The sequence below is a fragment of the Felis catus genome, chromosome A2 (assembly GCF_018350175.1).
Source record: "Felis catus isolate Fca126 chromosome A2, F.catus_Fca126_mat1.0, whole genome shotgun sequence".
Lineage (NCBI taxonomy): Eukaryota > Metazoa > Chordata > Mammalia > Carnivora > Felidae > Felis > Felis catus.
In genome coordinates, this window is record NC_058369.1 from 140687050 (window position 1) to 140916663 (window position 229614).

Genomic DNA, 229614 nt, shown 5'->3' on the forward strand with positions numbered 1-229614 from the left:
CTGTCCTGTCTTAATCCAGAAAGAATAATTCTAAATTTTTCATTTCTAAAGTAATCCTTAATATTTTCCAACTGGGTGAAATTTCTGACCCATTCAAGTGTTAAAATTAACACTTTATTTACTCTTCCTTCTATTATTTATGAAGAACAATAATTCTCCTTTATGAAGGTGACCAACATTCTCCTTATTTTATTATCAGAAAAATGAAGATTATCAGTGAAAGGGCTCTCAGTTTTTCTGAATGATCCTTTAATCTTTTCCTACAGGGCTCATTATCTAATCTTTACTTATTTTTATGAGTCTAACCTAAGACCTTTATTAGATTATTGACATTAAAGACCATATGTCAGTGATGAAAGTGATGAATTTATTTATCATTCTTTAGGGGAAATTTCACATTTCTATACTCGTAAGCTACCAAAAGACCATCCTGGAAAATTACAGTTAATTACATGAATTAGCTACTGAGATTTAAACAAACAACCAAGCTACTAATAAGAATTAAACAATACGAAGACATGTTACTTCAACTGTTACTCTGACATATAATACGAACAGGATAGTGTCAGATGCCTCGTAGGATCTTATTTTCCAGGACTTGACAACAAAAGCTTATGCTGGGCACACATGGTCCATATTTAGGAATAGAGAACTTACAAATATCAGAATCAGAAACTTTTCTGAAAGGTTTGTTCAGAGATGACATTATGGCAAAACTCCACATAACCACCACCACACCTCTACTGCTAGTCACCAAATTTCAATTTTCCCATTCCCAAGATATGGAGAATATGAATTCTGCAAGTGATCAGATCTGAAGGCTGCAGAAGGTGTTGTTATTAGAACCTACCACCTTGCAGAGTGTGATATTTATAAGAATTGTATGTAGAACCAAAACTACAACAGAGTCATTTATGTTGGGGACAAAAACAGAGTTGGCCAACACAGGTGCATTAAAGAACAATAAAACTTAACCTTACCTAACATAATTCTCAGAAATTTGCAGCTTTTCTCAGAAATCAGCAGAGGATGCCAGTCAACCCCCGGATGCCAGCCAATCTTCAAACACCAAGTCTGCTCACGTCATCTTTGGACTTCCTTGTTCCCCTGGCTCAGTCACCCTAATGCAAATAAAGAAGAAGACTACTAGGCAACCAGTCAGCTGAAAAAGCCAAATAACTTCCACATTCACCCCATAAAAACCCTTTATTCCATGAGCAATCCAGAACTCACAGCTCCTGTAGCCTTGAGTTTCCCAGCTTGCAGGTCAAAAACCTCGCAATAAACTCGTCTTTCTACTTTGTTTTATTCTGTGTACAGTTTGGTTTTTGACATATATATTTATTCATTCAGGTGACCAAAATATATTTCTCATATATATCTGGTCTTCATCCATGGTTCCTGGCTCACTGCTTCTAAAACCTCTGGAATTGAGTGATAACAACAATGGAAGCATCTTTTGTTATAACATTTGGTCTCTTGTCATCAGTTTCTGAAATTGATTCAGAGCCACAAAGGTGAAATGGACATCTTATTATTCATAATAAGCCTCATTCCACCGCAATGGGGTTTATGTTTATGAGGTGGCTTTGGAAACACCTAGGGATGGGGCTTGGTTGCTAGGGAACCCCAACCATGTGGTTAGAGGGTTAGAACTTTCAGACTCACCCCCTGATTTCCAGGGAGAAGAAAGGGAACTAGAGGTTGAATCAATCACCAGTTTCCAATGATTTAATAAATATCGCCTGTGTAATGAAGCCTCCATGAAAAGCCAAAAGGACAGGGTTCAGAGAGCTTATGGGTTGGTGATCATGAGGAGATCCAGGGAGAGTGGTGTGTCTGCTGCACCTTCCCCACACCTTGCTGTATGTATCTTTCCATTTGGCTGTTGACTCGCATCGTTTCATATCCTATGTAATAAGCTAGTCCATTGGCTAGCTGTTGGCTAGCCATTTGGCTGTTGACTTGCATCCTTTCATATCCTATGTAATAAGCTAGTAATATAATGAATTAATGGGTTCCCTGAATTCTGAAAGCTACTCTAGCAAATTAATCAAAACCAGGGAAGGGGTCATGGAAGCTTCTAATTTATAGCCATTCAGTCAGAATCACATCCAACAACCTGGACTTGCAGTTGGCATGTGAAGTAGAGAGCAGTCTTCCGGGACTGAGCCTGTGGGATCTAATGCTACCTCTGAGTGAACAGCATCAAAACTGTATTGGATTATATGACACTCAGGTGGTGTCCAAAATATTGGTTGGTGGTATAGAGGTAAACCACTCCTTCAACATTAAAACTCAGTACAGAACCCAAAATACTGTAGTTCACCACCACCTCAAAAAGATGTGGGAAGAGCCTTCTAAGAATCTTAGTGTCTAGGAGAGCTGATAGAACTTAAGCATCCTTTAGCAGGGTGGAGGCAATGTTGGATTTACTGCATGTCCACAAGGAGCCTGTGTCCAAAAGTTGGAGCAGGAGTCACAGCCACCAAAGAATGAACAATAACTTCTCAATGCAACCAAGAACACAGCTGTCTTGCAAATCTCTTTCTCACTCCATCACTACAGGGAGGAAAATATGGAAGGTTTGTATATTTCTCTCTCTCTCTCTCTCTCCCCTTCCTTCTTTCTCCCTCCCTTCCTCTATGTCTCCCTCCTTCCCTCTCTCTCTCTTTCACCAGCCCTGGTGAGATTAACAGATATATATACATAGATAGATAAAGACATATAGATATAGATATAGAACATACACATATAAATTACATATACATACATACACATATATATGTACATGTATATACATGTATGTGTACATATATATGTACGTGTATATATGTATGTACAGATATATATGTATATATGTGTACATGTATACATGTACATATACATATGTACATGTGTATATATACATATATACATATACATATGTACATGTGTATATATACATATGTACATATACATGTACACATATACATATATGCATATACATATATATATAAAGAGAGAGAGGGGGGCAGAAAGAGAGAGCTCTCCAGCCTTGCAAGGATGCTTACACTATTTTAGATTTAGATAGGTATCTAAATATATCTAGATATTTAGATAGATTTAGACAGAATAATAAATCTGAATCAGCACTGCCTTCAAGCAGCTCACTCTCTGATAAGTCAATATGTTTATTTTCAAATAAAATACTGAAAAGTCACCTGTATAAGTAATTATGTAGCAGTTTGTTGGAATATATAGTCAGTAGACCTGCTCTTATATGTTACACCTCTAAAAGACACCACTTGTTGAAAAATGGCCATTTCAACTATTTTTCTTCGAAACAATCTGGCCCATTGTGTGAGCTACCTAGCTGCTGGCACATGGTGACAAGCTACAGACACCAAAAGTTGTTTGCAATCCTTGTCACTTGTTCTTGAGCTCCTGCTTCAATCTACTTCATCTTTTTCTCTTGATTATTGGCTTTGGTGTCACTTTAAAAAACTTGCTCTTGCCACTGTGGACCTGGGTTAAAGGGAAGAATAAGGAGTAGTGATGACAGTCATGGTCTCTTCAATGTTTGGACTTGGGGCTCTCCTACAGTGGTAAGAAGGCTCAGAATTCATAAGGAAATAAATTCTGAAGGTGAGGTACAAGTGAACAGAGTAACAAAATTTTACTTAAGAAATAAAAATTTGCAGCCAAAATCATTCCCTATGCCTTTGCCAGTGTGTTTTCTTGTTACCCATCGTGTTCACAACAGGATAAAAAGGTAGGGACAGCATCCAGGACCCACACAAGTCAATTTCCCAGCCCAAGTTGAGCTCAAGTCACAGACCTCAGCAATGGGTGTAGAAACTAAGTTGGAAAAGAATTCTACTTGGCATATCAAGTACTCTATTTCTTTGTGGGGGAAACACCATACCTTGGACATAACAGGAAAGATTGGCAAATCTATCCTGAAGGATATTTATTAAAGTGTTTCTATTTTACTATAGATATGCTTTTTAGTATAACTGAGGAAGTAAAATTTAAAATCTCCTCCTAAATGCCTTCTCATGAATAAGAACTGAAGAGACAAGTTTTGTTAACCTTTTTCCTTCGGAGCCCCTGGAGGAGAGTCCCTTCCCACAAGACACAAGAGACATCAGGGAGTAGGGGAATGATTCACATTACCAAGCCACTGGATTAATTTCCCATTTCTTCCACGTGTTACAATTGCTTTTCCAAGCTGAGAGGAACACTTCAATTTTTGGTGAACATTTAAAAAAATCAGTTTTGTATTAATGTTTTGCCAAGTTTGTATGGATTAGCCAATTAAAACTCAATATAATCATTATCCAGAATAATCATTAATTAAATAAATTAGTTATTTTGTTTTAATAATGACAAGAAAAACACTTTCCTTGGAATACTTTTTTAATTAATAGATTTGTTCTTCAAGTTGTAAGACATTAGCATTCACATCTTGCTTCTGCTTTATGGCTAGACATCATTTTTATCATTAAGAGAAGGAAATTATGACTAGCACTCAACAATAAGAATATTGCAAGGAAAAATGAGTGTTTATCTCATTAAGGCTTTCAAAATGACTTCTGAGATGATGATATATTATTTTACATTCCAGGAAAAGAAGAGACAACTGTAACTATAGTTACCAAGTGTATCAGAGACCTCTGCTTTCCAGAATAGCCTCCAGACTAAGTATTTATTCAAGGAAGTTGTCATGTGAACAAACTTAGGGGCAGGAGGTCAGAGAAGACTTTAAATGCACCTGTCACAAACATTTTAATATGCAGCATTTATTATCTTCATTTTTTTCATAAAACACTATGTACTTCAAAAACACATTTGAGGAGATATCCTCCCTTGAGTTGTTTGGGTAAAAACCATTAGATGGCCTTAGTCCCGGTACAGCAGGTGTTTATTTTCCAGACCTTATACGCCCAGTATGTTATGCTCATAGATGGCCTTGACTTACTTAATATTTTTGACTGGAAGAAAGGAATTCCTATTGTTTTAGCAGACAGAAAATAGAATGCCCAGCTCACCTTACCTCCAGAAAACACTCTCTCTACTTACTTCATGAGGCTATAAAATTCCAGTGTGCGAGATCACTTCTGGAAGTACTGATGTCTATCCATGGGACTGTGCTGTAGGCTGTATTATTTATTCTATATATCGGTACTCACTATATTTGGCTTATTCGGAGTATATAAAAAGGTAGGGTCTAAAATCAGGTACTTGAATTTGAATGCTGGCTACTTCATTAACTAGATGTGTAAGCATGACCAAAGTTACTTAATCTCACTTAATCTCATCAAAACTCTTATTTCCTCATCTGAGAAAATGGTAGTATCTTCCTCATAAATCATTTTCGAGGATTAAATGAGATAACTCAAGTACAACACAAAGTACAGAAATAGCAAGCACTCAGTAAATATTATCTATTATTGCTGTCGTTAATGATGTTAATATGCATATTACAGCATTTGGAAGTTAAAATTACATTAAAGAAGAAGATATTCATGAACTTATTTAAATTGTTATATAACCCAATTGTTAGCCTTCCCTGGATCAAGTGTTGCCTTTCTCTGGTGCATTCGACAAATGGGTAGGGAGTTGTCTCAATGCCCTCCCCTAAGTCATCCTCTTAGCACTCTGGGCTAGAGTGCTGCTGTTCTGGGCTTCCCTTGCTTCACTGAGACCTACTGTCCTTCTTGATGCAATTTTAATGCCACAAGCTGGGTAAGACTGCACTTTCCTTAACTCCTCATTAGGTTAACTGCTCGCAGTGCTAATGCACAGCCTACAGAAGTATGCCAGAAACAAGAAGGGTAAAATAAAGAAATTGGAACATTGGAGAAAAAATTTAAATTACACGGTACATAAAAGGCTGCCCACAGTCCTAGGAAAAAGAAAGTCATTTTTTTTTCCCCCCAGAGATCACCTCTCTGTAGTGACAACTCATTTGTTATCCTTGCTTCTCTGAGTTGACAGCTGCCTTTTTTCCCTCTCCTTAAAAAGTATCTCTTCTTTATACTTTCACAGAGCCAGTGTCTACCACCCTTTAGAAAAACATCACCCTTTCCTGTTCACAGATGTTTCTTCTAAGGAACCATATCCCTTCTCTTACCGATATGATTCATAGGACATAATGACGATGACACTTTCCCCAAAGATCTAGTTATTCAATTTGGAATTACATCTTGAAGGCTAGCGAGTAGCCCTCAAGACAGTAGAAGAATCTTGGTTAACCTTTATCTCTCCAAGCCTTAGCATCTTCCAAGATTTCTCTACCAGTGTTAAGATAATCTTTCTTATCCTTCCAGGAAAATCAACAGGAAACTTTTTTTAAACACATATACACACCTCCAAAGGGGGGCAGGGGGAATCAGAAGCAGTATGATATTGAAGAAAGCATTTTCCACATAGATGCCAGCCTACTGTATTTTATGCACAGCAGCAGCAGTTCCCTTTTGTTCATCGATTTGAGCTATCCGGATTACAATCCTAACCTCAGGCTATTCATCCTGGTGGGGTTTCACCTCCCTCTGGAGAACTTCAATTATCCCGACTGCCTTTGTCAAAGTTGAGGGGAACCAAGGAAGTCTACCTAGGGCTGCTGCTGTTCCTCTGCCAGGGGCCAATACACGTCTTAGTGTACAGAAAGACTCTTAATTTTGTAGCCAGATTATTAAGTTATCTTATTAGATACAATAAATTACTTTAATCTGTTAGATTTTCTAGGTATAAATAATAGCATTCTAAATTGTGACTCAGAAGTTTCTTTTCCAATATTTATGCCTCAATTTTCACAATCACATTCTTAGAGGGAGCAATCTTAAATATATTCGTTAATTATTGATGTTGTTACAAAAATAAAGGTTCAAATATTACGCAAATATATATTTTTTTAAATGACCACTCTTTAATGGAAATAGAGTGTTGATTTCAAGTCACACCAAAAAAAAAAAAAAGAATGAAATAAATGTATTCAACCAAAATAAGTAAGTGTATTCAGTCAGGAAAGAAAAAAAGAAGAACACGATGAAAAAAGCGTAACAAAAAGTAAATAAGATGTCTGTTTCTGGACTTGACAGAGCAAGTAGTATAAGCAGGTTTGTCATTCGTGCTGTAAAAAACTTCACAACTTGCCAAATAGATGTGGTAACTGTTTTCAGGTATTGAACAACAGGCAGTACAAAACTATGATTCTCCAGAGAAGAAAAACTTGTAATGTGAGTCTCATGATAGCCCTGGGATTCTGCCTAGAGGTATTTTTCTACTCTGACTCAAGGAGTGGAAGCTTAGAGGAGTAACAGAGGAAAAGGCAGCAAAAATTGGATTTCCAAGTTGCTAAAGAGTTTAGAATTTGCTATGGAAACCAATTTGACAGTAAATTATATTTTAAAAAAGAGTTTAGAATTTAGAGGGAAAGGAGTTATAATGATGGAGGACAAGTGGAAGTCTGCATAGAGACTGAACTCGAGTCATCAGGCTTGGCTGAAGATGCACAAGATAAGACTTTGGGAAATTTAACAGAGATTGTCTGCTACAGGACAAAGAACTTTGGGTTCAACAAGTTCTGAAAAGGCATTTTCCAAGTGGTTTACATTCATTTCAAGTGACCACAAGGGAGATATTATTAACAATTATCTTCATCCAACCTAATCAGAAAATGTAAACAAACACTAAGGTTACTAGATAAAAAAACTAAACGAGAATGTAGTTAAATGAGCTAATTAGCAAATTAACCCAGAGTGCACAACAATCAGGTCCAAAAGTTATATTACACATAAAAAGCTTCAGTGAGTTTCTCTAAATTGTTTTAAGAATTATTTTCCAACTTCTGGGGAAGATGGTAGAGTAGGAGGACCCTAAACTCATCTCATCCCATGGATACTAGATATTTGCTCTCATTAGAGCAAATAACCCAGAAAAGGACCCAAAGACTAGCTGAACAAACTCCACAACTAAATGTAGAGAAGAGGCCACATGGAAAAGGGTAGAAAGGGCAAGGACTCAGTGGGAGTCCCAAACCACATGTGTCTGACAGCCAGAGGGAGGGAGCTACAGGCATGGAGAGGGGCAAGAAACAGACTAGCATACCAGGGAACCTATGGGGAAGTAGAAATCCCTGTGGCATTTGGCTTTGAGAATCAGAGGGGCCAAATTCCATGGGTGCTTGCAATCACCTGACTTGGAGCCTAGAGCTCTGAAGGTCAGTAGGCTCAGCTCTGGTAGATTGAGGGGAGGGCAAAAGGGGGCTGAGCTCCTGCCCTCGAAGGGACATGCAACAGATGGCTGTGGAGATGCAGCTTGGGAATAGTGGCTTAGGGTGCCGGAGGCTTGCAACAGGGAGACTTAGTTGCTGATCTCAGTTTGCTGAGGGACTTCTCCAGGAACAGGGGAGCTGATAGGTGCCATCTTCCTCCGCTGTCCCTCATCATAAACACAGAATCACCTGTAGAACCAGCAGCACTAGCAGCACTAGCATTCACTATCTAACTTACTTACCCTGTGCCCCACCCCCTCCAGGCAGGCCTGCTTCAGTCCTGGTGCTGCAGAACCTCTCCCCCAGAAGACCTGCGCAAACCTTGCCAACACTACCTATACCTTGTTACAACTGCATCCCAGCCCATGTGTGCTTTGTGGACAGTCAGGCCAGTCCAGGTCTCCATGAAGGCTGCTCATCTCCTGTGGAGAAGAACCGGTGCCACCTAGGTAAAAGTGCACCTCCCACCCTACTAATTTCAAAAGCAAGAGATTTAGCTGACTTTCCTAACCCAGAGAAACAGACACAGAGAAGTAGGCAAAATGAGGAGGCAAAGGAATATGTCACAAATGAAAGAAGAGGACAAAACCACACCATGAGACCTAAGCGAAATGGATATTATTAACATACCTGATAGAGAATTTAAAGGATTAATCATAAAGATACTCACTGGACCTGAGAAAAGAGTGGAGGACATCAGTGAGATGTCAAGAAAGAGAGAGAAAACAAAGAACTAACCAGAGAAGCAGAACACAATAAATGAAATTTAAAATACACTTGATAGAGGGGCATCTGGGTGGCTCAGTCAGTTAAGCATCTGACCCTTGATTTTAGCTCAGGTCATGATATCACGGTTCATGGAATCAAGCCTCGTGTCAAGCTCTGCACCAACAGTGTAGAGCCTGCTTGGGATTCCCTCTTTCCCTCTCTCTCTCTGCCCCTCTCCTGCTCATGCTTTTTCTCTCTCTCAAAAATAAATAAATAAACTTAAAAAAATACGCTTGATGGAATAAGTAGCAGACTGGAAGAAGCAAAGGAATGAATTAATGAACTAGAAGACAGTCGTGGAAAGTAATCAAGCTGAACAAATGAAAGAAAAAATAATTATGCAGAACAAGAACAAACTTAGGGAATTCAGTGACTCCATTAAGCATAATAACATTTGCATTATAGGGATCCCAGAAGGAGAAGAGAGAGAAGAAGAAGCAGAAAATTTATCTGGTGAAATAATAGTTGAAAACTTCCCTAATCTGAGGAAGGAAACCGATATCCAGATCCAAGAAGCACAGAGATCTTCCAACAAAATCAACCAACGGAGGGCTACACCAAGACACACAGTGAAGTAAAATGGCAAAAAGTAGTGATAAGGAAAAAAAATTAAATAGAAAAGAAGAAGTTACATACAAAGGAAAGCCCATAAAGCTATCAGGATTTTTCAGCAGAAACTTTGCAGGCCAGAAAGGAGTGGCCTTTAAATATATCTATTTAAAGTGCTGAAAGGGAAAAACCTAAAGCCAAGAATATTTAATCCAGTAAGGCTACTATCCAGAACTGAAGGAGAGATAAACTGAGTTGCTCAGATAAACAAAAACTAAAAGAGTTCATGACCAACCACTAAATCAGCCTTACAAGAAATATTAAAGGGGACTCCTGGGGTGAAAAACAAAGTCCATAAGTGAGACTATGAAAAGTAGGAAGCACAAAAGCAGTAAAAATAAGTATTTGTGGAAAAAATCAGTCAAGAAATTCACAAAATAAAAGGATGTAAAATGTGGTACCATATACCTAAAACATGGTGGGGGCGAAAAGAATGGGTTTGAACTTAAGCAATCATCAACTTAATACAGACTGCTATACACAGAAAATGTTATGTACAGACCCAATGATATATAAATATATACAAATCAAATACCACTGATAGACATGCAAAGAATTTAAAAAAAAAGGAATCTAAGTATGTCACTAAGAAAACCAACAAACCATGAAAGAAAGAGAAGAAAGGATCAGAGAAAAACTACAAAAAACGACAAAACAAATAATAAAATGGCAATACATATCTATCAATAATTACTTTTAATATAAATGGTCTAAATGTTCCAATCAAAAGACAGGGTTACAGAATGGATTAAAAAAATAAGACCCATCCATATGTTGCCCTACAGAAGATTCATTTCAGACCTAAAGACACCTGCAGATTGAAAACGAGTGGATGAAGAAACACTTATCATGCAAATGGATGTCAAAAGAAAGCCAGAGTAGCAATACCTGTATCAGACAACATAGACTTTAAAACAAAGAAGGACACTATATTATAATAAAGGGGGCAATCCACCAACAAGACATAACAATTGTAAATATTTATGCACCCAACATATGATCATCCAAAAACATAAAACAGTTAATAATAAACATAAAGGAACTAATTGATGGTAATAGAATAATTGTAGGAGACTTTAACACCCCACTTACATTGATGGGCAGATCATTCAAACATAAAATCAACAAGGAAACAATGGCTTTGAATGACACACTGGACCAGATGGATTTAACAGATATATTCAGAACATTCTGTCCTAAAAGAGCAGAATACACATTCATTTCAAGTGCACATAGAACATTCTCCAGAAGAGATCACATATAAGGCCACAGAACAAGCCTCAACAAATTCAAAAAGATTGAACTCATACCAGGCATCTTCTCTGACCACAATGCTATGAAACTAGAAATCAACCACAAGAAAAAAAATCTGGAAAAACCACAAATACATGGAGGTTAATTAACATTCTACTAAACAATGAACAGGGCAACCAAGAAATCGAAAAGTACATTGAAACAAACAAAAATGAAAACACAATGGTCCAAAATCTTTGGGATGCAGCAAAGTGGTTCATAGAAGAAATTTATAGCAATACAGGCCTATCTCAAGAAGCAAGAAAATTCTCAAATAAGCAACCTAACTTTGCACCTACAAAAGCTATTAAAAGAACAACAAACAAAACCCCAAACCAGCAGAAGAAAGGAAATAATAAAGATTAGAGCAGATATAAATAATATGAGAACTTTAAAAAATAGAATAGATCAATGAAATGAGGAGCTAGTTCTTTGAAAAAAGTCAACAAAATTGATAAACCTCTAGCCAGACTCATCAAAAGAGAGAGACACAGAGAGAGAGAGGACTCAAATCAACAAAATCACTAATGAAAGAGGAGAAACAAAAATCAACACCACAGAAATACCAACAATTGAGAGAATGTTCTGAAAAACTATATGCCAACAAATTGGACAAACTAGAATAAATGGATACATTCCTAAAAACATATAACCTCCCAAACTGAAGCAGGAAGAAACAGGAAATTGGAACAGACCAATTACCAACAAGAAGACTGAAGAGTAATCAAAAACTTCCAAGAAACAAAGGTCCAGGATCAGATGACTACACAGGTGAATTCTACAAAACTTAACTCTTAAATTCTTCTTAAAGAACAGTTAATATCTATTTTTCTCAAACTATTCCCCCCCCCAAAAAAATAGAAGGAAAACTTCCCAATTTATTCTAAGAGGTCAGTATCACCCTGATACCAAAACCAGATTAAGACACTACGAAAAAGCAGAACTATAGGCCAATATCTCTGATGAACATGGAGGTAGAAATCCTCAACAAAATATTAGCACACTGAATCCAATAATACATTTAAAAAAATAATTCACCATGATCAAGTGAGATTTATTTCCAGGATGCAAGAGTGGCTCAATATTCACAGGTCAATCAACATAATAAATCACATCAATAAGAAAGGATAAAAACCATATGATCATTTCAACAGACACACAAAAAGTATTTGACAAAATAAAATAACCATTCATGATAAAAGCCCTCAGCAAAGTAGGTTTAGCGGTAACACAACTACAACTCAACATAATAAAGGCCATATATGAAAAATCACAGTGAACAACATACTCAATGGGGAAAAAGTGAGAGCTTTCCCCAAAGGTCAGGCAAAAGACAAGGATGTCTACTCTTACCACTTTGATTCAACAAGTCCTAGCCACAGCAATCAGAAAATAAATAAATAAATAAATAAATAAATAAATAAATAAATAAATGGCATCCAAATTGGTAAGGAAGAAATAAAACTTTCACTCTCTGCAGATGACATGATACTATATATAAAAAACCCAAAAGACTCCACCAAAAACTATGAGAACTGAAAGTGAATTCAGTAAAGTCATAGGATACAAAATCAATGTGCAGAAATCTGTTGCATTTCTTTTTTTGTAAAACTTTTTAAATGTTTATTCATTTTTGAGAGATGGAGAGAGACAGAGCATGAGTGGGGGAGAGGCAGAGAGAGAGAGGGAGACACAGATTCTGAAGCAGGCTCCAAGCTCTGAGCTTTCACCACAGAGACCAATGTGGGACTCAAACCCACAGACCGTGAGATCATGACCTGAGCCAAAGTCAGACACTCAACCAACTGAGCCATCCAGGCGCCCCAGAAATCTGTTGCGTTTCTATACACTAATAATGAAGTAGCAGGAAGGGATATTAGGGATGTTAGAAACAATTCCATTTACAATTGCACCAAAAATAAGACACCTGGGAATTAACCTAACCAAAGAGGTGAAAGATGTGTATTCTGAAAACTATAAAACATTGAAGAAAGAAAATGAAAATGACACAAAGAAATGGAAAGACGTTGCATGCTCATGGATTAGAAGAACAAATATTGTTAAAATGCCTATAATACCCAGAGCAATCTACACATTTAATGCAATCCTTATCAAATACCAACAGCATTTTTCACAGAACTAGAATAAACAATCCTAAAATTTATATGGAACCACAAAATACCCCAAATAGCCAAAGCAATTTTGAAAAAGAAAAGGAAAGCTGGAGGTATCACAATTCCAGACTTCCAGTTATATTACAAAGCTGTAGTAATTAAAACAGTATGATATGGGCACAAAAATAGACACATAAATTAATGGAACAGAATAGAAAACCCAGAAATAAAGTCACAATTATATGGTCAAGTAATCTTTGACAAAGCAGGAAAGAACATCCAATGGGAAAAAGACAGTCTCTTCAACAAATGGTGCTGGGAAAACTGGTCAGCTACATGCAAAAGAATGAAAATGGGCCATTTTCTTACACCACATACAAAAATAAACTCGAAATGGATTAAAGACCTAAATGTGAGACCTGCAACCATAAAAATAGTAGAAGAGCACCAGGCAGTAATGTCTCTGACATCAGCTGTAGCAACATTTTTCTAGATATGACTCCTGCAGCAAGGGAAATAGGAGCAAAAATAAACTCTTGGGACTATATCAAAATAAAAAGCTTCTGCACAGCAAAGGAAATAATCAACAAAAATAAAAGACAACCTACTGAATGGGAGAAGATATTTGCAAATGACATATCTGATAAGGGGTTTGTAGCCAAAATATATAAAGAACTTACACAATCCAATACCCAAAAAACAAATAATCCAATTAAAAAATGGGCAGAAGACAATGAACAGGTATTTCTCCAAAGAAGACATCCAAAAGACAGACACATGAAAAGATGCTCAACATCACTCATCGTCAGGGAAATACAAATCAAAACTACAATGAGATACTACCTCATACCAGTCAGAATAGACTAAAATTAGAAACAAAGAAACAAGTGTTGGAGAGGATGTGGAGAAAAAGGAACCCTCATGCACTGTTGGAAACACTAACTGGTGCAGCCACTGTGGAAAATGGTATGGAGATTCCTCAAAACGTCAAAAATATGATCCAGTAATCGTGCTACGATCAAATCGTGCTAAGACAAAAGAAATGAGCAAAGGAAAAAGAAACAGAGAATGAGATAAACTATGAAGCTGACTCTTAACTATAGACAATGAACTGATGGTTACCAGAGAGGAGGTGTGAGGGGGGATGGGTAAAATAGGTCATCGGGATTAAGGAGGGCACTTGCCAAGATGAGCACTGGGTGTGTATGGAAATGTTGAATCACTGTATTGTACACCTGAAACTAATATAACACTGTATGTTAGTTCTACTGGAATTAAAAATCCAAAAAGAAAAAAAAAGAATGATTTTCTAATCAGTCATGTATAAGATATAGATCTCAATTTTAGATATCTTTAGCTAATAAACATCATAGTAGATTTGTAATTCATTTCTCATTGTGTGGCTCAGCTGTTAATTTTGCTGGACTATTAGAGGAAGAAAAACCAAAGAGACCAATATGAGCTGTGGTTTCCTCATATGTAAAGTAGAGGCAAATATCTGTGGGCTCCAAACATAAAGGTACTAAATGAATCCATTTTGATTAGATTTATACTGCCTAAAGGGACTTTAAACTGTCTACAAACCGTAATTCTATCATATTGCCCTGATTAACTCATCCTACATATGATTTTTAGTATTAATATATGGCAAGTACTGTTTTGGGCATAAGAATTAAGCAGTGAAAAAAACTAACAAAAATCTTTGCCCTCATGGAGTTCGAACATAATCACAGTGTAATTAAGTTAACATGACCTAAAGGACTGAATTGGCCTATTTTATTTTTTCCTAGTTAATATTTTTAGGAATAGGTTGCCATTTTCATTTTTTTCAGTTTGGCTTTATTCCTTATCTTAATAGTATAGACTGCGTATTAAAGAAAAATTACATTTGATTTATTAATAATCAAGTACCAGTAAGTAGTTTCAAACATGTATAATATACTTTAAAATTGTACACAGAGAAAATTTATCCTGGAAATAATTCAAAAATGGATGAAAGTATTTCATCAAAAGAATATTCATCACAGTTTTATTAGGGCATGCTGAATTTTTTTATTCACTTTTAAGTTTTTCTACAGTGATTGTGCAGTGCTTTTGTTAGAAAAAGAATACAACCTTAAAATTTTAAATGTATTTCCTTACAGGTCTATAGAAAGGTCACAAATAAATACAAAACTTGCTTTTAACATAACATTTTATTGAACCTAGAAGTCTACAGGTAAAGCTATAACCTAAGCAAATTGTGCAATTATTTGAAACCTCTTTGTCTGAAAAATGAGGACATTCCTTAAGTCAATGGGCTGGGGAAAAATATTTTTGTAAAATATTCAGTGGGTAATCAAGTTTTAACTTAATCCCTTCTGATGTGCATTATATTTTTATATGAAGGAACAATAATCTGTAGAAAGCAAGTTTTCTGTTCCTTAAGCTGAAGTGCCGTTACATCAGTCATCATTGTCCTAAGTTTAAGAATTGTCCTGGATGAATAATTAAATCATTCACTGTCAATACTGTCCTGAAAAGGGCTGCTAAAGAACTTTTTAAAAAATGAAGTCACTTAAGTAAAAAGATACAGATTCACATATCCTATCGGACTGTCTTTGGAAATTTAAAAGTAAACTAGAACTATATTGAAACTGAGGCTAATATTTATAGGTATAGATCTCTCTTTTAAAAACCAACACAGGGGCACCTGAGTGGCTCAGTTGTTTAAGCGTCCAACTTCCGTTCAGTTCGTGATCTAGTGGTTCATGGGTTCAAGCCCCGCATCCGGCTCTGTGCTGAAGCTCAGAGCCTGGAGCCTGCTTCAAATTCTGTGTCTCCCTCTCTCTCTCTGTCCCTCCCCCACTCGTATTCTGTCTCTCAAAAAAAATAATAATAATAATAATTAAAAAAATTATAAAAAAATAAAAACAGACACAGAAAGGCCTAGCCATTGAAAGCTGTCAAAGAGGGGCGCCTGGGTGGCTCAATCGGTTAAGCATTCGACTTCGGCTCAGGTCATGATCTTGCAGTCCATGAGTTCAAGCCCCGCGTCAGGCTCAGTGCTGACAGCTCAGAGCCTGGAACCTGTTTCAGATTCTATGTCTCCCTCTCTCTCTGACCCTCCCCCGTTCATGCTCTGTCTCTATCTCAAAAATAAATTAAAAAACATTAAAAAAAATAAAAAAAAAAAGAAAGCTGTCAAAGAATTGGGCACCAAATAAGTCTTTCCTGAGCCCCCTTTTTTGTGAGTGCACTGCTCTGTGAGTTGCTATGCATTAGGTTTGAAATTATTGGTACACAAAAGAGTAACAGAATACATCATGTTTTTACATGCCCAGAAATGTGGGCATTGGTAACAAGAAATATTCGGGCTCTTTTATTTTTTGCAACTTATATTAGATTGAAGAAAATGTTCTCTAAATTTCATTTCAGTTTAGAGTTTGCTTCACTGGTTGCTAATATCTGTTTTTTGGGTTTTTTTTTTTTTATGGAACTTTAAGAAATTCTGTTTCTTCTGCAAAGGTAAATTAAGCTCTGATTATGGGTACAGCTGGTGATTTCATCAGCACAAATAACTATGAATGTAGTGTAAAAAACAAGTATCTGGAACTGTCTTTAAGGATTATCATTCTATAAATCTAATGCTCTTCGGTTTCTTACCTGAGGTTAGAACGTGTTCTCTAAGTATTTTGTATTTAATAAATATTTCCTGAACATTTACTCTGCACTATGACTATGAACATCTGGGCACTGGGTTAGGCACTTGGGATTTGAAGAGAAACAAGACAGACAAGATCCTCGACCTTTGGGAAATAGATTAAAAATAAACAAATTATGTATGTTTTGATGCATTTTTAGAAGAAACACATAAGGAGCTGAGGAGAGAATAATAGGCAAGGAGACAACATTCTTTAGATGGGAAAGAGAAAGAGATGAACTTTAAGCTAAGACTTGCAGTCTGAGGAGGAGTCCAGCAGGAGTGAGGATGGGTGTGGAAGGAGGGCAGGAAGAGAAGGGAAAGTATCCCACGTAGAACAATAGTCCTAAATAAGACAAAAGTTCATCGTGTTCAATCAACTCAGAGTAGACTGGAAAGAGGTAAGGTTAGCCTTTTCTACGTCATGAAGGCCTTCCATTGAAAGTTATGGACCTTCATCCTCACAAAGTACATGGAAATCTACAGAAAGTTTTGTGTACAATTTCAGGGCTTTTCAAAGAATAACATTCATACCTGATCTGTCCTACACTGAAAAGACCCAGACTACTTCATTTGAGTGAAACACTTTCCTTGGCTCAAAGCCTCCCCCCAGACACCTGGGGAAAATGTCTCCACTGGAGAGCCCAGCAAGCTGTCCTCAATTCCCAAATATACAGGCACACGGGCCAATGCACATCAGAAGGAGGTTTTCATTGAAGTGTGTAGAAAAATCCAAAGATGTTTCTCTTCACCAAGCAAGTTGTGGTTTCTCAGTAGCTTCACAATGTCTGACCATGAGTATTCCCACATGACATACAGGGTCCTGTTCCAGAATTTTTCATCCTTCCTCAGTGAGTTCCTTGCAGGGAAGCCTCTGGGCTGCCTTTTACTGGCCCAGCCCTCAGGTCAGTGGGATCCTCCCACCCTGTTCTCTTTGCTCTGTTATCCAGAGGCAGACCCTAACATGCAGGCCTCCTCCTTCATGTATACCTCTCCAGATTCCCCTGGGCACCTAAATGTATGCCGGTTGATGATGTGCAGAAGTCCTCACCCAGGCATGTCAGCACGTCACTATATGTAGAGATAAGACTCCTGAGTGAGGCTGCTCAAGCCCAAGAGAGAAGTCACCCACACCTTCAGTGCCAAGTCTTAGCCTCTGTCCCCACTCCAATCTGTTTCTTCTTCTTGCTCCTGGGATGAGCCTTCAATTTCCTCAAGCAAATTTGAGGAGTGGGAAGTGCTAAGTTCAGAATCCTTCCTCTGGCCACAGAGTGGTACACATACATCCTGACTCATTTTCTTAATGCCTAACAAACTCCTAAGACCACGGAAATTACCAGCTTTCAAATCCTTTATAGCAAAAATCAGTAATATGAAGCCAATATGAGATTTTCATACACCAATCTGTAGCCGACTCATTTCAAGTCAATATTCTAGGAAAATAAAACACTCTGACCAGTTCTTTAAGATTTGCAATAATGGGGGGCGCCTGGGTGGCGCAGTCGGTTAAGCGTCCGACTTCAGCCAGGTCACGATCTCACGGTCCGGGAGTTCGAGCCCCGCGTCGGGCTCTGGGCTGATGGCTCAGAGCCTGGAGCCTGTTTCCGATTCTGTGTCTCCCTCTCTCTCTGCCCCTCCCCCGTTCATGCTCTGTCTCTCTCTGTCCCAAAAATAAATAAACGTTGAAAAAAAAATTAAAAAAAAAAAAAAGATTTGCAATAATGGAACTAATGAATAAATAGTGTTTCACTAACTGTTCACTCAAGCATGGATTCATCTCCTAGTACAGGACTTCTACATCTAATATGTCCTGGTGGTGCCAGTGTAGGCCTAACTGTATCTCCCAAAAGGATATGTTGATGTCCTAACCCCAGTACCTGTGAGTGTGACTTTATATGGAAATGGTGTCTTTGTACCTAACAATCAAGTTAAAATGAGGTCATTCTGGATTAGGGTGAACCTTAATCCAATGCCTGGTGTCCTTATAAGAGGAGGGAAATTTGGACAAAAACCCACAGGGGAGAATGTCATGTAAAGACGGAGGCAGAGACTGGAGTTATGTGTCCACAATGCAAGAACACCAAGGATTGCTGGGAACCACCAGAGGAGAGGAGAGGAGAGGAACGTGGAACAGATTCTGTCTCAGACCCTCCAAAGGAAAGTAACCTGGCTGACACCTTGATTTTGGACTTCTGGCTTCCTGAAATGTGACAGAATAAATCTTTGTTGTTTGAAGCCACCTTGGTTCCTTGTTATGGCAGGCCTAGGAAACTAACATAGATGCCAATGGCTTTACACAAGGGGAAGAGCGAACAGGGTATTTTCTTTATTGTAATATGCATAATGTGATTTTTGAAGAGAGAACAAAAAATATCTAACAAAACAGGAAGGCTAAAGCCTGGTAAATGACCGGTAGTCATTTCAATTCTTGAAATTCTATAATTCTCTGAGTCTTAAACTAATAAAACTGTGTAGTCAAGCAATTATCCACCACACAAATGGTCTTCATAAGGACCAACTTACTAATGTAAGAGCCCTCCAAAATGTGGCATGCTAGCTTTACAGTGTGAGCTGGGAAGCCTTCACTTGTGCTCCTTGATGAAATGTTATATTGATACCTCTTTATACCAAAGGAGAATTGTATCCTAAATTATCCACCCTGCCTATCAAAATCAAGTTCAACAAAAATGCACGTATCGCATAAACATGGCATTAGTGTTCATATGTTTTTAAAATTTATTTACTTTGAGAGAGAAAAGAGAGAGAGAGAGAGAGAGAGAACATGCAAGAGAGCAGAGCAGGGCCAGAGAAGGAGAGGGAGAGAGAGAGAATCCCAAGCAGGCTCCGCACTGTCAGCGCAGAGCCTGATGCATGGCTCAAACTCATGAACCATGAAATCAGGACCTGAGCCAAAGTCAGATGCTTAACTGACTGAGACACCCAGGTGCCCCAGTGTTCATATAATTGTGATTTTTTTCAGAAGCTAAATATTTAAAATCCTTTAAAACAGAGAAACATTCATTTCTCTTCTAGAATATATAGATCTTTTTTTCAACAAATGTATTTTGACCTTCAATCAAATAAAAGCAAGTTAGTATTTTCTTATAAAGACTTGCTCCCACAAAGCAAAAAAGGAAAAACAATAGAAATAGTTTGAAACAAAGAGCTTGATTTGTTTAAGACACACATAAGTAAATAAAGCAAAACAGAAAAGGTCTCACCCCCTACCAAACACCACAGAAAAATGTCAATGTAGCAGAAAATGTCAAAAGTGAAAAAAATATAACCTTTTTTAATCCTATTCATTTCCCACCGCCTTCAAGAATCTTTCCTTTTTAAATAAAAATTGTCTTTTTTCATTGCAAGAAAGAATATAAATCAATCTGGCACTGCCCTATAAAACCCAGACTACACAGGAGCAACAAAAAAATGATCTTCCCTTTCCTAGAACTGCCTTTCCTTCAAGGGCCCTAGAGCATAAAAAATAGAGACTACTTACAATCTGAGGCTATTCAAAAGAGAACGAAGGAACCAGAATTTTAAGTCCACCCTTCTCTTTGCCCAGGGCAACAGAGCAGAGTGATTGTGCCATTCACACAGCCCCAGGAGTGTACTTCCGGTCACACAATCTATGCATCATCTCCGCAGAAGGGTTCAGAGCTAACATCTGGAGTGAGTAGGTGGAGCCAGTATGGCTCCATTACCTACTAGCCAAGTCACCTTGGCAAGTTATTTAACCTCTGAAGACAGTTCTCACCTTTTGAACAAGGTAATAATACTCCCTATTTCACAGAGTTAGGAAGGGTATACAAGTACTTACTTGGTATGTAAGAAGAAGGAACTCAACAAATCACATACATACGTATTGCTAATTTATACACGCTTAGGATAAACTTGTGAAAGTTTAAACCTTCCTTTTAGATCTCTCCTCTACGAGGTTCATATATCTGTCCCCCACCCCACTTCCTGACATTCTTATCTATTTTGTTCTAACATTAAACAGTTAAGGCTCCAGTTATATGGTTACATATCTTTGAGAGAAGAAAACTATTGCCTCAGCTACTTAGGTTGATAGACATTTACCTTCCAAATTCCAACAAGCAGTGAGAGACATCCATGCTGTAACAGTGGCCTAGAGAAGGCCATGAGTGAGGAGAGACTAAGTCAGAGACACAGGAGTGAAGAGAGACTAAGTTAAAGACACAACATAAGCTGAAGCCTTCATTATGCTCATCAATAGATAAACATCTGGGGAGTTAGTGGCTAGACAAGTGTCCTTTCTGCCAAAACACTGGTGCTTTTTGACCCAGGAGCCAAAAGTCTCAGGCAGCCTGCTGGTCCCTCAACCACTAAGCCTAAAGGATGTGCACTGAATTGAGGCTACATGGTCACCCATGACCAACACAAAGGAAGCAAGTTGATTCTGGGTACCTCTCTTAAATGCCAACTGGTATGTCCACAATCTTGCAATGGAGTTGTCGGGCCAAGTATCAGTTTTCCTTGGTACAAAGAATCCTCTGAGTATTTGACATCTATACATACATTTTAAAGTACATGTATGCAATACATCTACACATATATTTATAAAGTAGATATATTGCAGCACCTTACGTTGACAAAGTAATCATATAATAAATGGAGGCTGGAAGAAGACGTCTGCTTAGAAAGTGGGAAAAGTGATAGGGAGGGATTGAAAATGATCACATCATGATTGAAATCTATGCCAAGAAAAGAGAAATACAGAAACTTGCTTCAGTTGTGTATAACTTGCTTCCTCCAATTATTCACAACATAGGGAAGTTTAGTTCAGTCCTAGAGACACATGCCAGCCTCCCATGGACAACGCGGGGAAATCTGGGCCTCCCGAAAGAAGAGGAAGCTGGTGTTTCGGATCTCCATGGATAAGCATCAAGGAGTTAACCTGAGATCCTCAGGTTACAGCAGATCTGAGAATATGCGGAGCATTAAAGTCCAAATAGGACAAAATGCGGACTCTAAACACTTCATTTTAATTTTCTGAATCATTATTAACAGATATCCCTAAGTTAGTCTTCACTGAAAAATACTCATGCGCCTGTAAAGATCTGTTCTAATGCACTCCGCTAAATCAAAGCATGTTTAATCTAAACTATTCCCATCGTCGATAATCCCTATGCCTTAATATCTATTTTAAATAATTTAAATTAGAAACTTCAATAACATACTGAGATAAAATGTTAAGCAATATGGTAACCATGTATAAAATGGATGTTGTCATAAAAACAAGAATATTTACTTATGCAATAAATATTGATTGCGTGCCAAACAAGTGCACTGATCTTGGTATAAGAGATACAGCACACAGGCCCCTTTCTTCGTTTCTCCTTGACACTAGAGGGTAGATCCTATTCCAAACCAATCCGTTCAAGAATCAAAGGCACTGTGCCCGTGGAAAAGCCATCCTCAAAATAACGGATGAATTCACGGTGGCCCTTCGCTTCGCCCCAGACCCCAAGTGCGTCACTGTGACGGGGCTCCCGGAGAACGTGGAGGGGGCCATGCACCACATTCTCAACCTAGACGAGGAATACCTGGCTGACGTAAGTCGACAGCGAGCCGTTGCAGGTGTACGTGAAGCCACCGGCCCCCGAGGAGTCGAAGGCGCCATCCAAGGGCTTTGCTCCCTGGACGGAACGCTCCCTGGACCGCCAGCAGCAGCGAGAAGTCTCTTGATATGAGCAGCTCTGAAGAATTTCCCAGCTTTGGGGCTCAGCCCTCCACGACCCCGATGGGGCCCCAGGCGATAATGATCAAAAAGCAGAAGCGTCTCCGGCCTGCTGACCCAAACCCCACCACGCACGGTTTGTCTCAATCTGACCCGGTGGCTGGAGCCTCCGTAAATTGTTGACGCTTCCCCCTCCGCGAGGTCTCGCAGTGAAGCCGGGCGCGCCGGCACCTCCCTGACACCTTTGCTCTGGGACTGCTCTCCCCTGTCCTGAGCACTAGCCGATGTAACTGGACCTTTCCGCGTAAGCGTCCTGGCTCGTGCAGCATGTCCGTAAGGCTCTGGCCTCTGCTAGGAGACCTCCACAGCTGTGGCTGAGTCTACTTCCTGTGTCATGACCTCAGGAAATAAATTTCCTTGACTATAGAAAAGCCAAAAAAAAAAAAAAAAAAAAAAAAAAAAAAAGGCGGGGGCGCCTGGGTGGCTCAGTCCGCTGAGCGTCCGACTTCGGCTCAGGTCATGATCTCGCGGTTTGTGAGTTCGAGCTCCGCGTTGGGCTCTGTGCTGACTGCTCCGAGCCTGGAGCCTGCTTTGGATTCTGTGTCTCGCTCTCTCTCTCTCTCTGTCCCTCCCCTGCTCACGTTCTGTCTTTCTCTGTCTCAAAAATGAGCAAAACATTTTTAAAATTTTTTTAAAAAAAGACTCAAAGAGGGGCGCCTGGGTGGCTCAGTCGGTTGGGCGTCCGACTTCGGCTCACGTCATGATCTCACGGTCCGTGGGTTCGGGCCCCGCGTCGGGCTCTGTGCTGACAGCTCAGAGCCTGGAGCCTGTTTCAGATTCTGTGTCTCCCTCTTTCTCTGACCCTCCCCTGTTGATGCTCTCTCTCTCTGTGTGTCTCAAAAATAAATAAATGTTAAAAAAAAATTAAAAAAAAAAAAAGACTCAAAGATATCGGAGATCTGCAGCACGTTATAGAGTTGCACCAAGGAGAGAATCTGCTGTAGCATACAAAGAATGAACTCTCCTTTTAGAGCCTTGCCCTTAATAACAGTTCCGCTTTTCAGGTTTTTGGTAAGTTACCTACTAAATTTGTACCTCAGTGTCTTGGTCTGAATGGGTAGATTAAACATCAGAGATAGAATCTTTGTACAAAGAATAATTTTTAATTAGGTTGCAAAAGCAAACAACTATGACAAAAAGCAAACTATCCAAAGTGTTTACCTCATGCCTTGAAGAAGACTTAAATTATGAAAAGAACTGGTTTAGTTCATGTTCTTCCCATCCACCTTTTAACAATTTGAAAAGCTCTTTAACATGCTTGTTTTCTTGCCAAAGCATTATTTCTGTTTGTTTTCTAGTCTAATGATATTTGGGTGGCAGGTATTTTTTTTTCTGCCCAACTAGAGCCAACTAGAGAAGAAAATTCACTAGGTACATTTTGTTTTTCTCTCTGGGTGCCTCTAAAGTTCACTTAAGTCCACATTTATTTTAATAATCCTTATTCAAGGATTTTTTCTGAGACCATGACCACAGCCTTTCCCAAGGATACCATCATTATCTCAGTCAATTACAAAGCTAAATTTGCTCAGGTTGTACACGTATATAACCATTTTATTCCAAGGATCTCTGAAATCTTTGCTGACATACACAACCATTAAGCAAATATAACATGTGAAGATGCAGACTAACTTAAAAGATAAACTGAGAATACTTTTTCTTTACAAAAGGAATCTCTATAGGTTTTCTCCTGCCAACTCTGATGCAGATCATCAAACACATCTTTTTATTTTTTTTTATTTTTTTAAATTTTATTTATTTATTTTTGGGAGAGAGAAAGAGACAAAGCATGAGCAAGGGAGGCGCAGAGAGGGAGACAGAATCCGAAGCAGGCTCCAGGCTCTGAGCTGTCAGCACAGAACCCCACGCGGGGCTGAAATCCACGAACCGTGAGATCATGACCTGAGCTGAAGTCGGTCACAAACACATCTTTTTAAAAAGTATTAGATACAATGTATAAGTTCACTCTGTGAAGTCTAGAATGACTGACTGTTCCTCCAGATTTACAACTGAGTTGGGACACAGTTACATAAACAACTAACTGTATCTCAGAAACTTTAAAGCAATTACAAATAGGGGTTAAGCAACATGTAAACATGGAGAGAAGAGAATAATGCATTCTGGTTGAAATACTAGTAAAAATTTGGAAATTATCTTTCAGCTGAACATTAACATAACAAACATTTTGATAAATTGTACAACATGCTGTGTTGGTGGCCTGCTCTGATCCCCTGCAATCTCTTTTCCTACTTTGGTCGATGCACCCAAACCCTAGCTGCTGTGGAGTGCTTTAGCTAATGGTTTACACCTCCAATCTTTTCTGGAAGAGTACCTGGGATTGAAACTAACTTCATGCCATTTATCCCATTGCCAATAACCAACTATTTTTTGGATAATGATACAAAAGCCCTACTCCCTCGTCTCAAGGTGGGACAGTGTTTGTGATGGGATTTACATGTGAGAATTCCCCATTGTATCATGATGACACTAGACTCTTCCTGCAACTACCAGAGACTGGATTCTTCCACAGCTCCTTTCTCTTCTCTATACTATTTCTCTTACTTAGATTTTACTCAGGGACAAAAGGCATTGACTCGACCAGCCAAAGCCAGGAAGCTATACCTGGGAAGGGTGATAGCGATGCTGGACCAAACAAGAGTGGCAAAATGCAAAGCTGAACTAAGCAAAATGTATCAATATGGAGGCACTTTCCTGTGAGACAAAATCTAGTGTCTAGGCAAGAGTGCCAGTCCTGAAGCATGGCTGGTAAGGTTCTTAGACACTTGGAAAAGGTTGGCTCTCATAAAATGAACAGCAATACCAGAACTGCCTTGGCAGAGCATGGAAAGGGGTCAAAGATTCAGGGGAGTGGGCTTGTTAGACTGGATCTATTATGTAAGTCCCTCACACTTTTAACAGACTGTGTTTCTTGGAAGGCCCAGAGGACTTTACTTGGTGGACTTAGCTACTGGTCTGGTGGCCAGGAGGGAAGGTGAGGGCAGATCTTGAGGGCAGTAAGCCTTGTCCTGCAAGGTACATCTCTCCAGGGTGCATTACAAAGGGACACCTGGTGAGTGTGGCCAAATGGATGGAGTCTGAAATACAGTATAGATCAGCTTTCCTTTAAAAAAAAATTAAAAATATGTGGGAAATGAGTAGAAAAAATAAGGGAATTTAAATCCTTCCAAGGAAATCAGTGAGACTAAAGAAGTGATTCAGAATTAATCAGAACTGCCCTCTCATCCTTAGAGAAGGGTTGCAACAATGGACTCAATCCAATTCAGATGTTTTGTGTCAGGGCCAATTCAAGACCTATGTCACCCAGTCCCTTCCCTGTTCAGCCCAGTGATTTTGGAGCGGGAGATTAGGGACTCAGCACATATAAACAAGATTCTGGAAGCAGCACAGAGCAGAAGCTCTACATGGCTGTGAAAGTTCTTACCCATCAGGAAGGAAAACACTGTGGATGGTACTAAGTGTACATAACAAAAGCAATTACAGCAAGAGTGATTACAGCCTCAAGGATCAGTGCTTCTGTTATTCTGTCACAGAAGGAGCATTTGGAGTCATTGACAAATGGGTGTTGGGAAGGAACATAATGTTGGCCTCAGAGAAAGGTGCTCCGTATCCATGAAAAATATGGCCCTTCTCCTAACAACATCTGTCACCTTTGCATATGCCCAAAGTGTTGTTACTGTTACTTTTTTCAGAATATATTTTAGACTTTAATTTTAGGCAAGATATCACACATACATCACCCATCAGTCCTATTATAGCACTTGCTGAGACATATGGGAAGACTGAGAAGCAAGATGGCATTGGAAAAAGTAAAAAAAAAAAAAAAAGAGCAGAGTCAACCAAGGCTGGTTCTCATCATCAACCCAGAGTTCACTCAGAATGGAATCCTGAGAGTAAGAGTATTTGCTAGTTGAAAGAATATTTGTTAGTTGTCCTCATAACGTAAATCTCTTGAAGTAAACTCTGTCCAACTGCTGCCATAACTATGTTTAGAGATAACACAAATCAGTACGGTACATACAAAATAAAGTTCTCATTGTTTTATACGTGTTAGCGGCTCTACTCCAAACACTATGCATGATCTGTATGCCCTCGATTTTTACTAAAACTTTCATGTTGTCAATTTATATTGGAAATCCATTGTGCATATTTTCTTTCTAAAAAAATGAAAAAAAGAAATCTGGTTTGATTCAAACCTGTTTCATTCCTAGGTTTGCTTGTTATAGCAAAGCAGCCACAAGATAGCACCACAATCCTCGTGACTATCTGCCAACCATCTAACCTCCCTGAGCTATAAATCTGTCATTTGAAAGATGATTTTCTCCACTCATCAGCTACCCTACAATCTGACATTTACCTTCCCTCAGTCATTAATGCCAGCATGATGCTTTTAGTGATGTTTGGAGCAGCAGATCTTCAAGATGGACCACATCTCAGAGTTATGGGTGATTTTTTTTTTCCTTAAGAAAATTCTGGTATTTTTCTCAGAACTTCGTTTGCATACCTATCCTTTTGGCTCAGAGCCAGTGTTTTTCTCCTTGAATGTCCTTTTGCACAGCTGATTAGCCAAAGCCGGCTCTATAAAAAAGATGGCCTTAATGTCAATACAGTTTCAAATCTCTATCAATGTCTTTTAGAATTCATTTCCTTTAACGCTTCCTTCTCAGAACTTATGACTCAGTTAAAACTAGCTCAAAACTAGAACATTTACTTCTATTCCCAATAACAAAAAAAGACCAAATACACACACACACACACACACACACACACACACACACACACACACATCTTCCCTTTTAAATACCCTTTTGAGGGACACCTGGGTGACTCAAGTCAGTTCAGAGTCTGACTTCGGCTCAGGTCATAATGTCACGCTCAGCTCGTGGGTTTGAGCCCCATGTGTGGCTCTGTGCTGGCAGCTCAGAGCCTAGAGTCTGCTTCAGATTCTGTGTCTCCCTCTCTCTCTCTGCCCCCTCCTCTCTCTCTCAAAAACAAATAAAATTAAAACAAAACCTTTTTAAAATAAATAAATACCCTTTTGATACATAGCCTGGCCAACGAGAAAGTTAAAGAAGTTCAGAAGCCTAAAACCACAAAAAAGCACACATCTGAAGAGCTGAGCATGTGCTAATACTACTGCTTATCTGAGGCCATGGGTCAGTCCCTGGCAGTCTTTCGTTTCATGGAACATAATGAGGTGAGAAGACAAAATCAAGCCCTCTCATCATTTGGGAAATTGTAGCAAAGACCAGATAAACATGGTACCACCAAAGTCAATACTCTCAATGGGCAAAGTTAAAAATCAACCAAACAGAAACCCAAAGGCAGCAAGTAAGAAAACGTACCTACCTCAGCCTTGGCTAGTAAAAGGGGCTGGGTAGAAGAACCGCCTCCTGAGAATTCAAAACCATAAGCTCACACTCATGTGGACTCGGGGCTGGAATTCACATTTCCAGTGAGGCCCCAACATCCCAACTGAAAATTCAGTTTAAGGTGCTCCTGACTGGCAGTTCCTCCAGGCATCTGACAGAACCACCTAAGTCCTCTATGGAGAGAAGCCTTCTCCCTTTGGGCCACTTAAAATTCCAAATATTAAAGTCAGCCAAATGGGAACTGAAGATCTGAGATCCTTCAGTCTGAGGAGTTAAATGTCAGGTTGGGGGGTTGGGGGAGAAGTGATTCAGGCCTTGGGTCTCTACAGAGTGAGAAGAAAGGGAAATAAACCTGAGACCCTCGCAAAGAGCCATACTTATAAAAAGAAAATCTTCCTATTTGAGGCAAAATCTCAAAGGGAACTTAAAATCTCTCTGTGTCCGCCATGGCTCAGAGTGGGGGGAAAATGTAATAACGATTGTCTCCGCTTGGAATTTCCAACCACAGACCTGCCTGCATTTGGGCCTGGGAATACGTTAATTGCAGGGTCATAAAAACCTATGCCAATAAGGTTTGCAGGTTGGATTCTTCAGAACCAGGGCTGAGATAAGAGACTGAAGAATGGTTTACTAAGGATCAATGCCTGCGAAGGGACAGAAGAGGGAGCAGGATGGGGCAGGAGGAAAAAAAAAGCTCAGACAACCCAGCAGGGTGACCTGGAGTGAGTATTGGCTGTCCAAGTGTCCAGAGGTGAGCTATAATAACCAGGCCATTATACCTGCTTTGTGATTTCAGGTGTCGTGGCTTCTTACAGCTGAGCAGAACTAATATGGCTAGGAGCTAGAAGTTCTTTCTCTGCTTAGCACACTGTCTGCAGGGCAGCAACAAGATCTTTCTTAAAGGATGTTGATGCTTCATCCTCTTGTCTACCACATAGTCTCAACTGATGGTACCCTCTGGGTCCCAGCAGTAGAAAATATTTTCTGGGGGAAACTTTTCTTAACCCATGCCTCCTTAGGTTAAGTCAGCAAAGTATGCGTTCAAAATAATAAAGTGCCAAACATGTAAGCAAGTAAGCCGGAGCGAGACTAAGAAAAAAAATAATAAAAAAATCAGACACCACACAAGACTTCAATACTGACTACAAAATGTTTGTTTAATATGAATTTTTTATTTAAAAATGTTTTTAAATGTTTATTTATTTTTTAGAAAGAGAGACACAGAGTACAAGTAGGGGAGGGGCAGAGAGAAAAGGAGACACAGAATCCAAAGCAGGTTCCATGCTCCGAGGTGTCAGCACAAGCCCAACGCGGGGCTCAAACCCACAAACTGTGGGATCATGACTTAAGCCAAAGTCAGATGCTCAACCAACTGAGCCACCCAGGTGCCCCTAATATGAATTTTTAAGGTAAAGATATATTGAAAATATGACCAAGGAACAAAAGGCTATAAATTTAACTGGTTAACTTTACATAATTCTATAAAACTATATTTGAAATTCTAACAGAAACTGGTAATTTTCTGGGAAAATAAAATTTAGGAAAATGGGTCCCAGCCAACATAAAAAGTCCAAACAGACAATTTATCATAAACAGATTAGAGAAAATGCAAAAGAAGAAGCAAAAACATGTCTATTTGCAGATGATACACCTAAATATCTGGAAACCCCAAAAGAATCCATGATAAAAACTACTAAAAGTTATGAAAGAACTTAATAAAATAAAGAACAGAATACAAAATTAAAATGCAGAAATCCATAGCCTTTATGCATACAAACAGAATTTAATTAGAAGAAATAACGGAAGAGCAGACTGTATTTACTTTGCAAAAAATAACATATCTAAACATCAGCTTAAAAAGAAAAGTGCACTAGGTATTTATCCAAAGGATGTAGGTGTGCTGTTTTGAAGGGGCACATGCACCCCAATGTTTATAGCAGCATTATCAACAATAGCCAAAGTATGGAAAGAGTCCAAATGTTTATGACTGATGAATGGATAAAGAAGATGTGTACAGGTGCCTGGTTAAGCTTCCAACTTCGGCTCAGGTCACGATCTCAAGGTTTGTGAGTTCGAGCCTGCGTGGAGCTCTGTGCTGACAGCTCAGAGCCTGGAGCCTGCTTCAGATTCTGTATCTCCCTCCCTCTCTCTGCCCCTCCCCTGCTCATGCTCTGTCTCTCTCTCACTCTCAAAATAAATAATAAACATTAAAAAAATTTTTTTAAGATGTGATGTGTGTGTATATATATATACATACATATATATACATATATATGTATGTATATATATGTATACATATGTATGTATATATATGTATATATATACCACAACAAACACATACACACACACATACACACACATATATATACACATACATACATACATACATACATACATACATACACAATGGAATATTACTTGGCAAGTAAAAAGAATGAAATCTTGCCATTTGCAACAACGTGAATGGAACTAGAGTATATTATGCTAAGCAAAATAAGTCACTCAGAGAAAGACAAATATCATATGATTTCACTCATATGTGGAATTTCAGAAACAAAACATGAACATAGGGGAAGGGAAGCAAAAATAAGATAAAAACAGACAGGGAGGCAAATCATAAGAGACTCTTAAATACAGAGAAGAAACAGGGTTGCTGGAGGGGTTTTGGGTGGGGGGATGGCCTAAATGGACAATGGGCATTGGGTGAGCACTGGGTGGTATATGTAGGTGATGAATCACTGGATTCTACCCCTGAAATCATTACTGCACTATATGCTAACTTGGATGTAAGTTAAAAAAAATAAATAAACTAATAAAAAAAGAAAGAAAAGTGCAAGACTTACATGAGTAAAACTATAAAGCATTCTTGAAACAAAAACACAAAATTAAACCTGAATGAATGGAAAGACACTGACAGATTCTTAGTTTAGAATATTCAACATCATAAACATGTCAATTTTCCAAGGAAAAACTTAAAAATTTAAAACAATCCTAATAAAATATCATCATATTTTTCTTAAGTTACAAGTTGATTAGTTAGCTTACATATCAGAATGAGTAAAACGAAAAGCCAGAAAAGCCTTGTGAAAGAAAAGCAATGTAGGAGAGGGGACCAGACTAAATTTTAAAACATGCTATAAAGTCTGTATAAAGTAGTGTAGTATTGATGCATTAATAGGCAGATTAATGAAACAATTTAGTGTATCAGGATAGAAACCAAAAGGAATAAAAAATCTCAGTATATAATAAAAGGCATAATCTGAAATCAGAGAAAGAACTTTTAAAAAGTGTGAGACAACCAAATAGCAAATTACAGAAAGATAAAATCAAACACATTCTTCACATCATATTGATCAATTTCTAAATATGAATAGTACTTCTAAGGGAGATATATACAAATATACATATTCTACATGATGTGGATATTTATACACACATATATATATATATATCTATGTATATCTATGTATACATATGTATCTGTATGTATGTGTATACACACACACACACACACACACACACACACACACACACACACACCAGATTTCACTGACAGCTTCTATGGTAAGTGGATTGGTCCAGATAAACCACTACAAAATGGTAATTAAAATTCACCACCTACCAAAATACTTGTGATGGTTTAATTATAAAGGAGTACATAAAGTATTTCTAGTAAACAATTTCAAACAATGAACCCTCAAAAATGAATAATGAGGTGAAGAGAATGATGAAAACTACATCTTGCAACTCACTTTGCTTTACTTGATGATGGCTAAATATGTAGGATGCTTTTCCAAAATCTGATTATAGGATACTGGAAATGTGTATACTGATGGTGTAATAAATTAACACTTTACCTACCGAAGAGCACAAACAATTCCAAGCACATCAGAAGCCATGAATTATATACAAAACATATGGTTAGCATGCAGTAGTCACACAAAGGATGGTAATAAATCAAAATTGCAATTCATTGTTGACTACTAATTAGTGAAATTCCCAAAGTAGCTCTCTTTTAAGTATTTAGAGGCAAATACCATTACATACAGAAGGGAGCTACAACTACATCTGTTAAAAATTTTTCCAGTTAAACTCTATTATAAAACAAAATTTTGGGGGCACCTGGGTGGCTCAGTTGGTTAAGCATCTGACTCTCAGTTTCAACTCAGGTCATGATCTCACAATTTGTGAGCTCAAGCCCCACATCAGACTTGTTAGCACAGAGCCTGCTTGGGATTCTCTCTTTCTCTCTCCTCACCTCCCCAACTCATGCTCTCTCTCTCTCTCTCTCTCTCTCTCTCTCTCTCTCACTCTCTCAAAATAAATAAACTTAAAAAAAAAAAAAACTATTTTACTTGCCTTCCTTGCCTGAGAAAATCAATCTCGATTACTAACATTTTATAAATTCTACTGCCACTCAGAATACAACATAGGTTTTAATAATCACTTTCTTCTGATTGAAACAAAGCTTCAAATTAATTCAAAAGTAAATTAGAGACAGAGATTTACCAGAGTGCTTCAAAGAAGGTTTCAAGAGAAAAAGAAATTCAAATAAAATCCTCTTTCATGATCTTGATCAAATAAGACCCAAAAAAGAATGGATGAGACCCAAGGAAGTAAAAAAAGATAAGCCACCTTTTCTTACAGCATCTGCAGTAATTGGATCTAGATAGAATGCAGATCTGCATACTTCCATGTCAACAAAAAAGTAGAGCAAGCAACCACTAGCTCATTTGTTGGGATCTGAATAGCTCTCCACATCAAGATAAAAAAGATTCATGTTTAAATGCTCATCTTGTCATTACTAGTAATGCCTTCATCCTGAAACCAAATTTTCCACTACTACAAGCCTGCTATCATGTCCCTACTTAGAACTGTAATTTGTTAACATTGGAATTACTAACCCTTGAAATTAGGGGTTATAGACAACTCGTATACTAGGAGAAATCTCTCAGTGTTTCCACAGACTTTTCTACCTTTTGAAGTCATCCCTCTTATTATGCCTTTCTGAATTTCATAAAAATCTACTGTCCTTGCTTGGAGCTTTGGCAAGTGGAAAACCTCCTTGAAACTGTGCAGTAGACGCCTGAGAAGAAGCAAAGAAGGTTGAACTTGAATAAAGCATAGAAAACTGTGACTAACCAACCCAATGACAGAGCATTCCATTATATGAGAGAATTGTTAAACTTCATTAGAAACTTGTAGAATAGCAAGGCATTTAAGGCACTTAGTCCCAGTCCTCCTTCCCACACCCTTACAACTCTATAAGTCCCACCCCCTTTAACAAACCTAGGCTCTCAGGTTCAGATCCTTAGGCACTTCTTTGATTTCCCCCATTGCTCTATCCACAACTTGTAGATCAAATTGTCTTTTTGTTTCTTTTTGCATGCTGTCTCTTCTATCCATCCCTCCCATATCTGTTTGGCACTGCTTTAATCCAATTCTGAGACTCTGCACTTCTCCCAAACGTCCCAACTGGTTAAAGATATGAAAAAAGTTACAATGATGATCACTTTTTTTCATCAAATCAGATTGTGACTCTCATTTACAATATCCATAGTACATGCCCTCCATATAATGATGCAAAGGAAAGTGGGCATACCAATTTTTTTCTTTTAATCGGGAAACCTAGATTAAATTCAGAAATCCTGGGTCTCCAACCTATTTTTTTGAAAGTGCCCCCATATTTGGCATGTGAATTCAAAATTTTCATATTTATACCAAACTCTTCAAATTTATTATTGGTAGTGGGTTATGTCCCCCTGGTGGATACATGCTATCTTTTGGATTATCTACTTTAAAAGGAAAGATAAAAAGAAAAGAAACAAAAAGAAATAAAAGAGAAAATGAAAAAGAAAAGAATAATACCCAGGTGGGTAGAATGTAGGGTCAGTGGGCCACATTTTAAACTCCCTCTTTCAGCCACATAGCTATTCCTTTCCAATAATATCAAGTCCAAACTCCTTTTCATTATATTCAAGGCTTTTTCCACCTCTCTCTCTCTCTCTTAACCCTGTATCCATTACATCTACAATATGTTTGGTCTGGAAAAATGCCTGCTTCACTAACTTCTGCTTTATTATTTCCACAGTAATAAGGCAATTCACTTTTGCACATTTCTAAGTAGTTGAGTATTTCTCTAAGAACCCAAATACTCTTTGAGTTTTACATCCACCCACTCATGCCTTGCCAGTGGTTTTACCAGCAGAATTGCACTCATTTAAGAGGCTGTGGGTCACTTCAAACTCCACAGACATGGAGAGAGCTGAGTAGTCACTCACCTACTAAACTTGAACATTTATGTGAATGAGGCAAGGAAAACATCATGTTATATCTTTCCATAGACGACAGTTAACACTAAAGCAGGGAAAGTCAAGGTTACCACCACTCACTCTTTCTTAGGCTCCCAACATTCTGTATTGTCGCATACTTCTGAGTATTCATCCATATTTTATTAGCTTTGTAGTTTACAGTTTCTTTTGTATGTTAATCTACCTTCAGTTCAACAGGTATATTTTTGTAGATAGGATTCTAACTCAGCACCATGCTGGGTTCTGTGGGGTAACAGAAGATTTTGTCCCCTTATAAGTAGAAACAAACCAACAACAAAAAAAACCCTCAGAAACCTAGAAATGACAGGAATTTTGTTTAGCTTGAAAATTCATCATTTTGAATTACACTGGACAGAGTTTGTGTTTAGAAACTAGAGTAGGGAGAGGACTGTGACTTCCAGGCTACATTTTGGTCAACACCTGTGAATGCAGAAATGCAGTCTACTCCTTTCCTTATTAGTATGTAATGAGGAAAACAGAACCCGTTTGAGGTATTTCCAAAAAAGAAGGAAAGGATTTAATGCAGGAAATTCATAACAAATGTATTAGAAGAGTTGGCTGAGCAAACCAAAAATGAAGCATTACCTGAAGACCAGGCTACCACCACTGTGGAGCCAGAGTGAGGAACCTAGACTTGTCACCGACCCTGGGGAAGATTCAGGCACTGCAGCTGAGGAGAGGCTGCCCCTGCTACCTTCCCTGGGCTAAGGATAAAACTAACTCTATGCTGTGCTAACTTTTTAGAACAGCTGTTTCTGCAGCTGCTGGATCCAAAGCCACCACTAAAAGAACGTGAAATTGCCTGCCACTACCAGAGCCAGAAGCAGAAGAGTGTCTCTCTTCCTTCTGCCTTATAATTTTGCTTCAGTACCTCCTCACTGGCAGCACCTATCTGAAACCTAACCAGCGAGGGATTCTAGGAAGTGCTTTCAGTCTTTCTGGAAACAGTAGTGCACATGAAAGAGAGGGGTTATAGTCAAGTACTAGCCAACAGTATCTAGCACACTTACAGATTTTAAGAAAAAAATTAGGTAGGAAATAATACCATTAAAATAGGCTCAACATGGATGGAACCAGAGGGTATTACGTTTAGCAAAATAAGTCAGCCAGAGAAAGACAAATAGCCTATGATTTCACTCTTATGTGGAATTTAAGAAATAAAACAGATGAACACAGGAGAAGGGAAGGAAAAATAAGATAAAAACAGAGAGGGAGGCAAACCATAAAAGACTCTTGAATACAGAGAACCAACTAAGGTTTGCTGGAGAGGAGGTGGGTGGGGGATGGGTTAAATGGGTGACAGGCATTAAGGAGGACACTTTTCTTTTTCATTATTTATTGGTCACATAAGAATGGTGTTTGTCTACAAGCATATGTAATTTACTAGCTAACATACAATAGTTGAAAATTGGTACCTGAGAATACATAACTATAAACAGACAAGGCCAGGTAGAAAGATGGAATAAATGTTTAGACGGACTAGAGAGTTAACTACAGCATTAATAAAATTGAGCTGTAAATGTCATGCTAAGTTTTGGGGGCCAAAACAAAAATGAAAATAGGGTCAGTTATCTAAAGGTCATTGACCTAAGGGGAAAACACTCTAGTGTCTGGGAAAAGAAAGCTGTTTGTGGCACTTTTTTTTTCCTGAAGACATTTCTCTGAAGGGAGAGAACTTATTTTCTTCATGGGTACTTGGGCAGCTTGGCAGCCTAGCCTTCTAAAGCCACAGCATTAGAAGGTCAAGGGTGCTGTTCCCAGATTCTCCTCTCCTCCATGTCCTCTTCTCCTCCCTCCCCTCCCAATTTCTCCTCTTTTCTCTTCTGAAATTTCTATCTCATTGCAGTTAAAAAACAAACATCAAGTGTGGCCTTTCCCATAGCTGGGGTTGCAGGGGGGGGGGGGTGAGAGGGTATCTACATCTGGCAGGTCCTAATCAAGTGATGTCCATAACAGCCAAGGAGGGCACTTTTCAAGAGAAGCACTGGGTGTCATTTGTAATAGATGAATGAATCACTGAGTTCTACTCCTGAATCCAAGACTACACTGTATGTTAACTAACTTGAATTTAAATTTTTTTAAAACACTCATATCTTAATTGTGCTGGGTTGATATAAGTATATATAGTTTCAAGAAAAAAATGTTAGAGAATAATACATAGTAAACAGGCTGTTGACTCTAGCTAGGTTTTAAAGTCTTTTGACAAAATATATATATATAAGCCAACTTCATACTGTACCATTAAACAATATTCAGAGTTAAAGGGGTTCTCTAATGTGGACCTTACTTCCTAGTGACACATTAATCTGAAGCATTTGTTACTTATTCACTCGACCTCATTTGTTTATCCACTCAACACTTTGATAAGGGAAGGGCTACATGAAGTGTTCTAACTCTGGTGGATAATGAATGAGGACATCATCTGCAGCATAACAATTAAAGGAGATAGTCTCAGAGAGGAGCCAAGATGATGGAACAGCATGGAAGTTTTATTGTGTCTCACGTCCATGATCAACACTAAACCATCCTGCACACCTAGAAAACTGATTTCAGGATTAATACAACAATCTGCACAACTTGAACCACAGACCTCGACAGGAATTCACCCCAAAAGAAAAAGCAGTAAGAAACGACAGCCGGGGACTTAACCAACACAGATACAACCAAGATGTCTAAACCAGAATTTAGAATCATGATAATAAGAATACTAGCTAGGGTTGACAATAGATTAGAATGCCCTCTCTGTGGATATAAAAGAAATAAAAGCTAGTCAGGATGAAATAAAAAAAAATGCTATAACTGAGCTGCAACCTCAAATGGATGCCATACTGGCAAGGATGGATGAGGCAGAGCTGTAAATCAGCGATACAGAGGACAAATTTATGGAGAATAATGAAGCAGAAAAAAAGAGGGAGACTAAGGCAAAAGAGCACAATTTAAGAATTAAAGAAATCAGTGATTCATTAAAAAGGAACTACATCAGAATCATAAGGGTCCCAGAGATGAAGAGAGAGAAAAAAGGGTAGAAGGGTTATGTGAGTAAATCATAGCAGAGAACTTTCCTAACCTGGGGAAAGACACAGACATCCAAATCCAGGAAGCACAGAGGACTCCCATTAGATTAAACAAAAACCGATCATCAACAAGGCATATTGTAGTCAAATTCACAAAACACTCAGGCAAGGAAAAAATCATGAAGGCAGCAAGGGAAAAAAAGTCCTTAACCTACAAGGGAAGACAGATCAGGATTGCAGCAGAGCTATGCACAGAAACTTGGCAGGCCAGAAAGGAGTGGCAAGATACATTCCATGTGCTGAATCAGAAAACATGCAGCCAAGAATTCTTTATCCATCAAGGCTATCATTCAAAATAGAAGGAGAGATAAAAAGTTTCCCAGACAAACAAAAATTAAAGGAGTTCGTGATCACTAAACCAGCCCTGCAAGAAATTTTAAGGGGGACTCTCTGAGAGGAGAAAAGATGAAAATAAATAAATAAATAAATAAATAAATAAATAAATAAATAAATACGTACCAAAAGTAACAAAGACTAGAAAGGACCAGAGAACACCACCAGACATTCCAACTCGACAAGAAACATAATGGCAATAAATTCATATCTTTCAGTACTCACTCTAAATGTCAACGGACTCAATGCTCCAATCAAAAAACATGGAGTAACAGGATGGATAAGAAAACAACATCCATCTATATGCTGTTTACAAGAGACCCACTTTAGACCTAAGGACACCTTCAGATTGAGATAGATGACTGGAGAACTATCTATCATGCTAATGGTCAACAAAAGAAAGCTGGAGTAGCCATACTTACATCAGACAATCTAGACTTTAAAATAAAGACTGTAACAAGAGATGAAGAAGGGCATTATATCATAACTAAGGGGTCTATCCAACACGAAGACTGAAAAATTGTAAACATTTATGCTCCAAATGTGATAGCACCAAAATATATATCAATTAATCACAAACATAAAGAAACTCATTGGTAATAATAATACCATAATAGTAAGGGACTTCAACACCCCACTTATAGCAATGGACAGATCATCTAATTAGAAAATCAACAAGGAAACAATGGCTTTGAATGACACACTGGACTGGATGGACTTAACATATATTCAGAACATTTCATCCTAAAGCAGTGGAATATACATTCTTCTCCAGTGTATATGGAACGTTTTCTAGAATAGATCACATACTGGGACACAAATCAGCCCTCAACAAGTACAAAAAGATCAAGATCATACCGTGCATATTTTCAGACCACAACACTCTGAAACTCAAAATCAACCACAAGAAAACATTTGGAAAGGTAACAAATACTTGGAGACTAAAGAGCATCCCAAAGAATGAATGGGCTAACCAAGAAGTTAAAGAGGAAATTAAAAAGTACATGGAAGTCAAAGAAAATAACTCCACAGCACAAAACCTCTGGGACGCAGCAAAGGCGGTCATAAGAGGTAAGTATATAACAATCCAGGCCTTCCTCAAGAAGAGAGAAATGTCTCAGATACACAACCTAACCTTAAACCTTAAAGAGATGGAAAAAGAACAGCAAATAAAACACAAAATGAGTAGAAGACAGGAAATAATAAAGATTAGAGCAGAAATCAATGGTATCGAAACCAAAAAAACAGTGGAACAGATCAATGAAACTAGAAGCTGGTTCTTTGAAAGAATTAACAAAATTGATAAACCACTAGCCAGTTTGATCAAAAAGAAAAAGGAAAGGACCCAAATAAATAAAATCAAGAATGAAAGAGGAGAGATTACAACCAACACAGCAGAAATACAAAGAATAATAAGAGAAAATTATGAGTAATTATATGCCAATAAAATGGGCAATCTGGAAGAAATGGACAAATTCTTAGAAACATATACACTACCAAAACTGAAACAGGAAGATATAGAAATTTGGACAGACCCATAACCAGTAAAGAAATCGAATTAGTAATCAAAAATCTCTCAAAAAATAAGAGTCCAGGGCCAGATGGCTTTCCAGGGGAATTCTACCAAACATTTAAGGAAGAGTTAACACCTATTCACTTGAAGCTGTTCCATAAAATAGAAATGGAAAGAAAACTTCCAAACTCTTTCTATGAAGCCAGAATTACCTTGATTCCAAAACCAGACAAAGACCCCAAAAAAGGAGAACTATAGACCAATTTCCCTGATGAACCTGGATACAAAAATCCTCAACAAGATACTAGCCAACTGGATCCAACAATATATTAAAAAAAGTATTCACCACAACCAACTGGGATTTATACCTGGGATGCAGGTCTGTTTCAATATCCAAAAAACAATCATTGTGATTCATCAAATCAGTAAAAGAAAGGACAAGAACCACATGATCCTCTCAATAGATGCAGAGAAAGCATTTGACAAAATACAGCATCCTTTCTTGATAAAAACCCTCAAGAAGGTAGGGATAGAAGGATCATACCTCAAGATTATAAAAGCCATATATAAAGACCCAGTGCTAATATCATCCTCAATGGGGAAAAACTGAGAGCTTTCCCCCTAAGATCAGGAACAAGACAGGGATGTCCACTCTCACCACTGTTATTTAACATAGTATTGGAAATCTTAGCTTCTGCGGTCAGAAAACACAAAGAAATAAAAGGCATCCAAATCAGCCAGGAGGAGGTCAAATGTTCACTCTTCGCAGATGACATGACACTCTATATGGAAAACCCAAAAGATTCCAACAAAAAACTGCTAAAACTGATTCATGAATTCAACAAAGTTGTAGGATATAAAATCAATGCATAGAAATAGGTTGCATTCCTATACACCAACAGTGAAGTAACAGAAAGAAAAATCAAGGAATCAATCCCATTTACAATTGCACCAAAAACCATAAAATACCTAGGAATAAATCTAACCAAAGAGGTGAAAAATCTATACACTGAAAACTACGGAAAGTTTATGAAAGAAATTGAAGAAGACACACAAAAAAATGGAAAAAGATTCCATGCTCCTGGATAGGAAAAACAAATATTGTTAAAATGTCAATACTACCCAAAGCAATCTACATATTCAATGCAATCCCTATCAAAATAACACCGGCATTCTTCAGAGATAGAACAAACAATCCTAAAATTTGAACGGAACCAGAAAAGACCCCGAATAGTCAAAGCAATCTTGAAAAGGAAAATCAAAGCAGGAGGCATCACAATCCCAAACTTCGAGCTGTATTACAAAGCTGTAATCATCCAGCAGTATGGTACTGGCATAAGAACAGACACTCAGAACAATGGAACAAAGTAGAGAACCCAGAAATGCACCCAGAAACTTATGGCCAACTAATCTTTGACAAAGCAGGAAAGAATATCCAATGGAATAAAGACAGTCTCTTCAGCAAGTGGTGCTGGGAATACTGGACAGCGACATGCAAAAGAATGAACCTGGACCACTTTCTTACACCATACACAAAAATAAACTCAAAATGGATGGAAGACCTAAATGCAAGACAGGAAGCCATCAAAATCCTCAAGGGAAAGCAGACAAAAACCTTTTGACCTTGGCCGCAGAGAATTTTTATTCAACATGTCTCCATAGGCAAAAGAAACAAAAGCAAAAATGAACTATTGGGACCTCATCAAAATAAAAAGCTTCTGCATGGCGAAGGAAACAATCAGCAAAACTAAAAGGCAACTGATGGAATGGGAGAAGATATCTGCAAATGACATATCAGATAAAGGATTAGTATCCAAAATCTATAAAGAACTCATCAAACTCAACACCCCAAAAATAAATAATGCATTGAGGAAGTGCGCAAAAACATGAATAGTCACTTCTCCAAAGAAGACATCCAGATGGCCAACTGACACATGAAAAAATGCTCCACATCACTCATCATCAGGGAAATATAAATCAAACCACAATGAGATACCACCTCACACTTGTCAGAATAGCTAACATTAACAACTCAGGCAACGACAGATGTTGGCGAGGATGCAGAGAGAGAGGATCCCTTTAGCACTGCTGGTGGGAATGCTGGTGCAGCCACTCTGGAAAACAGTATGAAGTTTCCTCAAAAAATTAAAAATAGAACTACCTTACGACCCAGCAATTGCACTAGTAGGTATTTATCCAAGGGATACAGGTATGCTGTTTCTAAGGGGCACATGCACTCCAATGTTTATAGCAGCACTATCAACAATAGCCAAAGTATGGAAAGAGCCCAAATGTCCATCAATGGATGAATGGATAAAGAAGAAATGGTATATATATATGCAATGGAGTATTGACAATCAAAAAGAATGAAATCTTGCCATTTGCAACTATGTGAATGGAACTGGAGGGTATTATGCTAAGCAAAATTAGTCAGAGAAAAACAATTATCAATGACTTCACTCATATGAGGACTTTAAGACACAGGACAGATGAACACAAGGGAAGGGAAGCAAAAATAATATAAAAACAGAGAGGGGGACAAAACAGAAGAGACACATAAATATGGAGAACACACTGAGGGTTACTGGAGGGATTGTGGGAGGGGGGATGGGCTAAATGGATAAGGGGTACTAAGGAATCTACTCCTGAAATCACTGTTGCACTATATGCTAACTAACTTGGATGTACACTAAAAAAAATAAATAAATAAATAAATAAAATACAGTTGACACAATAAATAAATACATACATACATACATACATACATACATACATACATACATACATAATAAAGGAGATAGTCTCCTAATAAAGAATTAGAGCATACTGTTATGCAACGTAACAACTCTATGCACAAAACACAATGGGAGCAGAAAAATGGGGTGAGAGAGAACATTAGAGGGCAGAAGAAAGAGTATATAAAAAGCCACAAATGCATGAAAAAACTAGTATTTTGGGGAAGTGCCATTGAACAGTGTTTTACAATATCAATTTCACCTTGTTACTTTCCTGTATCTACAACCCTACAATGTTGTCCCTTTTCATGAAAAGGAATCCCAAAGGTCTCACAAGGCCCTGCGTGATCTGGCCCCTGGCTACCACTTGGATCTCCTTTCCTCTCACACTGGCTTTCTTATTGTTCCCTCAGCCCAGAACTCTTCAACCCAGTTATTTGCCTGGCTTCCTCCTTTGCTTTAGTCAGGTTGCTGCTCAAATATCATCTCATCAAACAGGCCTTTCCTTACCACCATAACTAATAGAACTCTCTTCTTACTTTGATTGGGCTTTCCTTAATGGTCTTTATCTCTGGTTGACATTGTATGCTTATACTTTTATATTTAAATATTTATGTGTGTTTACTTACACATTATATTACTTATAATATTTACTTACACATTATATTACTTATAATACACATTATATTACTTATACTCTGTCTCTCACCCCTACATACACATGGGGGCAAGAACATTGCTTTATTCAGTGCTGTGCATCAGCACCTAGAACAGTACATGGTAGACAATAATTATTTGCAAAATGAACTAATACATAACTGAATGAACAAATGAATTGACAGGTAGGAGAAAAGGTGAAGAGCGGGATAGAGTATACCCTGGTGGGAAAACAGAATGCAGTATGAGGGAATCAGGCTCTGAGGTCAGAGAAGGGCCAACCGAATGAGGGAATACACTGGAGGGTGAAAGTGAGCCCCAATCACTTTTTGGCAAATCATTTTTGCTTTTAAATACGACAGAAAATGCTTTGGGTATACTTATGAGACTTGCAAGAAAGAAACTACATCATCTCACTTCAAATTTAAGCCTAAAAAATAAAATCAAAGATATCTGCTTCCAAATACTGTAACCAGAATAAATTATGCTAAAGATAAAAATATCACAGAACTCTCATTGAATGACTGTGAAATCCCATGCCCACCCTCCTTTCCCAATCACTGACTCCCACAATAATCACAGGGAAATCTCCTAGAGATACGTGTAGTGAACAAGCAATCAGTTCCAAGGGAAAAAAAAGGTAGGACAAAAATTAGAATGATGACACGGCAACTAAAGTTAACATCAGAAAGACAAAAGAACTTGGAATCCAAGTCAGCCCCACAAGCCTAAGCAATGGTGTGATTCAAACAGCTGCCCCCTGCTGTGAAGTGGTGGGGGGGGGGGGGATGGAATCAGGGCAGTGCCTTTCTCCTTTCCAAAGAACTACTCTCAGATGACACACTTGCTTCAGCTCCTCTCCAGCCCTCACTCAACACTCTCTCATTCCCTCCTTCTTCCTGAACTTAATCCAGGCTTGTTTTCCTTGGTGTCTTGCAAAGAATGAGATGTACATTCTACATAAATATGAAACAGGACCCTGATGCCCCTCCTTGACCCAAAGAGTTGGCTTCCCTGGCTTAGTTAACAGGTACACTAGCACATAGATTTTCTTAATTTATTAAAAATGTAAGACACTTTACAGAGGAACATCAGGGAATCTAGAGCAGGCAGCAGGATACCTTCTGCTGCTCCGGTAGGGCTTTGTAAGTTGGTTGGAACATAACACAAACACTTTGTCATGTTAAAATCCCTATAATAATGTAAATTATCTATATAGATAAGCACAGATAAGAGTGAAATTAAAATGCCATTAATGAATTTCGCCCTGTTCTGTTTGGTTCGGTTTTGCTGAGCTTTATAGCTTTTGAGAATGAAAGGCATGGGGAGGAGAATGAAGAAAGCTTATTAAAAATAGAGGTATAATGAATAATTTTTCTGGTTCTAGTGAGAGTCTCCAATTCTCTGCCTGTTGCCAAAAGAAATGAGGCACATAAGGCCAAAGAAATACCTCTATAATAAGAGTTGCTAGATTTAGCGAATAAAAATGTAGCGAATAAACATCTCAATTTAACTGGATATTCTATGCCTATATGTGCCAAAATTACCTTTGTAGTTGTTACTGCCAACCTATGTGGGAGCCAGTATACAACTACAAGAAAAAGATTACTACTGCAGATCATGGCCACTGTTTGGAATTTATCTATTTAATATTGTTTTCCCAGATGGTCAAATGAGATCATCCTATAACTTTAAGTTTTGGGGGCAGATACTTGGCGTCAGGCTTTTGGATTACCATACATGTCTTTCTCCTTGTGGAAATACAGTTTTGGCTCCTGTGAATATCAAAATGTATAAAATCATCTTTAAAAATAAACTGAGATAAAAATAAGTGATTTTTCATTATCCAGGCTTATTATAGGATCTCTGTGATCCATATGTTGACTCTAGAGATACTTTTCAGAAGCCATATCATACATAAATTTACACTGGCAACATTTCTTTCTTCCTGCTGTAGTGCTTTGAAATTCAAATGCAAAGAGACCATCTTTAAATTATCTTGCCTTGTGAGTGACATCCTCTATTAAGGCCTAAATTTACCTCCAACCCACATAGATCCAGTGTTCACAGAGTTTGCCGCTATGAATTTTAATAGCTGGAATGAAGAATAGTGGCATAGAGCTTTGAGAAATCACTTGTGCTGAAAAAACTTAGCCTTACATCAGTTTAGATATCCTTTCTGAACATTTAGTTTTAGAAGAGGGAGATTTACAGAGGAACTGACTACAGATCTGGACTCAAGAAGAGATAACAGGTGTGAGTCTATACACCTACAGCAAGTAGCCTTTGTTTTGTCACCTAAAATCAAGAGTAGCCTTGGGGAAAACTGACTTATGGCTCTTCCCATAAATATGGTAAAGCTGGAGTTAAAGGCAGTGGGGTGGTATGCCCCTGTGTAAAGATATTTCAAATTTTATTATAATAACTGTGGAAATAAGTAATAAACTTGGGTGAAAAAGTTCACTGTACAATTTCTAGGTATCAAATGAGAGGTTATTATACAAAAAATTATAAAAAATGGTTTTCCATTTTTACAGTGGAACAGAGGACATAGGTCTGGTCTGTGACATGAGAGAAGTTGGTTAAATAACAGGAATTTTTCACCAGGGATGACTTGTACATTGCAGGAGGGGTTAAGAAGTAAAAGTGTCATGGGGCACCTGGGTGGCTCAGTCAGTAAAGCGTCTGACTTCAGCTCAGGTCATGATCTCAAAGTTTGTGGTTTCAAGCCCCGCATTGGGCTCTGTGCTGACAGCTCAGAGCCTGGAGCCTACTTAGGATTCTGTCTCCCTCTCTCTCTGCCCCTCTCCTGCTCACACTCTGTCTCTCTCTTTTTCTCTCTCAAAAATAAATAAATGTAAAAAAAAAAAAAGAAGTGCATGTGTCAGGGTTTCATTAGTGAAAGCATTTTGGAATCTATATTCATTCATGTATTATTTACATCTACTTTTTAGAGTGATAAATAGGAAAATGCTCTTAATCACTAGCCCAGTGCCTCTGGCCAATGCTCTTCCTGGTAACAATGGATTCCCCAGTGAAGGGATCGGTAACAAGAATTCAGCTTCATCGATTATGAAAAAACAAGACTCACCATGGAAACAGAAAGCTAAGCAGATATAGATGGTGAATGATACTGGAAAGAAATCTGAGAGGGAAGGGAAATTATGAGATGATAAGGGGAGTCCGCGAGTGAGTGGTGGACAGAAGAGAGAAAACGCTAGAAGCAGTGACTTAGGTGGGATAAAGGGAGGGCTGGATCCAGGTGACCTCTCTAGGCTGAGATTCAGAAGGATGAGAGGCATCTAGGTCCAGGCATGTTTATGAAGTGGACAAAATCTGCTGCTAGCACAGCTCATCTCCCAGTGATTTTGATTTTGACTACTATGTTTCCAGACCCTTGTGCACACTGTTCCCTGGTCAGCCAGTCCTTCTTGAACCCTAGCTCGCCCGTTTAAACCTTTCTCTTCTACTGTCCCTCAAAAGTCAGAAATTGGAGGAGGTTTGGGTCACTTCTTGTGTCCTCGTCTTGGCTCTCTTTCTTCAATATGCTCACAAAAGCAAGTTCTATCATTATTTCCTCATTTTCTAATTTCTGGAGATTAAAAAAAAAATCCTTCCTTTGTCATCCTTCCTCAGTGTCCCCACATGGTGTTTGCAGTTTCCTACACCTGGAAGGTGTCTTATGAGAATATAATAATACACACAAATAGGTTGTTAAAGTGCATCCTGGATTCTATCCCAGAAATTCTGATTCAGTAGGTCTAGGAAAGGATTGGACTCTGTATTTTTTAAAGTTCCTTTGGTGATTCCAATGGGCCCTCTACTTGGGAACAATTGGATCAATGGATATCTCAAAGAGAAGTTATAACTCACCCTAAGATTTACATCAAAATCCAAAACAGTTATCTTAAACAAGTGCTTTTAAAACTACCATTGTATCTATTTTCTTAGTTGATACATTCTCTTCATCCTTATTTGTGCGTACATATGTGTGCTTTCTTTCCCTTTATAGATAAAGATTTGCATCTCTCCTTTTGTTTCCTCTTCTTCAATTTTTTTTCTCTCCATTTTTCTCCTGCCTCCTCTGACTGTACTCTGGATTTACAACCTCAAGTGTCTATAGCATTTAGGCCAGTGACGGTTCCAGAATTTTTATACAAGAAGTAAGGGCCAGTAAGAGTTGGGAAAGGAGGACAATGTCAGAAATCTTCAACCTGAAAAATGCATGGCCTTGGGGGTGGAGGGTATAGGAAGGCTTTTAAGGGGTGTAAGGACACCAGGGTTTGAGGAATTAATTTCTCATACTCCCAACGTGCAGTTGTACTTTAGCATCAAGTAGATTCTATTTTTCATCTCCCTCTTCATAACATCCCATTTCCTACCATAACTAATGCTTCCTTGGTCATAGGAATCTCTCTATGATACATTGTTCTAGGGAGTAGTGACTACCAAGGCAATAAACTAAGGGGCAATTACAAACACTATTATTGTGGAACCTCGTTTAATGAGTAATCAAAGCACACCAAACCTAGCTTAATGAAAGTATCTTGTCTTCCTGTGTCTTATATCAATTGTAGGTAAAAAAAATGAAGAAATTGGGAATTTTGGTCCTTGTCAGGATGATCTAAAATCAGGTATGTTGGAGAATTGGAGAACATGGTTAATCAGAATGAGGATTTTCCTTCAATAGTTTTAATCTCAGCATCCTTAAATTATTATTAAAATAATTAATTTCTAAAGAACATGTAAGTAAAGCAAAAAATGTATGAAAGAAAACATAGAGGTGGAAATGGATTATTTTTTACTTAAGGATGAACATTTCTTTTCCATTTCTCCCAATATTTCTCCACAGAATGCGTGATTAGATGGAATGAAAAGTACCTCCCAATAACCAAAGAACAAGTACTGTACCATTCTAACTACAAGGAATAAAACTTGTAGGTGTAAATTTGATGTGATGCCATTTAAACTTGATAGAATTAAAGCATACAGTAAGTAGGGCAATATAATTAACATATTTTGTCAAATTATATGATTAAATTATATACATTTCACATATGTATATATAATGTGTATATGTAACTAAATCTTCACTTCAAGTATATTCATTCCTTTAGTTTATTTTATAAAATTTTAGTTATTTTATAAAATGTTTAGTGTTTATCATATACTTTAAAAAAAATTTTGTTTTACATTTTACTTATTTTTGAGAGGCAGAGACAGAGCAGGAGCGGGGAAGGGGCAGAGAGAGACAGAGACAGAATCTGAAGCAGGCTCCAGGCTCTGAGCTGCCTGAGCAGAGCTTGCCATGGGGCTCAAAGCCACAAACTGGGAGATCATGACCTGAGCCTAAGTCGGACACTTAACCAACCAACCAAGCCAGCCAGGCGTCCCAATATTTATCATATTCTATTAGTAATACAAAAAAATAAAAATAAGTAGTTACTGGATCAATTAGTTTTTAGCCATATATACTTTTTCCCTTTGTTGATACATAGGAAAAGTTTAATCTTTTTTTATCTTCTTTAAAATTTATTTATTATTTATTTATTTTTGAGAGAGAGAAAGAGAGCACACGTGCACCAGTGGGGGAGGGGCAAAGAGGGAGGGACAGAGTCTCAAGCAGGCTCTGCACTGTCAGTGTGGAGCTCAATACGGGACTTGCATGAACCATGAGATCATGACCTAAGCCGAAATCAAATGCTTAACTGACTGAGTCACCCAGGTGCCCCAGGAAAAGCTTAATCTTAATATTTAAAAAAATTACTGACAAATCAAAACCACAACGAGATACCACCTCACACCTGTCAGAATGGCTAAAATTAACAACTTAGGCAACAACAGATGTTGGAGAGGATGCAGAGAAAAGGATCTCTTTTGCACTGCTGGTGGGAATGCAAACTGGTGCAGCCATTCTGGAAAACTGTATGGAGGTTCCTCAAAAAATTAAAAATAGAACTAACCTACGATCCAGCAATTGCTCTACTAGGTATTTATCCAAAGAATACAAAAATGCTGATTTGAAGGGGCACATGCACCCCAATGTTTATAACAGCACTATTGCCATAGCCAAAGTATGGAAAGAGCCCAAATGCCCATTGACTGATGAATGGATAAAGAAGATGTTGTGTACACACACACACACACACACACACACACACACACGATGGAATATTACTCAGCAATCAAAAAGAATGAAATCTTGCCATTTGCAATGATGTGGGTGGAACCACAATGTATTATGTTAAGCAAAATGAGTCAGTCAGAGAAAGACAAATATTATGTGATTTCACTCATATGCGGAATTTCAGAAACAAAACAGATAAACATAGGGGAAAGGTAAGCAAAAATAAGATTAAAACAGAGAGGGAGGCAAACCGTAAGAGACTCTTACATACAGAGAATAAACTGAAGGTTGCTGGCAGGGTGTTGGGGGAGGGATGGGCTAGATGGGTGATGGGCATTAAGTAGGCACCTGTTGGGATGAGCACTGGGTGTTATAGATAAGTGATGAATCACTAAATTCTATTCTTGAAACCATTATTACACTATATGTTAACTAACTTGGATTTAAGTGAAAAAATAATAATAAATAAATAAATAGATAAAAAATTACTGGAGTTATTTCTGATTTTTCATACATAATTCTTTTTTAATTATTTCCAAAAGCTGAACATCACAGTCTAATATATGCATGTATACTGATTTACTTAAGGAATACTCTGCATTTTGGCTTCATCTTTGCCTTATAAATAAATTATATTAGCTATTTATACAATGCATTATTAAAATTAAGTAATGAATAATACCATATAAATTTATTATTGTTTTTATGATCTTCCAAAAAACCTTATTACATTAGTTACATTAGTATTAATTACATTAGTTCTTTTTTTTATTTTAAGTTTATTTATTTTGAGAGAGAGAGCATGATCAAGGGAGGGGTAGAGAGAGAGGGGGAGACAGAGAATATCAAGCCGGCTCTGCACTGTCAACAGAGTCTGATGTGGGACTCGATCTCACAAACCGGGAGATCATGACATGAGCTGGTATCGACAGTCGGTCACTCAACCAACTGAGCCTTCCAGGAGCCCCATTAATTACGTTACTTCTTATGTCATCTTAATCTTGAATTGACTGCTTTCAGTAATCTTTTATGAGATATATTCCATAATTTACCTTAGGTAATTTTATTATATTCGGAAAATTCTTACTACAATGTTAATGTAAATTGGCAAAAAGAGCCAGACTTTCTGCCAGAAATGAAGTCTAATCTGGCTGTGTTGACTCTGAGGACTGGCTTTATTAATTATATTAGATGGCTGACGTTGTACAAAAATTTATGTCACTTCTGGTCCTCCCGCCAAGGCAGGATTAGACATGCGAGAGATTTATTAGGAAACAAAACCCTATGGAGAGAAGAAGAAAGAGCAGGAGCTGGCAGGATGGCCTTTGGAGCACAAGGCAATCCTAACACCTTTGAAAGAAGAGGAAGGAAGAAGAGTAAAGTAGGAAAAGCCTCAGACTGCAATGCGGTTCTGAGAAAGCTTTGACTCTGGATATAGAGTCCCAAGTTGCGTGTTTGGCCCCGCCCCCCGCCGTGTTCCCAGGAATGGGTGGGCACTATTATTCCCACTACTACTAGCCGGGAGCTGCCCAAGGAAAGTACCGCCTCAGTGCAAACTCAGTGGTGGAACCGAAGAGCCAAAACTAGGTCTGCCGGCTGAGGGTGCTCCCCACAGCGAAAGCTGAATGACGTCTCTCATAGCCACCACAACGGAATGAGTTAAATCTATAATCTGCAATCTTAAGTTTTGAAAAGAATGTATTTAAAGTATATAACATAATAAAAAGCATTCTTAACCAAAATATTGCATTGGCAAAGGTCTTTTGAAGTTAGTAATATTTATGTAATTTTCATAGGCTTCTTTGGGCCGATTGGGTTAAAACGTGAAAAAAAAGTCGTTAAAAGTCTATGCGAAAAATAATAGATATAATTGATAGTCATTTGAAAAGTTTTATCAATTCTCTGAATTTGGAAACTAACTGATTATAATGACTGAGTAACAAATCGTAGCACCAAATTCTGATCTGGTTTGCATTTATCGTAGACTTAAAATTCTGGAGCTTCAAGGCACCATAGGGATTATCTGGACCAAACGGTTCATTGAAAAGATGGAGAAATAATTTACTCATCCAAAATCAAATGCATAGTAAACTGCATCAAGATGAAAACCCAAGTCTCTTCCAATGTACCTCAACACCTTTCAACGACACCTTCTAATTCCTTAGCTGTGATAGGTATATACATTCCAGCCTAAGAGATATATATGGAAACACTATAAAATTAGAAGTTTGATTCCTGTTCAACCTATGGGCTTAGCCACACTACTCTAGACAATATGCATGTATAGGAGACAAATATACTATGGGTAATAAATATTAAAGTCAGAAATGCTATTTGGCATTTCTGCCCTGGACAGGCAAAATGTGGCTACCATTCTCTGAGTAATGCTGGCAAATAAAAACACAGACCATTGCATAAAGAGTATTTCGTTTCTTGAGTAGTACTCCTTCCCAAAGATATGGTCAAGTTTTTCAACAAATATGAACTTTTGTGAGGCATATTTAGCCTTCCTCATAATGTATCACCAGAACAATTCAGAGGACAGAACAAGAGAAAAGGAGAGAAAAAAAAAGATAGGAATCTTAGAGTGATTTGATATTAAAGTTGCGGGTATTCGTCATTTGGATTTTATAAATGAGTACTAAAATAAATTTACTTTGAGTGAATACTCTTACCTCTTAAATTGCATAGTTTTAAAAATCTAATATATTTGGTTTATGTAATATACTTGTATATTATTCTAGAGGAATTCATTTTTATGCCCAAAGTCAAATTATGCACTTATACATATAATTGCATATGAATAGAAACCTGCCTCAAACTTTTCTTCTTTGAAATGTGCCTTTAGGTTATATGAGAATAGAATAAGCACAGAGTCAAATAGCACTTGACTATTTTGCATTCTTATATCATAAATTGATGTTGAAAAGACAACAACTTAGATTTGTTGAGTATAGCTAAAGCATTGTTTGGAGGGAAAATTATAGCATGAAATGCTTATATGAATAAAAGATTTAAAATCAATTCTCTTCAAAGTTTTCACTTGAAGAAACTAGGGAAAGATAAGCATATTAACCCAAAATAAATAGAAACAATAAATTAATAAAAGTGAGAGCAGATATCAATGGAGACAAGCAAAGAATACAATCAAAGTACCAATAAAAGAAGGGACAAAGGAAATTCCTTTCAACAAATGGCTCTAGCAACTAGAGAGCCACACACAAAAAAGAAACTTTAGTCAATCCCAATTTCACTTAATATACAGAAATTCACTCAGATGAGTTAAGGACCTAAATGTAAAGGACCTAAATGTAAAGCTAAAGCTACAAACAAGTAGAAGAAAGAATACCTGCTCAACTTGAGGGAAGGCAAACTTTTCTCAGGACACAAAAGCACTGACCACCATAAAAATAACTGATTAACTGGACTTTCACAAGTTAAAAACTGTTACTCACGAAAGGACACGATACAATTAAACAGAGAGCCACAGACTGGAAGAAAAGAGCCGCCAATATGTATCTGACAGAGGACTTGTATTCAGAAAGTATAAAGAATACTTAACACCTAAGAAAAGCAATCCAACTGAAGAATGGATGAAACACCTTCCAACAGAATGCATAAGAATGATGCAGTAAGAACATAGAAAGTTGTTCTTCATTAGTCAACAGGGAAATGTAAATTACAACTATAATAAGATGCCACTTCACATCCAATAAGATAACAAAAAGACCTATACCACCAACTGCTAGTGAAGATTCAGAGCAAATACAATTCTTACACGTTGTTGGTGGAATGTAAAATATAATCAATTATGGAAAACTGTTCAGCCCATTGTGCTAAAGTTGCAAATATATGTGCCCTACAACGTAACAATTTTTATTCTAGATATTTCCTCAATAGAAATGAAAGTATGTGTTCAGAAAAAGGCTTGGTAAAAGAAAGTTCATAGCAGCTTATTTATAATAGCCCAAAGAGCCTGGCGAGAATCCAAATAAAATATCATTCAACAATAATATTAACAAATTGTCGAGGCATTAAACATCAGGGAATCTCAAAAATATTATATTGCACAAAAGAAGCCAGGCACAAAAGAGTTCTTTATAATATAAACTCAAGAACCATCAATGCTAATCTCTGATGACTGGAGTCAGAATGGTGATTGTCTGTGGTGGGTAAGAATTGACTGTATGGGGCCACAAAACTACTTTCTGAAATCATATCTATGTTCTATAATATATTGGTCATACAGATGTACACATTGTTCAAAATCATTAAATTATACACATAGGATCTATGTATTTCACTCTTTATAAATTTTACCTCAATAATGAAATGATGCAATAAAAATAAATTTCTTATGTACACTTCAACCACTGCAAGTAAAAATTGCAACTATAGGTATATTGGGGGAATTAGGATCCTTTCTGTGAGTCATAGGTTTTTAAATTTATTTCTTGTGTAATGCGGTTTTTATTAAAAGAATAACATAACTAGTTTTGCTATTTCTTATAGCATTTTTATTACTATATTGATGTTTTTATTTATTTACTTTTTTTTAATTTTTTTTATTTTTTTTTAAATTTTTTTTTTCAACGTTTATTTATTTTTGAGACAGAGAGAGACAGAGTATGAACGGGGGAGGGGCAGAGAGAGAGGGAGACACAGAATCGGAAACAGGCTCCAGGCTCTGAGCCATCAGCCCAGAGCCTGACGCGGGGCTGGAACTCACGGACCGCGAGATCGTGACCTGGCTGAAGTCGGACGCTCAACCGACTGCGCCACCCAGGCGCCCCTTATTTACTTTTAATGTTTATTTATTTTTGAAGGAAAGAGAGACAGTGTGAGTGGGAAAGGGTCAGAGAGGGACAGACACAGAATCCGAAGCAGGCTCCAGGCTCTGAGCTGTCACCACAGAGCCCGACGTGGGGCTGGAACCCACAAACCACGAGATCGTAACATGAGCCAAAGTCAGACGCTCAACTGACTGAACCATCCAGGCGCCCCACTATATTGATGTTTTTAAAACAAAGTATTGTTATAATTTGTCGAACATCCAAGGCTGTTTTCCTTCTCCCTACTTTCATATCTGGAGGGAGCCTGACCAGTATGTGGCATTTTGGCCTACTTAGTAAGTTTTTCCCTAACAGTTATTTATAAGGAAAAGATCGTTTAAAAGGCAGATCAAGAGGAGTTCAGTTCAGTCAAATAATAATGTAATTTAAAAGTTTGAAAACCAGCAGACATTAAATTCATTCTAAAAATAATTAATCTCTCTAGAATTTTCTCCAAAGAAAACAATTACAAAAACATGTCGTTATTATAAAACTGGGGTTTTTGTTTAGCAGATAAGAAGTCTTTATTATTTGTTTGAAAGCAACTTAAAAATTTTTTCAATTCAAGGATCTTTTCTGGCTACTTGCTGTGTGTGATACAAATGAAATAGTTTCTTACAATGTGAGACCAACTCCAGTTGGTTTTATTCATGTCAACGTAAAAACAGGTAAGGAAAATAGAGCTATCACAGTATATAATATTTGTTATTCCAGTAACTGGTATTTTTAAAACTCTCACATTAAGAGGATATTTGTAAATTCTAAAGCCTAGAAAGTTTAAGACCATATATAGTTCTTTGTTTCAAAGCCAAACCAGGATCCTAAAGTTTGAGAGAATTACTGGCTTTACAAATTAGAAATGAAAGAATTAGTGAGTTGTTGTTTTCCTAAAATTGCCCAGCTGCTTCTAACTTGGGAAAGATAAATGCAGGTTAGGAACACCACTGGAGGCTGCCAAACACAGCATTAGTGAGGAGCCAAGCTGAGTGGCGGAGAGAACGAAGCAAACAATTTACAGAGAAAGCTCTTGTGAAGATGGTTTTTTCTGAGGAAGCGCCACAGGAAGTTCATAATAACCTCTTGAACGCTCATAAAGTTCATAGCTGCAAAGTATCACAGTAGCTGTTCACACGTCATACACCTGGAACATTTAGCTGTAGAAAGCAGAGTTCTGCTTAAAGCAGAGCTCTGAATAAAAGGAAACAACAAAGGTAAGGGATGAGTTGCAGGTCAAATTAGCACGCGCTAGCTGTTGGACAAATTCCCACAGAACCACGGCACTGTTAACAAGCATGCAGGCCACTAAAACAGATGACCCGTCATTAGAGGGTAAGACCTAATTCTGCATGTCCCCCAACAAAATACTGCATATGAAATCATAAAAGAAAGAAAATTAAGCTGTCTTTAAAAGCACTTAAAGACAGCAAACTTTAATCCTTCATTTAACAAACATTTAACATTTCCTGTTCCCATATATTTTACATAAACAGTCTTAATTGTTAACAATCCTGCTGCTGAACTATTGCCTACTTGGGGGGCGCCTGGGTGGCTCAGTCAGTTAAGAAGTATTGCCTACTTTATGGATGAAGAAGCACAGAAAGGTCACAATTATTTGTCTATCTATCTACATAGGTTCCTTTAGGGCATGAATAGCATTTTACTTAACATTGTGCCCTAAGGCACAGTAACTAGTCCACATCATGAAGTACAGTTGGGCTGGCCTTAAAATAAAATAAGATTAGAATAAAGTATAGACATGGGAGAGAAGGTAGGAAAAAAACCAACCAACCAACCAACCAACCAACCAAACAAACAAACAAACAAGGGGAATATCCAGGGTGTGAAAATGCATATCTGTAAGTATATAGATAACAATTTGAAAAGCTATTAAGGAAAAATAATCCAGTCTCCTTCTTTCATTACTTGTTCTTGTACCTAATTCAACTCACAAATCCAATACTAGCAGGAAATACTAAACTCCAGTATATTACCTTATTGGAGAGTCAGAAAAATATAGTCATCGGACTTGTGCAAAACTTTTACACTCTGTTCAGTATCAATTTACTTCTGCATCCCCTATATTGATCTTCACTCCAAGTCACTTGAATCAGCAATGATTAAACATTGCTCAATTCAGTTTTTGATATGCTCTTAATTTCAGTTTTGACACAATGCAAATATATCAGCTCTCTAGAATCTGAGAACACTCTTAGCATGTATTTGTTCAAATTGTAATTTAATTCTACATTGTATGTGGGAAAGAAGTTCAAATTCAGTGTAGATTTCACAAACATCTTGCAATAGCTGTCCGTAATATGTGATGAAAAGCAGACATTGTCATTATCACAAACTATTCATATTGAGAAGTTTATAGTTCAGTATGTATTTTCCTTTCCTGATTATATAATTGCATACATATAATGACTATAGTGGAAATATTTCTTCCTGAATCATTAAGACTGAAAATTGAGTATATGTTTTTTTAAATTGACTTTTATTGGTAATATTTTAATCTATTTTATATGTATTAGATGTGTAACATAAGAAATGTTTTTAAAAATATGCAGTACATTAAATTTAAGTTGGCAAAAGGATTATTAGAATATCTTCCAAGCCCAGAACATCTAGGGGAGTTTTGGTACAGCATGTAAAAAAGCTTAGAAGTGCCCACTCTGTCCTAACAAATAAAAAGCTGACCAACTGAAAAATCAACAACTCTTTTTACATCTATAACAGAAGTAAGGTCACAGACAAACCTTATATTGGAGAGAATGACTGGCAAATAGTGAGTCACAACCTACTAGAACAGTATTCCTAACTGATTTAACAGATAACATTTTGTTAAAAACAGTAGCAAAATGACTTTGCGTTTGTATATATCATATATATGTTTATGTATGCTTATATGTAAGTGAAATGAATGACAGCAATGATACAAGGGATGGAAGGGAGGAATTAGGATTATTTTGTTATAGTTGGGCACTTCAGCATCCCTCTGTCAGAATGTACAGATCCAGCATCCAGAAAATTAGTAAGAACACAGTTGAACTCAACAACACTATCAGTTAGCTGCATATAATGGATGTCTATAGACTACATCATCCAACAGAATATACATTCTTCTCAAGCAAAGAGCATCCAGTATATTAGTCTTATTTTTAAAGTTTATTTATTTTGAGAGGGAGAGAGGGTGAGAGAGAAAACACATGCATGCACGAGTGAGCAAGTGTGAGTGGGGGAGGGGCAGAGAGAGAAGGAGAGAGAGAATCCCAAGCAGGCTTCATGATGTCAGCACAGAGCCCAACTCAGGGCTCAATCTCATGAACTGTAAGATCATGACCTGAGCCAAAACCAAGAGTCGGACTTAACCGACTGAGCTACCCAGGAGACCCCAGTATATGATTTTAACTAAACTTTTTCAGTTTTCCCTCTGAAAGTCATATATATATACACATGTGTGTGTGTGTGTGTATATACACACACACACATGTGTGTGTATATATATATATATATATATATATATAATATGTGACAGTTTTGAGAGTCCAAAATGATGTTTTATAATGCCCATTATGGAGTGATACATAATTCACATAAAGCAACATGGTGTATTGCTTCTAATAGGTCACCATGGCATACTATCTGGAGTATCATTTGGAGTTGCCAGGGACTCCTATGAGTTCTAATGAGAATAAAATAGTCTTAAAGCCAAAAAAAAAAAGTGAAAATATTCTTTCTCAACCAGGTATTGGTAGCTCTCAATGTACAAAAAATAGAAATTATGACCTGTTCTCTTAGACACACTGACTTGACCATTTATGCTCTCTAAAGAATTGCTTTGTGAGTCTTGAATTCCAGTTCAGTGGGAATATTACTGTGTTCCCTGGAGGAATTTCTTCCTTGTGTATTAAGATCTACAAATCCATTGAGTACAAGGTTGAAAGGATGAACAGTGATAATTTTATGTAGATTACATGGCATAACAGTGAAAGGGGTCACACTCAGCTTTATCTTTTGTTCCCAGTTCTGTGCATTTTTAGGATAGGAGAGATAGCAACATCCACTAGCTAGTTCTGCCCATTTTTTCCCAGCCTATGCATTCTGCCTGAAAGAGACAGTATATACTGACCAATGATTTAAGGCATATACTACATCCTGTAAGACAGCACTCCAACCCCTCAGGGTATTGTCACTCCGATGATGCCATAACTGACCCTTCAGTAGGTCATTCTAGAATTTAATCAAGCCAGATATTTCCAGGTAGTAAGGACATGGTAAGACCAGTGAATTCTGTGAGCCTGAACCCAATGTCTCACTTCCTCCTCTGTGAAATGAGTCCTTGGTTGAAGGTAATGTAATACATGAAACCATAATGATAAGTAATACTTCCTGTAGGTCCATGAATGATTGTGTGGACAGAAATACTGTAAGCAAGGAAGACAAGTCCATATGCATATTAAACATCTATATTCATGAGAATGCCCTTTCCCTGATAAAAAAGATCCAATATACTCAACTATCCATCAGATTGCCAGCTGGTTTCCCTGGGGAATATTATCATCTTGTGGCTTATTATTGTCCTCTGCTATTGGCAGATTAGACACCTGGCTATGGTTGTAGCCAAATGGGACTAGGTGAAGCAAAATCCCTGTTGTTAAGCCCATAGATGAGTTCCATCCATATTGTCAGTGTTGGTTTGTGAATGAACCCATTGAGCAAACACCAGAAATCTGGTGGAAGAAGCTGATTGAGATACATAGGAGGAATAATCTTGTCTGCTTGATTACTGACAGCATCCTCTGCAGCAGATGCCATCTGGAGTGCACTTACATAGGACATGCTTACCCACATGCATCCCCCCCCAAACTCCTTATCACCAAGTTTTAAATATTATTCTAGGGGTGCCTGGGTGGCTCAGTCGGTTGGGTGGCCGACTTCAGCTCAGGTCATGATCTCGCGGTCCGTGAGTTCGAGCCCCACGTCGGGCTCTGTGCTGACAGCTCAGAGCCTGGAGCCTGTTTCATATTCTGTGTCTCCCTCTCTCTGACCCTCCCCAGTTCATGCTCTGTCTCTCTCTGTCTCAAAAATGAATAAATGTTAAAAAAATTAAAAATATATATTATTCTAAGTCTCTTTCCAGTTGATTAACCTTGTAGGTACTGCCCATGGATCTCTGTAGATCTATACCACCAACTATGTTCCCATTGCACAAAAAGTAGATAACAAGATGTGCCACTTGAAAGTCTTCCCTTCGAGAGAATTCTTTATAGTGTCTTCCATGGCGTTCCAAAGTGGAGCTGCAGTAAAGTGGGAAGCATATGTGCAGACCTTTCCCTAAACTGGATCATCTATTGACACTATGGCGGGAAGATCCTTCTGTAAACCAATTCTTTTTTTCCTTCCATTTCAGTGGTCATAGGCAACTGTCCATGAAGCCATAGTTGTTTGTTGAGGGGTAAGGGGGAAACAGTAGGAGTATATAACATGGGAGTCTGAAGTATCTACTTCATGTGGTTTACTTGTAACTTCTAAACCTACAAGGGTGTTCTTGAATATATAATTTCCACTTCACAATGGAATGATGCTGTGTACATTCAACTTTATGATTGGGTCAATCTGATAACATACAGTTTATTATGGGCATTTTTTAGTAATGTCGTCACTTAGTGAATCATCCAATGATAAGTATCCACATAAGAGGCAGAAGAATAGAAAACAGACACATTAAGAGAAGGAGGCCACATGTGACCATAAAGGCAGAGATTGGAATACTACAGCCAAAGAATCCAAGAAATGCCTGGAGCCACCAGAAGCTGGAAGAGGCAAGAAAAGATTCTCTCACATAGCATCTGGAGAGAGAGTGTCTCTGCCAACACCTTGATTTCAGACTTCTGGCCTGCAGAACTGTGAGAAAAGAAATACTTGTTGTTTAAGCCATTCAGTTTGTTGTAATTTGTTACAGGAGCTCTAGAAAATGAATGACTGTCCGTTTCATCCCCGTGGATCTGATTATCATTTAATCATCCTTATAAATCTCTTCAGGGTAAATCACTTTGCTCCTAGGGCTTTTTATTATAACTCTGCCCTCTTTTTCTCCGATGGTTAAGCTTCACCACTCGGCTTTTAGCGTTGGGGATCACATTGTTCCCATAAAATCAGGTTATCAAATTCCATAACGATATTCCCACTGTCATCTCCAGCCTATAGGGAACAGCCACCACAGAGCTTTTCAGGGAAGCTGGTAACACACTCACGACTGCATTTCTTAATGCCTTGGTGAAGATCCTCTTGTGTAGTACTGACACCTGTAAGGGGTGTCTGAGAAAGTCACACATAATAGATCCACCCCACCAACACATTTTCCTGAATAATGTTTTCGAGGGAAGTTCTTGCATTTTGAGGTCATTGATATAGGTCACTTTCTAGTGGTAAACATATCTAGCAGTTCACAGGGCCTCAAGCCAACACAGTAAATCCTGGATTCTAGGCAAGAACATGAATTTGCTTTGGTGCAATCTTTTGTTTCGTCCTTTTTGGTCTAATAGTCTTAGAATAAACTCTTATACATGCTCCCCTAACTCTTGATAAAAAACTGACACGATCCTACAACTCTTTCAGTATATAGGCTAACCCATACCCGACCATACCTTGTTTGTTCTTCCTCACCACTACTCTTACCTTAATGTGATCTAGCCTGGGTACACACTTTACTAACAGTATAACTGTAAACCTTCCAGTCAGGCTCTAGACTTAATCCCCAGTTACATCTGACACGTAAACACAGGAGATAAGTAATTTCTTTAGAGTTATCATTAAGGTTTTCTGAATTTCTATCTGGGCCTTGTGTTGGACCTTCAAGGCTTTCAGTCTATCCTTTCCTTATGAACCCTTTCAGTTGTAAGAAGTACCATCCTATGCCATAATCTTTGCCACCAAAGTGACTAGTTGGCTCAGCCATTTGATCTCCCTATGCTTATCCTCCACATGCACCCCATTGTGCACCACCACTTGTGATATTTTGAGTTGTCATGATGCTACCACATGGTGCACATTACCAGTGTCCTATTTCCCCCTGGCAAGGAGGTTATCCATATGCTCTCCAAATATGTGAGCAGCCCAAGCCTAGATTCCATTTTAAAGTCTGTTTGCTAGGATTGTTCCTGGTACCAGTTACTGTTTTTGTCAGGGTCCAGGAGGCACACTCAAACTGTGAATTTGAAAAGTATTTAGAAAAGGGTTTACAAAGGAAAGGGCACGGTTTAAGGAAATCAAAATAAAAAAGTGAAGCACCTTCAACCTAGCTATAAAAGAAAGCAATTCACCCATAAGCTGGAATGAGTCTCAGAACTCAAAGACAGTTATAGAGTAGAAAGGCTGACCATACATACAATCAGAGATACGGCCTCCGGCAGATAAATGCAGTCACTGACAACAGACCAACAATCAGATAGGAGTCAAGAGAATAAATACCCAACCTCTGTGTGTCTTCCAGATCTCAGATGTCCTGCTGATGCTTCCCACTGACCAGATGCAACTGGAGGACATTATACACTCACTGATACGTGCATAAAGAGCAGCCTCTAAGGGCACACAACAGAGAAGGGAGGGTGGAAGGGAAATCTGAAGAAGCAAATGAAGAATATCCAGCAAAAGACATTATTTGTCTTTTAATATGTTTTTAAATTTTATTTGCGAATATTTTGTTTAGGATTTTTGCATCTATATTCATTGTGAAAGTGGCCTATCATTTTCTTGTACTATCCTTGTCAAATTTTGGTATCGAGGATATGTTGGCCTCATGAGTTGGGGAGTATTCACTCTTTTTCTATTTCTTAGAGGAATATCTATAGGTATTCCTTTAGAATTATTCGTTCTTTCAATGCTCATTTGCAACACAAGACAACTTTCCTTGCATAATACTTTGGGCAAAGCATGTTACATAATCCTGCCACATTTCAAGAGGATGAAGAATTGCAATCAGTCACCCAGTACCCCTGGAAAGAGAGGAGAAACATTTTCTACCTCTTGACTCACGATTTTTTCATTTTTAAGGTTATCTGGGTCAAGAACTGCAAAGGGTCTGAGATGCTAACAAATTTGCCTGCTGGAATTTCGTAGATGAGAGTGGAAGACACGAGACTCCTAGGTCAGGGATGAAGCACAATCTATTGTTCACAGAAATAGCAGCGGCCAGAATATCAGCATTTTGCCCTAATTCCACCAGGGTGATACAAGGTCCAGACGCCACATGCACGCACAGTGAGTTGTTTGCAGGATAGAAATCCTGGGCTTAGAGACTCTGAATCTTTTATAGTGAACAGTAAACACTATCCCTATCTTCCAAGACTGCTTGCTACACAAACATCCTTCAAAATAAGTCTGAAAAAAAGCAGAACTACTACCTCTGCTCAAAAGACATTCAGAAGTGCAAGAAGCCTATGGAGAATTGTCTTTCAAATGACTTTTTTAAAACTTACTTTTGTATCTAACATGGAGATTAATTATTCATTTATACTGTGAATAATAATTTATCAAGATAAAGTAACTCTCTCTGCTCTGCTGTTTTTCTTCTCAGTTTCATCCGGGAAATTAATATTCTACCATTTTTTTGTTGTTGTTGTCTGCTTACATATGACTATTGCAATTTTACAAAGTATCATTATTTTTAACCTTTCTATGTCATTCCATTTGGGGTATATATCTGGTACACAGCAAATGGTTCACTCTTTGGATACACTATGATAATAACTATCCTTTACTAGATAACTTTACCTATCTGAATTTACACACTGTGATTTTTTAACCTGGTTTCTTATATGTACTTCTTCCTGCTCATCTTAGAAAATAAAAACAAAAACGCTTTATTTCATAATAGTTCTCAAGTTTGTTGTTCCCTTTTTGCCTCCAGAAACGTGGAGTTTATAATTCAATTTTCATTCTGCTAGCATTAGTCTTTAAATTTTTTAACTAAATATTTTAATATCTACTTTCCTATCGATCCATTGAAACTTCTCCCATTAAAAAGACTTGGAACACTTTTATCCCTCTGAATGCTCCTATAGTAGACATTTTATTGGAATAGTCAGGGTATTATTTTGGTAGATTGATTTTTTTTTTTGCAGTATAGATTTTCATTTGAGGAATTATTTTTGTTCATTACATTGTTTCATAACCACACAAATGATCATTTAGAAAGGATCTTGAACTTGCAGTGCTCACTGCCTTTTCTCATATACGGTGTCACATCCATACCTTACTTCTATAGTTTTAAGGTTGGCTGGAGTACAGAATGGGTACATAGAGATTCATGATATGCTTTCTGCTTAACAATGTCTTTCTGCTATCTTCACAAATATTTTCCCAAAAGTAAAATTCTTAAATCATCTTTTTTACCCTCAAAATTCGAAATCCTTCAATAGAAATGTTCCTTCCTTCTGGCATTTAGTGTTGGGTAACAGAAATCTATGAGGCTGCTATTGATTTTATTTTCTTGTGGCTACTTTCCGCCTCCAACTTGCATGCTTATGGAATTTGTCCAATATTCCTGAAATTCAGAAATACCATGAGATTGTTTCTATGTGTGTCAATATGTTAATTTTCCCAGTACTTGGTAGATTCTTTATACAGCTAAGGTTATAGATCTTTTTAGCTTGGGAAAATTGGCTTTAAATCTCTCTTTGCTAATTGCTTCTCCTTTTCCAGTCCATTCTAGGCTTATGTTATTTCTAGTGTATTGTTATTTCTAGTAAGTTCATTAAACTTATTATTTTTGCTCATCTACTTCATCACTTTGTCCCTTTCCTCTAAATTCTAGGGAACTATCTTGAGCTAATCCATCAAATCTCTTTCAAGAATGAAACCTGCTGGTCATTGCCATTTATGTGTTGTTTTTGGGAATTTAGCAATTGTTTATCTGGGTAATAGCAATATTTTCCCAGTATCAATTTCTCCCCAAAGGACGAAAAGTGCTATCAAATATCCTTAACATGAATGAAGAGATTTGTTATGTGAATATCATTCCTCAGAAGGGTCCCTTTTAAATTTTTTAATCCAGATAGATAGATAGATGATAGATAGATAGATAGATAGATAGATAGATAGATAGATAGATAGATACAAGCTGATCAAGAATAGTCACTATATTTATACATATATATATATACACATATACATATGTATATATGTGTATACACACACACACACATATATACACGTATACACACACACGCGCACACACACACACACACACATATATACACGCATATATATAGTGACTATTCTTGACAGCTTGTTTTGCAATTTGTAAAATATTGCTCTATTCTATTGTTAGGCCTGTAACCATATAATACAGTCTTCATAAAAGAGAAAGAAGGAAATGCCTTCTACAGCTTCATTAGTTAGTGGGCTAAGGGAAATATGCTCATCAGGCCATAAAGTTGAGGAATGCAGATACTATGGAAGCAGGAGAACCTAACTGCTCAACAAGTCATTGCTCTCCAGTATGCTGGAGTTAAAATTTTAGTGGGTAGCAACCTGACTCCCCCTCCGCCCCCGCTCCGCCCACTGATGGCTCTCTAGCCAGATACCTCTTCTCGTCCCTTCTGCTGTGGATTTTCAGATAGCTGTGTAAAACAAGTAGTTCTAGAAGGATTGAAAAGTGTTTACCAGAATAGTTGACTTTATTGAGGAAAGTCTTTCTGCTGTTGAGCTGTGTTTTCCGCTTAATGGTTATTCTCCCAGTCCTGTAGGTACTGCCCCTTTCCAGTAATGAATTTAATTGCTCTGGTTGGTCCACCCCTCCTTGTTGTATTCCAAAATCTTCTATACTAAGAGCAAACGCTATCTAGTCAGTTGCTTCACCCTTGGGGCAAATAGAAGAATTCTCAAAATCTCTTATTTGTCCCTATCTGAATATTTCTCCCTTGCTGCTTGCCTCCCCACCCTTCCATCTCTAAGATGGGGCATTTGGGGCGCCTGGGTGGCGCAGTCGGTTAAGCATCTGACTTCAGCCAGGTCACGATCTCACGGTCCGTGAGTTCGAGCCCCGCATCAGGCTCTGGGCTGATGGCTCAGAGCCTGGAGCCTGTTTCCGATTCTGTGTCTCCCTCTCTCTCTCTGACCCTCCCCCGTTCATGCTCTGTCTCTCTCTGTCCCAAAAATAAATAAACGTTGAAAAAAAAATAAAAAAAAAAAATAAGATGGGGCATTCTCCTACATTGTCTTGTGAAAATCTGATAATTTACATTCCGGTGTAAACCCACTCTTGTCTGCCTTAAGTTGTTACCTGTTTATCAGTGATCAGTCTAACCCCATCTGTAATTCACCATTTAGAAAGTTCCCAGAATGTCTGAATTGTCCATGAAACCTTGAAATTAACAGCATTATAGCACTTTGTTCCTTTGATATTTAGTTCCTTACAAATAATTGCCATGTACCACGATTTTGCTAAATTAAAAAAAAATTGTACATATCCTACAAAATATGTTGTTGAAATGTTGGCAAATATTTATATAGAACAAATATTAATATTTAGATTGAATTCCTTGATCACTAAACTTAAGAGAACAGCTCATTATCTACTGATTGGAATTAGGAGAAAGATTCTCCCCCCACCCCACCCCCAAATTATTGTGCGTGCGTGCGTGTGTGTGTGTGTGTGTGTGTGTGAAAAATACTGCTACTTGAGTTATAGAGTTTCACTTTAAATTCTTTCTCTCTAGCGAGATATCTTCTATTTAGTCATCCAGCTCCACTTTTCCCATTATCTCTTCTACTCTTTGCCCCAGAGCTGCATGAATTATTCCAACAGACTTCTATTTCTCCTGCTTTACTTCTGGGTTCTATAAATGGGAAATGCAAGCAGGAGACTGGAGGAAGGGAGAAGTATGAAATTAGAGTATTTATTTCTCCAGTTCCTGAGACCATCTAGGGTTGGCCATCCCTTGACAGTTGTTTTCTGATCCTCTCATATATCTACGTTACACTCTGAGTTCTCAGACCTCTCCCTCCCCAGGCTCATTGGAGACTAGCGGTAGAGACAGCTTATCTCGTACTGGCCCAGGGTTCATGCACTATTCCTTTAGTTTCCCTACACACTGCCCACACTTTATAATAAGGCCCTTTGTAAATAAACCCTCCTTGAATTTTCCTATTTTGAGTGTGCCATCAATCTCCTCTTAAGACTGACTCACACATTCTTATTCATCACTGTAAGTCTGACATGCATGCGGTTAAGGTTATTCCTTTGGCTTATTGGGGAAAGGGGTTGCTATAGTTTATTTAACCAAGTTTATTCTTCCTACAGAATTTCATCATTGCCCCACTGGCAGTTTTACTCCCACAGGATAAAAGATAGTTCTACCATTTACCCTGTTCTCCAGCATAGAATGCGGTTATTTGTTTGTTTGTTTATAAATAATTCCAGTTGTTTTACTGGGATTTCAGGAAGGATGGAAGATAAAAGTAGAAGATAAAAAGTGAAGATTCACATCACTGTATTAAAACATAGCATCTTTTGTCTTACCTGTAAAGATTTTCAAAAATGGAATTCTATGTTTCCTCCCATCCACATACTATTCTTCTATAACTACATTTACCTTAAAATAAATTACTTGAGTTGAAAGTTGAGCCCAGGTTTTGTTTGTTGGTTTTAACTATAGGGCACTTGAGATTTTAAATATTTTAATGTAAAAATGTGAAGAATAAAATGTTCTCTTTACCTTAAAACATTAATTTCAGGAACAAAACTATATTTCAATTGATCACTAATTGTGTAACAATAAAGCATTTATATAGGGATGTTTTATCTTTATACAACTTATGATAATATGAGAAACAAAAAACAATTAAAATCAATAAAAAGATAAAATTCTATTTCCATATTGTGTGGTCTCTTATTACTCTATTAGCAGTGGACAAAAGTGTTGATCATCAAACACTCCTGGATCTTCTAGGGACTAGGTCTCTGGGACACTATAATCTTAGGTGTTGTTTCTGAGTGATATTTCTTTCTGATCTCATCTATCTCACCATCATCAAGTATAAATGAAGCCAGCACTGGAATTTGAGAAAAATAGTTCTTAGCCAGGATATGTTTGTGTTTGATCTTGTGAATAAACGAGGGTTCATATCCCTAAAAGAAAAGAAAATCAAGTTCTATTAAATGTCACAGATATATTTTGCCAGGTAAAAAAATAAAAACACTTTCATGTCTCAGTTTCGTATACCAGTTCTCTCAGCCCACAGTATATTTCTTCCCAGTTTTGTCTAATATCTTTCAGGGCTCAGCTCCTATGACATTGTAAACTTGAGGCCTTTCCTGACTCTCCCTCTGACCTCTGAGTCCAAACTAATCCCTCCTTCCTCCTTACTTGCAGGTACTTAGTACTTTTATATATTTTAATTATAATATTTAGTTCATTCTGTCTTGAATTTCACTATTTGCTCAAGAGTCTTTCCATGATAAAAAAAATACTCCTTAAAGGCTCAAATTGGGTCTTTTTCATATATGTGTCTCTCAACACCACAAAGTAGATATCAATATTTTTGAATTATGATCTTGTCACGTTGGTTCTCTCTTTAAATGTACTTCAACACCCACACAATTACCAACTTGAATTATTTTTTTCTAAGACTGGTACTTATCTCCCTGTCCAAAACAAAGATCACAGTGGTGTTGTGACAATATAAACCTCCCTTTGCTCACCCTTTTTACTACCTTAATTCCCACCTCATGAGTCCATTTTCTGTCTTTAAGTAGAAAATAACCTTTCTGCCTTTATCAAGTCTCTGTACCCTTCCATTTTTATTCTTAACTAATGTTTAGGCTTCTGGTCTCTCCACAGCTATAGCATACTTTGAACTTTCTCTGTTATGTAGCATTGCCACAGTATAAGATAATCTGTTTTCTACTAAGAGTGGCAGACTGCTAGTTGCCAACCCAATATTCACTCTTTCTTCTATTCATATTTAGAGGCCTTATTTTGCAGAAGGGCCTTATTTTGTATTGTGTGATGTGCTCAGCTTTCCTAGCCTTTATTCTAGCTAGGGGTGGCCATGTGACAAGTTTCAGGCCACTATACATACATGTATATATAATAGAAGCCATTGGATGAAGCTTACAAGAAAGCTTTTTAAGAGAATGAGCTATTTTATCTCTAAGACTCCACAAGCATGAGAATGAAAGTCAAAGGTTAAAGATGGCTGAAGAGAAAGTTAGAGGGCTTGGGTTTCTGAGAGCACTGTGGAGCCACCATCTGGACTTAACTTCTTGTTTGATAAGGAAATTAACTTCACATTTAATTAAGTCATTATAAATTGCTTAGTCTGTTATTTCCAACCAAACTTAAATACAACAGAAACAATGATTGTGTCCATTACACATCCTTGTTTTTCTCCAAGCACTTAGCACTGTATCTGGCACATTCAAAAGAAAATTCTAGTTGAATTAATAAATACCATCCGTTTCCTTTATTAATCTTAATAATAAGATTAATTATTTGAATTATTTCTTTTCAACTAAATCACTACTTGTACCTCCTCCTAGAATTTGTTTTCTAAAAGTAATACATCCCTCACTAAAGACCCTCCATAGTGTCAAAACAAGTGTAAAGAGAGCCTGCAGGAAAAGAGCCAAAGGACACACCATTCTGGCAGAGAGTATCATGTAGGAGTGTCCTGGCTTAAAGTTTCCTTTTTACAGACCAATTTACGAGGGCAAAATACTCATCCTTTGCACTGATCTAACTATGTTCAACCACTTCTTAGTCCTTACTTCATTAAAAAAAAAAAAAAACTAACACACTTCTGTTATTCAACATTAAATGATACATGTACAGATCTTTATAAGTTTTCAAAGTACCTTTATAGAAAAAAACAATCATTAAAGGTGAGATAAGCATATTATGGTACATACAAGCAAAGGAACAATTAGCAACTCTTAAAGAATAATATAAAATGGAAAATATCCAATATATATTATCCCCTTTTTATATTATTTCCCTTTTCATATCATCCCCTTTTATAGATGAGAAAACAGGCACTAGGACATTGACAAATTTGCTCAACTTCTCCCAGCTCATAAATGATAGAGCCAGAATTCAACCAAGGCTGCTCTGATCCTCTATATTGATTCCATGATTTTAGCTAAACTTTATAAAAATTTGTGAAGCAAAGAGGGCAGGTCTTAACGTCCTACAGATTGTTAGTGACAGAAATGGGGACATACTGTGTCAGATCTCCTAACTTTACATCCATTGTTGTTCCTACTTTGACCAACGTGTGCACCATGAGAAATTGCTCTGCCTCATTTACGGTTCAGAGAACAGAAGTCTTTTCCACACTTTTCCTATAACTTGTGTCACGATTACAGGGGGCCAAGATTATTTTAACGTTTGAGTATTTTTTTACTTACTGAGAAAGCAAATATCTCTGTGCATTAAGGAAATTCTAGAAATGCTTTAACTTTAACTTGTGGCAAGATGCAAACTATTCTTTTTAAAAAGCTGAATATTAATAAAAGATTACACCTAGTCCAAAACCATAAAAAGGCATTTTTTTTTTTAGTTTGTCTGGTTGAGAACCTTAGCTCTCTTTATAGAAATTTATAGGCATCCAGAAGTTAGGAATGCATGTGAATAGAACATTTAATTGGATACTGCACTAATTTGATTAAATACACAAAGGGAGTGTGTGGATTAATTGAAACAGTAGAATATCAGCTTTGGGAATGAACTTCAATCCCACTATAGGTCCTAGATGAAATGATATTGTAGTATTGGCTATGCTTCGAGTGATTACATATTTATGAAGCAGCTTAGTTTACTAAATATAATATTTAACACAGCTTCAATTTCTGCTGCTCTTTCTTTCAATCCCTAGAGTGCAATTTTTCTTAGCCTGACTTCTACTGGAAAATTATTCCAAAAAACTACAAATTTAACTAGTTCCTCCTCTTTAAACCCTCCCCCCTACCCAGTAAAAACACAAGCAGGGAATAGCACCATTCAAAATGACTATTATATTTGAAGTCAGTTCTTTATTTTCTCCTAACTGACATTTTGCATGAAATTCAAAGTATAGGAATTTAATCAATAGAAGGCAGAGAATCACTATCAACTGTTGGGTCCTAAGCTTGCTTCGTGTAAATGAAGCTCTCTGATGAACTCAATTCTGTTCATTGAAATGTTTTACAGATTGCATCTTGTAAGTTAATGAAATTAAATGGTATTGAATTTTTATAGCGTTTTCCCCACTCCTAGTCATTTGGGAGAAAATGAAAACTGGAGCCTCAGAACCATAGTCCATCAGCATAATTGCCATTTAGAGCACAAGATTATGAACAAAATTTGAGAATTTAGTGTGCTTTTTAGGCAGACTCATGATGGTTAGTCAAAGAAAGGCAGAGTCTAGGTTACATAATACCTATCTGTTATTTCATTTATTCATTCAACAAATATTTAGTAAACCCCTAGTCTGGGACAGGCACTGGTGTAGGTATTAGAGATACAGACATGAATAAGCTAAATAAAACCTCTGTCTGCATGGAATTTACTATGGAACTATGTGCTTTTACTATGTGCTTTTACTATGTGCTTCAACTTGCTATTATTAAGAGAGAGTGATATCCAGTTTAGATACTTGTAAGATGTTCTGATCTCTTATCTTGTCCTTTTCTGTGCCTTGGCTTCCTTTAATTTTAATCTCAGCCATACACACCATCCACATATTTGTTACTGTTATCCAGTCTGTTTCTTAATCCAATGGAAGTATTTAAATTATCCTTGGAATGTAGTAAAAAGCAGTCACACTGTCTCTAAAATTTTCAATGATTAAATGAGTTCCCCAAATAAATTCTCTGCTTTCTTACCTCTTCAATACTTGTTAGCTTGAGATGAGCAATGCTTTCATCTTTGGTAAGAAGAATGCAGTTCCAGGGGGACCATTCCAAGGACTTATCCCACCTGACCATGACCAGATCATGGAGATCATTCCAGGCACTGAGTGCTGACTGCGATGCCCAGATGTTCTCTATCAGGTACTGAATATCTTCTAGCTGCATGTCAAAACAAGTTTGAAAAATAATGTTTTCTTCTAAATATAACGTTTCTTTAATATTATTGAATTACTTGAAGAAATACATTATAAGAGTATATTTTTAAGAGAGAAACGTTATTCATGAAGTTGCTTCTTACAATTTATTTTTCTCCAAACCTCTGCTCATTCTGCCCAAATTACATTATCAGTTTCACAGTCATGACTGCATCTTTAACCCAGAAAAAGCTGCATATATTTCATCCAGTATGCTAATTTTACCTTACATGTACATGGTACTTGGTGCTTTTCAAAATTTGTCACTATCATCTTATTCTCAGGGTTATTGTAGGTCACTTTATTTCCATGTTACAAATGAAGAAATTGAGATTTAATAAAGTAAGCAATTTGCTTAGTGTTATTAAAAAGACTTTGTTGTTTTAATGAAAAAAATAAGGAAAATGGGGGAAATGAAATAACTGTTTAAAAACTTTTACAATTTAAACCATATTAGCTAAAAGTCTTGAAATGACTTTTTATCACAAAGTCTGCATATATAATCTTAGAATTGCCAGAGGGGCAAGCGTCACCAAGTATAAGCATAGATAAAAGTAATTTTATTTTATTTTAATTTTTGAGAGAGAGAGAGATGGAGAGAGAGAGAGAAAGAGAATGAGTGGGGGACGGGCAGGGTGAGAGGGAGAGAGAGAATCTTAAGCAGGTTCCATGCCCAGCATGAGCTGGGGGTTAGATCTCAGGATCTTGAGATCAAGACCTGACCGAAATTAAGAGTCAGTCGCTTTACCAACTCAGCCACCCAATGGCCCAAGGAGCCATTATTTTAAAAGGTTTCTGTGGGAAAGCAGGAATCTTTTCTGTAATATCAGCCAACAAATTTCATCCATGACTGACAACCCTTACTGACCATACCTGCATCAGGAAAGCAATTTTAGAATCATCTTCATAATTAGCTTCTGAATAGTAGAGCCGTTGAAGTAAACATTTGTACTTCAGAAATGATTCTCGTTGCCGAGTCTCATTGTCAAGGTTAATGCAGTTACGACACCGGTATGCGCGGTGTGAGGTGGATGATACGGCAAACTCTGTGGAAGGCAAATAGAGCTGGCAACTGTGGCAAAAGTAAATTTTCTTATAAAACTTCAATGGGTCTTGAGGGACCTAAAGAATAAAAGAGAGAGAGAGAGAGAGAGGAAGAGAGAAAAGAAGGAAGGAAGGAAGGAAGGAAGGAAGGAAGGAAGGAAGGAAGGAAGGAAGGAAGGAAGGAAGAAAAGCTAGTTAGTTATAAAAGTCAGGCCAAATACTAACCAACAGAATTACTGAGGACTAACTTATCTTAGAATGAGATAAAAAGTTTGCTAATTTTTAAAGTCACATTTTCCCTTAACTTAATATTATACACAAAACTTAAATTTCAAGCAGTATTCATTTATCCTGCCAAAATGTTAAGAAATCTGTATTATTCATCAACCCTTGGATACATGTGGTAAAAACACCTAAAAATTAATTGGCAGAAAAAAATTAGTAGGTGAAGGCTTTAGATTGCAAAATCATAAGAAAACTTCAAAGTGCTTTGGCACTTAATTTTTAAAAAGAATTTAGATTTTTGGTGCTATGCTACATTAATCTTACAGGCAATGGCTAGATTCATGTATAGATGAAAGTCCACTAAACTAAGTGTATTTCTTATTTCATTCATCCTAACACTAAATTTGGATTGGCTCAATGATCAGTATTCAAAACTTGAAACTGTACATCATATAATAGTTCTATTTTTAAGTTTTTGAGGAACTTCCACACTGCCTTCTGTAATGGATGTACCAATTTAATTTCAAAGGACAGTGCACAAAGGTTCCCTTTCTCCATATCCTTGCCAACACTTGCTATCTTTTGTCTTCTTGATAACAGCCATTCCAAAATTGTGAGCTGAATATCTTACTGTGGTTTTGCTTTGTACTTCACTGATAATTAGTGATGTGGGGTACTTTTTCATGTATGTGTTGCCATTTGTATGTCTTGTTTGAGAAAATGTCTACTCAAGTCTTTGCCCATTTTTAAATTGGGTTAATATGAATTTGCTGTTGAGTTGTATAAGTTCCTTTTTTTGGATATTAACTCATCAGATATATGGTTTGCAAATATCTTCTCCCATTCTGTACATTGCCTTTCATTTTGTTGATTGTTTCCTTTCTATGCAAAAGCTTTTCAGTTTGATGCAATCCCAGTTGTCTATTTTTGCTTTCAATGCCATGACTAAAAAAACTGTTGCTAAGACCAATGTCAACAACATTTTGTCTATACTTCCTTCTAATAACTTTACAGTTTCAGGTCTTATATTTAAATCTTTATTTTGGGTTGATTTTTGTATGTGTGTGAGATAAAGGTTGATTTTTTTTTTTTTTTTTTGCAGGTGGCTATCCAGTTTTTTCAACACCATTTAATAAAGAGTCTATCTTTTCTCCATTGTGTGTCCTTAGTTCCTTTGTGGGTGTATTTCTGGGCTTTCTATTTTGTGGCATTGATCTCTGTGTCTGTTTTTATGTCAGTACCATACTGTCTGAACTATAGCTTTGGAATAGAGTTTGAAATCAGAAAGCATGATGCTTCCAGCTTTGTTCTTCTTTCTCAAAATTGCTTTAGCTATACAGGATCTTTTGCGGTTCCATACAAATTTTAGGATTTTTTTCTCGTTCTATGAAAAATGCTATTGGAATCTTGATAGGGATTGCATTGAATCTATAGATCACTTCGTGTAGTATGTACATTTTGTGTGTGGGAGGGGGTAGTATGGATATTTTAACAATATTAATTCTTCCAGAAAGATTTCATAACTACAAAATAAATGCTAAAGGCATGATCCATTTTTAAAATGCATAAATTCAACTTTATAAAAATAAAAACATCTTTTTTCTGCTAAGGATACTGTTAAGAGAATGAAAAGACAAGCCACAGACAGAGGGCCAATATTTGCAAATCATGTATCTTACAAAGGATTTATATGTAAAATAAACAAAGAATTCTCAAAATTCAATCATGATAAAACAAATGACTCAATTTTGAAAAAGGGGTGGCGGCAAAAGATACGTGCAGATACTTAACCAAAAAGTTATAGATGGATGGCAAAAAAAAGTGCATGAAAAGATGCTTAATATTATATTCATTAGGAAATCACAGATTAAAATATAATGGGATACTACTACACATTTATTAGAATCCCAGAATTAAAATAAACACTGGCACTACCAGCTGCTGGCAAGGATGCTGAACAATGGGAATGTCACACATTACAGATGGGGATGAAACATGGCACAACCAGTGCGGAAAAAAGGCTGGCCATCTCTTACAAAGGTAAATGTGCATTTCCCAGATGACTCAAAAAAAATTCTACTTCCCAGGTATTTAACCCCAAACAATCAATTTACACAAAAACTCACAAGCAAGTGTTTTTAGCGATTTTACTCACAAAAGTCCAAAACTCTAACAAACAATTCAATATCCCACAACTGTGAATGGATAAACAAGCTCTACTACATTCAGACAACAAAAGTGTTACTCAGGTAGAACAACACTAAGGATACGTTCAAAAACATGGGTGAATATCAAAGGCAGTATGCTGAATGAAGGAGGCCAGTGTCAAAAAGCTACATACAGTAGGATTCCACTTATACGACACTCTGGGTTAGGTATTGATTACATGACTCTGTATTTGTCAAAACTGACCCCCAAATAGTAAATCTGACCAACGGTAAATCTAAAAACTGAATAAAATGGTATGTTAGGTGAACGTGTAGAATATTAAATTCTATTATTGTGAAAATATAAAAGCTGAGATAAGTCTATAGAGAAGGACTAGAAGTTACCCTGGGGAAATAAAACATTAATTTGAATAAGAAATAACATAGTGGGCAACTTTTCTCTTGGACTTTTTTTATGTATATTCTTTTAAGATTTTATTTTTAAGTAATCTCTGTACCCAACATGAGGCTCCAATGTATAAGCCTGAGATCAAGAATCGCATGTTCTATCGACCAAACCAGCCAGGCATCCCTGACTTTTGTTGTATCTTAATACTCTTGCAATACAATTAAGTTTTTTTTTTTTTTAATTTTTTTTTCAACGTTTATTTATTTTTGGGACAGAGAAAGACAGAGCATGAACGGGAGAGGGGCAGAGAGAGAGGGAGACACAGAATCGGAAACAGGCTCCAGGCTCCGAGCCATCAGCCCAGAGCCTGACGCGGGGCTCGAACTCACAGACCGCGAGATCGTGACCTGGCTGAAGTCGGACGCTTAACCGACTGCGCCACCCAGGCGCCCCTAAGTTTTAAAAATCCATTAAAAAAGAAAGAATGTAAAAATTAAATAATTTTATTTTTCTAAAAGTTTTGACTAAATATTGAGATTTTATATCAAAAAAGCAAAACAGATACTTAGCCAGCTTCTTAATACTGTATATATTTACTTATAACTATAAATATAGTCATTAGAATAAAACACCATTTAGAATTCTTTAGTAAACCGCTCCCTTCCAAACCGCACCAAAAGTGTTTTAAATCGTTTGACACAGTAAGAAGGCAATGAGATACTTACCTTGGTGCTAGATAGCAAAATCTTCATAGAAACTTAAGCATTTTGGAGTTGGAAAAGGTAGTTTCATTCAAATACATGTTACATTTGAAGTTCTATCAGGATACCTATATGGATCTGTTCAGTAATAACTATGACTAAGCAATAAGTATTAGAAGGCAACACAAAGTATGTGTAGAATCTCAGAAATGAAGACTTGAACTCTCTCCAAGGCCTGATGCAAGAGGGGACTCATGAATTAAATGTCAGAAAATGAACAGGAGTTAGTAGGGGACAGGATTCCAGGTACAACTAAGTGTGTTCAAAAGCACGAAGGTGTGAAAGAGATCATAATGCATTCAACATAATACAATATTCAATTTGGTTCAGAGAGTAGGGAAGAATTCAAGGTTGAAAATACAGACACTAAAGTTAAATGATTAATTTGTTAACATAAAAAACAATCATTCAAAAGAGATGTCACCAATAAGATGGTCTTCCACATGGACTCCAAGTAATGCATTAAAGCAAAATTTGAATATACTTCAATTTACTACAGCACATTTTAGAATTTTGAGGAAGGAATACAGGAAAAAAAGTAGAGTACCTTAAGGTGTCTTGCAACTTCTGGATTAAATAGAGGTGTTTTGATGTAATGAAAAAAGAGTGTTGCGATTCTTTTTCTGAGCCCTTCAAGATTATGATGTTTGACGCCTCTCATCATAAGGTCAACCTCTCTGTCAATCAATTCTAGAATTTCCTGAGTCAGTTTACATTCATGTTCCTATACAAAACACATATTCAGCACAGAATTTTTAAAATCACTGTTAGCTTTCAAAATTACCACCAAACAAACTGAAACTAGATTCCAAAAGAAAGAAATTGCAAAAGAAATTGCAGGAGTAAAAATTGGTACAACTAATTTTGAAAAAATTTTCACATTATCTAGTAGAGCTTCAGATATGCATAATCTACAACCCAGCAATTCTCCTCTTAAGAGTAGAGAAATGTGCATGTAAAGTCATTGTTCACAGTGGCACAAAATTAGAAACAACTAAATATCCATAAATCAATTGATGACATAAATAAGTGTCGACTTATTCATACAATGCACATATTGATAGAATATTATTATATGTATGGAAATGAATAAACTATAGCTATATACAATAACAAGCTTAAATCTTAAAAAAGTAATGTTGAGTGAAAGCAGTAAGACACAGAACAATACAACATCATTCCACTTAAACGAATTCCAAAAGAAGCAACACGAAGCTATATTATTCAAGGATATAGAGAGATCGTAAAACTATAAAGAATATCAAGGAGATGACTACTGTGAAAGTCAATATGGCAGTTACTTCTAGGGGATAAGAGGGTGAACTGGGATTATGAAGAGACGGGATACTTGGCAATGTTGGCAATGTCCTGTTTTGGGTCAGAGAGTGGTTATGTGGTTGGTGACTTCACATGTTAAATTGTACACATATATTTCATGTATTTCTTCTGCAAATTTGTATAATTCATAATAATTTTTAATAAAATCACAGAAATGAATGTGGTTGAATAAGAAAGCCCCACGTAGGGGTTAAGTGATTAAGGCAGGATTTATGAGCAGTAGAATAGAAGTAAGTTGTTCCAATTGCCCGAGAGAGGACTAAAACACAGTTTGAATGAAGGAGTCAGAATGTGACATCTGTAACTATAAAATAATATTCTCCTGTACTTTTTAATACACATTTAGTATAGCTAACACAAGAGTCTAGATCAGGGTCCTTGGCCCTGGAAGCATATTAGAATGACCCGGGAGAGATTTTTGAAGGTTTTAAGATTGCCCTAACACTTGAGGATTTAATTTAACTTCTCTGAAATTGTGCCTAAGTATCATTCCTTATTCATTTATTCTCATATTCTCTCTCTTTCAATCTCTCTTTCTCTGTCTCTATGCATCTCACTCTCTCAAGTTCTTCGGATGCTTCTAATGTGTACTCAAGTTTAAGATTCACTGGTCTCTCTTAGTAACTGTCATCAAAATAATACCCATTATTGGGGCACCTGGGTGGCTCAGTCAGTTAGGTGTCTGACCTCAGCTCAGGTCATGATCTACGGTTTGTGAGTTCAAGCCCCATGTCGGGCTCTGTGCTGCAGCTCAGATTCTGAGCCTGCTTCAGATTCTGTCTCCCTCTCTCCCTACCTCTCCCTTGCTTCACACTCTGTCTCTCTCTCCCTCTCAAAAATAAACATTAAAAATTTTTTTAAATAATTTTTTGAGGGCTCCCTATTCATAAGCAGTGAGATAATACAGATTATATTTTATTTATACTTTATAAATACATATAGATGCACATAGATTATATACACATATATATCTATATCCTCAATGCAACTAATTTTACAAATGATGAAACTGACTTTCAGAAATATTAAATAACTTATCTAAGGTTGTACAGCCATAATGAATAGAGCCAGAATTTGAGTCATGTTTAAAGGCCTTAATCCTCCAATAAAATATTGTTAAATAAATATACATGTACATATATAGGTTAAACATATTGTTTAAGGTATGCACAATTTATTTTTATAAGCCTATTCTCTGTTTTTGTTTGGTTTTCTTTTTTTATTATTAACCAAAAAATGTTCCTAAATTCGTTAATTAGGAGGATTTCTACTGTATTCCCTACTTGCATTCTCTTTTTTCTAATCTGGCCTTTTTACCACCCATTACATACATCATGCTTATTTTCTACCTCTGGACCTACTGATTCTCCCTTTCTTCCTAACTATCTCTATCTTCCAATGTTAGTCACTACACAAACATCTTTAAAAACGTAATCCAGAACAAAAGCAGTCAGTGCCTCATTGAGTCAATGCCTCTGTTCTCAAGATGGAGGGACATGTAAGAGATCTATCCAGACTTAGTGCTCAACACGAACCATTTACTCAATTGCTTAATGTGTCTTAAATTAATAAATGCTGAGAAAAAAATAAAAATATTCTCATCCTGCTTTAAAATTGCTAAAAATAAAATTTTTATTGAAGAGTGTCAAAATATATAGAAATTGCTGTTTTAGTGAACTGAGTATTAATCTCATGCTATATATATATTTGCATATATTTGCATCCATCACATAGAAATGGGTATTTATTTCCATTTAGATTATCCATTGTGCATACTTCTATGTATCGTAATATATAGTTTGAAAACTTTTAGATAAATATTAATGCAGAAAACACATCCTCCCCAAACGACACCAAAACAATATAGCTGTTGACAAAACAAATTTATATATATAGACACTGATTAGTCATCTTTACCATTAACACAAAACAGCTTATTTTAGTATTCATTTTTTTATTGATAGTAATACCAACAGTGATACCAATATTGATAGTGATACCTCAAAACTACGAGAAAGTTAATGTACCTTCACAGTATGTTTAAGTGTTAGGAGTACATCCAGTCTTTCATCTTGAGAGATATTTTTCAGCATTATGCATTTATAGATGTTCTGCAGCTCTCTGGCTCTGATGGTGAACTGTGTATCCATCTCAATTATTTTGCCGCTAAATGTTCTCCATACCTTTGGAGCTGAACACTTAAAAATAATAATATATTTATAATTATCAGTTATAATTACAGGTTAAAAAATAATTTCTACTAAAAGCTAACTTAATATCATGTGCTTTATGAATAATTGCAGAATTTGTAGACCATGGGAAAATAAAACATTTTAGGAAAAAAAGTACGAATGAGCTATTTAGCCTGTGGAAGCGCAAGCATTTCTACAGGATTCAGAATTTGGTACTAATTTGTACTAACTAGTATGTTGAATGGCTGAATGGGTATATGGAATAACTCATTACCCTTGGAAAAAGGCATGCTATTTTTAATGTTAAAAAAAGTGATCTGCTTGTTTCAATTACACTGAGTTATAAAAATGTGTCTTGATCATGCTTTGTCAATTGAAGAAACTTTTGTGGAGCAATTGTTACAATCCTCAGTGCGCCAGAACTAAGGACACAGCAAAACGGGACTTCTGTGAGTTATGGTCTTGTTTCCTATAAACATAAATCTCTAACAAGTTCACAGTTCTTCACAAAACAGATGTCCATAGTTGAGCAACTATATTTAGCTATCTCAGCAGTGATCCCTACCTCCCTGATGATGATGGCTAAGATTCTCACTCTCTATTCCCAATTCAGCCTTGGTGCCTCCCAACCTAGCTGACCTCATGAGCCGAGGGTTAAAGATGGAGTTCACCTGCCCTGAAGCTCATCTGTGGATTCCCAGACTAAGAATTCAGGAGGTGGAGTGAGACACTACAGACACTAGTTAGTGAAGATTAAGTGTGTGTTTGCCACTGCTTCTCTTCCCTCCAACCGAGACTTTACGAAAAGATGCCTTCACCCAGAAATTTCACAGTGAAACCTCACTATTTTCCCTTTTCCTTCATGGTATTAAAGCTGCTCAACTTCTTTCCCTGATTATAATCTAACAGAAACAAGCCTATTTTGACCATGACTATTAGCTCTCCAAATGCTGGATTTTTTGTAGACTGAATGGTAATTTATGCTTTGGAGACCTGTAGTCTAATTTATGCCATAATTGCAGCCACTTAAATCTTAGATTTGATCAAATTTAAAGTTTAATTAGAAGCCCTTGTATGGGAACAAATCATCAGGAATGCAGTCTAGCCAAATAAAGAAATAATATAAGGGTGAATATGTTTTTCAGCTACAGCTTTAAATTAGTTTTAAATTTCTTACATTTCATATTAGCTAAATTACATTGAAAACTGAAAAGTACCATCTAAAAACAACTATATTTGAGATGCTTTCAAAGTAATGGCAGCATTTTCTGATCAAAGCCAGAATAAGTGCTGTTCAGAGCTAGGACTCTCCATCAGAAACTTTAGATTCTCAGTTCTAGTTTAAGTCCAGCAAGTGAGAGGCTGCGACCCTATAATTAATTTATATTCTTAAGGCATATATCTAATATTAAATAATGTACTGCTAATTAGCAGACTGATAGAATTAGCTAAAATTTATTAAGGATTATAAGAGGGAAATAGCTCAATAAGAAAATATTTTGTCATTTAATTACTATCACTTAGAAATAACAATATATAGATTATTTTAAATAGATACAGCCTTGTTTGGGGTAGGCCTCAGAGTGTTACTGAAGTTAAATGTTTCAAAGCTCCTTTTGAAAGTTTTTAAGGAATAAGCAACCTTAAGCTGAGTTTCATATTGTGATATTTAAAATTTTTTTAAGCTTTATTTATTTTTGAGAGAGAGAGAGGGAGAGACAGAGTGCTAGCAGGGGAGGAGCAGAGAAAGAGGAGACACAGAATTCAAAGCAGGCTCCAGGCTCTGAGCTGTCAGCACACAGCCCAATGCGGGGCTCAAACTCAGGAACTGTAAAATCATGACCTGAGCCAAAGTCAGATGCTTACCTGACTGAGCCACCCAGGTGTCCCTCATATTGTGATATTTTAAAGTCTAACTAATGTCTTAATCTTGCCATGCCATTTTCTTCAGGATGACTCTATTAAATGCAATTTCCTTTCTTCTAGTAATGTGGGCAATACCTTTTGCTCTGCAGGTTTATTTCACTTGTATAATCCTTTTATTTCACTTGTAATAATTACCTTAAAAATTTTTTTTTCACGTTTATTTATTTTTGAGAGAGAAAGAGACAGAGTGTGAGCAGGGGAGGGGCAGAGAGGGAGGGAGACACAGAATCCAAAGCAGGCTCCAGGCTCTGAGCTGTCAGCACAGAGCCCAACGCGGGGCTCGACCCCACGAACCATGAGATCATGACCAGAGCCGAAGTCAGACACTCAACTGACTGAGCCACCCAGACGCCCCAATAATTACCTTTTAATGAAATATGTAGTTCATCTACTTCATTGTATTTCAGTTGATAGATTGATTTAACTCCACTTCCCCTCCAAGTTTTTAGCCCCATCTAATATAGTACGATTTGGTAATATCTTAGATTTTTTCCAAATACATTCAACATCCACCCATCCATCCAACACCTTCCCACCCTGCAATTTTTCACTCAAACTCTACCTTTTCCATAAAAATTCCTAATATGTTTTGAACCAATGAAATCACTAGTATATATCTGAAGTCCTATTGTACTCATAAACACACACACAAACACATGCGTGCGCGCACACACACACACACACAAATATACCGTGTCTCTATTTCAATAACTCAGGGAAATTAAATTTAAACTGTTCTATAATTATTTTTTGTTAATTTTATTTCTCCCAAAAGATTATAAGAAATAAATTCTCATGTGTTTCTATATATCTGATATGACCTACAGTACTCATTCATTCATTCCACAAATATTGATTGTGTTTACTGTATATTAATGTATTAGGTACAGAGTAAACAATACTTATTTTAAGAACTCTCAAATCTCATAATATGTAAAGATAGGAAAACAAGTAATTAAAATACAGGATAATTCTGCTTCATGATTACAGGTAAATAGGTAACTAACCATAGGTTGCTATGAAGCAATTACTTAATGAAAAGAAAATATTATCTAAGGTGAAACCTGAAGAATAACCACGAATTAGCCAGAGTAAAGGGAACTGATTCTTCACAATCAAAGAATCCTAGATTTGAAGTTCGAGTTTCCCTAGTTAGTACTAAAAGATATAAAAAAAAAAATCTATTGACGAAGCTGTTTTTATGCTTGGACATATTTCTGCCAACACTGACAACCTGGTCTTCATTCAAGTCTAAGCTTCTTTGATTTCAGCCCTTAAGGTATTTTTTTTACCCTGACACAGGAAAATGCATCATCTTTGCTTATTTCTCTTTCTTATTTCCTTTTTCCTTTGAATGCTTTGGCTATAATAAGAGAAGTACAACAATCATGTTCTTAAACTGCTTCAGAAAATAGGAGCGTAATAAATTCCATTAAGCTGCCAACAAATGAGACAGGGAAGACTCTGGAGGAGAGAAACAGAAGAACAGCAGGAAGAGGCATTTCAAGGAAGGGAAGGTGGAGAGACAACAAAAACCTTGAGAGCAGCAGGCTCCCACAAAAGAGAAGAAATGACTGTACTGTGAGAGGAGGGCTTTCTTCCTCCTAAATTAATACTCGGGTCCCCAAGGGCACAAATTAAGAATAACCCTAACCCCCAAAAGCTACTGTGTAGTGATCAACTTTCCTTTTACACAGCAAAGGGGTTTTGTTCCTACACAGAGGACACCCCTGTGCACTGTGGTGCTCAGAGAGAGGCAAAAATCGGTTGTATTTTCCTATCCCATTAGCTGTTGGCCACCAGAGTATGGGGGAGAAAAAGAAAAACATTTAAATGACACAGCTAACAAGGACTGCAGTTTTGTAGCTTGTGATTGTGAGAGGTGGTATGCGAATCAAAGAAAGGAACGGCCTTGACTCTAGGGAAAACCTCTTGTAGAAATTCAAATTGTCTCTTTAACACAGTTTGGGTAAAGAGAACCCAAGATACATTAGAAACTGACTGATGGTTTTTCACTCGAATTTCTTGACTTGCTTTTTTTCACCTCTGTCAGCTTGTGAGTTTTTAACCTCTGATAACCTGTGGAGGTCAATGTTTGAGGTGTTAAAATTACAAATTATTTAACTAATACTTCAAAAATATTTAGATTAAGCCTTTTATGGAGAATGAAGGCTTACTATAGAATCCATAATAACTGATTGGTTTAATGTCTATGTCCATGATAAGAAGATTAAAAATATTAGTTCAATAAACCACATAATATTTAGATACAGTGAAGTTAAACTAAAACCAAACATAAAATTCTATTGTTGACAGTTATTTCCAAATTATAGTAAAGTAAATATTTTTTTATATATCTATGTGTTATAGTGCTAAACATGGAGCTGAAAATCAGCATTATGGCTCTCGTTGTTAGTTTTGACATTTGAAAAAAACTCTGACCTTGTCTAGCTTCAGGGATTCCTTATAAGCTATTTTTTCTTAGTTATCAAAAATACTGTAGGATAATAAGTTACTTCAACTTTTTTGAAATCAGCACTGTGTCCCCTTGAATATTAGAGACAATGCTCGGCATGTGCGAGGGGCGAAGTAGACAGGCATAAAGAGGAATGGATATTGTATAAGAATTTGCAAGGAAAACTATAAAATCTATCTTAATTGCTTTCTATGATGTTTAGTATGGCATCCTATACAAAAAGGTGATTTGAATGAATTCGCATTAGAATAACAAAGACTTTATAATTTACCATAACAGATTAAAAGTATGTCAAAGTCACTGTTAGTTAATATTTTTAAAGACTGGACTAATTAGTCTATGTAATGGACTAGGATTGACTTCAAGTATAGCAGTTCCATTCTGGTTGTGTTTTTCTTGCTCTCTACAACATTTTGGTCAAAACTGAGGTAAAATTCCCTTGTTATCAGCTAAAATGTCCATTTCCTCTAAATCTTAGCCTATGAACGGGTGAGATTAATTGGTTCATCAGCTGATGTAACCATAGATTTAGAACTCAAATTCTAAAACCTATGATCCACAAAAAGCCTTTCCCTTGATTTCTACAAGTTCTTATAGCTATTTTTCCATCGTTCCTTCAGTCTTCTGGTCTTGCCTCTTTGTGTGCTGCCCTAAATCAGTATGGACACTAAGGCCCAATCATTTCTCTCATTCTCACTCCTCTTACCAAAAAAAATTATCTTGCACTTAATGTTTCATTTATTTTATAATATAACTAAAAAGTCACGAGGAACCATATTGTGCCCAGCTGTCTCCTCACTATGCTTTCTCTTTTTCTCTCCTGGCAACAGTCAAAGATTTCCATTTTCCTGGCAATTCTTCCTACACTCGGGATCTTTCAGGGTCGCACTTTCTACTACAACTTAACAGTTTTTACAAAAAAACAAAAACAAAGACCACATTTTTCTTCCTCGTGAAAAATCCTATGAACAAAATTTCTCTATCTCATCTTTTTTTGGCGAGATTTCAAGACCTTCATAGAGTGCTACATACACTTCATAAGAAAACAATGGTCATTGGGGCGCCTGGATGGCGCAGTCGGTTAAGCGTCCGACTTCAGCCAGGTCACGATCTCACGGTCCCTGAGTTCGAGCCCCGCGTCAGGCTCTGGGCTGATGGCTCAGAGCCTGGAGCCTGTTTCCGATTCTGTGTCTCCCTCTCTCTCTGCCCCTCCCTCGTTCATGCTCTATCTCTCTCTGTCCCAAAAAATAAATAAAAAACGTTGAAAAAAAAAATTATAAAAAAAAAAAAAGAAAACAATGGTCATTAAGTGGCTCCAGAGTCAATATGATATGCTGGGACCTTACATTCACACTCTTTATAATTCAAAAAAAAGTTTAGACACAATGTTAGGCAGAGGCCTGGAGGGGGTGAGGAGAGGGGTGGGTGGTGCATAAAGGCATAATAAGAATAGACACTGTATAAGTATTTACAATAAGAATTTTAAATAGTTCATAGGAAACAAAGCATCAGAGAAAGCATAAGTAGGAATTCCTGTGGAAGCTCCAGCCTCAAATAAGGAAGGGTAGATGCCACTCGTCTTCCTTGTCCCTTGTACCTCAGAGGCCCCCAGCTCCTTCAAACACTCTGGGTCCCTGTTGCCCTGGGTCTATGCTGTCCCCAATGGTAAGGTTAACAATCAGACACATAAGGAATATGGTTCCCAGTGATGAAGCTGGATTCAAGATAAAGTAATTTGCTAAAGGAATAAGTTTAGTTTGAAATATGATCCTGGAGAAGTATGAATATTATGCTTCCATACGGGAGACATATCTTTCCTATAATGAAGATACTCAACAATTTGAAGTGACAGTATCTACATTGTATAATTTCTTGACAATACTTGAAATATGAAATTACACAACCATTATTTCTGTCCCTTATTTTTCCTTCCTGCCTTCCTCCATAAGCATGTATTAATACTCTGTGATATACACTATGCTAGAAAATGAAGATACAGAGATAAAAGATAACTTTGCTTAAGAAGCTCAGTATCTAGGAATGATTCAGACATGTAAATAGATATAATAAAAACTGACCACTACGGGGGCACCTGTGTCTCAGTCTGTTAAGCTTCTGACTCTTGATCTCACAATTTGTGGGATCAAGCCCCAAGTCAGGCTCTGCATTGGCAGCATGGAGCCTCCTTGGGATTTTCGCTCTCCCTCTCTCTCTGCCCCTCCCCTGCTTGCACGCTCTCTCAAAATAAATAAGTTTACTTTAAAAAATATTTAAAAATTGACCACTATTTACTAAGAAGTGAAACAGGGTCTCATGAAAGCATATAGTACAGGCTAAAGTAGGAGGATCAGTAGGTCCTTTCTGGAAGAAGGGGTATCTGAGCTTGTTTTGAAGGATGTATAACTAGCTACTAATGAAGGAGGTAAAGGATGCTCCACATAGAGACAACACTGAATGCAAAAGCATGCAGAGCACATGACCTTTCTGAGGACGTGCAAGTAACCGAACATAGCTGGAGGGATGTGGCTGTAGTTTGCAAGGATAGGTGACAGTGAGATACCAGCAGGTGAGGTGTACTGACTATCAATTGTGAAAATCCCTGAGGGGCAGTAAGGAGGGGCAGGAGCAGAGATGTGTTTAGTGAGGTCACTATGGCCGTGGTATGGATGACAGAGGAGGGAACTATGAAGTGAGACTGGAGGCGGAGAGCCTAATTTGGAGACATGAAGTAGTCCAAATGAGAAGGAAATCCACAATCAGATAAGTCACTGTCAATCTCACACACACACACAAGACAAGGCCTGGCTCATGACAGCCTCCCAGGGGACATAGGAAAGCAAAGAGAGGAGCTGCTCCATAGCGTCTCTTCAGAAGCCTCCCATCCTTTCAATTTCCAGCAGGATCACAAGACATTCCACCAAGATTCAGATTCGCTGTGGTTCAAGTCTTTGCCTACCTGGCGTGTTTGGATTCATGCAAGGGCATCAGGGTGCCATGGCAGAGCCATTTCCCTGTAGACAGTAGTAGTGGGTTTGAAAAGGAAGTAAAGAATTGAGACGATTATTAAAGTAGCAGAACAAACTGGTTGGTGGCTGGATGGGATGCCAAGGATAATGCCCAGGTGTCTTTAGCAACTGAGCAGATGATGAAACATTCATAAAGAATAATGATGTGAGTGCTACAGAACAGCATCTGTTTGGAGATGCGGGACCAGGGAACGGTGAGATGGTATAATTTCAGTGTTGACATGTCAATTTAAGGTGTACTGTTGGGACACCCAAAAGCAATTACAATAGGCAAGTTGTAATACATTTGGATACATGATTCTAAAGCTCCTAAGAGAGGTCTGGTCTGGACCTGCAGGGAGTTCCAGGATGTAGGTAGTAGTTAAAGCCACAAGAAAAATTGAGATCAAAGGAGAGTGTATTAGTAAAATGAGAGGAGGGCATTTAGAGTATCAAAAAATATGGTATTTAAAAACGAATGTTCTCAAGTAACAAGAATCATACAACTAGAATCACTATAGGCAAAGATCTAGAAGAATGCTATCCCCTTTCTTCTTGTGGCTGGATTGGCTTTTAATTGTTTGGAAAGATCAGATTTACAAAAGGAGACTGGTCACTATGGAAACAGGCTATGCAATCAATATCAAACAGAACAGGCAGTTGCAACACAAAAAGATAATTAGTTTTTCCCTTAATTGTATGTTTTCATGGTTTTCAACAATCATATACATTTTTGGTCAGAAACTTCCAGTCAGTTAATGACCTGGTGAGCAAAAGCAAAAACACTCATCTATAGCTCTTTTCCCCAGGTTGCTTACTATGAGGCATCCCAAACCCAGACATTCTGTGATTTCAGTCACTCTACATTTCATCAGGGTGTGTAATTGACCTAACTTCTGTAGCCAGCCTAAATCTAAATGAACAGAGTCACGAGGAAGGTAGCTTTATTTTTTCCTTCATGGCCTAAACTTTTTAGTTAAGAACATATTAATTTCATGTTAATTGTCAACAGTTAAAAATCTAAAGCTGTATCAGAAAAAAGAAAAAAAAACAGAAAATTTAAACATGAAAATTCGTACAACGTCAGTCTCTTTAGTTCATTATTCTACATTTTTAAACTCAGGATTCATTCTTATTTAAATAATTGTTACTTTACTAACCTTATCCAAAAAAGCTTGTATCAGTGCTTCCTGGTTTGCCGTATATGCAATGTATCTATGCCTCCCAATGGAAGCAATTATCTGGGTCTCTTTTTCCAGAAGTTCACACAAAGCAGCTTTCCTTTCAGCCCCACTGAAAGATTGGTTAATGCGTGCAAGTTCTTCTTGCCGCCAGACTAAGGGAATAACATGAAAGACTCTTGAGTTTTTAAAATCCCACATCTTTCAGAAAATTTTTTACCATCACATCCTGACAAACAGTATTTTATTTTTGTATCAATTTAAATAAAATTATACATGAACATTATCATTCACATTGTACACCTGACATATGAAAAATTAGGATGAAATGGAAGCTGAGAAACTTAAAGCAATAAAATTAAAGTCAAATAAAGAGAAGCCAAAGGAAATCAGCCCAGATAATGTCAAATTACACCTCCAAGTAAGCACATACTCTCCCTCGTACTGAAAAATATATGGTTTGGGTTTGTAGCAGCCATGAACATGTACTGATACTCAGATCTTTCAGGAGAATACCTGGTTTTGCTACCTAAGCAAAATAAGTCAGTCAGAGAAAGACAAATACCATATGACCTCACTCATATGTGGAATTTAAGAAACAAAACAAACAAGCAAAGAAGAAAAAAAAAGAGAGAGACACAGAGAGAGAGAGAGAGAGACAGAGAGAGGCAAGCCAAGATACAGACTCTTAACTATAAAGAACAAACTGATGGTTACCAGAGGGGTGGGGGGCGGGGGGATAGATTAAACAGGTGATAGGGATTAAGGAGTACACTTGCTGGGGCTCCTGGCTGGCTCATTGGGTAGAGTCTGTGACTCCTGAGCTTGGGGGTCATGAGTTTGAATCCCACGTTGGTTGTAGAGCTTACTTAAAAAAAGGAGTACACTTATGATGAGAAAAATAAAACAAAACGATTTTAAAAAAGAGTAACTTCCCTTAGGAAGACATTTTGTATATCTCCCCCCAGCAAAAGAAGATCCAAAGACAGTAACATGTTATTTCCTCTATCTATCTATCTATCTATCTATCTTCCTTAATATTCTGATATATGTATAAATACCTATGACTAAATTGCTTTTCACCTTTCCAGCAAAATTCCTCCATCAGATGACTCAAATTTCTTAGCTTTAAAAATAACGATTATTTTTTATGTTGACCACAAAAAAGCGAAGAGCGATTTTCTGATGCATCTATCTGTATAAATCAACATGCACATGCATGCACATTTACAATTTCCACCTGGAAGGGAAAAAGCATAATGTGCAAATGATTCAGCTTTTCCTCCTGACAAGTCTCATCTACTCTTCTTGAAAGGAAGGAAGGAAGGAAGGAAGGAAGGAAGGAAGGAAGGAAGGAAATGGAAAAAGAGAGAATACGTGTTGTGAGGAATACAGGCAGGTTACAGTCTCAGCTGCAGCACTTGACATGTGCCGCCATACTGAAGCAGAAGCCGTGTTCTCCCCACAAAGCTCCCAGTCAATGACCGAGAACCAGGGGGAATCAGGGCCTGGCCGTGTCTGCCCAACAGTGATCTCTTCTGTGGCTACTTGGATCAGCGCTGACCACTGGGCTGGCTCAGACTTCCTCAGAGCTGTTATCTGTTTGAGGCTCTCCATTCCTCGTCCTCTTTCCTTCCCTCTCTCAACTTCCACAAGTGTCAAACTGCATCTTGATGAAGACTTTTCTTGCTCTCTTTCCCTTTTATCTTTTACTGTGACATCTTGTTGTCTGCTTGCACTAGGACCCACATTGACAGTTTTATGCAGAATTGTTGACTTCAATTATTTTCTTCAATACTAGCACTTAGGTACCATTTTAGGTTACTTAGGTAGCACTTAGGTGCCATATCCTTACAAAACCTTAAATTATAGCAGCAAATGTTGTAAAGTAATTGTATTTACTTTTCACTCAAACCTATGAATTCAGTTAAGATAATATTTATGGTTGGTTAGTATCAATAAAGAATGGGTTGCATGAAATATATCCTAAGAGCAAATTATAAAATGCCAAAGAATAGTATTTTAATAAACTCATTTTACCTAAGAGTAACAGCATATTGTCAAAATTAACTTACATGAGAAAAATGGATTACTAGGTCCTACCCTAAACTTAACTAAGTCAAAATTTCCGGGCTCACATACATGCATTTTTAACAAGGGTCTCATTCAATTCTTACACACACTAAATTTGGGGGGAAAAATCGTCTTATAGCCCACATTTCAGAAACCTATTTACATTAAAAGAAGCATAGTGTTGGCAAGAACCTTAGAAATCAAATGGTTCAATACCCCCCCCACATGTAAGACAGTGTCCTCCTGGCAGCAGTTTGTACAGGTTTAATTCACTCACCCTGGCCTGGGACCAGCTGGTGAAGAAACAGTCAGTCTATTCCTTGTTCCAAATGGCATCCCTTTGGATATCTGAAGGTAGCTGTCACATTCCATTTAGGTTTTCTCTTTTCCAGACATAAACACTTCCCTTTCCTAAATTGCACATTATTTGATATAATTTCATGTCTCATCAAGGTCAAGCTGCTCTGTTATCACAGCACCTCTTTGAAATATAGCATACCAAATTTCTGACAAGATGGAGTTTTATGCACAAGCGGCTAACTCTCCTCTCCTACATTCCCAGTTACATGAACCAAGAAATATGAAATGGGAGAGGAGAGGAGGAGACCCAAGTCAGTACTTTAAGTCAGAGAGGTACAACCTATATACTGGAAATCAGGGGGTTTAAGCTATAGCACAGATACTGCTAAAAGACACTCAAACAGGCACAAACGTCCCCCAAACTGCTGCTGTCTCATCTCAGAAAGCGGACATAGAAGAAGGTAGTAAACCTTAATTCAATGCCTTAGAGCTTGAGAAAAGAGCAAGTGATTAATCTATTTGATAGTTTACTATGTTTTAAGGAAGTCTTTGAAAATCCTTACGAAGGAATGAAAGAACGCCTACACTTCAAGTCAATGCAGAAAACAACAATAATCACAACTGTTTATTAAAAAAAAAGGCAAAAAATTCAAAAGAGAAAGTATAAAGCAAGGTGAGAGAAGCAAAATCAAGCATCATAGTTATATTTAAAAATATAAAATGGGGGGCGCCTGGGTGGCGCAGTCGGTTAAGCGTCCGACTTCAGCCAGGTCACGATCTCGCGGTCCGGGAGTTCGAGCCCCGCGTCAGGCTCTGGGCTGATGGCTCAGAGCCTGGAGCCTGTTTCCGATTCTGTGTCTCCCTCTCTCTCTGCCCCTCCCCCGTTCATGCTCTGTCTCTCTCTGTCCCAAAAATAAATAAACGTTGAAAAAAAAATTTAAAAAAAATATATAAAATGGTTACTTTTTTACTGAAAATAAGTTAGAACAATTTTTTTAATCCAATGACATGTTTTCAAGAGACACACTTAAAACAAAGTGACACCAAAAGGTTAAACATAAAATGTTGATAAATGTGAACAAAAAAGAAAACAGAAGCAGCAATATTAACAGTATATTGAAAATAGAGGGGAAAACATTCAAAATTCGGTTATTGGGATAGGAGACAATTTTATGATGAAAGGTATGACCCTCGTGAATGCTATATGCAAAATCACATCCCATCTAACTTGTAAAGCAAAACTTCTATCAGTTATAAATACTCCTGGAGTGAGCATACTTTATTTATATAAACATAATTAAAATACAAATGAGTCGATCTATTTCAAGTAAAGAAGTATTAAAAGCATTAAAAAGTTTAAACAATATGATTAACAAATTTAAATGATTCAAGCTCTGACCAACAAAGGCTGAAAATATACCTATTTTCAAAGCTCTATGAAGCATTAAATTTATACAAATTCTAGCAGCAGGAATAAAAGAAAACAAATTCCCCAAATCAGAAATGCCAAAACTGCATTTTGATACTGTACAATTAAACCAGAATTAAAAACAAAAGTTTAAAAAGAATAGTCCCAGCTGCTTGGAAATGTAATAAATACCAACAAAAATAAAATTTAAACAAAGAAGGTAAAAGTAAGACTGTCAACTATTAAGAAAAAAAAAAGCCCCACTACATATCAAAATGGATAGGATGCTAAAAAATTGAAGTAACCCAATTTTGGGGAACTTCGCAGAAATAAGCCTGAGATTCAAATCAGGCACCTCTGGAAAGTGAGTCAGGGCAGGGGAAGATTTACAAAAAGCTGTGATGTTTGTGACAGTTCCTCATACACCTCCTCTGGAAAATCATGTCTGCTGGGTACTTCTCTCATTCCCCATTATTATTTAAGTAACTAGGAGTGGCTTTGATACCTGGATAAACACACAAGGACTGGGAACTCATTCAACCATGGTTGATCTGTGTTCTTCATAGAACGTGGAAGCAAACAAAAATTGAAGCAACAACCTATTGTTCTTTATTCTGAACAAACATTCCAAAAAGTCACTGTAGTCTTTGACATTTATCGTAAGCTTCAGTTCATTCTCAGTTTTCAGATATTCAGAACTGTTCCTGATAATGTTTTCGTGTCACATTTTGAGTCATCCTTGTTATTGTACATGTAGTAACCTCAGTCTGGAATTTACAGAGGATCTCCTGCACGTGCACTTTCACGAGCAGGACATTCATGGACACCTTCCCGCAGGTGGCAAGCCTGTCCTCCACCCATGCAGGTTTACACAGCTTTGGTTTTGTTCAAGTCATCGTCACCCCAGAACACACGAGAATATGCTGGCTTAACTACAACAACCTCTCTTACAACGTCTCATTCTCTTCTCTCTCAATAGACACAGGAACCGTGGTTTTAAGGGGTAGACTTTGCCTTAGCTTCCTTTCTATTCTTAAGGCTGCTCTGAGAACAAAATCCTGTTGTTGTTTTTCTTACTGTACTATTTACTTCATCTCCTGTTTGCTTTTTGATTCCTAGGCCCCTCTTTTCTAACTAAACAATACAATAAAAATAACACTAACACCATGTTAGTGGTGGTTACCATGGAGTGCTGGTTACTATATGTCAGGCTCTGTCTCAAGCTCCTCATGCATATGAGCTCATTTAATCTCCTGACAAACCAGTGAAGGAGGTGCTACTATTATCCCTTCTTTTACAGAAAAGGAAACTAAGGAAAACAGAGACTTGTCCAAGTGGCACCAAGACTCAAACTCTGGCAGTCTGGTTCCATGTTACAGACTCTTAAGCACTGTTCTCCCACTTTTCAAAAACATGTAATCTTTTCATTGGACAGTCTCTCTCTATGAATTGATCAGTTGGTCTACTACTGAGAGCCACACTTACTAACCAGCTATCTAATTCTTTCCCTTTTCATGGAGATAATTTATTATTACACTGTCAGAATGACAAAGTTTCAGAGTCTCATGAACTGCATTCTCTGGCCATAGAATCAAACCTATTTTTTCTCTGAACTTTAAAAAACTCGTTTGCCTGATCTGGTTACTATACCTGCCAAAACCTTATCATTTCTTTGTCAATTCAAAACACTCAAAAATAAGTATTGAGCAATTATGTGAAAGGAACTCTATAAATTTCCATGGTGCATACAAAAGTGAGAAAGACACAATGCTTTCTTGAAGGCCCTAAATATCTCCTTGCCTCTCCCTATTTGGAGACACTATAAAATTCTTCCATGAGGACAGAATTTTCACTTCTCTTTCTACTTATTTTTACCCAAAAGCCTGACATTTTTCACCATTAGGCATAAAGACTTCCTTTAGATAGATCTCTTCTTGACACAAGATTCCTCTTATCTTCTACAGGTATGATTTAATTAAGTAAGTGTAGTCTTCCGTTGTTATATTACAGGCATGATTATTTTCTCATCATATTGCAGGGATATTTCAAAATACATCACATTTATATATAATTTATAAAATTACAAAGTATATTTTCCTCCTTCTATTAAAATTTCAGATTTACTTTAACACCAGTGTCTACATTGGAAGGTAAATATCTAAAGTGTTGTTTCTGGCCCTCGTCTGTTATAACCACTGTCTGTTATAACATCTAGTTTTACAGTTTTTATCATACTATTTCTTCTTCCTCTCGACTTCCAATTTGAAATCATCCTGATGAGGCCAAGGACAGGCCAGTGGTACTCTTTATAAGAATCCACTTTGCCCTTTACCAGGAATACATTATTCAGGCACTGGACAACTTGGTCTGTTCAAAAAGAAGATTTTTAAATTTAAAAGCAAAATTGTCTTCAGCAAAAGAGTTGTAAATTTAAGGGCTAAATTATGTTTTGAAAATCCAGGAAATCCATGATTGATGACTTTATCCTTTAAGAGCAGTTTTACCAACCAAAAGAACTTTAAAAATCTTGACAAAATCCATATAACCAAAGGCAGTGTATGAATTAAAAGAAAAATTGCTTGCTTGTGGAAATAATAACTGAGAATATTTATCTTATGGGATTATATGGATGTTCCCAGAAAGCAAATAAAAATTGAATGATATAAGTAAGCCTATTTTACTTCCAGTTTTACATCAGAAACCTTTGGGACTGGTAATAAATTTAGGCCACTAGGATATTATTTAAGCTATGCTGCCAACCTCAAAGAGCAATATACTACTCTCCTAGATTAATACCGGGTGAGTCTGGAGATAGATGCACTCAAATTCACTTATATGAATATATATATTCAGACTTTACATTTTGCTTAAATTATAGTATGACTTTTTAAAAGGAAACAATCCAGTGAAGCTAATTAGAAATGAAAATAATGGTCTTTAGGGGCTCCTGGGTGGCTCAGTCAGTTGAGCGTCCTCCTGGGTGGCTCAGTCGGTTGAGCGTCCAACTTCGGCTGGGGTCATGATCTAGCGGTTCGTGAGTTCAAGCCCCACGTGGGGCTCTGTGCTGACAGCTCAGAGCCTGGAGCTGTTTCAGATTCTGTGTCTCCCCCTCTCTCTGACCCTCCCCCTTTCATGCTCTGTCTCTCTCTGTCTCAAAACTAAATAAACATTAGAAAAAAAATTTAATAAAAAAAGAAATGAAAATAATGGTCTTTAATTCCAATAAAATTCTCCATTAGATGGCCCTGTAAACCTATAGTAAGGAATGGAACATGGCATCAGAAAAATACCATGTCCCAACTACTCATAAGGAATAGACACACATAGGAATCAGGAGTGGATGGACAAAACCTATTTTTTATCTGAATTGACAGTTTCCAGAACTATACAGAGAAGACATTGAAGAAAACGAGAGATTCTGCCCCATATCATAAAAGGTATGTTCCATAGGGATGATGATAATTAAAACAAACAAACAAATAAATTGGAATGCTGAATTCATTTTCCAGTGTTGCCGTAACAAAGCACCATAGACTGGGTGGCTTAAACAACAGAAGTTTATTTCCTCACAGTTCTGGAATTGATAAGTTCAAGATCAAGGTGATGGCAGGGTTAGTTTCTTCTGAAGACCTCTCTCCAGGGCTTCTAAATGGCCATGATCCTTCAGTGTCTTTATATGATCTTCTCTATGTGTTTGTTTGTGTCCTAATCTCCTCTCCTTATAAGAATATTATTCATACTGGTTAGGGCTCATCCATAAAACCTTATTTTTTCTGAATTGCTTTTTTGAAGGTCCTATATCCAAATTCAGTCACATTCTGAAGGGCTAGGGCTTAGGACTTCAACATGTGAATTTGGGGGGAAACACAATTCAACCCATAGCAGATATCAATAGCCACCAATATTTTTTTAATGTTTATTTATTTATTTTGAGAGAGAGAGAAAGGCAGAGAGAAAGGAAAGAGAGAATCTCAAGCAGGCTCCATGCAGTCAGCACAGAGCCCAACGTGGGGTTCAATCTCAGGACCCTGAGATCATGACCTGAGCCAAAATCATCGGCTGCTTAACCAACTGAGCCACCCAGGAGTCTCTAATATTTTTAAAGAAAAAGATATTAAAGGAATTGGTTCATTTGAAACAATATGTTTATTTTATCTCCTTAACTTATCTTCTCAGACAAATCATCTAATTTCCAGGGTCTGAAGTTCAATTATAAAATGAAAAGGGGCGCCTGGGTGGCTCAGTCAGTTAAGCATCCTAATTCAGCTCAGGTCATGATCTCATGGTTTGTGGGTTTGAGCCCCGCATCGGGCTCTGTGCTGACAGCTTGGAGCCTGGAGCCTGCTTCGGATTCTGTGTCTCCTTCTCTCTCTGCCCCTCCCCCACTTGTGCTCTGTTTCTCTCTGTCTCTCAAAAATAAATAAATGTAAAAAAAAATTTTTTTAATTAAAAAAATGAAAGGATACGACTTAGCACCTAAAGTCTGTACACATTCTAAAATTCCTGAGCTCTAAACTTGCAATTTCCAAACAAGAAATAGAAGAACATACAAGATTTTGTCCACCAGTAGCATTTTATATGCATTTGTTTTTTAAAATTCTCATTCACAGACTGCAAGCCTATATGGAGAGAACCAAGGAAGATTCAGACTGAATACCCAGAGCCAGATGATGTCAGTGGACTCCAGAAGCTAGAAGTCAAGGTACCTTGAGATCAGAAGTAATAATCCGAGAAGAGTCAGAAAAGGCCATTAGCACAAGTCAAAACAAAGCAAAGGGTTAGCAGATTCGATTCAACAATGAGCAAGGGTCCTATCAGGCACCCTCAGTACAAATGTACACAGTTAAGACAGTGGTGTTTACAGGGAATTGTGGGCAAGGAAAAGAGGCTCTGAGCCCAATCTGTGCTGTCAAGAGAAGTGTCCTAAAGATGATAACCCCTATGCTGAGTCTGAAATAAGAGTGACAATTCAGATCAATAAAAGGAATCATCCTCAACATATTGCTGTAAGAAAAAACAAACAAACATAAAGATAAAATAGTGTTGCCTGGAAATGGTCTTGACTTTGATACATTATATTAACTTATGTAGTTAAATTAATTTTCTTTAATGATCTATTTTGCTTTTATTACTGAGGGACAGATTACCCAGAGGAAAAGCTGAACTTCCTTTTAGGAGTTTAAATTTAAACTATGTAATTGTTACTATGAGCCACAAGAGGGCAGCAGTTTCAAAGACTACAACAAAATTTAAAAATTATTATTCTGAGAGTTTTAAATTAGAACTTTAGGGCTGGAAGAAAACTAAAGAGATGCCTCTTTTATATAAGAAATTTCATTTTATTCCATATAAATCATGTGTAGACATATAAAGTATATCTGCTCTATTTTAAGATAGAAAATCTGTATAAAATTATTTACAAATATAAAATTATTATAGTTGTAATAACTATTAATAACTAATAATAATTATAGTTATAATAGAACTATATATGCATAATTATTTGCACTTTTAAAGTACTTTCATAAATGTAACATTTATTTATTCACATATCGTAAAGCCCTGTGAAATAGACGTGCCAGATATCAGTAAGTCCTTTTGTAGATGAAGAAGCTGAGGCTAAAGAAAATAAGTGACTTGCCCAATACCACCAATAAGTAGAAAAGGTAGAACCTCACTCAGCATATTTTGTTGTTTTACACAACTGCCTGTCAACCAACGAAATAATAATACCCTTGGGCTTGTTCAGATAGGAATTTGGAATATTATTTGAATAGAGTTCTGCTATAACAGAACTCTAGTTTTATACTTGTCAATAAGATCTTTCCTAGATCTTGCCAGCAGTGCTCTCTGTTTAATTCTTAACATTTAAAAGTAAACTTCGTTTTCATCTGAGAGAGGATGAAAATAGAAGTGAGGTTTAAAGTAAAACAGAAAGTATTTGCAGAGGTCAATGATTAGGAGAAAGACGAGGCAGATGTAAAAGCTGAGGGAACAGGCTGTTACCTCAAACACTGCCACGTTCCTAAAGCCACTCAATTTTGCATGTTACCAAAGAGATAAATTCATTAGCATTGCTTATCAGACCTAGTGTTTCACTGTATTATCTTTTGGTGAATAGCATATTACCATATAGCTATTTAATAGACCCAATATCTGACACCTAAAACTGCTGTTAGAGAGGAAGGGTGACTTGAGTAACAGAACATATAATAACATCCACAAACAGTATATAAAAAGTTATATTAAGAAAATTTGCTTAAAGTTAATGTCATAAATAATCATAGAGAAGTCAAAGACTGTTATTTCTTTGGAGGAAAAGACCCTGCTCAAATAAAAAAACTATTGAGGCTACTCTTAATTTTATTTTTAAGCTTTTATTTATTTATTTTGAGAGAGAGAGAGAGAGAGCACAGCAAGAGAGGGATGGAGACAGAGAGGGAGAGGGAGAATGTCAAATCCCAAGCAGGCTCTGTGCTGCCAGCGCGAAGCCCCTTGCAGGGCTCGATCCCATGAACCATGAGATCATGACCAGAGCCAAAACCAAGAGTCAGACGTTTAACTGACTAAGTCATCCAGGTGCCCCGAGGCTGTTTTTAATTTTGAAAATTCCTCTACATTGTCACAAGAACCCAACTTCTCTACTTTCTGGCATCTAAAGTAATTAGTAACTCTCTGTTCCACTTCCTGGCACTTTAGCTGGTACTACCGGAAAAGTGCAAGCCAGAGATAACTGCATTACATCCTTGGGGTTCCCTTTCATTCACTCACTCATTACACCCGCCAATATTTGTTGGGCATATGAGCTAAGCACAGAAAAAGTGAGAGCGTCAAAAAAAAATAAATAAGTTATTCTCTCATGGAGTTTGCAATCCACTGGTGAAAATTAATGCTAAACAAAAAGGTATATTATTACAAATTGTGGTGGTGATATAAATGAAAAGTTTGGGGTGCAATGATAACCATTAGATGACAACAGGATATCCAGGTTGGACTGTCAGTCACAGAAGCCTCTGAGTAGGCAACATTTAAGTTGAGATTGGAAGGGAGCAATGAGAAACAACTTCAAAAACAGCATATCTATTGCCCTGAGTAGGGGTGCTTGGCCTGTCAAGTAACTGAAGCTTTTAATTGTGTCAATGACTAACACACATTCTGTGGAAGAAATAAGGCATAAACGTCAATTGTGTAAAGAATATACATCTATATTGATCATTAATGGGTGTGAATTAAAAGGTATTGCCAAGCCCTCCTCTAAAGAACAGAAATCAGAGACAGGATGCTGAATTGAGGGACTCAAGACAGTTTAGTTCTGCATTCACAAATTCCCAAGACGATCAGAGAATCAGATTAGACAATGCTTTCTCTTTTTATCTCACAGGGATGATCGAATGAGATAATATACTAAACCACAAAATTTACAGAGCAGTATGCACATTTTATTTATCCACTGTTGATATAAAAGCATCCCCAATTTATTCCCACCTTAATTCCTGTCCCAGGTGTAAAACATTATTCATCTCTTTAAATTCTCTAGGCCAAGATTCCCAAGACCTCATCCTAAAATAAGAAGGCCTTCCTTTTGTCTTTAATACACCTGCTTTTCCTAATAGTGAAAAATTATAAAATTAATATCTTATGCAAAGCCTATTTCAAACTTACGTTCCAGTGCATTATAAAGAAGCTCAAAATCTTCTTTTGTCTGAGGATTATGCCTCCGGTGATAGTCCAATTTCATCCATTCTTCTTTTTCTCTTATCTTCCTTTGTTCTTCCTCTGCTTCCCACTTCAACCTTAACATTTTCTGTCTTCTTAAATTCTCTACCATGACTTTAGCATGCCATCGTCTATAGTAAGTCTGTAACACTATTACCTATAGTTAAATTAAAAGGAAATAAAAAGTGTCTACCATCAACTATATCAGATAATAACAAAAGGCAATAGTGATTATTTCTATTCCAATGCAAAAACTACTAAACAAACTGAGAGTCTAGGTTTCCCTCTATGCCAGACATTCTCACACACATCGGGACACATAAGCTGTGGATAACGCACATCAGCAATTTGACTCCAAAATCTAGCAAATACACCTTCCTGGGAGGTAGTTAGTACAATGCTTAAAAGCATAGGCTCTGGGGTAAAACTTAGTCTAAATATTTCCTTTGCGACTCACTAGTTGTTTGATTTTGGTTTATTCTCCATATAACATCCTTATCTTAACCCTGGTGCATCACAAGTCCTCAATAAATACTATTATTGTCACTAATATTAATTATCTCTAGTTTATCTTAACTACCATCAGCTTAGGCTCATATTTAAAACAAATATGAGCAGGTAGGTTATATGTAGTAACTACCAAAGGCAGGTTAGATAAAAGTCTCCATTTAAGAAAACAAGTATTTATTAAATTGTGAGAAATATAAATGTGTCTGAAGTTATAGTATAGTACTAAATTCCCAAAAAACTTGCCATATAACTGAGAGATTTTTTTTATTTACTAAACTCATAAATAAAAATAAAATGTGGAGAGGCTAGATCAAGATTGAGGACAAAGAATATGCTGATATATCCCTTTACTGTGACCTAATCTCTGGTAATCACGGAAAATCATATAAGCAGAAATTGGTAAGGACACTGGATCATACTAACAGAGACTTCCAAAGGAACAGAAACTTTGAAGAATCCCCTCAAGAAGGGAGACAGGTAGAATAAATTGAAGAGGAATCTATGCCTAATCATGTACAGGGAAGATGGAGAAGCAGGCTAGAAAATACAGAAGGGTCTGTAAGACTGTTTCAAGCCCTAAACCAGTGGATCGGGTGAGCAGAAGAGGTGTGTTAGGGCAAATGGCAAAGTGACTGCTTGAAAAATGCCAAAAGGACAGGCTTCTCTAAAACAATCTAGGGAAACCACACCCGTGGGTGACACCCACGATGAATAGAAGCCCCTTCTTCAGAAAACTAGCTGTCTTCCAGAATCAAGCCTTGGCCATCCCCTAAAACCACTGCGGTAAACAAATACACATAGCACACTGGACATAAGGGATCTCAAATACCCTGTCTACACACCCAGGAATAACCAAACATTTGGGAAGAACCCACAAAATATAAGACTCCTCATTCAACAAGGAAAAGTTTACTTTTGTGTGAACAGAAATACCAGAACAGTGGTTCCCAAAGAGTGGTGGTCAGACCAGCAAGCTCCAGACAGAATGAAGAAAGTTGACCAGAGAAATTACTCCAAATATACTAGAAGAACATGTCTCCAAACTAAAGGAATAAGCTCTCAGATAGAAAGGGCTCATGGCCAAATCTCAAGCATATCACAATAAGATTACTAGAGATAAAGTAAAAACCCCAAAACTTCCAGAAAGAGGAAACAAAGAAATGCAAAACTGACATCAGACTTTTAATCAAATAGAGCTTCAGTGTTATAAAGAAAAATAATTTTGAAAACAAGTTTAAATCTATCTATGTGGACTCAAATTAAACTTCAAGAATGAGGTTGATTCAACAGGACTAAGAGGTTTATCTCCCAGGCATCATCTCTGAAAAAATTACTAGAGAATGTGTACTAGCAAGAAAAATAAGTTAAAATGGAAAGATTAAAGAACTGAGAAAACATTTCCAAAAGAGTTATCAAGCTAGATACATCTTATTTGGAAAAAGTCATATATATCAATATAAATATATCAAACAACAAAGTGAAGTTATAAATATATAGTAAATTATAAAGTAAATTATATATATAATTATAATTATATACATATCTGTATATGTATATATACAGATCCAATCTGACTGGCTAGGAGGAATGAGGGAGGAGGACAAGGAAATGAAAAACAGAAAACCCTGCTAAGGACCTTGACTTATTCATGGAAAAGATAGAGCCTGATTAAGTATGCCTTTGGTATAAAAAATTTAGGAAACAAAAAATTTTTTAATTTTTATAAGGAACCATTAGAAAAACAGAAACAAAGGACCTGCTTCCAACTATGAAAGAACAAAAAAAAAAAAAAGAAAGAAAATGTTTAGTCAAACTAACCAAAAGAAGAAAAGGCTGGTAAAAGAAAAAACAAACAAAATGTGAATAATAAATAAAAACCAAAATGAGATGGCAAGAATGAGTACAAAAATATCAATAGTCATATATAATATTGCTTAAAACAAAAAAGATTTAAAATAAATACAAGCATGAAATCAAGAAGCTCAAGAATAAAGTAAATATGATACAAGTAGAAAGGAGTCAGTGAAGACAAAAGAACTTACTACGTGGAAATTTCCTCCTATACTGGCTTTTAACCCATCCCTCTGTGTACAACTCACATCCCACTTTCACCTCCTTAGGAAACTCCTATTCACCTTCCAAGGTAGTATGGGGCAAAGCAGTTTGGTTCTTGATGCCATCCCCCTTGGCAGGCATTTAGAGTTTCACTTCCTAAGCTTAAGTAAGTCAACATTTCTCCATCTGCTTTACAACTTTAAAATAATTGACTGACACTCTTCTCTCTTTTCATGTATTCTTCATTCCTGTATGTTTACATTTTTTTAGTCCTTTAATACCATTTTACTGGAGTTTGGAAAGTGTTGTAGAGACTTCCATCTCCCCACCTAATATCCATTCTCTCCTACTTCCTTAATAAGAAAACCTCAATCTTATTGAGGAACAACAATATGAAACTTTAAAAATGTATTTGTCACACACTTGCAGTGAGCACAATCACATGACACAGTTTGGCCAATGAGATGTAACTGGAAGGCACTGGGTGGGGCTTGCAGGGAAAACTCTTGAAGGTAGCATATATGGCTCATGCTCCCTTGACCTCTCCCTTCTTCCTGCATAGATTGCAGACATTATGCTGAAGGTTGACTAACCATTGCATTATCATGTAAGTTATAAGCTCATAAGATTAATGGAATAGAAAGGTAAAAGGAGTTTAGGTTCTTGGTGATATCACAGAGCTACCATCCAAGCCCTGTACAGTCAAAAAATAAAAATTAGTTTGGACTGAGAACATAAAAATCTATCAGGCTGGAATAACAGGCATTAATTATCAGCTATGAAATTAACAGGAAACAATATTTCTTCCAAGGACATACTACAGCTATAAAATGTCCTAACAATCCCCTCCTTTGAGTGAATACTATTATTCTGTGCACACTGAGAAACTTAGTACTCTAAAATACTAATCTATCAGAAACTTTGCTGTTTGAAATTAGATAACCAAAAATGAAGCATCCCACTCTTGGCAGGAGGATCTATGTCAGTTTGACAGAGAGAAGCAGCCTTAACTTACAACAAACATGCTGAACTTCAGCAAAGGAACATTCCACATCTCTCTTAACTTTGTTACCAAAGGAACAAAGCTGGAGATACCATACTTCCTGATTTGAAACTACAATGCAAATCTATAGTAATCAAAACACTATATATTGGCATAAAAACAGAACTATAGATCAATGGAACAGAACAGAGAACCCAGAAATAAACTCATACATACGTGGTCAACTAATTTACAACAGAGGACGCAAGAATATACAATGGGGAAGGATGGTCTCTTCAATAAATGCTACTGGGAAAACTGGACAGTAACATGCAAAAGAATGAAACTAGACCATTATCTCACACTATACAGAAAAAATTACTTCAAATTGTATTAAAGACTTGAATGTAAGACCTGAAACCAAAAAAATTCCTAGAAAAAACATAGGTGGTAAGCTACTTGACACAAGTCTTGGCAATAATTTTTTAAATCCGACTCCAAAAGCAAAGGTAACAAAACAAAAATTAACAAATGGGACTATATCAAACTAAAAAGTGTTTGCACATCAAAGGAAACCATCAACAAAATGAGAAGACAACTTACTGAATGGGAGAAACAATTTGAAAATCATATATCTGAAAAGGGGTTAGTATCTAAAACATATAAAAACTCCTAAAACTCAAATGCAAAAAAATAATCATAATAAACAATCCAATTAAAAAATGGGCAGAGGATCTGAATAGATATCTTCCCAAAGACATCCAGATGGCCAACAGACATATGAAAAGACGCTCAACATCACTCATCATCTGGAAAATGCAAATCAAAACCACAATGAGATATCACCTTCTACCTGTTAGAATGGCTATCATCAAAAAGATAAGAAATAAAAAGTGTTGGCATGGATGTGGAGAAAAAGGAACCCTTGTGCCCTGTTGGTAAGAATGTAAATTGGTACAGTCACTATGGAAAACAATATAGAGGTTTCTCAAAAAATTAAAAATTAAACTACCATTTGATTCAACAATTCCACTTCTGGGTATTTATCTAAAGAAGAGGAAACACTAATTGAAAAAGATATATTAACTCTTATGTTCACTGAAGCATTATTTATAATAGCCAAGACATGGAAACAATTTAAGTGGCTATTGATGGATGAATGGATACGGAAAATGTGACACACACACACACACTGGAATACTACTCAGTCATAAGAAAGAATGAAATCTTGCCATTTGTGACAACATGGATGGACCTTAAAGGAATTATGCTAAGTGAAATAAGTCAAAGAGAAATGTCATATGATTTCACTTACATGTGGGATCTAAAAAACAAAACAAATGAACAAAACAAAAATCATAGATGAAGAGAACAGAATAGTGGTTGTCAAAGGGCAGGAAGGTAAGGGCATGGGTGAAATGAGTGAAGGCGGTCAAGAGGTGAAAACTTCCAGTTATGAAATAAGTAAGTCATGGGTATATAATGTACATCATGGTGATTACAGTCAATAATATTGTGAAGCATACTTGAAAGTTACCAAGAGAGTAAATTCTAAAAGTTAACCATGTATGGTGACAGATGGTAACTAAATTTACTGTGATGATCATTTCACATGTATTTCGAATTGTTATGTTGTATACCTGAAACCAATATAATGTTACGTGTCAATGATACCTCAATAAAAACTTTTTAATTTTGAAAAAATAAATAGCACTAAATGTATGGTGTATTGGAGTTGGTAAGACTCTAATTCAAAGAATTTTAGTATATTTTGAGAGAGAGAGAGAGAGAGAGACAGAATGTGCAAGAGTGAGCAGGGAAGGGGCAGAGGGAGAGAGAGAGAGGATCTTAAACAGGCTCCAGGCCTAGCACAGTTTGATGTGGGGCTCAATCTCACAACTGTGAGATCATGACCTGAGCTGAAATCAAGAGTCAGGCCCTTAACTGACTGAGCCACCCAGGTGCCCCAGAATTTTAGTAGTTTTAATATTAGTCAAACTTTGGCCCCAATAATTAGATGCTCTCTTCTGGGTCTCAAAAAGAAAGAAGTAAAAAAGCAAAGAGCATCTTTTGATTTAACAGCCTGCAGCACTGGGTGGACATTGATTGGGGAGGAACCTATTTAAAATTCTCACCATGAATGGGGCACCTGGGTGGCTCAGTCAGTTAAATGTCTGACTTCAGCTCAGGTCATGATCTCATGGTTCATGGGTTTGAGCCCCACATCAGGCTCTGTGCTGACAGCTCAGAGCCTGGAACCTGCTTCGGATTCTGTGTCTCCCTCTCTGTCCCTCCTCCTCTCTCTCTCTCTCTCTCTCTCTCTCTCTCTCTCTCTCTCTCTCTCTCAAAAACAAATAAAATATTTAAAAAATGTTTTAAAAATTCTCAGAGTGGTACTCAAAATGTGGCCCATGATTCTATTGCTGGCCCACATGGCTTCTTACCTTGTTACCAGGCTACAAATGGCCTCAAGAACCCTGCATTAGAGTAAATCAAACACACTATTTAATTTAGTTGACTTTTTTTCTCACAGCAACATTTTTTCAATGAAAGAAGTGCTGCATTGACTTACATTCTGCACAAATTCTTTAGCTTTTCACACACTTGTACTTGTGTTGCACTGGCCTTGAGTCCTTGTCACCACCATGGACTGCTTCTGTTCCAATGATGCCCGGAGCTAGAGACCCAGCAAAGCTGAGTCATAATCCAAGAGGACCTTAACACTGAGTTTGAATCTGCCAGAAATACCCAGCAAGGAAGGAGGATTGCTAGTCAGTATTACAACTTCCTTCACAAAACCTAGTAAGTAGACTTTTCCACTTTCAAAAGCTAGTGTTAAAAGTGTGCAATTCAGTTGAGCAATTTGGGGTGGGAAGAGACTAAATAGGTATTTTTTAAATTTATCAACCCAATCCAGAAGTTATTCAGTAATGAATTAAAGACACATTGACAGGGGCGCCTGGGTGGCTCAGTCGGTTGAGCGTCCAACTTCGGCCCATGTCATGATCTCGCAGTCCGTGGGTTCGAGCCCCGCATCGGGCTCTGTGCTGACAGCTCAGAGCCTGGAGTCTGTTTCAGATTCTGTGTCTCCCTCTCTCTCAGACCCTCCCCTGTTCATGCTCTGCCTCTTTCTGTCTCAAAAATAAATAAACATTAAAAAAAATTAAAAAATAAAATAAAATAAAATAAAGACACATTGACACACAGTGTGGTCTCAAATGTGTTTTATACATGTAGAAAATGACTGAAGGAAATATGCCAATATGATAATATGACAGAGTATTACTTTCTATCAAATTTCTATTTCCACATCTCCCTTAATAAAAGCCAGGCAAATTGCCCTGGTTGGCTTCCCTCCTTCAAGTTAATGAGCCTATTGCATGGGTTGTAATTTCTTAGCTTCCTCATGGAGGTAGGTTCCCCAGGACACATTCAGGCCAAACATAGGGCCACTGACAGAATGAACTTGCAGGCGATGAAAAGTATGGTAGTTGTTATATGAGTGATCCGGTAACAAACAAGCTGGGGCATAGGAGGAAGCCTTTGTGTTCTCGGGCCTTCTCATTCTCCAAGCTACACTCCTGTGGAGCAGCCAGTCCAGCCTGCCTTCCCCAGACCCTTAAAGCCTGCACCAGCCGCAATGCCTAGCAGACTTTCCAAAGACCAAACAACAAATGGACAGGGAACATCTTCTCAAGTTAAGAGCATCCACCTTACCTACAGATCACCTATAGGCCCAATTCTATACAGGTTCAGACATCTGCCAAGCTCCTTTAGGAAAATACACAAGAAGGTAATAGTGACTGGACCGTATATATAAATGATTATAGATTACAATTTAAGGAATGTGTGTGTGTGCATGCATACACATTCCTGATAAATTTCTAAGAGATTCTTATTTTATTTTATTTTATTTTATTTTATTTTATTTTATTTTATTTTATTTTATTTTATTTTATTTTATTTCATTTCATTTCATTTCATTTCATTTCATTTCATTTCAATTTTTTTTTTCTTAGTAGGCTTCATGCCCAGCATGGAGCTCATTGCGGGGCTTGAACTCAAGACCCTGAGATCAAGATCTGAGCTGAGATCAAGAATTGGACACTTAACCAACTGAGCCCCCTGTCACCCCGAGATTCATATTTTTAAATATATTTTATATTTTATGTATATTAAAATATACTTTATTTCAATTGTGAAAATTCTGTCATGTCAAAATAAGTCACTGAAAATTCTCTTTGGGCCTGGGGGCAGGACTACCAGATTAGAAAAGTAAAAGTCTCATCAAATGCTCTCTCCAAAAAGGAATGATAAAACTGTACAAAATTGTTTTTAAAAAAATAATAATAACCATTTCAGGATTCTGGAAATTGACCAAAGGCATACATCAAATAAATGTTTATTGAAGAAAGATTACTAACCCTCAAGTAGAAGCACTGATAGTCTGTGGCATTTCAAGTTGGGGCTGCTCTCGTATCTTCCTTCTCCTCACCCTGGATTCATCTGTGTCCACTTTCAGGGTGCTGAACTGATTTAAAATGAAGCAAAGAAAAACTCTATACTCCCTAAGCAATGTCACAAACAATAGTAATCTCTGTGGCAAAAAAAAAAAAAAAAAAAAAGAGGCCAGCAACTCAGATAGCTGAGATTGTAGTCTGGAGCAAGCAACAGACAGGCAGACTAGTGAGAAATTAATCAGAGATATCAGGAAAAGGAGATAGGCCACAGCGAGCCCTGATAACTTCTCAAATATCCTTGGTAGTCTGAAGGCTGAACACATGTACAAGGATGAATACATACTCAGGAGAGACTGGAGAAAGCCCTACCTATTCACATATCCCAGGCTGCCTGTGAAGCCTTGTGCAGAAGAAATGCAAGAAGAAAACCCAGCAGAAAGTAAAAGCCAGGATGATCATAAACTAAACTTGTCTGAACTTCCAATGCATCCTCCAAACACATGGATCCATTAGTGAGAGTGGAAGCTTTACTAGCTCAAGGAATTTGAGCACAGCCTTTGATCAATCATTACCTAACCATTAAGCTATGTTAAACCAGGGGCAACCCTTAGGAAGCCAGACTTACAAGAAGAAAAACAACAACATTTCTTTTGAGCAGAGAAATCAATGGCGAAATACTGTGATAAAGACAAACTCTAAAGCAGGTTTCAGCAATGGCACTGTTGATATTTTGGACCAGATAACCAGCTGCTGCAGTGGGGTTGGAGTTTCCTACGCGTTATAGGATGTTTGGCACGATACTTGTCCTCTACCATTAAATGACACTAGCACCCTCACCCTCAAGTCATAATCAAAAATATCTCCAGACAATGTAAACGTTGCCTGGGAGGCAAAATCACTCCCAGTTGAGAACCACTGCTCTAATTAATTAATCCAGACAAATCACTAAACAAATATAAGACAGATATAACATCAATCCCTGGAGTAAACAGGGACAGGATACAGAGTTGCTACAATGTTACTTAAAATGTCTAGTTTTCAACTACAACAACAAAATTATGAGAGCAAAAAGAAGACAGTATAACCAGTTTAGAATGAAAAAATATACCAATCAATAGAAACTGCCTCTGAGGGGTCTAAGATGTTGGACTTACAAAGATTTCAAAGCAGATATGATAAACATGTTCAAAGAACTAAAGGGAATAAAGTTTAAAAGTTAAAAGAAAGTAAGATGGCAATGATTCATAAAATAGAGAATATCAGTAAAAAGAAAATTAGTAAAAAGAAATTATTATCAGTTAAATATTATTATTTATCAGTAAAAATTATTATCAGTAAAAAATTATTTAAAAAAGAGAACCAAATGAAAATTTTGGGATTTTAATTAAATTAAAACCTATTGGACAGGCTCAAAAACAGATCTGAATAATATAATAATTTTTATAATAATAAAAATGATAAATGTGATGATACATCATTAGAAATTATCTGCCCTGAGGGGATGGGAAAAAAATAAGGTAAATGAACAGAGATATTCAGGATACCATCAAGCAAACAAGCATACACAAGATATACTAAAGAGAGCTCTTTAGACTGAAAGGAAATGACACTGGATATTAATTTTAGCCCAAATGAAGAAATAAAAAGCACCAGAAAAGATAATTATATAGGTAAATATCAAGGACTATATATATCTTCTTTTCTACAATTAACTTATTTTTTAAAATTTTTTTTAAAAATGTTTATTTTTGAGAAAGAGAGAGAGAAAGAGAGCACAAGCAGGGGAGGGGCAGAGAGAGAGGGAGACACAGAATCCGAAGCAGGTTCCAGGCTCCGAGCTGTCAGCACAGAGCCCCATGCAGGGCTTGAACCCATAAACTGCAAGATCATGACCTGAGCTTAAGTAAGATGCTTAAATGAGCCACCCAGGATCTCCTATGATTAACTTATTTAAAAGACAACTGCATAAAACAGTTAATTATAAAAGGATTTGTAGAGCTTAAAATATACAAAGAATATATAAATTTGTAGAACAGTGATAGCACAAAGGAGAAGGGATGAAATTGCAGGGTTTTTTTTTAATGTTTATTTATTTTTGAGACAGAAAGAGACAGAGCATGAACGGGGGAGGATCAGAGAGAGAGGGACACAGAATCCGAAGCAGGCTCCAGGCTCTGAGCTGTCAGCTTAGAGCCCGACATGGGGCTCAAACTCAAGGACCATGAGATCATGACCTCAGCTGAAGTCGAACGCTTAACCGACTGAGCCACTCAGGCGCCCCTGAAATTGAAGTTTTATTAGAGCAAAGTTTCAGTATTTTATTGGATTTTAGTTAGTATTACTGTCAAGTATATTGTTATAAACTGAGATGTATATTGTAATCCCTAAATTACACTAGAGCAACCACTTAGGAAATAACTCAACAAAAAAAAAATAATTAAAAAAAACAACAAAGCAATAATAAAGAAGAGAACCCAATTAAAAATGGCAAAGGATCTGAATATACATTTCTCTTAAGAATACAGACAAGTTGCTAACAAGCACATAAAAAGATATTCAGTATCATTAGTCATCATGGTGTATAGATCAAAACCAAATGAGCTGTCCCTTCACTTTATTAGAGCAGCTATAATGAAAAAAACAGACAATAACAGGTGTTGATGAGGATGTGAAGATATTAGAATCCTTGTATACTTCTGGTGGGACATAAAATGGTGTAGTTGCTTTGGAAAACAGTCTGACAGTTCCTTAAAATGGTTAAACATCTATATTCACCATATGATACAAATTATACTCCTAGACATATACCCCGGGAGAAATGAAAACATATGTCCACATAAAAATTAGTACATAAATGTTTATGGCAGCTTTATTCCTAATGGTCAATAAGTGGAAACAGCCCAAATGTCCATCAACCAGTAAAGAGACAAAGAAAATACAGTATATACACTGGCATAGATACAGTAGGTATATCCAATTGAGTACCTATAATGGAATATTATTCTGCAGTATAAAGGAATGAAATATCGATACCTGTTACAACATGGATAAGCCATGAAAACATTATGCTACGTTTAAAAATAGCCAATCACAAAATACTGCATATTGTGGGGTGCCTGGGTGGCTCAGTCAGTTGAGCATCTGACTTCGGCTCAGGTCATGATCTCACAGTTTGTGAGTTCAAGCCCCGCATCAGGCTCTGTGCTGACAGTTCAGAGTCTGCTTCAGATTCTGTATCTCCCTCTCTCTGCTCCTCCCCTGTTCACACTTTGTCTGTCTCCCTCTCTCTCAAAAATAAACATTAAAAACATTTATTCAGTGCTGCATATTGTATGATTCCCTATATATGAAATATCCAGAATAGGCAAATCAATACAGGCAGAAAGTAGATCAGTGGTTTCCTAAGACAGAAAATAGGGATTGACAGCTATTGGGTCCAGGATTTTTTTTCCAGGATGATGAAAATGTTCTAAAATTGATTGTGATAACAGTTGTATAACTCTGCTTATATAGTAAAAATGATTGAATTGCATATTTTTTAAAGTATATATTATACTAAAAGTAAAGGTTTTAAATTAAAAAAAAGAATTAAAATGGTACATTAGAAAATACCTATTTAACATAAAAGAAGACAGTAAAGGAAGAAGAAAGAATAAGAGAGACAAATGGCATACAGAAAACAAATAGCAAATGGCTGATATAATCCAACCTTATCAATAATTAAACTAAATATAAATGTTTTAAACACTCCAATCACACGGTGGAGATGATCAGACTAGATAAAAAGACAAGATCCAATTATATGCTGTCTACAAGAGATACACACTAGATTCAGACTCAAACAGATTGAAAGTAAAAGGACAGAAAAAGACAATGCAAACGTAACATAAAAAAGTTGGAGCGGCAATTACATCAATATCAGAGAAAACAGACTTTAGTATGCTTTTGGTTTCAATTACTCTGGAAAGCTCCCTAGGTGATTCTACGGTCCCAGGGATTAAGGCCAAGGGATAGAGGAGTTAAGGTTAAGGGACAGAGATGGACAAAACCAATAATGGCCAAACATAACACACAAAACCCCTGGGAATCCCTAAGGGAAAGGAAGGGATTAGGAGCATTTAGAATTCTTGTTCCTTTTACGGGGGCCGGTGGGGGGGGGGAGGTAAGAATTGGGGGAGGATGTGGAGATAAAAACTGCTTTTAATACCAGTAAAACATGATTCTGACTGATAAACATTCTCTCCTTGACCAAACTCTAATCAGGCATTTTTTCAACTAGGCCTCAACTTTTGGGCTTCTGTGTTCATCTCTGCATTGTTGAATTTTAGCAAAATCCTGGTAAGTAAGTTTAACCAGAATCCCCACCCTCATATGTGATTATTCTCAATATTTGATCAGGTTCCTCATCTTCCTTCATATCCAACAGATGATGCCTAATCACTCTGGCCTGCCTTCAGCAAAAATCCCGTTAGAATGGGTTAGCCCATGGGTTAGCCAGGATCTCCCATTTCCTTTCAAGTTTTCATCGTTATTTCCCTTCCATTGACCCCTACCCTACTCCTTGGCTATAAATTTCCAGTTTTCCCAGTTTTTGTATTTGGGGTTGAGCCCAATCTCTCTTCCCTACTACAAAACTCCAAGGAGTAGCCCCTCTTGAAAAAGTTTGCCTTACCATCTTTAATATGTGTTATGAATAATTTTTTCTTTAACAACACTCACGTAGGTGTTCTTCATAAACTAGTGTGGAATACAGAAACGCAGGCAGACACACACAGAACAACTGGCTTATATACTTCAGTTTTAAAATTCACTCATGATAAAAGTTATCTTACCGCCTGTAATCTTTGAGCATGGTATTCTGCTGCTGAAAAATATTTTCCTGGTGTTACCAGTTTATCAGTCATATTTGATACATACACCCCAATTTTAGTCATCTGTGTGGATGTTGTATTTGTAGTTTGCTGGAGCTTTTTTCTCTGAAAAACTGTCTAAAATAAAAACATAAATATTTAAATATCCACTATACACACATATAAGTGAGTAAAGAGCACATTTTTCTATCTGTTTAGTAAATTTTCTGTTATTATTTTAATTGCCATATAATTCCTTGAAAGATTTTAATTTTTTTAAGTTTTTCTTTAAATTCTAGTTAACATACAATGTAATATTAGTTCCAGATGTACAATATAGTGATTCAACACTTCCATACATCACCCAGTGTTCCTCACAAGTGTACTCCTAATCCCCATGACCCATTCAACCTATCCCCCCACCTACCTCCCTCTGATCACTATCAGTTTGTTATCTATAGTTAAGAGTCTGTTTTTTGGTTTGCGTCTCTCTCTCTTTTTCCCCCTCTTTGCTTCTTTGCTTGTTAAATTCCACATATGAGTGAAACCATATAGCATTTGTCTTTTCTCTGACAGACTTATCTCACTTAGCATACCCACATCGTTGCAAATGGGGAAGACTTTAGACAGGTATACAGAACATTTGTTGATTCTGCAGTTTCAAAAATCTCCATAGGAAAATAAAAATCTTACCTGGGTATCCCTACAAAATGCATAGTCTTTTTTGGTAATCTTTTTAGGTACAGTTTGTGTTCCAGCATTGTGATATTCTATTCCTGTTATTCTATGTCTGAATCCACCAAGAAATGGTTTGTGAAAGTCAGATTTTATAATCTCAACAGCTACGTCCTGGTACTGAGCAATGCCTAAGGAGGTAAAAACCAAGACTGAATGAAAGTTCACCTACAAAGGGACTCTAAAATACTTTATCTAAAAGACATCAAATAACTAACCAGTTTGTACTCTGACAGTTATGATGTGAGAGGCATCACTTAATCCATCTACTCTTTTGATTGGAAATAGATCTGGATCTGTAGAAAAGATTTCCACTTGTACAATATCCTGTGGCTTAACTCCATGTTGTAGTAGGGTCTCATTATTTTTAAGGATTATTCCTAAAAAATGACATGAAACTATAAGAAGTGTATGACAAAGAAATAACTATATGTACTCATTTTAAGGGGATCAAAAACATCGAAGATGATTCTATGAACACATATAGTTTAATTACTTAATAGAATATTGATGATGTCCACCCCTTACTATAATGTTAGTACAGAAAACTCCACAATGGGAAAAGTTAAGATGCAAGAATTCCACATTATAAACAAAGCTATAACTCTCACAGGATTTCTCATCAGAAACACAAATATATAATAAGCATGCAACTCTATAAATATTTTAAAGTAAAAACATATTCTATGAGTAAAATCGTATTCTAAACATTGATTCTCTAAAAAAAAAATCACAATGTGTGTAAGCACAGGACATATCTAATTCAGGGAAAATTTGATTATTGTAATACCCATTCCTGTCTCCAATGCAGAAAAGCATATACTCAGAGTTCCAAAGAATCCTTCTCTTTCTGTTTCTATAATCAGGAACTCATATTAGTAAATTCATGGAAAAGTAGAGTTAAGCTTCAGCTTTGTGCTGGAAAAAGTGTACACCACTATATTTTTATGTTATTTTGTATCTTTTTTACTTCTATCCCCCTTCATTGGTTTATTCTATAAATTGACTCCAATTTTATTTCTCTATTTTAAGGAATACAAAAATATGTGTAATGTTATTGGCTGCTGTTTTGATAGAATATATATGACTCTTCCAATGAATGGTCATTCTAAATTACAATTGGGAATTTGAACATAGCAAAGGTTTTGTTACATTAATTCTTAGAAATATATCAGATACCACCAGTCTATTTTTGCTATGTTTAAGGAAGTATAAAGATCCTTGAGTTTCAATTCCACACCCCAAATTCTTAACTTAGAAAATTAACATGAATGTTATACGGGCTTTGTAATAGGTTGAATAATGGCCCCAGAATATATCCATGTCCTAATCCCCAGAACCAATGAATGTTACCTTATATGGCAAAGATGACTGCAAATTTTATTAAGTTAAAATTTTTGAAATCGGGAGATTATCCTGGATTATCTAAGTGTGTTCTAAATGTAATCACAAATGCCTTTACAGAGGAAGGAAGGGAGATTTGACTATAGAGAAGATGATAACACAGAAGCAGAGAGAGATTTGAAGATGTTCTTCTGCTTGCTTTAGATGGAGGAAGGGGGCCACAAGCCAATGAATGCAAGGTATACAACTCTAGAAGTGGAAAAGACAAGGGAGCAGATTGTCCCCAGAACCTCCAGAGGGAGAACAGCGCTGCCTGTATGTCAGCTTCATGTGAGTGAAACTGATCCAGGATTTCTGGCCTCCAGAGCAATAAGAGAAATCATGTGTTGCTTTAAGTTACTAAGCTTGTGGTTGTTATAACAGCTATAGAAAACGAATATAGATTCCCAGAGCCTTCTTCTCTTCATTCCTCTAGTTTGTATAGTAGGCTTAGTCCCAATTTGAACTCCAATTCTAGTATAGGAGAAGCACCTGTCTTAGAGGGCGATTGACACAGAATCAAGCTCTTTAGTTATCATGGCTGACATAACCCTGTTACCCGGTGGTGATGCCTGGCACTTACACATAAAGAAGAAAGGTCATGAAGTGCAAAGAACAAAGATTAGTCTCAGGTACCACTAGTTAGCTACTCCAGTCTCAAAGTGCTCTCTCTTCTCCAGTTTTGAACTTCACCTTGTATATAATGCCAAACAATTTCCAATTCCCTTTTTGGAGTCATACCTATATTTAAGTTCAGACTCTAACAATCATTAGCTATGTGAATTTACGCTAGTTTCCCAAGCTTTAGTTTCCTTCTTTCAAAAAAAAAAGTTAATAATAATACCTACGTCAAAGGGTTGTTATGTGGGTTGAATGATAATGTGATAATATAGGCAAAATATTTTATAGGACTAGTACACAGTATGTGCTCAATAAATTAACTATCATGATTGTTATTACTAATAAGTTTAAATTTTAGTATTGTTTCCCTAACCAACCTTAATAATCAGTTGTTTGAATACATGAACATCTTAGTATTACAGCACATTCATTATAATAGTTTTCTAAAAATAATTTTGAAATTGAACTGATTATTTTCTCTGATTTGACAAGGAGGAACTTAACAGGTGTGGCTTAATCCTTTTTAGTATTTAGGATTTTCCCACACACAAAAAATGTTCTTATTTCCCTGGAAACTTTTTGGTGGCATCTTTTTAAGTTAGTACCAAAACTTTTAAAATGAAAATATTAGGATCTGTGTGGACATATTCTATAGAAACATTTATTTAACTATCATGGTTTTACTAATTATATCACAGTTACAAAGACTAAATCCTCCCATGACACAAAGCTACTATAAAGTGGGCTGTCCAATATTGCCCACAAAATGTAAGTAAACTTGAACATCAGGGTATGTGAATTCACCTTACTGTATAAGGACTGACAGATAAATCATTTTCTGTCCTCTTCTTATTTTATACATGCTCATCCTTATCTACTTCTTTCAACCTCATTGCCTCCTACTCACCACACAGCATCTACTTCCAGCCACTCTAAACTTCTTACCACTTCCCTGAAGTCCCAGGTATTCTCACCTCTTTGGGACTCAGCTCACGTATTGTCACTTTTATTAAATGAAGCTTTCTAGAACCTCCCGGTTTCCTTCCTCTCTGTTCTCACAGCATTTTGAGCATATCTCCATTAAAACATTTGCACATTATGTGGTTAACTATTGCATATATCATCTTTCTGACTAGTCTGTAAACCGACAAAGTTTTGTTTCATGTTTCTCTACATCTTCAGTTCTTAGCAAAGTATTTAGAACAAATAGGTACTCAATAAAAATGAGTTGAATGAATGTATAATCACAATATAATGTTCAAATAGTAAATATCAAGATATTTCATTTAACAAATTAAAGATCTTGTTTATCTACACATTAAAACTAAAGAAGTCTTGATAAGTTTTATTCGCTTCCAAGCTTACCTGAATATCTCATCTGCAGTACGTTAGATGGGATACTTAATACGTATGAAAAATGATCCTTGAGGTACTTTACAATGGAGTCTATTTTAAAAGGCATTATAATTTCCTGGCCCACAGGAAAAAGTACAACTTTTACTGTAGGTAAAAAGAGAAAAGAAAGAATCATAGTCAAAAGCAAGGGTCAGCAACCCAATGCATAAGCAGATAGAAAATTATGGGACAATTTTTAACCACATAGAATGCAGGTTGCCTCTGCCATGTTCCCCCACTGTACCTCCATGATAAGAGTTACTTTTCAAATGCTATGAGAAGTGACATGCAGTTTTGGTTTTGAAAATTAACTCAGAATCTCAAGAATTAGCATCAGTAGTCAATACTTGCTCCCCCAACTCTAGCTTAAAAGTTCGGATCATTATTCCAGTCTCTGCTATGAGGATCAATGCACTTTCAGGATTACCTCTTTGCTCAAAATACCACAAGAAATAAGAAAGAAATAAAGCTAAACTACTTTTAAAGATTTCCAATATCTGGTGTTATACTGGTATTATTTGGTACTAATTTGGTATTGGTATCTGGTATTACATTACTCAGATATAAACACAGGAGCATCTCAGAAACTCAAACATTTCTGTGTACTGAGTATTGGAAGAGGAGACCCTAAGACCTAGAGGGTGTCCCTGAACTTATGAATGTGCATACTTTGATTACACATTGATAGCATGCATTAGTAAATCAGTGATTATTCATGAAGTTAAGAAAAGTCAATAAAGAAATTTTCAAAATAGAAGGTGTCTAATACTAAGTCCATTCCTCTTCCCATAATTTTTTAAATGTGTATTTATTTTGAGAGAGAGAGAGAGAGAGAGCAAGTGAGCAGAGGAGGTACAGACAGAGGGAAAGAGAATCTCAAGTAGACTCCACACTGTCAGTGCAGAGCCCAATGTGAGCCTCGAACTCACAAACCATGAGATCATGACCTGAGCTGAAACCAAGAGTCGGGCGCCTAACTGACTGAGCCGCCCAGGTGCCCCATTCTTCCTCCCATAATTGATTTATGTCTATATTGCCAAAATGCAAGGCAGGAAATCACTGTTCATTACAAACATCTAGAATAACTGCACACAAATCCACTTTTCACAAAAATGGACATTATACGGTTCATTACACATTCTATAAAATAGGAAATCAAGACACATGTTGATAACAAAAAACTTATTATAAAATGATTATCTGTTCACAAATTATAGGAGGGAAACATAGTATTTAAAAGCTGATTATACTGGGGTAAACGTTCTTCTTTTACATCTATAGACTTTAAATTATAATGGAGAAGATGTAATAAGTAAGTTGGAGGGTAGAGTGCACACTGTAGGCCAAAAAAGTTTTGTATACTTCTAGATGCCTGACACATGACAATTTTCATAAAGCTAAATGAGACATTTATTAATAATCTCAGAATGAGGGGCGCCTGGGTGACTCAGTCGGTTGAGCGTCCGACTTCAGCTCAGGTCATGATTTCATGGTACGTGGGTTCGAGCCCCACGTCAGACTCTGTGCTGACAGCTCAGAGTCTGGAGCCTGCTCCAGATTCGGCATCTCCCTCTCTCTCTGCTCCTCCCCCACTGATACTCTGTCTCTCAATCTCTCAAAAATAAACATTAAAAAAAAAATTTTTTTTTAAATCTCAGAATGAAATTTAACTAGGTATTGTCAATGTTAAGGTTGAGATTGTTAAAACTTGTTTTCACAGCTATCAACAAAGAAAACACTTTCACAGATATTATCAGAAGGCTATTTTAGCTGTTTTATGGATTCAAAATTCTATGGTTAATATATTTTAAAATTTTCATAGCAGTGACTTCCTAAGCTTTGGGAAGGAGTGGTATGTGAAGGAATTTGTGAGTCTCAGGAAGTACAGGACCAAGACAATTTTATCTTAATCACTATGTGTTTGTTAAAAGCTAAAGTATCAGGAAATCACAGAAATATCAAAAAATAGAGCCCAGGGGTGCCTGGCTAGCTCAGCTGGTAGAGCATGCGACTCTTAATTTCAGGGTTATGAGTTCGAGACCCACGTTGGGTGTACAGATTACTTTAAAAAATAAACAAACAAATGGAGCCTAAATTTATTGTGAATGAAACTGAAGGATAACAGCTTCAGTTACGTATAATTGGGCTTGATTACTTTCTTCTCCTTCCTCCTTCTCATTCTTTACTGGTATTGACGTGCCACACAAGGGTACACTGCCCCCACTGGATTCAAAAGCTACATTTTACCAGCCAAACTAAGCTGCTATTTAATTGTTAAATGATAGCCCATGTTCTTCACCCTATGGATGAACAATTTCAAAACTTATGGACAAGAGAGAGGAGGAGCAATCAGTGAATCACCCAACTAGGATGGTTCTATGTGCAGCCTCCTTCTTGCCACTCCACTTTGGCTTTGTTACTAACCACGTAGTAATGACTCCTACGTGCCATCAACATTATGCCTTTAAAATTAACCTATAATGCAAGACAACGACAGTTTTTCTGAAGCTAAATATAAAGTTAACACTAAACAGAAGTCTAGAAATATGTAAAAGTAAGAAGATGTGAGGAATGACCACTAGAGATGGAACTAGGCTCTCTGGAGTCAAGTCCCATTCCAACTCTTTCTTGCCAGCTATGAAGAATCAATTCCAAAGAGGCATCTCAAAGAATGACAGTTATACTCAACAATTTGTCCACCATTTTCCAAGGTCCCTAAACATTTAAAAAACCTACTTCACTTAGGAAAAACAGATCAGCATCAACTTAAAGTTTAATAGTGCTCATCTATTTAGGGAAAATAGTACCCTGCACAATAGAGAAGCTTCACACATAATTAGCAATGCAGTGGCAGTAGCTACAGAAGTTTTGTGGATAAGGGAAAGGGATAGGGAAAGTATGTAATATCACATATAAAACAAACCTTAAACAAAAACAAATTTAAAAAAGTCAACGTTCTTCGACATGAGGTACAGAATATCCTATCTTCCCTAGGTAATACCTGTTGCTAAGGAATCTTTCATTGATGTTTTCAGAGATTCCTTTATGGCCTTTATTTTATTCAGAAGTGTCAGAGATCCAGAATACCCTCTGGCTGGCAGCATTGCATTGTCATATTCAGTTCGATAGTGCTTTGGAGAATGTCTTGGAGAATATGAAGCGTGTTTGGGCAACATAACCTCTCCCACAGGTTGTTCTTCGCCGTTTGGTTCCAGGCTTGGTAACCTCTGGCTACTTTCCTCCTCAGCATGTGTGCCATGGCCCTCACCAGACAGTTCTACTTCAGATTCATTATCTTCAGTTTGATCGGACTCCGGAAGCTCTTCTGAGGGAACCGGAATATTGATAGTCTCAAAAGCATCATCATTTTCTTCTGATGCATTAACAGTATTCTGAGCAACAAATTCTTCTTTCTGGTCAGACATTTTCCTGAACCAAGAAACATAAATACATTTATTACACATAAAAATTTCTATACCAAATATCAAATTCATTGCTGGTATACATAGTGCAATGTTGCTCATTATTTTTTAAAAATACTGATTATTTTAGCAATGGCATCAGGTAAAAACACTGGTGAATTTTTAATAAAAACAACACAGAAAGTAAAAATTACACCAAAAGAGGACCTCAAAGCACAATAAATTTGAGAAAGATCTACTGTCAAGAACATATTTAAAAATATTTTAAAACATATTGTCACCTCTTCCTTAGTCAATGAACAATGCCTTGTGAAAGAACTTATTTGAATAGTTTTTTTTTTTTTTTCTAAACACAACCTAACACAGGATTTACGCTTCTGAGGTTACAATTGATTAGAAGCTCCAAGGATTCTGCCGGCTCCACAGCAACCGTACCCCAGATAGTAAACACTCTTTGTAGTAGCTTTGCTCTCACAAATCGTAGCAGAGGTCTCCAATGACCTCTGTTCCCCAGAACAAACATATCAACAAACTGTGGGGAGGATCTTGGAGCTGGCTAGGGCCTGAGCGACAGCAACCAAGAGCTTTGGCTTGGAGACAGTATGACAGCATCCAGGAGCTTGGGCCCAGGGTGGCCTAGGGCAGCCAACAGCCAGGCTGCAGGGGCAGGAGCTGAATCAGAGCAGTGAAGAGCCAGCAGAGCAGGAAGCCTACCTTAAAAAGCTGGCAGCCAGGAAGGGAGGGTGGAAGGGAGGATGGAAGGGAGGATGGGAGAAGTGGCCCAGCAGGGGGCAGACTAGAACTTGGACCAGTAGTGAGATGGGAAAGTTGTGTTGAGGGCTAACACGTTAAGCACAAATCCTTATAGAGAAAAAAAATAACGTTAGTCAGTGAGGTTCTCTGTCTACTAGATGACAAATTTCCAAAAGTATGGAATATCTGGAATAAAAATATGTACTTATGGAATTCAATGAACATAGCATTAGAGTTCAAGAGAGAATTATTAATGAACTAGAAGATAAATAAAAAGGTTTTATATAGAATGCTGTAAAGAGATAAGGAGATGAAAAGTATGAGATTAAGGGCCATGCAAAAGAGAAAAAGAAAGTCTAGCCTATTTTACTGGTAAGTAGATCTTACTGTGAGCTGAGAATGGTTTTGTACTTGAAAATAAAAAACGAAGAATATGCAACAGAGATTGCGCGTGGCCTGAGAAGCCCTTTTCAGAAAGAGTCTGCCAGCCCCTGATCTAGTATAGGTCACATTGGAATCCCAGAGAAAACAAAAAGATGGAAGAGAGAAGATATTTTTAAAGGTAATGGCTGAGAATTTCACAAAGCTGATAAAAAATATGGATGCAAAGACCCAAGAAGCATAACATAAATATGCACTTAACAGGGTAAGTAAACACAATTCAAAGCCATATATGTTGTAATTACATTACAGAATAACAGAGAAGGTCTGGAAAGCATACAGTGATAAAGTACATATCATCTACGGTTTTGATTACATTAATTTGCTAACATTAATACAAAGGAGAAAAGTAAACTCACTGTAGATTTCTCATCAGAAATATAGAAGCCACGGCAACGATGGACTAATTAAAAGAAGAGAACTATCAACCTAAAACTGTGCACTTAGCAAAATTATCTTTTGAAACACTTAACAAATAAGTTACCATCAAGGTATCTACTCTAAGGACTTGTAAAGGATACATTTGATGGAGGAAAATGGGCTCAACCAAGTCCAAAGTGCAAAAGGAGAGGTGAACAAATAAATTATAAACATACGGGTAAACCCCAAACAAATACTGTCAACACAAAATAACAGAAAATTGAAATATTAGACAATAGTAATATGTAATTAGGAAGGGAAAGATGAGCATGAGCTGTTCTCAAATCCTTATACTATTTACAAAATTGAGGGATATGATATTCTTAACCCTAGACTTTGTTAAATTAAATATGCATAGGTGAATTTCAAGTACAACCAATAAAAGAGCTGAGATAAAGGTTTAAAATTCCAAAAAAATAAAGAGAAAAAGTGAAATGAGAAAAAAAAAAAAAACAACAAAAGCTCAATTTTTAAAACATTCAAGAAACTTCTTTAGGCTCTCACTTACAAAAAAAAAATCTTCCTTTTGGTTATTTTCTCCCATAATGGGGGCATAATGGCCTGATTAGAAAGAGTCTCATAAGGAAGCCCTGATTCCGGGCAAACATAGTCCTCCCATTCCTTCGGAGAGGCTGAGGTAATGCTTTTGTCTCCGTCTGGTGGGTCATCCTCCCCCCGCTAAAATGGCCAAGGTGTCCTCTTCTAAAACAGCAATAACAACAAAATCAAGAACCTTTGCTCTCCTAAAAACACACCTAGAAGAATAAAAAGACAAACCATAGCCCGGGGGGCAATTTTTTACAAAGCTCATATCTGATCAAGGACTTGTAACCAGAATATATAGAGAACTCTCAAAACTCAACAAGAAAAGAATAGTAGTTTAAAAATGAGTAAAATATTTAAACAGGTAAGTCAACAAAGAATATCCTTCAGAAGACAAATAAGCGGGGTCAAGACTAGAGCAGCACAGGAGCAATGCAGCACCCGCGCTGCGCTATAGTTGCAGGTGCACCTAAAAATAGATGCCTCCTAAGTTTGGGACCCAGTTGCCTTATTCTAGCCCCGGCCTGAGAACAAGCACGTGAGAAGATGCTCAGTGTCATTCGTTATTAAAGAAATGGAACTTCAAATATATACATATTTTTAGCCCAACAATAGCAAGTGCTAGTGAGTATGAAGTGGACTTCTTATACCTTGATGGTGGAAACGAAAATTGTATGGCACTTAAAATAACTGTCAGTTTGCTTATCATATGACCCAGCAATCTGTGTCCTTTACCCAGAGGGAATGAAAAACTACACACCTACAAAATCTGTATACAAAAGTCTATAAATGCTTTATTCTTTTTTGATTTTTTAAATGTTTACTTTTGGGAGAAAGAGACAGTGTGTGAGCAAGAGAGGGGCAGAGAGAGAGTGGTGGGGGGGGGGGGGGGAGACACAGAATCCAAAGCAGGCCCCAGGCTCTGAGCTCCAAGCTGTCAGCACAGAGTCTGACAAGGGGCTGGAATCCACAAACCATGAGATCATGACCCGACCTGAAGTCAGATGCTTAACCGACTGAGCCACCAAGGCGCCCCATAAAGGCTTTATTCTTAATCACCAAAGACTGGAAACAACACAAATGTTCCTTAGTTGAGGCATGGCTGCACATATGAGACACTCATAAGATGGAATACTACTCATCAATAAAAAAAGGAATAAACTATTGATACAACATGGGCAAATCTCAAATGAACTATGCTAAGCCAATTCTAAAAGCTACATACTTTACGATTCAATTAAGTAAAAAAGCAAAGCTGTTGGTTTACAACCTCTAGAGTTCCCCGGGGTTAAATCCGAAACTGAGCCCCATACATGGAACGCAAGGAGAAACCAAAGAAAGAGGCAGCATTCCAGAATGGTAGGTGGCAAGGGAACTTACAAACAAGGCTTATCTTTGGCAGCTTCAAGACAGTAGATCTCTGGACCCACCAGCCAGAATCTTAAAGAATTTATACAGGACCTTTACTGGGTTCGGTCAGGAATCCAGTCCAGATGTTCTCAATAACACACTACTGTCTCAAGGCCGGGTCCTTGAAGCATAAAACAGATTTTCACTGCACAGTCTTTTTACTGTTTGAACTTTTTATCACTTTTACCTTTACCTACCCAAACTTAAATGTTTTCATCTTTAAAAACATTGTCCAAAGTAGTCCCTATGATGATTGCATACAAAAATGTCCCCCTTTCACTTACAGTTTGCATGATTTCACTGATATATGTAGAATGTTGATGGAACCAGTAAGGCTGGGATCCAGTTTTGCCTTCTACCAAATAAACCTGTGTCATTTTTACGTTTTTTAAGAGGTACAGCAAAGACCGTGGGTGGAGAGGAGAGTGCCAAGAAGGAAAGCATGAAAGCCCTCTATTTGGAAAAGACTCAAAATGGTCCCATGGATGCCTACCTACTACTACTGCTACTACCGTGATAAGCACTCCGGGTGGAAGATGAGGTACACCTCCCGCCTTGCTGCTGCTGCTGCTTCCGAATCCCAAACCTGGGATCCAGAGCCAGAAAAGTAACTAAGAAAGATGGGATGCTTTGCACGGTTTCTGAAGCAAAGGTGGAACAGTGTCCAGCGGCCAAGCAGTCCCCAGAGCCCAGGAGGGATCAGCGCCCCGTACAAAGTTCTGGGAGTTCAGCGCCTGTCACCGGTTCAAGGCCGGTCTGAGGGTGGGGCCAAGGGAGGGCAGCCAGAACCTGTCCTCCTACCTGACTCAGAAAAGCAGCTACTTGGGTCGCACAGGTTTCTCAAAAATCTCTCAGAGGAAGCAGCGTCCGCACCCGCCACATTCTGTGTTGCCGGCCATATCCTAGCAACGGCCCCGGCGCCACCTCCTCCCGCCCCGCCCCGCTCACGCGAGAAGAGGCGGTGCCCGCGCTGGAAAGTAAAGCGGGGGAGGGAAGAAGAGGGGCGGAGCTAGGGGCGAGGGGCGGGAGGAGGGGTGTGGCGAAGGGAGGAGCTGGACCTGAAGCGGGTCCTGAACCGGATCTGAGCGGGACCTGGGCGGGATCAGGGGCGTGGAGGAGAAAGGGGCGGCAGGGTTTTTCTGTGCTGGGTACCTACGTCCTAAAGTGAATCGGCCGCTACCCTCCAGACTCTCGCTTAAACTTGAGGCAGGGCACAGTTCTCCGAACCAAATGCTGAAAGCAGTTTGGCTTATAGATCTAGAAAATGGTATGTAATATATTATGTGTAATGTAAGTATATGTAAATATAAAGTGAGAGTGAAGACCTTGACAGGGGAAGATTGTTGTACACAATGCGTGCCTGCTTGCTTTTGTAAATATTAGAACTTGGCTCTTAGCTTCCTGGTAGCCAAAGAGAAAAGGGAGACAGGAGCTCTTCCTTCTTTTAAGTCAGGAGAAGCAAAGCTTTGGTTAATCACGGAATTATAAAGGTTTTTTCTATCACTGTAAATTCTTTAAATTAAGAAGGTTTTTAAAGCAGCACATATTATTGGGGGAAGGATCAATTATATTCCTGTTGCAGTTGTTGTGACAGATATTACGTAGCTTCATAATAATAGCTAATATTTATTAAGTATTTTGTTACTAAGCACTTCACATATATTTCTAATTTAATCCTTACAAGGTTTTTATTAAAGAGGGATTGTGCTTAGCCTCGTTTTACTTAATGAGGAAACTAAGGCTCAGAGAGGTTTAGTGGGGAGCCAGGATTAAACCCAAACAGTCTGATTCCAGACCTCAATTTTAAACCACTATTCTATGTTGTTTAACACACTTTTGATAGTTAAAAGGCACGTAAAGTTGATTAAATTAAAATTTTTGTCGTAGATAGTAAAAGTCCATTCTTCATTCATAATGTTCAATGTCTTCAGTCCTTTATACCGTTCCACTGAAATTACATTCTTATCCCCCCAATAACTTCTTAATGTCCAATGTCATTTTTCTCAATGTCTTCATCCCATTTTATGACAATTTCTTACTAGAACAATATAAAATATGTATTATATTCTCAAATATAGTCAGCGTTAACAATATAAAATATGTATTATATTCTCAAATATAGTCAGCTTTAATAATGGTTTTAAATAAAAGCAAATTTGTTTAAATCACTTCATGATTCCACATATTCACAAAGAGCTGAGAAAAGAGGGGGAAGCATTCATATAACCCCTAGGGTTAGTCTCTCATGGGTAAACCAGGTGCGATTGGAGATATGTAAACAAGTTCTTCCACTCTTCTATTGCCATCTCCAAAATCATAATGTATCTTAAACTTTACTAGTAATGAGAATTCCATTGGTTTTAAACACTCACTGTGCTGGGTCTCTTTAAAATTTATCATTTGCTGTCCTCCATGTTAGGTGTAGGCATAGAGGCAGGAGATGGAGGAAGGAAAACCTGGTGATAGAAAACTGAAGTACTTCACAGTGTTAAATGTGACTTGATACCCATGATACGTTCATATTTTATTTATACTTTGCTGTGGAGATGATCTTACACAACTGTCTTAAAATATATGAGCCTAACTTAAATTGGTGGGTTTCTGAGTTAGTCTCTACAGGTGGGAATGGCTATTACACATCAAAATCACACACATACACACACACACATACATACATATAGTTGTTTGGTTCTACAAAATAAATGTAAATGCAGGCTGAAAACAACCAATAGGAAAAAGAATCTCAATTCTGAAAGTGGAAAAGTAATTTTTTAAATTTCAGTTTACATTTTACTTTTCACAATAAACTTACGCATTTTCTCAGGAGTTATTGCTCAAAATGACTTAACTTTATTTCTCGTGAAACATCCACCTTTACTTATCTCAGTATTTATTTATACAATAGACAGGTCTTTTAACGTGCTTTTATTTATTTATTTATTTTTGTTTGTTTATTTATTTTTTAGAGAGAGAAAGAGTGTGAGCAGGGGAGGGGCGCAGAGAGGGAAACACAGAATCTGAAGCAAGCCTTGGGCTCTGAACCGCCAGCACAGAGCCCGACATGGGGCTTGAACTCACGAACTGTGAGATCACAAACTGTGAGATCAGCTGAAGTCGAGGCTTAACCGACTGAGCCACCCAGGCGCCCCTAATGTGCTTCTATTTTTACAAAGATGCCACCTAGTGGCTGTATGAAATCAAACATTTCAAAGTATTTCTCATTGTTTACTCCAGGCCAAAATGTATTTTGATATAAATGAATGTATTAGAAAAAAATATTAGAATTTAGAAAACGAAGGACCTGAAAATTATGCTTTTAGAAATTATTTATATGGATTAAGTTTGGACCATACCTCTGTGAGCTTGTTAAGAAACTATATATATGCTTTTTTTTTCTGAAAACTTTTTTCTGAAACTTTAAGGGACAAATGTGTTTGAATTCAGATTTTGCAGATTTTTGTAAGGTAATATGAGCATATGCTGTATATTCTGTAACACTGTCAGTAGGTCTGGGGAAGTAGTCCAGAATCAAATACATTAAATCTGTGACAAAAATATATTCATATTCACATTAAAGTGAGATAAAGACCAATTCAGGTCAGCTTTTGCTTCCAAATGAATTATGAAAAAAGCTTCCATTCAAACATTCTTGAAGTCTGGTACTTAGGTAGGGATTGTTGATCTGTTTTACCCTGAGAAAAGGAATCAGCTGTCCAGTGATAGAAAAAGAAAGTAAAATGAAATATTGTTATAAAACAGTAATGTTTACCTTTAGAAATGAATAAAATGTTCATCCGGAAGCAAGCAAACAAACAAACATGATATTCGAAGATCATGAGAAATCTCCTGCCCTATGGCTATGGAAGCATGTGTTGAAATGGCATCATCCTCAGCTCAGAGCCCTTGAGTGACTCTTTTGAGAACTGTCAGCCCTCATTAGACCTGTAATATGAGCAAGAAACAAACTTCTGTTGTTAAGACATTAGGATTTAGGGGTAGCCTATTATAATTCACTATTTTTCTCAATCGTCAGCTACTTTCCTTCACTAACTAGAGTTTTGATTTATTCCCTCTAAATAAACACTTTTAAATAAACTTCTCCGGTCCCCATCAATAACTCAAATCACACATCACATTCCCACTTTGATTTTTTGTGAATTCTATTAAAAATAAACCTCTTGATCCTCGTCTAAACCAAACGTCTACCTTTTCATTTACTTTGTTCTCAAAAAGGTAGTATTACTATTATTGTAGCATGGGCAGCAATCCTGTTAGTTAAGTACTGAGTTTTAAAGAATATTCTACCCTGTTGGAAAATACTCATGGTATGTTCAGCGGTTTGCTACTTTACCCTAGACCCCACAACACACTTGCATAGGAATGTTTATGTAACCACGGAGGCTGGGAGGGAAAGGCAAAGGTTGGTATTAGCCCGTATGTGGGAATTTTCTTATACAGAACATTGTTGATTTCCTCCCTTTGACAGAGAAAACATGAGGGTACCATCTGTCTTCCAGTGACTGGGGCCTGATGTAAAGAACTGGGAAGTGGCATACAAACTCTGATGATGTCTGCTCTGCAGTTGGAGCACGTGTGAAGCAAGGTCCTGCAAGACCTGAAGACCTTAGCTTCTGAGAACAGTGGAACTGATCTCTTAGACTTCATGGGAGAGTTCCTGGATAAACAGAACACAGACTATCTGGAATACCATCCTGGTGGGCAGAAGGAATTAGAAGAGCTGGCCCAAAGGGTATCTGTTTGAAAAGCCTGCTAAAGCATCAGGTAGAGACAAGTTCCGAGGGCAACACAGCAAGCCTTCCCATTGTAGTAGGTCCCAAAGTCAGCTACCTAAGAATCTTGATCTCCATTTGACAGAAGACTGCCTTCACTTTTGTCTAGTATCCTCGTTGTGCTTGAAAATAAATCTGCCTTGCAGGGAAAAGCTCAATTAGCTTCACTTCTGTAACTGCACTTTAGGATTAGAAAAGGAAATGACAAAGATAAACTCCTTTTCTTCCATCCCCCCAATTCTGAGGGGGGTAGGGGCGCAGGGAGTAGAGTAACAGGTAATGAAGAAACACAATGAAACCTGAGTCCTGGTGGCTCACAATGGCTGCCACTGCTGACATCCTGTCATTTCTATTCAGGTAAGACTACTTTTCCAACTTCTGGGGTAGAAAGGAAGGCAGCCCTCAAAACTGAGCCTTACTCCAGTGGGCGCCACATACCCTGTTTGCCCGTGACAGTCATAGTTTATTCCTGTTCCCTTATGGAATTTTTTTCTTTTAGAGAGAGAGAACATGAGTGGGGGAGAGAGACACAGAGAGAGAGAGAGAGAGAGACAGAGTATTAAGCAGGCTCCACGTTCAGCACGGAGCCCAATGCAGGTCTTGATCCCACAACCCTGGAATCATGACCTGAGCCAAAATCAAGAGTCAGATGCTCAACCGAGCTACCCCGGAACCCCATCCTTATGAAAGTATTAACACTTCTTCTCTCAAAATATATTTACAGGCTGAATGAAATATTATTCGGTCATCCTAGATGTAAATCATTTCCATCCCAAAGGAAAGAATGGGAGAAATTTGAATATTCTGCACTCAGTACCCAGATAGAAGAAAGGGGGCGTCAACTTTGCTGCCATCTTTTTGTTTGCAAGGCTCAAACTGATAAGCTTCTTTTTCTTTTGAAGTATGTGGTATATGATTAATCTGAATGAAATATGAGAAGCCTAGGGAGATTTGAAATAGGCCATTCTGAAAATTACTAAAATTAGTCTAGAAGCCACTCAGCAACACTGAAGCTCTTTAAATAGAATCATTTGTAAAGTGATCAGGAAAGCTTAATCTGGAAGTTTATAGGAGTAAAAAACTATCAGGTTCAGTAAGGTTCTCTGAGCAGTTGGAATGGCAGTTAGTAAATGTAAAAATAAACATGAATGTAAAAAATGTAAAAATAAACATAGCCATGCCTTTTAAATACCTACCCCATTAACATGATCCACCTATAACCCATATGAAGATTTTTGCACAAAATGAAATCCAGTTTACTACCTCTGTTCCTATTTATTCCGTATAGTTACTTTGACAAAACAAGTCAAGTAAGCAGGATGGAGCCTGTTTTGGAAAGTCCACATAGTACAGGCAGGAGTAACAACCCAAGAATGTTCATAAAAAATAATATAACGGTTAAGAACACGAGTTCTGGAGGAAGACTGTCTAGGTTCAAAATTTAGCTCCACATCTTACTAGCTACACAACCTTGGTTATGTTCTTACACCATCTCTTCACCTGTTTTTCCAAGGTCCCCACGTAGCCTACAATGGAGTACAATAGCAGGAGAGCACTATTCACACTGAATTCTGGTTTCCTTATCTGGAGAAATGGAGATAATTTGCAAGATCACAGGTTTTTTTTTTAATGTTTATTTTTGAGAGACAAAGGGAGTGTATGTGTGTGTGTGTGTGTGTGTGTGTGTGTGTGTGTGTGTGCAACTCGGATAGAGGCAGAGAGAAAAGGAGACAGAGAATCTGAAGCAGGCTCCAGGCTCTGAGCTGTCGGCACAGAGCCTCACGTGGAGTTCAAATTCATGAGCCTTGAGATCATGACCTGAGCAGAAGTTGGATCCTCAACTGACTGAGCCACCCAGGCGCCCTGTAAAAATCATACTCCTGAGTTGTAGTGCAGATTTAAGAGGGAAATCAGTCAAGTACTTAGAATAGTGCCTGGCAAACATTAACAAATATTAGCTACTATTACTGTATTACAACTACTATTCTACCACTAGCATTTCTTTAAAAATTTTTTTTTTCTAAGGTTTGATTTTTCAGAGAGAGAGACAGAGCGTGGGGGGGTGGGAGGGGCAGAGAGAGAGGGCTGAGCTATTAGCACAGAGCCCAACGTGGGGCTCGAACTCACAGACTGTGAGATCGTGACCCGAGCCGAAGTTGGATGCTCATGCGACTGAACCACCCCGGCGCCCTTACCACTAGCATTTCTAATGCAAACATCAATAAGGTCCTTTTTTTTTTTTAATGTTTTTATTTATTTTTGAGACACAGAGAAAGCATGAGCAGGGGAGCGGCAAAGAGAGAGCGAGACACAGAATCCGAAGCAGGCTCCAGGCTCTGAGCTGTCAGCACAGAGCCCGACGCGGGGCTTGAACTCATGGAGTGTGAGATCATGACCTGAGCTGAAGTCGGACGCTTAACTGACTGAGCCACCCAGGCACCCCCAATAAGGTCCTTTTAATTAACAGGCACAGAGAAGCTCTGTTGGTGAAATAGATAAGACACCCAAGAACCGTGGAAATAGGGCTAAAACGTTGGAGAAAAGACACACCAAGTCATCTGTTTGTTATGTGCTCAAAGGACCTGAAAAAAATGGTTGGCTATAAATATAATTTATTATAGTGAAAGCAAATGCTTAGACCTGAAAAGGAAGCTATAAATCATAAATTCTTCTTGCCTCCACTTGGTCACTGAGTTCACAACGGCAACAGGACCATGGGAATGAGAACCCCTGGACTTCTGACTCCCTCTAAAGCTTTTCCCACTTCCCCCGCAGAAGCTTTCTCTTGCATTCAGACTGCTAAAAAGTAACTCAATCCACTTCATTTAATATTTATTTACCATTTAATTTACAGCGCTGTAAGGGGAGAAATATATTGGAAAAAATACAATTTTCTCATTCTAAAAATTCTGAATTGATTCTGCTTTGCCACAAGGAATGGCAAAACACACACATATGCATACAAACACACAAGAGCATTATCTTGAAGTTAAAAAATACCAAATTTAAGTATTTAGAAATGATAGGGCCTAGGAAAAAAGGGTGAGGACACATTAAAAGTAATTTATGCCAACTGTTTCTTTCCTTCGATAGCATTTATTTTCGGTTTGATACCCAGCTGCACTCATATTAGAAACTTAGTGAAAACCACCTAGTGATTCTACTTTGAAGTTACAACCCATGTGACACAGAGATGTTCTGAATATAAGCCTGTTCATAAGTCAGATAAACTTTAGGAACTCTCCATGTCTCTTCTTTTACATAAATTCTATCTCTACCTTGATGTACTTTGGTTGATCAACAAAACAAAAGGCTAAGGAACAGAAAGCTAACTTCTTTAAATAAGACAAAAGGAAACATTTTTACAATGACTATAAATAAGTCTTTCTTTCAAATACCAAATCAGTTTCCTCAACTGTACAACTACAATTTGATGGTTTTTACTTTTACTACTTCAGTGATTTATAAAATTTGTCTAAACAACAATACTAATTAAGTATCTTTCCTATTTTTTTCAGGATAAAAACCATTAAATGATGTGTTGAAGACATGCCTAAAAATACTTCACATTTCAACTATGGCTTCTGCATTGAAAATCTGTAAGAACTTCTCCAATTAACTTTCCAATCTTTCCACAACCTCTCTGTTTTAAAAAAAGAAAACAAAATAAAAAAAAAAATCTTTGAAATAATTTAAGTGAATGCTTTACATATCAAGTATGGATTCACAAATCCCTATTAGCACAGTCATCAATTTTAACAAGTCTCCTAAATACGTTCTGTATTAGTTGTCTTGATTTTAGATATTAATAATAAGGAACATTTAATTACATCAGTTTCCCATCAACATGCTAGTCATTTAATGATGATTATATTGGCCATTTCCATTGGTTGGCAGGAGGCTCTTCCACTAAAGGCTCCCATGGTTTCCACTGTATCATTTTTCTTGCCAGACTTAGTTCATTTTCAGCCTGTTAATAAAAATTTTTTAAAAGAGCATTTGATTATACTATTTAATAGATATTTACCATAGCTAATGACTGAAATATAATTATCAGAACTATTATCATATTCATACCTAATAAGCTACTCTACCATCAAATGTTCTACATCATTAATTACCTTACCTTTCATAGCTACACAATCATGAGTAAGAAAAGATGGCTTTTGAATTTTTCTATTTGATTAAAATTTGCTATTAGAGTGTTCAAAAGCTTATGTGGTGAGTTTTCAAACTAATTGTTTCACTATTAGACTCCAAATTCTTTGAGGATCAGAAGTATGTCTCTTTACCAGTGTGAATGGCTTTCAAACTTGTTTTATCATGGCCCATCGTAAAACACAACAAACAAATTCTACTAAAGGAACCACAACACACACATATACCTAAAACAAAACTAAAAATATGATTGCTTTTACTAGCTATGATACATTATTCTCTATTATATTTTTTTAAATGCTAGTCACAACCCATCTAACTGATTTTACTGATTCATAATCACTTGAGATCCACAGTTTGTAAAACAGTGATCTATGCAATGTAGACTATCACAGGTGGACAACAAATATTTGTTGATTGAATTAATTTTCTTATCAAAGGTTGTTATATTTACTTTTTCCCTTGAAACAAATTTATAACATATTTGACGAATATATTTCAGGTATCTTTTTATTTCACAATTTTTATACAACAAAAGACCTATGACAACTCTGGCCAACTTAGAAGAAAGAACACTATTAAACACTTGTCAGGATGTCAGAGAAGGAATTCAAATACAGAGTAAGTGCCAGAGTCTATCACAGGCTGTAATTCTGTAGTTTAAAGCAATGCCTCATTTATGCCAGTGGTACAAAACAGACAATCTGTGTGTAGCAGCAACAGTCTAAAATGTGTACAATGAATTAAAGAGTAGATTAAACGAAATCTGGAGGTGGAGGGATTTACTAATGCTGCAATGAGAAAACAGTATAAACACTAATTAAAAATATCCCTGACTGCCCTTTGGCCCAGGTCCTTCGAACATTTTTAAGCCCCCAAGGTGTTGTGTAGTGTGAGGAGGCTGCCTAACCCAGAACATAGCTGGACCCAGCTGCATGTGGCCCAGTGCCCACCCCTTCTCCCTTCCTTTAGCTTCTAACACACTCACTACCTTTTCCTGATTCCTCTCAGGCTGTCTACTACGTACATATGACTACTGAGTGAGCACTGGAAATGCAGCTAGTTCAAATGCATATGTGCTGCAAGTACAAAATACACACTAGATTTTAAAGACCTAGTATAAAAAAGAATGCAAAATATGTCAATATTTTTAAATTGATTACATGTTTAATAATATTTTAAATATATTGGGTTAAGTAAAACATTATTAAAATTTAATCTTACTATCACCCATAAAACATGGAGAACTTCACAGCTGACTTAAAAATACTTACTGAATTTTAAGACTATAACTGCATGATAAACTAATGTATCGGTTAAATAAAGTCATGATCAAAGGGAAATCTGACAGAAAAGAAAGAGGAACAGAAAAGGAAAATAAGTTAGCATCAAGTCCCCATATGGTACAACAGCTGGCAAATGAATAGAAAGGCCAGGAAAACAGGCCTTTGAATGACTGAAAATGGTCTACATTCATAAAAAGCCGTCTGAATGCCCTATTCCTCTTTTACAGAGTCATCTAACAATTCTTCTGAATTTGCATATCATGTCTGTTGGTGATATAACTCCCTCATCACCAATACCCCCCACTATTTCCTTTTCTTTGTCCTTTAATAAAACACAAGAATAAATAGTTGCATTTTTTTTAAATACAAAAATATGTACAAATTAAATGAAACAGAACTGAATATCAGACACATTTAAGGGAAAACATCTAAACCTATAATATGGGAGAGGGGGTTCTAAAGTGATGGGGCAAAGGGGCAGGGTGATTTAATCAAGAAAAATTATGAGAAAAGATACTCAGTTGAAGTCAAAAGGCAAAGAACAGACTAAAAAAAATGTGCAGACAATGATTAGTATCTCTTTTATTTGAAAAAACACTCAAAGAAATAAAGAAGAAAAATACTAAACACAAATGATAGAGTAAAAACATTAATGACATGCTTTATATAAAACACAAGAACATATTTTAAGTTTAACCTTACTAATAATTCAGGAAAAAATGCACAACCTAAAAAAAAGGCATAATTTCCCCTGATTTAATTAAAAATTGCAGCATTCTTGGCCACATAGATGTGTTAATCCAACAAAAATAAAAGTGTATTTTAATTTTATGATTCACAAGATCTGTATCTCTCCATATTAAAAATATACTAAGCCTTTAAAACATAAAAGTATTTGTATCTAAAAAGATAAAAGTGTCCATATAACAGTAACACTGTGTTACTAGTTTGAACTAAAGTAAGGCTGAGAAGAACATGCTGATTAAATTCAAGGTGTTTCACACTCCAATTTTCCAACAGAAACCTCATAAATTCATGCATAATTAATGATAAATATTTGACATATACATGATAGAAAATTTCCTACATGTGATTATTCTTATATTTGAGAGTTGATACAAATAAAGAAATTCAGTTTTCCTTTTTTTCTGGAATGTCAGTTTTATATCTCTAAATATTGTGCCTCTGAACATCTAACTATTCAACTTTTTCTTTACCTGAAGAATCACCTCTTCCAGTTGGCCACCCTGAAGTTGGTCTTCTAATTTCTTAACATCTGGTTCCTAAAATTTAAGGAAAAAAAAGAAAAAAAAGATTTAAACAAAGGAGTGCAATATCTAATATTTAATTAGATATCTATATCTAATATTTAATTAGGATATTGAGGCCAATATCCCAATTAAAAAGACCCAAATATAAAACAGCACTTAATTTGGCAAATATAATTAATTTTTCTTTCATTGTACCCTTACTAATGTTTGCCAAATATGTGGTGGAAACCCATTTCATCTACTATTTTATTGCTTTTCTGTCTTAATATTAACTTGCTTATCAACAGTAAGAAATATGATGCCCAATTCAGTCTTTCTAAAGTACAGATTTAAAAATACCACTTTATTTTCTTAGTATTTCCTATATTTCCTCTGAGAGCATTGGTATTGAAAATAAATACTACCCTGTGACCCAGAATTCCATTACTAGGTATACACCAAACAGAAAGCGCAATACATTAATTAAATGACATGTTCAAGAATGTTAGCACAAGAACAGTAGCACAAATTATAACTCCAAACTGGAAATAATTCAAATGAGCATATATAATTAATAAATGTAGTATTTGGATATAACAGAATACTATATAGCAGTGAGAATGTACAAACTACAACTGTATGCAATAACATGATTCTCTCAAACACAGTATTAAGTGAAAGAAACCATGGACAAAAGAGCACAGAATGATGATTCCATTTATAAAAAGTGAAAATCCAGGCAAAATGAATATTTCGTGTTAGAGGTCAGAAGAGTAGTTATCTTTAGGAGGGTAGTAACTTGAAGGGGAACGAGAGAGTTTGGGCATTCTGGAAACGTCCTCCTTTTGATTTGGTGTTAACATGGGTGTGGTTACTTTGTGAAAAGTCATCAAGCTCTACACTTAGATGAGGGCACATTTCTTTATGTACATTATTCTTCAATAAGAGGTTAAAAAAAATACCTAGAAAATTCAACGACATATATTTATTTATTTATTTCTAGTCAACGGAGCTTTGTGAGAGCCAGGAAGTATGTACACACTTACACATACATAAGTAAGGTGTTAAGTAGGATGGTTTTTTGGCCCACAAATGGAATGAAAAGAGGGAGAAAAAAACAAAGATATTTTCTACAGGAATTGGCATGTTTCTGCCTCAGGGCATCTGCTGGCTGCCCAGGGATATCTGCATGGCTTGTTCTTTACTTCCATCGCTCATATATCACCTTCTTAGTAAGGATCACTAGGATAATAATTTATATTGTGGTGGGCTAAATAATGCCCCACAAAATGTACATGACCTAATCTCTGAAAACTATGAATGTTACCCCGTATGGCAAGTACTTTGTAGATGTTAATTAAAAATCCTGAGACAGGCAGATTATTCTAAAATATCTAAGTGGGCCCAAATACAAGTGTCCTTATAAGACAAAGGCAGAGGGAAATTATGCATAGAAGAAGGGAAGTAATGTGACCACAGAGGCAGAGATTAGGGTGATGTGGCCATAAGCCACGAAATGCTAAAAGCCACCAAAGCTGAAGAGTCAAGGAACAGATTCTCCCCTAGAACCTCTAAAGCAAGTGTAGCCCTGTTGATAACCTTGATTTGGGCCCTTGATACTAACTTTAGAATTCCGGCTTCCAAAAATGTAAAAGAATAAATTTCTACTGTTTTAAGCCACTAAGTTTATTAGAAGAGGCACAGGAAACAAATACATATTGTAACATCCCTGACCCTGAAACACATCATTCTCTTTTTCCATTTTTCCTTCACTGCACTTAACTATCTTCTAACATGCCATGTAATGACTTTATTTCCTTAATTCTTTGCCTCCCACCATTAATGTGTAATCTCCAAGAAAGCAGGGATTTTTATGTTTTGTTCACTTCCTTATACGCACTAGCTTCCAAGCCTACACCCACACATGGCATATAACAGGCATTCAGTGGTTCTTGAATAAATAATAGTTGGAAAAGAAAGGGTGGGGAAAGCAGATGAACATGTTTGAGAAAGACTGTTTAACTCAGAATTAACTAAGTTTTAAAGCCAAAATTCAGGGGCATGTGGGCAGCTCACTCAGTTAAGCATCCAACTTCAGCTCAGGTCGTGAGTTCATGGCTCTTGAGTTCAAGCCCTGCGTCGGGTTCTGTGCTGACAGCTCAGAGCCTGGAGCCTGCTTCGGATTCTGTGTCTCCCGCTGTCTCTGCCCCTCCCCCACTCACACTCTCTCTGTCTCTGTCTCTGTCACTCTCTCAAAAACGAATAAACATTAAAAACAAAAAATAAAGCCCTTTTTTTTTTTTAATGTTTATTTATTTTTGAGACAGTGAGAGACTGTCTTCTTCTGTGCTTTCCTTCCATCCTTTTTCCCTTTCATTCAGCAAACTCCTGACCACTAAGTGCTTTCCTTCTGCAGGCCACTATTAGATACTGGAGTGGAAGAATAAGGTCAAGTCCCTTCTCTAGGCTAACATTGTCGCTGCTTCTTTTACCTCTTTTCCCTCTCAAGTCCTTCATGAACGGGGGAGGGTCAGAGAGAGAGGGAGGCACAGAATCTGAAGCAGGCTCCAGGCTCTGAGCTGTCAGCACAGAGCCCAACACAGGGCTCGAACTCACGGACCGTGAGATCATGACCTGAGCCGAAGTCGGATGTTCAACCGACTGAGCCACCCAGCTACCCCTAAAGCCCTTCTTTTAAAAAAATAAAATAAAAAATAAAAAAATAAAGCCAAAATTCAAAACCAAAGCAGAGAGGCCAGTCACTGTTAGGAGACCCAGGAGATTAAAGAAATGAATGTCAGTCAGTTAAGCGTCTGACTTCATCTAAGGTAATGATCTTGTGGTTCATGAGTTTGAGCCCCGTGTCAGGCTCTGTGCTGACAGCTCAGAGCCTGGAGCCTCTTCAGATTCTGTGTTTCCCTCTCTCTCTGCTACTGCCCCACTTGCATTCTGTGTCTCTGTCTGTCTCTCAATGAATGAATGTTAATTGAGAAAAAAAAAAGTTCTTCTGCTTTAAAGAAACAAAATACAGAGGAACAGTTATGAAGAGAGCAAGCAGAGAAAGACTCAAAGTTGAAGAGCTTCACCTCATGAAAAGAAAAAGGAAATTTCTTATTGTGATGGGAAAAATGGCATAAGCCCATTTTCCTTAAGACATGAAATTAAAAGAAATGCTAACTTCCCCCTTAGACTTTAATCTAGAAGTTACTTTCAGATTTACTAAGAATAAATGTTCTAAATCAAAATACATGGTCCTGCTGTATACCTAAGGAAAAATAATTATGCTCTTTGGACTACAGAGTTTGTTATGTTAACCTAATAATACTAAGAATACATTAGGGCGACTTATCACATATATGTAAATTATCTTTCAAGCTTATGAACACTATTTTGGATAATTATAAAAATCCATGAGATAACTGCTAGTGTGAAAATTTAATAACTTAAAAATTTAATTGCACAACAGTACAATATAGTTTGGTGTAAAAGAACTAGCAGCAGTCTACCGTGTGGCTACAGCCTTTGAGTTAGAAGCTATAAAATGCCTGTATTAGTCTGTTAGGGCTGCCATTACAAAATAACATAGACTGCATGACTTCAACTACAGAAACTTATTTTTTCACAGTTTTGGAGACTGTTAGTCCAAGACTAAGGTCCGACAGGGTCAGTTTCTGAAGAGAGCTCTCTTTCTGGCTTGTAGAAAGTCACCTTCTCAAAGTATCCTCACATGGCAGAGAGAGTGCAAGCTCTCTGCTGTCTCTTCTTTTTTTTTTCAATTTTGTTTTAATGTTTATTTATTTTTGAGAGAGAGACAGAGCACAAGCAGGGGAGGGGCAGAGAGATGGGGAAACAGAATCCGAAGCAGGCTCCGGACTCTGAGCTATCAGCACAGAGTCCGACGTGGGACTTGAACCCATGAGCTGTCGTGACCTGAGCCGAAGTCAAGATGCTCAACTGACTGAGCCACCCAGGTGTTCCTCTGCTGTCTCTTCTTATAAAGACACTAGTCTTATTGGAGCAGAGGGCCAATCTTATGACCTCATTAACCTTAATTACCTCTGTAGAGGTTCCAGCCACATTGAGGGTTAGGGCTTCAACAGATGAATTTGGGGAGGGTGTGGGTACATATTCAGCCCATCAACAATGCTTGATATAATTTCTGGTAGTTAAGAGACTAACCTGGTCTCTTTGCAACAAAGCACTTTTTAAAATAGTTATTTCTGACAATTTTCTTTAAACACAACACACATTTTTTGTTTGTTTTGCTTTCATTTTCTTCTTTACTCTGAAACTAGAGAAGAGATAAGACTGACATATCTATAAATAAATCAACAATCAGTGAAGGACTTGAGAGGGAAAAGAGGTAAAAGAAGCAGCGACAATGTTAGCCTAGAGAAGGGACTTGACCTTACTCTTCCACTCCAGTATCTAATAGTGGCCTGCAGAAGGAAAGCACTTAGTGGACAGGAGTTTGCTGAATGAAAGGGAAAAAGGATGGAAGGAAAGCACAGAAGAAGAGAAATGAAAGGAAGTATGCAGAATATGCAAAACACAAGCAACTGATTTTTTTTTTGTTGTTGTTAATGTTGCACCGGAAACCATAAATCCAAGAAAGCAAAATCAAGTCATCTACTTACCGCTTTAACCATACTCAACTTTTCATTTGTAATCTGTTCTGTATACTTTCTATATGCTGCATTTTTAGGAATTTGCTCAAGAACATCAAGAATCTTTGTGTACAGTATTCTTAGCCTCTGAAAAGACAAATCACATACATTTCCAGTTTAAAATATCACCAGATTTAATGGAACACTTTAAAGTCTCATGAATTATTTAAAAAAACCTCACTTCTGATTTTTACAAGCATTTAACTCTTCTTTGCTACAATTGCTTCATGCCTGTGCCCTATAAAACCATCCCCTTTAAAACTATGAGTATAGTGAACCCTTGAACAATGCTGGGGTTATGGGGTCAATCCCTGTCATGGCTGAAAATCCACACAGAACTTTTGACTCCCCAGAAACTTGACTACTCATAGCCTACTACTGACTGGAAGCCTTACCAATAACATAAACAGTTTACACATATTTTGTATGTTGTATGTATCATGTATTGTATTCTTACAATAAAGTTAAGCTAGAGAAAAGAAAATATTATTAAGAAAATCATCAGGAAAATATGATTACAGTACTGTACTGTATTTATTGAAAAAAATCTGCATGTAAGTAGACCCATGCAGTTCAAACCTGTATTGTTCAAGCATCAACTGTACAAATATGGATAGTTTTCATGCTCCATGAACAAAAGTTGTATATAAGTTAAAGGTATAACAAGTAAAAATAAAACTGCATCCTAACTTGTTAATGATCTATTTGAAAATCAACTCATTTACTAAATCATTATTTCTCAATTTGAGATCCTAAGCACTCAAATTCAGATTTTCCCCCCAAGTTTTCTTATTTGAATTTCTGTAGAAATAAAAAATACAGGGGCATCTGGGTGGCTCAGTCAGTAAAGCTCTTGATTTCAGCTCAGATCAGGATCTCATCATCGTGAGATCAAGACCCCCATCAGGCTCTGTGCTGGATGTGGAGCCTGCTTCAGATTCATTCATTTTTTCTTTCTCTCTCTCTCTCTCTCTCTCTCTCTCTCTCTCTCTCCTCCCCCCTTACATTATTTTAGATAACTCCCTATATGTGTAAAATATGCAATGCTTATCAGGATGATCAAATTTAACTAAATGTAATCATGATATTTCAGCTTTATAATGACTGAGTTGGTACCATGTTAATGAAGGTTTCACCACAAGCTTAATAGAGAAAAGGAGCAAGAAAACTGAGTCACTGCACAGCACGTATTGAAGCACAGTGAACTTAAAGTTCACAAACAGTGGTTAGTAGTAAAGTCACATGGTAAGAAGTCGTTAAGCAGATCCTGACTCATGACAGTTCATAAATAACAAGTATAATCATAAATATACATACATAATTATTTTTTATTTCCTTGTATTTAATTTGAAATTTTAGTTTAATTGTATAAAATCGATAGGTACTAATACCTACTTCTATTTGTATATATTCACAATATACATATGAATAAACAAACAAACCTTGAGGGCCTCTAATTGTTTTTCTTAAAAAATAATCTGCATATTTAGACATTATTTATATATTTGAATATGATATCCCATAATAGAGGGTATTTTTAATTATACTAATTTAGACCTTGTCAGATAACATATAATCCAAATTATGTGTGGGTTTTTGCCCTCATCTCTTCTTAATTTTAGCAAAGGATATGGCAATAGAAAGGCCTGATAAGAGACTTGGGTTCTAAAATGGAGATGTTAATAATACCCGCTTCAGGGGTTGTTGTGTAACTTAACAGTACCAGGCACACATTAACTTTCAGTACGTGTTAGCATTATTATTATTCTGTTGGAGGGAGTCACTTCAGCAGATATCAGAGAAAAGGTTCAAGAAAAAGCAGCATCTGAGACAGACCTGGAGAAACGGTAGGACTTGGGACACTTAAAGATGTAGAAAAAAGCAATCTTACACATAGAATACACACAAAGGATTGAATAGCAGGAAAAAAGGAACACAATACGTATACAGTTATATTTTTCTTGAACTATGCTATCCAGTAAGGTAGTTACTGGCCAAATATGGCTACTGACCACTTGTAATGTGGCTAGTCTGAAATACGATGTGCTGTAAATGTAAACATACAGTGGACTTTGAAAATCTAGTATAAAAATATAAAATATTACTTTTTATATCGAATATATACCGAAATATTTTGACTATGTTAGGTAAAATATGTTGTTAGTTTTTACATTTTTCTTTTTAAAAAAAAGTGACTCCCAGAAAAGGTAAAATTACAAACATGGCTTACATTTATAATTCACATCATATTTTTATTGGACAGCCTGTGGCTAGAATATAGAACACATAGGAAATGTATAGGAGATAAAGTTAGAGAAAAACTGGGTCAGACTGTAAGTGGTTTTGTGTGCCACATTAAAGCATTTGGGATTATTCTGTGGGCAATTATATGATTAGATTTGTGTTCCAGGAAACTTAACCTGTAGTAGTGACTTAAAGGACTCGATGGAGAAGAAAAAGGCAGAAAGGCCAGCAAGATAGTTGCTGTAACTGTCTACACATAAGAGAATAAAGAGGTAAGACTGGAGAGCTATTACAGAAAAGGATCAACAGAACTTGTCGCTGAAATAAACATGAAGGAAGATCCAGGGAAAAGAGAAGTAACAACTGTGATGTCCAGCTCCAGCCTGGAGAGTAGGAAGACTCATCATCATCAGGAAAAATAGAGTCCACAGTAAAAGAAATAGATTTAGAAAGGGAAAACCAGGAGTTCAGTTTTAGACAATAACGAGCCATTATCAACTCATAATTAAGACATTCATCCAACAAACCTTATGTTTTCTGAGCTCATACCATGTGCTAGTTAGTCACAGCTCTAGCAGTGAACAAATGGAATGAAAAATCCCTGCCTTCACAAAAATCTGCCTTCTAATAGAGAGTCAATGAGCAGGATAAATTAGTAGAATACAGTATGTAGAATCGTGATCTGGAGGGCCTCTGTTAGGACTCTTTTAGAGTGAAATTGAAAGCCACTGGAGGGTTTTGAAAAGTGACATGACCTGACTCACAAGCAGGCTGACTCTAGCTTGGGTGAAAAAAGACCAAACTGAAACGGTGACAAGAAGCGAGAGGCAGTTAGGAAGCAAATGCAATTATCCACAGCTTGATGATGGTAGCTGAGAATATGGTAGTAGCAGAGGAGATAGTGAGAAGTACTCAAAATCTGGATACGTTAAAAGTAAAAACCCAAAGGATTTAATGAAGTACTAAATGTGGGGCGTAAACAAAAGAAAAAAATTAAACATGATTTCAAGGTTTTTGACCTGAGTGACTGCAAGAATGGAACTGTCATTCATTGAGGTGAGCAAGCCTGCAAGAAGAACAGGTTTGAAGGAGAAGAATAAGAAGCCAATTTTGGACATTACGTTTGGGTTGCATGTCTGACATCCAAGTGGAGATGTCCACTAAGCAATTAAATATACAAGACTCTCATAAAGAGAGGTCAGTGATCCACAAAAAAAAATCTAAGAATTATCAGTGTATTGGTGGTATTTAAAACCACTCGGTTGGGTCCAGACAAGGAGATGCATATAAATAGAGAAAAGTCTCAAGAAGTCCCAAGAACCAAGTCTTAGCACTCCCAAATTTGTAAGTGGGATACGAGAAATGACCAGAAAAGGAGAAGGCAAAAAGAGTAAGAGGAAAAAAACAAAACAAAACAAAAACAGGATATTGAGGTGGCCCCAAGCACAAAGTGCTAGATGAAGACAGTGCCCAATGTGACAAGTGCTGTTACTGGGTCAATTAAGATGAGAAAGGAGAGCTGACCGTTGGATTTAGCAGCACAGAGATACTGACCTTGCAAAGAGCAGTTCTAGCCAAGTCTGAGTGGAGTGTGTTCACAGGGGAATAAGAGAAATTGGAGACAGTTAAGTACAGATTAAGTCTTTCGAGTTATCTATAAGGAAGAGAAAAATGGGGTGATTACTGAAGCGAGGAAAAGGATCGAGGATGGTTTGTTAGATACAAGCATTCTGAATACTGATGGGAAAGACCCACTAGAATGGAAAACTGATGACGTAAGGGGTTAGTTACTAGAGCGATATATTCGGTAAGTCTAACTGTACTGAGGTCACCCAGGCAGAAAAGGGGAGGCGGGAGAAAAGGTGGAAACTGGAGATACAGGAATGGGAGGGCACTCATAAAAGTTCCAGCGAAGCCACGAGAATGCTACGGGAAAAGTCAACAAGAAATGGCATCGGATCAACGAGGTAGACACTGTTCTCGTCTCAAGACAGCTCTCAGGCTGAGCTGTAATTTGGGGCTTGAAATATCCGCATTCCGACAGCCTTTCAAACGAGGTCACAGAGTTGGAGTCTTCCTTGGGAACTCAGGAAAGAAGCAGCACGTACCTCGTGTGGACTCTCACACACAGCCAATCCCACAAGGCCCGTGGTCTGTTCAAAAACAAAAGGTTCACGCAGGTTACAACTCGGCGCGTCCACCACGCTACGGAAGGGCAAAACCACCACTTCCCTGGCTAAAACCGGCCGAACCAGCCAGCTATCGGTCTCTCCGAGCCACTTGTTCGGAGCGTGTTTCTGCCTCTCCCAGAGAAGCTACTAAATCTGCCATCCCGGAAAGCACAGCAGAACGAGTACCCCCCAAAAGCACCCGCAAGCCCGCGCCAGTTGCGGCCGCCACCGCAGGATCAGGGGCTATCGGGCTGACTCTACCCGCACAGTCTAAATTCCAACAATGACCTCCCCATTCACCTTACCTTCTTCAGCAAACCCGCCATGACCGTGCCGACAGACCGGGGACGCGCAGCCCTCTGGGAACCTCGCTCAGACCCGCTCAATCCACCACCGAGGGACCCGCTCAATCCACCACCGAGGCCGGCACACCGTCACCTAGGAAACAGCTTTGTTCCTCCCCCTCACGCACTCACGCTCTCCACTGAGTCAAAGGCTGTGCCCCGCCCATCCCTAAAGGGAAAATTGACGCATGCGCAGTGAGTACCCAAAGCGTCACAAGCAGGTGCTGGAGGAAAGGGATTTGTCATAGGAGTCTTACGTCTTGGTTCCTGTCTTTGCCACCTCTGATGGCTTGCCCAAAGGCTACGGGAAACACTCCAAATTTCCAAACAGTTCCGACAGAACCTGCACTCGGCTTAACTTTTGGCGAATTTCTCAACCTCCTTTCCACAGTGTCGTATGTAGTAAAATGAGAGTGGTCGTCTGGAGGTATCATCTAAATGATCTCATGCCAGCCACGTTTCTAGGCTAATGCACCAAAGCAGTTTGCAGTGTGAGGCCATCTCCCACCTCGACACTTTTCTATTTCACTTTCGGAAGCACACCATCTTCTCATTTCCCCAGGTGAAGTGATGCCAGATCATACCACTTCTCCCTGCTTTCCTCTACATTTAATGAGTACCGGTTATGTGTTAGTTACTGAGGCATAACTTATAAGACAGAATCTCACATCCTGGTGTTTACTGAACAATGATAAAGATATGCATTAATAAATTGGTAATTGTTCTAAAAGAGGTTTGTTCCAAGTGCAGTGGTAGCAGGGAAGATGAAATAACTAACCAAAAATTGTAAGTGACTGGAGTTAAAGCATCTGCTAAAAAGCCAATGGGAGAAAAGCACAACAAATTGAATAAACACGTGTACAAATATATATATATATATAATATACATATATATATACATACATATATATATACAAATATATATATATATATATGTATATATATATATATATATATATATATATATATACCTATTCTGAGTAGCAAAAAGTGTAACAAATAGTAAAACAACCCACAGAATGGAAAAAGGTATTTCCAACCACATAAAATCACCAAAAGATAAGTGGCACCTGGAATAAGAAGGAACTTCTATAAATCAGTAAGAAAATTACTATTAACCAGAACAGGTCTCTCTGCTTCCTTCCATTCTTGCCTCGCACTCTGGAATAGATTAAATGACTTTAAATATGTAAGGTGCCTGGTCCAGTGCATGAAACATAGCACCACATACACGTGATTGTTATTGATTTTTTATTTCATGTTATTATTCTCAACCCAGTAGCTACAATAATCCTTCTCGAACATACTGTGCTCAAAATTCTCCCATAGGTTTTCACTCAAGATGTAAAAGCCAAAGTCCTTTCATCTTATAAGTCCCTGACCAAGATAGCCCCCCACAGCCTCTCACTTCTCAGGCCTAACCTCCTATTCGCCTTTCCCTGCTTAGGTAGCTGTTCTTCTAAGCTTTTTCTTGGAAAACCCTTCTACCAGATGGCACATAGGTCCGGCTTGCACCTCTTTCAAGTGTTTGCTCAAATACTACCTTTTCAGTGTGGCCTGCCCTGGCCATGAGATTTAAAATTGCAAATTACCATGAGCTCCTTGTTCTCTTCCCTGTTTTGTTTTCTTCATAGTCTTTATCACCTTCTAATATGCTATCTAATTATCTTACTTATATTGTTTCTGTGCATCACCCTTTCTAGAATATAAACCATATGTGGATGGAAATTTTTTCCTACCGTATATGAAATGCCTAAAATAGTACCTGGCACATAATAAGCAATAAATATATTTTTAATGGATACAATAGAAAAAAAGGCAAAGGAAAATAATAGGCAATTGACAAAAAATGGAAACAGGAACAATCAATAAACATGAAAAAGATTCAACCTCTCTAATAATCAAGAAAATGAAAATTAACCATAATTTTACTGCCATCTTATGGATAAAAATTAAAGACTGACAATACCAAGTGTTGTCAATACCAAGTGGAACAACAAGAATACTCAGACACCGCTGGTGGGAGTGAGTTGGTATAATCACTTTGGGGAATAATTTCACAATAATTAGTTGAAGAGATACAAAACCTATAACTGAGTGTTATGGGTTGAACTATAACCCCCCAAATTCATATGTTGAAGTCATAATTCCCACTATCTCAAAATGTGACCTTATATAAAAATAGGATCATTGCAAATGTAATTAGTTAATATGAGGTCATTAGAGCGGGCCCTTGTCTAAGACAACTGATGTCCTTATTAAAAGGAAATATTTAGACACAGAGAAATGTACACAGAGAGTACATCATGCAATGATGAGGGCAATAGGGATGACACTTCTACAAGCCAAGGAACAACAAAGACTCCTAGAAAAATCACTAGAAGTTAGGGGAAAGGCATGGATCAGATTCTCTTAGCCCTTAGAAGAAACCAACTCTGCTGACATTTTGATCTCACACTGGTAGCCTCCAGACAGATGAGCTAATACTTTTAATACTGTTTAAATCGCTCAGTTTGTGTTATTTGTTACAGAAACCCTATAAACTAACACTGAGTAATAAATTTATTTGATCATTTGTTCCTCTCTTCTATTAGGATAGCTGTCCCTAGAAACATTAGCCATGGGGGTATAATCTTCCCAGTTCAGATTGCCCAAGAATTAGGCATTACCATAACTTTCATCATAATTTATGGTTTCTAGTATTTAAATCATTCACAATTAAAATTCAGGACATTGGAAATATATATATTAACACCTGTGCATGTATTAATGGCATTTTATAGATTCACACAGGCATGTGCATGGGTGTATACACATATGAAAATATAAAGAAACTACTGAATTGGGACAAACCATCTGATGACATCCATTTACTCCTACAAAGGTGACATGTATATTTGGGCACACTAAATTAGATTCAAGAAACCATATTAAGGTTGCAAAGAAATGACCTTATTTTTCAAAACAGTTAATGCTGAAATAATCACTGGAACCTAGATGAATTTCCATTTATAAGGTCACAAACTTTATTGCCCATCCCTCCAGATTTAAAGAATTTTCGTCATTGTGGGTATGTTCTAGAATGTAGAATTATGTGATTATAAAAGATGCATGTGTTTTCATTTGTTGTAGCTTTGGGAGTTCAGGATTCTGCCATAGTGTATTTGCTGAGGACACAACAGCTAGACAGACCTAGCTGATCCTGCCTAAGGTACTGCATAGCTAACCATTTCTATGTGGTGGGGAAACATGTAGGTTTTCTAAACCAATCCCTTTGCAGAGGTGCAAGTCTATGTATGGAGGGGGCTTGGCAGTGATGTCCTATGGCTGCTGACAGTAGAATTAGCTACAAAGAGAAATCAACCTTGGCATCTGTGATATCAGAAAGGGATTTGGGAATACCTTAATGTGAGTAGCAAGGACATCATATGTAACTGGAAGAGTTAGGACCTCCTACACTGCTTCTTAATGACACAGGCGCTTCTGTGAATAGCTAGATCTTACCAAAGTTAGGTAGTGAAAATGTTTCCTAGAATCTAGAGCTCTGGAGCTATGTTCCCCATCCAGTTCCTTGAAGGAAACATGAAATCAAACAGATGAAAAGGAAGAAAGCATTTCAATTGTCAGGGCACAAGGGACTCATTCCTAATAATCTAGAGGGGATAAGTACTACCTTGCCTGTTTTACTCTTAGTTTTCACAACGTGGGAGCACAGGTGAAAATAATCTCCCCTCAGGGAGTATTCTTTCCTATTCCAAACTTGGCAAGAAAGAAAATTATTTTTTTTCCAAATTAATTCTTAGAACAGATCAACATATTAAAATTCTAATAGTTTGGATATGATCCATCTCTTGTGCTTCTGTTCCTATCAGGCATATTCAGAAGAATTTGGATTTTTTCCGGTCTTTTCTATCTATGCTATGGATATTTCTAAAAAGTGTCTTGTTTTCTATATGGTGGTTTTTAGAACCTCATTCTAAATCAAGCTATCACTTAGATAGAAGCCATTACCAAGTTTTATCTTAGTGGCTATCAGCTTCCATGAATGAGTTACTTAGTGTGTGAAAATGGGGATATCCAATACTGCCACCCAGATTTGGAATAAGTTTAATATTGAGGTTTAAAAACAGGTATCCTTTTTGAAAAATAGAACCTATGGAAGAATTGAATAATAAAGATTTCTAGCCACCTCATCCCTGCCAATAGGGAGCATCTCTGGCACCACTTCTGTGTACCAAATGCTGCTGCTCTCCATTTAAAACCAAACAAGAAAGAAGTGCTGAAAGTCAGGAATTTTTTTAAGCAGATGGAAACTATTTTATGAGATTAAAACAAATAAGGATTTATTAACATAAATGGTAATAATAATACATTAATAAGATGGTACTAAGACAACAATTATTTTTAAATGAATACCTTAACAGAATTAAGAAATAAAATAAAATTAAGTATAATAAAAAAGTTGAAACTGGTGGAAAGATATCATAAATGTAGATACTGTATTTTTAATTAGTCTCATTAATGTAAAATCACAAATCAAGTGAAATAAACAAGATAAAAGATGGCAAAAACAATAGTTAAAGTAGATTTGAGACTTTGGAAATGTGAGATAAAGAATATGATCATTTTTGAAAACTGGATAACTAACAGAACAACTAAAATAATCATGTTGTATGATACATACATATCATATGTATATGTAATATACATATTGTATATCATGTTGTATGATACATACATATCATATGTATATGTAATATACATATATTACATGTATACATTACAGTATACATGTAAATGTATACTGTGGCTTATGTTATGTCATAAACTACAATAGTTAATAAGGATCTGTCAGTGAACCAGGAAGACAGGTTTCAATCACCAAGGAGCTTTGTTCTGGTGGCTGGACACACAGTAGATAAGTCAATAAATTAAACTACCAAATGCGATGATTTTTCCAAAGGAAATGAACAGTGTGCTATGAGAGATGGGGATCTAGTTAAGAGTGCATGAAACTTTTTCTGTGACAGTGACATTTATTCTGAGATATGAAGGGAGGATGCAGTCATACAAAAACTAGCTAAAGAGTTCAGCAGAGACAATAGTAAGGGTGAAAGTATGAGCAGAAGAATGCTGTGATGGGTGTGTGGCTGGGGTGGAAGGGTGAATATGAGGGTGGCAGGCACCCTTGTGAAAGGATCATGCAATGTGAATGGCTTAAATATGGGTGGTATGGTCTGACTTGCATTTTTAAAGATTTTTACTTTTAAGTAATTTATACATCAAATACAGAGCTCAAACAAGCAACCTCAAGATCAAGAGTTGCATGCTCCACTGACAGAGCCAGTCAGGTGCCCCAGTCTGACTTGCACTTCTAAAAGGCTACTCAACAAGAGTCGTGGGCCAGGCGAATTCTATCAGGCATTTATAGAAGAGTTACTACCTATTCTTCTCAAAGTGTTCTAAAAATAGAAATGGAAGGAAAACTTCCAAATTCATTTAATAATGCCAGCATTACCTTGATTTCAAAACCAGACAAAGACCCCACTAAAAAGGAGAATTACAGGCCAATATCCCTGATGAATATGGATGCAAAAATTCTCAACAAGATCCTGGCAAATTGAATTCAACAGTACACTGAAAGAATTATTCATCATGATCAAGTAGGACTTATTCCTGGGCTGCAAGGCTGGCTCAGTATTACAAATCAATCCACGTGATATACCACATTAATAAGAGAAAGGATAAGAACCCAGACTTCAAGCTGTATTACAAAGCTGTAATCATCAAGACAGTATGGTACTGGCACAAAAACAGACACTCAGATCAATGGAACAGAATAGAGAACTCAGAAATGGACCCACAAATGTATGGCCAACTAATCTTTGACAAAACAGGAAAGACTATTCAATGGAATGAAGACAGTCTCTTCAGCTAGGAAAACTGGATAGCGACATGCAGATGTATGAACCTGGACCACTTTCTTACACCATACACAAAAATAAATTCAAAATGGATGAAAGACCTAAATGTAAGACAGGAAGAAAGAAAATCCTTAACGAGAAAGCAGGCAAAAACTTCTTTGACCTTGGCCGCAGCAACTTCTTACTCAACACGTCTCCAGAAGTAAGGGAAACAAAAGCAAAAATGGACTACTGGGACCTCATCAAAATAAAAAGCTTCTGCACAGCGAAGGAAACAATCAGCAAAACTAAAAGGCAACCGACAGAATGGGAGAAGATATTTGCAAATGACATATCAGATAAAGGGTTAGTATCCAAAATCTATAAAGGACTTATCAAACTCAACACCCAAAAAAACCCAAATAATCCAGTGAGGAAGTGGGCAAAAGACATGAATAGACACTTCTCCAAAGAAGACATCCAGATGGCCAACTGACACATGAAAAGCTGCTCAACATAACTCATCATCTGGGAAATACAAGTCAAAACCACAATGAGATACCACCTCACACCTTTCAGAATGGCTAACATTAACAACTCAAGCAACAACAGATGTCGGTGAGGATGCAGAGAAAGAGGATCTCTTTTGTACTGCTGGTGGAAATGCAAACTGGTACAGCCACTCTGGAAAAAAGTATGAAGTTTCCTCAAAAATTTAAAAATACAACTACCCTACGGCCCAGCAATTACATTACTAGGTATTTATCCAAGGGATACAGGTATGCTGTTTCAAAGGGGCACATGCACACCAGTGTTTATAGCAGCACTATCAACAATAGCCAAATTATGGAAACAGCCCAAATGTCCATTGATGGATAAATGGATAAAGAAGATGTGGTATCTATATCTATATCTATATCTATATCTATATCTATATCTATATCTATATCTACAGATATAGATATGTGTGTATACATATATATACATATATACATATACATATATATATACATATATACATATACATATATATATACACACACACACACACACACATACACAATGGAGTATTACTCAGCAATAAAAAATAATGAAATCTTGCCATTTGCAGCTACGTGGATGGAACTAGAAAGTATTATGCTAAGCAAAATGAGTCAGTCAGAGAAAGACAAATATCATATGACTTCACTCATATGAGGACTTTAAGATACAAGACAGATGAATATAAGGGAAGAGAAGCAAAAATAATATAAAAACAGGGATGGGGATAAAACATAAGAGACTCTTGAATATGGAGAACAAACAGAGGGTTACTGGAGGGGTTGTGGGCTAAATGGGTAAGGGGCATTAAGGAATCTACTCCTGAAATCATTGTTGCAGTATATGCTAACTAACTTGGATGTAAATTAAAGAAATAAATTAAAAATTTTTAAAAAGGACAAGAACCATATGATCCTGTCAATAGATGCATAAAAGCATTTGACAAAATATAGCATCTATTTTTTATAAAAACTCTCAACAAAATAGGGATAGATGGAACATACCTCAACATCATAAAGGCCATATATGAAAGACCCACAGCTAATATCATCCCAAATGGGGAAAAACTGAGGGACTTTTCCCTACAGTCAGGAACAAGACAAGGAAGTCCACTGTCACCATTACTATTTAACATAGTACTGGAAGTCTTAGCCTCAGCAATCAGACAACAAAAAGAAACAAAGGGCATACAAATTGGCCAGGAAGAAGTAAAATTTTCTCTATTTGCAGATGGCATAATATTCTATGTTGGAAACCTGAAAGACTTCACACACACACACACAAAAGCCAGAACTGATAAATGAATTCAGCAAAGTTCCAGGATGTAAAATCAATGTGTAGAAATTGGTTGCATTTTTATACACCAACAAAGAAGCAGCAGAAAAAAAAAAATCAAGGAATTGATCCCATTTGCAATTGCAAATACAATTTATTCCTAGATACCTAGAAATAAACCTAACTAAAGAGGCCAAGTCTCTGTACTCTGAAAACTATAGGACACTTAATGAAAGAAACTGAAGAGGACACAAAGAAATGGAAAATCATTTCATGCTCAAGGATTGGAAGAACAAGCATTGTTAAAATGTCTCTACTACCTAAAGCAATGTACACATTTAATGCAATCCCTACCCAAATACCATCAGCATTTTTCAGAGCTAGAACAAAGAATCCTAAAATTTGTATGGAACCACAAAAGACCCCAAATAGCCAAAGCAACCTTGAAAAAGAAAACAAAACTGGAGGCATCATGATTCCAGATTTCAAGCTATGTTACAAAGCTGTAGTCATCAAGACAGTATGGCACTGGCACAAGAACAGACACATGGATCAATGGAACAGAATAGAAAACCCAGAAATGGACATGCACCTATATAGTCAACTAATCTTCAACAAAGCAGGAAAGAACGTCCAAAAGAAAAAGTCCCTTCAACAAATGGTGTTGGGAAAACTAGACAACAGCATGCAGAAGAATGAAACTGGACCACCTTCTTTCACCATACTCTAAAGTAAATTCAAAATGGATGAAAGACCTAAATGTGAGACAGGAAACCATCAAAATCCTAGAGCAGAACACAGGCAGCAACGTCTTTGACCTCAGCCAGAACAACTTCTTACTAGACACATCGCTGGAGGCAAGGGAAACAAAAGCAAAAATAAACTATAGGGACCTCATCAAGATAAAAAGCTTCTGCTCAGCAAAGGAAACAATCAATGAAACAAAAAGGCAGCCTATGGAAAAAGATAAGATATTTGCAAATGACATATCTGATAAAGGGTTAATGTCCAAAATCTATAAAGATTTATCAAACTCAATGCCCAAAAAACAAATAACCCAGTTAAGAAATGGGCAGAAGGGGTGAATAGACACATTTCCAAAGAAGACATCCATTTGGCTAACAGACATATGAAAGGATGCTCAACATCACTCATCATCAGGGAAATACAAATCAAAACCATGATGAGATGCTACCTCACACCTCTCAGGATGGCTAAAATTGACAACACAAGAAACAACAGGGGTTGGCAAGGATGCAGAGTAAGTGAACCCTCTTGCACTGCCGGTGGGAATGCAAACTGGTGCAGCCACTCTGGAGAATAGTATGGAGATTCTTCAAAAAACTAAAAACAGGGGCACCTGGGTGGCTCAATTCGTTAAGCTTCTGACTCTTGATTTTGGCTCAGGTCATGATCTCACAATTTGTGAGATCAAGCTGTGCATCAGGCTCTGCACTGACAGTGTGGAGTCTACTTGGGACTCTCTCTCTCCCACTCTCTGCCCCTCCCCTGCTCACATGTGTGCATGCTCTCTCTCTCTCTCAAAATAAACAAATAAACTTTAAAAATAAATAAATAAAAGAGCATAATGAAAGAATAAATGTAAAGAGATGCTTACAGAAGGGACTGACAGGAAGGAAATGGACATGAACAACTGAAGTAATGACACAGAATTGGGAGGGGCCTCCAAAAATTCTGATTAAGACTATAGAAGTTATTATAAAGATATCATAGTGGAATTTTTAGAAATGTCTTTTAGTTTACAAATTTCAAAACTTGCTTTAAATATTCTGTTAGGGTCCTGCATGTGAATCCATATGGTTTGAAAAGCTGAGTAAATAATGGCGGACACTTTTAATCAAAACTTCATGGTCCACTTAGCTTTAATTCCCAAGAACTCCATTATTTGCAATATATAATATTATGCAATTTATAATATGTAATATAAAATGTAGTGAAAAATAGTCTCAGGGATCTTCTCATTCATTCAAGCAACTTGCCTCTCTCCAGTACAACGTAATTCTGTAATGTCAGAGGTATTAGAAAATATCCCAAACTGCCTCTTTGTTTTCCATAGAAGGCCAGTTAAGATGACTTCATAAGCCATGCAGTGAGTTCTCCAGCAGGTGGTGATAAAGAGACAGATGTAAATGGCAGTCCTGGCAACCTTATACCATTGAGGGAATGCAGAAATGTTTTTCTTAAAGATTTTCTGGAAATTTCACTTTGTAAGAAACATAATAAGCAGTACAACATAAAGGAATTTGGTCTAAAATACCTCAGATACAGACAGCAAGAAAAAAAAAATCTAGTCCAGGAATGGTTAGGACCCCAAAGAGCCAATCAGCCACTTAAAAAGTCATTACTGAAAACGGTAAATAGCAGGATAAGAAAATCTTGATTATATGGCTTTATATGACATTAGAGTGCTATTGTATGCATTTTTAATAGTTGGAGAATGTATGAGATTGACTTAAGGGGCAGTAAAAGGAAGGAAGGAAGGAAGGAAGGAAGGAAGGAAGGAAGGAAGGAAGGAAGGAAGGAAGGAAGGAAGGGGGATAGTCAATATGTCGCTGTTAGCGCCTAGGGGAACGAAGGTAGCAGGTTAAAGGAACAGGTTGAAGGAAGGTGGATACTATTACTAAAAATCCATCGTTTCTCGGCCTTTTGGCTAAGATCAAGTGTATTACTAAAAATCCAGATGAACAAGAAATGGAACCAGCACACCCACAGTAACTCGGGCCCAGTGAACAAGGTGGGAAAGGGAAGCTAAATGGAATTCACATCATAACCTAAAAGCACAGTGTAGCTGTGATGGTTGGAGAGGACATGCCGGGGAGACTCTCAAAAAAACTGATAGGCAAGCACATTAAATATAATTGATTTCTCTGTTTAATTACAAGAAAGAGGATGCAGAAGAGAATAGGAGTGTGATGGAAATGTCTTACTGTGGGTAACTTGGACAATTCGAAAATAGAAGCAAATAATGATTGCTGTTATGTTTTTGTCTAAGAAAAACTGCATTCTGAGCAGATAGGATTAAATCCTTGTCAACAATACAGAAAACTGGTAACTACTGCCATTGTCGTGGGCAGTAGTGCTTTTCTTGAGACCACCTCACCACTCTCACAAATCTCAGACTGTGCCTTCCAAGAGAGCTATAGGGGCTACCGTTGGCATACTGCACTAGTCAGCGATCATGTAATGCCTTCTGGACTGGCCTTTATTTCTGGGAGATTCTAGGCATGAGCAAGGGAAGCTGAATATAGTAAGAAACTGACCTCCTATGTCCTCACTTAACTCCAGCAGGTACACATGCTCACCTCTACTCCAAGGCTTGATCCCACCCACCTTGACAGATTAAGGTCTGAGCAGATATTAGTTCTGCAAGAGACACAATGCAAGGGAGATACTGAGTAATTTCTCCCTCCCTATTCTTAATTTGGAAGAGTCAACTGGGTTTAAATATCTTTACATTTTTAGCCCTCCCCATTTCCCATACACACTAGCATTTGCATATTCCTTTTTCTCATGGGTATATCTCTCCCCTGTGGTCTTTTCTTCCAAATCATTATGAACTGAAAAGGACTCTAGGCAAGAATATTCTTTGCCATTTCCCAGCTTTATGGGAAGTTCAGGCAGGTGCTTCAGCTTCTCTGGATCTTGGCCAATATCTCCATCTGTGAAGCTCACAATGGTTGAATTAGGTCGTCATTTCCTGACGGGTGGTTCACGAACCCCTGGCTGTTCAAGACTGTATTCCAGGGCACTCAGTTCAATACAAGTTGAAATGGTATTTGCTTTGATTTATATTTTTAAGTAGTAAATAAAAATCTTTAAAATGTCCTAGTAATGGGACGCCTGGGTGGCTTAGTCAGTTAAGCATTCAATTCCTGATTTTGGCTCAAGTCATAATCTCACAGTTCATGAGATGAGGCCCCATGTGGAGCTCCGTGCTGAGGTTGTACAGCCTGCTGGGGATTCTCTGTCGCCGCCCCCCACCCCCTGCCCCCGCCTCTGTCTTCCCCAGTGCACACTCTCTTTCTCAAAATAAACATTAAAAAAATCCTATTAAAACAAGAATATTCGAAAGCCTCCAACTACACAGCAGATGAATATGTGCTGTGCTTAGTGGGAGTCAGATGAGACTGGGAGTAGTTTATCACACCTGCACACAGAAAGCTTTGGCAGTTTTAACTGTTATTTAGAATTAAGTTGTTTTTGATTTTGGTCAAGATATTGACATTTACGTAGTCAGGGTACTGAATATTTCCTTACCATAAGGATCTCTCATGTGGCCATTTTTTTAAAGTGTATTTATTTTGAGAGAGAGAGAGAGACAGAACACAAGTGGGGTAGGGGCAAAGAGAAAGGGACAGAGAGTTCCAAGCAGGCTCCACACTGTCAGCATAGACCCCAACTCGGGACTCAAACTCATAAAGTGTGAGATCATGACCTGAGCCGAGATCAAGAGTGGGGCTTTTAACCAGCTGAGCCACCCAGGCACCCCTCATGTTGCCATTTTATAGCTACTCCACTTCCCTCTCATTCACTCCTCTTCATCCCTGGCAATACCAGCCTGTTCTCCATCTCAAGAATGTTCTATAAATGAAATCATACAGTATGTAACCATTTGGGATTCACTGTTTTCACTCAAGATAATTCTCTGGAGTTGCAACCAGACTGTTAGATGTATCAACAGTCCATTCCTTTTTATTGCTGAGTAATGTTCCATGGTATGAATGTCCACTTTGTTTAACCACTCACCTGTTGTTTTCACTTTGGGGCTATTACAAAGCTGCTGTGAACAGTTATGGTCAGATTTTTGAGTTAACATAAGTTTTCATTTCTCTGGTATAACCACCCAGGAGTGCAATTGCTGGGTCTATTGTAATTTCACGTGTAAGTTTTTAAGAAACTATCAAACTGTTTTCCAGAGTGGCTGTATCATTTTACGTTTGTACCAGCAATGCAGGAATGATCCAGTGTTCCACATCCTTGCCAGCATTTAGTGTTGTCACTATTTTTTGTTTCTAATTTTAGTTATTCTGACTGGTGTATGGTGATGTCTCATGGTGCCTATAATTTCCATTTCCCCAATGGCTTATTGATGTTGAACATCTTTCCATGTGTTTATTTGCCCTTTGTATAGGGCCTTCTCACCAAAAATAAATAAAGGTAACTATGTGAGGTGATGGGCAATAGCTGTATTAATTAACTTGACTGCAGCAATCATTTCACAATATGTACATATACCAAATCATCACATTGTACTCTTTAAATATATCCAATTTTGTCAATTATACTTCAAAAAAATGAGCAAACTAAAACATTACCAGTACACCACTAAATTTAGAAATAGTTTTGTTTCTGCTTCCTTTTTGCTAATTTTGAGAGCAGAAAACATGATTTTTACTTCTTATATTTTCCCATAGCACTTTCTACAGAGCTAGTCATAAAAAGTAGGCATACCTAACAAGTACACATGAATCAATTGATAGATTGTGAAAGCACTGAGGGAGTCATCAGAAATCATAAGTGATGGAAGAAGCTTGGATTTGAAAATCATAAAATGTTCTCTTTCTTTTTTACCATCAATATTCCGGTTTTAGCTTCAATATTTCAGACTTAAAGATCACTGAAGGAAAACATTCAACAGCGCTCTGAAGATGTGTTCAGGAGGTTATGCATAAGCTATTCTCTGTTCTTCACATGGATATTTTCATCTTTGAACCTAAATGGCCTGAGGCTGCACTATTTAATTTTTATTTGTTTTTTTAGTGATCTTTATTTACTCTAGAAGTTCATTCTTTTTAAAAAAATTTTTTTAATGTTTACTTATTTTTGAGAGAGAGACAGACAGTGAGCGGGGGAGGGGCAGAGAGAGAGAGGGAGACAGAATCCGAAGGAGGCTCCAGGCTCTGAGCTGTCAGCACAGAGCCTGATGCAGGGCTGAAACCCACGAACTGTGAGATCATGACCTGAGCCAAAGTTGGACGCTTAACCAACTGAGCCACCCAGGCGCCCCACTAGCAATTCATTCTTAAAGCTAGGCAGTTAATTCCTTAACCTGCTGTATTTTGTTCAAAAGATCTTGTAGCAAGTAATATTTTTTCTTGAAGGATGGAGTCATGTCTTATCCAGTAACAGGCAGTTTGTACCATGTTTAAGTGTTTCCAGTTTCATCGTCCTTCACAGTACTATCTTATTTTATTTTATTTTATTTTATTTTATTTTATTTTATATTTTTATATTTCAGTCTTGAAGACTTTATTGGATTCGCATCCTACTCCATTAACTCCCACCTCCCTTGGGCTCTTTCATGACACAAATGGGAGAAAAATGTGGATGGAGATAAAGGTAAGAATGAATGTGTGAAATTGATCCTTTTCCTTAACCAACAAGTTAGGCTCATTTACATGTAATGATGCAACACATATATTTGCTCTGATTTTTGTAGTTTTTAAAAATATCTTTTCCTATACAGTAAGCTTTATTTTTTTAATGTGGTCTTCATATATTTAGAAAGGCTTATATTTTTTTTATTCACTGGTTGACTTTATATTTGTGATATTATGTAATTTTCTTGGTTACCAATTTTTTAACAGTTCCTGTTAGTTTCCTGCTAGGAAAACATTGATAAAATAGTCATGTTCAGACCTCTGTGACTAATATTTTGAACTTCAATGTATGGCTTTAATATATCCTTATTAAATTCCATCATTGGATTTTCCGCATTTATCTAGCATTTTGAGATAATTTTATATTTTGATAAAAGCATGAACATTTGTGTTCTATGTTATTTCCGGAGATGTGTTTCACTATTATTTTGATACTGAGAAGCACTGTCACCCTTCTAGAACCAAGCACTATGTTTTACATCAAATAATTCCAGAAATGACCTGGTTTCCCTTAACAGCTTGTAGAAAACTTAAGGCCCAATATTTTGTTCATTTAATACAGGCAGACCCATCACAATGATATACACTTTTATTTTAGCTCCACTTTTTTATTCAGATCCATTTAAATTCATGCAATTTTATTATATTCTATTTATCATTGTAAGTCACCTATAATTCTTTCTGCAATAATGTTCTTATTCCCAGCTTTTGAAAACCCCCAAATCTGATGCTCATAGAAATTAACTCAAAATGTTAATAAACACATGGAACTTCTTGAACAATACAGTTAAACACATCAAGCTTTTATTAAGATTTTCTTTGGTAAGGCGCCTGGGTGGCTCAGTCTGTTCAGTGTCCGACTTCAGCTCAGGTCATGATCTCACAACTTGTGAGTTTGAGCCCCGCATCGCATCGGGCTCTGTGCTGACAGCTCAGAGCCTGGAGCCTGTTTTGGATTCTGTGTCTCCCTCTCTCTCTGCTCCTCCCCCGCTCGCACTCTGTCTCTCTCTCAAAAATAAACATTAAACAACAACAAAAAGTTATCTCTATATTTTTAGTTCTCATTCATTCATTCAGTCATTCCTGCACGTAAGTTCAGTTAATTTGAGGTTTTAGTTTTCCTGACATAATTATCACCAGTCTTTATATTTATCTGCCTCATAGGGACCTTGGCCATCTTTGGTATAAGCCCTTTTGATATTAGAGCTCAAGAGAGTTTGCTATGAACTACAGAAATTTCATTCAATGCCTCACCCTTCCCTTTCTCAGTGAAGCCTATGTGTGCATCGTTAGAATTTTCTTTCCATCCTATGGTCCAACCTCCCTCTTGTAGATATTCAGGCAACTGGGCCATTGCCATCAGTAAACTTTATGAAGTCTTATTTCTCCTATTTCCTATCCAGTTTTGTTTTTCTTAATACAAATCTGTGATAACACAATTTACATACAAGATATTTTACATGCAAAGGTAAGAAACAAGAAACAGTATTAATAGTGTCATCCAATATACAAATGTGGGTCATATTTATTTTGCCAATTATATTTGGCAATGCCAGTATTAATAGCGTCATCCAATATACAAATGTGGGTCATATTTATTTTGCCAATTATATTTGAATACATTGGTTCCATTGTAACATGTTTTCCTTAATAATTTCAAAGTTTAATTAGGAAAAAAATCTTAGATAAAAAAATCTTGTTAGTTAGAATTAAAGAAGAAGGATCTTAACTTTATTTTTTAAAAGGATATTGTTAAATTTCTACATTGCTATAGACTCACTGCAGAGATTATAATAGCTATATAATCTGAAGTGTTTTGTTATTGCCAATGCACTTTCATGCAAAATAAATTCTCTATAAATATTCTCAGAAATATTCTGAATGGCTTTTCTACTTCTTTGCTTCTACTTACTTTTTGTTTTTTAGCCTGAGGGCCTAATAGATAATCATAGCCAAAGTGAAAGTTAAAAATTAACTCTGAACTAGTTTGTCACCTGCCTCTACCAAGGGATTTGCAAAGTTATAACTTGTTCAGCTCCTGGGAGCTGAGTTAATTATGGCAAATCACACTAATTAAATTATTCACTAGGTCTTGAGGAAAAACAATCTATTACGTTGTAGAATGCATTGTGGATTTGCCTTAAGACTCCCAGCTTGTCGTTCCCTGTGTCAGGAAATGCCTATTTAGACATTTAGTTTAAGTGAGAACAGTATGGTGAAGCTGAAGATTTGATGTTCTTTAGGCCCCCCGGGGCTTTTAATTCAATTCCCATTTGTTGCACACTTGCTATGAGCAAATCCTACGTGTTACACCCTGTGTCCTCAGAGGTTACGGATAAAAACCTGATGTAAGAAACGTACATATAGAATTATAGTACAAGGCAAACAAAAATATATATAGAACTGGAAAATAAGGAAGAAAATAAGATGGACTCTGACAGGCTTAAATAAAGCTTCATAGAGGCAGAGAAGGAAGATTAAAGCCAAGTTTTAAAGGGGCAAAATTTATACACGCAAAGATGGGAATGCAACAAAGGGCACTTGAAATAGGCGACAGGGTGACTAAGACACAGAGGGAAGAATGTGCGTAGCCCTTTCAGAGAGCACACAAGTTAAGCTAAGGTAGCAGGTGAAGTCTTGAGCTGCGTGGCAACCCTGGGTTCTCTTAACACAGCGCTCGATGCGTTTTTTGTTTAGCTGCTCGTTCAGTTGCTTGAATCATGGAGCACAGCAATCATTCAGGAAAACTTGCCAGGCACTGGGCAGCTCTGAGCTTGCCTCTGTGCAGGAGCTAGTCTGTAGTGAGAGGACACTGCTCTACATTTCTTGCTCCAGGATGGGGATGGAGACAGCGATCCGACCTGTAAGGACCTGTGCATACACGCATGCGCGCGCGACACACACACACACACACACACACACACACACACACACACGCACTTTTGTGAGGTCTTCCAGCCTAGGGGCAAGTCTGTCTGGGTTAAAATCCTAGCTCTGCCCCTTACTAGTTGTGCAAACTTGGGCAATCTATTTCACCCTTCCTAAGGCTTACTTCCTCCTTGAGAAAGGACCATGATAACATAACACCTACTTTGCAGGAATGATGTGAGGATTAAATGTGAATTAATGCACATACATTAACCAGGATTGCATTATACAGCACCTTTGTGCAATTTAGAAAATTTTAACCCTCTCTCCAGACCTCTCCACAACCTTTTGCCAGGGCACTCAGATCAATGAGTGGAGATGAAGACATTTTCAGTCCCTTGCTGCCTTCATACAAGCAGCCCTCTGCAAGGTGCAACCTGCACAACTGTACACAGAAATCCTGGAGAAAGGACTTAGCATAATGCTTTGCTATAACAAGATTTCAGTAAACATGGGACATCATTATAATTATTAGGCGGCAAACCACTGCAAAACACAGTGTTGAGGCTCCGTTGGAGACTACCTGGTTAAGCCGGTTATGAAAAGAGACTGCTGTATTCACAATCCACCCCTAAGTCTTAGGAAAGCGTTCAAAATACAGAATTGGAAAGCGTAGCAATAGGCCTCTATTCCTGTGTGACTCTCCTCCCACTAGATGGTGCTGTCTTTCAATGCAGGCTCAGCTTCCGCTTGTTTTGGTGGAACTGATCTCCGTTTAGAGATGGCCTTTATTTACCAGTAACTCAATCGATAGCCAGGTGGTGTTTGTCCCCCACAGGCTTCCTTCAGCTCTTGGTGGAGGAGGAGGTGTTACTTCTGTCTCAGAGCATCCGTGTTCCACAATGTACTTAAACACTGCTCCAAGGAAATGACTCTCCCTAGATGGTAGAAAGCTTCAGGAGAGCTGTGAGCGGCTATGAACTTCCTGACTCTTTGAATTCACAACCAGAATGGCATCAATAAGTAATTTACCACATAACAGCCTCACTTTACCGTTTGACCACCCCTGCTTGTGATAGTGAGAGCAGAGGCAGGACTTGATCATCCAACTGTGTGGTTATAAAAAGTTATTCTCCAGACACGTGAGCTGCAAGCCAGGAGAGGAGGATTCTGCCCAACTTGAGTCCCAAGGCTGTATTTTCATTATTTCTATCTTCCTCTTATTTTCATTTTTCTCATTCTAAGGAATTTGTGAACTTCACTACCCAAAACATAGGTTTCTGAGAAGTCCTTCAGTTGAAGTGTTTATATCACATTATGAGGATAACCTGCTACTTAAGGGGACAGGGCACTGCTGTTCCTCCACACCCATTCGTGTGAACAGCACACCTCCTACTAAATTTGGAACAAAATCTACATCTCAGTTTTAATGGTAAAATATCTGCAAAACGAGAAGAGGGAAGAGAAATCATTGAATCAGATCGTGACTTTTTGCTGCCTAAAATGCTCCCGTGGCTGCTTCTTGCCTCTCGCAGTGGTTCTCAGACTTGGGACACTTGGACAAACTCATTCCACAGCATTTGAAGGCATGGCTTTTCGGAAGGGAGGATACGTGAGATGAAAGGTGGGCTGTATTACAGTATCCAAAGGAGGCCATGTTCAAACGTTCAGTCCATACACACAGCCTTGGAGATTCTGGTGAATAATACCACACACCCCAGTTAAAGGCAGGGAGTAAGTCCTTTGTTAACTCCACTGCCCTAGAGGAAGAAATAAAATAAAACCATAATTTACCGGGGCGTCAGGGTGGCTCAGCTGGTTAAGGAACTGGATCTGGATTTCAGCTCCATTCATGATCTCACAGTTCATGAGATCTGACAGCACGGAGCCTGCTTGGGGCTCTCTCTGTCTCCTCTCTGTGTCTCAAAATAAATAAACTTTTAAAAAGTTTTTTTAATTAAAAAAACAACAACAACATAATTTACCTAGTGTTCTCCATAGTCTGACTCCTGCCAAAAATCTCCAGCTCATTTACTGCTGGCTCCTCAGTGCATTCTATGACCAACTAAGGGAAGTGTTCATCCTTCCTCCCACTATGCCATTTTCCTTCAGAGTTTTGTGCATTTTCTCTGCCTGGGATGCCTGTCTTTTTTTAGATTACCCAAAAAACAAACAAACAAACAAACAAAAATCCTTCTCATCCTCAGCTCCAGCCTTTATTTTCTCTGTGGCATTTTCTTTCTCCCCTCCTGAAAACTAAATATCACCTTCTTTTGTCCATCTCTTCATCTCCTCCATCAACTGAGAATAAGAACTGCCTTGTTGGATATGATCACTGTACCTGGCACATAGCTAATAAATCCATGCCTAGTGAATAAATGAATGCAGTACTATTCAAAGGAAACACATTGCATTTGGGTTGCTCGGTAACGGTAGTGTAGGATGGTGAAATAAACCAGTGCAAATCTTATTTAAGGGTTAACTTATTAGCCTGTTTTAAAATCTAAGTCAGATAGAAGGTGAAGGACTGGCCAACGTCACACACAGAAGTATCTTAGCAGAATCCGAAACCTTAAGCGTAAGGAACGTTCAAGCTATAGAACGTAAAATGATAGTGTTATAGATTCTTAAATGGGAAACAGCTTGTCTAATTCCAGACCTCATTTTAATATTCCAGCTGACACAGGGAAGATCCAGAGAGGTAAGAGACTGACTCATTTCAAAATGTCTTAGCCCTAAAAAAATAAAAATAAAAAAATAAAGTCTTAGCCCTTTCAGTTCTCAGGCCATGGGGGGAGCTATCATGGGGAGTGGACTCTGAGGAGACGCTGGAGGTGAGATGGCGAATTGCAGCGAAATTCCAAACGGTTCCAGAAGTCCTCACCTGCAGTGTTCATCATGCTTGGGTCCTGCCCTCCACCTCACCCACTTGCTCGTCCTGTGTTGGGTGATTTTCTAAGGAATTGGTAGAATTGTAAATTTCTACTTAAATGTCTATTTATGACATGGTTTTATTCTCAAGCAGTTGCTAGTATAAACTTTCAAAGAACTGGTTTTTATAAATCCACGTCTCTAATTCATAATATAAGTCTAACAAAATGAGCTGAGAGGGATTTTTCAGAGAGAAAAAGTATAGGAAAAGGAAGTCACGTTCCCAGATTTAGGGAGCTATGTATGCCTCCTACAATCCCCCAAACATAAGAACACTGTCTCTCTTCCTCATACTGAGAAGCAAGGCAGAGGGGAAGAGAGATGGGAAATCACAGAAAGGAAGCCTAGATGGTTACTGAGATGATTTTGGAATAGAAAACAAACCTAAAGGTTGCTAAGTCCAATGGTCAATTTTTAGTTCTTATCTTACTTGACCTAGCAGCAGAATTTGATACAGTTGGTCAGTCACTCCCTCCTGCTGCAAATATTTTTCTTCCCTTGGCTTGCATTCTACCTTGAAGCTTCGGTTAACCCCAGGACTCATCCCTTGAATGTATTTATTTTTATATCTACTGGTATTCATTTGGTGAGCTCATCTAGCCTCATGGCTTTAAATATCACTAATTTATTTCTGCAGCTCAGTCCTCCCTCCCCCCCGCCCCCTCCCCCACATACATGGATGCATACTTACCTGCCTACTTAACTTTTCCTCTTGGACTTTAATAGGTATTTCAAGTTTTACATGATCCAAACTGAGCTCCTATTCCTCCTTTTTAAACCTGCCCCTTCTGGAACCTTTTCCATCTTAGTTAATGGTAACTCTATATCCTTCCAGCTGCTTAGGTTCCATCCTGGTCTCCTCTCTCACAAACCCAACATCCAATTCAAGCCAATACTCAAACAGATAAAAATCCTACATGTTAACCCTACAGATAACAGATAACCTATATGTTAGAGGATAATATGTTTTATCTAGTCCTATATCTTGAACAGCATGTCTGGAAGAACATAACACTGCTCAGAAAGTGCTTGTTGAATAAGGGAATCAATGATTTCGAGACTAAGAATATGAGTACGTGTTTTTAAAAAAGATATTTCCTTAAAATCAAGAGTTGGATATGTAAGAGCACAAAGTTAAGAATTGGGAAGGAAAGAAATAGATCTTTGTTTGACAACAAATTTCTTATTTTAGATCATCCATAAATATGGTTCCATAAATATGGTGACCTGTTAAAATCACCTGCACAGTCTTTCTTTCCCCATGTTCAGGAATTACATCAGAGTATCTGGGGGAAGGGCACAGCCATGGGTATTTTCTAAAACTCTGCAAGTGATTCCAGTGGGAGCCAAGCCTGAGAACGACTGCTGTATGGGAATCATTCTTAAAGTTAGTGTTTACATACTAATTACTTGTTCTAAATGTTTCATACTGGAATCTCACTCTTTTTTCTTCCCTAACAAGCTAATCTATTATTTTTCATAAGGTTTTCAATCACTCAGCATGCTAGCACTGTGTACAAAAAATAAAGAATGCAAGAAAATTAGCCTAAAATTATCAGGACAAATATAAGTATTCTGAAAGGCAACTAAAATAAAAATACAAGAGGGTTAGCTTTCTTTGTGCCAGAAATAACCCTTTCCAATACAATGAGGAAAAACAAATCTATTCACAAAGAAATAAAAATTACAAAATACTAAGGGATATTTAAGAAATAATCAAGACTTAAAAAAAACTATAGTGCTTTATACAAGTTTAAAAGAAATATTTTGAATCAATTGAAACATACTGTATTCCTGCATGGGGAGATTAAATATTTTAAACTTGTCAATTCTTCCCCAAAGAATCTAATCTTAGTGTATGCCCAGTCACAATCCCATCTTGACTAGATGATTTAAAAAGTCACCTGGGGCAACTGGGTGGCTCAGCTGGTTAAGCATCTGACTCTTGATTTTGGCTCAGGTCGTGAGATTGAGCCCCCATTGGGCTTGGTGTGGAGCGTAGAGCCTGCTTGGGATTCTCTCACCCTCGCTCCCACTGCCCCTCCCCTGCTCACACTTTCTCTCTCACTCACTCAAACAAACAAACAAACAAACAAACAAACAAACAAACAAATTCACCTAAAGGATATTAAAAAGAAAAATGAGGAGTGATGACTTAGCCTCCCAAATATCACACCATTCTGTGCAGCTGTGATGATCCAAATAGTGTGGTCCCAGTGAAGGAATAAATGGGTATAGGAATGGGTTAGCATTTCCTTGTGTTTTTCAATTGCTGGGCTATAATTATCTCAACAAAGAACTCAAATAATCTATTGTACTTGAATTGTGTACCAAGTCCCTCTCTTAGAGATGCATTTTTTAAAATTAAATTTAGTGAAAAATAAACTGTTTAATCTTGTTAAGTGGTTAAAGAAACAATTTTGTTTTGAAACAAGAAGGGAAACTCCTCCTTATTCCCTAAATCCTAATTTAGGAAGCACTGCAGTTAAGTCCCCAAACTGATCCATCACTTACGGGGATTCATATGTGACATAGTTGTTACCAACTATTGTCATGGTTATTTTCTTCACAAAGCTTACTACAATTTATTTTCTCACTTACTTAATATTTACTTCAACAACATAAAAATAAATTCCTTAAGGAGAAGGACCTGGTAAGTCATTAGTGGCCTGGAGAATGGTATATGCTCAATAAAATATTTGCCAAATACAGCCTTAGTGAGAATCTCATATTCATCTACTTCTCCTACCATTTCTGACTTTATAAGATGCTCCATAGCCTGTGAGTTGGTTCACTACTATATCTCACCCAAAGTCCCCTCAAAAGTATCTGCTTATGCTGGAACTGAATGGTCTAGGATGGGAAATTACCCAAACATTCCACACTGCATAGGAACATGTTAACAAACCTCAAAACTCAATTTGATTTTAATATTAAAAAAAACTTTTTAATGTTTATTTTTGAGACAGAGAGGGATAAAGAGAGAGAGCAGAGGAGGGACAGAGAGAGAGGGAGACACAGAACCTGAAGCAGGCTCCAGGCTCTGAGCTGTCAGCACAGAACCCAACATGGGGCTTGAACTCACAAACCATGAGATCACGACCTGAGCCCAAGTTGGATGCCTAACCGACTGAGCCACACAGGCGCCCCTGATTTTAATATTTTTGATACTACAGCATCTGTGAAAAAATGTGAAAAATTGCCTTATTTGTATGGTAATTATATATTAGATCCTTAAATCAAGCCACAACTAAGCCAAATATTTAGTAGAAGTACCATTTCGGAAAATCCAGAGTATTCTGCCCCATTACTTACACTGTTCTATTAGAGATAAATTTAAACCTAGCAGAATAATCACATTTTTCTAGTTTCCTCAAAGAATCATTAAGCTTAATTTTTATATTGAAATTAAATTATTTGAACATACACAAAACAGTGGGTCAAATTTGAAATATAAAAAATAAGGCTCTACATGCAAAAGGGGAGGAACAGGGTCTTTTAATAGTAGATACGATAGATTTACGTTGAGAATGTTGAGTTTAACATGGTAAGTTTTGTTCACCAAATTCATATAACTTTTATATAACAGTTAATGCTAAAATGTTCTTGTTCATAACCAAATATTAATTGATGGAATGTCATGAATTAGTAGCTTCAAAAAAATTGAAATATAACAGGTGCACATGAAAAACACCAATCTTTTCAGAAAGAACAGAATACTGAATTTTCAGTAATTCGAATTTTACTTTGCTTGCCAATATAAAGTTCTATTGTACAGTCTTGATTATGACTATGTTTAGTGAATATTAAATAAGGTACTAAGAATAGTGGAAGTCTCCTTGCCTTTGCACTATCAATTTGGGATATGTAAGAGATCAATATTACAAAAGACAAGAAGAAAAAAAAGGCTCTCAAAGTACTTTGATGATCTGTTAATGTAAAACCAGTGTCTCTTTTTATCTTTTTTATTTTATCTCTATTTTATTTTATTTGTATTCATTTTTGAGAAAGAGACAGAGAGGGAGAAAGAGAGAGTGAGAGAGCAGGAGAGGGACAGAGAGAGGAGACAGAACCTCAAGCCTGATGCAGGGCTCAAACTCAGGAATCTGAGCTGAGATCGTGACCTGAGCTGAAATCAAGAGTCAGATGCTTCCAGACTGAGCCACCCAGGTGGCCCCCATTTTCTCTTTTTAAAACTCAAATGTGTGTATGTCTTTGTTCTCCAGTCTTCTCCTCCAAACCTACTTATGTCTTACCTCTCTTGCCAAATTCTGGCTTCTTTTCTACTTATTTGCTCTCTACAGAATGATAAACTTCTTAAGGACCAGAATTGCGTGTCCTACCTATCTTGGCATGCATGTCCTGAAGTGGTCTAGTACCACATTCTTCATATACTATATAGAACAGGAAGTCAAGTGGGATGGTTTTTTTAATGTCCATTTTAGGTCCCAGAAATAGAACATAATTAACCCTTGAACAACATAGGGATTAAGGATGGCAACCTCCACGCAGTTGAAAATCCGTGTGTGACTTTTGACTCCCTGAAAACTTAACTACTAATAGGCTATTGTTAACTAGAAGCCTTACCAATAACATACACAGTTAACACACATTCTTTATATGTGTTTTCTATTTTATTCTTACAATAGAGTAAGCTAGAGAAAGGAAGATATTATTAAGAAAATCGTAAGAGAAAATAAAATTTATAGTACCATATCAAAAAATCCACATATAAGTGGATTCATGCAGTTCAAACCTTCAAGGGTCAACTGAACTATAATAGTAAGTACTCTATCTGTAGGGTGATTACTATTTTTTCAAAGAACTTCCATAATTATTCTCTCATTTTACTCTCATATCAATGATGTGAAATATCAAGGGCAGAATTATTATGTAGGTGGAAACCAGGACATAAGTATTTAAGTGGTTTGCCTTAATTCACAAAAACATGGACACATCTGAAATCAAAATGCAAATTCCCTGCCTTCTTTTAATCCAGGATTCTGTCTCTTAGATGCTCTTGACCTGTCTTTCATGGAAAGAAATCAACCTACTTTCTTGAAATTCATTATGACTCAGTTTTAATTGAATTAACCTTTAGTTAAATTACATAAGAAATAACTGCTAAACCATGTGAAGAAGTCAGTGTGTTTAGCAAAAATGTAGCATGTGTTTCATGTGTGCTTTCTACATGACAAGCACTTTACCAGACACTGGTGACAAAGTGGTAAATGTAACAAAGTGCCCTTAAGAACTCTCCCCACTTTTTGTGCACCATGGGGTTAGTGGGCTACGTATAGTGGTACCTTACTAAACACCACTTGCTTGTCACTCACCTTTGTGCTGCTGTATGGAAACAAAATGGCAGGGGTGATGTCAACAATGCCTGTTCTTCAGAGGCCTGTGACATCAGCACCTGGTAGAATGTGGTGCTGATACATTGGACTCACAGTTTCAGTTTGATTTTCAGTCTGAAAAAACAAACAAACCAACCCCCAAAAACAGTAGGAAGCACAACAAAAGCAAACAACCAATTATCAATTATCAAAGTCCTTGGAAGAACACTAGAAATAAAGGATTTCCTTTTCTCACATTTTTCTGCTGTTTTATACACAACTGAAAAATAAAATGGGCATTTCTTAAATCACAACCTCCCATGACCAAAATAATGAACAAGTGCAGAAAAGGAAGAAGGAGGAGGAGAAAATTGGAAATACTGTATTTCTTTTTTTATTTTTTACATTAGTTATGATATTGTGGGGGTTTTGACATATATTAGAAAGTACTGTATTTCAAAATGAAACCAAGTGAGATATGCATAGATATTGCTTACTAAACTGCAGAATAATGGGACCAAGCAAACCGGGATTTTCCAAGGAGTTTGGACAACTCCATTTTGCCCAGAAGGCAAAGATAAAGCTGCAGTTGTGATAAGGCTTTTATAAAGAATGGGCTGGATCAGAAAGGAATCTGATAAATGGCTTTGTACAGGTTGGATGTGATTGTTTGGCTAATCTTAGCAAGATCTGTATTTTTAACTCAGTCAGAGGCCTGCAAGCCCCCACGTTTGCAGGAACACAGAGTACCTGTGAGGAGTAGCAGCCGGCACCCTAAACATGACGGCCAGGATGCCACATTGCTTTCTGGAAGTTAGCATACCATGCTACCCAAATCCTTTGTTCCCAAAATAAAAATGAGTGCTTCCAGGGACAGAACTTCTAACACTGCGCTTCAACCATTTCAACCTAAGACTCTTCATATCAGTTGCTATAATTATCACTGTGAAACAGGACATGCATTTCTTGCCATATATAGATATAAGGGACATGTATTTGGATGTCAGCGTCATTACAGGTGCCTTCCTCAGGACAATAGTAGTAGAATTCAACAGTCCTTCGCTGCTTGATCACACACCTTGCTTGAAACACCCTTTCCAGGCAGCCTAGAAGTCCATTGTTCAAAAATCGGATTCCCTTTGTTTCCATTTTGAGAAAATCAACAGGAAAAGCCAACTTCCCAAACAGGCAAATGTTGGAAATGGTTATGAGCATTATGAACAGAGCATTCTGTTAAATATTTGAATTTACTCAAAGCATGCTTTAGTGTATGTGTAGAAATGATGATGAACTATTTCAGGAATAGACCTCTTAAAAATGGTGGGTGTCTGGAGAGGCTGAGTGGCTCAGCCGGGTTGAGAGCCTGGCTTTGGCTCAGGTCATGATCTGGCACTTTGTGAGTTCAAGCCCCACATTGGCAGGATGCTTTCAGAATGGGACCCACTTTGGATCCTCTGTCCCTCTCTCTCTGCTGTTCCCCTGTTTGCTCTTTCTCAAAAATGAAATAAACATTAAAAAAAAAAAAATGGTGGGTGTCTGGGATGCCTGGGTGGCTCAGTAGGTTAAGCAGCTGTCTCTTGGTTTCGGCTCAGGTCATGGTCTCACAGTCGTGGGATTGAGCCCCATGCTGGGTTTGCACTCTGTACTGGCTTCCAGCTGACAGTGAAGATCATGCTTGGGATTCTCTCTCTCTCTCTCTCTCTCTCTCTCTCTCTCTCTCTCTCTCCCCCTATCTCTACCCCTCCCCTGCTCACACTCTGTCTGTCATAAAATAAATAAATAAACATTTTAAAAAAGTGTGGGTGTCATGGTCATTTGTATTATCATTATAATGGTTATTATTACTATTACCACTTCTACATTACAGATGTAGATATTGGATCTCAGAAAATTAAACAGCAAATCTAAAGTAACAGAGCCAATAAGTGGTAAGGCAAGATTTGTTCCTAGGCCTACATCATCAGTAACATATTTTCATTTATTTGCCACATAGTCCCTCTTTTTTTGTCCTTTCTGTTTTTTAAGCATTATTTTAAATATTGTGTGATCTAAGGAGGTCTATAATAACTATTATATAGAAGGATAAAACAGGCATAAATTGGTTGGTATAAGATCAGAAATGTCCCTAAAATGTGCCAAACCACATTTTTAAATGTTTGGTATAGATTTCACCCACAAATTGCGTTATACTCTAAACCTTCATATGAATTTTTAATATTGTAAGTTAAAAAAAAGTATTGTATAAAAATTAAAGTTTCACAGTGCTGTTTGTTTTTTGTAACAATGTTTTATTGCAAAGTTCCAAATTAAATTAATAATTATAAAACATGCACAATGTTCTAACCTTCAACCTTGACTATTTCAAGTTACAGTTAATAGTGGTATAAATACATAATATTTCTCAGGGTTTGCTCCCAGGGTGACTGAAGCATAGCCTCTATTATCACAAAAAGCTAGGACCTCTGATTTCACATTTATGGTATTCCAAGTTTTGAAATAAAGCTGGGAAATTCACTACAATTGATATGTTTATTCATTAACACCAAGTCCCAAAAAATGGATCAGAGAAATAGAAGAAAAATAAAAGCATATAGTGCTCCTCAAAGCCTGGGAGTACATAGTTCAAGAAAAAGGGAGAGACCAATGACAGGAAATCCAAGAGGGTCTGAAAAGCAATAAATGCGGTGTCTTTAGACACTAGGAGGTCACTGAAGCCCTTAAGAAGAGTTGTTTTAGTAGAGTGGTGGGGACAGAAGCCAGATGGCTTTGTGAATGCTGACAGTGGCCTGAGTTAATCCAAGGATAGCCATGTCAAAACAAACTTAAGGGAGATTATTTTCATCAGAAAATCAGCAAGACATTCAACTTTGATGGATTTTTTAAAATAGAAAATGAACAACCATCCCTGGTTAAAATCCTGATTTTCTTCTTGCTTTACATCTCCTGCTTACTTTTTTTTTTAAGACTATCTATGTTTTACAACTTGACCTAAACATATCTGATTACATTAGATGTTGCTGAATGTTGTATCCCCATCTGAGTATCAGACCGGCAGGTATTAAATGCAAATCAAATGAAAGACAGTAAATTCATATACTAAGACGGTTGTATTTAGTGAGATTTGACATGGGTCTAACAGATGAAGAATGAGAAACTGTGTGTTAAAATTGATTACAAGTGGATATGGATCTACAGACACACAGACTCACAGTTTTGTCTCTTGAACAACTAATTTTAAAAGACGAAAAATTCTATTGAAGTGATTTTACTTGGTTCCCTTAGCAGGAACTCTCATCGCAGCTGGGTTGGCAGATCATTTGTTTTCATGAGCAATCTTTGAACCAATCAGGATACAGATAATCTTATTATACCTCTGTGGGTTTATGTTTCTTTTGATGGGAGTCTAGAGAAGTCATGGGTAATACTTTATTGTGTGCCAGGAACCGCTTATGTTTCAGTTGCACAAGGTCAGATCTTAATTTAACCACCAACTGGGTACTTAATTTTAGACACACAGAGGAACACATTGGCTCCAAGGCACTTCCTCTGGTTTAGGAAGGCAAGGCCCTGGATAAGAATGACAAGACGATCATTCCAAAAGGTGAGATTATGAAATATTTGATCTGTACCTCACCAGCTAGCTTATTAAGTAGTTTAGTATTGGGAATATTTTAAACAGATGGAAATACATATTGTGGTAGTTTCTCATTATTTTTTTTTCAGTTGATCACCAGTGGGTTTCCTTCCTGAGGCCTTTTTAAAATCACAGAATATAGGCAGGGTTGTTTTTGCTTCTTTATAGAATATTAACTCTGTGGCATGGTCATGAAGCATAATAATATGATGAGAAAAACAGACCAAGAATGAATATGCTTGTAGGAAGTGTCAATATACACACTATGGAAGCCCAGAAGGGTCTTAGCTGGCCTGGTTTCTGAGTAAAAAATTAAATTATTTTTGTGAATAATTATAATAAATTTCTATTGAGGCTCTTTCCTCGCTTATAGCAAAAGATGGATGCTTTATATTCAGATAGAAAAATTCCTTTAAGTTCATTTAAATCAGATGATAAAAGGAACTCTAGAATTGGAAATTTGCTTCTGCAAAAGAAATCATAAAATCTTGAGGTTGGAAAGTCTTTAGAACTTACCTGAGACCATCACCCATCTGGCTCTTAAATGAACACATAACTTCTAAGGAAGCTTCTAAATCTAAAATGAAATGATTTCTATGAAATAGTAGTGATATAGACGAGGAAGTCCTAACACTGCCTTGTGCTGAGAACATTATATTATTGTCATAAATTATCATAATTTTACACTTCTGTTGTCTCTATGGGAATAGCTTGTTTTCAAATGAAAATTTACCTAAAATATTTATGTTTCTACTAGAGTTGTTTGATAGGTTTGCTGATTGTTTGCTTAAACTCTTTTAGAAAACTTACGAATATTTGGAACACAAAATGATACCTCCTTTTCATTAATTCTATTACAGTAGATGGATCATCAGTTACAGTATGTGTGGCCTCGAATGCCAAACTCTAATCCAGTTACAGTTGTGTGGTCTCTAATGACAAACAGCTGGGTTTATATCCACATCTCCACCACTCACTATTACGTGCAGGTTTGGGCAAATTACCTAACGACACTGTGCCTCAGTTTCCTTATCTGTAAAATAGGGGAAAGTGTATCATAGAAATTAAACATCATAATCAACTAAAGTACTTAGCGTAATGCGTGTCACAGGTAAATATTCAATACAAGTTACTTATAATAGCTATCAAATTCAACAAAACAAATATTTACTGAGGATGTGCTGCGGGCTTAACTCTCTGCCAAACTTTGGAAGGGGAGGGAGTGATTTGTGTTGTTTCTGGAAAAGTCTAGAATGCATTGTTTAAAAGCAGCAAACTCCCTGAGGGCATGGATCCTACTGTCTTGTGTCTCGCACTATGCCTGGAACATAGCAGACACTGAACACGTATTTTTGAATGAATGAATAGGATGGTCTGAAAATCCTTAGGGGAAAAAAAAATAATAATCACTGAGAACTGGTGGGTCAGTGTTTCTCCTTTGTCTTTCTGATTCAGTCGAGAAGGCAAATGTAGTAGACATTATGCATCTGTATTTCAACAAAGTATTTGACAGTGTTTCTTGATGATGGTCTTGTTATCAAAAAGGAGACATTAATACTAGATGGTGATGTATTTCGGAGGATTTGTAACTGGATAAACAGCTTTTCTTGAAGGGTGCTAAATAATAGATCAGTGTCAACCTGAAGTCCTCTCTGTCCTGTGCCAATTTCTGTTCAACATGTGTCATTATTAATAGTGCAGATGGACATATAGAAGGCATGCAAACAGATGTACAAATAGAACAATTTGCAGGGATAGAAATGCATTAGATCTTAGCAGACTGGAATAAAAGTCAAATCATTGAAAAAAAGAAAAAAAAAGAAAGAAAGAAATTAATAGCATTAAATACAGAGTCCTGCACAGAATTTCTCAGCAATGATGTGAGAAAAAAACATGAGATGTAAGATTTGGGCCAATAGGGGTCCAAATCAACTGTCTAACATGATAGCGTCCGAATTAATCTGGGCTTAGGTTAAATTAACCAATCTATAGTGTCTAGGAAAAAGGAAATGGTCATCCCTGCTTAATATTGTGTTGTTGATCTGACTACAGCTATTGTGCTGCCATCAGAGCCACTTTTAGAAGGAAATGGAGAAATGAGTGTGTTTACAAGTAATCAAGATGGCGGAGGGAGGTGAACCCACGGCACAGGAAGAAAAGTTGTTCAGCCTCAGGAGGAGAAGGCTCACTGGAGACTTAACAGCCTTCCTGGGGAATGATTTAAGGGCTCTCATGTAGCAGAGGAACAACAGTTTATCAGTGTGACTCTGGGGAATAGAACTAAGATCATAGAATAATGATTTGAAGAGATGGATTCAACTTAAATGTTTTTTTCCTAACTGTTAAAGCTGACCGAAGGGCTCTGTGGGGATATAGTAAGCTTCCTGCCACTTTGGTGTTGAGGGCTGAGACTAGACAATTACTTGTTCGCCATGTTGTAAATGGAATTTACAGGTAGAGCTATCTAATGGTCAGCTCTGAAGTCTGGTGATTCTAGAGAAAAGGAAGAAGAAGGAAATAATGAATATGTCAGAGTGTCTGTTCAAGGGTGAGGAATTGAGCTAAAATTGCCAAACAACCCCTAGAATTCTCATTCCTCATTCCAGAGGAGTTCAACCACAGAATGATAACAGGTAATGTTTGTTGACTACTCACATCAGACATAGTTAATGCAGTGGCTAATCCAGAGGGCAAGTTTTGAACAAAGTTTCAATTGTTACACCCAACTGTCTCCCCCAGAAACATATCAACGGCTTGTCTATGATGTCAAAATAAACTATGAAGAAATGCAATGACTCATTATTGTTTGAGCTTTGAATGGGAAAAGATTTGACTTGAGCCCCAGGCAGAACTTCTGTCATGTCAGATGAACCTGTATATACAGTAGTATACACATATATAGTATATACAAATATAGAGTAGTATACATATATATGTATAGTACATAATACTTTTATTAAGGTCTAGAGACATTTCATTTTTATTGTTATTGTAGTTAATTAATATAGTCAAAACATTTTTTACTTACCCTAAACTCACTTGTGTAAACTAAACGTAGCTATTTTATTGTAACCGACCTTACTTTCTTCAAAAGCTGCCACTCACTAATTAGAGGAAAATGGAATTTTGGTCTCATGCAGACAAATAGAATAACTTAGGTAACAAACCCTGTGCTTGGATGATTCAGGTAAATGGATCAGTCTTTCAGACTGCTGTTCTTTCCCAAGCCAAGGAAATCCCTCCACCAGATTCCACCTGCTTTACTATAAACTTTGCAAATTTCTCTCTTCTCAAAGTCACCAAGGTCCCTGGACTGCCAGGAAGTGAACTATCTCACCACCTGTAAGGTTTGGCCTATGAGCCAGATGCCGGGCCAGTTTTCTGGAAGGCTTTATAAGCTTTGGCTGCATAAAGTCAGTTTTAGTTCCTTCCAAGTGGCCAGTCATATCTGATTAGGTGAATATCATTCTCATGTGTGACACTTTATCTATGGCAGTAAATATTCTTCAAGGATATTAATTTTAATAACTGTATGGTTTTCTATTGCTTAGATATGCAATAATGTCTTTTCCAAATTTCTTATATGTTGGACACTTTATAAGTGTTGGACACTTTATTATTTCTACTGTTCTTGGCAGCTAAATACAGCTGAGATGACATTTCACATACAGTTTTTTTGTCCACATCTCTGATCATTACTAGAAGATAGATTTCTAGAATCAGAATTATAAACAAATGGTTGGACTTTTAAAAAAAATGTATTATCATTCTTGCCTGTGATAAGGCCACTATTAATAAGTTTCCTTTTCATGGATCATGCTTGCTCTGTCCTTTTCTATTCTATGTTTATATTCCTCTAGAAACCCACCTACTAATGAACTTAGATCTCCTTCCTGTTTTTTGCATCATTTTCACAAACTAGCACACATCTTTGTATATCTCTGTTGTAATTGAATTTGACATGGAAATCAACAGTATAGAGTAAAATATCTAATGTTGTAATATGAAAGTAGAGATAAGAAAAACTAGCGTGACAGGTCTTATCACTGGCTATTTACCTAGAAACTAAGCTTCAGTTAAACTGGAAGTGAACTTGCAAAAACACAGGACGTAAAAACACAAGGTGAATCTATTAATTTGCTAATTTTAAGAGTAGTGTATATTTGATTATTCAATTATTTATTCAGCCAACAGTGAATTCTTATCACATACCAGGTATCATACTTAGATGGTATCGGTCTAGAAAGGAATATGTCCATTTTTCTTAGATCTCTTCTAAAATATCAGGTTGTGTCTTTTTGAGTTGACATAAAAGTAGCATTCGTCTTCTGGACTAAGTGTGTATGTGTACTTGTGCATGTGCAATTCATCAGCAGGGCATGTCGTGCTAAGGAGGAAGGAGAACAAGGAGAATTGGTCCAGTTCTCCCTGTCATTTACAGGACTACACCATGCAGAGGGAATTGCTGTAACTTATTACTTATAAAGTTACCTGTGTCAGTGGGGTGAACCCAATTCTGACAGAGAATTTTAGTTCTCTCTGAAATCTCTTGGGGATTGATTGACTCGCTGAAATCAGTCCCATGAAGCTGTTGATCTGATTTGCCACTTTGTGCTAGAGGGTTCCGAAGAAAGCAAAAGTGTGCAGCCACCAATAAATACCAAAGTTATGACAAAATTTTATTTATATTGATGTCAATTTATCTTTAAAATTGCACATATAAATGGTCAAAATGCAGGAAAATAAAGATGAACATTCTTTTGAATGTAATAACTGTATTTTCTTGACAAAACCAAAAAGCAAAAATCCTCTTTAACTATTGCCTTTCCTCTGATAGGACAAATCCTGATGATTCTCTCTGGGACCTCCAGTAAATGAACACATCACTCGAAAACCATAGCAGTTTCAAGGTGAGAGAAAATTGCCTCAGGGTCTCAGGGTTCTCCATTTCACACAGCAGTACCTTCGGGATTGGATTTGAGCTGACTGTGTATAAAACTGTGAAGAAATCTAAATTTTGCTTTATTTCCTTTTTCTTATTCCCTCTTGTTACCATCCACTAGACTTGGTCTTAGACCCTCTGCCATCTTGTGCACTCTCGTGCTCCCCTCAGTAACTATTCCAAGAGATCCTAGTTCTGCACTGGGGACCAGTATAGTGTTGTTGACATTTTAAAAGGGACACTGGAAGACGGAACAATAAGCCGTAAAGGACAGAGTCTTTCACTGATGCAACCGAATGACACTGAGGTGACAGATGCTGGGGGCAGGGTGATATTTATGGACACAGAGCCCTTCCTTGCATGGAAGTGAATTGTACACTCTGGGAACTGTTACAACCAGCCCTGTTTAGAACCCACGAACTTATCAACAGTACAGTGTTAGCATGGAAAATGGACTGGAGGTAGGTTAGAGAATCCGATGCAAAGAGGTATCATGTACCCATGTTCATTCCTGCAGCTTACCTCACAACACTATCCTAACCTCCTGGTCACTTCAGTTGGGCACCGCCTGGCACGCTGATCCACTTTTTAAGGACAGTGATGTTTAGACTCCATGACGCAAAGTACAGAATGAAGGCAAGTGTAGGACGCCCCAGACCACCCTAAGCAACACAAAGCCTTATTGCAGGGAGCCAAAGATAAAGATTTATGTGTCTCTGGAAGCTGTTTTTTTATTTTTGGAAGTTATTGTCATTAAGAGCTGGCTGTTAAGAGCAAGATCAAAGTGTTGTGTTGTTTGTGTGTGTGGGGGGGGGGGGGGCGGGTTGTTTTCCTGCAGCTTTGGAAAGACCTTGAAAATGAAGGTACCTGTGATCTGTCCAGACTCTACTTATTAGCTCTGTGGCTCAATAATGTATGGCTATTATTATAATCACCATTGTTATTATTATCAAAGATTTTCTAAAAAAAATTTTTTTAATGTTTATTTATTTTTCAGAGAGAGAGAGAGACAAAGCATGAGCAGGGGAGGGGCAGAGGGAGGGAGACACAGATCCAAAGTAGGCTCCAGGCTCTGAGTTGTCCACACAGATCCCAACACTGGGCTTGAACTCACAAACCATGAGATCATGACCTGGGCGGAAGTCAGACGCTTAACTGACTGAGCCACCCAGGTGCCTCCTACCAAAAATTTTCAAAAACTTACATGACCACCAAATTTCCCTTTTCCCACTATCTAAATCTAGGATTTTACTAGGCTTACCTGTAAAGTGAACTAATAATTACTGATACCGGAATAATACATTTAGCACTTGAAAATCCTAAATTTGATTGTTTGGGGGAGGGTATGGGAAAGGGCTTTAGAGGTCCCATGAATTCTTCAAAATTTTATGCAGAATTTTGAGTGGGCATACATCCCTCTGGAGAGAGAATCCATTGCTTTTCATCAAATGTGCTCTTGACCTTAAGGAAGGTTAACCAGCGCTCTACTTTTTTTTTGTTTAAATATTTTTAAGTTGAGTATAGTTGACACACAATGTTACATTATTTTCAGGTGTACAACATAGTGACTCAACAACTCTATGTTATGCTATGCTGTCCACAAGTGTAGCTACCATGTGTCACCATACAACAGTATTGCAATGTCATTGGCTGTATTTTCTACGCTGTGCCTTTATTCCCATGACTTATTCCTTAACTGGAAGCCTGCAACTCCTTCTTCAATCCCCCCCCTGCCACCGCCTTTTTCTCCTCCCCCTCTGGCCACCATCAGTTTGTTCTCTGTATTTGTAAGCCTGATTCTGCTTTTTGTTTGTTTATGCATTTGTTTTTTTTAGATTCCACATATGAGTGAAATCGTGGTATTTGACTTTCTCAGTCTGACTTATTTCACTTAGCATAATAGCTTCTAGGTCCATCCATGTTGTGGCAAATGGCGCGATCTCATTTTGTGTGTGTGTGGCTGTGTAATATTCCATTATACATATCCATTCATCTATCCATTCTTCTTTATCCATTCATCCATCAATGGTTAACTTGTGCTTTAAATGAAAAGGCTAATTTCCCAACATGCTTGCTCCAATTAGTTTGTAAGCAGCTACGTATGGGAAATAAATCTCACTAGAGGGCTTCTCCAGAACAAGACCGGGAAACCATTATTTAGGAAGCGTCAGTTAATTTCTCTAGACTGAGAAGTAGAGCACTTGTGAGTAGGTCTTAAAGGATGTCGAAATATTGTTCGGCTTTTCCTCAGATTCCTGGCTGGTGCTTTATTTAAATAATCTTAAATAAAGGTGGGCAATTGAATCCTGGTCATTTTAAATTTGAGATACACATAAATAACTCTTCTCTTTGCTCTTCTCATTGCATCGTGATGTCTCTAGATCTACTCCAGTGGTGCTCTTTGATGATCTCTAGGACACTTTAGTGCACTTGCACACAGATCTTTATTTCGTCCTGGGCTTTTAGGAAAAGGTTGGAGACAGCTTGTGTAAGACGGGTTGTTCCCTGTGGTAGGGATTTCCTCACTGTTTCTACCCTAGGCTTATTATGGATACAAAACAGTTAAGAGTCTTAGGTACCCTTCTTCTGGATGGCAGTTAAAATGACATTAAAAAATAAAAAGCGAAACTTTCCACAGATCAACTCAGTTCTTTAAGGAGCCTATGGTATCTCAGGTACTGGAAGTCCAAACTTCAAGCAGGGTTAGAACTGAGCTGGTGATTTAAATAGGTAAAAGGCTCTGGATCTCATTACTAATCCCAAAGCCATGCAATCCCCCTATCACCACAGTGATACCAGTGAGAGAGGCAGCAGGCAATACCACAGGTTGAACTTCATGATCTAATCGTGCCGTCTGAAGGACTCCGTGTGTGTCTGCTGGTAATGAGTCAACAACTTTTTTTCCACTGAGAACAGCCATTTGCTGTAGTTGACTAGCAGTGGAAGTAGAGAGAAAAGATAGAAAAGGAAAAAGAAAGTAAGATATTTTCTTCCCTCAGAAAACTAATAAACCAAGTGAGAATACAGAACACAAATACATGAAAAATTTACCAGGCAAATACAGAAGGAGTGGAAATCCAGATACTGGAAAAATATTATAGAAGAGGAGATATTCGCAGATAAGGAAGGCCAGAGGGGAACTGGAGAATTTCAGCAAGGCTTCCATAGGAGGGACGTCTTGAGCCAGGCCTGACGTAGCGTATGGGGCATGTGCATGGAAGAGCCGGAGGGGCTTGTGAATGAAGAAGGAGAAGATGTGGAAGCAGAGGTGAGAAAAATGAAGCCAAACACAGAGAGGGCAATCAGATTTGTCTCAGTGAACAAAAGTCTCCATCCCTGAGTACAACGGTTAGTTTTAAAAGCAGGGCCTAGCTTATGTTAGGGTTTTTTTTTTTTTTTTTATTAACTCATTCATTCATTCTTTCATTCACACAGTTATAGAGATCACGGACCTTGAGATGGTGCTTCTCGGGGACTGGAGATAGAGGCTAATTCTCTGATCTTATTGGATTACATTCTAGGGGGAGGAGACAGACAATGAACGAATAAGCAATTAATAAAAAGTAAAATACTACTTGAGTGTATTTGGCAAATAAGACCCCTAGAGTGCATATTGGCTTTTTGAGAAGACTAAGATATCACCGTGTGAGGAAATACACGTACTGGATGTCGTTACTCTCTCATGGGCAGTCTCCCAACATCACTACTCTTCTCTCTTTAATGTTCCAAGATGGTAGTAAGGGCACTGGTGCAGAACAACAAAAATACAATCGAAATGATGCTATCGAGTTCACATGCAGTATGTCCACAGGTCAGGCACCCTGGCTATCAGCATGTGGAGAAGTTTGAGTTTATCTAAACTTGAGCAATGAGAAGTGGTAATATCAGCTGTGTTTTGAAAATTGCCCAAGGAAAACCATTTTTTTTTTCTCCTTGGAAAAACACACAACGATGTAAAGTTTCAAATAGGTAATACGTTTTGGCTCATAAAGTACCACTAATCAAAAATGATTTCATATTAATCATTAAACCTAGTCATAGAACTATTTTGTTTCTACACTTACTAAATTTTCTCTCTCAAGAAGAGAGAGCAACTGGCCCAATAGTAATGAGAGACACTCACTCCTTTAATTTGATATTTGGAAGAAATAAACCAATGAGAAGTAATCTACATTTTGTGTCTATCTTCGGAGAAGATGGGTCAGTCAATAGCAGTGGCTTGTAATGGACGGAACTATGCAGGAGAATGAATAGGGGCTCCATACGATGGCTGGTCTCTGCTCTGGGGATGGAATTAAGAGGGTCCTTATTTCAGTTGTTCAAATGATGCTCTGAGACCATAACACCACACGACGTTCCCTGTAAGACCAGCCAGAAAACAAAAATGGGGACCAAACAGTAGCCACGTGAAGGTTCAAGTCAAGAAGCAGCATGGACGTCGCTGCCATAGTATTCTTACCTTGTCTGAAGGAGAGTAATCCAATCCTAAGACCCTTCCACTTCGGGAAAAGTTAGGAAGACTAGCTGCTAAAAGGTATCTCTCCTCATTTACTGTCCAAAACACTAAATAATTAGGCACCTTTTTGCTTAACTTCCCTTTGTTAAAAAATGCTCAACTCGGGGCGCCTGGGTGGCGCAGTCGGTTAAGCGTCCGACTTCAGCCAGGTCACGATCTCGCGGTCCGTGAGTTCGAGCCCCGCGTCGGGCTCTGGGCTGATGGCTCAGAGCCTGGAGCCTGTTTCCGATTCTGTGTCTCCCTCTCTCTCTGCCCCTCCCCCGTTCATGCTCTGTCTCTCTCTGTCCCAAAAATAAATAAACGTTGAAAAAAAAAATTAAAAAAAAAAATGCTCAACTCAATTCAGGAATCCCACAGGCCAAAGCTACTTTGTTGCAAATGAAAAAAAGATGCTGCTTCCTTGGGGCGTGTGTAGCACTCTGCTAGACTGTACAACTCCATTAGGGGAGATTTGGCTGGATTCCCTCAGCCAGGAACCCTTGTGTAGTGCACATCCTGCCCAACCGTTTGTGGTGGGTCTGATCTGGTTGAAACAAGAAAGTGCATTAGGAAGAGTTGAAATAGGAATCAATAAATTATGTAAATAAGCCCCAAAGCCTCTCCGTTTTTTTTATTCTTCTTCGAAAGCACGAGTTCATTTTTACTCTGCTTATTGTTTTCCAGGTTAATGCACCTGCTGGAACTGCCCACAACTAAGCCTCCCTTAGAAAGTTGGTCTTTACCATGCCTGTAGAACTGCCACGTAGTAGCAGTTCCAGCATCCCCAACTGAGGCTCCCTAACTAATTAGGATGCCCTTCTGCCAAGGTATCAGAAAGGGTCTTTCCATGGCCAGGAATGCAGGTAGCACAAGTCCATAGAGTTAGATGTCCCACAGTACCCGGAGAACCCATGCGGTCTATCACCCAGCTGAGCCAGTCAGTAAGGAAGTTCTCCAGATGCCTAAAGCTGTTTTTGTCAGATTAACCCTTTCCTGTCTTATTTAAAAAATTTTTTAAATGTTTATTTATTTATTTATGTTTATTTTTGAGAGAGAGAGAGAGAGAGAGAGAGAGAGAGAGAGAGGTGGGGGAAGGGGCAGAGAGAGAGGAAGACACAGAATCTGAAGCAGGCTCCAAGCTCTGAGCTGTCAGCACAGAGCCCGACGCGGGGCTCGAACTCACAAACCACAAAATCATGACCTGAGCCCAAGTCAGACACTTAACTGACCGAGCCACCCAGCACCCCATCCCCTGTCTTATTTTAAAGTTCTGGAATTTTGAAACCTGTTCACTTCATATGTGAGACTAGACAGTAGTTGCTCACGAAGAACAGTGTTTGAAGTTCTCAGTTCCTTCTGTTTAAAGTTTCTTTCACATCTTCTCTATCTGCTCTGTTACACTTCTTGCGGATAAGGCAAGGCCACTGCATTTGTGACATTTTGTTCTCTCTACTTTAATTCAACAAATGTTCATTGAGAAGCTTCTCTGGGCCAAGCCCCTTCTAGAGTCGTAAGGGGTGGAGAGATGAGTGAGGTAGAGCCCTTCCCTCAAAGGGAGTGTAGAGTCTGTTAGGAGAATTTGAACACAAAGCCAACTCAAACCTTTACTGATGTGAGAAAAAGAATACATCAGCAAATAAGCAAACACAGCAAGTATAACATTAAAAGGTAAGAATGTGAAAGGCTCCCTGTTCTCTATTCCTGTCTCTGTCTTTCTTCTTCTTGGTCTGAGTTTCTAATGTACTTCTCGTGTGCTGTGTAGAGAAGCATCTTCAGAAAACTGATGGGCTGAAATTATTGTAAGTCAGAAGCGTCGAAAAAGTGTGTTCTTATTAGCCTAATGGCAGCCATTAATGAAAAGGAAGTCCAAAATCAGAAAATGCAGACACCCAAATGGCAGGTAGTTAAAGGTGTCAAAGGTTAGGATGGGCTTCATATGTAAAACGGATTAAAATGTTGACTACATTTGTGTTTGTTCAATGAAGAACGGTGAATGCATTTTAGTTTTTCATTTTGCATCTTCACATTAACTGTATATACTGTTCTGTGTCGTTTGCTGATAATAAGAAATTGCCTCTTTCAAATTTATATCCAGTCATGGATACTAATGATGACCCCGATGAAGACCATCTTACAAGTTATGATATTCAGCTCAGTATTCAAGAATCCATTGAAGCCAGCAAGTCTGTATTTTCTTCTGAAAGGTAACATTCAAATTGACTATGCTCAACAAAATTTCTTTATGGCATTCATTTTGTTGTCAGATAAAATGACTCTTCCTGACTTCTCCTCTAGGGAAATGCTTACTCTTCTTCGCCGGCAGGGATTCCAATGGCTTTACAAGGGCCACTGTGCATAGGTTTTAGCAGTATGATCTTCCCCAAATCCCCACCTCCTGTGGAAGATGGAAATAACCTAAACGGAAAGTTCTTAATTGAATTTGGTTGTATAGGATTGCCTATTTTTTTAAATTAATATAGAATCAAAATATCAACAAGTAACTTGAACAAATTTGCAAGTACAGTTTATACAACTAAATAGGTATACAGAGATCTGTTCTGAATATTCCAGAGCCCACTCTGCTACTGACTCAGACAGCCTTCGTAAGTAATGTATTTCATTTTTGGATCTTCAAAATATGAAAAATAATATGGATTAGGCCCTAAGTGTAATGAATGGGAAGAGTCGAGGGCTTTTAGTAAAAACAGCAATATGTAAACCATAGCCTATTTAATTATCTACTTTCCAAATGACAGAAGTTAATAAATTATATACAAAATTGATGTTTATGTTAGCAGGAAGGAGTTATAGAGTCTGAAACTGAAAAAGTAGATTTCTGTCTTGAACAACACACCTTGCACTTCTGATGAAAATAAACTTTACATTCTTTTATAGTACTTAGAATCCTGTATTCTGAAATTTAGTAGTGCTTTCATTTTTTTTAATGTTTATTTATTTTTTGAGAGAGAAAGACACAGAGCACGAGCAGGGAAGGGGCAGAGACAGAGGGAGACACAGAATCTGAAGCAGGCTCCAGGCTCTGAGCTGTCAGCACAGAGCCCTACATGGGGCTCGAACCCACGAACCATGAGATCATGACCTGAGCTGAAATTGGACGCTTAACCCACCGAGCCACCCAGACACCCCTAGTAGTGCTTTTGAATAAATTCAGTTCTATAAAATTATTGCTTATGAGCTTCTTAAAAATGGACATGGTACCTTTAAACTGGGTCTCTTTCATTTTTCCCTTATGCCCAACAGAATTCCCAAGAAGGCTTTAACAACCGTAAAATGCTAACAGATGTTTCTGCTTAAAAGAGTTGAATCAATTTGTTATGAAATACCTTGTTTCCTTAGAATAAACACACACACCAGAGAACTGCTGTGAGGGTTGGGCCAATGACTGGAATTTGTTCAGTAAAACGCTCAACCTCTTTTCACTTGTAGATCCATTGATTAAAGACTCTAACATGCAGTGTTGGATCATAAGCTCCCAATTTAGCAATTATTAATTAGCAATTATTAAGTTCAAAGCACCATTTACCGAGCATAGAATTTTTAAAGTTGGAAAAAGCCTTAGAGATCTTCCTATGTAATCCCATCATTTTAGAGATAAAGAAACTACTACACAGAGACACTAAATCACAAAACCCGAAACTAGCTCTCTTGACCCCGACTACAACTGTTTAATTCTTTATCATTGCTTAGAACTCATTACAGAGACAGTGTTATAATCTTGTATTTTGTCATCTGTACTAATGTGCCTAGGTCTGGTGTATCACAAATATACTGTTCCTGATTCCTGAGCATTTATGTTTTTAAAGGAGACAAACTTAAGTTAGCTGGTTATCTCAGTTGGTTAGAGCATGGTACTAATATAGTAGATAAAATCAGTTGTGTGCATTTCCTGTAGATCGTGATAATTAAAATCATGTACAAAAACTCAATATAAGTTAAACGTTTGGGTTTTTTGAAGTACACCACCAGGATAAATATGGCTTATTTTTCTTTCTCTGGTAGGTTTGTACCACTGAGTGATCAAAACAGAAAACTTGTGGAAGCCATAAAACAAGGTAAAATGGGTGTATTGCCTAGAATGGGGCAGGTTGAAGAATTCACTTTGCCAAGACAGAGATTTGTTACCAGCCGGTATGTTTAATTTAGGTCACATTCTTGAGCTCCAGGAATATGTGAAGTATAAACATGCATTGGATGAAGCTGATGAAAAAGGATGGTTTCCATTGCATGAAGCTGTGGTTCAACCCATTCAACAAATACTTGAAGTTGTTCTGGATGGTAAGAGAACATAAAATCTCTTTGACCCAACAGAAGCAAAAGAAGTTATGAGTGATCCCATAACTTCCCATAACATAAAGAGCAAAAAGAAAGAGCAGAATAAAAGATAATTTTGTACATGGGAAAGAGAATACCCATGTTTTACACTCAGAATATAAGAACCAACACATTTTGTGAGCTTCAGTTTTCGCCCTTTGAATCCTTCTATGAATGTGATACAGTTGGCACAAAGATGTGGTTGTAACCTAAAAGTAATAAAAGCTTGTATATATCATGAATTAATTGATCTAAATATAAAACATTTTGCTTTTGGGAGTCAGCATTTAATTTTTCATCTTGAACTATGTCTTCAGTTTCCAAAAGATCATTATCATGCACAAGTATATTTACAATATTTTGTACTTATATTGCATTAATTTTTTCATGGTGGAAACATGAATCAGTATCACAGTGAATCAACTTCACGGTTAAGTGAATTGACAGAGGGTTAAGTATTAATAATTTTGATGTTCTAACATAATATTTGTCACATCTAGGCAAATTTATTTTATTATTATTCTTTTAATGTTTATTTCTTTGAGAGAGAGAGAGAGAACATGAGCAGGGGAGGGGAAGAGAGAGAGTGAGACACAGAATCCAAAGCAGGCTCTAGGCTCTGAGCTGTCAGTACAGCAGGGCTCCAATTCACAAACTGCGAGATCATGACCTGAGCCAAAGTGAGGTGCTGAACCAACTGAGCCATCCAGGCACCCCTCAGCAACTTTTTAAATGTCTTGTAAGTGCCCTGTCTTTCAACCCTCAAGGGTGCTCCCTCGTTCTGTGCTCTAGGAGGCAATCCTTGCTGCTTGATAATTGACTATCCAGCCAGCCAGCCAGCCAGAAGAAAATAGATAGCTAAACGGAGAGACAAATAGATGTAGAAGGTGATGATAAACATGGTATTTCTTTTCTAACATTTTCTGACAGTATTCAGATACATTCTCATTCTGACATTCACAGATTTTATTTGGCAAAAATCAGTTTCAGGTGCAATTTAAATAATAATACAAAGGACCAGGGAGTTATTTTACAATTTATATTTTAGGGGCGCCTGGGTGGCGCAGCCGGTTAAGCGTCCGACTTCAGCCAGGTCACGATCTCGTGGTCCGTGAGTTCGAGCCCCGCGTCAGGCTCTGGGCTGATGGCTCGGAGCCTGGAGCCTGTTTCCGATTCTGTGTCTCCCTCTCTCTCTGCCCCTCCCCCGTTCATGCTCTGTCTCTCTCTGTCCCAAAAATAAATAAAAACATTGAAAAAAATTTAAAAAAAAAGAATATACAATCCACTAAAAAAATAAAAACAACCTTGGAACACAGATGTTGGTTTTCTAGCTGTTGAGTACATGCTCATCTATGTATACTCACCATCATTTGATAAACTTAAATCACATCTTTTAATCTTTCCTTGTCATCAGTTGACTTTGTCTAATCCAAAGTATGTAATGTTGAATTACTCTGATCTTTGTAATATCCTTTAAGATTTTTAACTTTATACAATACTTTCATATCTCAGCATCCTACCAGACACTCTGGGAGTTCAAGACCTCTGAAGGAGAAACACCCTTGACTTTGGCAGTCAAAGCTGGTCTGGTGGAAAATGTAAGAACTTTACTAGAAAAGGGAGTGTGGCCAAACACCAAAAACGACAAAGGAGAGACGCCACTTCTGATTGGTAAATGATCTTCTTTTCTAGAACTTTCATAGTTTGATGAATATTTGATAAGTATTTATTGGAAACCACTATGTATTGAAGTTATGTGACCTCATCTCCTTCTCTTCCCTGAGCTCCTCCCCTAACACCCATCTCATCTGACTTATGATTTTGTTTTTTTAATCCAATGTGAAAGATCCTTCAGCACCAACTAAGTGCTGGATCCAATCTTGGAGTTTTGTGAAGCCAGAAGTGCCAGTTCTTTTTTTTTTTTTTTTTTTTTTTTTTTAATGCGTATTGATTTTTGAGAGAGACAGACAGAACATGAGCGGGAGAGGGGCAGAGAGGAAGACACAGAATCCGAAGCAGGCTACAGGCTCTGGGCTGTCAGCACAGAGCCCCATGTGGGGCTCAAACTCAGGAACCATGAGATCATGACCTGAGCCAAAGTCGGACATTCAACCAACTGAGCCACCCAGGTGCCCTGAGCAGTGCCAGTTCTAAAGGAATATTCTCTAGGTGGTGGTCAGTTGTAAGTAAGGTTGCATGTGCAGCAGATAGCAAGAAGAAAGAAGCAGAAAGAGGGTTGGAAAGAGAGATTGAAGGTCCACATCAGAACAATGAAGCGTCAGCAGATTCTGATCACATAGATGCAGCAGTGGGCACCTATGAAGGGTTCACAACTATGACACAAGGAATGATGGTAAACCTAAAGCTGTCATTTGTCAGTTTCTTCTCAGTCTGTGCATCCTGCTATTTCTGTTGACCAATAAAAATTGGCAAGTCTGTTTGTAAAAGTGAGATGAGATTAACTACAAATGACCAGAGATAACATTTCCTGTCATGTAGAGTTGTGGAATTTGTTACAATAACTGATGCTTTTTAGAAGTAAACCAAAACTCTTATCCTGGGCAGGTTCTATACATATGAAATGGCATATTCACCTATGGTTACATCACCACTATTAATGTGATCTGTATTATTTTTAAAGGCACTTGCCATGGGATATTTGCAATGACATCCATGTATGTGTTGTTGTTGCTATAAATAATTCTATAAATATCTGTAGATCTTTAATTTCTGCAAAAAAAAAAAAAAGCACACACCTTTCCAGAGTTTGTATACTGCCTTATTTTGCAAATGTAGAATTATTCTCTACTTGCTATCCTCAATTCACTTATATAAAGCACAACTAAGTCATGATTATCCCTCATTTGATTTCTCTTTGCTTTTAATGCTTACAACAGAGCATTCAGTATTTATATATATTTCAAAGTTGCATGTGTTAGTTTCTCTACTCCAGAAATATCTGAAGTATGGGAAAGGAAGTTGATCATTATGTTATCAGAGTCAAAATAGAATTAACGTTCGGAAATAATGTTAAAAGCTAAATGGTAAGGGGCGCCTGGGTGGCTCAGTCTGTTGAGCGTCCACCTTCAGTTCAGGTCATGATCTCATGGTTCATTGGTTTGAGCCCCACGCCAGCTCTGTGCTTATAGCTCAGAGCCTGGAGTTGGCTTCAGATACTGTGTCCCCCTCTCTCTCTGCCCCTCCCCCACTTGCACTCTGTCTCTCAAAAATGAATAAACATTTAAAAAAAAATTTAAAAGCTAAATGGTAATTTCAAAGAGAAGACAAAAGTCTCAGGAAGGAACTTTCTGAAGGTGTTCATTTATGTCCCCATCATCCACATACCTGGGGAAAATTTTTTTTCTTGGGTTACCTTCTCCCAGGACCTTCTTGGTAGAACCCATGTCAAGTATTTTTAGGTTCTATAGGAAAACGGATCATCTGTGGCACCTTCCCAGTTTTCTTCTTGACTCTGTAGGCTACTTTGAAATTTGCTACTCATAGTCCATTAACTTACAAAGGGAGAGATAAGAGAAAAATATGTTGTTCTTTTTATTTTTAAGTGTAATGTCATTTTTATTTTTCTTAGCCTGATGGCATTGTCTTTGTCTTTATCACAGAAGATGCTTAGATGGCAAAAAAAAAAAAAAAAAAAAATCACTTTAGGTCTCTCCAGGGCCCTTCTTTGCTATCAGCCATCGGGCCCTTACTTGTGGTACTTTGATGTCTTACAGTCCATCACATGGTTACTTGCTGAGGGTAGATATCTAATTTGTGATCATCTGACACTTAATGAGGGTATTTTGTGTTCACACTCCTTCTTTGCCCACTCCTCTGAAGTTGGTGTCACCTTTCTCTAGTTGGATAGCCACGAGATTGTCCTGGCCAGCAGGGTCCAGAGGATAGAGGAAGCCCGGGGAACCATGGGGCACAACATCTCAGTTCTGCTGCCCTTCTTGTCCCACATCCTCATGTCATTTACAGCTCAGTTAATTTTATTTCAGACACTGTCTTTCTCACAAATCAATACGCATCCTCTTCACTCCATCTCCTCTTTCAGTCTGCCCATCCTTGTCAAGAAGCCTCAGAAAAATATCTCTTCTCTAATTCGTATGTCTTAGGAGTCACAAGATAAATCACTGCTGATAATAAAAAAAATTACATGAGCAAAACATGCATATCAAGAAAAAGAAAGAAAATGACAGAAATTTGGGCACCTGGGTGGCTCAGTTGGTTAATCATCTGACTCTTGGTTCCTGCTCAGGTCATGATCTCACAGTTTGTGAGTTCAAGCCCTGTGTCGGGCTCTGCACTGACAGCTGGGAGCCTACCTGGGATTCTCTCTCTCCCTCTCTCTCTCTGCCTCTCTCCATGCATGCATGCTCTCTCTCAAAATAAATAAATAAACATAAAAAGAAAATTACAGAAATTTAAGGTTAAAAGGAATAGTGCCAGCAAACTATAAAGTGTTTAAATGTGCCTATAATCTATGCAAAAGTCTCTAATTCCCTAACTTTTCAACTGAAGTTTGTTTCTTTAAGCATTATTGTTGAAGATATATGTATATATGTATATTTTTTGCTATATAAGTTATCTTAAGCTTTATTTTACTTAGTTATGTTAGACAAATACTGTGCCTTATTAGTTTTCATTATTTCAGCCATTTATTGGTTAAGAATGTCTTCATGGGTTAGTTTGGGAGGTGTTCCCATGACTTCCATTATTATTCCTATTCAAAATAAAATAAATTATTAGTTCCAAAACAGTTAAACTGCAAGTAAAGTTTTATTTTTAAAATTATTTTAAGCTGAATATGGCCTATCTATGATATTTTCATGAAAAAAGACTAATATCTATAATCAACATGTTTTCTGGGTCAGACAAAAGGAAAACAGATCGCAATGGAAGAGATTCATTATTTGAATTCATTTTTTTCTAGAAAAAATGTAATAGGAGCAAGAAGATAAATGAGGACACATACCTCTTAGTTCATTTAACTTATTGATGTTTTCTCTGCAATGACACCAGCTAGGATGAGGTAATTCACTATAATTAGAGCTGCCAGCGGCAGGTGGGTGATTCAGAGAAAGGCATTTGTCAACAGACTCTAGTGAGCAGGAGAAAAACTGAAATCTCACCACAGTGACGGCTTGCCTGCCTCCAAATTAAGTCTTCATCCTCTTGTCATGCCTTGGAGGGCCCTTTCCCTTGCTTTGGCCTGAGATGCTTTCTGTATTCTGCCCCCTTGCTCCCCAAGATGTTCTATGTGCCTCCCCCCCCCCCATCTCGTCCTGTATTTCCCAGCAAAGACCTGGACTTTGAGTCTCCTCTTCAAATGGAAGACAATATAGGCTTCTTCCCTAAGTTGTCAATTGCATGAGAGAGAACCAAGTCCATCTTTAACCCATTGTCCACAGGATCCGGCACAGTGCCTCTCATATAGCCAGAGCATATCAACTGAATGAATGAATGAATGAACAAATGAGTGAGTGAATGTAATTGTATTTACCTCCATTTGCAGGGAGTAGCACTCGTCCTTCTCTGTTTCTTACTAAGATTTGACTTACTGATAAGAGACATTACGTCTTCCAGAATTATTTATACCTAAATTGGGACAATCTCTTAAATAATCCAAAGCCGAGTTGGGGGAAATTTTACCTGTAATTTCATCTATTAGAAACAAGCAGAGGGGGAGAGCGACATACAATCTAGTGAATCCCCTACACTGCAGTACATTAGCTATCATAGACTTCACCTATTTAGGACATTGGACCTACCTGGATTCTAGACCTTCTCGTTGCTAACTTCCCATTAAGACCACAGGAAAGAGAAGTCCATTTAATACGTGCTGCTATCTTTGGTGGAGGAAAGAAAATGTTTCTGGGGGGTGATGAAGGGAATTGATAAACATTATTCACACATGTGGCTCCAGGATCCTAGAAGTGATGAAATTATATTAATAATAATAGTTACAATTTATTGAGCTCCTAGTATATACTAAGCATTTGCATATATTATTTAATTTATACAACCCAACAGAGGATGTTATTTTCATTTCACTTATTTTCATTTTATAAAGCTTAGAAACAGTATACATAACATCCTATTTTAGAGATGTGCATGATTTCCATGAAAGTCTTATCCTCAGACCAGGGTCTTGAAAAGACATCATCTTGGGTGTGAGAAATAGAAGGAGTATGAAAACTACAATATTTTCTTATAGAAGAAGAAGGAATAGGTAATATCTATTTTGGCATTAAATTTAGTAGTTAGGGGCACTTGGGTGGCTCACTCAGTTAAGCATCCAACTTTGGCTCAGGTTATGATCTCATGGTTGGGGAGTTCGAGCCCAGCATCGTGCTGTTTGCTGTCAGCACAGAGCCCTTTTTGGATCATCTTTCTCCCTCTCTCTCTGCCCCTCCCCTGCTTGTTCTCTCTCTCTCTCAAAAGTAAATATTTTTAAAAATTAAAAAATAAATTTAATAACGTTTCATACCATCTAAAGTATCCATGCCAATATGCCTACTGTTGACGTTCTTTTTGAAATCATCCTCCAGCTGTAAAAAAGGGCTCCTACGACATGGTGTTCACTCTGCTTAAACACAATGCCAGCCTTGACCAGCCCTGCATCAAGCGATGGTCAGCAATGCATGAAGCGGCCAAACAAGGCCGCAAAGATATCATAGCGCTGCTACTAAACCACGGAGGCAATGTCCACTTGAGAGACGGATTTGGAGTCACGCCGTTAGGTGTTGCTGCTGAGTATGGTCACTGTGATGTGTTGGAACACCTAATCCACAGAGGTATCTGAAAAGGAATTGCACATTCTTGCTGTTTCTCCTGTCCCTCAATTTCCTTTTCTCCATTCCTCATTGCCTCCCCTTTCTCTCCTGAATGTAACTGGGCCTCAGGCTTTTGTACCCAGCAACTCGAGAAACCTCTTGAAAGTCCCCTCTTCCACAACTTAATTACACCCTATACATCATGACCTACGAATCCGCCTACCCTTACTAAAACTTCTGGTCCTCAGTTTCCTCCTTTATAAATAAAGCCTAGGGCCATATGCTCCCCCAAGGATCCTCTATGGAGAAAAAACTAACATTTTTGAGCCCCCCTCCCAACAACACAACCTCATTTAATTATCGTATGAACCCTATGAAATAAGCGATATTTTACAGAGGAGGAGACAGATATTCGTAGAAGTAGCTTGCCCCAGACTCTCTCAGTCTACAGCGGAGCCAGAATTCAAACACTTCTTTCTCCCACATCATGACTCCCAGTCCTAATGTCACTTCGGACTCCTAGTCCGAATGTTATGCGGTTTGTGTTCTTTGATAATATTTTTCTCATTTCCCTTCTGAGCTCCTTAAGGTATTCTTATTTTTTCATTTTAGGATCTTCTGCTGGGTCACACACAGCAATAGAGGGCAGTTGTCGAAATGGAATAGAGTGTTAACATTGCCTTTAAATTTGAAAGGCTAACTACTCCTTTTCTTGTGAGCATTTGTCTACCTTGTAAATTGACTTCTTGATTTCTCATGCAAAGATTTTCTAATAAAATGAAACACGCATGCATAATTGTTTATTGAAAATACTGAGAACACAGCTGTTCTTAATCTTATACTTTTAATTTTAAGTCTTAGCCAGAAAGGAAAACAGCAGGTTATTATTAAGGCGACTGTCATGACAATTTCAAGATAACTCCAGTTATCATTCTGCCATATGTTTTATATTGCCAGGTGGTGATGTGTTTGCTTTGGCGGATGATGGGGCGTCAGTATTGTTTGAGGCAGCAGGAGGGGGCAATCCTGACTGCATTTCCCTCCTGCTGGAATATGGAGGAAGTGGAAATGTACCCAACAGAGCAGGGCATCTTCCAATACACCGAGCTGCCTACGAGGGACATTATCTGTGAGTAATAAATCATAAGAAGATCATTTTGAGTTGAAATATACAAAATCGTATGTACAGTAGAATCTCAAGTCTTATCTATTTAATACCTCCCAAAATCTGAAAAGAAAAAGACACACTGTTCACAAGTTTTGGGTACATAAATATTTGTTTGATTTTTCCCTTTCTTTTTATATTCTGGTACTTTTCTAGAATTTCCACATTCAACTTATACCACTTTTATAATCAAAAATTTTTCTTTTAGAAGGAAGTAAGTTATAACTGAGAATTCTGCACAAACCACTTAAATATGCCTTTCTGTTTTGTTTTGTTTTTCAATGTGTTTAACAAAAAGCTACATGGTTTCTAAAACTTTTGCCTTTGACAAAGGACTTTGTGACAATGCCACCAGTATTACTCTAATTTTTATTAATACCTACAGGTATTATGATATAATGTCAAATTTATCCTTGAATAGAGAAGTTTCACCATAAGTTCAGATTTCTTTATTCTTGGGGTGGGGGTGAAGGTCGGATAGATTTTTAAATCACAAAATGTGCCACAATCAACACACCAATAGAAATCTACAATCACTGTATTAAACCACCCACCATAAGAGGATGGCTTTAGGAGATTAAATATATTTTATAAGTTCAAAAACTTTGAAATCATTAGGCTTTAGCGCATTCAGTGGCCACATTGGCTAAGTGGCCGATGACACATAATTGACGCTAAGTGACATGTTGTTAAAGTTACCTGGATTTACTCCCAGTGTTCATAAATTCACACATGGTAGCTCTGAATTAGGCACAAGGGATCAAGTTATCCTTGCTGTGGCTCTCATGTGTGTCTAGTTGTTCAGGCAAGTGTGAAATTCACAACTGTTTATCACAGGTTCTTAGAAACCTAAGCTGTGGCGAGTTATCCCCATTGGACTGATAAAGGGTGATGGACTAATAAAGACTCTTTTTTTGTGGCTATTAATTCAATTGCAAGCTATATGGAGGAAGGCAGGATGTGCGTGGCCACCACTGAAGCATAGACTGCTCAGGAAGCAGTGAGAGAGAAGTAACAAATGAGAATTCAAAAGGCCTGGACCCTAGTCCTTGCTCCACATCCAGCTGTGTGACCTTGGACAAGTCATTGCACCTCTCCAGACTTCCTGTTGCTCTTCTGTTAAATGAGGGGTTGGACTAAGCAATGTTCAAGGTCACGTCCTATGACTCCATAATTCTCATGGTCAAGATTATGAAGCGTTCTTCTAAGGGGTCAGATGAGCTAACCTTTTATATTTTTTTCATTAAATAGTTTTGGTTGTTTATAAATATTATGTTGTTCCAAAGAAAATTGGAAGACGGAGAGGGTTCCTAAGGAACCACAATTCTAGGACCAAACATAGGACATTGAGCATGTGGCCCAGGAATATTTAGAATGGGAGACTAAAAACAAAACTGAATTACACTAAACTAAGCAGTAAGCCAGTGGGCAAAGGTTAAATGTTAAATGTTTTGTATGAGGTTATCTAGAGAAAGTAAAAGAAGTTAAACAGGCTGCATTCACTTGTCTAGTGAGGAATCTGGTTTATTGAAATTCTTCATTTTCTTCATGCCATGTGGATATTTGACTTTTTTTTTTAGTGCGCTGAAGTATCTTATCCCAATAACATCCAAAAATGCAATCCAGAAAAGTGGGCTAACACCAATTCACTCAGCAGCAGATGGACAAAATGTACAGTGCCTAGAGCTGCTTATCGAAAATGGCTTTGATGTCAATACCCTGCTTGCTGACCACATTTCCGAGAGCTATGATGATGAGCGGAAGACTGCGCTCTATTTTGCCGTTTCTAACAATGATATCCAGTGCACAGAAGTCCTTCTGGCTGCAGGTGCAGACCCAAACCTAGATCCCCTCAACTGTCTACTCGTGGCAGTGAGGGCCAATAACCATGAAATTGTCCGGCTGCTTCTCTCCCACGGAGCTAACGTCAATTGTTATTTTATGCGTGTGAATGACACACGTTTCCCCAGTGCCATTCAATATGCCCTAAATGACGAGGTAATGCTGAGGCTGTTGCTGAATAATGGCTATCAAGTGGAGATGTGCTTTGACTGCATGCATGGGAACATCTTTGGAAATTCATTTGTGTGGTCAGAGATAGAAGAAGAGGTACTACCGGGGTGGACATCTTGTGTAATAAAAGATAACCCGGTGAGTTACATCCTTTTCTTCTTCCTACTGGGTCATCATCCTAACTTTTGCTCATTTAGGGATATCACAAGAAAAGAAAAATCCACTCTTGTATTTTTCTTATTCTTGAATTTTTTTTGGCAATAATATGGGGAGATAAGCATAAAACTAGGCAAAAAAGATTAATTATTTTTCTTGAATTGGAAACTGAATGTAGACGAAAATGAAAATGTATGCAATTAATAATTTATGTGTATGTGGTGGAATATGGGAGATGGAAACATGGAGAGAAGAATCATGGAAAGCAACCTGATTCTTCCGTGCTCCTGACTGCAACCACATCAAAGTCACGCACATAGCTTCAGGGCTCAGAGTTTCCTAGGTGCAAATAAACAATTTCTTTTTCTTTTTTGTTCATTACAAGGAGGGTACTTGTATTTTCCATAAGAAGACAACAATAGTAATTTTTCATAGCAAAATTGAGTGCTTATGTGTAGAGTATATTAAATGTACTACTAAATTAAATTTTATCAATTCTCTCAGTTCTGTGAGTTTATTACAGTTCCTTGGATGAAACACTTGGTAGGCAGCGTTATTCGTGTATTAATTGATTACATGGATTATATCCCTCTGTGTGCTAAACTGAAGTCTGCACTACAAGTACAGAGAGAATGGCCAGAAATCCGTCAAATACTAGGTAAAAAAAAAAAAGCTTTGCCTATAATTTTTTTTTATGAAGAATGTATACAGGGGAAGTTTCTTAATGTCATATTTGATACTTTTTCTGTGCTACTTTGTTTTCAGAATTATCCAGGTGTTTAAAAATCATCCTTAATACTTCCTCTGATAAGGATGCTAAGTATTGGCTTTTCCTAACAGTTTCCAAATCTTTAATTGTATAATGAGTAATACTATAACTATATTAACATTTCACAAACATATTAAAAAAAAACTTCTATAAGACTATAAGATACATAGACTCATCTCCATGTGGGCAGGCATCTGTTTGGTTTGTTTTTGTATTCTCAAGACTTAGCATGATACCTAGTGAGTAGTAAATAATAAATACCAAGTAAATGGATGAATGGAATGAATTAGAGTTAGCCTTTTTGATACGCTCTCTCTCAGGTCTTTATTGACATATTCCTATCAAAAGTTTGTCTTATAGGCTGGCTATTTTGTATTCTCTAGGTTAAAGTTTAGTTTATAATAAAAGTGAGTCATATTATAAATATGAACTAAGACTAAGGGCAATTACAAAACAGTTTGGACCGTATAAATTCTTTTTTCTTTTTTACATGTTAAGTAATTCTGGAGCTCACTAATGTTTGGAAACCAATATTTTATTTTTATTTTATTTTATTTTATTTTATTTTATTTTATTTTATTTTATTTTATTTTATTTTATAAGCTCTATGCCCTACATGGGGCTTGAACTCATGATCCCAAGATCAAGAGTTACATGCCCCACCAACTGAGCCAGCCAGGCCCCCCTGGACCCTATAAATTCTTGAAACTGACCTGTTAAGTCTCCCTTTCTGAACCACAGCCCACATTGGGAATAAAATCAAAATCAAGCAGGACAGAGCCATGAGAAACTCCAGACAAAAGGAGGGGCAGCAAAGAGAACCAAGAAACGTCAGGAGCAAGCCACTATTTTAGATCATTGCAAGAAGACAACAGAATAGGGAGTTCTGTAAAGTCAGAAGAGCTACCTTAGACCAAGCATCCTTCTAAAACTTCAGGAAAACTAATGTCACGTCAAAATGAGCAACAGAAAATTATCACAGTCAAGTTTCATATAAATTTATTATAAGAAAAAATAGGAAGAGGAACAGAATAATATCCTCACAGACAAGAAAGCACACTAGAAAAGCACACCCTCAGGACAGATGAAAACTAAAAACTTAATTTCAAAATGGGCTAAACAGTGTAAGGAAAATGATATAAGACACAAAAGAACCACACAATTTCCGAATTACAAAACTTCAGAAATGAGATAACAACTAAGGAAGGAACTTGACATAAAAAGAAAAAAATAATTTCTTTTTAAAAAAATTAATTTCAAATATAAGGCTGAACCAGTATGAAGTCAAGAACTAATAAGGCAACAGATAATACCTTCAGAGAAACAGAAGTTGGAACACAAGAAAAACTTTTAAATAAAATAGAAATAAAGGAATAAACCAAAGCATTTGAAATGCAGCGACAGATATTAAAGACAGGCAATAAAGAGTAAAGAAAGGAATAATAGGGTTCCTTGAAAAGGAAACCAACAAATCTCCTGTTTGAGGGAACAGAACAAATACAAAAACCTATATTACAAAAAAAAAATCTGTGATGAAAAGACAAAACCACAAATTACTATATTCTTTGGTCATGTAGGCAAAAACAATGGACTTACGGGGGGAAAATCAGATTCTCTCAGGTAATATTGTTCCTCTGATCGCCTTCTGAAGAATCCACTAGGAAACGAGCTTCAGACAAACCAAAATGAGAAGAGGTAATGACATAAGGACTAGTACTGAGCATTAGACAGAATACCAAGACTAACTGCTATTTAAAAGAGAGAAGATACAATATGTAGGGTTGCATGGCCAGATAATGTGGGTATGACACAACTATTTTAAAACAGAGAGAGCAGGGGTGCCTGGATGGCACAGTCAGTTGAGTGTCCGACTTTGGCTCAGGTTATGATTTAATGGTTCATGAGTTCAAGCCTCGCGTTGACTCTGTGCTGACATCTCAGAGCCTGGAGCCTGCTTTGGATTCTTTGTCTCCCACTCCCTCTGCCCCTCAACCACTCATACTCTGTCTCTGTCTCTGTCTCTCTCAAAAATAAATAAACATTAGAAATAAATAAAATGGAGAGAGCACACGCAAAAACATTTTTTTAAGGTTTTATTTTTAAGTAATCGCTACACCCTATGTGAGGCTTGAACTAACCCCGAGACAAGGAGTTACATACTCCACTGACCAGGCCAGCCAGGCGCCCCTACACAAAAACATTCTTTAAAGATATCAAATTGTATGATGGTGGCATAATAACAGAACTAATGCTATTTGAGAATGAGAGATGCATTTAGTAAGTGAATGATTGTGGGATATTCTAACTCTATTATCCTTTTATCATTGAGAACCAGTTTATCTGAGTGGAAGGAAGGAAATACAGATGTAATATGTTAAAAAAAAAAAAACAAACATCTTTTAGCTTGACCTTGAATTGGAAGAATCAATATGAACTCAAGCTATTTTACCTGGGGTGTGTGTGTGTGTGTGTGTGTGTGTGTGTGTCTACAAAAAAAGGCTTAGAAATAAAGACAGGCTGAGTAGCAATGAACATCCCCAGTACCCAGACTGTGGTCTTGAAATATCATTTCCTAGAAAAAGAAATGGATGATTTCAGGTCTCAGGAAGCAGTGTGCAAGACAAGCCTGGAATATGTGTCATTCCACATTGCAAACAAGCCCACAAAGCCTACAAGAGCATGCCAAAAGAATTCAGGAGCCAACTGGAAGAGGCTCCTACTGGCCAAAGATGGGACAATTAAGCTTCCAAAGGGTAATTATATCAATAAGTTGAAATCAATGAAATATGCTTAAGTATGATATTTTAAAAATTGATCAACTCCAGATGATAAGAAAATCAATTCATTATCTTGAAAGCTTATAAAGGAAAAGATCTAAGCATTTATTCTGTCTTACCTATGTGATTTGTGTCACTGGTAACCAAAAAGTAGAGGAGAAAAAGCATCTCTTTATACAAGTATTCCAAATAATAAATGAAAAAGAAATGATAAAACTAGATGTCACCATTTTGCAACCCCCAGTCAGCTAATGGATGTGGTCACTGAGCATCAGCTGTTCCTATTATCTCATTATGTGGCCCTTGATGAAAGAACACAACACCAGCTATAGTTTTTCCCAAGAGATCAAACCTGAGTCTGCTCAAGTCTCTGCATCCAGCTATCAATTTGCCAGAACCAGAAATGGAGGTGAAGCACGGAGCTGCACCATGAAAATGCAATCAGCAAAATTTAGGCTGTGGGAAACTGCTGGGCTTTTTGGTTCTTAAAAGATTAATTGAAGGGAAGAGAAGGGGATGGAAAGAAGAGGATGGATTAAAATAGATTTAAAGGTCATATCAAATTTTTAAAAAATACTGCCAATACAATAGCACAGGGATGGCACACTTCGATGATGAAGCTCTAAAGGAAGTGATTACGGGGGCACCTGGCTGGCTCAGTCGGTGGAGTGTGCGACTCTTGATCTCGGGGTTGTAAGTTCGAGCCCCATGTTGGGTGCAGAGGTTACTTTAAAAAATAAATAAAAAATAAAGGAAGTGATTACCACAAAAGTCAGAATAGTGGTAACTTATAGGGGAGGAATGAATGAAGATTGCAATGGATTATGGAGGAAATTATGGGGCAGCTGGGGAAATTCTATTCACGACCTGGGGGGTGATTAAACATATTCATCTCATAATCACTGATAATGACTCATAAAGCTATACATGTGTGTAGTTACTTGTATTTTATTTTTACAATAAAGAGGTTAAAACGTTTTGGAGACTGTAAGGAAAAAAAAAACCCCAAAGTCTTAAATACCTTAATTACCCAAGGTTAAAGACCTGGAAAACAAAGCAAAGATTTGAACCCTTGTCTGTCTTCCCTCAAACCAGTCTCTCCAACACTGCTGTGTTTCCTGTCATAGGCAGAACAGAGTTCGCTTCTAACTGCTAATTAATTGTCCATGTGTTTTTATTACAAAAGAATAACAATTCTGCTGACTTTAGAAAGGAAATCTAAGGAGGAAGAAGACCAAGGTGGTGTTTTGTTGTTTCAGTCATACATTAACGTAGCTGGAGTGGAAGTCAGTTGAATGCTGTGAGCGTGGTTAACCACTGGATGTCAGGATTCCTCCAGACATATGTGAGGCGGTGTCTTTGTTAAAGAAGAAAATAAAATGCAATTTATTATTTTTTTAAATGGACTTATTTTGCCTATTTGGGTAATAATAATTATGACTTCATAGTTTTTGAAAAACACTGTTTTAATTTTTTGAGAAGGTAATCACAAAGGTAATAGAAATATGATGTCTTTTATTCCTGAACTGAGTGATAGTTCACATTATGAATGGTTACAAAGTACCAAGCAGTTTTCTAATACTCTACATAAATTAATTTGATCTTCAAACAACACTATGAGGTAGGTCCCATTGTTATCCACATTTCACAGGTGAGAATACTGAGATCACAGAGGTCAAGTTCAAAGTCACACAGATACCAAGTGGCAGAGCCAGGATTTAAATCTATGTCAACCGTCCAAAGCCCACAACTAAGACCATGTACTCCACTGCCCTTTCATTAGCTCATACTGCTGGGATAATGTATCAGTGCTGTAATATAGATAAAGAGTTGAAAATAAAGACTAATATCAGATATTTAAGTGATGTTAGATTTAAAAAAAAAACAAAACAAAGTGTTTAAGTATCAGAAACTGAAACAAACCTGAGATTGAATTATATATACATCAAATCATTTCATCATGAGCTCGATCTCACGACAGTGAGGTCATGACCTGAGCCGAAATCAAGAGTTGTACGCTTACCTGACTGAACCACTCAGGTGCAGCATTTGCTTTCTTAAGCCAATTCCATTCATTCATTTAACATGTCCTGGCTCAACATCCACTATGAGCCAGACTGTCTTCCTGACACTGAAACAAGCTAAGTGTCTTCATGGAGACTGTATTCTGGAGCAGTGGTCTGGGATGCTTAATTACACTTTGAATTTCTTTTAAAATCGCCAGTTGCTAAATGTATACATATCTGACTTTTAGAATGACACTATTAATGTTATTCTAAACCAGAATGTAACTTACAAGTCAATCCACGATACTGTTTTTATTTTTTGCTTGTTTTTTCCCCATCATTTTAGAGAATCCTTGCTCGTTAAAGCATTTGTGTCGGTTAAAAATTCGAAGACTTATGGGTCTCCAACGACTCTGCCAGCCAGCCTCAATGGAGAAGCTCCCTCTACCACCAACCATTCGAAGATATATATTATTTAAAGAGTATGATCTCTATGGACAAGAGCTGAAATTGCCATAATTTAAAAAATAATATTTTCAAATGTGATTTTAAAAGTATTTTAAAATGGGATTCCTTCAGAATTTCTTGGAATCATTTTATATTCTTAAATGTATTTAAATCCATTAACAATTTTATAATGATCATGTGTTCTTATGGGGACACGGTATTTTACACCTTTAGAAACCTTTACATTGTGATTTTTTTAAGCTGGTCAGTATTTTGTATGTGAATTTCTATTAATTATCTTCACTTCCAACAAGCCTTCAACTTCTCCCTAACAAGTGTCTCCTACCATATACGTCTCTCCTGTGTTTATAAAACAAACAAACAACCACTTTCGCAAACCCACATCTCCAGCCAGTTGCTGGCTCTTTCCTTTCTTTTATACCCATACTGCATAAAAGAGCTCCTTCCTGCCTGCAGATGCACACTCTATAATCTGGCTTGGGCTCCCTCCACCGCCTTTCGCAAGGTCTTTAACAACTGCCTTGTTGCTAATTTCAAAGGGCATTCTTCAGCCCTTTCAACGGATTCCCGCAGCATCTGGCACTGCCGTCTGCTCTCTCCGTAAAATGGTTTTCTCTTAGCTTTCAAGACACCTTGCTCTCTTGGCTCTCCTCCCACCTCCCTGGCCGGCCACTTTGTCTCTGGCTTCTTTCTGTGTTGTTTATCTGCTGACAACCCGTTAGTATGTCCTAAGCCCTGTTTCGGTCTTATGCTGTGTTTTCTGGGAGAAATGTCATCCACATCTAGAGTTTTAATAACTAACTATATGCTATTAACTTAGAAAATTTATATTAGAGGTTCAACGCTTTCTCTCATGCTCTGTAAACAAGTATTCTAATGGACTTTTAAAGACAGAGGCACCTCAATTCCTCCACAAAAGGGCTCTTTTCCTACATCCTCTAGCTCAGTAAAGCCCAATTATCATCAGCTCAGTTTACTTAGGAAAAACCTGGACATCAGCCTTGACCATCCCATTTTTCTTACCCAGTATAACAAATCACCAATTCCTGGTAAGTTTGTCCTTTGAAGACATCTTCTTCTACTCAGTCTTACTGATTTGGCCCTGATTCTAGCTATTCTCTCCTTTTTCGTGGGATACTATAGTGCTATCTAAATGGCCTTGCCTTCCTGCTGTCTTGTTCCGTCCAACAGACATTCTACACACAACATCCCAGAACAATCTATTACAAATCTAAATAGAGTTTCACTCTCCGGCTTAAAATCATTCCCATTGCTTTTAGGATAAAGTCTAGAGTTCCAGGACTTCCTGGCCCTTCCTGTTTGAAATCCCTGCCTTCCTCCTCAGTCTTATCTCTTGACTTCTCCCTTACCCCATATTAAACACCTTTTAAAAGTTTATTGTTTGAACAGTGATTCCCAGATTTTTAGATTTTACATACCTGCAGTTTTAATTTTGCTAATTAAAAAAATAGGGTCCTCTATTTTTAAAAAAATTATCATCTACTATCACTGTCATTTTATAAAAGGGGAGCCATTTTAACGCCAGGAAATCAGTCGGCCTTAAACACAACTATTAAAATTGAATGACTTTAGCTTTTAAAAGATTTAACACACTGTCTTCATTTCCTTGTTGATGGGTGAAAATTCACTGTGGCCCAACAAATACCTAAGGTCCTTTGTCTGGGAACCACTGTTGTAGAAATGGACTATGCTCTCTTATGCCTTGGCGTCTTTGCTTTTTTCTCTCTCTGTGCCTAGAATCTCTTTTCATTTCCTTCTTCCCCTCTCACCCCTTGTCCTCAGGTCTCAGCTTAGACGATCCTTCCTGTAGGATGGAGGGCCACAGCACAGCACTTTTCAGGCTGTATTAGAGGTGCCTCTGTTCACATCTGTCTGCCCCACTAGACTGGAAGCTCTATGAGAGGAGGGTCTATGTCTGTTTTGTTTTCCAACGTTTTCTTAGAGTCAAACACATTCCCTACAGCACAGAGAACGTTTGATAATTATTCGTTGAATATATTGAATGAGTAGGTTTTAGTATAAGACCCAGACAAAAATAATCCGTGACCTCATCACTATCATGGTAAAATGATAGTTTTGAGTCTCTGAATTGGTTATGTAACCTTAATCATGTAATTATCGAGATTTGTTTTTCTTAGATTTTAATAATATGTTTTTCTTATATTTATGTTTGTCTTTGGAGTTACTGTATTCTTTCAATAGTAATACCTGATTGGTTTGTGAATTTTTCAAGTTGTATTTAGTTTTAGTTATCTTTCAACGTTTATTTATTTTTGGGACAGAGAGAGACAGAGCATGAACGGGGGAGGGGCAGAGAGAGAGGGAGACACAGAATCGGAAACAGGCTCCAGGCTCTGAGCCATCAGCCCAGAGCCCGATGCGGGGCTCGAACTCACGGAGCGCGAGATCGTGACCTGGCTGAAGTCGGACGCTTAACCGACTGCGCCACCCAGGCGCCCCTAGTTATCTTTCAAAGAGAAATAAGCCTGAAAAAAAACCCTGTGCGACTAGAGCTATAGTTTTAACCTCCTGTATTCCCAAGGGGATATATTTTATATAAATTAAAACGTAATTTATTTATTTATTTAATTCAAACTATAATCTTTTGTGTATAGTATTGCATGATTCCCTCTATTTTTCTCCTAGTTGTGGCTAAATGCATTGTTACGTGCAAGCATTGCTCTTAATCAATAAAAACTAATACTGGGGATGTAAGTCTGCTTTATATTTCAGATATTCAGTAAACTAAAGCACTGACATTTCTTTAATGTATTCTTGTGTAAATACATTCAAAATACTTCGGATATTAAATAAACTCTAGTACAAGAAAGCCGTGACATTTTCTTTAGTGTATTTTATGTAACATATTCACAAAATATTTGAATGTAAAGATGGCATATGTTACAGGTTTTGCAAGTGGTTCTTTTGGTACTTGTACAGCAGGAGAAAGATGTATTCTATGAAACTGACACAATGGCTGTATCCAATTTTTTTTTTCCTTACGTTTTGAAGTTGCCTAGCTGTGCTTTTGTTTTTGAGTGGCCTGGGTGGTAAGGGGAACTAATTTCTATCTAATTAGGACTCTGTTTCTCCTAGGATATGTCACTTTATCTGGAAGAGGGCAACAGCTGCTTCTCCCTGCTGAGGCTTAAGAGAAGCCAAACATTCTACAGTGGTGCCTGTTGAACCACTGTGGAATTGACATGATAGAGTTTTGATGACATCGCCCCATGCTGCCAAGATGTACATGGTTGTTTTGGTCACTGTGGATTTTGTTTTGTATTCTACAGGGAGCCTGGAGGGAAAGGAGCAGCTCTGATCTCTCATTTGAGTGTGTTTTCTTTAGTTTCTCAGTAGGAAATCCTTAAAGAGTATTTCCATTTCTGACTTAAAATAATTGTATGAGCACATGGAAACCAAGTGCTTGCTGAAGAATGTGGTTCAGTCATTTTTGCTGGTCACAGGACATGTTTCTAGGCAATAGGATGACCGCGTAAAAGACGTGAGAAGGATTGCATTCATGTTGTATAGCAGATATTCATAGGTAACCCTCCCTTTGATGCAGGCTTTCAAAAAATCCGTATCTGTAGGTCAGACAGCATGGAGACTACAAAACAAAAAAAAAATGGGGTCTTTTATGACACAGAGAACACACTTTAGCCTCGTCATTGACCTCTTGCCCCACATTCCGATCCATATTTTGGTTTCAAGTCACATTACTCTCATGCATATAGTCACCTTCCAAATCAGAAATTACTAAGGACATGTAAAAACTCTAAGCTGCTTCAAGTTTTTTGTGGGTCAAAATGAAACACTGCATGCATATATCTATACTTACATACAAACAGTACATATATATGACATATACACATATGATATACACACATAGATATATACATACATATGTCGTAGTGTGGGATTTTAACAGTGCCATATGTGCAGGAGTTAAGAATATATACTTTGTAATCCCACAAACCTCATTTTGAACCAGGCTCCACCAATTATTAGCTGCTTGATTTTGAACAAGCCATGAGATAAGTATATAAACACTACACCTAACCTAGAGTAAGAGCATGTGCAACTCGAGCTGTCAGCATTATCACTACATAGTGGGAGAGCCAGAGCCAATGCTGCTTGGTCTCATGATATGACTGCAGTTCGTCATGCTTACGCGTGAAAATATGAAAAATAAGGTTAGAGATGTGTATGGCATCTCACTACCATCTATAAATACTTTGAGAAAATTCACAGAATGAAAACAACAGAGGATTGGCCCAAGCACGCAGAACCCCTCCTCCGCTTTTTACTCGTAAATCCCTGATCATCAATTGTTGGGAAAGAAAGACTCCTCGGGGGAGAAGATGTGTAGAAAGAGTACTTATTTGACCTCAGTGGCCTGTGTTTTGCAACCTCAGGGAGTGCTAGAGATGTCTGGGGATTTGCTGTTTTTGGAAGGGGACAGTCTAGTAATTTGAATCTGGATACTGGGAGCGCCTGAGTTCTAATATCAGATTGGCCAGTGATTCCACCAGAGGCACTTGACGGGTACTCACATTCTGTGCTTGAGATTCCAGTAAACTGGGAACAGCCGTTTCTCCGGCCTTGGAGGTCTTCCATCCCAGATCTCCCAAAGGATTGGAGACAAAACTTCTTGGAAGCAGCCCATAGTGTTGAATAAGGTAGAAGGTGTGGAGGGTGCTAAATGTGGTACTTACCTTGGGATTGAGTGGGTGTGAGACACCAGTATCTGGTTCTTTCTGTTTGAGGCACAGTCCATACTGCCTTCTCAAGGAAAGTAATTTTTTTTATGCCTTATAGAAGTCAAATACCTAGACATGACATTCAGCGGTCAACATTCCATATATTCCTGAATGTCTGAATTCCCCTGATGGTCTAGTTACCCCAATTGGTTTAGTGTTGTTTCAATGAAGCGACAAGTTTAATCACCTTTGACTGGAGGATGGTAACATTTTCTTAGGTTTGGCTCATTGGAAGCCCCTCAACCTGGCTCAGCTCTGCACCCAGACCCTCCATCAGGGTTCTGCCCTTCACAGTCACCCAAGGTGCCCAAGAGGCTAAATTGAATTTGTGCATTGGAGGATTCCCTGATTAAATCTGAACTTCAACTTTACTGAGTCTTACTTCCTACAGTGATTCTAGGATACCTGAAGACCCTCTCTTCAACGGGAAACAAAATCTTTTACTTGACAATCAAAAGTAAGGTTTAGAGTGCCAGTAAATTTAAAAGAAGTGGAATGACACTAAAACCTTACTAAATAAGTCTTCAATAAGGAAACGGTGGTGAGAACCCCAAGTCTGTAGAAGGAAACCGGTAAATATTTCCTATTGATCGAAAGTTTAATCATTTGTTGTGTGAAGGTAGAAAGAATCTTGAGAAACACCTAATTTATTTTAATACATTCTAGAAAGGCAACATCAATAACAATGCCTTTTATTTGTCCCGTGTTTTAGAGTTCACAAAGCATTCCACGTACATCATCTTACTTGATTTTTACAACTGTTTTGAGGAGCAAGTCAGGGAATGTGTTAATTATCGGCACTCTATAGATAGGAAAAGCAATCTTACTTACTTAACTGAGGTAGTCAATACCAGAGCTAGGACTCAACGGGAAACTCCCGACTCCAAATCCCAAACTCTCACCACCCCATCATTTTTAGTTCAGATTAGGAGGGCATTGTTCATAATAGCCAAAAAGTGGAAACAATCTGAATGTCCATAAACTGGTGAACGAATAAACACAGCATGGTTTACTATTTAGCAACACGCTACAACATGGATGAACCTGAAAAGCATCACATTAGGTGAAAGAAATCAGACACAAAAGAATACTATTGTATGAGTTCATGTATATAAAATGTCAAATATACAAAACAAATATATTGAGACAGAAAACAGATCAGTGGTTGCCTGGGGTTGGGTGTGGGAACAAAAGTTGACTGAGTGAGATCTCTGTGGGGCACCGGAAATGTTCTAACTTTACAATTTGGTGAATGTACTGAAAATAATCACTGAGCTTCACACTGACAGTGAGTGAATTTTATGGTATATAAATTAATCTGAATAAATTGCTTTAAAAAAACAGGAGGTGCCTGCCTCTCACTGACAGGTGATGCCATGTTTACAGCTTCTCTGAGGTAGCTCAGCTAAACAATGGAATCATCTGGCTCCGAGAAAAGCACTTGGTTCTTGTGCTCGGGGCACATGATTTATTAGTTTTGCTCTGCTGATAAGACCATTAGAAGCAGATGACACAGCATTCAAGGGCAGCGCCATGTTCACTGCCTTCACCAGTCTTACTGGCTCTCAACCCAGGCAAACGTAGCCTTTCTGCCAACGTCTGACACTTTCATGCTGGTTGTAATATAGCTTTCCCACTTCTTCTTCTTATTGTTGTTGTTGTTGTTATTGCTATTTATAAAACATACAGAAACGTACAGATTGGAGAGCTCAAAAAATGAAGATTTCCTGTGCTATCAAGGGCATGAATTGGCAAAGAATCAGGTTACCAGTGGGTTGGGGCTTTTGTAACATCCTTGAAAACTAGCTCCGATTCTCTGGGGATGGGGGTGGGGGTGCAGTGAAAAGGAAAACAAGGAGGGGGGGGTGGCATTTGGAAATGAGTGCCTGGGGAAAATGAGAGAAGGCAAACATTCAAAAGGCTCTGAATCTCACGAACACAGACTAATCATGGAAGTAAAAGTCAGTGAGGAACTGCGGGTCTGTGTGAAAAGACAGTGCCTTTGATTTTCATGAGAAAATTGCAAAAAAAAAAAAAAAGCTCAGTAGCCAGATTATTGGGTACCATTATTGGGTACACCGAGTTTCTATATTCCTCTACTTTCACACTGAATTTACCTTTCTAGCCCCTTTTCATAGCAGGGGGTCAATTTTTTTCTGCCACTTCCCTGCAGGACTTGGAGTTTTCTAAAGTGACATCTGTCATGCACCTGAGTGGAGAGCCATCCCAAGGAAAAAATCCACGTATTGGGAGCTGACCTTTCACATTATTCTTCCCGATACTACAGTGAGCAAATCTGTCCAAAATGGTAATATCAACCCTCGAGGTTACAAATATCTAGCTGCTGAAATGAATGGAAGAGTCAGCCCTTCCAGGTACCCCAAGCAAATTCCCTTTATTAGAACTTCATACAATACACATCAACTCTGTTCTTGTTGCCCAAGTAGAATTCCATACTCATGATCTGCCGTATAAAACGAAAGACCTGACTGATGAAGTTCAGCTCTTCATTCCTCACTTGGGAGGTTTTTTTCTGGAAATCTTTTTTTTTTTTTTTTTTGTCTTTATCGTTTTAACATTATCAGTGTGTCTTTCTATTTGCTTGCATAGAACTCATTTTTACACGTTTGAATTAGTTCAACAAATGAAAATCGAACCTACTCTACATAAGGCGAAGCATCAGATGCTCTATTAAAAATTTCTTTCACCCATCTGTCTTTCGTTTCAGTACATTTTGAAATGACAAATGAGTAAATCTCAAAATGAGAAGCAGCTTGGACTTCTGATACATAACTACAATTATCACTTACTAACTGGGTATACTTGAGGAGATTTTTTTAAATCTCTCAGAACCTCAGAACCCATCATCCTTTGTAAAATGAAAGTAATAGTATCTATTTCACCAAGTGTTGCCTTCCACGCAGTAAATGGTAGCTCCTCACAATTATTAAACGGAGATCGTATTCGTACGCAAGACTGGCACATAGTATGCAAAAGCAGTTTGTAAACTACGAATGTTATACGATTACAAGATATTATTTTTATAAATAGCTCTAATAATTTTAAATTTGACTCATGCTCACTACCGTAAGCTGGCATAGCTTGGAGATTTGTTTGGCCACCGGGCTTCAGAGCGAAGACTTGATAAGGGTATTGCCAGCTCTCATCTGGACCCTGGGGCCTGTTTGGTTGTTGTCTGTGCAGAGACTGACCTTTGCCTGACATTCCCCCCGGGAGCCATCTGAGACGCTCCCAGCAGACACACAGAGAAGTCGGAAGCTTAACTTCCTAAGGGGTCATTACATTAGTTCTGCAGCCTGATGACAAGCCATCCGTAGGAAATGTTGAAAATCCAAATCCTTCTGTGTAAGTGGGAAATATGTTAGACTTAGCTCAGGAAGCAATCTTGCACTTGTACATTGAAAGAGATTAGATAAGCCTTCAAAAAAAAAAAAGAGGCAAGGATAGAGGGAGAGTAAAAGTGAGGAACAACTTGTTAACAATTGAAAGACGATTGACATTTGTGAGAATAAGAGAATTTCCAGTTTCCCAGTCCTGCAAATCACGTTATCGCATATGATTTCTGTTTTCTCATCAGCCAATTGAAGACACTTTCAATAAGCAAGGTCTCCACGAAATGAACAAGAATGCCATCATGAGACAGGAACACTTCAGTGGGCAGTTGGGCTTGCTCATTAGTTGGAGGCCACGCTCAGAAGCTTCTGGGCCCCTGTGAGTATTGGGGTTCACTAGAGTAGTGGGGTGTCGATGGTGTGGGGGGTGGGTGGAGAAGCTGGGTTACAAATACACAGCTCTTCTCTGTAAGCAGTTTCGGTAACCTGCTTAAGGCGCGCTCAGAAAAAAGAAGCTCAAATCACCTAACACCTCGTAGTTTGTCATGATTCTATTATTGCTTTGAATGCAGTCTCACCTTCATAACTAATTGTGTGTTTATAATGTCATATTGTTATTCTTAAAGAGGGCCTCAGCACTGTATAATCCTCAGGCTCTATAAAACTTGGATCCACTCCTGCCTACAATGCAATGTATCTGGTTTGGTTTTGTTTTTAGCCATACTTCTTGAACACCTAGTAACTGTGCTAAGCCTTGGTGACGGTCAGTGGGGCAGGCACGGCCCCTGCCCTTGGAGAAAACGCCTATATGGCAAAGATGTCTTGAAACAAGACATCCCGGGTGGGATGCTGCATGGAATGCAGTTTGTGGGAGCTGGGAGAACTAAGTTGGCCTCGGGCATCGGGAGAAGCCCCTCCCTAAGTGTTACTTAAGATCTGAGCCTGTAGAAGAGAAAAAGGCATTCCAGGCACAGGGAGGAGGGAGGACAACGGCTTGATAATGACGGAGCAAAGGTGGTGAGTTCAGGAGCCCAGTGTGGCTTGGGTGTGAGAGTGGCAGGGAGTGACCCCAGTTGAAAGATGGAGGGGTCAACAAGGCTTGATCCTGGCGGGGGGGCTAGAAGGCATGTCAAAGATTCTGTCTCAAGGATAATGAGAGACATTCAAGGATTTTAAGCAGAGAATGACCCAATGAGATTTGTGTTTTTAAAAAGTTTCTCTGTTAGGGCGCCTGGCTGGCTCAGTAGGTTGGGCTTGGGCATTTGACTTCAGCTCAGGTCATGATCTCACCGTCATGAGTTAGAACCCCGCACTGGGCTCTCCACTGTCAGTGAGGAGCCCACTTCAGATCCTCTGTCTCCCTCTCCCTCTGCTCCCTTCCCCTGCTCGCTCTTTCTCTCAAAAATAAATAAACTTTAAAAAAAATTTCTTGAAGTTACTCTGTGAAGAGTACACTTATCTTGATGAGCACTGAGTAACATATAGAAGTGTTGAATCACTACTGCACACCTGAAACTAATATCACACTCATGTTAAATATACAGGATTTGAAAAAAGCAAAAAAAAGTTGCTCTGGCTATATTGTGAAAAGGGGGAAAATGTCACTTTTCCAAGAAAACGAGGACAGCAGCTTAGATTCAAATGGAGATAAGGGGGGAATAGTCAAAAATGAAGCAGGAATTCAAGAGCTGTTTGAAATCCACGAGTCCAGGCCTTGTGATGGAATATGACCGTGCTGGTGAGAGGGAGCCAAAGGTAACACTCAGGCTCCAGCAACGGGATGGACGAGGAAGCCACTTTCGGAAATGTGGAAGGCTGGGTGTGGGGGAGGAGAGGCAGGAAAAGGGAAATCAGGATACTGGTTTGGGGCAGGTTGCATTTTAGGTGCCAGTGAGACACCTGGATACAGATTTTCTAGGAAGTTTCATGAAACATTCTTGACCTTGAAGTTACAAATTTTAGCTCAGTAAAATAGCATGTCATTGGGGTCCTTTCACAGCACTGAAACTACTCATATTAAATCTGTGGCTGTAGAATGAAGCAGAGGACTAGGGGAATCTATTTTATTAAATAGATTCATACAGGGGCTCCTGGATGGCTCAGTAGGTTAAGCGTTTGACTTTGGATCAGGTCATGATCTCACGGTTTCTGAGTTCGAGCCCCTCTTCAGGTTCTGTGCTAACAGCTCAGAGCCGAGAGCCTGCTTCAGATTCAGTGTCTTCCCCTCTCTCTGCCCCTCCCCTCTTGGGCTCTGTCTGTCTGTCTGTCTCTCTCTCTCAAAAATAAATAAACATTAAAGAAAATAATAAAAGGGCAAACTATAGCTATGGGATACTGTTGAAGACTTCCATTTAACAGTAGACGATAATAAAGTCCAAATTCCTTGACACGGCCTTTCAAATAGAAAGTATTCAACATCTATATGCGTCTACTATGATGCTGATGGCTGCTGAAAAAAAAAAAAAGAATTGAGGCTGGGCGGCAAGATACCAAGGCATTGTATTGGAAATAGTAGATGAGCCAGGGTCTGTTTCTACCCATCTCTACCTCCTCTCCATCCCTTTATGGACTAATGCATGAGTTTTTGTTTTTATTTTTGCTTTCATACTCCCATGTATTTGCTCAGAGGCTGCTATCTCTGCCTGGAAAGCTCTTTATCAGCTTCTGTGCCTTCTCCAACTCCACCCACGTGGCCGCACTGCTTCTTCATCTGTACCCCACTTCTGTCCTTTTGCTGGCACCATGGATGAGCTGTCCCTGTGCTGTGTTACTGTCAGCTGTCTGCCTCTCTCCCAGGAGTGTGAGCTCCTGAGGGCAGGGACTAGCTCAATTTCTATTTTTCTGTTCGTAATCCTAGCTTCCAACACAGTACCTGTCCACCCAGCAGGCACTTGGGTAAATGTGTGTTGAATAAACAAACAAATGATAGTATTTTCAGGGGGAAACCAAAAGAGAAAAAAGAATGAAAAAGGAAACTCTGTTTTCACTAAAAAGGAAATTGCCAATATAATGCAAAATCGTGTGTATGCAATTATGAATTGAGAACCATGGAAATAATTCTCCCCGTGATAGATATTTTTTTAACAAAAGATGCTAATTGTCAAAAAGCTTGTAGTATTATTGACTCTAAAAGCAATTCTATTCAAAAACACAATGTAATCAAGCAAAAACCCTGAAATAGAAAATGTTGATGTCTGGAACACATTTGATTTGATCTTTTTCCTCAAAGAGAAAGTTTTGTGGGGTTTTTTTTTTCCCTCAAGGTTGACAGGGTTGCAAAGCAATCTAAACTATTCATCATATTGTTAAGTCTGGCCAGGGTGAGGTGGCCATGTTTAATTGCTCAACAGAATTTCATCCAATGGATTTAAAGTTTGTGGAGATTACCCAGAGGGGGATCCAGTCAACTAAGATCACCTGTGAGTTGTGATTATTACGGCAATCAGAGTGATTAGTAGCATATACACAAAGATATCTAAGGACCATTGTCCTTAAGGTATTGTCCTTAAGACGCCCTAATTTTTTTTTCCAGTGATGCTGTCATAGAGCAACACTCTTCCAGATTCATTTCCAAAGTCATTCATCAGTCATCCAAGATTTGGGAGAAGAAACTCACATGAGACTAAATTTATTCTGGATTGTTCCAGTGAGAAAACGAAAATATATGGGGTGATTTTTTTCAAGAGACCAGTTACAACACAATAGAAAACCATTGTTTTTAATGATTTGAGCCATCCAACAATGAAATGAATTTTTGCTAATGTATAATTATACATTATCACTGAAAGTGTTCAAGCAAACTCTAGGTGACCACTTAGGCAGTGATAGAGTACTTATGTATTTCAAAGTCCCTTTGAAAGCCTAGAATCTGATTCCAAGAATATCTCAGTAATTATTTTATAGTCACATCAAATATATATTAAAATCTGCATGCATCAAGCCTTTACTTCTCCAGGTGTGTGCTCAAATGTCACCTTATTATAGAGATCTTACCTGCATGCAATATTATCCCCACAACCTTCTCTCTTCCCTGTTACCCTGTTCTATTTCTCTCCATAGAGCTGCAGGATATGGTTTGTATTTATTTGTTTATTTATATTATGTCTGTTTCCTCCAACTAAAGAATGTAAACTCCACAAAGGAAGGGATTTTGTTGGTTTTCTTTACTACTCTAACCCCAGCACCTAAATAGGAATCTGGCATAAAGTGTGTGTTTAATCAACTGTCAAATAAAAATAATATTAAAATGTTACAGAAAAATTAAACAAGGGAGGGGGGTGGGCAGGAGAAAGAAGAAAAACACAATTCCACTATTTTTTTGTACATAATTACATACCCCTTGTATTTTCTTCTCATCTCTTTGCTTTCAAAAAACACCTAGGTTTTTATACAGCTATAGTCATTATTTTACCTAACATGTGTTATACAGCTGAATAACTCTCATCTCATTCACCAAATCTGGCTATTGTGATTTGATGTCATTCCCAAAAATCAAACCCATTTTCACATAAAAAAAAAAGTGTGTGACCAGTGAGGCTACACAAAAGGTATATGCTACAGCCCACAAAAAACCAACGAACTCACCATTTCTAATTTCATAATCATCGCTCTCATCAGTATCATTGAAGAGTCATAGTTATTTTTGGAGGCAGAATACCATCGTGAGTGAGTTAAGATCATATTAGCCAAAACATTCTTGCAAAAAAAAAAAAAAAAAAAAGTTGGAGACCTTACAACGGGCACTACAAGTCCATAGCAATTAAGACAAGGTGGTATCTCATAAAAATAGACATATAGATCCATAGAACAGAACTGACTCTCCAAGAAACGAATCCTTACATTTATGGCCAATAAATTTTCCACAAAGGCACCAATGCAATTCAATAGGGGAAAGTATAGTCTTTTCCAAAAAAAAGTTGCTAAGCCAATCAGATATCTGTATGCAAAAAGATGAATTTAGACCCTCACCTTATACATATGCAAATATAAGTTGAAATGAGTAACAGCCCTAAATATAAACACCTAAAACTATAGAACACTCAGAAAGAAAACATAAGAATGAGAATCTCTGATCTGGGATTAGGAACCATTTCTTAGATACCACCAAGAATTCAAGCAGTAGACTCTTCAAAAGACACCAGTGTGGAAGAAAATGTCTGCAAACCATACACTTGCTGAAGTCCTGAATATGTTATAGAACTCTTACAGACCAATAGTAACAAGGCGACCCAACTTAGAATGACTGTAAGATTTGTCCCCAAAAATACTTTATCGAGGTAAAAATAAACGCATGTAATGATGCTCAACATTACTAGTAATAAGAAGAATGAAAATTAAAACTTCAGTGAGATCTACTTAATACCCACTGAAATGGCTATAATCGGAAAGATGGGCAGGAACGAATTAGGAGGTAGAGAGACTGGAACTCACATCATGGCTGATGGGAACGTAACTGGAGGCAGCCATTTTGGAAAATAACTCTGCATTTTCTTGAAAAGTTAAATGTAAATATGCCATATAAGTCAGCAATTCTACTGCTACTATATACCCAAGAAAAATTAAAACATATGACTGCACAAAGACTTGCACATACATGTTCACAGCATTATTTACAACAGCCTAAACCTGGAAGTAACCCAAATACTCACCAATTGCAGAACGTAATAGACAAAGTATGGCATATTATGCATGTATTAATAAGTGTATATTTCTATGCATACACATTTTAACAGCTCTTTATATATCTGTATGCTAAAATGATATATTGATGAACTCCTATAAAGTATGTATATATTTTTTCACACTCATAAGAATATGGACAAATATATAGATATAATTTCATGTTAGCATCCCTTCAGCTTTCAGCCCACACACCAATCTGGGTTCAAATTCTAGTTTCACCACTTTTTTAGCTCTGTGGCTGTGGGCTAGTTACTTAACCTCTCTGTGGCTGTACTGGTAAAATATGGATGACAAAATACACCTGACAGGACGGTGGGGTTAAATGAGATAAAAATATATAAAGTGCTTAGCACTAACAAACTATACCCAGCATTGTTATTTGTCTTTTTGGAGTTTTATTTGCAGATCTAGTTATGTACTAATACTTCTGGTTGAAGAGAAAGAAGCCATTTTGTGCAGTAGAGAAAGCCACTTCTGTGCTTCTAGCTTCCAAGTTTTCACTTAATCTCTCAGAGCCTCAGTTGCCAAAATCTGTAAGGGAGGGTAATCTTCTCACGGGACTTGTTATGCTTAGTGGCTTGTAAACTGCAAAAACACAATGAAAGTTTAAGCCTCTATATTATTATAGCCTTCTGTTACCATCAACGCCACCCACAATATGATTTTAGAAGAACCTGAATAACTACTTATGGAGTGATGTGTAGTCATTTCTCAACCTCTGAGATTGTAATCAAAGAATCTTTTCATGGCCATGGTGGTGGGAGCAAGTCATTGTCAAAATAAATTTCATTCTCCTGTTGTCTGAATACAAAGTGAGGACTGTGTTACTCCCTATCTGCGACACTCCCTGCCTGTCCTCATGAGCTATCAGGCTCAGCTAAATATGTCCCTGGCCAGTATGTTAATAATCCCCGCTGGTTCTGAGACCTCCGTCCACCACCGATGTGACATTCTTTGTGTTCAAATGTCTAGCTGACGTCTGCTGCTTAAAACAGCCCATGCTTTCACCCCCTCTCTGCATTGTCACGGCCCTGTATCACCGCTCTTAAAAGGCCACTCTGAGCTCCAGTTGCTGACCAGCCTGCCTACTTGCCTCCCTGCCTGCTGCCGGCTGCCTTGAATGCCTGGTTCTCCAAGCTCCTTGTGGGTCTGACAAAGCAGGGACCATGTCTACCTTTGGCTACAGGAGAGGACTTAGCAAATATGAATCCATCGATGAGGATGAACTTCTCGCTTCCCTGTCAGCTGAGGAGCTGAAGGAGCTAGAGAGGGAGTTGGAAGACATTGAACCTGATCGCAGCCTTCCCGTGGGGCTAAGGCAAAAGAGTCTGACCGAGAAAACCCCCACGGGGACATTCAGCAGAGAGGCACTGATGGCCTATTGGGAAAAGGAGTCCCAAAAACTCTTGGAGAAGGAGAGGCTGGGGGAGTGTGGAAAGGTAGGCTCTCGGGTTTTTTCCTTAGCTACTCCTACCCCCGACCCCCACCCCCAACCCGGGAACCTGTTTTCTCTAACTTTTTAGTCCTCTTCACTTTTCTTTCCTCATAACCCATTTGCACCTGCTACTGAACAATTCCTCAGGCCACCCAGGGGAACATAATATGTAAAATTCTTAGCTGGGATCCTTCGATTGACTTTTAGTCAATCAAGATGGCATTTTCAAGAGGAAAATAATTCACAAGCAAGGCATGGGTTTAGATATATTGCCAGACATAAGTCTAATTTCAGTTACAAGTTGCTGATGTGGCATAGTGTGTGTGACATTACATATATATTGCAGTTAGGTAGATTTACTCCCGTCTATAAAGACAGAAGTGGGTACTCTGGTTGCTTTGACTGTAATGGTGACTACAGTAAAAATGATTCTTTTTTTTTTTTTTTCCAACACCGAAAAGTGAACAGTGGTGGGAAATACGCAGGACTGAGAGCCAGGGGGCCTTATTTCGAGTCTAAGTTGTTAGACCTTGAGCAGATAGTCCATCTCTGCAGGCTTCTCTTTCCCACCTGTCCATTGAGGGAGTTGAATCTAGGGTTTCTTTTGTAAATCGAGAACCCCTTTGAGATTTTGATAAGTTACAAAACTTCTCCTGCAGATACTGTCCGTGTCTTGTGCATACACACACAACCTTTTACATGGCATTTCAAAATGACGCCCTACACCCCGAAACCCACCTGGGGACCCAAGTTAAACATGCCTGAGTAGATAACCTCTAAGATTCCTTCCTGCTTTATAATGGTGATCCTGAGACCGGGAAATGTGCTTGTATTAGAGCCCGGGTCTTTTAAGCTCTTGTGTTCTGCCCAGTAAACAGTTACTTTGGATTTGCCTTACAGATCGTTAAGAGAGGAAAGTTCGAAAGACTATGCTCTGGGAAAATAGCAATTTGAATACAGTCTAATAAATTCCTGAACCTGTGGAATAACACAGGTCAGGAGCAACAGTTTAAAACCTGTGGGCTACACTAGAATCATCTGAAATCAAAATGGCCTGAATCCAATGGCAAAGACTTCCACAGTACTAATCTAGGCACTGTTAGATGATCTTGATGATAGGGTGTGTGCGCCACATTTGTAGCAAGATATGTGTGAGCCTTGTTCATGTCAATCATTGCGGGAAGGGCCACTGGGATCAAGCCAGGGTCTGCCAAGGCCACGGTGTCTGCCTGCACTGAGGGGTGGAAGGGGAAAGTGAGGCCAGGATTGGGCCGGTCAGTTTCTCCACAACTATGATTTTCAGAGGTCCTTTTCCCCTCCTGATGTGGGATTATGTGTCAAAAATCTGATAAAATATATAAACTATAACATTTTGATTATAGTTCTTAAAGAATTTCCTTGATAAAAAGATGAAAATTGCCACAGAATATCCAGGACAGATAGCCATCACAGCAGTAACCCAACAAAGGCATTTTCATGTCAGAATGTCTTTATATCTGTAGGAATCAAAGGGCAAAGCCTGTTGTCCATTATGATGGAACCCGTCCTGATCCTGCCAAAGGTTTTGCTGATCCCTGCCAGTGGCTTATCAGCTCAATTAGAGAGGCTGTGTTGATGAACTTCGATTCCCTTCCGGGTAGTTAACTTTTCTGCCACTGCACTTTCCCAGCCGGCCAGCTGTCTCTGTAGTCACAAGGGGGTCTGAGCAGAAGCCTCAGAGCCTGTAAATCCATTCCCACACAGGACAAAGTTCAAGGCAGCTGGCAGATGGGTAGGGGAGGGAGTGGCCATGTAAGTGAAGAACAGTGCAATATGGACCACAAGAAGCAGATGGGGGTGTTGGTTATCAGGGCATTGGCTTTGAAAGGCTTATGAAAACCATGTTCAACTCCTATTGAACGACGGCCTCTGTCCACTTGGGTTCACACAAACTTAGGCTGCATTAAGCTCCAAGGGGCCTTGGAGGCCAGAGGGTCTAGCCCCCCCTAATTTGAGTATCTGCTGGGCCTCAGGCATAGGTGCCAATAAATTCACTCATATTATTTAGTTGAATTCTTACTCTTGCACATGAGAATTGAGACTAGGAGAGGTTAAGAAATTCAGTTGAAGTTCACAGTTTATTAGGAGAGCTGACATTCAGACCGAGGTCTGCTGATGCCAAGACCACGATTCTCAAATTGTGAGTGCCCAACCCATCGGCATTACCTGGGAATTTCTTAGAACTGCTCATTCTAGGGCTCCCCCAGATCTCCTGGGAGTGGGGCCCAGCATTTTGTGGTCTCACAAGCTCCTCAGGTGATTATGGCACACACCACAGTTGAGGACCGTTCAACTGTACTGAGACCTCTCAGAGATTTACTGATTTGACTACAGTCAGCCAGCTCTTTAGGGGTAGACCCAGAACCAGAACCAAAAACCAAGCCTCTTGCCTCTCTTGTTCATGTAAAGATGCCAGGGAGGTGATCAGGAGACATGGTTGGCCACTACCTTCTTGTTGCCTTATTTATTCCCCAAGAGTGCCAAGATTCATGTTCTCTCTACTAGCCCTCATGCCTCACCCCATCCCCACTTCCCACCCCCCATTCTCACAAGGATCAAGGTTAACTCCAGAGCACTGGCAGATAGCAGACCTGGAACAGTGCAGTCAGTCCAAAAGCCAGATAACATAGGAAGTAGGCAAAGATTATTTTTTCATATCCTCTTAACTCCATCTCCAGACACTTTTCTCCCTTCTGGTGTCTTTGTTTTAGGTGTCCCCCACCTAGGGTGGCTAACCATCTCAGATTGTCTGGGACTATCTAGATTTAAGAACTGAAAATCCTGCGTCCTGGGAAACCTCTCAGTTCCAGGTGACTGGGGACAGTCACCCGCTGAGCACTGGACCCATCCTGTCAGCAGCTGGTAGCCAATGTCAATTTAGATCGTTCAGCCAACAGACATTTATTGAACTCCTACTATATGCTAAACACTGCACTAGGTAAACAAAAGAGACAGGATCCCTGTCCTTACTCAGTTAACAGTCTTTTGGGAAAAATGACAAACAAGTAATTAAAATAGGTACTTGGGGTGCCTGGGTGGCTCAGTTAAACTTCCGACTCTTGACTTTGGCTCAGGTCATGATCTCACGGTTCATAAGCTGACAGCAGGGAGCCTACTTGGGATTCCCTCTTTCTGTCTCTCTCTCTCCTTGTCTCTCTGCCCCTTCCCCGCTCCGCTCTGTCTCTCTAAATAATAAATAAATTAATTAATTAATAAGTAGTAAGTAAGTACTTCACTGGGGGAAGTACAATGCCCTATATGGCAAGGATAATATGAGGGGATAATATGAGGAAGTGTCAAAGAAGGCTTTCTGGAAAAAGTGTCATTTAGATGTTACATTAAGACTCATTGCTGGATAACAGTTTCAGATATTGTCTCTCAGACACATTTTTGCTTGTTTGTTTTTATTTATTTATTTTTGAGACAGCACAAGCAGGGGAGGGGCAGAGAGAGGAGGACAGAGGATCTAAAGCTGGCTTTGCACCGACAGCAGTGAGCCCGCCGCCAGGCTCGAACACAGGAGCTGTGAGATCATGCCTGAGTGGAAGTCGGACACTCCACCAACTGAGCCACCCAGGTGCCCCCTCTCAGATACATCTTGAGGGGAAAACATCTCTTGCAGATAAGAGCCTGAAGGTCTTCCAGGGGATAGGGGATAACATGTAAGGCTGGCGTGAAGGGCAGTTTACCTTACATTTTGAGAAGGTCCCTTTCCTCCAAATACCGAAACAGCTAAAACTTCACACAAACACACACACACACACACACACACACACACACACACGCACGTAGTATTCCCCATCCTCCTGCTCCTGAAGAAGTAAGTAAATAAAGACCGGATAACCATCCCAGGAGTGGCTGACCCCTTCCCCAGGCCATCGCTTGGTGCCTGCCACTCCAAACAAGTGGATAACTGGAGGCTATTTTGTGGTAGCAACTGGGCAAACAAACCTGGAGACGTGCACAGTGTTTCCAAAGCTCATTCCACATGCCTCAGGCGGCAGGAGCCCTGGGGGGAAAGGGAGGGCTTGGGGCCTTAGAGGAGATAAAAGAAAGGACTAAAAAGATAGCATTAGGGGAAATCAGACTCTGTTAGCAATTTCCAGAATTTTTTATTTTTTTTATCAGAAAAGATAGCAAGAAAAAGAGAAAGAAGGGGTCATTCAGGCTTCTTACTACAAAGTCTTGTAAGCAGGAAAGACAAAGATAGCATTGAGACTGTGTTTGCCTGAAAGTCTTTCATAATTGATACATGGTAAATAATTTAAGACCATGAGGCCGGAGCAATGGCTTGCTTCAAGATTTTCTACTGTTCTCTGCTGTTTCACGTGATGGTTGGAATCCAGTTAGGGCCAGGGGCCATTATCTGTCCCACCTGCTGTCTTCCGCAGTCCATCTCATTTAACCCTGCCCCAGCGTGAGATTTCAAGTTGATTTGCTGCAAAGGGTGACCTGAATGTTTTTCTGCATCGAGCTAGGTTTTGACCTGCAGCTAAGAACAGCAGCCCTGCCCCCTCGGCTTCTCTTCCCCACAGCAGCAACAGGGACAGCGGCCACTCTCAGGTGGTGCGGGGCCTCTGAGACCCTGTGCCAGGCCCTACCCCAGAGGTAGGTTCTCGCTGGAGAAGCAAACGATGCCGCTGCCTCTGGCTTCACTGAGACAAGCCGGGGCACCGAGCACTCCGCGGCTGTCGCAGCTGCTTCTAGAGGCAAATCGGGGGAAGAATTTTTGAGCCTTCAGAAAGGGAATCCATTAACATGTGTATTTTCGTTGTCATTTGTTTCTTTGGGATGGAGAAATAAGGAAGGGCAGAGGAGTGATTCCAGAAGGGAGGGTTGAATTTGCTAAATTCTAAGTAAACAAGGAGTCACATAGTTCAGAGCAAGTTGTTAAAGAGAATGAGAAACGTTATCAAGGGTTTTCCAAAGCTGAAGTTCGGACTCATTTATCCAAATTGACAAAATGATAGTACATTTTAATACAGTGTGTTGAATTCTAGATATTTATGCTGCAGAAAACAAATGAAATGTTTGTTTATAAAAGCTCTTGAAAGATATGCAATGAAAGGTTAACCCTGATCACCCCAACTAGAGAGGTCAGAAGCAAGAGAGTGGTCTTTTTTCCTTACATGCTTTTGTATTACTTGCCGTGTGTTATTTCCCTTTTTTATTTACTGGGATATAATTGACATATAACATTGTTTTGCTTTTAGATGTACAACATAGTGGTTTGATCTATTGCAAAACCATGTGTTACTTTTGTAAATTTTTTTAAAATGTGCTGACAAATGACCAATTTACTGATGCTACTGTGCTCTTTAGGTTGCAGAAGAAGACAAGGAAGAGAGTGAGGAAGAGCTTGTTTTCACTGGAAGTAACAGTGAGATTTCTGAGGAGGTGTATACAGAAGAGGAGGAGGAGGAGGAGGAAGAGGAGGAGGAGGAAGAGGAGGAAGAGGAAGGAACAGCTGAGAAGGAGAAAGGTATTAATGGAACTGTAAATTATGATAGCACCGATTCTGATAACTCTAAGCCAAAGACATTTAAAAGTCAAATCGAAAACATAAATTTGACCAATGGCCACAGTGGAAGGAACACAGAGTCGCCAGCTGCCATTCACCCTTGCGGAAATCCTACCGTGATTGAGGATGCCTTGGAAAAGATAAGGAACGACGACCCTGACACCACAGAGGTCAACTTGAACAACATCGAGAACATCACGTCGCAGACCCTCGCCCGCTTCGCGGAGGCACTCAAGGGCAACACGGTGGTGAAGACCTTCAGTCTGGCCAACACCCGCGCGGACGACAGCGCGGCCATGGCCATTGCGGAAATGCTCAAAGTCAACCGGTACATCACCAACGTCAACGTGGAGTCCAACTTTATCACGGGCAAGGGGATCCTGGCCATCATGCGGGCTCTGCAGCACAACACGGTGCTCACGGAGCTCCGCTTCCACAACCAGAGGCACATCATGGGCAGCCAGGTGGAGATGGAGATCGTCAAGCTGCTCAGGGAGAACACCACGCTGCTGAGACTGGGTTACCATTTTGAGCTCCCAGGACCAAGAATGAGCATGACGAGCCTCTTAACGAGAAATATGGATAAACAGAGGCAGAAGCGGATGCAGGAACAAAAACAGCAAGAGGGCTGTGATGGAGGAGCCAATCTTAGGACCAAAGTCTGGCAGAGAGGAACACCTGGCTCTTCCCCTCATGCATCTCCCAGGCACTCTCCCTGGTCATCCCCCAAACTCCCCAAGAAAGTCCAAACTGTGAGGAGGAGCCGCCCTCCATCTCCTGTGGTCCCACCCCCTCCTCCTCCCCCACCCCCACCTCCTCCTCCTCCCCAAAAGCTGCCACCTCCTCCCCCACCCCCCCCCCTCCTCCGCTCCCAGAGAAAAAACTCATCACTCGAAACATTGCAGAAGTCATCAAACAACAGGAGAGTGCCCAGCGGGCATTACAAAATGGACGGAAGAAGAAAAAAGGGAAAAAGGTTAAGAAACAGCCAAACAATATCCTAAAGGAAATTAAAAATTCCCTGAGGTCAGTGCAAGAGAAGAAAATGGAAGACACTTCCCGACCTTCTACCCCACTGAGATCAGCTCATGAGAATCTCATGGAAGCTATTCGGGGAAGCAGCATAAAACAGCTAAGGCGGGTAAGTAAGCCAAGAGCAGATTTGGGGCACGGATGTGGTAAGTGAGGGAGCCCCTATGACACGATGGTACCAAAGTCACCTCTCAACATATTTATTAATGTTTAAAATATTGCAGCGTGCAAGAGCAAGCATCCACATTCGGAATACCAGGAGCAGGTGACCAGTGGGCACATTTCCACTGGAGAATGAGCCTGGGCCACCTTCTTAGCATCTCGGTTCCAGAAGGGCCAGGCCTATTTTAAGGCACTCCAATATATAAAAATCCTGATTTCCTTAATAAGAAAATCAGGGAATATAATCTATATTCCAAAAAAGATTATCACTTGTCAAAATTTTTACCACAAAGTTTCAGGTGATTTAAAACCTAATTTACAATATAGAGGCACCTGGGTGGCTCTGTAGGTTGAGCATCTGACTCTTGGTTCCGGCTCAGGTCATGATCTCACGGTTTGTGGCATCGAGCTCCACGTTGGACTCTGTGCTGACAACTCGGAGCCTGCTTGGGATTCTCTCTCTGCCCCTCCCCAACTCGCGCGCATGAGCCCTCTCTCTCAAAATAAATAAACTTCAAAAAATAATAAAAATACAAATAAATGTTAAAAATAAAACCTAATGTATCATATAAAATTTGAATACCACACAACAATAATCAATCTATATCTGAGGTAGTTTCAGAGAACACTGCTCGAGACGTGCCCTACAGATAGTTTTCGTTTTATCATTTGTGTTGTTTTATTGAAAGAAAATTCCCCATTCTTCTAGGTGGAAGTTCCAGAAGCTCTGCGATAAAAACATGATCTTGAGAAGAGGATGCAGAATCATTCAGCGGTATTAAATCGAATGCATTGTGACCTGTTTCTAAAGTACCTTCTTCAGTTTGAAATGTTTCCTGACTTTAAAAATAGCCTCACCCATTAATTCCAAAAAGAATTTTAAGAAACAATCAGCATGTTTCTTCTGTAAATATGAAAATAAACTACTTTTTTATGTTATGAGATTTGTATTGGCAAGAAGCAGTTTATTTAAAGATGCTCTTATATCCCTGGATGTGTTGGTAACTCCGAGCTGTTGTGAGTTAATGAAATGTGCTGTTATTTTTGTAATCCCAATAAATTTGGATTGAAGTTTTTGGGTTTTTTTTAAAACAAACTAATTTTTGTGTGTTTGAGTTGATGCATATGTGAGGTGTGTATGTAACATTGCTAAATATTAAAAATATGACATTCTTACCCAAAAAGGGCTTGGGTCCTTAGCATTTTCCTTTCTTCGTTTTTTCACATCCAAGAAAATTCGATCAGCGCTCTTTCTAAAATGTCTGAAATCAAAAATTTTCTTCAAAGTCTTCTTGGTAGTGAGATAAAAGCTGTAGGAAACTTCCTGAAGTGGCCATCACCACCATCCTGGACGCACTGATGTTAGACTCATTCCCAAAAGGCTGATAGGTACCCAGGAGTCAATTCAATCATTTACAATTAAAGGCAACTATTTCCGGAGGAAAGAAAAAAAGTGAAGGAAAGCTTCTTGATAGAGGAAATCGTGTTAGGGGAATTCCTGGAAAATAAGCCCTGAACGCAGAGTTATCTTGTAGCCGACACTGAAGATTCACCTCTCAAAACTCCCTTTGAACTTTCCTTAGATGAGCCTTAGTCCAGTGGACCTCAGCCTTTGTGTGCCCTCCACAAACGGTGACGTTGACGTCCTCGACACACATCCGGGGACAAAGGCACATGTATTTCTAATCCCCAAATATCACCTCCCCGTCACTCAAGGAAGACCTGAAATCAAATTAGAGAAAGACATATCCGAGATTCCCTTCATCTGGCTCCAGTGCTCCACTCCAACTTACGAAAGCTATAAATCTCTTCTAAAGTCCTTTGTCTTAACTATGATTAGCAGTGTTTCCTTTGTGTCCTACAGAGTCTAACAGTGGTCCTGGCAAAACTCTCCGGGCCACTCATTCAATAATTGTTTGCTCTACATACAAAGCTTTGGATTATCTTCAATCAAGCGGATTTTGTTTCACTAGAATATTTCTCCAATAGTTCTTGGGTCTGTTTCTTTTAGTCTGTTTCTATTGTTCTGCCATTGTCTTACTCAGAGAGAACGGCCTATATAACCTCTGAAGGTGGGTGCCAGCGACCTCCGAGGTAGCTGGCTCCATGTGGGGAGCGGCTGACATCTTCTGAACTATCCACATTGGCTCATGAATATATTTCACGAAAACGTCAAAAGGGGCTGTCCCCATTTTAGAGATGAGGAAACCATTCCGGGAGGCAGCGGGCTCAAAGAAGTCAAGTTTGCATGTGACCATGCGTATCTCTGACTGTACAGCCTGGTCCCTTTGTACGTGACATCACCTCCCTGCTTCTCTCCAGACTCAAACCTCCCAAAGGGTCCCTGTTCTCACAACAGTGATGGGGATTTCAGTTTCTACTTTCAGTGACTTCACTGTTTTTATTAGTGTTCACCATCATGCCCATTATTAATATGCAAACAGAAAGCTAAAACGCAGGTTCTTAGAAGACGTGTGTCTGTGTGCGTGCGCACGTACATGTGTGTTTATTTAGAACAGAAAGCCAAGGCCAAACCTCTTTTCCCATCCCCCTTGTATGTGCATGAGAACAGGGCTCCTCTAAATTGGAAATACTTCCGACTTCATCATGATGAGGCCGAGGGGCAAACGGTTGCTGATAAATCAGGGTTGATAAAACCACACATGAATCCCAGAAAGCCGGTGTGGAGAAATTCTCTGGAGTGAGGAGAAGAGGTTAGTGATCTGGGCGGCCGAGAGCCATATGGCTGGGGACACGAGCCAGGCCTTCTCACCAGAAGTGAGTGGCAAACAGATATGCTGACCTTTGCATTTAAAAGTCTACGTTGCTAGGGATGCCTGAGTGGCTCAGTCAGCTGAGCATCCGACTTCAGCTCAGGTCACGATCTCACGGTTCCGTGCGTTCAAGCCCTGCATTGGACTTTGTGTTGATAGCATGGAGTCTGCTTGAGATTTTCTCTCTCTCTTTCTGCCCCTCTCCCACTTGTGCTCTCTCTCTCTCTCTCTCAAAGAAATAAACATTTAAAAACAAATAAATAATAAACAAACAAACAAATAAAATCTACCTTGCTGGAAATGTCTGGGCCCGAGGAGAGAGCGGCATGCACTTCCTGGGAACTTCACAAAATGTAAATAAAGACATGGACCCTCAGACTCAATCTACAAAACAAAATGTTATAAAGCCCATCACAACACAGGTGTGACAGGATCAGAAACTGAGTGGGTATATTTAGCATTCAGGAAAACCCTTTCTAGAATGTTGTTTCGGAATACAGTACTGTGAACATTTGTAGTGTTAGGACTCTCTCCAGCACAGGAGAGGGATTCTTAGTTTACCCTTCCTACAAACTCATACAGTTTGAATGAACACTAATTAGTTCATCCTCTAACAAGAGCTTTCAGCTCACTGGGAGAAGAGCGTCCAAGGCCAGATGAAGTGTTTAGGCTGTGATTTATATTTGCACGTTAATCTCCTGAGGTACACATCATCCCGAGTTGAAACAGAGCCAGGATGCTGCGTCTCACTCTGCTTCGAGAGCCGTGCTGCCACAGGTATTTAATAACTCAGTGTCAGCAGGATGTTGATTTAATACCTGCCCTGACGTAGTTGCTCTGAGTGAAAGGAGGAGGTACCAGGCTGCAAAAAGCCTAAATTGAGACGCACCGAGGAGTAGGGTAGATCCACTGGTTCTTGAGAAGGCCTTTTAGCCGCTTCCTTCCGGGACAAACTTAACACTCGTTTCTCTGTTTCTCTGAGGGTTGGGAAGTGGAGTTTTATTCTCATTAATGATCAAATAGCATGGTCTGAAAGGCTAAGAATTGATCTAAGAACTAGAAAACTCAGAAATATGGGGCCAACATTACTGTACTTAACGACTTCCACAAATATTTTCCACGTGCCTACCACGTTCCGGATGCTTTTCTGGATGCTGAGGATACCCAGAGATAAAATCCCTGTCCTCATGTACCTTACGTTCCTTTAAAAAAAATTTTCTTTTAAATGTTTTTAATTTAGTTTTGAGGAAGAGAGAGAGACAGAGTGCAAGCAGAAGAGGAGCAGACAGAGGGAGACACAGAGCCCGAAGCAGGCTCCAGGCTCTGAGCTGTCAGCACAGAGACGGACGCGGGGCTCAAACTTGCGAACCGTGAGATCATGACCTGAGTGTAAGTCAGATGCTTAACCAACTGAGCCGCCCATCATGTACCTTACCTTCCAATCGAGGGAGTTTAGTTTAACGCCGTTCCTGCAAGCATCATGCATTTCCTTACCAGATGCTTCCTGTGTTTAAGACCCTGTGCTCAATGCTGGGGAGACCAGGTTCAATTAGAAAGTGTCCTCCACCTCAAAGCAATGGGAATGCTGAGAAAACCATCCCTTCCCGAATCTGCGGCAAGAACAGAGTTAGAGGCAGGTGTAGGGTCCTGGGCGGGCACTGAGGAAGCCTAATCATCTACAGTCAGTGTCAGCGAACTTTTTCTGTAAAGAACTAAGGAGTAAATATTTTAGACTTTCTGGGCCATTAGGTATCTGCCAAAAGTATTCAACCCTGCCCTGCGGGGCAAAAACAGCCACAGGCAATACAGAAGTGAGCAGAGCAGGTCTGTCTTCTAATAGGACTTTATTTATAGACACTCACATTTACATTTCAGATAGAATTCATGAGTTGTGAATTTTCCTCTTTTGATTTTTTCAACCACTGAAAAATGAAAACACTCTTCTTAGGTCACGGGCTGTACAAAAATAGACGTTAGGTGGATTTAACTTGTAAGCCACAGTTCACCATAGACCCTTGACCAAAAGCAGAGAAGGGGTCAAGAAGGGCTTCTTAAGGAAGGTGACACATGAATTGGACTTTTAAAGAAGAGAGAAGGGGGCGCCTGAGTGGCTCAGTCGGTCGAGCGGCCGACTTCGGCTCAGGTCATGATCTCGCGGTCCGTGAGTTCGAGCCCCGCGTCAGGCTCTGTGCTGACAACTCGGAGCCTGGAGCCTGCTTCTGTTTCTGTGTCTCCGTCTCTCTGTCTCTGCCCCTCCCCCATTCGTGCTCTGTTTCTCTCTGCCTTTCAAAAATGAATAAATGCTAAATATATATACATACATATATATGTTATACATATTATAGATATTAATACATATTATGTAGATACATATATATTATAC

General features: G+C 37.9%; 5 protein-coding genes across 19 annotated transcripts; 3 read left to right on the forward strand and 2 right to left on the reverse strand.

Moving 5' to 3' along the window:
• Positions 1-1012: 1012 nt before the first annotated feature.
• IQUB (IQ motif and ubiquitin domain containing) lies at positions 1013-127241 on the reverse strand. Of its 3 annotated transcripts, none has more exons than XM_019825746.3 (13): positions 123551-123690; positions 118762-119189; positions 115731-115865; positions 112580-112741; positions 112320-112492; positions 111609-111764; positions 98716-98926; positions 87252-87427; positions 78520-78690; positions 75702-75878; positions 71442-71690; positions 70348-70533; positions 1013-1121 (listed from the first exon to the last, which is right to left on the reverse strand). In XM_019825746.3, the coding sequence occupies exons 2-13, from the start codon at positions 119183-119185 to the stop codon at positions 1113-1115; spliced, it is 2229 nt and encodes a 742-aa protein (XP_019681305.2). In that variant the 5' UTR covers positions 119186-119189; positions 123551-123690; the 3' UTR covers positions 1013-1112. The 3 variants fall into 3 exon arrangements, with proteins under 3 accessions (XP_019681305.2, XP_044908624.1, XP_003983036.2); XM_045052689.1 differs by lacking the exons at positions 1013-1121; positions 123551-123690 and adding exons at positions 65367-66612; positions 126519-127241; XM_003982987.5 differs by lacking the exon at positions 1013-1121 and adding an exon at positions 65367-66612.
• On the forward strand, positions 119665-131237 carry LOC123384007 (zinc finger translocation-associated protein-like). Of its 6 annotated transcripts, none has more exons than XR_006594483.1 (4): positions 119665-120581; positions 127236-127896; positions 128264-128440; positions 131058-131237. XR_006594483.1 is itself a non-coding variant. In XM_045052695.1 (2 exons), the coding sequence occupies exons 1-2, from the start codon at positions 123370-123372 to the stop codon at positions 127278-127280; spliced, it is 402 nt and encodes a 133-aa protein (XP_044908630.1). In that variant the 5' UTR covers positions 122266-123369; the 3' UTR covers positions 127281-127697. The 6 variants fall into 6 exon arrangements, 1 of the variants encoding a protein (XP_044908630.1); XR_006594484.1 differs by lacking the exon at positions 119665-120581 and adding an exon at positions 123760-124016 and having other exon boundaries at positions 127267-127896; XR_006594480.1 differs by lacking the exon at positions 119665-120581 and adding an exon at positions 123762-124016.
• NDUFA5 (NADH:ubiquinone oxidoreductase subunit A5) lies at positions 130355-143763 on the reverse strand. Of its 2 annotated transcripts, XM_003982988.6 has the most exons (5): positions 143621-143742; positions 143253-143297; positions 138871-138987; positions 134201-134266; positions 130355-131509 (listed from the first exon to the last, which is right to left on the reverse strand). In XM_003982988.6, the coding sequence occupies exons 1-5, from the start codon at positions 143639-143641 to the stop codon at positions 131408-131410; spliced, it is 351 nt and encodes a 116-aa protein (XP_003983037.1). In that variant the 5' UTR covers positions 143642-143742; the 3' UTR covers positions 130355-131407. The 2 variants fall into 2 exon arrangements, with proteins under 2 accessions (XP_003983037.1, XP_006929392.1); XM_006929330.5 differs by lacking the exon at positions 138871-138987 and having other exon boundaries at positions 143621-143763.
• Positions 143719-204844, forward strand: ASB15 (ankyrin repeat and SOCS box containing 15). Of its 7 annotated transcripts, XM_019825752.3 has the most exons (14): positions 143904-144221; positions 146792-146870; positions 157637-157737; positions 163324-163347; positions 177385-177457; positions 184080-184188; positions 186005-186057; positions 186149-186280; positions 187829-187987; positions 192874-193119; positions 194056-194227; positions 195844-196414; positions 196937-197090; positions 202331-204844. In XM_019825752.3, exons 6-14 carry the CDS (start codon positions 184082-184084, stop codon positions 202501-202503), a joined length of 1767 nt encoding a protein of 588 aa, XP_019681311.1. In that variant the 5' UTR covers positions 143904-144221; positions 146792-146870; positions 157637-157737; positions 163324-163347; positions 177385-177457; positions 184080-184081; the 3' UTR covers positions 202504-204844. The 7 variants fall into 7 exon arrangements, with proteins under 7 accessions (XP_044908627.1, XP_019681311.1, XP_019681312.1 ...); XM_045052692.1 differs by lacking the exons at positions 143904-144221; positions 163324-163347 and adding an exon at positions 143719-143854; XM_019825753.3 differs by lacking the exon at positions 163324-163347.
• Positions 204845-217273: 12429 nt separating this feature from the next.
• Positions 217274-225528, forward strand: LMOD2 (leiomodin 2). The gene is given in 4 exon segments (XM_011280526.4): positions 217274-217707; positions 223065-224114; positions 224117-224404; positions 225167-225528. Coding segments are annotated over 4 exon segments (1638 nt in total). The 5' UTR covers positions 217274-217434; the 3' UTR covers positions 225194-225528.
• Positions 225529-229614: the final 4086 nt, after the last annotated feature.

Coding starts and splice junctions, on each gene's coding strand:
- IQUB (XM_045052689.1), bottom strand. CDS start 119,185: ATGTCTGACCAGAAAGAAGAATTTGTTGCTCAGAATACTGTTAATGCA. Junction 98,927..111,608: donor ATGCTCAAAGATTACAGGCG/GTAAGATAACTT, acceptor ATTTAACTATAG/GTAATAGTGTTACAGACTTA. Junction 75,879..78,519: donor CACTTAAACATACTGTGAAG/GTACATTAACTT, acceptor TGTTTTGTATAG/GAACATGAATGTAAACTGAC.
- LOC123384007 (XM_045052695.1), top strand. CDS start 123,370: ATGGGATGCTTTGCACGGTTTCTGAAGCAAAGGTGGAACAGTGTCCAG. Junction 123,727..127,235: donor GGCGGTGCCCGCGCTGGAAA/GTAAAGCGGGGG, acceptor TCCCTTTGACAG/AGAAAACATGAGGGTACCAT.
- NDUFA5 (XM_003982988.6), bottom strand. CDS start 143,641: ATGGCGGGTTTGCTGAAGAAG. Junction 143,298..143,620: donor TGGCGGGTTTGCTGAAGAAG/GTAAGGTGAATG, acceptor GTTTTTGAACAG/ACCACGGGCCTTGTGGGATT. Junction 131,510..134,200: donor TGGAAGAGGTGATTCTTCAG/GTAAAGAAAAAG, acceptor TTTTATTAACAG/GCTGAAAATGAACTAAGTCT.
- ASB15 (XM_045052692.1), top strand. CDS start 184,082: ATGGATACTAATGATGACCCCGATGAAGACCATCTTACAAGTTATGAT. Junction 186,058..186,148: donor TGTGGAAGCCATAAAACAAG/GTAAAATGGGTG, acceptor TGTTTAATTTAG/GTCACATTCTTGAGCTCCAG. Junction 196,415..196,936: donor GTGTAATAAAAGATAACCCG/GTGAGTTACATC, acceptor CAATTCTCTCAG/TTCTGTGAGTTTATTACAGT.